At 35.6% G+C, this 288,358-nt stretch overlaps 24 protein-coding genes and 4 long non-coding RNA genes across 36 annotated transcripts; 15 read left to right on the top strand and 13 right to left on the bottom strand.

Annotated features, from left to right (window-relative positions):
- Positions 1–7,754: 7,754 nt before the first annotated feature.
- On the top strand, positions 7,755–21,492 carry LOC141844087 (chaperone protein dnaJ GFA2, mitochondrial-like). Its single transcript, XM_074732086.1, is given in 19 exon segments — positions 7,755–8,035; positions 8,122–8,142; positions 8,144–8,210; positions 8,324–8,389; positions 8,503–8,594; positions 12,826–12,909; positions 12,975–13,013; positions 14,492–14,617; positions 17,037–17,087; positions 17,176–17,263; positions 17,467–17,531; positions 17,626–17,700; positions 18,720–18,792; positions 19,473–19,564; positions 19,633–19,704; positions 20,587–20,643; positions 20,733–20,781; positions 21,007–21,073; positions 21,167–21,492. Coding segments are annotated over 19 exon segments (1,380 nt in total). The 5' UTR covers positions 7,755–7,939; the 3' UTR covers positions 21,267–21,492.
- A 1,801-nt stretch (positions 21,493–23,293) lies between these two features.
- On the top strand, positions 23,294–24,926 carry LOC141843924 (uncharacterized). Its single transcript, XM_074731943.1, has 3 exons — positions 23,294–23,344; positions 24,299–24,762; positions 24,845–24,926. The coding sequence occupies exons 1-3, from the start codon at positions 23,294–23,296 to the stop codon at positions 24,924–24,926; spliced, it is 597 nt and encodes a 198-aa protein (XP_074588044.1).
- A 683-nt stretch (positions 24,927–25,609) lies between these two features.
- LOC141843744 (uncharacterized) lies at positions 25,610–33,471 on the top strand. Of its 2 annotated transcripts, none has more exons than XM_074731777.1 (4): positions 25,610–25,758; positions 27,039–27,302; positions 27,383–27,487; positions 32,635–33,471. In XM_074731777.1, the coding sequence occupies exons 2-4, from the start codon at positions 27,071–27,073 to the stop codon at positions 33,369–33,371; spliced, it is 1,074 nt and encodes a 357-aa protein (XP_074587878.1). In that variant the 5' UTR covers positions 25,610–25,758; positions 27,039–27,070; the 3' UTR covers positions 33,372–33,471. The 2 variants fall into 2 exon arrangements, with proteins under 2 accessions (XP_074587878.1, XP_074587879.1); XM_074731778.1 differs by having other exon boundaries at positions 27,077–27,302.
- Positions 33,472–33,934: 463 nt separating this feature from the next.
- LOC141843805 (protein ENHANCED DISEASE RESISTANCE 2-like) lies at positions 33,935–41,233 on the bottom strand. The gene is made up of 21 exons (XM_074731830.1): positions 41,096–41,233; positions 40,813–40,887; positions 40,015–40,068; positions 38,921–38,986; positions 38,699–38,802; positions 37,390–37,448; positions 37,178–37,258; positions 37,022–37,062; positions 36,791–36,891; positions 36,594–36,689; positions 36,431–36,495; positions 36,254–36,325; positions 35,981–36,136; positions 35,629–35,877; positions 35,235–35,392; positions 35,012–35,113; positions 34,857–34,901; positions 34,587–34,727; positions 34,361–34,456; positions 34,170–34,271; positions 33,935–34,048 (listed from the first exon to the last, which is right to left on the bottom strand). Exons 1-21 carry the CDS (start codon positions 41,231–41,233, stop codon positions 33,935–33,937), a joined length of 2,115 nt encoding a protein of 704 aa, XP_074587931.1.
- A 2,178-nt stretch (positions 41,234–43,411) lies between these two features.
- Positions 43,412–46,801, top strand: LOC141843807 (uncharacterized). The gene is made up of 3 exons (XM_074731831.1): positions 43,412–43,909; positions 44,876–45,306; positions 46,125–46,801. The coding sequence occupies exons 1-3, from the start codon at positions 43,745–43,747 to the stop codon at positions 46,573–46,575; spliced, it is 1,047 nt and encodes a 348-aa protein (XP_074587932.1). The 5' UTR covers positions 43,412–43,744; the 3' UTR covers positions 46,576–46,801.
- A 1,191-nt stretch (positions 46,802–47,992) lies between these two features.
- On the top strand, positions 47,993–54,472 carry LOC141843808 (choline-phosphate cytidylyltransferase 2-like). Its single transcript, XM_074731832.1, has 8 exons — positions 47,993–48,300; positions 50,482–50,595; positions 50,814–50,909; positions 51,448–51,490; positions 51,582–51,737; positions 51,881–51,949; positions 52,981–53,091; positions 54,222–54,472. The coding sequence occupies exons 1-8, from the start codon at positions 48,008–48,010 to the stop codon at positions 54,309–54,311; spliced, it is 972 nt and encodes a 323-aa protein (XP_074587933.1). The 5' UTR covers positions 47,993–48,007; the 3' UTR covers positions 54,312–54,472.
- LOC141843809 (putative gamma-glutamylcyclotransferase At3g02910) lies at positions 52,828–57,367 on the bottom strand. Of its 3 annotated transcripts, none has more exons than XM_074731833.1 (2): positions 56,808–57,367; positions 52,828–52,974 (listed from the first exon to the last, which is right to left on the bottom strand). In XM_074731833.1, exons 1-2 carry the CDS (start codon positions 57,333–57,335, stop codon positions 52,894–52,896), a joined length of 609 nt encoding a protein of 202 aa, XP_074587934.1. In that variant the 5' UTR covers positions 57,336–57,367; the 3' UTR covers positions 52,828–52,893. The 3 variants fall into 3 exon arrangements, with proteins under 3 accessions (XP_074587934.1, XP_074587936.1, XP_074587935.1); XM_074731835.1 differs by lacking the exon at positions 52,828–52,974 and adding an exon at positions 56,544–56,648; XM_074731834.1 differs by lacking the exon at positions 52,828–52,974 and having other exon boundaries at positions 56,706–57,367.
- Positions 57,368–62,747: 5,380 nt separating this feature from the next.
- On the bottom strand, positions 62,748–63,524 carry LOC141843925 (B3 domain-containing transcription factor NGA1-like). Its single transcript, XM_074731944.1, has one exon. The coding sequence runs from the start codon at positions 63,522–63,524 to the stop codon at positions 62,748–62,750; it is 777 nt and encodes a 258-aa protein (XP_074588045.1).
- A 17,409-nt stretch (positions 63,525–80,933) lies between these two features.
- Positions 80,934–91,555, bottom strand: LOC141843865 (mitogen-activated protein kinase homolog MMK2-like). Its single transcript, XM_074731882.1, has 6 exons — positions 91,259–91,555; positions 88,844–88,973; positions 84,870–85,007; positions 83,404–83,736; positions 81,554–81,737; positions 80,934–81,462 (listed from the first exon to the last, which is right to left on the bottom strand). The coding sequence occupies exons 1-6, from the start codon at positions 91,423–91,425 to the stop codon at positions 81,290–81,292; spliced, it is 1,125 nt and encodes a 374-aa protein (XP_074587983.1). The 5' UTR covers positions 91,426–91,555; the 3' UTR covers positions 80,934–81,289.
- Positions 91,556–94,297: 2,742 nt separating this feature from the next.
- On the top strand, positions 94,298–96,649 carry LOC141843926 (long-chain-alcohol oxidase FAO4A). The gene is made up of 3 exons (XM_074731945.1): positions 94,298–94,480; positions 94,556–94,825; positions 94,922–96,649. The coding sequence occupies exons 1-3, from the start codon at positions 94,298–94,300 to the stop codon at positions 96,647–96,649; spliced, it is 2,181 nt and encodes a 726-aa protein (XP_074588046.1).
- Positions 96,650–103,165: 6,516 nt separating this feature from the next.
- On the bottom strand, positions 103,166–105,778 carry LOC141843866 (protein TRI1-like). The gene is made up of 2 exons (XM_074731883.1): positions 105,535–105,778; positions 103,166–103,558 (listed from the first exon to the last, which is right to left on the bottom strand). The coding sequence occupies exons 1-2, from the start codon at positions 105,739–105,741 to the stop codon at positions 103,433–103,435; spliced, it is 333 nt and encodes a 110-aa protein (XP_074587984.1). The 5' UTR covers positions 105,742–105,778; the 3' UTR covers positions 103,166–103,432.
- A 2,013-nt stretch (positions 105,779–107,791) lies between these two features.
- On the bottom strand, positions 107,792–110,198 carry LOC141843867 (upstream activation factor subunit UAF30-like). Its single transcript, XM_074731884.1, has 2 exons — positions 109,941–110,198; positions 107,792–108,165 (listed from the first exon to the last, which is right to left on the bottom strand). The coding sequence occupies exons 1-2, from the start codon at positions 110,166–110,168 to the stop codon at positions 108,040–108,042; spliced, it is 354 nt and encodes a 117-aa protein (XP_074587985.1). The 5' UTR covers positions 110,169–110,198; the 3' UTR covers positions 107,792–108,039.
- A 3,769-nt stretch (positions 110,199–113,967) lies between these two features.
- LOC141843868 (WAT1-related protein At5g45370-like) lies at positions 113,968–122,114 on the top strand. Its single transcript, XM_074731885.1, has 7 exons — positions 113,968–114,269; positions 116,908–116,970; positions 117,091–117,207; positions 117,296–117,581; positions 120,717–120,872; positions 121,418–121,569; positions 121,740–122,114. Exons 1-7 carry the CDS (start codon positions 114,079–114,081, stop codon positions 121,912–121,914), a joined length of 1,140 nt encoding a protein of 379 aa, XP_074587986.1. The 5' UTR covers positions 113,968–114,078; the 3' UTR covers positions 121,915–122,114.
- A 1,506-nt stretch (positions 122,115–123,620) lies between these two features.
- LOC141843871 (uncharacterized) lies at positions 123,621–128,564 on the top strand. Its single transcript, XM_074731887.1, has 10 exons — positions 123,621–123,713; positions 123,936–124,021; positions 124,090–124,155; positions 124,239–124,344; positions 126,946–126,988; positions 127,112–127,184; positions 127,281–127,368; positions 128,037–128,093; positions 128,168–128,246; positions 128,331–128,564. The coding sequence occupies exons 2-10, from the start codon at positions 123,951–123,953 to the stop codon at positions 128,342–128,344; spliced, it is 597 nt and encodes a 198-aa protein (XP_074587988.1). The 5' UTR covers positions 123,621–123,713; positions 123,936–123,950; the 3' UTR covers positions 128,345–128,564.
- A 377-nt stretch (positions 128,565–128,941) lies between these two features.
- Positions 128,942–131,780, bottom strand: LOC141843927 (U-box domain-containing protein 52-like). Its single transcript, XM_074731946.1, has 10 exons — positions 131,636–131,780; positions 131,444–131,523; positions 131,238–131,359; positions 130,947–131,131; positions 130,798–130,855; positions 130,517–130,724; positions 130,343–130,444; positions 129,961–130,263; positions 129,120–129,884; positions 128,942–128,998 (listed from the first exon to the last, which is right to left on the bottom strand). Exons 1-10 carry the CDS (start codon positions 131,778–131,780, stop codon positions 128,942–128,944), a joined length of 2,025 nt encoding a protein of 674 aa, XP_074588047.1.
- A 1,125-nt stretch (positions 131,781–132,905) lies between these two features.
- Positions 132,906–136,345, bottom strand: LOC141843869 (squamosa promoter-binding-like protein 12). Its single transcript, XM_074731886.1, has 4 exons — positions 135,759–136,345; positions 135,521–135,651; positions 133,842–134,069; positions 132,906–133,092 (listed from the first exon to the last, which is right to left on the bottom strand). Exons 1-4 carry the CDS (start codon positions 136,343–136,345, stop codon positions 132,935–132,937), a joined length of 1,104 nt encoding a protein of 367 aa, XP_074587987.1. The 3' UTR covers positions 132,906–132,934.
- A 4,360-nt stretch (positions 136,346–140,705) lies between these two features.
- Positions 140,706–146,128, top strand: LOC141844112 (ACT domain-containing protein DS12, chloroplastic-like). Its single transcript, XM_074732115.1, has 10 exons — positions 140,706–140,913; positions 141,103–141,160; positions 141,242–141,367; positions 141,457–141,551; positions 141,738–141,822; positions 141,901–141,960; positions 142,938–142,993; positions 145,367–145,472; positions 145,542–145,610; positions 145,786–146,128. The coding sequence occupies exons 1-10, from the start codon at positions 140,774–140,776 to the stop codon at positions 145,846–145,848; spliced, it is 858 nt and encodes a 285-aa protein (XP_074588216.1). The 5' UTR covers positions 140,706–140,773; the 3' UTR covers positions 145,849–146,128.
- A 3,579-nt stretch (positions 146,129–149,707) lies between these two features.
- On the top strand, positions 149,708–152,120 carry LOC141844067 (4-coumarate--CoA ligase 3-like). Its single transcript, XM_074732057.1, has 5 exons — positions 149,708–150,773; positions 150,865–151,063; positions 151,289–151,502; positions 151,578–151,680; positions 151,768–152,120. The coding sequence occupies exons 1-5, from the start codon at positions 149,784–149,786 to the stop codon at positions 151,879–151,881; spliced, it is 1,620 nt and encodes a 539-aa protein (XP_074588158.1). The 5' UTR covers positions 149,708–149,783; the 3' UTR covers positions 151,882–152,120.
- A 5,322-nt stretch (positions 152,121–157,442) lies between these two features.
- LOC141844318 (aspartate carbamoyltransferase, chloroplastic) lies at positions 157,443–160,566 on the bottom strand. The gene is made up of 6 exons (XM_074732355.1): positions 160,446–160,566; positions 159,589–160,134; positions 159,375–159,514; positions 158,400–158,573; positions 158,069–158,305; positions 157,443–157,772 (listed from the first exon to the last, which is right to left on the bottom strand). The coding sequence occupies exons 2-6, from the start codon at positions 160,127–160,129 to the stop codon at positions 157,665–157,667; spliced, it is 1,200 nt and encodes a 399-aa protein (XP_074588456.1). The 5' UTR covers positions 160,130–160,134; positions 160,446–160,566; the 3' UTR covers positions 157,443–157,664.
- A 3,235-nt stretch (positions 160,567–163,801) lies between these two features.
- LOC141844039 (uncharacterized) lies at positions 163,802–170,155 on the top strand. Of its 5 annotated transcripts, none has more exons than XR_012603100.1 (7): positions 163,802–164,126; positions 164,738–164,989; positions 165,667–165,840; positions 165,925–167,192; positions 167,272–167,358; positions 167,429–167,593; positions 169,781–170,155. XR_012603100.1 is itself a non-coding variant. In XM_074732027.1 (5 exons), the coding sequence occupies exons 1-5, from the start codon at positions 163,977–163,979 to the stop codon at positions 169,782–169,784; spliced, it is 687 nt and encodes a 228-aa protein (XP_074588128.1). In that variant the 5' UTR covers positions 163,802–163,976; the 3' UTR covers positions 169,785–170,140. The 5 variants fall into 5 exon arrangements, 1 of the variants encoding a protein (XP_074588128.1); XR_012603099.1 differs by having other exon boundaries at positions 167,448–167,593; XR_012603101.1 differs by lacking the exon at positions 167,429–167,593 and having other exon boundaries at positions 169,768–170,154.
- A 2,708-nt stretch (positions 170,156–172,863) lies between these two features.
- On the top strand, positions 172,864–178,285 carry LOC141844038 (uncharacterized). Its single transcript, XM_074732025.1, has 6 exons — positions 172,864–173,199; positions 173,823–174,107; positions 174,793–174,966; positions 175,051–175,157; positions 175,980–176,305; positions 177,279–178,285. The coding sequence occupies exons 1-6, from the start codon at positions 173,050–173,052 to the stop codon at positions 178,112–178,114; spliced, it is 1,878 nt and encodes a 625-aa protein (XP_074588126.1). The 5' UTR covers positions 172,864–173,049; the 3' UTR covers positions 178,115–178,285.
- Positions 178,286–181,504: 3,219 nt separating this feature from the next.
- LOC141844136 (eukaryotic translation initiation factor-like) lies at positions 181,505–185,783 on the bottom strand. Its single transcript, XM_074732149.1, has 6 exons — positions 185,627–185,783; positions 183,923–184,020; positions 183,602–183,689; positions 183,139–183,489; positions 182,823–183,065; positions 181,505–182,713 (listed from the first exon to the last, which is right to left on the bottom strand). The coding sequence occupies exons 2-6, from the start codon at positions 183,937–183,939 to the stop codon at positions 181,694–181,696; spliced, it is 1,719 nt and encodes a 572-aa protein (XP_074588250.1). The 5' UTR covers positions 183,940–184,020; positions 185,627–185,783; the 3' UTR covers positions 181,505–181,693.
- An 8,065-nt stretch (positions 185,784–193,848) lies between these two features.
- LOC141844332 (cell number regulator 8) lies at positions 193,849–196,656 on the bottom strand. The gene is made up of 3 exons (XM_074732368.1): positions 196,352–196,656; positions 195,050–195,252; positions 193,849–194,343 (listed from the first exon to the last, which is right to left on the bottom strand). The coding sequence occupies exons 1-3, from the start codon at positions 196,641–196,643 to the stop codon at positions 194,104–194,106; spliced, it is 735 nt and encodes a 244-aa protein (XP_074588469.1). The 5' UTR covers positions 196,644–196,656; the 3' UTR covers positions 193,849–194,103.
- A 6,966-nt stretch (positions 196,657–203,622) lies between these two features.
- Positions 203,623–205,985, top strand: LOC141843928 (uncharacterized). Its single transcript, XM_074731947.1, has 5 exons — positions 203,623–203,897; positions 204,422–204,492; positions 205,066–205,280; positions 205,367–205,464; positions 205,556–205,985. The coding sequence occupies exons 1-5, from the start codon at positions 203,623–203,625 to the stop codon at positions 205,983–205,985; spliced, it is 1,089 nt and encodes a 362-aa protein (XP_074588048.1).
- A 9,262-nt stretch (positions 205,986–215,247) lies between these two features.
- Positions 215,248–217,596, bottom strand: LOC141843842 (uncharacterized). Its single transcript, XR_012603089.1, has 4 exons — positions 217,412–217,596; positions 217,229–217,334; positions 216,406–216,483; positions 215,248–215,455 (listed from the first exon to the last, which is right to left on the bottom strand). It is a non-coding gene; the product is annotated as an uncharacterized LOC141843842 (long non-coding RNA).
- Positions 217,597–221,938: 4,342 nt separating this feature from the next.
- On the bottom strand, positions 221,939–223,146 carry LOC141843821 (uncharacterized). The gene is made up of 4 exons (XR_012603081.1): positions 222,793–223,146; positions 222,601–222,717; positions 222,363–222,421; positions 221,939–222,013 (listed from the first exon to the last, which is right to left on the bottom strand). It is a non-coding gene; the product is annotated as an uncharacterized LOC141843821 (long non-coding RNA).
- A 309-nt stretch (positions 223,147–223,455) lies between these two features.
- LOC141843815 (uncharacterized) lies at positions 223,456–225,314 on the top strand. 2 transcript variants are annotated; one of them, XR_012603080.1, is made up of 4 exons: positions 223,456–223,549; positions 223,673–223,722; positions 224,357–224,429; positions 225,138–225,314. It is a non-coding gene; the product is annotated as an uncharacterized LOC141843815 (long non-coding RNA). The 2 variants fall into 2 exon arrangements; XR_012603079.1 differs by having other exon boundaries at positions 225,145–225,314.
- Positions 225,315–248,316: 23,002 nt separating this feature from the next.
- Positions 248,317–249,843, top strand: LOC141843757 (uncharacterized). Its single transcript, XR_012603062.1, has 2 exons — positions 248,317–248,689; positions 249,647–249,843. It is a non-coding gene; the product is annotated as an uncharacterized LOC141843757 (long non-coding RNA).
- The last annotated feature ends 38,515 nt before the right edge of the window (positions 249,844–288,358 follow it).

The following is a 288,358-nucleotide window of genomic DNA, read 5'->3' on the forward strand; positions in this document are numbered from 1 at the left end:
GGTTGTCCTTCCTTCAATATTTAAGGCCTAAAACACTTCTCCAAGAACAAGTCAAAAAGAGAAGGCCGAAATTGTCCTAAAGGGTTGGCAAAAGCTTAATGGAGCATAGATTATATTAATGGCAAGGCAGAGCTCTCCATCCTTATGGTTGCATATATATAGTTTAATTACCACATTAAATGGAAGGCACTTCCTCTATCTCTTTTTTTTTTTAAATGGGTAAAAGAAAAAAGAGGTTCAAACCATGTGAGGGACACCATCATTTGGTGGCCTTGTCTTTCTCATATATGCACCATTATATGTATGTCACTTTATTCTACTTCATTATTGTTGTTGTTGTTATTATTATTAGTTTGTGTGTGTTTACATGGAACCCTCAAGTGCCCTACGAGTCAAGACTCATGAATTATTAATGCTAATTAACTAAGGTGGCTTGCATAATGATGGCACTAATCAAGCGAGTGATGAGTACATTGGTTATTGCTTAGTAGTAAAGTGATCATGAAAGGACTGAATTAGCAAAAGTGCATGGGCCATAATTGATGAGACACATCAGTCAATCTTTGTCCTGGACCTCGAATCAAAATTAAGTTCAGTGATTTCTTTGCCTTGAAGTGCCATAATAAAATTCAAGATATATGAATAATATTTATTTCTCAATCTTTTCTTCTTTGTTTTTTTTCCCACTTCCCTTTCCCTTTCCTTTTCCCTTTCCCTTTAATCGTCAGTGGACCTAAGAATTTAGATCACACAAAATCTTTTAACTTGATTCTTCATCTCCCAACGTTTTCTTTCACATTAATCATTGTTCTTTATACAAGTTTATTCTTTATCCTAAAAAATTTTCTTTCACACAAAATCTATACTATTCTTCAATGGAATTTGCCATGGAAGATTTCGAGCGATAATTAGGAATGGCATGGCTATAGAGATTAAGTGAGCTCTGAGTACTGTGCTGTTACTGTCTTGGTCATGGTCATGCACGTTACTTTCGAAAAAAGAAGAAGCTTACTGAACATGAAATTCAACAGCAACAGCACATAATGCAGTGCAGTTTCTTGACGTCAACTTTTCGTGTGGGGAGTTTCAGTACTGTCTTTGCAAGAATCAAACCTCTCCGGCGCCTGTTTCGCTGAAACATACTCGCAGGACAGCGACGTGCATCCTCATCCATTATCATCACTGTCATGCTTGCACTGCACTGCACATGCAGATGCAGAGGAGAGGAGAGGAGAAGAGATGAGCAAATTAACTAGCTGCCCACATGCAGTACGTACTTCTTCAACTCTTCCAAGTTGCGTGCATTAATTGTCAACGAGCTAGCAAGCTGAGTGAAACTACTCGATCAATGCCGGCTATGGGAGATGCATACCGATCGAGCTAGCTAGCTGTCAAGAGAGCTAGAGACGACATGAATCATGAGTGGATAGGGACGACTGCTTGTGGCTTCAAGTGACAAAAAGTGTGGTAGCTAAGGGAGAATGATTAACATGGTTCCCTTCTCCACTCGCCTCCCCAGTGGGCAATGGAGTTGGTCAGATGTGCTGGAGGAGAAGAGAAAGAAAGGAAGGCCACCATGCATGCACCTTTTGCAAAGTCTAAAGTGCATGGCATGGCATGGCATTGGAGAGGCCCTTTTGTCGATTGCCTTTTCATCTCGAGGTCTTGTGCTTTGTTTGGCTTGGCTTGGCTGGGCTGGGCAGGGCATGGCTGCAACTGCCTTACAGATCAAAAGTGCATGAATGTGTCTCAACTCAATCATCATAACTAATTATGCTTTCTTTTCCTTTTCCTTGTAGCCTTGATCTCTTTAATTTCGATGTCAACTTGACAAGAGATAGTGGTCAGGGCCTAGCTAGCTACCTACCTAGCTAGCTGCATTATATATTAATTATTTGATCTTTGACACTTGACAAGTGTGTGTGTGTGTGTCCATCCATTAGAAAAATTAGGTACGAGCAACAATATAATTAGCTAGCTAGCTAGAGACTTAAAGATCCATATATCGATGATGGCTTCAAATATTGCATTTGTGTTTATGTATATTTATGGGTTTTAGTAGTGAAAATCAGTATCGAGACACACACAATTAATATAAGCGACATGACACAATCTATCGACTTTATTAAGTTAAAATTCATTTACAACATTATTTCTCTCTTTAGGAAATATGTTAGGGTTAAAAGGGGTGCAACACTTGAATCATGTTAATTAAGTTCTACTAGAAGTAGTGATACAAATGATGAAATGATCGAGCATTTCAGAGTTAATACGATAACTTTTCTTTTCTTTTCAACTCCAAGATTGCATGATAACATTGAACTATTTAGAACTAACAACAAAACCATAAATTGAACCACGATCAACTATAACTAATGATCACATAGCAAAATAAAAGTAGTCATCTTTCTATATATCTAGATAAATAGCTAGTAGTTTGTCGACCATCTTTATATATATCTTCAGTTGGATCAAAGATGCAATGTAAGATCTAACGTCGTCTCTTTGTCATGATCACGAGCCACTTCAGTAACAATTCCTCGACTCTCTTGCGAGATCCCCATTCTCAATTCCGTAGATGGTATTGATATTGTTGATGGCCCTTCTTCCGCTACTAATTCTCCCATATTAGGTGTCACTAACCTTCCATTTTCTCTGAAGAAACTAGGAAAGTTGTAGTTTCTAGGGTTGTGAGACAACACATGATCAGGTCTTAAGTAGTAATGTTGTGACTCCCTCTCTCGAGTCAATATTTGAACTCCATTGTAGTGATCAGAAGTAGTCATACGATTATTCATAGAATAATAGGAATCGAGTCTTGGACCATTGTAGTATCGATTGTGAAGAGGAGAGAAGAATGGTACTGGTCGTGGTTGGTGCATCACCCATGGTTGAAAAGGGCTAACAACTTGTGGTTGTTGGTGCATGAACAATGAGTTATTAGAATATGGTCGACTAGCATGGAAGTGGATCATGGACATGGGTAGGGATGCAGCTAGCTCAGCCCTTTTCGCGGCATCTCGCTCTCTTCGATGGCTATTTTGGTGGCCGCCGAATGCTTGTGGGCTCATGAACACTCGATCACAATATTGACACTTGAATGCCTTCGTTTCTTCATCCTCAGTACCGGTAGTCTCTTCATTGGCTAATTGTAGTTGTTCTTCTGATTTTTCATTAGTCTTCAAATCTTGATTTTCCATTATATAGATCTCTACAAACAACAAAGAAATTGAATGAAACTTTTGAGATTAATTTCAATTGATTTAATAAAAAAATATCTACAAATTTTCAGAAACATTAATGCTGAAATTCTCAGAGTTCAAAGAAGAAGAAAAATATATAGAAGGAAATATATATATGAACAAATAATTAATGGCATAATCAATATTAGATTCGATAAGACTCTCTCTTATAACCTTGAATATATATTAAATACAAGGAAAGGAGAGTAGAAGAAGAAAGTAAAGTACAAGAAAAATAATCTAAATAATAATAATAAAAAAAGACTACCATTGATGCAAAAATAACACAAAAATAATATATAATAATCTCTGAAATATATAACAAAAAATGTCAACAATAATTTTTTCAATCTCTACTAATAAATAAATAAACTATATACCGACAAACGATAATTATTGATGCGAAGAAATAAACAAGTACTTTTCGATCTTTAAATTGTATACCGACAAGCAACTATTGATCTAAAGAAGAAATAGAAGATCGATATGAGAATATAGAATAAAGTACAAGAAGAATAATATTCTCTCATCTCTAGCTAAACTACATATAAAGAAAAGGATGAACAAGATGTAAAGAAAAGAAAATTGATCACCTGGTTGCTACTATAATGCAATAATATTGCTACAATTCTCATGGAAGATTGTGATGCAGCGATGCCCTTTTATACTAGTTGTTGATTATATTTTTGAATTGAATGAATACATGGAATTAGAGCTAGAAGTGGAAGGTATTAACACTTGTTTGGAAGGGACATCACTTCTAAATCCCTCCAAAAATTAAGAGAATCTATAGAGAGAATGCATTTGAACAAATGTGGAAACACTTTCAATCCACTGACAACAGTACTTGCTAGTTTAATTTCTTATTAATTCATTTCATTGTTTAATTCTACCATATGACATAAGCCCAAAGTAATTTGCCATATATATTATTCAATCCATATATATATATATATAGTAACAAGACACAAAATATATAGCAAGATTTTGTTTTGCCAACTTGTTGTCAATGTTTTAATCATTAATCAAAACTCAATTCTTAAAGTTCAAAATGTTTCCCATAATGAAATTAATTAAATTTTGTTAATTTTTCCATGCATGAAATGAAGCAATATAATTGCATGTCTAGGGTTACAACTCTTCCTTCTTTGCAAGTTGCCCGTTGCCCATGCACAAAACAATCAAGCAATCATGGGAGGATATTGATTGCATGCATGGAAGTGTATGAAAAAAAAAAGTTTCCATACATAGAAATAGTTGCTATATATAGCTAGAAATAATATTATGCATGCATGTTAATTGAAAGGCCATTGTTGAGGCAATATATAAATATATATATATATATATATGAAATAGAGAATAAAGAGCTTATCAAATTTAATTATTTGGTGGAAGAATATTAATTATTTGTGAAATTCATGCTTCCATGAAAAAGAAGCAACCATATCTCTAGTTTCCTAATATTGTGGACAAACAATATCAGATATGGTGAAAAATTTTTGTTTTAGAAGAAGAAGAAAAATAGAGATAAAATAAATTATATATTTCTAGCTAGTGTGAAAAAATATATATTAGTGGATCATAAAGTTTAGCAATTGTCAATTAATCGAACTTTGGGCTTTGCATAAAAAAAAGCTTTTTTAGGATCTGATTTTCTTAAAAAAAGGATTGAAATTTGAAATATTATACGAACGTGATAGTGTTCAAAATTCACCTCCTCTCTAGTTGTTGGTGTTTGAAGTTTCTCAAGTTTACTTAGTGGCAAGGATGATTAGGTCGTTATTTGCTACCATTTGCATTCCATGCAACTCTAGGCTTGTTAAAGCAACAACTTCTTTTTACCACATCTAATATGAATCTCAACTTTCACCACTAAATTTAATGGTCCTTGAGTGAGGCCAATAACTTCAAGAAATCGATCTAATCAAGTTAAACTCATCATTCAAAGGGTCAATGCATGACTTGATACAAGCATGTCTAAGAAAAAATGGTTTTTCGAAGAAACAAGTCATATGACCAAGGGCAGATATCCATATGTCTCATCAAGTCACATGTATATCTCACATATATAGGAATCATAAACTTTGATAATTTACTGAATCACATATATAGCCAACAATTTAATTTCTCTAATACCTATGTATTTGAGTTTCATATTTATCAAAATACATATCTAATTCTCATTATATCCCTCCTCTCTAATAGCTAATTCATTAGTTGACTGCTATATTCCTAAATTTTCTGTACTCTATCTGTGGACTCCAATCAATTGCATCAGTCAATTATAAAATTTTCTGTTGGATTGTACACAAACTTGTCATTGTAACAAACTTAATACTTTGATATTAATTTTCCAATCCATGTCTAAGGGCGTGACTACACTCAAGAATCCGCAAGGAGTATAATGAACTTGATTTAAAGTGTTTTTATGTGTTTAAAATCATCAATGAGTTTTGGTCAAAATTCACTGATGATCTTATAATGTTCAAAATTTTAAAATTTGAGATGGTCTAAATCAAGAGAATCCTAAGAACCCTTTGGTGGTATTGATGAATGAGTATAATAGACTTAAGTCCTCTAATGAACTTGTGACAAAACATTTAAAAATTGTGTCAATTTTAGAAACTTACAACTCTCTATCTAGACTATAAAATCTATATCCGAGGGCATACTTACTTACCAATACCACTTCGATCTAGGACTCTCCTGATTGAGACCATATCAAGATTTAAAATTCGAAATATTGTAGATCCATTAGTGAGTTTTAGTCAAAATTTATTGATGACCTTAAGATTTTTATTTGGGCTTAAGATTTATTGATGACCAAAACCACCAAAGTCTTTTTTTAATTATTATTATTTTTCAGCAAGTGGGCTTAGATTTGTGCTTGGGCAAACATGAGCATAAGTCAATCTAGCTTGGGTCCATATTAAACGACTTTCATGAGTCATGCTCGGTATATAACTCATGACTATCCATATTATGCTCGATCTGACACAACACCTTAATAACTAGTCAATCGAGCCCAAGTTAATTAATGCTCGTCCTTATTGATTCATTATGATCGTCTTACCTTAGGGTATGCACAATTAAAAAGACAAATTAATAGATGGATAGATTGAATGGATGAATGATGAATCAACACATGGATGAAGATTCTTTTAATCCTTCTACCTATTTGTTTGGAAGGACAGATAGATGGATATGGATTATCCATTCATCCATCCATCCTTTCACCTGTTTACTTGGAAGGACAAATCAAGAGAAATAATTAAATTGGATAAAATAGAATAAACCGTTTATCTATACCTTAATTATTATATCCTTTTTTCACTTCATCCAATTAACTTTCATATAATAATTATTTCATAAAACAAAGAGTAATTATCTGTAGATTTTTTTTTCATAAACTGAACATTTTAATGAACAATACCTATCAACCAAATTGTAATTATAATTTCATTAAATAATAAATAAATAAATTTAAAAACTACACATCACACTATCTTATAATAACATTTTAATTATGAATTAATATAATGTAAATAAATGATATATATGCTTATTAAATATAGACGTTAATATAATTCTATGAAAATAAAATAATAATAAATTAAAATTCTACTTGCATGACAGATAATTTTTTAGTTTTTTAAATCAAACAATCTATTAAAATTTTAAACATAAATTTATAATCCATATTCTTTATAAAAATGTGATTAATTGTGAATAATTAATCCTTTTCCTTATTCCTCAAGAGTGATTCACCATTCCAACCAAACAATATATAAATAAATAAACGGATATATGAATTTAATTATTTGTATATTGATCAATCAACTCTTCAATTAATCTATATATCCAAGTGAAAAATCTTCTACAATTTTAAAATTGATTAATTCATTATATTCTTACTTCTTTTATGTTGAAGCATGAATTTTGCAATAAAATGGCAAGCTCGAATATTTTATACCTCAACAATGACCTTTCTATTACATATATGCATACAAACTTATTTTTTGATACATCCATGCAATATATAACTACTTGCTTTAATTGATTTTTTTGATCCATGCAATACATCCATGCCTCTGATATCCCGTACCGACCTTAGTCTGCAACCTCAATTGATTGATGATACAAGAGGATTTAGTGAAAGTAGAGCAAATAAATAAAGTGGATTAAATAAAAATATATATTTAAAAACAGATATAAATACTAAAATATATTGTTATCAATGTATCATCTGAAATTCTCAAAACTTCTAATTTTTTATTTTATTTTAATTTATTTTATTTTTGTTAAATAAATACCGTTTCTTATTCCATTAGATGAATGAGTAGTCCCCAAAATCCTCCAATCAGATCCATGTGCGAATCTCAAAGCATCCATTCATTACCCAACCCCCCAACATCTGGAATTACGTAGAACTGTCTGCCCGTCGGAGCTCCGATTTTATTTACCCCGCCCGCCTCTACCTCTCTCTATTTCCTCCAATTTTCTATGCCCTAATTACCCTTCGTTACCCTCGCCTCGCCCAAAAAACCTCGCCGGCGCGCGTCGCCTCCCAGTTCCTCCCCCTCCTCGGTCTCCTCCTTGATCGAAAGCACCGATTTTGCTCCTCTTTTCCTTCGCCGATTCGCCAATCTGATTCCCTTCAGCCACGATTTGAGGTCAGAAAAGGAGCGGCTTTTACCATGCTGAGACCCCGAGCCACCCGCCTCGCCATCTGGTGCACCCGCAGGTCCCTCGGATCGAAGCTCCTTGACGAATCGCCAAGCGCCGCCGCTTCTGTAATTTACCCTCCTTTTTGTCTCTCTTGTTGCCTCTTGCTTTGTCGCTATGCTGGTGGTTCCAAGTTCCTTGTGGTTTCCTGCAGTTGAGTGGTACGTCGGGCCGTTTCGGTTTGCAGCTTGTCTCTAGGCTTCTTGGATGGAAACTCTGAAGTGGGTGATGCGCGCCGTACGGGTATGGGATTGTGGAGTTAGTCGAAAGAGAGGATTTTATCCCACTCTATTTATTGGACGTTTTATGTTTTCTTTTGAAGATGATTAAATGTTGATATCCTGAAAATTCTGCAGCAAAGTTGAATGTGTTTCCTAATGCGGCACACCCTATGAACTTTGTTCCAAACAGATTATTTCATGGTAAACACTTTGCTTATATTAGTTTGGAAGTCCATGGTTAAAGATGATAGTGTCCTTAAGTTGGATTGGCAGAGGTTTTCTTTATTACTATACGTCTTCATTTGTGTGTACAGGCACACGGTCAGTGTTAGCAAAGGACTACTATGATGTACTTGGCGTTAGCAAGAATGCAAATGCTTCTGATATCAAGAAAGCTTATTACGCAGTAAGTAATATAAATAGTTTGCCAATAAATATTTTCATTCATAATTTCTGTTATAGAGTAGTAGGATCCACTTGCACCTTTGACAGTAAGGTCAAGCTCACTCCATCATGACAGGACATTGTGTAACTCTGAATGATGTAGTACTGTAGCAGAGGATGAGGAATAGTAGAAGAAGAGGGAAGAAGTAGGAGAACGGAGAAATATAACATAGGAATAGAAGAGGAGACATTATGAAGATAATTCAAATCTTAATTCTTCATTGTGGTTGTCCAAGCACAAAATTGTATATTTATAGGTCCACTTTATCTAGAAAGTGATGATAGTAATATACTAATATCCAGATGTTCTTAATTTCTAGGTAACATTTTCCTACTCAAGAAAAACCCTCTTATTGTCCAAATTTTTCTTTGGGCTTCCTTTAGAATACTTTATTTTGTCCAACATATCTTTCACTTCCAAGGTGAGAAATTAACTTTGTGCTTCTCCAAAATGCACCTTGCTAAAGTTGTTTTTGAAATATGGAAGGCCTTTATCATTATTTCAACACATTTGTGAGTGTATAGGGAAAACATTTGCTTGATACTGACCATATTGTAACCTTCACCTTTTTATTATGCTGTGGTAATCCAAATGAACTCACATTTTACCCAGGTGGCATTGCAGAGGATCGTGAGGGTTAATTTTATTGGTTGAGCATCACCTTTTTGTGGTCATGATTAATTTTGGCTATAAAGCATTTTCCATTTTTCCTGCATTGCCAATTTTTCTTGGTTATTTTGGTCAAATCAAATTTGTTTGGAAAAAAATTTCTCTTCATAGAGATAACACCAGTTTTTCTTTAATTATGATCAGTCACTTTTGACATGTTTTTTTCCCTATTGTTGCCTTCCATTGTATAGTAACTAGGATATTTACTTTTTTTTTTTTTTTTGCTTCCTGCATTGTTGTTCTTTTTGGCAGTTTTGTAGTTCGCTTCCTCTCTCTCTTGTTTTGTTTTTCTTCACTTGTCGTGGATAAGTTAATAATATTTCCTAAAATAAAAAGTTATTATTATCTTTGACAAAGTCTTTTGATTGATTATCAGTTGAGTCTAAGCCTAAATGTGAGAGTTTGAATTTGTTTGCTAAGTTCTGCTATCACGTCTAATTGCTGCTGAGGAGATGCAGTAATAAAGCAATGGAAACCTTGGGAAAAGTTTAATCTGAGAAAGGAACAAGCATTTGTTCTGATTCTCTACTTTCACGCTTTGTTAAATGAGTTGATAATCTTAACCATTATATTTGGGAAATGATAATTTAGCAAACAAATCCAATGAGTTGAATTTAGAGTAGTTTAGGATCATGTAGTGTAGTTTTAAACAAAATTGCTACATTGAAACTAAACTATTTTGACTTCACTAACAAACACTCTTTGTATTCTTTGGGCCCCTAGGAGCTGAAAATTTCATTATTTTTTATATTTACACAAATATAAAATTAGTTTTGAACAAATAAATCAAAGTTTCAGCTATAATTCTTTCTCTATGCACACATCTAAGATTTTCAGAATTTTTTCTCCGTGCACATATATCATTTTTAGAGTTACAATTTTCCTTCTTACACATATATCAAAGTTATAGAGTTGCAACTTTATTCTACAATTTGGTGATTCTTCAATAATAAAATATGACTTTCTTCAACTTTCACCTGATCTACAACAATAAACGTGCTCTTGTATATGGCGTGCAGGCAAACCTTTAGAAGTGAAAGAGAAATAAATGGTAGTCCTGGTGATAATGCAATATTGTGCCTTATGAGACTTATTGTGATTATTCCATCTCTCAAACACAACCAGTCCATCGGAATTTATTACGATAGTTGTGTGATGTAATGCTTCTAGAGCCCTTGTGGAATTATGCTATTCGTGAAGATTTAAAGTTATCTAGCACTGCAGAAATAAACACCTGGTATTACATTTTCATAATATATATATGTCACAACAAAGGATTATATATTTGAAACTTGGGTAGGTTGGGACCATGCAACATGGTTTCAAAACCATAGACTTGAATCAGTCTAATTTCATAAACAAACACTCTTGTGTCTCTTGGATCCTTCTGAGTCGAGATATGTCTTTCTTCTCCAATTTAGAACAATTTAAGACCATAAAGTAGTGCTTTCAAAGCCGCTACAAATTTAAATTTACTCTAAATTCACAAACACAAATAAGCACACTTGAACTGCTAAATTACTTTAAATTCACAAATGAACACATTGTTATGTGTTTTGTGGATCCTCTCAAGTTGAGATATGACTTTCTTTTTCAATTTAGAGCACTTTAATGTAGCAACACTGAACAAAAGCTACAAGAATCTAAATTGTTCTAAACTCAGAAATAAGTGCTCCTATGTGTTCCTTGGACCCTCTAGAATCGAAATGTAAATTTCGAGCTTTTTTTCAATGTTTATAGGGTATTAAGGTGTTTCGGATGGGCAACTCGCTGCATGAAGCTCCTGCCAATGCAGAGTTCCAGGGAAGGGTCATTGTACGCAGCTTTACCATGCTTTGCAATAGGCTGTTTTTGAAGTAGAAAGGTGTTTCTAAATGAACAAAAATTTGAAAGTATATGCATGAAAATGGAGAAAAAAATAAAAATAGAAATACATGAAGAAGAGGGAAATCTAACGATGATAGGGAGATAAAATGTGTTTGCTGGTTTGATGGAATTAAAGAAGTGTAGTAATATTAGGGTGGGATGTAGGTTGGAAGAGGACCAATTTAGTTTTATTTGTGTGAGTGGATGAGTATACACCCGTCTAAGTGGGTTTAGAGGGGCATATTAGACACTTTGCATAAAAATGAGACATCCTTAGGTGGCCTTTTAATAATAAAATAAAAGGGTGATGATTGTGTTAAAAAGGGACACTTTTCATTTTTACCCAAGCTTTATACATCGAGAGAGCTAAGACACTAAGTAATGTGTTTTTTCCACCAATGCCACAAGCAAACAATCAACACAGGGATGTGTACTATTAATCTCAAGTTCAGAAACATAAATGTAGATTAAATCAAACTATAAAGCAATGGACTGAAAGTAAAGATAGATATGGTACACAGTGTATAGGACAGAGTTAAAGAAAATGAAACCATGCTACACAGTTAATTTGTTTATAAGAGTAGCTACAGTTCAGCACCTATAGTAGCCTCTAATCTTTAATAATCTGGTTATGCCAAGTACTTTGTTTTGTCAATTTATCTTGAGATTATCATTCTTCTATCTCAATAGAGATGTTTTGGTCGAAAAGGGCTAAGAGTTGGGGGTTTCTGCTCGGAGACAAGGGCTGAGGAACATAGACTATAGACGCTGATGATGAATATAAATGCCAATGAGGTTCCTAATGTTGGGTGGCCAGGTGGCCGAGGAGTGAGGATGTTGGTCAAAGTCACTTGGTTATTGAGGATGCACAAGGACATATGGTGGGAGTTGGTTGCCGAGGATGTGCGATTGGTTTCTGAAGATGTGTGATTGGTTTGTGAAGACATGCAAGGACACCCACTTGTTGAGAGATGTTCAATGGTTGAGGAAGAAGTTCAGTGAAGCACTAGTCTCCAATGAAGACTTCGTCGATGATGTCTGGTGGTTGACGTCTCTATTGAAAGGATGTTGGTTGAAGACTTCTACTAATTACGACATCCAATCACCTAGGAACTTGCCTAAGAAGATGCATATTGAGGAAGACGTCCTCTGAGGAAGAAAATGCTGCTGAAGGACTGTCTCGAATGAGTGTGAGGATGGGACATGAACAGCTGAATGGTTGACAAGGGTTCATCGAATACAGAACATAAAGAAGAGAAATTTTTAACCCTAAACTCCATGTTCATATTGTTTTTAATTGGATCAAGTCTGATTAACCCAATTCATGGAATTGTGAATTGTTCAAAATTGATTTGGACATGCAGTTCGAATCAAATTGCATCTGAATCAAATTGGATGATTGAGCCATGAATCATTACGATAACCATGCTATAGAAAGATAGTATTCTCATACTTCAAATAATTGTATGTTTGGCTCTTTGTTGAGGCTGTTAATAAGTTACCAAACTTATTCAGTACCTCGATTATTTATTTTTTATTTAATGAATGAACATACAAAGGTTTATTGATTCCTGTTGCCTTAAATACTTTAGTATAAAATGGAGTTTCTGTATATCTTATCCAAGTCATGAAGTTTGACTTTGTGGATTTTATATAGCTTGCAAAGAAGCTCCATCCTGACACAAACAAAGATGATAGTGATGCAGAAAGAAAGTTCCAAGAAGTTCAACGTGCTTATGAGGTAGTATGATTGTTACATTCAATCTTTCTTAACTATTGAAACACTAAATGTATTTGTGTTCTCAGGTGTTGAAGGATGAGGATAAGCGAAGGATATATGACCAGGTACTGTTATATTTTGTTCGCCCTTTCTTTTTTAAATTACAAAAATAATGATTGATGTTGGGTAGTAATGAAAGAAATACAATGTCATTGTTGAGAGAAACTGAAGAAAACAGAAATATAGGAAGAAATAGAAGGTTAGAATGGAGAATACTATTGCAGATGACTGGTTAGGCATAACGATATATAGTGTCATAGTGTGCAAAGTTATATATTTTTACCTTTAAAATACTGTTTGTTTCATGAAACTATTTGATACATCGATTCAAGAATATTTTGCACTTTGAGATTCATCACTTTGTTGTGAAACTCATAGCAATCAAACTTTGCTGATCATGTATGGATCTTCCAAGTTGGATCAACGATCCAAACTGGTTTTGGCTGAGATATTGAACATATGTACAAGGGCTGCAATAAACCAAAGATACACGGCTGGAAGATGGCAAGATTTCACTAAAACAAGTTAGTGAGAATCAAGAAGAATCAGTTTTTTTTAACATTCTCTTACCAAATTGAGATCTAGATTTAAATTTGTGAGGATTGTGGAGGGGGAGAAGATCCTGGGAAACAAGGCTCTCCTTCTCGTCTCAATTGGATGAGAGAGACATTTTAACTGCACTGCTTGTTGGAGCAAGCAAGTTTCTGAATGGTGTAAGAGAAATTGTTGGTGTCACTTGTTCGTGTTTAAGAGGAGGAAGAGATATTCCATCCCAAAATAACAAGCCACTTAGGAGGATGCCCCTTCAATACAAGCACATGATGGACCATTCTGCTTGCGTACGTGTGACTACAGACATAGAGAACCCTGGCTCTAACACCAACTATACTTGAGCAGGCTGATCAATTTTAACTCATGTTTGCATTTTTTTATCACTTATGGTCCTGCAACTTGTTGCAAAATGAGCATGGAATAGCAGTTCTTGAAATACTAATCTAGAGAACCCTGGCTCTAACACTAACTATACTTGAGCAGGCTGATCAATTTTAACTCATGTTTGCATTTTTTTATCACTTTTGGTCCTGCAACTTGTTGCAAAATGAGCATGGAATTGCAGTTCTTGAAATACCAATCTCACAAAATTGCTAGACCATTTTGATTCTTCTTAACTTTTCCTTGTATTAAACTTAGGAATAGTTATCTTGATATATCCATATTCTTATTCCATAAACCAACTAAGGCATACTTATTCTATTCCCTAAGACAACTTTATTCACTATCATTTGCATTCCCTGAATCAAATGTGCCATAAGTGTTGGATTTTGTACTATATGCCATTGTTGACTAGTTGATAATTTGAAAATTTCCCATAAGTGATACGCAGTTCTAGTAGAAATTAATAAAATATGATACAGGCAACAATTTTCTCTGTGATTTTTTTTATACAAGTTGTATATGCACACACACACATATACACACACACACAAGCAATTTTATAAGCCGTGTTCTTTTTGGAGTTAATTTATGGGTCTTAATGTGACAGGTTGGTCCTGATGCATTTGAACAAGCTGCTGCAGGAGGTGATCCTAGTTCTGGTGGGCCTTTTGGTGGTGCTGGCTTCGGAAATCCATTTGAAGACATTTTTGGCAGCTCTGGTGGATTCAATGATGTGCGCCCTTTTGCAAATGGTCTTTTAGTTTCTATGCTAATTTTAGTGATTACACATTGCCTTTGTTTGCTGTATACTGCTAGTTGATTTAATGATGCCCATTCTTTAGCAAATGAATTTTTAGTTTCTATGTTGATTTTAGTACTTACACATGGCCTCTGTATGTATGATGTGCAAATGATTATTTATTTTTTTTTGAGTTTGGTGAGTTCCTATTGAAGATTGTAGCTGACAACAAGGGTAGACTGTACAATTTATATTCTTGCTACAGTTGGATTCTTCATGTACTTAAACATAAATGAAGTTAAAGCTTCATTAGGATAGTTACATTTAGCATCGCCTAGCATTAGACAATGATCAATTGGTCATACAAGACTATTTGTTTAGTCGTCTGTAATATTATTATCAATAAGAGATCTAAATTTTAAAGTGAAATGAACATGGTTGTAATTTCAGAACCCCAAGAGAGTTTCTAGCATCTAGGATTTGCTATTTCTCCTTTGGCTTTGCTTTTTCTGGATTCCTCTTTTTCTTCTTCTGGGTTAGTTATGTTTTAGATAGGGAAAAATTTTAGGGTTATATCCCAAGATTTCCCCATCTACCTTTATGTTATTGTCTTATTGTCACTTCATGATTTAAGTTCCAAATTTTGGTATATTGACAAGTGATCACAATCTATTTTCAAAATATTATATTTCCCTAGCTTGTTACAAATATATTTAATTTTAAGATCCCTTAGAGTTAGTAAAATCTACTAACTAGTCATTAGAACTAATAAAGGAGACGAACATTTCCAGTGTTGCATCTTCTCCTTGATAAGTGCCAATCAACCTCTATACTTCTGTTTTCTTGTAAAGCAATCTGCATAGCTGCTTGATTGTGACAGCAAAGCTTAATTGGTTTATTACCCAACTTAGTCATCAATTGGCTGAGCTAGATAAGCTCGCATATAACTGCAGAATATACCCTTATATATTTGTTTCTGCTATTGATCAGATGACTATTTGCTTGTTGCACTTCGAAGACATTATATTGCCTCCAAAAAGAAGATAGTAGGTTGATATAGATTTTCTTACGGTGGGAGTGCTTGCCCAATTTGCATCCTTGTGTCTTACTACCTGAAGTTGCAAACCTAGTCAAAGTATTTACTATTAGGCCCTCAGCAATACACAATTCTATTCCATGGATAAACTATGCTGAACAGTTCTTTCTTATTTTTTCTGCTTTTCTTATTTATCACTTATAACTAAAATGGTAAAAATATGTTTCACCACTTAAAAACTTAAAAGTAGTATCTTTCAGTAAACATTACTGGCTTGGTTATTCAGTATCTTGGATTTTCTTGATGAAATCAATTGTAGATCAGAAACTAGTTTGCTGACTTGTTGCTATTGTATGCCCTCTATGACTGCTTGATTAACAAATTTATCTGTCATGGCTATATTCCTCTTCTTGGGAACACCTTTATATCACAAATGAAAGAAAAGCGATGCCATACCAACTATTGTATGATGGCCACTGGTCTCATCATTCCCTTTTCCTTTTTGTCCATGTAACTGCTTAATTCACCTTTACAGGTTTTTTGCTTTCATGTTTGAGCCTATATATTTAGCTTGTTGACCTTTGGATTATGATGCCTGTTATATCTACAACCACATTGCATTCAACCATAATGTATGATTAAGTGTTCATGGAGATATCTTTATATTTATTCCCACGTAGTATTGTCCATTTCATGCTATTTCAGTCTTTCAGAATAGGGTGCAATATTTGATACATCATGTTGTATCTAACGATCTAATCAAAAGGTCTTAATTTTGCAGATGTCTCTTGTAGATTTTCAAACTTAGAAAATATTACTAAACAAATAAATTGGCATCACTAATTGACCTTTACACATAATTTGCTATAGATAAACAACTAAAAGATGATTTATGAATTACTTTATTGCTTGGGATTCAACCATGTACTGACATAGGGATTTACCAAAAGGAAAGAGTGTTTGAATTTTTACTGGGACTTCTTTGTTTACAAGAAAAACGGCATTGCAAGTTCTTCGGTTGTAGCTTTGAAGAAGAAAGAAACAAAATTCTATAGAACTCCTACATTGTTCTGAAATATACTTAAAGAATATGTTTAATGCAGTATGATTAAGGTAACTAGTGTAAGAATATGTGGAATCAAGAAAGTAATTCATTCAAGATGCTGACAACTTATTCTGCAGTGACTTATGGACAATGCTCATATATGTTTCTTTCAAATGGGTATCAGTTGGCAAACAATCCTGTTTCCTTGCAATCAAAACAGCAACTCTGGATTATTTAATATAGTTGAATGAATCATCTATGTTTTTATGGTTATTTATATCATTGATTTGTTTCATAATTTTGATCATGTCTTGTTTGTATCCCTTCAACAGTTTTTCAGAAACATGTTCAGAGGTGGAAGTGTTGGAGGACAAGATGTTAAGGTTTATTCTCTTTTCCTGTAATATCCCCATGATTGAAGCTACTGTTTGCTTCCTATTTTCTAAATTCTGCACTCTTCATCTTTTGTAGGTTCCACTAGAAATTTCTTTTATGGAAGCAGTCCAAGGGTGCACCAAGACGGTGTCATTTCAAACTGTTCTCGCTTGTGAAACATGTGGTATGTGATGCCTTTTGTTATTCCCCACAGATTTAAAATTGACCTGCCATGTTTGGGCATCTCTGTCTAGGCATGCCACTCATACTAACTGCACATCTATCTGGATCATTGCATAAATGTGGTTGCTTTCTCTTTTAAAAAATCAAACCTTTTCCAAATATTGCTGGCGAAGCATTTGAAACTAAAATCGAAGTTTCTTCCAGGTGGTATGGGTTATCCTCCTGGAACCAAGCCTGAAGGATGTAGGGCCTGCAAAGGTTCTGGAATGGTTGGATCAGGAACACTAACACTTTATGAACTTGGTTATTCATTATTCTAATGATATTTTCTCTAAGCAAAATTAATTTTCCACTTATTGGCAGATCTTCATGCAAAATGGTCTTGCCAGATTTCAGATAACATGCTCACAATGTGGTGGATCCGGGAGAACTGTGAGGGTAAAATTTGTTTAATGATATGTGGATTTCACTGGAAAGCTGCACCTTCAGAGATTCCTGGAGTTTGATAAAGCATATTATACTTTTTTATAAATTTAATTCAATAAATAAGGCATGGAAGAATGATTAAGCAAAATTAGGAAGATCATAAACACAAGCTAAGTTTTATAGGTAGTTGAATAATCTATGACCGAACTCAATACTTTGGTTTGTGTTGAAATGTATAGTTACCACTGAAAATTTGAGAAGACAATATCAGGGTTCACAATTTGTATAATTCAAAATAGAAATTTGAAATGGCATGAAAACAATGTCTATCAACAGAAAAAAATCTTGAAATTCACATAGTTTATTTAAGATGTTTCTGATATTTATGCATAACTTAAACATTTAGGTTGTCATTGTCTTGTCTGGATGACTTTTCATCCCTAATTATGTGAGGTATATTGACCACCAATTAATAGGCACAACTATAGTCTTGAAGCCCTTCGTTGTGGTTTGCACATGTTATTGATCATTGCTTCTATTGTTAGTCATGTTAAGCAGCTAAGAATCAATTTTTTTCCAGGGCCAAAATTAAATTGGAAGTCAATGACTCAAATAGTTGGTATGAACAAATCTTGCTGGAGGAGAAACATATTATTGCTAATAGTCTTAACTTGTGCTGTTTAAAATATCTTTTTTGATCCTATCAAGATTGAAATTTGCAACTCTAAAGGTCTGTTTACGTGCATGGAATATATAATGAGGAAGAGGGAAAAGTATGCCCATCATTTATCTACTTTTGGTCACTTTCTCTCCTCTCCCTCGTATCTTGCATCCAAGTTTTTGCAGAAGTTCTTTCTTTTATGCTTTGATGCTTGTTCCATGTGGTTGTATGCAGATCAACTGAAGAATATTGTCATAGAATCACGTGTTAAATGTTTATTTCAAATTAGTTTCTGTGCTTTTGCATATTTGGGCTCTCCTTTTACTCACTAAGCCTGCTGATTATACTAAAATCTTTTTCATGTTTATAGAATGTATGCAGCTCATGCAAAGGACAGAAAGTGGTGAAAGGTGTGAAATCAATCAAGCTTGATATAGTGCCTGGTATGTATGAAAGATGAAAAATTAGTTCATTCCTATACCTGTCTGAAGACATTTTGCACCTGTAATTTGTTTCAGACTTTTGTCAAAATCCACATCTACCACTTAAACATGTGTATTTCTCAACTTCCTTGTTCTATGTCTATTTCATTCAATTTGTTTCCAAAAGATGCTATCAGGGGACAGGGTATACCATTTACTTTGAATTTGTTAATGTCCTAATATTTAGATTATATACATTGGGCAATGCTACTCATTGATCATCTATCAAGTTTCAACTCCATTTTGACACTGAATATTTTATTGGAACTGAAGAAATCATCAATTGGATATGTTAGTTGCCTCCTTAAGTTTGCTCCTATTCAATTCGCCTCAAACAATCTTCCATGAAGTTCTTAATCAACTAATGTTTTGCTTCCCATCTCATGTTTCATCTGTTACTGGACGGCAAGCATCATTTGTCATGGAATCGTACATTTTCTATAGGTTCAGGTGCCATTTTCTAATATATAGCAGATTCTATGGAGCAAACTGACTTTAGAAGTTGGGTTGCAAATTGCAAATTGAGGCAAACTTCAAGGGGTTAATTAAAACTATCCTAGTACTAAATTATTTGTACTAACAGAAATGGTTTCTATTATTCCTGGTCCAGAACAATGAGATTTTGCTACGTTTTCATACAGGAGTGGATAACGATGACACAATACAAATTCGTAGAAGCGGGGGAGCAGATCCTGAAGGAAATCAACCTGGTGATCTTTTTGTAACCATAAAGGTAAGCCTTGTTCTATACCTGAGAGAGATATACTTTGAATGTACTAACTCTGCCAATTCGATTTTCAGGTCCGGAATGATCCTGTCTTTCGGAGAGAGAAATCAGATGTTCATGTTGATGCTATCTTAAGTGTCACTCAGGTAACTACTTCAGTATGCTCATCTTGTAAGCTTGTAGCAGGTTGGATTACTGGCTTGGTTTCTAGTAGAACTCATGGAATTGCCAGTGTTTTAGACATCAATTTGGCCATTTCTATTGCTATTATTTCAGTTGGATAACAATATTAGTTCTCAAGTTCATGAACTGACCAAAAGGTGAGGAATGGTGTCTTTACGTCATGGTTTTTAGTTCAAGTGGTTTGTGTGTGTTCCTTTTTCCTTTCGGTGCTTAAGTAGTAAATTATTTGTTCGAGTTTGTCATCAAGTTTTTGTTTCAATTATTTGGGGTTGGGTGTACCCATCCATTAAGCTATGTAATGCTTTATCACCATGTCAATATAAAATCACATCTCTCCATTGAGCTTTGTACAAGCTTTTATAGCCATGTCAAAATTAATTAAATTGTTATTTTTATTACATTTACTAATCAATATTTTCCTTTCAGCTATATAGAATCTATTGGTGGTTTTTCCACCTCTAAGCATCCTAGTATCTTAATCCAAATTCTTGACTAGTCAGAATTAGCTTGTGCTATTGATGTGCTGTAACTTCTGAAACTGATCTTTGCCAAAGAAATGGTTTCTTCATTTTCTATTCTCTTCATGTAGGCAAGAAGGGTACAATATCAACAATTTCTATTTCCATGCCCAATTTTTAGCTACATTAATCTTTAGGCATTTCTTATGTACTAGAGCATAGATTGACATCTTTATACAGAACTATGAATCTCATATCTGGAGTGCTTTAACACAAAATTCGCTTAGTAAATATCCAAGGCATTTCAATAGGAGTGTGCTGGTGATCATAGGCCCTTCCTCTGAATAGGCACAGATGCTGAGTAAATTTATCTCATGTTCTTTTCAGGCGATTTTAGGAGGGACTATTGAAGTGCCAACTCTTACTGGAGATGTACATCTTAAGGTATGGTGGATTTCCTGCCTAATACTATAATATCTCAAGTATATCAAGTCTACTAGACAGTATATGCTTGTGTTTCTTCTACCTTTCAGGTTAAACCTGGAACTCAACCTGGTCAGAAGGTTGTCTTAAGAGGAAAAGGTAATTATAGCAAAGATTTGTCATTCAACTTTGTTTTTTTTTAAATTTTTTTTAGAGAATCCTATTGTTGTTACTAAGCAAGTCTATTTTTTTTGGTGATTTACTGTTAAAACAGTGGCTTGCTTGCCAATTCTATACACTCATGATGCTACTTGGAATTATCACTTTTTCGTGTTAGATCAGGACAGAAAATCAATAATTTAGTAACTTTATCATTATTTACAGGAATAAAGAGAAGAAATAGTTCTCAATATGGTGATCAGTATGTCCATTTTAATGTGTCAATACCAGTGTAAGTTTCTTAAACACATTTCTAATCCCATCTTCGCTCTACTTTTCCATTTGTCTGTAATCAGTCACTTATTTTATCTTTTTATTTTGCTAGTAATTTAACGCATAGGCAAAGAATGTTGATCGAGGAGTTTGCAAAAGAGGAGCAGCAAGGAGAAGAAAAGAGGGATACTGTTGCTGGAGCATCGCGATGAATAATGCTGCAGTTTTGTAAACATACTTAGATAGGTCATATTTTTATTACGATGATCATAGTTCTGCTCCTTATTTTGTTAAATGTTTATTTCGAGTTGTGGGCAGCAACTGCATCATAGGAGATTTATAGATTACTAAATAATGGACTAACATACCTATCAGAGCTGGGATTTTTGTGGATATTGAATTACCTCTTTGGTAGAAACTGAATAATCAACCCTAAGTTTTTGGTAGCAAATTGGTGACACTGCTCCTGAGTTCAAATTCTCAAATGTTTCGAGAACCACATTTGGAGATAATTGATCATTCTCAAATTATGTATGTTGTGATCAAACTTGGTACAACAGCCAAAGAGCCTCGTCTTCGGTCGTCCATACTGTGAAGTAAACCCGCCTGGACTGTGAATTGGATGATCATATCCAGTCTCTAATGCTTCCCAAATCATGAAAGCATCATGCAAGTCTCCGGGGCAATGGTGGTAGGACATCCGGATTGTGACCTTGGGACTCGCGGTTCGATCTCCAGTTACGACGTATTTGTAAGAATTTTCTTCCAAATGGGGAACGCAATCAAAGGATGTTGGGCATCCGGATTGACCGTCGTATGTGCTTCCCGATTTACCTTGGTGGTCGGTGGGAAATTTTTGTAGGATCGGATCGGCCACCCCCAGGGATTGAGTCCATGAGACTGATTTGGATTTATCATGAAAGCATCATGCAAGTGTATTGTTTACATCATATCATTGTAACAAGATACTGCAAATTTGATGATGCAGCTCAAGTTGGATCATAACTGCCTAGGTTTAATGGGCAAGATTCAGCCATATTTTGTCAGACATAAATAATTATTCTCCACGACTATACATTTTGCACTATTTATACATTTACTATTCATACAAGAAAATCCAAAAATAAAGCCACCAAGGCTAATCTCTTTTCTCCACTTTAGCATTCTTTGGAAGTATATATAGTTTGAATGCTATTATTTTTTGAGGAATGTTAGTACGTCTTGAGAGATTTTTATCGTTTCATTTGATGATCATAAGCACCATTGTGGGGGCAATCAATCTTGTCTTAAAGAGTGTTTAACTATTATCGTCTCAACCTAACAAATTCTGTCATCTTTGTCTTTGTGATGAGACCCAAACTTTCATGGATCATGAAGCTCAAAGATGTATATGATATCAACCAATCATTTGATTAGAGAGGCATTACTTTAATTTGTTCGACAAATTTCAAAGCTAGAAGTAGGTGTAGGGGGGATAATTTAACATTCTTTATACAACCTTATCCTACTTACTTCACAGTCTATTGATGTTAATGTTGACAGATAATTTAACATTCTTTATACAATCTTATCATGCTTCACAGTTATTGATTCGTTTGGTGAGTGGTCATTCCTTCAAATTTTCACCATCAAAATAATTTGATCATTAAAATTTTTTTACATTGAAATATTTTCAATTGAAACGGAAAGGATCATTATTTATGAGTTGAACATCTTACTTTTCAACACTCTTCCTTGCCATTTCAACGGAGTGAGTTTTTTTAAAAGATTATTGGATAATCTCTCTATTTGAGACTATTAGAGATATTTGTCGGAAATAATAAGGAATAGTTTGAATTTCAAATTTACTAAAATAATAAATTCAGATTTATCTTTTGAGATTAATTAAACTTGTCAAACGGTAAGTAGAGAAAGATGAACTGTCTAGGATGATTGAGTTGCCTTTATGATTGAACTAAGTTACCGAGTGCTGAGCTGGTTGAGTGTTGGAGTCGAACTGATGAATGTAAAGCTAGGTCGAGTTGCCAACTCGAGCAAGTCGTTAAGTGACCTGAACAGATCTAACTCCTAAGCGAATCGAATGGGCCGAGCTAGATGGTTGGGTAGAGAACTTCTTAACAGGAGGTCGGGTGAAACTGTGCCAAACTACTAAATCAGAATGCCAAGTAGTGAAGTGTCGAGCGAGTAGGCAACACCATTAAGTGAGCTAGGCTGTTAACCAAGTAGTAGGGTTGCCGGGATGGAAGGCGAGACCGTCGAGCAAGAGAAAAGTCGAGCATTGACGAGGCATGTATTTGATATAGTTCTTTAAAATAAATTTATCATCTCCGACGGTGTTTCAAAATCACGTTGGACGTCTCTTTCCCATGACACAGATCATTGAAGAACTGTCGAGCGGACCACTTGGGAGGAGAGAAATGAGGAATGATGTGGATAGAGTTTTTATTTTATTGCTTTGCATCTCTATTTTTATCTAGATAGATATTATCCCGATCAATTTGACATTCGATATTCAATACACTCACACATAAGAGAGAGTCTCTTCCCATATATATATATATATTCATAATTTTAATAATCATGATTCATTATAAATCAATCTTATAACCACAAAACTCTCAATATGGGATTAAAGACTCCATTCATAATGCAGTTCTTTTTTTTTCCATCCACTTATTTATCCATTCACACAGGCCCGGCTCTGGGCATAGGCGGGTAAGGCCTATGCCTAGGGCCCAGGTTTAAAAGGGGCCCAAAAAAAAATTTAAATTATTAAATTATTTAGAGATAATAAATAATAAATGATTAAAATCGGATCCAGGAAATCTCGCCGCTTCCCAATACCGATATCCCCTTTATCTCCCTCGCCTCGTTCGACGTGTCTCCTTCTCCCGTTCTCTTTCTCTTCGCCTCGTTCTCCGCGTTCTCCTTCTCCCGTTCTTTCGTTCTCGTTCAACGCCAACGGCCAATCTCGCGACAGCCAACTGTCGACTCTTCATCTCCTGCCGACGCCGGCGAAACAGCAATCTCCTGCCGACGCCGGCGAAACAGCGATCCCCTGAGGGTTTTCCACTTTTCCTCACCGACGCCGGCGAAACAGCGATCTCCCCTAGTCCCCTGAGGGTTTTCCTCACCGACGCCGGCGAAACAGCGATCTCCCTTGAGGGTTTTCCTCACCGACGCCGGCGAAACAGCGATCTCCTGCCGCCTCGCCCCTCTGGACTGGCCGTCTTCCTCCGTTTAGGAAGAGGATTTGACAACCATACATCCTAAAAAGGAAGAAACAGAAGAGAAATCTGAAGTTCCGGATGGACCTGATACATCATCTTTTACTGCATTCTTAATCTCTTTGTTGTCATCTTCAAAGTCAGGCAATCATCCTACTGGAGATCCAAATGAGCACCATGCAAAAGCAAAAGAGACGATTTCAACATCTGCATCCATTGAAAGTAGTGGAAGGATATCTTTATTTACTAGAGGCAGGAGAACACTTGGAAAAGTTATCAACAAGACTGCCAAAATAAGGGCAGCTTATGAGCCAGAGTTGTCTGGAAACAACCTAAGACCAGTTGCAAAGGATGATAATACATATTTTGATCTACCAGACATGTCTGAACAATCAATGCTTCTGTCGGATGATATTCGTGCTGCCCTCTACTCCTCACTCCCAGCATTAGTTAAAGGGACAAATTGGGTGCTGCTATACAGGTGCTGTAATTTGTGAGATTATTATAGAAGGGAAAGGAATGTTGCATTTCATTTGTTCATCTTTTTTGTTTTTTAAATGCAGCACACGGAGACATGGGATTTCTTTATCGACTCTTTATAGGAGAAGTGCACTTTGTCCTGGTTATTCTCTCTTGGTAAACTAAATAGTTTCTAAAAGAAATTATATTTTTGGGTAGTCAAGCTTCATCATTCAATATCGCTAAGACATTTTTAAAATTAAAATTTTAATTTATTTAAAAAAAATTTTAAATCCACCATAGTCCGAATAAAAAAGGGTGAGAGAAAATTTTTTAAAATAATAACAATCATTTTAAAAAAAATTTCGCCTAGGACCCTCCGTGGGCTTGAGCCGCCCCTGCATTCACATTTCCAACTTATACATTGTATGACACAATTCTAGAAGTATAAGTATTATAAAAGCCATCATCATACGATTACTAAGCTTTGTCGAGATCCGATATTTAATTTATTATGATGTCCAATGATGATAATTTGATAATTTAGCATTAGTTTACTTAAATGGAAAATATAAAGGGAGCAGAAGAAAATGATAAAAGAGGTTTATAATTTTGTGATTCTTTTGTCCATATAAGTGAAAACCGCATAGTGCTACCGTACCAAAAGCAAATTGGCATTTTTATCTTTTCCTTCCGGTGAGAGCTTTTCTCTATGCGGACGTCCGCTCGGAATTTGTTCTCCGCGGGCATCCCGATGTCGACAGCTAAAAAAAAAATAAAAATGACGGCCCAGACAAGACTCAAGAGTCCGTCCGTAGCGAAGAAAACGACGTTGAACGCGAAGAGAAAGAGAGAGTTTGGGGCGAAGCAAAGCGCCGCCAAATCCAAAGCCAGTGAGATTGGAAACAATCTCATCGTTCGCCACCGCTTCGATATCGAAGGAAGCGCAGAAAGGCCGACTGCTCGGCCTCGTTAGATCCCACTTACACCGCCGTCTGCTCTGTTCTGCATTCACGAGGTAGTATCGTCAATTGCCCTGTTGCATCACGAGTTTTTTTTTTTTTTTTTTATTTCTAGTTTGATGAGATTGTTCTGTATGCTCGATAAATTCGTCTGTTGGATTAATTGTCCAAGAATCTTGTAGAAGATGAGCAAGTTTGCCATTCCATTGGCTGGTCTCACATGGATCTCTCCTTTTTTTTTTTTTTTTTTTTTTTTGAAAGATTAGGGTTTTGGCTTGATAATACTGTTTTGATGATGGAAAGAATAAAGCAAGCTACTGGATCCGCATTCTGATTTGAGTCATGTGGTGCACTTCGTCCACTGGGTGAATTGACATTAGGAATGATTACAACGTGCTACCACATCTATAAGTTTGACCTTGTTGGTGGTGGTCTGAAACGAAGGTGCTTACAGTGCTTTCCTTAATATTAAGCTGTATGCTATAACGCCATGGCAGAGGGTCTAAATGCATCCTTATGTGAAACTGTTGAAATCATGACAAACGACACAGCTAATCTAAGTGACTTTAACGTTGACCAAGTATTCTTGCACTGGGGTAGCAAAACGCTGAAGCATTAATCTTGTGACTGGACTATAATATTAGCTTTCATAGTTGAAGAAATCTGGAGTTTGTCAGCAGTTTAGATTATTTATAGCAAATTCTAGAGAAAGAAATAAGGCCTAGTTCTGAAACTGAGAACCAAACTCCCAGTCAAAATTTTTATCAGGTAGTACAATTCTTTAATAATTGTTATGTTTTTTTTTAAAGAAAGAATGATCCATAATGCAAACTGGGAATAATGTGATTAAATCATAGAAATAGAAGGAGATGAACTAACCTATGCTAAGACTTGCATTGTGAGCTGGCTGTTGTAACTTCAGGTTTCCCTGTTATTCTAGTCTCAGTTGTGATAGGAAAGTATGTTGCTAAAGTTGAACCCACACTGGAATGGATTTCTTATAAACTGGAGCATGATTCACATTGATAAAAGAGAATAAATCCTTTGTAATTGCAAATAACACAATGGTGGCAGATGGGTAATGTTGTCTGACATATACATATTAACTAGATGCTAAATTCTCCTCCTTTTGCCATCCACTAATGTCGAAGTTCCTTATATGTGTCATTTTGGTTGCTAAGATTTTTTATTTTCTTTTCTGCTCTAGCTTCCTTTTTCTGATTTTTCATTCATATGCATCTTTGCTGTTCTATGGGTTTGAAAATTTTGTACATATTGAAGGGCAAGTGAAAAACATCCCTTTGGCTGTGTTTAAAGTTATCCTATAATTTTCCAGACTGGTGTCTTTTCCTCATATGTGGGGTTTTGATGCAGCTCAAATCAAACATCTTAGTCACCTTCTTTTCCAACAACTGGTTTAAGATGAACCCAAAAACTAATGCACCGATGCAGAGAGGTCAGAAGTTAAATCATGTGCATCAGGAAGGAGTAAATTGGGTTCTTATTGCAGGCAGTGCATTGCTGAGCGCACTAACAATAAAGCTTGGAATTAAGGTAAAGCAAGCCTTTGAAACAAGGAGACAAAATCTTGCAAATCAAGGTTTGAATTTTGCCTAGTCTAAGTTGATATTTATTCCTTTAACACAGTTAATTTTGTTTTAAGAGTTGCTATTCAAACAGAAGATACTAGATCTATATCCAAGAAAAGTATGGGAGCTTGCAAGGTGCACAGAAATCTACATAACTTAAATCATGTTGAGGAAGTTTGTAATTTCTGTCTCTCAGGTTTGGTTCCTTCTGCCAACCTTAAATTTCACATAGAAGAAATTTGTAACCAAGGGTTTTTCCTTTTTTGTCTTGAATGCTTACAATTTTGTAATCTATTTTATTTATGAAGAAGTCAAGGCACAGGGGATAATCTTGTCTTGCCAATCAGTAACATAGTTTCATATATGTTACTCTAGTTTAGCATGTCTATCCCCACAAACTTTAACTTGCGAACATGTAATTGTAGTTAATATACTTTATAATGGTAACTTTAAATTTCTTAAAGGATAAATTTCAAATGATGCATTAGCTTCATCAGAATAAAGGTATTTTGTTTTTCAAAGAAGTGTTTGCATGAAAAATCAGTAAGCATTGTTGGTAAAAATCACTGAAGTGAGTTTATCAAATTGATGGCTATCTGATAGATTATTTCATTGTTATTAAATCCATTTTGTCAGTGTACAATAATCTCCAATTTCCATCTCTTTTTGCAAATGGTAATAAGTTTTTTGTGGCTTTATGAAAAATAAATTAGTTTTAGTCACTTGAGATTTTGTTTTGTGTTTCTAATTGATTAGTAACAATGAGTCAATGACAAGGAATGATAATGGATAAGTTTGTAATCTAGCTTATGGCAATATTTGTTGAATATGCTTTTCAAAATATTTAGAGATCGATATGCCATATGATTTCAATTTCGTGACAGAAAAACATAATTTATGAACTTTGACTTGAAGATACTCAGATATCCTTACTGTATTGTCAAAATTTAGTTGTATATATATATTTTTTCTAGGAAGAAACAAAGCAATGGTGCAAAATGTATCTATATCATGTTTATGTGATCCAAACTTTTTTTTTTGTTAACCTTATTGATTCCAGATATCAACTCTTTGTTTTTGGAGACTGAGGTAATATCATTTTTTCACCATTCGTGTCAACTGTAATTTTAATTGATGGTAAACTATTTTTTTTTCATTCCAGTTCTCAGATTTTTGTCTGTCAACTCTATCTCCTTTTGATATTGATTGTCTTAGATGTTAAGAGTTGTCTTGTCTATTAAATAATAGTATTTTATATTTTTCTTGTAATCCAAATATAAATTATATGTATCTGTAGTGGCTAAATATTGCATCCTATTCATAGCTGTTGCTGAGTTGAACATACTCAGCCTGAGCTTTTGTAACTCATTTTGATTTCACCATGGAGTGGAGTGGAGAACCAGACATATATGTACACCATTAATACCTTCACTCCATTATCCTTTTTCGTTACATGTCAATTTTTCAGAAATCTAAATCCCCTAGGTCTATCAATGGATTTTGATCAAAACCTATTGATAGACCTAAAGAGTTTTGATCGGACCCATTTCAACTCATGTGAGTTTATTAGGTGGACCTTAGTTCAAATAAGTCATCGTTTATTATTTGAAGGCATTTCTAATAGTACTCAAAATGATTTAAAACTTTTAGAAACCAACACTACAGTGTTAGTTTCTGAAAATCAGCACCACAATCGTATTGGTATTCGGAAACCAGCACTACTATGTGAGAAGAACCAACACAGTGGTGTTGGTCTTCAAAAATCAATACCACAGTTTATGTCAGTTGGCACGCGATTATAACTTTCAATTCTGATCTCAGGATCAAGATTTACACCATATATATATATATATAGAGAGAGAGAGAGAGAAATTCTATGCTGCGCGACAGGATTTACGTGACCCGTGCGCGACAGCCTCGACCCCCAGCCACTCTTGCCGCTGTCGCCACGCCTGCCGCTGTCGTCACGCCGTCCGGCCATCGGAGATCGACGACCCACTCGCCGGCGCGCCGATCGGATCCGGATTTCGGCTGGATTGTGGTCGGAATTCGGCCGAATTCGGTCGGAAACTGCCGAACCAGCGTGCGGGCCACTGTGGGCCAAATTACGGCCGGTTTCCGGCCAAATCGCGGCCGGAGATCGACCGAGGAAGGACCGCCGGCGATCCTTCCTCGGTCGGTCTCCGACCGTGATTTGGCCGGAAACCGACCGCGATTTGGCCCACAGTGGCCGCTTGCAATGAATGCCAATGGGTCGGGCGCTCGCGGCACTGTGCAATGCCCACATCTTTCATCTCATTGTAAAATTTTAAAAATCCAAATCCCCTAAAAAACTCTGATCGGACCCATTTCAAGTGATACAAGTTTCTGAAATACTCCGGAATTCATATGTGCCCAGAGATATAAATTTGAAGTTATTAGTAACAGTGATTTAAATGTTTACAAAGTTTCGGCCTTTATGACATTTGACACATACACATAACTTATTGTAGTGATGTAAGAACCATACATGTACACCATTAATACATTCACTCCACTACCCTCTTCCATTACATGTTAACTTTTTAGAAATCAAAGTCTCCAAGGTCTATCAATGGATTTTGGTCAAAACTTATTGATGGACTTAGAGAGCTTTGATTGGACTCATGCCAACTCATGTGAGTTTATTATGTGAACCTTAGTGCAAATAAACTCTCGTTTATTGTTTTAAGACATTCTAACAGTGTTTAAAATGATTTTAAACTTTCAGAACAATATGATGCTGGTTTCTGAAAATCAACACCATAGTGGTGTTGATATTTGGAAATCAACACTACTGTGTGTGAGAAGAATCAATATAGTGGTGTTGGTTTTGGAAGACCAGTACCATAGTTATATTGGTCTTCAGAAACTAGTACCACAGTCTGTGGCAGTTGTCACATGATCATAACTTTCAATCCTAGTCTCAGGATCAGGATTTCACACCATATATACTTACATACTCAAATCTTCCATCTCATGTTAACTTTTCAAAAATTCTAAGTCCCCTAGGTCCATCAATGAATTTCGGTCAAAATCCATTGATGGATTTAGAGAGCTCTGATTGGACTTATTCCATCTCATGTGGATTTTTGTAGTGCTTCCAAGTCCAAATATGCCATCGTTACTGTTTTTTAAAAATTAACACCACAGTGGTATTGGTGTTTAAATTGTGATGTTGGTTTTTAAAAAATCAGCACTACAACGGTGCTGATGTTTAAGTTGTGGTGTCGGTTTAAAAATCAATACCATAGCGATGTTGATATTTAATTGATTTTTAAAAACTAACACCAAAGTGATTTTTTATTTATTTTATTTATTATTTTTATTAATAAAATCAGTTCTCGTTTTTATTTTTAATTTTTATTCTTTATAATTAGATATTAAAAATAGAAAAAATATTTTTAATTTTTTATTAACCTTCTTTTATATTTTTATTAAAATTTTAAAAATAAAAATAAATAAATTTAGAGGATTATCTATTAAAGTTTTAATTAAAATTTAATTTAATTTAAGAGAAAATTATTGTATGTAAAGGAGAGAGGAAAGAAAAAAAGTCACGGTTGGCAGAGGCGTAAAATGGGAATGAGTATGTTTTTTGAGAAGAATGAAACCTAGGTGCTTCTTTTGAGCATTCTGCGCCCTTTGGGAATTTGTCTTTTTTTTTTTTATTGAAATGAAAGCCATAATCTTAAAGGAGAGAAGTAACATGGAGGGAAGAAAAGATTAGGGAGAGGATAACGTGTTTTTTGAAAAATAAATAAAAAGGGTAGCAATGAGAGAGTGAGAGAGAGGAGATGGTGGTGAGAGAGGGAGAAAGAAGGATAAGAAGATGGCGGCGTGGCAACAAGAGGGTTTGGTGCGAGGTAATAGAGAGAAATAGAAGAGAGAGGGAAAAAATACTCATGTGGAAACAAAAATAAAGTAGAGATGGAAAGGAGAAAATAGTTGTTTGATCTTATTGCCATAGCCTAATAGGCATATTTATACTAGTTACAGGAGTTTATGGTAAGCATTATCACACATATGGTAATCGTAAATTTTTTATACAATCACAATTCTTATGGAAACAGCATGAGTAATTATAGCACCAAATATTACTGGTATGGTAAACCTTTGTCGACTGAAATCAATTACAATTGATATCTATGCTCATATTTTGCTCTTATTATACTACCATTGCTTGTTATTTGGAAGTTTCACAACATATTGTCTCTTTCCCCAAAAGGTTTGGTGTAAAGGATGATATCTGTCATCTAATTTCATGAACTTATTTGATTGCTGCATTAATACTTCATTTTTTCTATATCAAAATTTTAATATCTGGGAATAATTATCAGTTTTTTATGGAAACAACCAACAAACAACCTTTGTATGTAAGCATGTTTCGCAGCCTGTTTTATAGGCAAGCATTTAAGGGATGGGCCATGATGATCCTTCATTTTGGTTGGATGTATTTACATGCTTTTCTCTATTGTTTAATTGCGTTCCTTTCTTGTTCCTATGATTTCTTGTATTTAATTTTTATGCTGAACTGCTGTAAATGTTGTTCTAACTAAATTTCTTTCTGTCAAATTTTGAAACATCCCTTAAAGTGAAAGTCCTGCTTGCATCACCCCAAAACACAGCAGTAGAGTCTATTAAATTATGAGGCCCCATTTGAACTATTGCGCAGGGTGTACTAACAAAACTTTGCAATGCTAATTAATGTCATTTCTGTGGCTACCCACTTTAGTTGTTTTCAAATTTTAGGGTGTTGTGTTTATCAGCACTTCTACTGCACATTGATTGACTTATCTATTTCTGATACTTCATTTGGAAGATTTTGTCTCGGACGGACTCAGTTGCCTTTAAAATTTGCTGAAACTGATAATTATAATTTTTTTCTCGAAAGAATTTTTTTGCCCTTCTGATATTTCTTAGTTCTTACTATTACTGTATATTTTAACTGATATATGACTGAAATAAGTTGCACATAATAAGTTGCTTCATTAGGTATTTTGATAACGTTCGAAGATTAGAAACACAATTGAGTGATTTAATAGCCTATAATTATGAGATTACTCATTCTATAGCCTAATGACTTATGTATCATGGGGCTAGGTTCCTTAGGTGGAAAATAGAAGGGCGAGGTGGAGGAAAATGTAAAGGATCATAAAATTGCATATGAAGCATGAATCTTTTGACACTTTCCTCCTCTTCCCTCTCCTTTCTTTCTATTCAAATAAATATCGCCTAAATGTCTAGTTTTACCTCATAGTGTTCCCAATGATGCAGCATAACTCATCAAGTGGTATTCTCTGTTGTATGATTGATATTCTGCAGATGTTACCAAGCATCCCAATAGTCTAGTAAAGAATGCTTCAGATGTCTCTCTTCCATTAATTGAAATCCCGTCTGAAGAACCAAATAAAGGTAGTGGAAGTATGTTGTGGATATCATCTCCTGACTGTCTTGAGATACCTAGGAAGCAGTTGCCCCACTCGAACAGCTCAGATTCCCCTTGTGTCTCTGAATCTGGATCTGATGTCTATAGCAAAAGAGAGGTGATACAAAAATTGCGGCAGCAAATTAAGAGACGGGATGAGATGATAATGGAAATGCAGGCCCAAATAACAGAACTTCAGAATTCTCTCAATATTCATTACTCCCAATCAGCACATTTGCAGGCTCAACTAGATTGTACCAGTAGGGATTTGTTCACTTCTGAAAGAGAGATCCAACAATTGAGAAAGATCATTGCTAATCATTGTCTGGTAGAGGCTGTCTCCCCTGAGAAACCAGTAGATGCAAAAAATGGCCATCAAGAAATAGCAAATGGGTTCTCAAACGGGTATGCCGATAGCATTGATGATATGGAAGTGAACTGTGTCAGAGTAGCAAAAGGTAACGTCGAAAGACAGAGGATAGAGATGTTGAAGAAGCAAGTGCAAGAGCTCAAGGAAGTCATAGACGGGAAGGATTTCTTGCTCCAGAGCTACAAGGAGCAGAAGGTGGAGCTATGCTCGAAGATAAAGGAGTTGCAGCTAAAACTTGCTGCACAGGTACCAAATATTTTATAGGCCTTTCCGGTAGAGGTAGATGAATCGTGTTTTTCTCAGTTCAGGTTTTGTTGGTATTGCAAATCCTTTCTTCTAATTTGATGTTTGTATAGTTGTCTCATGCGGTTGATTGATTGTGTGTGTGTGTGCATGCGCGTGTGTGCGCATTATGCAACTTTGAAGACTTTAGGGAGCAGAGAGTGAGGTAACATTGTAAGTGGGAAGAAAGACTTCACTTTCTAGACAATCCATTCATTTTCTATTTGTTTGATATCTTATTCCTTAAAAATTCTCAAAAACGCCAAAAAGGTTATAGGTAACAAGCGCATGCTCAATATGATGAACAATCTTAGTCTAGTAAAATGCAAAAATGAGGTTAAAGAGGGATGTCTAAGAATACAGGCGAAGTTTTGAGTATTGATGTGTAAATGAACAAGCTTCCTGCATTTCATATTCTTCATTTGAGTGTGAACTGAACTGAAGGAGGCAAGGCCTTGAGAGCTCCTGTCTAATTTCTGAATGGCAATAGCTAGCTGGTGAAGTTGCGAAAAAAGGAATATGATGCATGAATGGAGTTGAAGCAGTCATTCTGATGGAGGAGTGTCTGGAATATCTGCTGAGACTGCAGAAGAGAGTTCGATATGTGCAATTCGAACAGCACCAATGAGCCGCTCTGGAAGCTCATCACTGCCAATAGCCTGCAGAAACTCCAAATTGTAAGCTGAAACAATCTTTTCAGGAAGGATCATAGCTAAAATTTTTTTTTTTTAAAGAAAAAAAAAGACGACTCTGTTTCAGAATGAGATTTAAAGTTTTTACCTGTATTAGAAATGCCATATCGACGACCAAGGATGTAATTACACCAAAGACAAGCCCTAACACTCCGTTAGCTACTGTGGAAGAGCCAATATCCACATCTATCTGCACAATCATATATCAGTCAGTCTATCTTTCTTCAAAACCATATCCATGTGTTTTTTCTACATTGCAGTGTATGTTTTGGGTCTTACTTCCAAGTACTTGTCTCCGCGAATGTAGGTGCAGTCAACTGCTTTACCCAGTAAACACGGCGAGCTCCCAACACTTTGCCTAACAATCCATGAGCCCTGTGTTAGAAAGGATATTAGATAGATAGATGGTGATTCAGAATTAGAACATGAGAATTAAAAGTGAAGAAAAGATTAATGATTGATTAATAGAGAGATGAGATTTAAGTGGTGAGGTAGCAAATTAAACCTTAGGGACAGAGGGGATGAGCTTCAACCTACTGTTACGAAACTCATCGTCACCATCCACGAAACGCTGGAAGAGTGATCCAGGTTCCAGTTGTTTCTTTACATTGTAAAAAACCATGCTGTAATGAGTTGATCCTGGAATCTAAGAAGGCACAAAGTTACCTAATTTGAATGAGGAGTAGTAGTATAGTGTTCCTTAAGTAATTAAAGAAAGGACCAGTGACCATCCAAGCTCAAACAGAAAGACAGGACTAAGTATATAATGACTTACTTGAAGGTTTATGACCAAGGAGAATAATCCTTTCTTGGAGGCAACCTATATATATATGACAAACCAATTAGACCCTAGCTAGCTGTTATATATAACTAATTAACACTACTAACATTAATTAATTATGTTAAACATTAAGTTACCATCCAACTTACTTGTGCTGCACACCCTGGTCGTCGCACCACATGGTCCATTCTTTTTGTGCTCTTTAACCAATCAACCGCTACGAGCTTAGTGACAGAGTTTCCTGCAGGCACCTTAACCAAAATGCATATATGAACTCATCAAAATCTTTAAATTCCTAAACTTTAATTTTTTCTTCAACAGTTTAATTGATTAATGTAATTTGTATATATATATATTTCAAGTAGCTAGCACCTTGGATTTGTCTTTGAAATAATTTGCACCGCGAACTTTGAAATTGTTTCCATCGGGTATTTGGTAACAATTCCGACTGTTTTCACCTTCGTCCCAATGTAAATTTCCAGAGAAGCAGGATGTGTCAAAAGTAGCGTCTAATGGTTCTACTCCCACTTCTTCAAAACAAATTAAGTGCATAAATTAATTAATTAATTCAACAAGCAGCTATAGAAGAACACTACACAAGTATTGATTAATTTCAAAGTGCATAACAAATTAAACCTGATTGTATAATCTTGTTTTCAATTTTGCCTGCAGTGTGTCCCTATAAACAATAACTAACATTAATATTTTAAAATTAAATAAAAATTTAAATTGCATAAAAAAAAATTAATTGATGTATACTAGTTACGAGATCGACCAACCTCGTCTTCTGTCTCGAATAATATTTGATTCTCCTCGTCCTCATCGGTGTCTTCATCCATAATGATTGGAATTCTATTATCATTAAACACATAATTTAGAGATTGACTAGATTGAATGCTGATTTCCTGTGCTTTCTGTTGCTTGTTACAACTAGAATCCGAGGTCATATTGACCATCATTGGAATTCTAGGCGTCGTATATATTTCATCTGTTTGCGAAAACAGTTCACGCATCCCTGCCACATATATACAAGCTAATTAAGCTAATCAAGTTATATATATATATATATATATATATAGATTAATGTGCAATATATATATATATATATATGTACCCACCTGCAACACTGTTCAACATCTGAAGTAGAGAATGTTGTTGAAACAAAGGGAAATAACCGACGAGCCAGCCTTTAAGATCTATCTGCATTAGATGTTGGACTTGAGTACGAGGTCCTCCATTGCGAGATTTAAGGGGTGAAATCTTGAACCCACCACCTAATCATATTAAAGAATTAAAGTTTATCAATTATATATATATATATATATATATATATATTGGGTAAAACAGTAGTAGAAATAACAAACTTAATTGTTATGTATGTATGTACGTACTCTCGATGTGGGCTCTGACGCATCCTGGTTGAGGACCGCAATTCTTATGCTCTCTGGAGTGAAATAGCACAACTGCAATATCGCATTAATTAATTAAGAACACTATATATATATATATATATATATATATATATAATTATATTTGAAAGCCAAATTAAAATTAAGTTAGTGAGTGACCGTAGCTTCCATCATCGTTGCGTCGCCAATAACGCACATAACAAAGGTCACGAGGCCATACGAACCTACAAAAGATCATTAAATTAATTAAACTATATATATATCGTAACAATATAATTAACATCTGCTATTTGAAATACATATATATTACGTACGTACGTACATTGGAAACCATTGTTGTTGCATCCTATGATAAAGAATAGCAGTGTGGCCATCAACCTCTTCAACTAGGCAACCATAGTGAAAACTACAGTCCCACCTATGCACAATTTAATTTATTCCAGATCATGATTAGAAGAAATTAATACAATTAATATTTCTATATATATAAACGACAATATATAACGAGAAGTCTCTCACTCGAATCGGGTGCCTTCCATGCTCATTACGAGCTCAAAAATTGTTTCACATGTGGCTTCAACCACACCAACTGCTTTCATTGCCTTGCTATATCTTCTCGGCTGCATATGTATAGTATGATCATATGTATTAATTGTTCAGAGTAAGAATTAAAGGTTGAAGGTTTAATTATATATCTATTATAGCATTGAGATTTAACAATATAATGGGATATATATATAGCATGCATACAAGGTAATCAACTTCTAAAAGTTCCTCGAAGATTCGAAGCCCTGCGATCATATATGAAGATACATTAATTAATTTGTCATGTAATTAACAAGGAAGAAACGATCGATATATAATAAGCTAAGGTAATTAATTACACAAGTAAAATTAATTACTTACCATTTTGACACTTCACTAGTTGCCAACGTTTTTTTGGACAAAGTTGATCGCGTGTCCAATCTGGTACTGAATCAGGAGGCCCTACAATTAATTAATAGTAAACAACTTAACTAATAATTATAAGATCAAATTGAATTAATTCATTATGAAATATTGCTCGTGCTTAATTATAATTAATATATATGAAGGATGAAGGCTAGCTAGCTAATCACCGTTTCCCATGGTGCTTCCTCGATGCAAAGGTCCACTATTCTCATCTTCATCTTTAGGACTAAAATTAAGGATTAGAACAATATTATTGAGTATTCATTTGGATGAATGTATTTCAATATCAATATCTATAAGTGAAAAGAATAAAATAAAAGGTCTAAAAATTATTTATTAATGGAGAATTAAAACATATATTATATATGATAAACAACTTAGCAAGTACTAAGTTGTTGAAAAACATTTGAGATTCAACCACTATAAGTATTTTGTTTACACATAGCTAGCCCTATCTTGCTTTTAGCATAATCAAAATTTTCTGTGTCTCAATATCAAAAAATCTCGAGGCATGCCCATAAATAGAGAGCGGAAACTATTTTCTTTGCAAACAATCCCGTACCATCCTCATCGTGGAGGTAATGACCAAACAACTGATCATTTATGCCTAGGAGACATTAATTGCAAGACTTTACGAGAGAATTAATCAATAATTTGACGAAATCTTTTATAACTAATTAGATTGGGATGAAAATAGGAGTTCTTTTATAACAACTCATCCCATCCTCTTTTTGATCTAATGCCTAGAATTAATCTCAATTGGATAGATGTAAATATATAACTTACATTGGGATGAAAATAGGAGGTCTTAGCTTCCTCTCTCTCCTATGCTACTTTGAGAGGAAATAGAGGGCAAGTTTTCTAATGTGTCTCCATAAAAGGTATGAGTACTCATAATTTGTTCTTTTGTCCTTTATTCTATTTGGTATGATATATATAACATATATCATATGTATGTGAGGAGTGCTAAAAATTAAAATTGACTACTTCCATTATACATCATAGTGTGCTTGGACTATGAGAACATCACAATACAAAGTTGAAACAATAATCTACTAGAAATCAAATGCTAATAAGTTTGTAATTAAAAGAGGAGAAAAATTAATTTTATTCATTGTTTATAGTGATAAGTCAAAGTATTATAGCTTTTTTGGTCCTAACAATAACAAGCATGTTATCCTACGAGAGGTTGTTTTTGTGAAAGGCAAATTTTACTTGAATTAATTAATCTCAAGTGTTAAACTATTAAAAATTTTCTAACGAAGTAAATAATTCAAATATTCCCTTCGTTAGAAAGTCAATTGTATTTAATTTGCATGGATATAAACTACAACATTGGATTATGAATTCTAGAAATCAAATGTATCCTAAAATGTAAAAATATTATAAATACAAAACTTACAAAGCGTCAAGCTACATAATAATAAAATATGAGTTTCAAAATTTTTATTAAATTACTAATGTTCAATCACTTACTGTCTGTCTTGACTTGAGGAAGAATTACTACTCTCAATGTTCATTTGAGGATTGTGAAAAGCAAAGCTTTGATTTCCGTCATTCGTGATCGTTAAACCTTGTTGCTATTGTAAATAGAAAAAAAATTTAAATTATGCAAACAAAGAGATCATGTACAAAACATTATATTTATTTATCTATGAAGAATGTAAAATTCCTAAAAACAAATAAAAATTATTATACCTGATCAATAATAGACTCAATCTTCTCTTTCCAATTGAGAGCATCTTGAATGTTATATGCTGCCATCTATTCATCAATGAAGTTAATGCAATATAAGTTGTTATTCTAACTTTGATATTTAGGAGGCTTTTTTCATCGAAGAAAATTTAATCATAGTGAATGAGAAATAGCAAATGATAATAGATATTCATGAACTACTAATTAGATGTAATATCTAGGAAATGACCTAGAATGAGCCTTGTGACTCTCATAGTCACTATATTCACTCCTTCCTCATTATTTATTCAAAATTATTTTTTCATAAAATAAATCATCCATATGATATAATACAAATTTCACACACCCTCCTCTTAATGCTAAGTTTTTTACTTCACAAAAGATTATTATAGGAATTATTATGACCCTATATTAACTCAAGTTTGAGGATCAAGCATATATGGATTTGAGAGTCAATCACACTACATTATCAAGTAGTAATATCGTGTTATCACAAATGTGGAATGATAACTAAAAAATCTTGTAACAATGTTTATTACGTGTTTACATCTTTTCTTATAAAAACTATAAAATTTAAATTTTGTTATGATATATCACTAGGATTTTTTTTTCTTTCAAAATATAGTTTAATTATGTGGTTGTTTACACAACCATAATCCATATAATATAAAGATATAGTTGCAGGAGTTCATATAGGAACGTCAGTAAGAAACACAATTTAATTTAATTACTCATAGGATTTGATGATTTATTTTTTTATATTGGATTATTATTTTAAAAAATAGAGTACAACACTACAATTAATAAATGATTTTATCATAATTGAAAAGAAAAATAAGGACTATTTTAAGGGGTTTTTTTACTATTTTTTATTGTTTCTTGCTTTTACATTCATATAACATTCCTTTCATCACTCTTTATTTAACTTTAATGTACATACTTTAATCTTATTTACTCTAATAACGTTTAACAAAAAGTGTTAGCATTGTAACTTATTATCTTATTAGACATTTTTACTACATACAATTAAGTGAAAAATATTACCTACTTATGAAAATTAAAAATACTAAGTAAGAGAGATATAGATTTTCACGTACCATCATGCGATCATGCTTCTCCTTTTTATTGTAAATGCATAAAACATAGACCATCTGCCAAAGAAATTTAGTTATTATTACAATAACAAAAAAAACTTTAGAAAAGCATATTGAATTAATAATTACTTATGGTAATAGAGTATTTTTAAAAAATATATTACATTATAACAATTCATTGTAAAAGTAAAAGTTTCAAATTTCCTTATCAAGAAAACTAAATCAAAGAAAAAACTAAAAATACTAGGATTAATCATGTTAATTGAATTATCTTGGCATAAATTAGGAATAACTTATATTCAAATATTGTGACATATACTATGATATATCAAATGTCACTAAATTTGTAACACAATTTATGTTCAATTTAATAAAAGTAGTACAAGATTATGACAACTATTGAAATATATATATTTGTGTGTATGTGACAATATTGATAGAGCATTCATAGAAATTCCTCAAGGAGCTATAGAACTACATAGGTGCATTTTAAGATGTTATGTGTGTGTGACACTAGTGATATAAAAATTCTTCAAGGAAATAAAAAGGTGCATTATAAAATATTTCAGAAATAAAATAATATATTTTATGTAATAAGATATGATAGGGTATCAAAAGTACATGTTTATGGGTAACAATCTACAAATTAAAAATTGTGATGAAGATGCAATATCAAATTTTTACTATAACTTTATGTGAGCAATTTGGAACTCAATATAAAATAAACCAATTACATGAAAAAAAATCAAAGATATCTTTAATATGATGTGAAACAACTTTATTATGATAAGAAAAACTCACTTGCCCCTGTTGTGTTTTCAAACCTCTATCTTCCACTCTACAATTTCCATCAATAACAAGAACTTGGAGTGGAACCTACAACATATGAACAAAAAATAAGAAACACTTTAAACTTGGGAAAACTTGTGAGAAGTGAAATGATATTTTAAAAACTTTTTAGTTATTTGTGTTCTAAAAAAATGACATGAAAAAAATAATATATTACATTAGAGAAACCAACAAAAGACCGACAAAACAAAGAAGAATTTGACATTAATCAACATGCTAAGTGGAAGGAGCATACCATTGTACTCGTCGGTTTTTTCTTATAATAAGCAAGTTGTGTCCGCTCAAGGACAAAGTATCGCATATGCATGTAAGACTTTCCTATTCTTCTCCGGCCATATCTCACCATCCAACCCTCATACACCACCTTTGCCATGTCTCCTTCCTTGCAATTCTCTAATCTTTAAGAGATTCTTGTCAGCTCAAGCTATTCAAGCCTCAAAATTTTAACCTATCAACATCTCTACACTGTGTTAACTTTTTTCCCCCAATAGATCTCCTAATTCAATTAAACCTTTTCGATAGATAGCCTTCTTCGTTGCAACTCTAACCTTTTTTCCAATAGATCATGACCACCTAAATTCAAACTCCCCGACAATCTAGTGTTTCTAGTTTTGATCACCACCACAATCCGAATTCAATGGGCTCTTTAGATCTAACAATTAGTGAATGGTTGATCGATGAGAGAGGAGAGAAAATGAAAATATTTGGAGGTTCAACTTGGAAGAAGGACCGAAGACATCGTTATATTAGTTTCCGTGTTTATTTATTATAGTTTTATTTACTTATCCATTCAAATACGGGGACTTTTATATTTGGCCTTACAAGCCAATATAAGATCAATAGAAAAATATTAGTCCAAAATTTTCAAATATTTAGTTTCATTAAATTAATTATGTTAATTATTATTAGAATGGTATAGAAGATTTTAAAGACAAAAGTATATTAAAAAATTAGCAATTGTATATATATATATATATATATAATATATATATATATATATATATATATATATATATTAAATTAGGTAGTAATTATAAAGATATTTGTCAAAATAAATTGTACATATATAATGTTTTTTGATAGAAAATATAAATATTATTTATTAAAATAAAAGATATGAACATGAATAACATTATAATAGTGATTTTTTGTTGGTGCAGGGAGCACTAAATGATCAAACCTTAGTTTTGATGATGACAAGAGGTTCAAGTTAAGTGTGTGATGATTTCTAACGTGTTGATCTAAGTGTATGGTGATTTCTAACGTGTTGATCTAACCTTCAATATTTTACTCAAACATTGTATCAAAGCATCAATGAAGACTTATGCAACATTAAAGTTTTCAAAAACTATTTTAAAAAGATTTTTCAAAATCAATTGCTAACCATAACTTTTGGATTATATGAACATAACTTTATACATACTAGCATTTTCCCTGCATGATTGACTAGCATGACACACATGTAATAACAAACTTAATGATACACATCAAGCAACTTTATTCTTAACCAACTTAGTTCATTATCATCGTACCATATCATATTGTACCATCTCATTTGTAATCTCAAACATAATAAATCAACTCTATGATTCTTGTGAGATATATATAATCAAAGTTCTCCCTTGAACTAATTAATTAAAGTGATCATTCAATTCTACCTAGGCATTCCTAATTAACCTTCCAACCTTGAATGCTAATGGATGTCATCATCCTTAATATATTCAATGAATTAATAAATACAAATTTATAACTAGCATACAAGTCCTGGCAAGATCATCATCATGCAAACATGTGTCAAATAAAAAAAATATAACATTATACAATTATTGAGCATAAAATAAGACACGTGATCAATTTTTAATATCGTACCATTTATCAAATGTGCCTAAAAAATAAATTTTGGGCAATCTATCAAACTCTAAAACTTTACTTTTTTAATGCATTTTAGATATAAGCCTAGAACCTTCTAACTTAATTATAATCCATATATATTGCAAGAATCTATCCCGATATGTCAATTTTTTTAATTAAAATTTTCATACAAATTGTTACATTAATTTAGAACCTTCTAGACTATAATTAAAAATTTTCATTTCAAGACATCCTATCTATAATATATGTTCACATGAAATAGTCAATTATGATTATAATTGTTATAATATTAAATAAGTTATAGTCGTTGTTATATAGTTATAGTAGTTGTAGAAATCATGATCAAAATTGCTAAATAATTTAGAGTAATTTTAACAAAATTAATAAATAATATTTTATATATAATAATTTTGATCGAATTTAATAAAAATTAATTTACTTTAACATTATGATATAATGTGAACTAGGTTATAATTGGTACCACATCTTTGAAATAAGAATACTTTTATGATAAAAATATAATAAAATACTTTTTTTAAAAAATTATTTTTTGAAAAAGGAGTGCTTTTAAGTGCTATTTTGAAAATTTTGTTTGCCTATTTTAACCGACTTAAATAATTAGTTGTACAATTATTTGAATAATTATTAGGAATGTACGGAGACAGGGCGAGAGCTTGGAAGGAAAGCGTGACTCACCGACCCTAATTTCGCCCCAAATCGCTCGATTTCCTTTTTAAAACCACGGTCGATTGCCCTAATTCGAAGCAAATCTTTACCCTTTTTTCCTTTTCTGTTTGCAAACATTTTGTTTCAATTGATCTTGTCGCTCCAAGGTATCTGATCTCTCTCTCTCCTCTCTCTCTCTCTCTCTCTCTCTCAACGACGAAATCCCCGGCACATCAATTCGGTAAGGGTAGGCCTTGCAATATTGGAGATTTTTGCTGAGCGTGCGCCTTTTCCAAATCCGGGACACACCTATTTGTGAGTTTGGGCGTTCGATGTTTGGATCGACATGGGAGTTGACTACTACAACATATTGAAGGTGAACCGGAACGCCGCCGACGATGACCTTAAGAAGACGTACCGCCGGCTGGCGATGCGGTGGCACCCGGATAAGAATCCGAGTAATAAGAAGGAGGCGGAGGCCAAGTTCAAGCAGATCTCCGAGGCATACGAAGTGAGTGCTTGCTCTTTCTCCTTAAGTTTTTTTTTTTTTTTTTTCCTTTTTGCCTAACCAATGTCAGTACGAACGAAAGATAAAGATAGGATTTTTCTTGAACTACTTTAAGCGTTTTGTTTCATTTAACATTTACTTTTCAAAATCGTTAACTTTTATAATTCAGTTGGATCATGTTTCTGACGCTGAGATTCAATTCGAAATTTTGTAGAGACAAGAAGGGACTTATTCGTTTCATTTAATAAAGATGGGATATGGGATGGCCAGAATTAAGGATCAGATGTAATAATTCACTATTGAAGTTCAAAATCTACTGGTATATTAAGTCGATAACCTACCATCTAAATAACTACAATGGAAAGCATATAGCACACATGCTACATAATTTGTGTAATATGGCTGTATTAATTTTGGATGCACAAAGAAGCTGCCTAGGAACTTTTGCTTCTTCATTAACTTTTGGATACTGTTGCTTATTATCTGCAAGCGCGCTTGTCCCAGAGTCATCTATTGTTGTCTATTTTGATTTGTATTTGCTGATTTGAAATACAAGAATGCTTCTAGATTGGTATGATTCAGCATTTCCCCCTAGTGCCATTGTTTCTCCTGGTTAATGTCTAATGATATGTGTGACATTTTTATGTATTCTTCTGTCAGTTGCTTAAAGAGTAGCTATTGACTTTTTTGTTAATTAGAAAGCAAAATAACCACATGCAAGAGTAGAAATTAAGCGTTTTCTTCTCCTTTTTTGTTTTTTTACTGTTTTATTTTCCTTTTTTGTTTTTTACTGTTTTCTTTGAAACTTCATTTGGTGTTTGATTTTGCTTCTGTGTTATGTCATGCATGTTGACTATATAGATGTATAATGTCACTATCTTGTCTACTCAATATTTCCTATTGGCTTCAGGGAAGAAAGTAATCAGACTGAAAATGCAAAACTTCCGTTTGTCCAAATTTTTTGTTCAGGTTCTGAGTGATCCAAATAAGCGGGCAATATATGATCAATATGGAGAAGAGGGCTTGAAGGGCATGCCTCCTCCTGGTTCACAAAGTGCTACATCAAATAGAGCAAGTGATCCTAGTAACTTTAAGTTTAATCCTCGCAATGCTGAGGATATCTTTGCCGAAATTTTTGGGAGCAGAAATCCTTCTGGTTTTGAATCCATGAACCGTGCAAAATCCACGAGATATCAAACAGATGGGAATGGAATATTTGGTGGCTTGGGCAGGGCAAATAGTACTTCTAGACCATATGCTGAGGGAGGTGCTGGTCCTAGCAGTAGCCAGCCAAGGAAACCGCCAGCTGTAGAGAACAACCTTCCATGCAGCCTTGAAGAGCTCTACACTGGATCCAAAAGGAAGATGAAGATCTCCAGGAATGTCTTACAATCTAATGGGTATTCACTTACTCCCATATCATTAAATGAATGTGTCTTTTAGCATATTGAATTTCTTCATATGAATTTAAGCAACTCTATTTTCATTATAGCACTTAATGAATTATTTTCTTCTTGATTATAGATCTAATTAGCACAGGATTGCAATGATGTATAAAAATACTTTTTTCTCATCTTGTGGGGTTCTTTGCTATCAATCCCTCATATATATTATTTGAGCAAAGACTTCCATTTGTGATTGTGATAAAGCATATTTTACAAATCAATTATGTTATAGCGCTGTCTAATCTGATCTTCATTGGTAATCTTTGTGGCACCTCATTGCAGGTTTCGCTAAAGGTTTAATTGGGTATTACTAGAAATGCAATAGTAGTTCAACACCTATTTTGGGCCCTCTGCAACTTTAGTTTTAGCTGAAGTTTTCTTTAGTTCCTAAAAACAAGAATCAAACTGAAAAGGTTTGATTGTGCGAAATGGATTTCTAGATCTAGAGTTTCCTTAACTTTGAGTTGGTAAAAGGCATCAAATTTTGTTGATCCATATATACAAACCCTTCTGATGCTTTTAAATGTTTTCAATTTCACGTGATACCTTAGATTTGTTAATTGTATCATATGTTTATACATTTTTTTATTTCCCAGTCTTTCTTACTTGCACCATTGATTTTATCTGCTTGTTTAGTCTTCCAACAAAGTCAATTCAAATATGATGTGGCATGTGGACAGCTGATTCTTGGAAAGATGCCCATGCTAAGTGATGAATTTAAAAGATAATATTTAGTTTGCTGACCTTCATTTTTTATGTTGCACATGTTATAGACGGACTATTGTGCAAACAGAGATCCTAACTATTGAAATCAAGCCTGGATGGAAAAAAGGCACAAGGATAACTTTTCCCAACAAAGGAAATGAACAAGCGAACCAACTCCCTGCTGATCTTGTCTTCATCATCGATGAGAAGCCGCATGATGTGTACAAGAGGGACGGCAATGATCTCCGTGCCCACCAGAAGATCACTCTTGTTGATGCACTTGCAGGGACTACAATAAACATGAAGACCCTCGATGGTCGGGATTTGTCAATAAATGTTACCGATGTAGTGAACCCTGGCTATGAACTTGTTGTTGTAAAGGAGGGTATGCCAATTGCCAAGGAACCAAACAACAAAGGTAACTTAATTATCAAGTTTGATGTGAAGTTCCCGTCGAGGTTGAGACCAGACCAGCAAGCTGATATCAGACGGGTCCTAGGAGGGCTACATCAAATGTGAAGTACTCTAATACAAGACTGAAATTTCGGTTCATCCACCTTGATTCTTTTTACTAATGATTCCATGCTTTGTTCATGGAGTTTGATCTTACATTCTTGTTTAGATATCAATCCTTTATACTTCTGACCTATAGCATGACCATATTCTACATTGTTGTTTTGATAATTGTTTTGGCTAACCTATGATGTATTCCCTAAGATTAGATTCAATTGTATGCTCCTTTTTACTTCGCCATTGAAGAATGGTTTGGCAGATCAGTGATTTGGCAGTGGGTCGATGGTTTGGAGTTGTCTCATTGCATTGTCGTCTCACACGAGAGTTGAACTCTTAAACTTGGGATGAACTAGTGCAACTAATTGGGTTGTGTCTGTCAAAATTGAATTTGAATGTGAAATTAGAGGAAACAACCCAAAAGGATCTATTACTATTTGATTTCAATGCTTAGTGTGGCCACACAGACTTGGTATAGTGTGCACGGCTGAAGTGGGTGCTGCTCCCTTGAACTCGCCATTAAAGGTGAGCCCTTCATACCTTGTGTTAGAGTCGATGATAGGTCGAGTAGAGGGGGTTGAATAGACCATTCTTAAATTCTTTTAATTTTTGCAAATAAAAAAGATCAAACACAATTTAACATGTTTTGAATTAGTGGATTAAGTGTGTAAATACATTTATTTAGACATGATAAAAAAGATCACCTTTTGAAGAATTAGTGGATTAAATTATTTTAATCAATCGATTATTCAATATAAGTTGATTAGTCTATTTCAATTGATCGTTTAGTTGACTAGAGAATCTACTATAGCTACTATTCACAAACATAGAATATTTTTCCTCTCGATCATTCAATTGTTAACAAATATATTGTTTAAGATAACTCATTTACTACGTTATATTAGTTGATTGTTTAGGTATTATCAATCAATTGTTAGCGATTGATGTGAATAAAAATCGTATGGTTAGTTTCCCTTATAATCCAAGATATCAAAGTGATTGGGAAAAATATGTGTGAGAGAGAGGAAGGTAACAAAGATACATAGTCGAATGAATGATGAAATAAGTAACAAAAGATATTATTAGCAAATGATACCGTCTTAAATTAAGAAATCTACCATGATTAAATTTCTTAATTGTTGAATTAAGAAATCTACCATGATTTTCGTATTTAAAATATTAAAGTTGATTTTTTGTATTTTTACTTTGAAATTAAAAACAATATCTCTCTCTATTTATGTGTTTTTATATATATATATATATATTGAATTAATTTATATCGGCCAGTTAAAAGATGCCCCTCCTCCCCTTTTCTTGGTTAATCTATGATTTTATTCTCACTCCCTCTCTTTAAAACGAAATAAACCATTTTATTTTATTTTTGTTTCTTTGTTCCTCCGCCTCTCGTCGCTTCCCTCCAGAATCGCAGCACCGTCCGCCGATGAGCCGCACGCTAGCGAAGGTGCCTCCGGCGAGCGATTCTATGGCGCAACCGCCCTTCGGTAATGTCGACACATGTTCATTGGCGTCGAACTTGGAGTCGGAGACCCCCGCCACGCCCACGACGTGGTACGAGACCCTCTCTTGCTCGGCCCACCCTACCGCGGTCGTGGAGAGCGCGCCCACGGAGGAGTGTGTTTGTTCGTTGGGGCGGCCTGTCCGCGTCTACGCTGACGGGATCTACGACTTGTTCCACTTCGGCCACGCTCGAGCCCTCGAGCAGGCAAAGAAAATGTGAGATCTGGTGCAGTTCATTATCTAGGCTAATTGATTGATTATATGCTGTTATGTTCCTGTCCCTTCTTGTGGAGTTGTGGTCCGGTTAATTTGATCGATCTTTATTGGGGATAATTCCTAGATTCTTAGGACTTAATTAGTTTCTATATTCATCGAAAACTAGAAAAAAAATACAAGTCAATGACACCGTGAATTGGTGTTGAATATAGTTAGAAAAGAACTGAAAGAATTGTACTGGGATTGAAGTTGCGAATATCGTCCCAATAGAGAATTGCTCTTTCACTTACAATGACTATCCTTTTTTATCTCTAGAATAATTCATTCAATTAGAATATTGAAAGTTTAATAACGCCATTTGAGGTAGGTTGAAGCCCTCACTAAGAATTGCACTTGGATAGAAAATGAGGAAAATTCTTATATGGTTCTAAAAGAGAATTATTCAAATTGCCAATTCAACTTATAATTACTATATTTTATAATCTCTAGAATAAATCATTCAATTAGAATAAGTAAATTACTTTATTTAATTTAGAATAGGAGATATGAACTTTTAGATCTCATGTCATTTGAACAATATAGATATTTATTGTCTACAAATCTTGACCATGGGACTGATTCTACTTTCTGGCCAATTTTACCAATTGGATGAAGGCCATTGGTTTGTCTTTCTTTCTCTTTTTATAAGAAGTATTATCTGTGTCATTTCAATGAACCATCATACTTAAATTATAACCTCAATTACCTGGATTAAGTTTAATGAATGATACCATAAACAGGTTCTTATATATAGATGCCAAGAACATAACTTTTCCCTCTATTTTTATATATCTATTGCTCTGTTTTTTACTAATTAGTGGCTTTTTATGATGAAGAATCTAAAGTTTGATGTTTTCCTATCATGGTCTAACAAGCCTTCACTTGGGCCATATAAGCTGCCATGTAATGATTGTATATGACATATGCAGTCATACATATATTGTTAAAAAAGTTCCGAGATAATGGTTAGAATAAAATTTACAGGCAAAAAATTTCTACAGGCAAAAAATTCTAGTTATTGTGAGAATAAAGTAAAATAATGGTAATTTATATCTGGAGAATTATGTGTCACTTAAGTTGCTTCAAACATATTGTGAACTATGTAATTCCCCAGTGTGGCAAAGAAGTAAAAGCAACAGGCAGCTTGTACTTTATGAAGGTGAATTTATATGGATTTCAAATATAGTTCCCCATATTTCAAGTAATAGTTGAACAATAAATTGGGAATTCACCTGCCACCTGTGGCATTCTCAGGTTTCTCCCAGCAGAATTCCATTTGTGCTCCAGAATTTGAAACCACTCCAAAAGACAAATTTTAAGAAAAATTGAGAAAGCTGAAAAGCATAGAAGATGCTAACCAAGTGCTCTTAAATTTCAGAAAGTAATTTTAGATATAAAAAGGAAAAAAATGGATCCATGAGAATTCATATTTAGTTCATATTCATTTAAAAGGAAACCTACTGGTTACCTTCTAATGATATACTTCATTACAAAATTTTTCCTTATTTACCATTAGTGCATCTTAGAAGACAAAGCTATACTATATTTATGTTGAACTATAGTAACATAATATGAGGGTTTCCTAATAAATGATATATTTTTTACTTTAATGACTTGAGTCCTTTTTCTCATCAAAAGCTTGACTTATCATCCTAATTTACTAAAATAGTGAGAAATTCACAATTAAGTTCTTGGTAGAAAATTTTCTGTATGAGTAAATGTTTAACTAACCTAAGTCTTTAACTTTAATTATATGAGTTAGATTCATAGATAAATGGGTATGGAATTTTGGTTCTGATTTTAGCGTCCAAAGATAACTTTTTAGCTTCATCAAGAAAATGTCCCTTCATTACTTCCAATGTTGCCAATGTTGGTAGTGGTGGATCATTCTAATAAACAGGTTGCTTTCTGAAAATAACTACAACTTATATATTCTTTATTATGAATTTCACTAATTATGTTTAAATGTGACACTTCCTAACCATTTTTTTGGTATGTCTTCTATATGTTTTTCTTCAAATATTTGGAAACAGTTTCCTGTGACATTTATTTTTTTCTTTTATGACATGACATTCTTATATTTATTGATAAATTTTGTAGTTATTTACACCCTGTTGTAAAAAGACTTTGCTTTTCTTTTAGATTTCCAAACACCTATTTACTAGTTGGATGCTGCAATGATGAAATTACTCTTAAATACAAAGGAAAAACTGTGATGACTGAAGCTGAGCGTTATGAATCACTCCGCCACTGCAAGTATGTGTTTCTTTTCTGATTTTTGCTCAATTTTCATTTCTGTTGAAGCTTAGTTTGATGCTTGTCACACCAAAAGTGTTTAATTTTGAGTGAAGTTTTGAATTCTGTTTCCTTTCTCTTTCAGGATATAGTCCCTAATGAAAATGGGTCTTAATTGTCCTGCAATTGCTGGGATGGTTGGATAAGACTTCAATCTAATATTTTGCTTTTGTATTTAGGTGGGTAGATGAAGTGATACCAGATGCTCCATGGGTCATTAACCAAGAATTCATAGACAATCATAACATAGACTTTGTAGCTCACGACTCCCTTCCGTAAGTTTGATTAACCAGAGTATTCAGAGAAACTTGTATGAACAGCCAGATTTTCATTTTGCATGGCTCTATTTTCAGTATTGAGCTTATATTTATTCAATGAATGATACATGTGATTGTTGGATAACCTAAAATTCACTGTAGGGGTAAAGATGATAATTTTCCAATTTTATAGCTAGAATTGGCACATAATGTTTTGATTTATTTCCTAATTGTCAATGTGCCCTCTGTGCAAGTAAATTTTTGGTTGTCAAACTCTTGTTGCACACTCAATAAAATATATAAACCTGGATATTTGACGATGTAACATGAAAAAGAAATTGCCAGTTCCAATCCATTACCTCACAACTGGACAAATTTAATCAAATTGATAAGCAGCCATATTCGTTGTCTACAAGGTACATCTGAGAATAAAAAGTCTCAGCTAGTTTTCATATTTTCTATTTGCCTGATATGGCATGTGTACACTGTCCATAATTTAATTTTGTGATGCTTTTTCATTGCTCCAACTAATTGTCGTTAACATGATTCTTTGCAGATATGCAGATGCAAGTGGAGCTGGCAAAGATGTCTATGAGTTTGTTAGTTCCCTCTCTGTCACTGTTAGAATGGTCTTTTCAGGTTTAGCATTCAAATTCTTTAATAAATGGAGGATTAATTGTCTAAATGTAGGTCAAAGCTATTGGGAAGTTTAAGGAAACAAGGCGAACAGATGGTATTTCCACGTCAGATTTAATAATGAGGATTCTGAAAGATTACAATGAATATGTGATGCGTAATTTAGCCCGTGGGTATACAAGGAAGGATCTCGGAGTGAGTTATGTGAAGGTAGTTCTGTCTTTAATGTCCCTAATTTAGCTAAAAGCCTAGGAGTTGAGAATCATCATCTTGATGGTAACATCTTATTTTCATTTATTGAGTGGCTCAACCCATGTCATGGAGACATTTAGACTTCACATTTGAATGTTCAGGAGAAGCAACTGAGAGTGAACATGGGTATAACTAAACTGCGGGAAAAAGTAAAGGAACATCAAGAAAAGGTGGAGTGGTTTTTTTTATTATATACAGCTCATTAGATTTTGTTCTCTTGTTTGCATTATGAAATTCTGATGTATGTTTTGTTTCACTCAATTACCTTGTGGCACAAATTGTAGCTGTAGGTTTTCTTAACAAGGCAAATGTTAAAGTCACAAGTGTCGGCAACTAGCACACATAATGATGCATGTATCAATTAGAGTGGTTTATCTGCATAGATTCAAAATCTTGACTTAGTGAAAAGGTAGCATGGATGTTGCGACTGCTAGGCTATCTAGTGTGTTACGACTATGGAATATCAAGACTTTACTTCTAATAGGCCTTTGATTCATGTATATTCTAAAAACAATTCTTATGCAAATCAGGATATTACCTTGAGTACCTGACAAAAAAGTGTACATTAGAATTATCTATGACTCAGGTTGGTGAATATCCAGAAAATAGCTTAGAAACATGTGACATTTCTACATTATTCTTCTGTATCATGTTTGAATCCTAATATTATATCCAATTGCAACTGATTGACACTGACTATTTCGGTATAGTCATCCGATCATAGGATAATAATCATACATGCATATGTTACATGTGTACTTTTTAAAGCTTTGTACCTTCCTTTAAGCAGTTCAACTTTCATTATTAACTAATTTTCTGAAATAATCGCATAAGTTGAGCATTTAATATACGATTTGTAATCTGTGAAAATAATCTTATTTGACACTATTGAAATAGCTGCTTACAGGATTTTTTCTTTTGAAATAACTCCCGGTAACTACTCTAGTTTGTTGAACAGTTTAAGTGCTTTAGCAATGATAGGTCTACGTCATAAGAACCTGATGTGAGAATCAGTAGTCAGAATAGTCGCCCTTTATGAGCAGTACCAAAATTCATTAGTTAAAATTTTAGTGGCATTCATGTGATGCTTGGTCCTTTTCAGTTAATTTCCTTCTCATCTCCTTTTAAATTCAAGCCAGCTAGTTGACTCTCCAGCTCTTTTATGTTTCTTTGAGCAGCTTTTGACACCTATTTTCTGCAGTTGCACACGGTAGCAAAGTCAGCAGGAGAGCATCGCAATGACTGGGTGGAGAATGCAGACAGATGGATTGCAGGATTCCTTGAGAAATTTGAGGAGGGCTGCCACATTATGGTAAGCTCACTACCCAACTCATGTTGGAAATTTTCAAAATAAACTTGTTTCCCAAAAAACATTTTCTAAACAGAAAGAACAAAAAACAGAGCTCTTTTGAATTGGAATTTTTGTCATACATCAAGGTTTTGAAAAAAGATTCATTGAGATATTTGAACATTAGGCACTTGCATAAAGTTATGTCAATGGACTTAAAAGGCCTCTATGGAGGCAGGATCTGCTTTGCACATATTGCAAAAGCACATGAAAGACTTAGGCAATATGCAAAGCATATGAGTGGAGTGCACTACCAAAGTGCCTCATGTTCACCAAGTGGGCTACTGACATGTGTGCATGCGACCGAGTTATGTGGTAGGGTACAATGCAATCTGATGTGGTGCAGTGGAATGCTTTGTCGGTGTACTTTGCCTCGCTTCAAGTCACTTTAAGGCATGTATTCCACAGTACGTGACATGGGTTGATGAACTAGTGCTTGAATTTGCACAATTTAGGTTGTCCATCAATCCAATGACCTAAGATAAACGTGGATGGGTGTTACCTAAGAGACAATCAAATAGGTGCAAGACTAGTCTATATAAGAATTAGAGTGAGTTGGACAAACTCATTTCTAATTTAAGAGAATTCACTAGTTTCTTCCTCCCACTCTACCAATGATAACCTTGTTCCTCCCTTTGGATGAAGTTTTGACCACCTGATTTGTGTACTTATGGCCACCTTGTTTTGAAATTGGTGGATGAACTCTTTCTCGCCGGTGCAAGTTGTAAAAGACTGGATAATCTCATTTGTTTTATAGAGGAAATTCATTGTACCTCAGATTATTGTATAATAGAGGAGATTTGTTGGACTTTGGGTTAAGCTTTAAGGAAAGGAACTATGTCATTCAAGATTGTTGATTTCGACCACTCAATAAACTATCATTTTGACCATTTCTACTACGTTTGGCAGTCCATAACTCGATGCGAGTAAGGCAACTCAATGTGGAGTTTTAATGAACATGTTCATATTTCTAATGTCAGTGACCCCAGTCTCGATGCCAGTTCTAGTTTTGATCGATCAGTCCCATGTTGACCAACTGTTCTACATTTCAATCAACATTATCATCTGTTGTGCTCAGACTGTTTGTTTGACAGGAAATTGCCATCAAGGACCGGATTCAGGAGGGACTCAAGAGGCAGCATAGCAAATCCAGTGCCGACCTCCAAGACCCAGAGTTCTTGTGAGATGTTTACAAGTTACACGATGCTCTTCGCCATTCTAGCATTATGTGTATCCCCTTACTAAATTTGGAAAGAATTGTTCTTATCCTTTCCATTCAATTCTTTCGGTTGTGTTTGCTCTTACTGCTAAGCAGTAGGATGGCCTTTTCTCATTCAAATTACCCTTATCAGCAAATATCTTATGTGTTATTATTTTAATTGAACTTCGGCCTGTTGCTGATAACTATGCGATAGATATTTATACCTTCAAGGACAAAAATGAGACCTCTAGAAAAGATCATTTGAAGATCAGTTGAAAAGAAAAATAAAATTGAAAAGATTGCACCAAAGTTGTGGATGTCATTGATTTCTGACTTGGTGATGAACTCAACCTTCCAACTCAAACTAGTTGTGTTGGCCACAACCGGAGGGAAATGTGGAGTTGGCAAGCTCTAGTGGAGACAATAAATTTACATTTCATTTGCTATAACCTATTGGAATAGGCATGGTACTAACCCAACAATTCTAGTTAAGACTATTTCACTAAAAGGATATCTTTTATTTCAATGCTTGAACAACTATGAAGTAGCTACTAAAATATATAACAACTACAATTGACACATGGGATAAAATAAATCGATTCAACTTTATCAAAAATATTATACATAGATTATTTTTATATAATTTTTTTATCAACTTATTCAAAATTATTTAAATTAAAATCACTTAACTAGTTGCAATAATCATTAAATGATTACTACAATATTGTAACAGCCATTAAATAGTCACTATAAATCAAATTTAAACAATATTAACAAAATTGATAAATAATTTTTTAATATAAAGTGATTTGTGTATAATATTTTTAATTAAATTGAATTAAAAAATTAATTTATTTTAATATATTATAGAAGCTTTTTAATAGAAACATATGATACGATGACTTTTTTAAAGCAAAGGATGATGCTCTTTTGGTTAGGAGCACTTTTTATTTTGATAATTAGGGGCACTTTTTTAATTTGTCCAAGAATCATACTACTAGTGGTATTCGCAACACGTTCAAAAGAAATTTTAATTGATTAATTAATCTAGCATAATTTTTATATTCTATCTCACATTTATCATAATTTTGCCTTGCGACTGTCGATGATGTTGCCTATGCAGCGAATTAATTCTCTCACAGATGATGATTTCTATGCCATTTTCACAATCGAGCAAATCAAAGAAGCTGCTACTAAAGTGAGGTCATTGACTTTTGGCAACATGAGGTTCAAAGTTCAAGGATTCAAAGGCTTTTCATCATGAACTAAGCTTGTTGTTTGTGGTCAAGCACAACCATCAACAACTAGTCAAAATTCTCACAATATTGAAGTACTTGATTTTGTTGTATTCTTCAACCTGTTCATGCATATTCAAGTTCAGTAAATGTTTAGATATGTTGCTGAACCTAGCCATCAATTACCACAGTGAACATCCTAAAAACATTCTACAGTTTGTTGCGAAAATTTATGGTCGATGATTAATCCAAAACTAGTATTTAGCCAATTTGGAACCTTTGCTTCAAGATTTATCATACACATGTATTACATCTGCTTCAAGCCACTACATTGGTCTGCATCTTAACCTAGTTAGGCATATACACACAGACAGGTAGCTAGCTCGGAGACGAGAGCACGAGTTGAACTACATGTTAGTCCTTGCTCCGCGTCTTAACCTAGTTAGGCGACGAGAGCACGAGTTGAACTACATGTTAGTCCTAAGGATAACACCTACATTGCCAAACACATTCACTAACATGCAGTGAACTTCTTCCTGGCTTCATTGGTTGGACTCATCCAGAGCTGCATTGCCCAGCTCAATTATGCACTCACTGGAGCTCAAACTTCTAACTTCCACAATTTCTACAGGCGAGACAACTCTTGGCGAATCGAAGTCAGTCGACGACTTGTTCGATTCCCAAACAATAGATACGTCCCTCTGCTTAGGAATTGTTTCAGCAACACCTACCTTAATAAACATGGACCACAGGTGATGCTGCAAATTATGGTAAAATGCATGCTTATGCTTGATGACGAATTGATACCTCTGAAGCAACCGCCACCATGAATTGGAATGCATGAGGAAGAGAAAGGCAAGTGGCAAAATGCACATCAATCATGAAACTCCATATGTAATTTTGTGGACGTTTCCATCTTTTTCTCTCGATTTTTCATCTAAATGATCAGACTTTCAAAGTCAAATTTAACAAAGGCTCCATTCAGCTAAATAAGCAGTCGATAAGATACTCCGACGAAGCTCCGGCCAACAATTGGCTGCGGTGAGCAACTCTGGTAAGGCTCCGTTCACAATGGATGATCAATTCTAACGAAGGGAGAGACAAAAGCAACTATGAAAAAAAAAGGATTTTTGATGATAGAATCGAGTGTATTTTGGGAGATAAATAGTAGTTCTTGTTTCTTGCAATTTAGAGATAAATAGTAGTTCATTCATCTAATTGGGAGAGGTAATAAAGCGCCGCACCTCGCCGAGGAACGTGGTGCCCGCCGGCCGGTCCTTGGGAGGCACGTACCCACTCGCATCGTCCTCCGTGTACGACCCGAGCCCTCTTTCTCTGCACCGCCGCCACAGGTCCTCCCCGAAGCTCGGGTGAGCGAAGTAGGCCTCCGCGGTAACAGCCCCAGGCGCATCCGCTCCTTCCTCAGCGTCGCGGGCTTCGTCGTCATCGACGCCTGGAGTACAGGGGACGACGACGAGAGGGAGCCGCTCGTAGTGGCCGCGGGTCGTGCCCTCGAGTTCGTCGAGGCGGGAGAGGCCACGGGAGGAGACGGAGTAGAGCTCCCCATCGACGCGACGGCCAGATCCGGGGAGGCGGAGTAGAAAGGGGATGGAAAGGGGACCGATGACGAGGGGGAAGCGGCGAGCGGTTCGGGCGGCGGTGAGGAAGGAGGCGTCGCCGGCGTAGGCGAGGTCGGCGAGGAGGGAGTGGTTGGGGAAACGGCGCTTGAGGGTGCCATAGACGAACACGAGAGCCGTCCGATCCAGATCCATCGTCTCTCCTCCTATCGCAGGTGTAAAGAGAAACAAACCCTCAGGCCTCTAAATTAACAAATCGGGTAATGCTTATAAGAGAAATGCTATGCCGCGAGGAATCGGCGACCCGTGCGCGACACTCGCGATTCGCCACCACTGCCGCCCTTGCCGTGCCGTCCGGCCACCGCCGATCTCTCCCTCAGGCACAATCGACGTGCAGTTCGCCGGCGCTTCGTCCGGCGTCGGATTCTGACCGAATAATAGTTGAAATTCGACGAATTTTGGTCGGAAACAGGGTCGGCAGTGGCGTGCGCCACTGCCAACCGTGATCGGCCCTGTTTCCGACTAAATTCGTCGGATTTCGACCACTATCCAGTCGGACAGAGTGAAGTGTCGATCGCGGCCAAGTCGGCGATCGACGATAGTCGAATGGGGCGGCGGCAGCGCGATGGGTCAGGGTGTTGCGCATGGATCACGCACGGGTATGTCGCGCAGGATAGCATTCTCGATACTTATAATATGCAAATGAATCGTGAATAAAGTTTGTCATTCAATTCGAATCTCGACGAAGTCGAGATAATATTCTATTCATGTTCATGATCAATTACAACTTCTTAATTTATCTTTTCATATATGATATTGAGTGACTATGTGAGACAGCTGAGGTTACGGATTATATCTTTTGCTGAAGTTGTTCAATTCAATAAATTTTATTTATATTCGTAAATAAAGTCAAATACTAATCATCAGATGAATAATTTATAAATAAATTTAATTATTAATTTTAAAATGTGTAATTATTAATTTTTATTAAATATATAAAGAATATTATACTTTTAAATTATTATAATATATTTAAAATAAAAAATAATATAAATTATATATATTAGATAAATATTTAACTTAATTTAGAAGAACAACAACGGTTATATAGTTGAGTTTGTTATAAAAAAATTTGAGCTCTGCTCGAGCTTCATAATATTTTTAATAAATAAGTTTAAATAATTTTGGTAATTACATAAATAAATAAGGTTGAATGCGGCTTGGTTTATTCACACTTTTACCTAAAATCAATCTAATTTTCCCATAATACTAAAATTCTGAATAGTTTGTTTATAGATCCTTAATCTTTCAATATTTTTTTATGTTGGAACCGGTGCAATGCTAGAGAGGATGAGTAGCTTCGATTTGTAGATTGATTGCACAACGGAACTTGAAGCGAAGTTGAAATCACAAACACAATATCGAGATTTTTTTACTTGGTTCACAGACTTCCAAAACTACTACTCCAAGGTTTAGTCCTAAAGTTCTACCACTCCTAATATTTTCCTACTTCTTGGACCATATAGGTTTAAAGAATTAATTTATCCTACATTTTTAAATTTTAAATTTACAAAAATAATATTTCTAAAATATCTAAAAATATAACATTTTTAATGGAATTTTAATTTCATTTATTTACATGACATGTATAATAAAAAAGCATAATGACTTAGATTATATTAATTAGAAAACTTTACTACCTCTTAATTTATTTTAGATAATATTATGTAAAACATAACACTAATTAATTAATCTTTCCACTTTTTCTCTCTTTGTCCCTACTTAGATTTAAATTCTATCATTTACAATTATTTATACCCATCATCAAGCTTGATGAACATCCACAAGGTCGAAGCTCAACATAATCTTGTGAGCGAAAACACTCAAATTAAGACATCTGATATTATAATATTTATTCAATTAAAATGTTAATCAAGACAATATCAGATCAATTTTAGCTTTTCTAAAATCATGATTAATTTAAAATTTTAAAATATTTCAACACCTAAATTTGGAGTTTAAATATTTCTTAAGTAAATTTTTAAGCTTCCAAACAAATTAAAAATTTGAGAAATGATTTTCAAAATTAATTTTGAATTTTCGAACAATTGTGAAAATCTATCTAGTTTCATATTTCCAAATAATTTTGATAATTAACTTTTAGTCTCAAAATGGCATCTTCATTAATTTAAATCCTTTAAATAATTCTAAGATATAATTATAATTTCAAAATAATCTTATAAATTAAAATATTTTAAAAATTAATTAAAATTTTTAATAATAATATTCCCCCCCCCCCCCCATTTTACAAATAATTTAATAAATTGATAAATATTTGGAAAAATAATTTTTCTTTTTCTATATAATTTTAAAAGCTAATATTAGATTTCAAATAATTAAGAAATCTAGATTTGAATAATTTCATAATTAGTATATATTTTCAATATTATTATTGAATTTTAGAAACAATATCATAAATTATTTTTTTGGATTTTCAAATCCTCCTACTTTCAATTTCAAAATTAATATAAAACTTGAATTTTTTTTCTTATTTTCGAGTTATATTATATATTTTAATTATTACAATTATTCCTAAGATTTCAAAATGTCAATTTGAATCCTAAAATTGACTTCAATTTGCAATGCAATCATAATTGACTTCAAACTCCCACTTTGATGTATAAAATGAGATGAGAAAGTTTGATGTACAAAGTGAAATGCAAACATTTTCACGATCTAAGTTGTTACCTAAAGTTAGATAGATAACAATTTTTCTATATATATTTTTAATATTAATGTGAATAAGTATACAAAATATTATAGAGAATTATGTTATCAAGCAAAATTTAATAAATAGTTAGGTCAATCTACTAATCATTTAAAGCTTTAAATAGCAATTTTTTAAAATTTGAAAGATGTCAATGCCAACAAGCCTATTGCATCCAACACATCATATTCGCCATTCATGTACTATATTGAAACCCATATCCTTGCGAAAGTCATCCAATGTTATATCCTAACCATGTCCACCATGCTCTAAAGCACAAGTGCCAATAACTATCTTCATCTTGGATGTTTGTCGGTGCTACGATAACAATGAACTAGATCATTCTATACATCCACACGCACGCGCAAACACATACAAAAAAAAAACTAACTAAAATAAGTTGTGATGTTGCATACATGAATAAATAAGTGTAATAGTAAAACAATCACCACATGAAGAACTGCATGGATATTAACTAACATAATGCTGTGATGAAAGGGAATAAATATGTTCCAACAAAATCTTACTCATAATTCTAAATAGGGTTAGATGCACTAAGGACTACTATTAATTTAAGAGTAAACTATATATCAACTTAGAAAACTAATGAGCTAATTGAGACCATTATTTTTTACTTCACTTATTCTTTAATTATCTGTAATTACTATTTTTTTTCCATATATGTGCTGTTCATAAGTTTTGTTTGTTTGTGTATTTAATTATGAGTATATGACTTGCATATTAATGTACATTTTATACTTGACAAAATAGTGGGATAAACCTTGTTTAGATAGAGGAACTAGCTAGTTTTTCCTTTGAATAAGAAATATGGTTCTATATTTTAAAATTTTTAAAGAAAAATCATAAGAGATTTGTTTAGAAACAAGCAGATATCGATATTGATTGTTTATTTCTTCGAGAAGATGATAAAACAAATGGATATTTTGCATTGAATTGGTGTAAGTATAATAGATGATCACTCATCATTTCTAAGAGATTATTCATCAAATTCTTAATTAGGTAATTGATGTACAGATGCATACTCTATGAAGTAAATTTCACTAAGTGTTTTGTCACCAAAAGAAATAATTTCATAAAGAAAGAAAGAAGAAGAAGAAGAATTGAAGAAGAAAATTCAAACTCTTTAATCAAATTAAGAACAAACACACATCACTAATAAAACACAACAAATCTCTAAATCAAATTGTTTATTCGATTCAAACTTTGCTTTATATAGAGCCTTAAAAAGAGGGAAAAGGTCATGGTGTTGTTGGAGTTTGTAGGTTCAACAAAAAAACAAGATCTAATTAAATGTTCTTCAAATCACACCAAGCCTCATCTATTAGCACATGCTTAACTTGATAAGGTGTCCAAAATATTTAATTTTATCTCACCCAACTAGACAAGTTGACAAACTAAGAAATAACTATATATGCAAAGTCCACTTTGGCTGAAACTAGTTGAGTTTTATTTATCTACTTTTTGTTTTCTGAAGTTCTGAAACTTGGCATCAACAACATGGTAACCAACAACATGCAATAACTCAACTTCCAAAACTTCAGCAATGTGCTGTGCCGATTATCATCGCGAAGTCCTTAGAACATAAACAGTCTTAATTTTTTCCTTGCTGAAGAAACATCGATCTAAGTATGCATAATGAAACAGGAAGAAAGATCTCTTGTTTCTCTAACTCTTCTGATGCAGATGGATGTTTAAGCATTTAGGATTACAAAACCTAACTAGTAAAAAGAGTGTTTCCAGCATGATCAGATCAAATTAGAACTAATTAAGTTGCCAATATAAAGCACTCCTCTAACCTAACAGTAGAAGGTAAGAAATCTTCTGAAAAATATAAGTTAAGATAAGATAATATAATATATGTTGAGCTGCAGCGCCGGTTCCCTCTTTTTTTGTTATTATTATTTAGTTTAATATTCATTTAATCCGTAGGGCTTCACTCAAAGCTAGGGCACTTTTGAGTAGGTTTGTACTGGTTTTAAATGTGTTACAGGAACGTACGCTGCAGAAGCCAGCGCCAAAAACCCTAACCCTGCACCTCTCTTCTCACTTTTATATATAACTGCAATCAATTCTTCTTTAATTGTGACGTCCAAATCAATTGGGTTTACTAAATGACATGATCGCAGATCGTCACATCCATGAATTGTCTGCGCAAATCAAGATGATCTGCATATGTATAAATAAATGGTTGAGGCAATGTAAAATAATTCATTAATTCATGAGTAATATATAATATTAAGCCTAACCTAGTCTTGCGGGGAAGCTGCGTATCCATCAGCCGAAAGCGAGAGAGATCTTGTCAATACATAAATATATATGTGCAGATTAAAAATTTGAACGAGAAAGAGAGAGAGAGAGAGATGTAACCTCAAAGATCTTCGTGACTGTGTTTCTCTCGTATCCACATCAGGACTGCAAGAAAAAAACAATTGTTAAGAACAAGAATATTGAGAGAGATATGATCTGTATCCTTGAAGTTGATGTGATAATTAGGTTTGGAAATGATGTACACTTTAGCTTGATTATCTACATCTGATCTCTCATGATTAATTGGTAGAGGATAGAGTTGGAGTAGATAACATACAAACAAGCTCATGTAGATGATTTTGTTTTTCTTGTTTGTTTCTCTGATCATATATCATCATCATTCCTTAGTGTTTCCGCGAGATGGAAGAAATGAAAAAGAATGACAGAACTCAAAACCCTAATCACAAATCAAGAATTTCAGCAGCATTTGAAGGATATTGTATTGCAGTTGGGTTCATGCTTCAGTTTCTCCCTGCGGAGACAAAATGTCGGTCGATTCCTAAGAGCTTCCTTCATCCTCTGCCCGGAGGAGGTTTAGGCAGGGCCGGCGGATCTGCAGGCGGAGAGGTCTCCGACTCCGAGCACTCCAAGTCGACTCCGAATAGTCTGACTCGCTTCCTCTCCGCCTGATTCACCGCTCTGATTCCGAGTTGCTGCGGAGGCGGCGGCGGCGGCGGCGGCCCCAGGTCTCCTGGCCGCGAATGGTAATACGAGTACCACGTTCCTCGGTGGTTGTAGGCCGATGGCAGCTGCCCGGTTGGCCGGAAAAGCCCAACCCACTGCGCCATCACTGACCGGGGAATGGGCGGGATGCGGCCCCGGATTTGCTGCTGCGGCCTCCGCGGGGACCAGTCGATGAAGAGGCGGAGGCCGGAATCCACTCGGCAGAAGGAGACGGTGTCGCCGGTGTCGAGCTGCTTGTCCTTCACGAACCGGCTCCAGCCCTTGGTGATCACGTAGCTCTGGCTGCTGTTCCAGTACGAGTACCTGAACAGCCACTGCTTCCCACCGGCGGCAGCAGAGGCGACGCCGGCAAGGCACTCCTCGAAGCGGAGCAGCACCCCCTCAGCGGCGGTCGAGGGGTCGAGGGGGAAGTACTTCTCGGCGTAGTGCTTGGGGATCACCAGGCGGTTCAGCTTCCCGACGTCGCTGGGTGTAACGACCTTGTCGAACATGTGCTCCAACTCCACTACCGGGGCCGCCGCCGCCGCCGCCGAGGAGGAGGAGGACGCTGACCAAGGTGTGGAGGATGAGGAAGAAGCCGAAGCGAAGGGAAACATTCTCTCCATTAATTCTGCTATATCTTATATATATGATTAAGATTCAAGCATTACGAGTAAACTTCTGACTTTATACCATTTCTTCTTCTAGAACGAGCATGAGAGGAACAAGGAAAAGGGAAGGGATTATGGATCACAAATCTAACATGAATCTCATTTGCAGATCTAGAAAGAAGAGAGAGAGAGAGAGAGAGAGAGAGACAAGGGTTTTGTTTTCCTTCAGATTTCAGGGATCAGAAAAAGAAGAACCAATGGGAGGAAGAGGAGAGAAGGAGAAGAGAGGTAGGGAGAAAGGTAGGAGAAGAGAGCATAGGATATAGAGGAGGAGGAGGAGGAGTCCTTCCAAGGTGAGGGGAAAGGGAGGAGCCCCTCAACCCTCAATAATAATCCGGTAAGTCTCATGTAACCTTGTCCTTGTCGACATATGAGAATTAGGGTGATGCTAGCTATAAACTATATATGAACCCTAGAAAACAAAAGCCAGTTGGATATACATGCAGAGATATAGATAGATAGACAGATCATTATTATAATTGGCTAGCTAAAATATGGAGGAGATTGGATCAGTGCTTGTTTGGCGATGTGGTGGATAAACAATGACTTCCTGTACATGGATGGGAGAATGTGTAGCAAATCAGAGGCAATTCTCTTGTAGTTTTTGTGAAACTAACTGTGTAGGGGAGGGGACACATGCCTGAAAGTGATCTCTAGCAAAGATGAAAGACATGTCTTCTTGGCAGACTCTTCTCTGCCATGCCAAGCTTTACATTGCATTGGAAGAGGGCCGGGCGAAATCTACATTTGGTTTCTGTAATGTCTTGATGTAACAGGCCATATATATGTATTTTCTTTTTCTTCTTTTTCTTTTAAAAAAAACTTGCTTCAGATCTCAACCCTAGCTATATATTATCAGAATATATATTTACTTGCTACTAGTTTTGGAATTCATCAGGAGCACAGGCTTTGAACTATTGTATACCACAACTTCAGAAGCATAAAAACTAATACAACACAAACTTCAGGATCACTAGAATTCAGCAAGATGAACTTCTACAACAAATAATTCTTTCTTTTTTAAGTTGTCAGAAAAAGGATTTGATTGATTTCAGTTTCCTTCTTAAATTATTCTTCTAAAACGTGTATTCGAATTGATTTATATGGTAGGATGCTAGTTTCCTTTCAAGACTAGGCCTAATTCTTTTTATATTGTTTGGTGCAGGGAGACTTGTAAACTATTCCACAGTACTCTATGATATATTTTATTTAAGCCATAGCATCGAAAGCTGTAAGTGTGCACTAAATAAATGGTGAGATTTTTTTTTTTTGATAGTTTATAGTCTCTGCTGGATTAATGTCTGAAATTATAATACCAATAAATTAAGATAAACGAGTGAATAAACATAATATTTTCTAGTTGGTGAAAATTCATTGTAATAGCAGTTTTATATATTTTATGTAAAATAATAAATTATTTTATGGAACAGAATCAATAATGCTATCATTGATTGCTTGTTTTGAAATAGTGTGTTCCTATATTGTATTTTATAATTATTTTGAAATAGTAAAGTTGTGCTTCATTTTTTTATTAATTTACTAACTCAAATAAAATTTTATCAATGCTTTATCTTTAAAGAAGCTAAAATAATAAAAACAAATTATATTTACATTTTTTAGTCTAAAATAGTTTACAAATTGGCATTGCTGTTTCATTTGCAGTTAATGATATTCACAATCACCTATTAACACACAGTGAAATTAATTAATGCTCGCAAATAGGTCATTTACAGCTTCGCATTAGCTTAAAAGCTCCCCTAATTAATTAACATAAAATGCTATAATAATGAAACCCTTAAAAAGATGCAAAAAAGAAAAAAAAACAATGGAAGGGCAAGTGAAAGCCACAGGCACTGAGAGATGATCAAGTTTCTTCCAATGGGAAAAATGACATCAGTAGCTTGGAAGCCCCTGACGTTGGATTATAATTGGTCAAATATTATAATACTATTGGATTAGCATAATGCTATATATATATATATATATATCACAATTAGTTTATTCTTTCCCTCTTGCTTGGATTTATGACCATGCAATACAATAACCCCACTCATCTGCACACAACTCCAGACCATGTTATGGCATGGAGGTTAATTAATCACCAAACACTAGCGTGATTACCTAGAGAACCATGCTTAATTACCCAGTATCATTTTTTTTACTTCTTCCACGTTCAAATTGTTAGTTTTGTGGATATTTTATATATGCAGATGGGAAGGATGTAGCTCGTCCATGATTCCAACTGTTTAGGAGTCAGAATGTAGCCACCTTCCATGTTCCTTTATCTAAAATATATATATAATTTATGGAGACATAACTAGGCAACTTGAACGTCCTTGTTGATATATATATCTATATATATAGATCAGAGTTGTGTGTTGTAGTAGAATAAACTAAACTCATTTTAATCAACTTGACAGAAAAGTATATATATATAAACAGGCTGCATTTCTCAGCAATAAATGTCAGTAATCCTTTGACTTTATATTTTAATCTGTCATTAAGAATCGATCACTAGGAAAAAAAAGGTCTATTGCGTTGACCAATACTAATGTAGATGAAATGATATCTGTTTTAAAAGCTTAGTTTAATTTGGAATGAAATTAAAATAAAAAATGACCTGCAGGTTGGCTACAGCAGATCGATCGATGTTTTCCTTACATGTGACTAATTTGAAGGATGACTTAAAGTACATGAACGATATGTGTATTTTGACCTTAATTATCAAGTCCACCAAGAGTTTTATTATTTGTAAATCCTAAGATACCTTCAAGGGTTAAGAGACCTATAAATTGATAAAAAGAAGCGATAAAATAATAAAAGAAAAATGTATTGTAATATGATCAGTACTGTGCTCTTAGGGATACAATTGATGATTGTAAAATATTTTATCTCTAGGGATAATTTTGATGGTCGATAACATCTAGAATTATCCAAGGAGAAGATCGACATAAGGTAAAGATCTTGTTTAATTATCTATATATATTGTTTAGTGTTCATAGTAATTATTTTGATAGTAATTCTTCTAATTAAAATTCTTTTTCATTTGTTTAGTGTTTATAGTGTTTAAAATTCTTATATAAGCCCTTACTATTTGATATTCTATTGTTGGTGAAGTGCAAAACCAAGGAGGAGTTGAACTCCTCTTCCATTCTCTTGCTTCAACCCCCTTCTCCTCTCTTCTCAAAATCTCTAAACTTAGTCCTTCTTCGTTGTTGATGGAGATTTCTAGAGAAAAGAAAAATAAGTTTAGGTGTGGTGTAAGGGTGAAGAGGGCTCCTTAATTAAGAATGAGTAAGATGTTATACCTTAGTCTCTTTTGTCCTTTGAAATTTTGTTGGACACTAGGAAAGATTCATGAAATTCTAAAGGGAGGAATTGACCTTTGTAATGTTCGAAGCTTAATTTCACATAACATATTTATAGATTTGCAAAATAGAAAAGAAACATACACTTCTCATGGTGAAAATTTTGCTATGGTTTGAACAATGAGTATTTAAACTAGAAAAGGGAAATTTCGCACATACTTATAGAGGAATCACATTTAGGATTCGTCGATGAAAACTTTAAGCTAAAAAATTGAAATAGGAAAAATAAATAGAATAGTAAAAATAAAAAATTACGAAAGTTAGAATCTTGTTGTAGATGGAGCATTTTGTTAGTGACATGTAGTATACGTAGTTTTGATGATTGACAATGTTTAAGTTAAGGTAAAATATTGGAGCCTAATGTTGATCGTTAAGTGTACAGGAATATAATTGTCAATTCATGAAAGAGAAAGTCTTAGTAGGTCGGATGACCGAATGCAAGATAGTGAAGTCCAAGAAGGTTGTAAGTCAGATTCTTGGAAAAGAGAGTCCTTGCAGGTCAGGTAGTTGAATGCAAGGCAATAAAGTCCAAGGAGGTTGAAGGTCAGATTCTTAGTAAGAAGAGAAGCATGGGCAAATCAAGAGATCAGATGCAAGGTGAATGAAGACCTAGAGACACGGAGGCTCCAAGTACAAAAGTTTAAGGAACAAGATTTCTAGCATAAGCTAAATGAGAGTTGAGCGAGGGTAGACAGATTTTAGGTGAACTCAACCATTGGAATGGTTGAAAATATACAACAATCGACTAATATAGGTGTATCAATCGACTGTTACATTATAGAGCAGAAGAGGATTTTCTATTTGGGGGTTATGGTTGAAAATATACAACAATCGACTAATATAGGTGTATCAATCGACTGTTGCATTGTAGAGCAGAAGAGGATTTTCTATTTGGGGGTTTAGGATTTGTAAAACCCCAAGTCAGGTTGAACGGTTGACAACAGCCAATTGCTATATTATAACAGTCAACTGATGTGTTAAACTTTGAAGTAGTTTGGGGGTTTTGCACAATAGTCAAGTTGTTCAGCCTATTGCATGAGTTTGTAAAGTGAACACAATTTTTGGCAATCGCATGGACAACTTGACTGATAATTATCAATCGATTGATTGAAATTGTCTGTCAATTGTTTTGGTATTTTAGAGAGAATAAAAAATTCTTAGATCGACCGGCTAACTCGACTGATAGTGATGCGCGCGGAACAAGTTTAGTTTTTTTTTTAATTTTGCCAAGTTAGAATTGAGTTAGAGTTTAGGAGTATTTTCGTCTTTCATAGAGTTAGGGTTTGAGTCTATTTAAACATCTATTCAGTCATTTTTGAGATAGTTTTTTTTATCAATTTTAGTTTTCAACTACCATCTCCTTCTAGAACAATCAGTTTACTTTCCTATTTCCTAATATTCTGCTGAAGCAATAGGTTAGGTAGTAGAAGATTATTTTCAAAATTCATAGTCGAATCAATGGGATCAATAACTTGCACCGCATCAGTTGGTCTTAAAGCTGAACTGATCTTGTGTCAACATGCCACCAAGAAGACAGTAACGCGTCAATAACACTTTTGATCATGATATGGAGCAAAGGTTTCGAGAGATAATTGACGAACAATTTAACCTGTTTGTGGATAAGCTAACAAAGAGGATGACAACGATGTTGGGAACCTTGAATAAAGGAAGACTGATCCAATGCAATATCACCGGACGAACTTGAAGGAGGAAGAGGGTGTTTTGACTAGGAGGCTCCCTATATGCATCACAGAACATCTAATAAATTTGCTCGCGACTTTAGGCTCCAGTCGGGAGATAAGTCTGTCCCCATGTCAACCTTCAAAACCGAGGTAGTAGGACTACGAGCAGGATCCTACTCTACGAGATCATCTTGGAGCACAACAAGATCCAGATAGGATCCATTCTTGACGAACAACCCCTTCATTAGAGACTCCAAAGTTGGCAATGCAGATCTCCTCCGCCATCCTCGCTTGGAAATACGAGTATGCTTTGAGGAGGTCGAGAAAGAAGTGTTTTGGATGCTTCATCTCACGATAATTGCAATGTTTTATTAATAGAATTTTGGATACTTCATCTCATGATAATTGCAATGCTCCATTAAAAGAGACAAAGATAGTCATTAAAGTCTGCAAAGGTTGACTATCTTCCTTCTAATGTTGAACTTATGGATCGGACTATGGACCACCATGAGCACCAAGATGGTGCCAAAGGCAAAATCAAGGAGAAAGAGGTCATCAAGCTATGTGAAGGTACATCATTCATTTCTTCTTAGGTTATAGATATCTCCACTTAATCTTGTCTAAAGAACCATGAGGAAAACTATTCTAGTTGTTGTATGGAGACAAACATTGATTCTAAAATTGTTATCCCTGAGAATTTGATTTGCAACCTCATTGAAAAAATAGCAGAAGGTCCATCCTGCTCGGAGATTGCTACCATGGTCATAAATGAAATGGCTTCATGTTTAGTTGATGTGGAAGATGTTGATGCAATTGACCTCCAGAATTTTGATGGTTTGATTTGAACAATATGTTTAAGGGGATTTGTTCAAGGGTTGGCAATTAACTTAATCAAGGTTGATCAAGTTAAGTATAGAGTTCAAGCAAAGTCAAGGTTGACTTGTAGTTTGGAAGTAAGTCAGAAGTCCTAGATCAGATACTTGCCATTTGATAAAAAAATCTAGGGTAGTGAATCTTAGGTATTGGGAGTCTTAATTAGTTAAGAACTTGGGTAGTAGAAGTCTTGGTTGGGAACCAGCAATGAAAGTTTTAACAGGACTAAGTAGTGAAAGTCCTAATTGGGAATTAGGTAGTGGAAGTCCTAGTTGGGAATCTGGACAGTGGAAGTCCTGGTTGGGAACCAAACAGTGAAAGTTTTGATTAGGAATCAGGCAATGAAAGTCTTAGGGAACCAGGCAGAGAAGACCTAGTTGGTAATTAGGTTAAGTCCAAGTAGGTCAGTTGGGAGTTGAACACCTGACAAAAGAGAAGTCTTGGAGGACTCTAAACAAGTGAACCTAGTAGATTAAGTAAATCAAGTACTAGATTTTGTATGTTTTGTTTGTTGTCTGCTTGTTTATCTTGCAGGAAATAATAGCTAGACGAAGGCTCGAGTGGGACCAGTTGGCAATTGGTCCGAGTCATCAAACTCATGGTTCGAGAGACCAGAGGGAATTTTGGTCGACCAAAAGTCTGATCGACTGGAAGACGACCTTATCCAGTTCACACGAATAACACCGCGGATAAAGTTTTGATTGAGCTCCAAGCGACCAAAGGGTGTCCAATCGATTGGAGAGACAAAACTTATCCCAAAGAGGATTGAGTTTCCAACTGAGTCATCGGAGGTCCAGTCGATCGAAGGAGCTTCTAGTCGATCGGAGGAGTGCTGATTGAGCAGTATAAAAAGGGGTTCGAGGCAACCTATTCAAATATTAATCGCTATCATCCATCTTTGTTCCTATGCTTAAAAATTACTCAAGTTTTGCTCTTGTGGTTCGGGAAGCACCAGGAGGAGTCTCGCAACACTCAAGGCTTCAGATCTGATTTTACGAGTTTGTTTTTACTTATTATTATCATAATACTTTTATACTATCGAGAAACCTCCTTCCTTAGGTTCATCACGGGTGATAGATTTTCATGGAGCTTGGCCAACTTGCTTCATAGATAACAATTGCATATTGTTGTATTTTCCTAATTTGCACAAGATATCCTTAGAAACTAAATTAGTCAAAATTTTGGTTACCTTATTATTTACCTTAGATCTCATGACTTATTCTTTGGTCCATTTACTCTTTTAGCGAAGTCTTTCTATTTTATCTTTTAAAGCATCAAGTATCTCCATTAGAGTGAACCACTCCTCTGTGTTCATTTGGAAGAACATCTCCGTCCTTGCCTTTCATTGAGCAAATCTTGCTAGTTTGAAGGGTAGTGGAAATCAGATATATCATATCCAAAATCATCTTCAAAGTCCACTCTAAAATCGTAGCTTCCTCTAGCACAGGTTCCTCCGGAGGTTAGTCTGATGAAAAACAACGTGACTTTAATACCACTTGTTGGGACTGATGATGTCGCTAGAGGGGGTGAATAGCAATTCTCAATTCGATTATTTAAGTCATTCATATGAGCTTGTCTACAAGAGATTAATATGCAATGGAAATATAAATGAAAGAATATAAGTAAATGCAAGCACAATAAACTGATTTACGTGGTTTAGAACCCACAGCTCCTATTCTATGGCCTAGTCCTAGTAATACTCGATTATGCTTTTTCCTTGTCAGATACCTTTCGGAAGTAGAGAAACCTCTTACAACACTTGTTCCTTACAAAGCAACACAAAACAAAATAAAGATACAAATAGAATAAATACAATAAAAATAATTGTTAGTACCCTAGTGGAGTTTTGATGTATGGTCAAATAAATCTAAAATTAAATCATTGTTATATTTGATGCATGTGTCTAAGTGTACAGAGATTTAGGAGAACATGCGTTCTAGATGGCGAACATTGGCAGAAGACGCAAGCAAGCGAGAAGGATGACACGAAAAAGGATCTGACAGGCTCAATGCATCTGAGATACAAGGAGTTGCGGAAGAGTACTCCGATGGAGCAAAAAGGATGCACGGGAGCGAACCGAAAGGGCTGGGTGCATCCAAGGGACAAGAAGTTGGAATGAAGACTACGCAAGGCAAAACGGAGGAGAAAAATGGTCAACCCAAGGTTGACCATTCCATGTGCCTAAAGCTATTCTAGGCAATCGGACTCCAGGTGCCCGTACCTATTTCGGGTGCTCAGATACCCATTCTAGGTCAGTGCGATTGTTGTTGAGGTGGATTAGGATGGAATCCACATCAGTAGAATCTGGACACCCGAATCATTTTCAAGCTCCTAGATTGTAGAGAAGTCATCTAGAGCAGTTAGCAGATCACTGTCATGAGAGTGGATTGAGTTCGATGAATCCAAGCGCTCGGAAGGCTTCTAGACGCTCAAAGATGTCACGTCAGCATAATGGTCAAGTCGAAGATAAAACTATAAATAGACTAAAGATCGAAGAAGAATGTACACACTCAATTTACATTTTCGTTCAAGTTTATTTTAGTGTTTTACATTCAACCGTTGTACAAGGTTTCTTCGCGTCCGGATTATTTTCGACGAAGAGATTTTGAGTAAAACTTTTATAGTTCTTGGACTAACAACTCATGAGTTGTAACCAAGTAATTTCATGTCTTCAATTAGTGTATGTCTTTGCTAAAACGTTAGCAAGAGAAATCAAGATTATTTTTGTAGATCACTATTCACCCCTCTCTTCTAGCGATCCACGAACCACTTCTGTTATATCAACAATTGGTATCAGAGCTGGACCATTTAGAAAGACTAATCACCAACTTAGCAACTAGATCAGGAGGAATGGTTGGATCAAACATAGACCCATCGAAATTCGAGAGCGAGTTCACAATTTGGGAAAAAAAATGGAGGTCTTTTTTAAAACAAAATTTGAAATTATGATATGTATTAAACATGGTTTCGAAGTGTCAGGAACAAGGATGTAGAAGAAATCGATGAACTAGGATGGACTAAGAAACAATGAGATCAATTCATGGCAAATGGTAAGTATTAATTCCATCTACTAAATGTGTTACCAATGTATGAACTCAATCGGATCGGTACTTATAACTCCGCCAAAGAACTCTGGGAAAAATTCCTAGAGTTCCATAAAGGCACCTTGGAAATAAAGCTAGCTAGAAGAGATCTACTCAAAAATCAACTAAGCAACCTAAAGCTAGATAAGGGGGAAATAGTGACTCAACTAGTACTTAAGGAGATATTAACAAATCTTTAGAATCTAGGCGAAAGAGTGTCAAATCGGGACACTCTAAAGTATGTATTGAACGCTTTTCCATGGATCCTGGAATGGATGTTTATAATAGATTCCTACTATATTTTGAAGAATCTAGAGGTAAGTAGTTTAGAAGATTTATTTTCTACTTTGAAATTACACGAATCTAGATGTACAAGTTTGAAAGAAATAGAGATATCAAATCGCAACATCGCTCTACAAACAAAAGGGAGTGAGTTAGACTCAGACACATCCTTGGACGCAGATGAAGAAGTCTATCTGGTAAGAAAAATAAAAAGGACTTTTAAGATTAATAACTTTGACAGGAGATGAACAACCAAATTATTAAAGAAGCATATGAGAAAGGTAAGATGCTTCAACTATGATAAAGAAAATTACATCAAGGACAACTGTCTTAAACTCAAGCAGAAAATCAAAGAAAAGGAGAATGGTAAGGCGGAGCCCAAGTATAAAAACCTAAAAGCGACATAGAGTGACACATCTTCTTTAGAAGAACCAGAGACTGAGCATAGAGTTAGTCTTGCATTCATTGCGACTCATGAAGAAGAAGAGTTCGACTCATCCGAAGAAAGCGATAGTGCAGGGAGCTTCAATAGACGAATCAGAAATAGTAAGAAGAAAAAACAATTGTGTTTGATGATCTAAAAACCAAAGAAAAGATTCAACTTATGACAGTTAAAACGACAAAACCATCACTAGGAGCAACTACCACAACTTTGCAACAAACCATAAAAAAAAGGCTGTGCAGCACAAGGTGTTTGTGATAATGTCTACGACAGCATATAGAAATCGTCTTATGACAGAAAGATCGATCCTGTCTTTTATGGCGTCGTTTCTGCTGATTATAACTGCATGCCCTTCAACGTCGATCGGTAGTTTTAATTGCAACTCTGATTAATTCTTGTTGCTCATCGCTAGTTGGCTTCCATGTTTCACTGAGCCATCAGCCTCAACGTCCACTTTGAGCTTTGTCCTCATTCGCTGATACCGATCGAGCTGGCTGGTGTCGTTTCATAGTTTTTGCTTCGCCATTTAGCTTCGAGGTAGCAGGGTACCAAGTGCCATCACGACGTTGAGGAGATGACCGGCCAACTCCATGGCATGCAGCATGGCCCTGCTAGCTAGCTAGCTGTTATCTCCACGTACAGCGTAATCATTGTTGTTCATGATGAGAGAGGACGTTGCATGGCATGTCTTGCTGCATGCCCAGCCCGGCCAACACTACTTTCGCCCATCCCTACTCGATCTTCTTCTTTCACTGTCTTATCTCTGTAATCATTGACAGCTTTGTCCATGCTCCAATTGCCATGCCTACTACCCCTGGCTAGCCAGCTACCATCGTTTAGTTTTACCTCAGATGACATGAGAGGGCTTTGTCTTACTCCACTGACGCTCCTTTCATAGGTTTGGTTTCATGTTGCCTGCCAACCAACTCCTTTGGCATCTTAATTATACTGAAATATAGGCAACAAAATGCACTGTGATTAGGGCTTTCAAAAGCATATATATGTTATAATTTTCTTCATGCACAGCCAGCGCAATAATTCAGTGAGATATTGTAAGGCTTTGCTTAATTTCTTTTTCTTTTTCTTTTGTTTAATAAAGAGATCTTTTGCATGGTTCACTTCTGATTAATGTTTATGAATAATTTAACATGAGATAATTCAAATTCTGATTATGGAAATTTCAAAAAAAATTAAATTGAAATTATATACGGCCAAAGTGAGCACTATATTATTTAGATTTTGCATGGGTGTATAGATCAAAGATCATGTGATTTGGATGAAAGAACTTTTAGCCGTTACAGATAGCAACACTATTTGCACAAAGGCAACTTTATGAGAAATAGAAGTCTTTTAGCCACGTGAGTCTTATGATTATCATGAAACACTATTCCAAAAAGAATCAGGGTCACAATGATTGACAATGAAAATGCTAGGGAATTCTTGAGTCAAATAGAAGAATGATTCATTCGGAAAAAAAAGGGTCAAAACAATTCATGAACCCAGTTCATGTGTGAGCCAATTATTTGTCCAATTACACCTTACCAATTCTTCATTAGATATTAATTCCTTATTCACTCAAGAAATTAATTTACAACAGTTTACTCATGAAATAGTCATCTATTCCCATTTAATTTATTGGTTACCAAAACTAATTTTCCAACACTCGAGAGATAGACAAGTTACAAAGCTTGAGAGATAGACAATTAAGTCAAGGAGCTTGGGAGCTTACTGATTTAGGGAGCTCAGGAGACAGTCAAGTTAGGGAGCTCAGGATACTGTGGGAGTCAGGATACTCTACTACTGATATGAATTATGAAGTACCGAGCTTCAAGGTGACTCAGGAGGTCGAGCTACTGTACACCTTGATTGACTAAGTTGTTGAACAACTCAAGAGGCTAAGCCTAGACCAAACTGCAAGATGACTTAGAAGCTGACTAAGGTCTATAATAAATACAATTTTCTTAAAACAAATGCACCCCAGCTTATTTGGCGGTGCTTAGAGGTCCGAATGGATATTTATTTCATAGGATACAAAAAATCAAGCATTAGTTGTTTATGGTGAACTGAACATTGTACTCGAACGCTATTACTAGAGAACAAGAAGGTAGAGGAAGATTAGCTTCCTTATAGATGATTTGCCCAAGTGCCTAGATCTGCTAGTTGACTCAAAATGCTAGAAACTATTAGCTAATTAATGGCTAGCTAACAACCATTAATGTGTATGCTATAAGTTTGAGGCAATAGGAAAATAAACAAATTGGCAAAATATAAGTTGTGCTACATGGGCCATTTTTTCTCAACTAGTCTAACATTTAACACGCACAGGTTGTACTTTCATATAAGTCAACAAGCTTTTGTGTAATCCAGACCCTAGATTTGCACACACACACCTACAAGTGCATGTGCACGAGAGAGCCTCTCATTCATTCATATTCGCAACATCTTCAAGTTGTGATTCAACATAAACTAGCCTCGTTGTCATGAATATTCAATGTGAGACTATTCTCCCTTTCATATTGAAGTCAATTTCATCCCTTTTTTATTCACTTTTCTAATAATCTCCTACTCTTATTGACAAACCTATAGTTATTCATGTTAAAGAGCGACAAGAACCTCAATTAGAAGTCTCATTAAGGGGATCCACTAGAGAAAAGAAATTGATAATTTTCTATGTTTATGTCATATATCTCCAAGTTTGATAAAAGATGATCTAATGGCTTCCAGTCAAGTCAAACGAAGTACGGAATCTAAGAAATGGATAGCTAGATTTCATGAAAGATGAGATGAAATCAATGCAAAACAATGATATTTGAGATCTTGTCAAATTTCAAAAAGATGCAAAACCAATTAATTGTAAATGGATTTTTTAAACCATGAGGGATTTGAAAGGTAATGTGCGTGAAAAGATATAAGGTATGTCTAGTATTTCACAAAAAGGGAAGACATTAATTTAAAGAGACTTTCTTTCCAATCTCATTAAAAGACAATAACAGTCTCTTTTACACTATATTATTGTACCACTTTTTGTATAAATAATTGACACAAAACGGCCTTTATCTGTATTGTCTTCTTCTTGTTGCTTGCACATGGTTGATGAGAGAAAGTGTCGGTAAAGCTACATCACTCTACCCCAAAACCAGTTACATCTCCTTCACCCATGCATGTTTTCATAGTCTTATATATGCTTCTGCCCAACCTCATGAAATTTAAACCTAATCAGTGACCATCCTAATCTAGGCATAGCCTCAGTAGGGCTACAGACTAAGAACACATTACTGCAGATCCTCATAACTCCAGTGGGGGTTTTCAGTTCTCATGTCAGCATATATCCATTCTCGTGAATACTGAACTGTTGTCTTTCACATTTCTACATAACTGGATAGATCCATAAATGCTAGCTACGAGATCTACGAGCTCTCAGTGGCAATAAAGGTGCAGTATGAGTGCTATGGCTGGCCACGGATCGAGCAGGCAATAAAGGACCATGGTTGAAGAAGAAGAAGACATGCAACGTGAAGGCATGCATGCATATGCGTTCAGATTATACGTATACCTAACTGTTGCTTTTGGATCTTCTGCAATCAATCGATGCACATCCTCTAGTTTAATTTCTTACTTGTGGTATTACTTGTGGAGCTAGGGAGGGATCGGGATCATCCATCCGTTTACTACGAGATGCTGTTGTTGCTATTTCTTGCTAAACATCAAATATGAATGTGACAGAGATGAGAAGAAGAGGTTGGACAGTGGAACATGGGGGGATTGTTAAGTATGAATGTGTGTATGACATTGTTCATTGATTGAACAAGCAATGGTCAATGTCAGTACTGTCTTGTGATTTTATTAGGAAAGAGGTTTAGTGAGTTGGTGCATTTAAAATGGAATTTTTTAAAAGTTAGTAAACTTTTTTTAAAAAAAATTAAAAGCTATCAACAATTTAGCATCTTGTAAAATATGCGAAAGCTATTTACAGGGCTTTCAGCTACAAAAGTGTATTGCCTTATGTGAGTTTGAAGCCCCACCACATGCATTGAATATGAGCATAGATCATTAATTTCTAATTGCGTTTTAAGTATATCGACCATTGTGAAGTACTTCATCTATCTTGTATATTGTACAATATAAAAAATGATAATCCTAGTTAATTTCCTATCGATCATCAGGGTAAATCAGAAAGTGCACACAACAGCCAACCCAGATGTCCAGCATCCTTTGATTGCGATCCCCATTTGGAGGAAATTTTTTTACAAATACGTCGTAGTTGGGGATCGAATCCCAGATGCCTGAGTGACAACCTAAATGTTGTACTGCGGCACCATAGCCCAATATATAATATACGCTACGTAGTGTGTTACCTATAATTAACATGGATATCGGATTAGGTTGCTTTAACAAGAGGGATCATTGTTGTGGGAAAAGCTAATTAAATTGGTCTAGTTGCTAGTTTCTTTGGAAGGACGATATTAGAAGAGAGAGATGCAAATGTGAAAAGGGGATGATTAGATTCTAAAGAAGAATCATATGCAAAGAGCATTGAAAAAGGGAACATGCGTAGAGAGAATCGTGAGTGAGGACTGTGTGTCGGCCTAGACTAGTAATCGGGTCAATAAAAAAAAAAATCCCAATTAATCTCATTGACTATCTCTGAGGGTGATCGATCCCGTCCCACGAAAGTTTCCCACTGACCACCAGAATTAGTAATTGGGTCAATAGGTCGGTTATCTTTTGATCTGATTAGATGAGCTCAAAACCATAATTAACACATTTCTAGATGATTTGGTTACAACTCAGACCCAGTTTTAATTGTGAATTAACAGTTGAAACTGGCCAACTGATTATATTTTATTTAAATATTTTGATATTAAATTAAAAAAATCATTAGCTAGGTTTATTTTTATAAAATATTTTTTTTTAATTTTGAATCTAAATACACATTTAAAGATTTTTATCAAAAATCATTACTTAACCCAACTACTAAACATATTATCTAAACATACTTAATCATACAATTAAAAAATTAGTGAGATAAGGTAAAAAAAAAATTTAATTAAAGAATTTAATAAATTAAATAATTAAGTATCTTTATGTTTTGATATTTAGAATGACTATTAGTAAACTTATATATTCATTTATGTGTGTGATTTATCATTAAATTGACAACTCTTAGTTAATTTAAAAATATTTATTAGCAAATTAAATTTTTAATGAAGCACACACTATTCACAAGATATCTCAATTAGTATACTTAATTTTAGAAAAATGTGAATTAATTTTTAAAATATTTTCAATAGCAATTGATAATATTAGTTCTAATACTGTAAGAATTGACAAACTTGAATTTATATATCAATTCCTACTATTAGTTGTTTTTTTTTCATATTCTATATGTATATCATATTTTAAATTTATGCATCCAAGATAGATTAAAAATTTTAAAACATTAAAGTAAACCAATTAAAATTATTATTATTTATTTATAGTCATATCCTAGTATAATAATAAAATAATAGGGTAGATTTTATAAAATTAATAGATGAGATTTTTAAAAAATTCACTTGATGTATCAACACATTAAAATTCAATATATAAATTATTATAATATTCATTTTAATATAGAAAATTATTTATTATCTTTATATAAAATTCTAATAATACTAATGTATATTCATTTTCACACCAATGAAATATCTATGATAATATTTGTTAAATTTTAAAAATATTTAAATGTAGTTAAAATTATCCCTTGCTTATTATCATACTTCTCATTAGTTATAATGAATCTTTATAACGTAATTTTAATTTTTAAATGACTATATTACAATGATTTTTTTTATCTCCTCGTATATTACCAATGAGGCAAAATGAAAAAAAAATATTATCACATTTCTAATATTATTTTAGATGTTTATATGAAATGTTAGTTATGTGTACATGATACTTTAATTTCATTTAAATATTTTTCTTCTCTTGATTCTGCTAATATTGTATAAAATACTAAAAATAATTTATATGATATTTATAAAAATTATAATTTAAAATTTAAATTTGAAGGTAATATGTCTAAAACACATAATATTAATAGCATTAATAATTTAAAACTCATAAAAGCATAATTTTTATTAAGAAAACGAGTAAAACATCCACAATGATCTTGAGAATTATTTACTATTTTTTATTTTAGTAAAATAGATAATGAATGAGATTTTGATATTTTATAATGGTTGTAGCAAAAGACTCAAAGTTATCTCTTTTTCTCAATCATAGCAAAGAAAATTCTATTTTATTTGGTGTCAATCAGTTATTGTAGAATAAACATTTAATTTCAAAAGTAATATCTTGGATGAAAGATGATTTACTTTGATCTCACGACTTGTTAGGAGCACAAGCATTATTTGATGATTGAATGATAGTTATAAAAAGAATACAAAGAATGCAATTTTTAGATAACAAGATACAAAAGTTTGATATTGAAAGAACTAATATTATGAGAATAAGAAATAAAAGTGAGTAACATTATTTCTAAGATAATAAGGGTAAAATGATAATTTTCAAGAGCTATGGTTTACGGTCTAGATTGAAAGTCATAGATTTTTAAAATTTTAACAACTCTTAAAATAATTTAGTATAAGTTTATTAAAGAGATCTAGATCTAGATACTCACTCACTAACACCGCCAAAGGATTCTTAGAACTCTCCTAGTTCATACCATATATATCAAGATTTTAAAATTTTAAATATTGTAAATACATTATTAAATTTTAACCAAAACTCATTGATGACTTTAGACATATCATAAATTTAGATTTGGATTCCACAATCTAAATTAAAAGTTATAAATTTTAAAAATCTTATAAACTCAGATCTGGATTCCACAACCTAAATTAAAATTTTTAAATTTTAAAAATCTTAACAACTTTGAGATAATTTGACATAAATTCATTTAATACAAAGCAATCAACTACTAGTAAAGAAGCAATCGACTATTGATGAAGGATATAATACAAAATAGAAACCCATTTTGATAAATATAAAACTCCAGTACATAATTTGAATATCAGAAAAAGTTAGCTATGCAATTCAATAAATTATCATTTACATAAAAGATTGTGTGGTCTAGTGATATTTGACCTAGATTCAGTACATTTTGGATAAACCACCAAACAATCAAAGCCCACTAATATTCCTTGTATTAGCTCACCCTATATATGGCATTTAGCAAATATATAGCATCACCTAGGTCTAGGTCATCTTCAACAACAAATACAAATATTGAAGCTGGAATTCCTACCTTGCCTAGTCTCAAGGTGTAAGACGGATATCAGAAGGGCACTTGATGATTGTGATTTTGTATGTGCTTTTTTTTTTCTTTTTTGTTTTACTTGGAAGAAAGACAGGCAGTAAAAAAAAAATCACAAAATCAGTATTTATGCATATCTTATCACTTTTCCTCCTCGCTCTCTTCTTCTCCCTCACATAATGAGACCCTTTTATCCTAGTATCATTTGGTGGTTCCGCAAGTTATAAAAAGTCTTGCTGAGAATAAAAAACTAATTTAAAAAATATGTGGGAAGGAAACAAAAAATGACAAAGATAAACTTTATATGTCCAGACAAAAGATCTTTATATGTCCAGAGATGACAGCAGTTATTTTTAATAATAAATTATTCCTCCAAAGATAAGAGGTACATTACTTTAACAAAACAACTGCCAGTGAACATTAGTAATCGAATGAAGAAAGAAACACACATTGGATAGTGAACCCGTGAAAACAGAACAAGGTTCTCAATAATACATATAGATAGGCAGTTAAACCACTGTTCAGATTCAGAATACTAAGTTACCTTATTTCCTCAACCCTTGCCCCAACTTCGAATCACAAATGTGCAGATAGACTGATGTGCTATGCTGCCCATCAACCAGCCTTAACATTGGCTTTAGGAGGCTTCGTTTCGAGTGATCATAGCTACAAACGAGAATAGTTAGTATAATTCTAGCGTACTGAATCTGGGTTAAACTTCAATGATTCTCTCCAAATGAGTTCTTTAATATCCTCTTCTGTATATGATGGATGCTCAAAATCAAAGCTGAATGGTGTAGGACAAACAGGTTCATCATTAATATCATGCAAAGATGCCAAGTATGGATGATGAAGAGCTTCATGAACTGCACCAACAGAATAAACGTGAGCCTGTATGCTAGAAATAGAAACAGCTCCCTAACCATTTACCAGAAACAACTATGAAGTCAAACAAACCTGTGATTCTCTTGCTTGGATCAAATACAAGCATTTTCTCTAGCAAATCAATGGCTCCAATCGACATAGTGGGAAACCTAACACGAAAATTTTGTTTCGGATATTGAGGAAGCTGTCTCACATATCTACGGGCATTGTCACTTCGGAGAAAGCCAAGGCTCGAGTCATCAGGTGAACCTATTAGCTTACCATGATGAAAAACCCCCCATTGAAGTGTCAGATTATTAAGAATCATTAGTCTATGATTAAGAAAAATCTGAAGTGCAAAAAACAAGTTGAGTTACAGGTAAACATCATAGATTTGTAATTCACAAAAGCCATCTAACAATCAGTCTCATGTTTAGCACCAAGTCTCAATGATGTCCATCAACAAGATGTTACCATTGCTAGTTATGTTTTACTGTTATTTGGGAAGATAAATCCAATATTTAGATTGTTGCTTTCCTAATGCACAAGAAATTTACCCAAAAACATTTATATTCATGCAACTACAGTCTATATTTCACCATTCTGCTGTGGATGGACTCTGATGTTGTTGCAAAATGACTCATATTGAAGGCGAGATGCTTCCCTTAGTCCCATTTGATTAGAGCTAAAATGAATGGATTAATGTGGAAGGGTCAACTGCACTTAACTCACTAGATATTTTGAGCTGTTCATCATTAGACCCCTCTCATGACCATGTAATACTTGATGATAGAGAAGACTTATTTTTCAGTATTAAAATCAGAGATGAGAAGACAAAGTCATCGTCAATGAACGTGGAATTATAGGAGATTAGATGCAAAATAAGTATAGCAAGGTTTAGGCATGCATGGGCTGACTCATGTTGAGTGACAAAGGGGTAAAATATGATCCTCTCTTGATTTCATATTGTTAAGGAAGTTGTCAACAGTTGACAGGTAGGTGGGGCAGTATTGGCACCCATTGACTATTCATTTTTGGTCAGTATGCAGAGCCTCACTTTGCAATAGTATACTAGTCCATGAAGAATAATATGGCTGAGTAACCAATTAGAGTTGGATACACCTCCTGACGTGTCAACCAGACACTTGTCGTGGTACTGCAATGGCATCATTGTGGTATCTCTGAACATATGCACCTAAGATCATGATATTGGCATATTACTCCAGATTGCAGAAGAGGAATTGGTTGTCAGAGATGAGGATCAGGTGTCCCAAGTATGCCCAACAGAAGGAACATGCTTGATAGTTTCAATAGACGCACTCAAGGAACTGCCCAATATGTGTATGACCAGCAAAATAAAGGCCAACAATAAATTTTTTATTTCTTTAGCTGCTTTAAACCTTAATCAGGTTATCTAATTGTGCAACTTAACTAAAACTAGAGAAAAAGTAGCTTTGAGCAACGTGATCAAACACTCATCATAAAAGCTGAACAAAGCAAAATGTACTAAGTTTAGCATGTGTAAGAGGATGAGTAGCACAATATATCAGCACACACAAACATACTTGGTGCAGAAGCAGCGAAATTAATTATTTACTAGCTGAAAATCTTAAAGTTAAAACATAACAATAACATAATTTCACAAAAAGAAAGAAAGAATTGCAGAATGGCATAAGGCACATTCCTATTTAAGCGTGACTACCTTTTTCTTTTGCTGCACAATGCATTAAAGAAGTTTAGCAATGACCAAGCAGAATAAATTATCCTAAGGAAAAAACCATAAAATCATCAAATCGAAACCAGTTAAGCCAATAGGTAGAATGAGATTCAGTTGGAAAATGATACAAAAAAACTCGAAGCAGAAATCCATGAGTCCACATACTCAAAAGTATGAAAAATACAAGTAAAATATTATTTAAACTGTAATTTAGCCACAACTATACCTCAGTTATTAGCCTAAGCTGATGAACATAGTCTTTTCCAGGAAATAAAGGTTCTCTCGTCACAATTTCACCTAGTATGCATCCCACAGACCAGATGTCGATAGCAGCAGTGTACTCTGAACAGTTTAGGAGCAATTCAGGTGCACGGTACCACCGAGTGACAACATATTCAGTCATGAAATCAGTCTCAGATGTTGTTCTTGCCAATCCAAAGTCTCCAATTTTGAGGTCACAATTCCCATTTAGGAGCAAATTGCTAGGCTTAAGATCTCGGTGCAAAACATTTGCTGAGTGCACATACTTTAGCCCTCTAAGTAATTGATAAAGAAAGAACTGCAAAAAAAATACATAGTATGAAGATGAAAAATTAGCTAATGGTATTGCAAGCTATCATGCATCAGAACATATCAAAGCTAATTCAACAGGTGAGGTGATGTGTAGTTGTTGACAAAGTCTTGGAATCTATTCCCACATTTACCAATAGAATATATATTGCAAATTCGTCATTCCAAATAAGAAATGCATCATAGGAACTATATGTGAGTTCTAATTCCAAATTTGCCCACCCCTACTAAAATATGGACTGAAATGCTTGATCATTCCAACAAGAGGGGAAAAAATAAGTGCTTAGAAAATTTTTTTGAACAATTGGAAAAGAATAAGAGAATACTAAACTCTGTGGAACATTGACATGCACAGATATGTAGTTTCTAAATTGACAGAGAATGAGCAAGGCATGTGTGCCTTACCCAGCTATCCCAAGGGTTGTAAACTATGACATATTGTATGATTGCTCAAATTCTGAAAACAATTAGAGCAATCTCTTTTATAAGATTTTAAAAAACTTCAGTCTCATAACACACAAAGAATTCCAATTTTGCTAGAATCAGTAAAGGTTGGCATCATAAAACTACTTTTCAAGTAAAAAATTAAAGAAACTTGAAACTAGACTATCATCCAATTCACCTTATTCAGCCTATTTATTTTGAAAGGGTTAATTTTATTGTATTCCTTATGGCCAGTTGGGCAGTAAATGCAGGTAAAGTTGAATTGGAAGATAAAGGTGATAAGATGAGTCAATTAGAACAAGCCTTGGAAACCTTGACAGGAAGAATCAATATGTATTTTGGTGACCTTAGTTTAACAAAGAGTATGCTCCAAATAGATGCAGAAGAATACGAAGTTCATCTAAAACTGAAAGTATTTGATTCAAAGAACTCTCGCAATTGTAGTGGTAAAGCACTCAGCTAAGCAATGAGACAAACTCGAAAAACAAACAAATTTTGAGGCATGATGAAGATGAACTTAATGACAAGTGCTACAAGCATCAAACAAGGAAAAAAACATCTTCAAGCAAACATGGCAATCTTAAAATCCAACCAAAGTATGCATGAATCATATCAATACTGCAATATATTCCTCTTTCAAGCAGGTTCTCTTCCATCAGCAGAGTGGTAGCATCAAACCTGGCAATGATCGTCTGTCAATTGTTGGTTGGAGCGTATTATCTGGTGAAGATCAGTATCCATCAATTCATAAACAATGTAGACATCGTTGAAGTTTTCCCTGTTTGGAGGGTGTATGATATCCTTAATTGCAATAACCTACATTAAACATAACACCTATCACGATGTGCACACTGTAAGAACTAAAGGCTCAATAAATAGACGTTTCAACAGTTACATATTTAAAATACAAGTACATATGTCCAAGAAAGATGAAACAGCAAGTCCAACTAAATGTTAACTCAAGGTAAGGACATGAATGACAGAGGTACGGACATGAATGACAAATAAAACTCATATCGTACAAGTGTAGGTGTAACCAAGTTAAACTAAAGAAAAGAAACAGCAATAACAAGCCTAATTTGCCAATACAATCTTCTTGAAAAATTTCCCTTTTAAAATTACAAAGTAATTTAGTTATTTTCCAAAACACCAAATATAGGAGAGTACAAAATTCAATAATTAGCAGTACCACCCTCATTCCTTTTGGTCAAAACTGCTGTCAACCCATATTGTTAATCCTGAAACCAAGCTAAGGCATTAAGATCTGTTAAAGAGAGTATAAGAATTCATCAATGCAAAGGAAGGTGACATAAACCAAACTGTATCATCAATTCCTACAGAATAATAAATATTCCAGACATAAAAGTATCTTTGAAGGGCCTACCATTGACCCTCTGAAGATTTGAGAAGAGAAGAGTTAAATGTCTATGAGAAGCAACCTTAGATACCCTTGTAGCAATGGTCTGGACCACAATAAAGAGGATTATGTTGAATGACCAAACCATAGCTTCTTTGATGACTGTTACTCTAGAGCATAGTTTATAGTAATGTCCAGTTCATCAAATTTGGAATCCTAGAAATGCCTGAATAGGTCCACTCATGTTCCCCATTCATATGAGAAAAATAGAAGGCTTCTGAAGACTAAATAACTAATAAATATTTGGCATTCCAGACTAGCTTCGGAAATTCTGAAGATTAACATGTAGACCTTGTTAGAATAAATGTTAAATAAAAAAGAAACATATTGCAATAGGAAAAATGTTAGGGTTGATTACCATACATAGTCTCCACTATCAATATATAATCCTTATTATCATTTTACATATACATCTTTGTGTATTTACATATTTAAAATAGATCCCCAACTATTTGCAAATAGTTCCCCAATACACCCTCTAAAATTAGTTAACAAATTTTATAAAGCCCATGCTTATTACATAGATAAACAATTCTAGACCTCTCAAAATCAGTTAATAAATCTCATAATTAATTATTAAAATAAACAAATGAAAAGATGATCCTATTTTTAGCACTTTTTCCCTCATAGAGTGGCAAATTCATCTCTATATGTTTATCCATTCTAAGGTTTAAAATTTTAAGTCGTATCGCAATTTCAATCTCTAACCAAAACAAAATAATTTTGGTACCGTATTGGGCCACATAATATGGTTTGACATTTTTTAAAATATAAGTGTATATTAATTTTTTTTAAAAAAAAATAATTTTCATTAATATTTGATTGCTTTGATGATCACTATTGAGTTTATATTTCAGGTGTTCACTTGTTGTTTAGTTCATGATATTACCTCTACAGATGTTTGGTGGCTATAAATCTAAAATTTATATTATTATTATCATACATAATTAAATAGTATTAATCACTTAAAAGTTTTATTGCAAAGATGTCAAGTTTGAGCACTTGCATGTAGAATGGTCATAAAGATGTCAAGCTTTATTGCAAATATAGTGGTTTAGTTTTCTTTATGATTATAGGCATTGCTTATACTATTATTTTGATTAAATTTTGAACAAATTATTCATAATCTTATAATATAATTCTTAATCTATACTATATTTTATATTTAAAAAAGTACTAAAATTGTATCAACACAGTATGATATGATATCTAAACCGTATTGTTTCTGTCATAAATTGAAATTCCAATACAGCTCGAAATTTAAACCTTAGTTATAACTCAGTTATAATTACTATATATTATAAGTTATAACTTAGTTTAGATAACTTATAATATAGATAAATTAACTTAGCTTATATTCAATCAAATATTAGTATTTAAATTTTAAGATTAATTGCATCCCATTACTGGTATCTTAAATTTGGACCCTTTTTATCGAGTGTCCATGTCCTCATTTTTAAAAAGTCACATCTAACACTTGAATCTGAAATGGGTATAGTAATATAGGTTGGCATTAGAGGGGTAATGGAGTCTCAAGGAGGGAGTGTAGCATGCTCACATCTTTTCCTTCTGCTTTAACTTTGGAGTGACTAAAGCTCTAATGCTAGTATCTCTGCAAGAGAAGAATGTGAAACACAGAATAGTAGAATAGGGAATGCCACCATTACAAACATAGAAATGGTGGCAAGTAGCCGCTAATACACTCGAACATTTGGTGTGACCTAAAGCAAGCTTGCAACCAACCAATGTGGGTTATCATCTTAGTATAGGATTTGCATAGCAAGAAGAGATTCCTAATCACCTCATAAGCATGAGTGTATCACCAATGAAAAGATCTCTTACTCATGTCTCATGACATAAGAAACATTAAAAGATGCTCATCAATTTTGGATCAAAAATTTACCAAATGAGAAGCAACTGGACATCAGGAGTATTGACGTCTATTGTTGAGTGTACCAGTTGTCGTTACCCATAAACTACTCTTTACCAGCAACATCGCAAGGGTCCTTATTCTGTCCATTCAACTTTTGAGTGGTCATAGTTAGGGAGTCGAAAAACTTGGAAGTGTTATGAGAGGAAAAGACAGTAAAGTAGCCAACAAATGTGATCTTCAAGTGCTCTATTGGGCATTAATTAAGGAATAACTATGGATTTGAAAGTGACACTTCTGTACACAACGACATCATATCAAATTTTGGTTAAAATGGCAACAACTTAAACAAACAGAGTCAAATTGCAAAACCAGATCAAATTCAACTACTTAGTGCAATTGTTAATGACCAGAGGCAATGAATCTCGGTGAAGAATAAAAGAATTTCAAGCTCAGACTTCAATAGTGAAGATGATTTGCAAACAGGGAGCAACAAGGCCTTGATGGCGCTTTTGCAATTTCAACCAAAACTAAGGCAGATTATAGGCCGCCATCAATGAAAAAGGCCTAAAGAAGGAAGTCAAATGATGAGAAATGGTGGGCAGTGCAATACTAAATGACCAATATGCATAGATTGTGAGTGATGAAACATGTAGGCATCGATTCCTTCAGCCACAAATTAGCACACTGACAGAGGGAGAATGAGGAGAAACCTTATGAGACAATTTCTTGGGTAGGCTGCTCCTTATGGCAACGCAGACAGCACGCAATAAACAGCGAAGGAGGAGAAGTACTCAACAAAGGAATTGATAGCTCCGATACCATGTAATGGGAAAATTATTAAGGTTAATTACTCTAGATAGTCCACGATGTTTATATATGTTACCTTATTTATTATTTTACATATACATTACTATGTATTTACATGTTTACAATAGGTCCCAACATAGAAAACTAGTGTACTACATCAATCAGTTGTTGAAAAGAGACCAAGCAAAAAACAGTTGGTGAATTATAGTGAAATCATGATTGGCATTAAATGGTGATCCAGTTTAAATGCCTAGCGCCTTAATTTAATTGTCCGATCATAGCTTGGCAATTATGGAGTCATGACAAACAATTTTGAAGGCCATATGCAGAAATTTTTATTTCTACTTATGTGACCACTTAGAATGCACAAAACCCAAATAAAGAATTTGTGTAGAAACAATACAACTATCAGAAAACTAACAAATGCAGACTAGTCATGGAGAAGTTAAAGAGGAACAACAATCAAGTTAATATAAAAAACTTATTATCTATAAACAACTTGAGAGAAACTAGGCAATGAAGAAATCATGTCAGGCTGAGACAAAGTAAACTTACATTTTCATGATCCATATGTCTAAGAAGCTTGATTTCTCGCAAGGTTCTCTTGGCATCAATCCTATTATCGAATGCATTGCCAATCTTCTTTATCGCCACCTCTTCACGAGTCTGAGAATTCCATGCAGCACTAGAGGACACAGGAACCAATAGCTCCTTTTAATTATAATAATTGAGAAGAAATAAACTAACAGTTTTGTCCAGTGACGAAGAGAAAAATTATTCAGCACTAAGAACATGCAGGAAAAGAAATAGAAGTATTTCTGTGATACTATCTTGATTTCAGATTTTTCTTGAAGAAATGTTGCAGAAAAGATGACACTTTAGAGAACCAATAATGACAAAAAAAATGGTGAAGCAAATGAAAATTAAGCCAAATACTTCTTCTAACCAAATGTTGAGCCATAGCCTAAGATATGGCTATGAACATCTCGTCATGAAAATTAAGAAGTTCAATTTGTGATATGACAGACAACAAGACAATAATATTTAATGTCGTTGTAGAGTCTAAATGAAAAAGACATCAAAATAATGCTACTACAGCTACATCATCAAGTTGATCAATTCAAAACAAAGCATAAATAAAACATTTTGGGAATTGGCATGTGGTGCCAGTAGACAAAAGTACCTAAGTGATGCAAAGCTTAGTTAGTGTATAAGTATAGAGGAAGAAATAGACCTTGACAAAGCAATGAAATATACAAAGGTAAGAGAAAAGTACAAAAAGGAATAAAAATAATAAGAGAAGATCATTGGTAGATCTTACATGAGAAGTTTATTTGAAGATAACCAAAGTGATATATTTTAGAATTTAAGAAGCTTCACATTAGATTTCTCTTGAATGACATTAGAGAGAGAGAGAGTGTGTGTCAAAAATGAAAAGAGGAAATCTTTCATTTTTGCATGAGAGATCTAACTAATACAACGCATAATGGTTTTGTACATCCTTTTATAAATGAACAACACAGTGAAAAAAGTAAGTTTAAGTGAAAGATGAAGCATGAAGTAGTAAAAGCAGATGGCTAAATTTTCCTTCGTGATGGCAACTGATTTTTAGATGCTAGTTTAACATGGCTTCGTTCAATTCAAACTTCTAGTTACCAGATAGACAGAAAGGGATCTGATTTCTAGTCATTACTCTTATCACTTATAAGCAGACCATAAAATGGCATCTAGTGGAATTGGTAAGTAAACAATGGGGGTGATAGTTAACATGTTAATTCTTGCATCATTCCAAGACTTACTATCAAGGACAGAAGACCAGTGTCCTAAAAGACAATCCAGGTGAGCTTTAGATAAGGGAAAACATTGCATATGCAACATGCAGTCACTTTAGACAGTTAGATACCTAGGCAGGGTAGCCGAGTGTCTATGTGGGCCAAGTGGGTGCAAAAGTGGGGCCAAGAGGACCATCTATGCACTGAGAGGGAAAAAAATTAAGTTTGGTTCATTTATGCTCTAGAACTTAATGGGGGCTTTACTGTTGTGATGATTTTTCTCAATTAAAGAAGATTAATTCTTGTGAAAATGAAACAATAAATCATGATTTTGATGTGGTAGCATGTAACTTGTAAGTGTTGATTTCAACATTTGTTTTGCAAGTGATAGACACTTTAAATATATGCATATTATTAACATATGACCAATTCCACATCATTATATTGTGTTTTGCATTGTATGATTGTTATATATTTTTTAAGTGGAATTATAAATTGAGTGGATTGATTAGTATTATTTGTTGGATATGTAGCAGTTATCAAATAAATATTTTGTATTTTTAATATCGACCACACATGTCCTTGAGTAATGCATATGCTCTATGAAGTGAGTTGACTGTCTATCGAGTGAAACTCCTTATAAAATCTTACAGATAACTAAAAGACACTCTAAAAAAGCAATAGCTGAGTTACACATATGCCACCAATTACCGTTTCAGCAAAGATTTCCAGAAAGAAAAAGGAGGTAAAATGATCATGAACAATCATAGCTATTTGCAGTAATGCCATCTACCATGTAACGCTCAACCACAACCATAAATCCATACAAAGGAAAGCCTCTTAAGCAAGAAACTCGGTTGCCTATCATCCCAAGCCATTTTTCTTTTCTCAAGATCTTTTCTATGTAAACACATAGCTACGAGATTGTCTAACTAGTAGGCACAGAAACTAATATATTTGCTACAGCAAAGCCCTGCCTCAAGAATAGTTTTTGGATCTGCGTCAACCGTAATGCCAAGTCAATTCTACTAGATCAAGAATCACCGGAATGGATCATACCCTCTCTTCGACCTTCTAATCTATCCCAACTAAACAGAGAAGAAAAAAAAAAGCGAAAACAAAGGGATCAAAAGAACAAAGGCAACATCTATCAAAGATAGGCGAAGCAACTCGAGAGGTAGAGAAAGGTCGTACTCACCAGACGATGCCGTAGGCGCCACGGCCGATGGGGCGGAGCGGGGGCACGTATTTCGACGTAACTTCAAACAAGTTTCCGTAAACATTGTACTGGACGTACCGGCCTCCATGAGTAGGGATGCCCTTGATGTGCCCCTCCCCGGAGGCGGCGGCGGAGGCGGACTCCATGCAATGACCTCTCCAGCAGAGATGGGAGAAAAGGCAGAGGGGAAGATGAAGATCTCGTGAGGGAGAAACGGGGGAAGGTGAGAGAGAAGGGAAAGGAGAGGAGCAGAGGGGGAGCTCGTGAAATGGGGGAGTTGGGAGTTTATTTGCTTCGCTGTGCTTCCTGTGGTGGCTTCGCTTGTCGTCGCTTTCGACCACTTTGCGAGATATTTTTTACTTGAGATAAAAATAATAATAATAATAATAAATAATAATAAAAAGGTAATACAGTGCAATCTCAGTGAGAACCCAAAATTTTAAATATTTTTTAAAATGCCCCCAAATTTTTGAGTCGTATTGCCGGACTGCCGGAATATCCCCCTCGACCATTATTAGAACAGGAGAATCAGATGACGGTCACGTTGTTTGCACGTGACCGGTGGGAATCTAAATTATTTTTCATAATTAGCCTTGTCTTTTTAAGTATATGGAAATATTTTTCAATATTTTATTTTGATTATGACCTTCTCTCTCTTTTATTTCTTTCCTCGTATGTCATTATCAAATTCAACCTAGATAATTACTAAAAATCATTAAATGAGAAGTGTGGCAATAGGAGTAATATGCAAGTTCAACTCTTTAAAAAGAAAAAGAAGTTAGGTAGTTTGGTTGGTTTTCACTCTTTATTTAGCTCTTTATTTAATTGGAATGGTTGATATTATCATTTTATTTATTAATAATTGATTGTTTTATACTCATTTCTTTGTGATGCTTCACATTTTTTGGTTGAATAGGTTTGATGTGGAATGTTTTCTTCGAGTGGCTGCGGATTTCTCTCAAGGATGAACCGGTGGTTGCTCACTTGAACCAGTCCTCTTCTCCGAGTGAACCAAATCTCAAAGCTTGAACCATTCTCAACTTCTCTTTTTCGGGCTCTTAGGTTGTTGCTTCAATTTGGTCTGCCCATCCTCTTTCAATTTGGATTTCATTGATGAAGGAATGGCTTCATGTGAATGCATGTTGGATCCGCATTGCTCTCTTCAATTGGATCCGGTTTGGAGAGATGTGGATCGGGCTTGAGGAGAAGGAATCTGAATCCAATCCATTAAGGTTGCTTGGATGTTAGGCTTTGAGATCGGGCTCTCCTCTTGGATGGATTGGCTCTTCTTTCCTTGGATGAAGATTGGATCCACGAGGTCAAGTGAATTCCTGCTCAAATTGAACCATTTGATGCGTCAATAAACCAACTCTAATTGAACCAAGCTAGATGGATGTGGACCATTGATGCTTCAAATTGAGCCAACCCTTAAGTTTTGAACCAGAGCAAAATTGAACCAAATCAAGAACCATTGATGCTTAAGCCATTGATTGGTTGAACCATGAATCTCTTGAGGGATTAAACCTTCTTCACTAGATTAACCATCTATCATCAAATATCCTACATAGTCTGAGAAAAACTCTCCTCATGCATATGTTTATAATATATCAAAACTTGTGAAACATTATAAAACCAACAATAAAGCAATGAAACTCTCAATGTGGAACTAAAATCTTATTCACAATGAAGTCTTTTTCTTTCATCTATCCCTTCTTCCATTTACATTTCCAACAATTCTCTTATCAATTTAAATCATTATTTCTATCATAAAGAAACCAACGAAAGGTGAAAGCAAAGTTCAAACACCTAGAAGTTGACTACATCCTAATGAATTAGATTTTATTAGGCAATTCCATATCTATAGGTTAGGTTAGGTCCCATCCCCCTTAATTACATATAGCAACTTTACAAATCTTTCTTTGTAATGTGCCGACACACAAAATAAATCAAGCAAGCATGGTTGTTAAATTTATGGATAAGTCATTGTTGAGGCAACAAATTTATACAATGGGATGTAAATATAGAGCTTGTCATTTTCAAGTATCGAACTAATCTTAGAGATGATCAATTTGAATTTACGAAAGTTTTTTACCGACCATTATGATAAATTGAGAAGTACATATAGGTCATGACAAACTGCCCAACCTCACATACCAATGAAGTTACATATCATCATGAGTACGTTTCTTCTTTCTTTTCTTTCCACGTATTGTGCTAGCAACATCAAGGAATAATGACGTTGAATTTCGATACAGGCCAAAATTTACGGACTTCTGCATTTAATTTTATTTTCGCAACGACTGCAAGTCAATTATTCGAATGCTTTTCCTCTTCTGCAAAAAAGGTGGATCCGACACCTTAGCAGTCCCACACGGTCGGCCCACGACCATCTGTGAGGAGGTAAATCGAGAAAGTGCAGTTGGTTACGACGCAGGAGGGTATTGCCTACTTCGTCAGGATTTGAACCCTTGTCCTCTTCTGCAAGTCTGCTGCGTCATAATAAACTCATCATGCTCCGGGGGCTGGCTGAATGCTTTCCTGTTAATATGCAACAGTGCAATCGATGCTCTAAGAAAATTCCGATGGATGTTAGGCTTTAAATGCCTTACCACTAGCACATGGGCGGACACCGCGCCTTCCTTCCAAATAAACGTAGCCTTAATCTTCGTTTTCGAGTCTGTCAGACGACTCGGTTTATCTCTCCATCGGGTGCGCAGTCTTCGTCCCCTCCGCGGCTCCGCCACTTTCACATGGACCACCTCCTCGGCGATGGTTAATTCGCTTGCCGCACCTGGGAAAGCAGGACGCATTCAACGCGGCGGTTGCACCAGCCCAATTGACAAAAACTGGAACCGCATTGATGTTGCTCCTATTGCGAAGCAATAGGGTCCGTCATGCGATCGATCATTAACTCCTCTTGGCTGTCAGAATCGCGATCCTTGGCTTTATATGCGCACGTTCGATCGCCATCCGCGGCGAGGAATCGGAAGTGCGCGGCAGCGGTGCGGGAGGACGGAGATGGCGCCGGCGGCGACGCAGCACCCGAACCTGCTCACGCGACGAGAGATGGAGGCGCTGACGGCCGTTTGCGACACCTTGCTCCCGTCCATGCAGCTTCCCCGCAGCGTCGACGAGGACGACGACGAAGGGCTCGTCGAGTTCTACGCCACCTCGGCCTCCATGGCCGGGACGCCTGCTGTCGTAATTAAGCTGTCATTAAGCAACTGGTTGTCGCCGCATTTCGAACGTAATTGGTTGATGATTTGACGATCGTAGGTTGGGGGATTGTTGTGCGGCGGAATCAAGCACCCTTTGATGTGGCTGCTGCGCTTCTCCTTGTGGCTCCTGTCGACGTGGTACGGCACCTTCGCGTTTTGTGGACGTCGGAGCTTGTCGCCGGAGTTCCCTTTCTTCCTCAGCTTCGCCGGAGTCGAGAGGAGGAAGCGGGAGGAGGTCCTTCTCTCGTGGTCACACAGCTCGATTTGCGTTTTCAGGATGTTCTTCCGCACCTTGAAGTATATCATCGTCCTCGTTTACTTCACTCAGGTCGGATCTTGATCAGTTTGTCGTTTGATTAGGATTTGTTTGGAGATCAAAAATGAATTAATTTGAGAAGAAATTTGCATGCATGCGAGGAAGCAGTTGAAGGAAGACAAGACCAATGTAGCGTGGAAAGCGATGAAGTACTGTGGACCGGACCCTGACGTAAGCTTCAACAGCGGTCAACGCGTGCCGCTCCATGGGGCTCTGCTCCGGATGGATATGCCGAGGGACGCAATCTTGCAAGCGTTCCAAAGAGCTGGATTCCGCGCCGCCGCCACCTCCTCGTTTCTCACCGTTGCCTGCGACGTCGCAGTGATCGGATCCGGCTGCGGTGGTAGCGTCGTCGCCGGCGTCCTCGCCAAGGCCGGCCACAAGGTCATCGTCATCGAGAAGGGTTCTTATTTCCCGAGGAGCGACCTGTCTCTCCTCGAAGGAGAGGCGCTGAGCCACATGTACGAGTGTGGCGGCATCCTCCCCAATTGGGACTTGACGGCTCTGTTCCTCGCCGGCTCCACCGTCGGCGGTGGGTCCGCGATCAACTGGTCGGCCTCCATTCGGACGCCGGAGCACGTGCGGCGCGAGTGGTGCGATAAGCTCGGCCTCGAGCTCTTCGGCAGAGAGGCCTACGACCGCGCGCTTGACGCCGTGTGCGACCGCATGGGAGTGCAGACCGGCCTCGAGGAGGAAGGTTTCAACAATATGGTGCTGAGGAAAGGGTGCGAGGCGCTGGGGATGGAGCCGGCTGACGTACCGCGGAACGCGCCGCCCGACCACTACTGCGGGTGGTGCCACCTAGGCTGCCGGAGCGGCAAGAAGAGAAGCACCGTGGAGACGTGGCTCGCCGACCTGGCTGAGTCCGGCAACGGGTTGATCCTCCCGGGATGCAGCGCAGTGAGGATATTAATGCACCAAAAAGACAGAGGACGCAACCGGCGGCGACGCGTCGCCAAGGGCGTCGCCGTCGCCTTCGCCTTCGGCGGCGGCACTCGAGAATTCGTGGTGGAGTCGAAGGTGACGGTGGTGGCTTGCGGCGCGTTCAACACCCCGGGTCTGCTGAAGCGGAGCGGGCTGAAGAATCCGCACATCGGGAGGCATCTCCACGTCCACCCGGTGGTGATGGCGTGGGGGTACTTCCCGCCGGAGAAGTGGCCGGAAAAGGGGAAGAGAAGCTACGAGGGAGGAATCCTGACGACCATGTACTCCGAATCACACGAGTCGGGCTACGGGACGCTGCTGCAGACGCCGATGCTGCACCCGGGGATGTTCGCGACGGTGACGCCGTGGGCGTCGGCGGCAGACTTCCGGGAGAGGATGACGCGGTTCTCCCGCACGGTCCACGTGTTCGCGCTGGTGAGGGACAAAGGCTCCGGCACGGCTGACGGGACGGAGTGGGTGAGTTACGGGATGAAGGAGGAGGACGAGGGGAAGCTGAAGGGGGCGCTGGAGGCGGCGACGAGGGTACTGGGGGCGGCTGGCGCGGAGGAGGTGGGGACGCAGCACGCGAAAGGAGAGAGGGTGAGGGTCATCGGAGGAGGAGTGGAGTGGCTTGCCCGAAAGGTTCGGAAAAGGGCGCTGAGGGACGGGAGGACACCGGTGCTGTCGGCGCACCAGATGGGGAGCTGCCGGATGTCGGCGGAGGAGTCGAAGGGGGCGGTGAGCCCGTCGGGGGAGACTTGGGAGGTGGAGAGGCTGTACGTGGCGGACACGAGCGTGTTCCCGACGGCGCTGGGGGTGAATCCGATGGTGACGGTGCAGGCCATCGCCTACTGCACTTCCCAGAGCATACTGAAAGTGCTACAGAAACCGAAGCAGAGCAACAGTGTTTGATAAGTAGTTCGACTGTTTCTTCAGTCTGGACCATCTGTTTGTTTTCTCCAACATCAATGTATTACATCTTACATTGCTTTTAGATCTTCAACCGTATCAATGTATTACCTCAAAGTTCACCTTGCCTCAAGCCCATATATAGTCTGTTTTATATATAGGTACCAAATCATCTAATAAGTTTTCTTCAATGCACCATCGATCCATCTTTTATTGTTTACCTATAAGGTCCACCTTCCGTTGTGATCAAATATAATTTCTCGATTTATCTCCTTACAGATAATCGTGTAAGGCCGCTCGTTGATGGCTTCCACTTATGGAGTCCGCCTCATGTTGCTTAAAGCTAAGTACACCTCTTTAACAACTCTTTGTCTCTCAGATGCCCCCACATTATCCTATATACGTTGATCATGCACCAATGAGCTCGCTTAATTGTTTACTCTCACACAGAAGAAGACGAAGGAGGGAAAGGAATTCAAGTGAAAAAAGTGGATTTATTAATTATCAAATTAATTGATTTTATATCGATTCAATTTGTTCAATTTTAATAATAAAATTTGATCGATTTGATCAATTTGAGAGGTGTGGAATCCATCTTAAAATTAAAAGATACTAAGTTCGTGCATTAACGTATATGGCAGCTCCATTAATTGTTGGCTGTAAAGGCTGCAGGGCCAGCCATCGTTGTCGATTTCTAAGAAAAGAAAACTAACGCAGTGTACTAAATTTTTAAAATTATTAAAAAGAAGTTAGTATGATAAAAATATAGATCTCCCTCTGCGATTCAATTAAAAATTTAATATCAATTGACTTACTATATTATTAGTAAATTGATGATGTATCTAAATCTGTATTTAAAAGAAAATTTTATAAATTGTGATTCGACTCGATCGATAATGAATTCGACTATCCAAGAGGAATAATTTTTATTTAATTAATTATATTAATTTTAACAATGTATATGATAGCTCCATTAATTATTGGTTGTTAAGGTGTCAGACTCGGAAATTATTGAGAAAGAGAACTAGAGCATCGTACTAAGTTTCAAAAATTATAAAATAAAAAATAAAAAATAATTATATTAATTTTAACCATGCATGTGTATGCCAGCTCCATTAATTATTAGTTGTTGAGGCTTCAGATCCGTAATTGCTGACTGTCGATTCCTGAGAAAGAGGACTAGAGGACTGCACTAATTAAGTTTCAAAAATTAAAAAAAAAATAAAAAATGCATTAATATAATTATACTAATTGAAACCATGTATACGGCAGCTTCATTAATTGTTAGTTGTTGAGGCTTCAGCCAACAATTATTGATCGTCGATTTAATTTTTTGAGAAAGAGAACTAATTAATTAAAGCACCGTAATATGTTTCAAAAATTAAAAAAATAAAAAAAATATTGGTTAACGCTCTCAGTCAACTCCTTCTTATTGATTAAACAGAAACGGTATTAGTTGTTAGAGCATATATACTTTTTTTATCTGGTATTCAATTCTTACCGACAGATTAATTAATTTTAATTTGTCCGATTCTATATTTTATCCATCAAATAAATTTAAAAAGCATGATCGTTTCTAATTTGGCAATCCAACATTAATTATCAATAATTTATCGATCGTAGGTGTAGGAATTAAATCGATTATTTAAGAATGTACTGCCTCTTACTTACCACCAGATCTCGGAACAATAAATAGAGCATAAATGTTCCATATCATTATATTCTTCCTCAATCAACTTTAATTAATCAACCTCTCGATGAGCCATTTGAGTAGTAAATTCATCAATCTTGACTGTGTCAAGTCCATGTGCACTCTTCCAAATCCAAACACAATGGGCATTCTCCAATGTAGACTACCAAAGAAGAACCCAAAAATATATATATATTAATCTCACAAAGGGAGACTTATAATAATAAGAGTATAGATAGCTTAAAAATAAGACAGTAGAACAAATAGATGAATGGTACAAAACAACAGTCAACGTGTTGTGGCAAGGCAATCATATAGCTAGAAGATAACAAACCAAAATCAAGTTAAGAATAGCTCTAAAATTAAATATAAAATTAAATACAGAGCTCTACAAAGCCAAATTAATATATTGGCATGAAGAAAAGGAAACGCTGCCTTTGCTCCTCTCTTTTAGGCTGCGTTTGTTTCCGGAGACAGGGACACAAATACAGAGACAGAAATAAGATTTCTGTCTCCGCCCCCGTTTGATTTTGAGAGACAGAGACAGAAATAGGATTTTTGTCTCCGTCTCAGATAGAATTTCTGTCCACTTTCAAACTGGGGACACTGAAATGGAGACAGAGACAGAATTTCTACTCATCTCCGCTTCCAGCACCGTCACGCCGCCGTCCGATCACCGCCGACGGAGACCATTGTAAATGCGTCCCTGTCTCTACTGTCTCTGTATTTCTGTATTTCTGTCTCTGTATTTCTGTATTTCTTAAACCAAACGCAGCCTTAGGTTTATTTCTAAGTTGTAAAATACCTTCAATAGTTACCATAAAGTGCATGGCACTATATGTTGTTATCCCTTAATTTTACATTTTTTTCCAAGTATCAACCACAATAAATAAATAAATAAATATAATCAGATATCTCCCATGCAGCATTCAATGTCAATTAGTAGGATGTTGATATACGTCCATTAAAGGATTGTCTTCTTCTTCTCGAGCTTGTTGTCCTTTGCCTGCGACACTTAAATGTAAGCAGAAACTAAAAACTGCTTGATCCAATTAATTAAACTCACCTTCCTTTCCACTCTCTCATTTTGCTAAACTCTCTAGGGTTCCTTCTTGATAAGAAGAGTTTATCATTCAGAATCCAGTCTAGCTAGCTCCCTTTAATTTCTTCCCATGCACAATACCATCACCATGGCTTTGGCTCACAATTATTTTCTTCTCCCTTTTGTCGTCTCACTGATGGTTGTTTCTTCGACTGTACATGGTGCAAATAGTGAAGAGAAGAAGGCTGTGGTCAGTGGCCATTGGGATAGCCATGCAATATTTTTCAAGAGGGCAACAATGGCTTCTCCAAATTACTTGTTGCGTGGAAGGGATGCTGTGCCACCATCTGCCCCGTCCAAGAGGAACAATGGAGTCAAAGTTGAAGTAGGGCATCATAATGCTGCACCATGAAGGAAGTGAGGTTGTATCCATGCAGTGCAAGCTTGGAAATTTTCATATAAATGCCAATGCTAAAACTTCTACACTACTGTTTATCTTTCAATTTTATACCATCAGCTTTTGTTCTGAATGTTTTAGGCCTTCAAGCTAGTAAATTGTATCATTGCTGATATGGTGGTTATCTTCATGACCTCACATGTATCATGTAAGTGACCTTTTGCTCGGTGACTTGAATCCTATTTGGTTCCTGCCTGAGAAGCACTATTGTGTTTTTGTCGAATTTGGATTTACATGCATGATAATAGTAGTCCAAACAACAAACGTAACTGATGAATTCAAAACTATGAATTTGTGGTTTGGATGGATTTATACTTGAGCAATCAGACTGATATATAGAACAATCGATTATAATTATCATCGACTCAAATAGAAAATAGAACGAACAGAATATTTTTAATTATTTGATTCTGATTAAAGACCAGTTGACTCTTGTGTGAGCGATTGACTGGGAAAGGAATAACGGTCGACTGCAATCAAACTAAGAAAGTAGAAAAGAGTCGTTGACATTCGAATTCTGTTGTAATATAATAAAGTAGTTGACTGACTCTTGAGAAGGCTTATAAAAATCGATTTTATGGAGGCTTCTGTATGAACTTTCTTGGGCATTTCTAAGATGAATGATGCTGCGTTCCGAAGGCAACCTTGAGCAAAGAAAAACAAGGAACAACCAAATAAAAGAAGAGCTTCATTCTTGTAATTATTTATTGATTCATTTCTTGTATTCGCTATATCTTTTTTGTATTTTGTTGTTGTTTGTAAGAATATGGGCTTTTAAAAGATTTTTCCACCTTCAAAAAGTATCCAAGAAAGAGAAAGATAGTGATTATTCTAGAGTGATTCATTGATAAATCATATATAGATCATGGAGTATGAATTTAAAATTTCAAATCACATAAATCTCTAAGTGGTTTGCATTTCTTCGATCTTATTCTTGTGTTTGAGTTTGTTTATCTCACAATTAGTACTCAAAAGTAAAGCCACAAAAAACTATTCAACCCCCCCCCCCCCCCCCCCCCCCCCCCCCCCCCCCCCCCCCCCCCCCCCCCAGTCACATCCATTGATATGAGGTGTAGGAACTTTCTAATTTCCTTTTGGCAACAACATATAACAGGATGCAACCATATATAGGGTGGTAAGAGTGAATACACCAAGAGATTAGAGAGAGGGGGAGAGGGAGCTAGAAAAAATAACTTCGTCAATTTCAAATTTTCTAAGCTTTTGAATATAGTTCAATATTCTGGTTGTCCTTCAAGCATCCGATTAAATTCTTTCATAGCTTATCTTTTAATTTGTCGTGGCTCATGGAGTAGACCATCATTTATTTGGTGCTTTAGTTTGTGCTCCTCTCTTCTAATATTTTAGCTTTTTGGTCATTGTTGAGTCCATTTCAACTTTACGTGCTGATCTTGGTATTTGCATTAATTAGTAGAGATTTGGACAAGTATTCAAGTGTTCCTTCGTTGCTTCTTCCTCATTCACTCCACCTAACATAACTAGTAGTTGCTAGCTTGTGCGCGGTTGTGGTTGGATTAGAATGGTCATCACAATTGAAGAAGAGGCCTCTCATGTCATTCGGCTATCCCAACATTCATAAACATAAACATCATATGCTTTGAGGTTGAGAGAAGAGTTAATTTGTGACATTTTTTTTGTTGTGTTCTCAAATCTTTGAGGCCACATGATTTTTGTTGATAGAGACAGACCAAATGTGTTGAACTCGATGTATCTTCACGTCTATTTGTAAACTTGGTGGCATCTTGGAAGATGTTGATAAGGTCCACCTCTAGTTGGTCATCAGGGATCCAATATGATTATTTTGAAAACTTGGTGACATCTATTGATCGATTAGCTTGATTATTTTGAATAATAATAATAATAATATAGAGAAACTAAAATTCTACATTTATATATACTGAGAGGAGGATGACGAGGAAGGGAACCAAAATGCAGTTGAGCGACTTGAAGTGGTCGGAAACCATTCTCCATCTAATTTGTTTGTTGGCTTTCAGTAGGACAGACTAGACTAGACTAGACTAGATAGTCGTCATTCCCTTGGTCCAAGCAATCCAACTATCCAGGCAAACAAACTGATGTCTGATGGGGTAATTTTCTGTATGCATCATATCCTTTCTTCACCTACGCGTCATTCAATGTACTCTTTAACTAAATAGGGCCAAGCCAGAGGACCAGTCCTTGCTTCTTACCAGCTGGTTGGTCCAGCATTCAAAACATTGCATGAGCATGAACGAACGCAATGAAGAAGAAGGGGGCGTACATGCATCATCATGAGAAATGGCATTACGTGGGATACTCAGAGCAGCAAGTGTAGCTGTCGCAATAGAACTGGCAAACAGATTTGCATAGGGAGTTTAATGCTGCCTGCCTCGCTGTTAAATAATGCAAGGGGAAGGAAATCCAACTTCAAAGGCAAGGTCTGCAGTGGCACAGTGCACTGACCGGGCCAAATCATTAAATAGTGCGAGATGGGGATGCTTATGGGGATGGCTGATAAGATGAGATTGATTGAGTACCTCAAAACAGAATAGATAGGTCGAGTTAATGAATTAGCACAATAAACAAGTTAGAAAGCATTACATTAATCATATTACATTAATCATATCAGTTTATTATTGCAACGAAACAAGAGTCAATTTCATTTGATTCCTTTTTGTCCATTCAAGCGTACCAAAACCAAATGCAACTTTACTGTCTATAGTTGAATGACAATGTCTAACCCAAATCATGTTCTCATGTGCAATAGACCCGGATCCCTAATCATGGACATTATGCCACCTACGAAAGCTCAATGAATGGCGGCCAATATTGTTTACCAGAGCAAATCAGATACAGCATGGATATACCAATCATTCCCCATACCCCATAGTCTCAAACAAAAATCTAGAAATCCTCCTAGTGCACCAAGAAAACATTATGCCACTAACAAGTAATTTTTTTATGGTTACCCAGTAGTGCAAATAAAAATCTAGAGATTCTAGTGTTCTATATTCACAGGTAATTTTTTTATGGTTAGTAGGCAAATCTTTCACTTACAAGGGGGAAGGTCATTTTGTACCATGATTGTTGGGACATACCACATAAACTAATATAAAAAATTACTTCAGTAATTGATATTTTATTGTAAATTGTAAAATTTAGCCTTGTTTATACTCCAGATTGTTACACAGCTAATTTTGCAAGGCCTATGGGTTCACATACCAATATTTTTACGCCTGATCCAAAACTTTTAGGCAACTACCCAACAGTTTAACAAAACTTTTTTTTTTGTTTTGAAAAAAAAAGGAATCATATGTATTGCTGCAAGATAAGTTGAATTCATCAACTAAACACAAAAAGTTGAATAAGATTGCAAGCTGTCTTCATAACTAGCCAACAACAATTATAAACTGACTTCACATGCAAACCAAAACCAAGCTTTGCATGGAATCAGACCACTGGAAAACCAAACTGCAGAAAAGTTCAATCCTATTACCATAACAATAAGGACTAGTCTCCAACATTCTAAACAAACTCATAACTATTAGCGACCCAAACTAACAGGAAGGAAAACAGAAACCTTCACCACAGCAACCAATATCAGTTTGGTTTGAGGAAATGAGGGGTTATCAGTTTGAGCACCTCCACCATCCCAATTTTGTCTCTACCCTCAAAAATAGTCTTTAGCTTCTTGTCGCACAGAATTTCCTTCTTATTTGCTGGGTTCTACATCAAAATTAAAGCCGGGATAGAAAGAGAACATATTCAATCAGCTGTTCAAAATTTGGGAAAATTTCCAAAAATAGAACATATACGTTGAAATGAAAAAAATTGCAGCGAATGTAATCTAGATTTTCTGATATATTACATTTAGCCTAAACAATATCCTAACCAGACTGCACCATTTTTCCCAGGTTCCTGTCAACGAGATCTTTATTTTTATGACAAATATGATCCTCAACAACTAGTGCTCATGTGAGAAAATGGGAAAACAGAGAGCTTAATACAGCAAATACATCTCTCAACCATGCAAATCTGCCTTTACTTTGGCTAAAGCAGAGTTTTATGGGATCATCACTTATTATTTCTTTTGCTGACATGATTGCATTCTTTTGTCAATTACATTAGCGAGGGCAAGAAAACAGTAAATTTTTTAGGGTTTCTATTCCTTGTGTATGCTTTCGAGATTAAAGAAGGTAGATGAGGGACAAAATAAACCCAAGAGGATTTTTTATTGGATGAGCATCTTCCTTCATGCCTGAATAGGTTACCAAGAAAAATCAAGAAGATCCAAACACTATTGTAATATTATCATTTCATATATGAGATGCAAATTTCAAGTGCAGTCCATTATTTGAAACCATGGCTTACTCTTCATCCGCCCCTCAGGGTCTATGTCAAGGGAAATGCAATATATGATTCGCTCAAAAAAAAAATTGAAAAAACAATCACTTGATAATAAAGATTAAAAACAACTGCAAACCCCAAATCCATTTACAGCTTCAACTGAAATAAAGATGTATAGTTTGTCTATGGCTACAATAAAACAACATGCGTTGGGAATCAAGCAATCAATATAAAGTTGCAGAAGTTCATTTGTAACGTTCTATGTTCAACCAATTAAACCCACTGTGTCCAAACAATTGATAATGAATTCTACAAATGGTTAATTTTGAAAGGATGGACAACCCACTGAATTGTAAATTGTGTTGTCCCCCGAGATTTCAATATTATATTAAGATATGTCCTTTGTCAAAGCTCTAATCGCTATTTGTTGAAAAAAAAGGCTGGAAACTTTATTCAAGTAGAGACTTCTGAGTAGTGTATCAAAATTATAAATTTTAAACATAATCAAGCAAGTTCAAGAGTTAAAATCTCTTAGCACAGGCCGCTGTGATCCCACAACAACCTCCACAGGGCCTTGGAAGCTACCGCGATCCCGCAACAACCATAGCCGGGTCCTGAGGGTGCCGCACCTGCAGCTTGCTTTGTTTTTTTTAATTTTTTTGTATTTTTATTTTTTTTATATATTTAGATTAAAATTTTATTAAAAAAAATATTTTTAATTAATATATTTTATATTTCAAAAATATCAAAACAAATCGGCAGACCATACCATTCTGATCATAAACCAAACTCCGGCTGAAATTTTAAACCATGAGTTACTTCATATTAGGCTTCAACATGATGAGGATGCTTATAGACTTCTCGACACAAAGGATACCTATAAACATTAAATATAATAGTTCACGAGCATCATAGAAGTTTATCATGTATGTAACTGTCCATAGATCCACTACAGACTTTCTTACTTTTTAAGAACATAGAGAATGGAGTTTAGTCAGTTCTTAAAACATCCAAAGGAGTTTATTGAATTCCTAAACATCCCTGTAACGAATCAAACTGATGATATACCTTAGGCTTTCGGTACAACTACATACCTCATAAAAAAAAGGCTCAAATCATCCATACTTAGAGCGCTAAACTCATGTTCTTCACAACATCTATACGGAAAACAAATTTTAAAGAAGGGAGAAGAATGTGGTGATAGCAAGTAAAAACCATGAAGCAAAGCAGGACAACGGAAAAATCAAGAAGTATAAGCCTGATGGATATTAGAAACAATAAGGCAACGAGAAAAAGGGCAGCATATCAAGTAATGTGTAAAGCGAAATCGCGATGGAAGAGCAGGGAATGAAGACCTGAAGCTGGTTGGCCTTGATGTGATCCCAGATCTTCTTGACAACCTCACTGCGAGAGATCTCGGAGGCACCGACGAACTCCTTCATGGCCTGGGAGACTGGAAGTGGCTTGAGGATTCTGGAGGCCTTCGCCGACGAGGCAGCATTCGGCGACGAAGCAGCCTTCGCCGCCATAAGCACCCGGCACGCACCAAAAACCCTAGCCATCGCTCGCTCGGTCTCTCTCCACAGCGATTGAATCGAGGCAAAGAAAGAAGCGGGATCCTACTTGGGGTTTCATTCGTCATATATAGCAATGGAGTCCGTCCGCGTTACGACTTAACTCACGGTGGATATGTTGTTAAAAATTTTAATTAAAAAGGGTAAGAATCAAAACTTACTGTTTTTTTCATTATTATTAAAAGAATAATATATATTAAAATAATATTCTACTTTAAATTTTTTTACTAAATTACCCTTCACCGGCCCATCGCTATTGCAATAGTTTCGACCTAAAAATTTTGATTAGCAATTTTGAATAAAATTACTATAATTAGTTTTGATTATTAGAAATAATTTTAACCAAAATTATTAAAAGAAGTTTTGAGTAAATTAGACTGACTCTGACTAAGTTTAAATAGTTTTAAGTGTTAAAGTAATTTTGATTAAAATTATTGGACTAGTCTTTAAAAAATATTTTTAAGATGAAAAATTATGGTGAGAAAATTTTTGATATTGTTCTAACATGGGATATCTTGATTTTTTGCATATTAAAAACTGTTGTGGATGTAATTTGTATGTTATCACAATTAACATTAATTAAGAAAAGGCTATAACTTATGACATTTGAAAAGTCCATAATAATATATATTACTTTGAATTTAGTCATTCGCAAGTGTTGATGTGAATTAAAAATCTGCAAGGGTAAATTTTTAATATTTTGAATTATCAATTAAAGGTAAAAATGTGAACTTAAAAGTTTGAGGAGTTATTTATAATGTTGAAAACAAATCAATAATATAGATGTGATAAAAATTTTAATCATCCATATAAATGAAAATGGAAAATCATAAAGTAAAAAAGTAAAAAAAAAATCAAAAGAGGATCCCTTTTACTCAATCATTTATTTGATTTATTACTTTATTATTTTATCATCAAAAGGGTATTCATTTCGTGTTATGTGTTAAATTTCCTATATAAATTCACTAAATTGCTATAGTTTCGCTTATACAAACCCAAAAGAATAAATTAATCCTCTTTTAATCTACATCTCGCCTAAATATTTAAGTAATCTTTACTTTTCTCCCTACAAACATTGTTTTATCTTTTTTTTATTTTTAACAAATTTCTCTCCTTTCTTCTCTAATCTACATTATCATTTGTATTTTTTATTTATTTCTTCTCCATTTTTATATACTCGAGTTTGTTGTCTATGATCATGTAGAAGTATTTTTCTACCCTTTAATCTTACAAAATTCTAAAATAAGTAGATTTTAACCGTCATTCAAGATTTTTTTAAAATATAGGCACGTATAGTGTTACATTAACCTAAACTCGTTTGAATTGAGAAAAAAAGATATAGAGCAACTCTAGAGAGAGTTCATGGAACACAAATGAGTGTTTAGTTGTGAAATTTGATAATATAAGTCTATGCACACAAAAAATTATAACTTTGACTTACAATGAACCATAAAATATATAATATATTAAATCAAAATTAATTCAAAAAATTACAATTGATTATAAAGAGGAACCTATAATGATCAAGTTTTAAATTTAAAAAATATCATTTAAATCTTTCGAATAATTTTAATTTTATTTTTTTTTATTGTACCAACTACAAAATCATATCTACTATAATTATATCATAGTTCAATTGTAACAGTTACAACGCAGTGATTGTGTATCCCCCATTGGTTACATGTACAAAGGTCTTATTCCTAATTTTATTTCAGATCTCACCCCTTTTCTCCCTCCTCTCCTCTCTCCCCTTTCTCTTCAATCACCTTGCACCCAAGTAAACTGAGCCTAATTGTCATGCTTATGTTAACATGCTGGCTTTCACTGAATCATGGAAGCAGTGTAAATTGTAAAATTTAGCCTTGGTTATACTTCAGATTATTACACAGCTAATTTTGCAAGGACTATGGGTTCACATACCAATATTTTTACGGCCGATCCAAAACTTTTAGGCAACTGCCCAACAGTTTAACAAAACTTTTTTTTTGTTTTGAAAAAAAAAACATCATATGTATTGCTGCAAGATAAGTTGAATTCATCAACTAAACACAAAAAGTTGGACAAGCTTGCAAGTTGTCTTCATAACTAGCCAACAACAATTATAAACTGACTTCACATGCGAACCAAAACCAAGCTTTGCATGAAATCAGACCACTACTGCAGAACAGTTCAATCCTATTACCATAACAATAAGGACTAATCTCCAACATTCTAAACAAACTCCTAACTATTTGCCACCCAAACTAACAGGAAGGAAAACAGAAACCTTCACCACGGCAACCAGTATCAGTTTGGTTTGAGGAAATGAGGGGCTACCAGTTTGGGCACCTCCAACATCCCAATTTTGTCTCTACCCTCAAAAATAGTCTTTAGCTTCTTGTCGCACAGAATTTCCTTCTTATTTGCTGGGTTCTACATCAAAGTTAAAACCAGGAGAGAAAGAGAACATATTCAATCAGCTGTTCAAAATTATGGAAAATTTCCAAAAATAGAACATATACGATGAAATGAAAAAAAAACAGTGAATGCAGTCTAGATTTTCTGATATATTACATTTAGCCTAAACAATATCCTAACCAGACTGCACCATTTTCCCCAGGTTCCTGTCAACGAAATCTTTGTTTTTATGACAAATATAATAGTCAATAACCAGTGCTCATGTGAGAAAATGGGAAAACAGAGAGCTTAATACAGCAAATACATCTCTCAACCATGCAAATCTGCCGTTAATTTGGCTAAAGCAGAATTTTATGGGATCGTCAGTTATTATTTCTTTTGCTGACATGATCGCATTCTCTTTTGTCAATTACATTAGCGAGGGCAAGAGAACAGTAAATTTTTTAGGGTTTTTATTCCTTGTGTATGCTTTCGAGATTAAAGAAGGTAGATGAGGGACAAAATAAACCCAAGAAGATTTTTTATCGGATGAGCATCTTCCTTCATGCTTGAATAGGTTACCAAGAATAATCAAGAAGATCCAAACACTATTGTAATATTATCATTTCATTTATGAGATGCAAATTTGAAGTGCAGTCCATTATTTGAAACCATGGCTTACTCTTCATCCGCCCCTCAGGGTCTATGTCAAGGGAAATGCAATATATGATTCGCTCAAAGAAACTGAAAAAAACAATCACTTGATTATAAAGATTAAAAACAACTGCAACCCCCAAATCCATTTACATTTTCAACTGAAATAAAGATGTATAGTTTGTCAATGGTTACAATAAAACAACATGTGTTGAGAATCAAGCAAACAATTCAATAAGTTGCAGAAGTTCATTTTGTAACGTTCTATGTTCAACCAATTAAATCCACTGTGTCCAAACAATTGATAATGAATTCTACAAATGGTTAATAATGATTTTGAAACGATGGACAACCCACTGAATTGTAAATTGTGTTGTCGAGATTTCAATATTATACTAAGATATGTCCTTGGTGAAAGCTCTAATCGCTATTTGTTGTAAAAGAAAAGGCTGGAAACTTTATTCAAGTAGATATTTCTGAATAGTGTATCAAAATTATAAATTCTAAACATAATCAAGCAAGTTCAAGATTTAAAATCTCTTAGCACAGGCCGCTGTGATCCCACAGCAACCTCCACAGGGCCATGGAAGCTACCGTGAACCGCAACAACCTCAGCCGAGTCATGAGGGCGCCGCACCTGCTGCTTGCATGCTTATAGACTTCTCAACACAAAGGATAACTATAAACATTAAATATAATAGTTCACGAGCATCATAGAAGTTTATCATGTATGTAACTGTCTATAGATCCACTACAGACTTTCTTACTTATTAAGAACATAGAGAATGGAGTTTAGTCAGTTCTTAAAACATCCAAAGGAGTTTAGTGAATTCCTAAACATCCTTGTAACGAATCGAACTGATGATATACCTTAGGCTTTCGGTACAACTACATACCTCATAAAAAAAAGGCTCAAATCATCCATACTTAGAGCGCTAAACTCATGTTCTTCACAACGTCTATACGGAAAACAAATTTTAAAGAAGGGAGAAGAATGTGGTGATAGCAAGTAAAAACGATGAAGCAAAGCAGGACAACGGAAAAAATCAAGAAGTATAAGGTGATGGATATTAGAAACGATAAGGCAACGAAAAAAAGGGCAGCATATCAAGTAATGTGTAAAGCGAAATCGCGATGGAAGAGCAGGGAATGAAGACCTGAAGCTGGTTGGCCTTGATGTGAACCCAGATCTTCTTGACAACCTCATTGCGAGAGATCTCGGAGGCACCGACGAATTCCTTCAAGACCTGGGAGACTGGAAGTGGCTTGAGAATGTTGGAGTTTTTCAGCTTACCGGTGCCCTCCTTCGCCGACGATGCAGCATTCGGCGACGAAGCAGCCTTCGCCGCCATAAGCACCCGGCACGCACCAAAAACCCTAGCCATCGCTCGCTCGGTCTCTCTCCACAAGCGATTGAATCGAGGCAAAGAAAGAAGCGGGATCCTACTTGTGGTTTCATTCGTCATATATAGCAATGGAGTCCGTCCATGTTACGACTTAACTCACGGTGGATATGTTGTTATTTCTCCAACGTGTAAAAATTTTAATTAAAAAGGGTGAGAATCAAATCTTACTCTTTTTTCCATTATTATTAAAAGAATAATATATATTAAAATAATATTCTACTTTAAATTTTTTTTACTAAATTACCCTTCACCGGCCCAACACTATTGCAATAGTTTCGACCTAAAAATTTTGATTAGCAATTTTGAATAAAATTGCTATAATTGGTCTTGATTATTAGAAATAATTTTAACCAAAATTATTAAAAGAAGTTTTGAGTAAATTAGACTGACTCTGACTAAGTTTAAATAGTTTTAAGTGTTAAAGTAATTTTGATTAAAATTATTGGACTAGTCTTTAAAAAATATTTTTAAGATGAAAAATTATGGTGAGAAAATTTTTTATCTTGATTTTTTGCATATTAAAAACTGTTGTGGATGTAATTTGTACGTTATCACAATTAACATTGATTAAGAAAAGACTATAACTTATGACATTTGAGTCATTCGCATGTTTTGACGTGAATTAAAAAGCTGCAAGGGTCAATTTTTAATATTTTGAATTATCAATTAAAGGTTAAAATAATTTGAACTTAAAAAGTTTGAGTAATTTATAATGTTGGAAAAAAAATCAATAATCCAAGTGTAAAGGGTGAAATTGAATGACGTTAAATATTATATAATATCGATGTGATAAAAATTTTAAACGTCAAAAGGATAGATTAATCATTTATTTGATTTATTATTTTTTATTTTATATCAAAAGGGTATTTATTTCGTGTTGTGTGTTAAATTTCCTTATAAATTCACTAAATTGAATATAGTTTCACTTATACACATCCAAAAGGATAGATTAATCGATTTACACTCCGGAGCATGATTAAGATGATTACTATTTGCTCCTAGGACATAATTGAGTTGGTTATGATGGAGTGAAATTAGTGAAGTGGGCAAGGATCGAATCTCGACGAAGCCAAAGTAAGGCTTCCTCCGTTATGGCTAACTGCAACTTCTCGATTTATCTCCTCACATATAGTCGTGGAGCGACCATACGAGACCACTGGAGTGACGAATTCAACCTTTTGCTAAAGAAATGGTTACCACGGAATAGACTTGTTAAAGTTGATAAAGATCAAATCTTAACAAAAGCGAGACAATATTTTCTTCTATAGTGGTCAATTGCAACTTCTCGATTTAACTCTTTACAAATGGTCGTTCTCCCGTAGTGGTTAATTACAACTTTTCGATTTAACTTTTCACAAATGGTTGTGGGACCGATTGTATGAGGTCGCTAGAGTAACAAATTCCACATTTTACTGAAAGTAAGTAATTTTTTTTTCATTTTACCTCTTCATAAATGATTATGAGATCGATCGTATGAGATCATTGGATAGACGGATTTCACTTTATTGAAGTAAGTAATCTTGTTTTTTTAATTTCTTACCAACGTTACTTTTCTCCCAACAAACACTGTTTTATCTTTTTTATTTTTAATAAATTTCTCTCCTTTCGTCGCTATTCTACATTATCATTTTTCGCCATGTATTTTATATTTATTTCTTCTCCATTTTGATATTCACTTTTTCTTTTCTTCTGCAAAAGAAGTATTTTTATATTCACGAGTTTGTTGTCCATGTTCATGCAGAAGTATTTTTCTACCCTTTAATCTTACAAAATTTAAATAAGTAGATTTTAACCGTCATTCAAGATTTTTTTTTTATTTTTAGGTCCATCTAGCAATTTTTCAACGGAAACACAAAGCACTGCTTTATTTGTAAAGGTCCATATAACAATTTCATTAAATTAGTCCAAATTAGAAGACGAAAAAAATTAAATTGGCTTCAAAGGGTTCATGGAGCACAAGAGAGCGCTTACTTGTGATATTTTAACTATAGTTTAAGTTCATATAGCAATTTTATGGATTTAAAATATTATAATTTAATTTTTTCATTTTATTTTTTAATTTAAAAAAAAAACTCTAAAAAAAAAAAACTTAACTATAAATAAAAATAATAATAATAAAATAAAAATATCATTATTCACGTTCTAAACGCTTAAAATCCTTTCAAACACTTTGAATATTTTATTGCGGACGAGTCACACATTATAAGCCGCACAATATATAAATTAATTTATCCTGTGTTCCTATCTCTTAAAAGTGATTTATTTTAGTGACTTTTGTGAGAAAATGATCCGTCTAATGAGACAATAGTCTTTGGACCAGACATCTCTTTCGTTAGCATACCTTATATATATATATATATATATATATATAACTTTCATTAAATTTTTTGTTAAAAATAATAAATATAAAATTTATTTTAACTAATTTTTAGTACTCACAAAAATAGTCGATCAAATTTATGACTATTCATTCACGTCTACCGTGCCAATTTATCCATCACTGGATGGTCGGTCTGATCCCATCGAAATTTTCCATCGACCACCAGGGTAAATCGGGAAGCGCATACGACGGCCAATCTAGATGCCCAGCATCCTTTGATTGTGTTCCTCATTTAGAAAAAAATTCTTACAAATACGCCATAGCTGGGGATTGAACCGCAAGTGCCTGAATCACAATCTAAATGTCCTACCGTTGCACCATTGCCCCGAGGACAACTTTTTCCCTTATAGATTTCATAACAAGATGTTATGATCGAAGATAAATAATCCTATTAAGAGAAAGTAAATGATAAATAAAATAAATTAATATTGTCAGAATAAATTGTTCAATTAAGAGTAAAAAAAATGATAATCCCAATAGCCACATCTCTGGGGGTGGTCGATCCGGTCCCATGGAAGTTTCCCACCAACTATCAGGGTAAATCGGGAAGCACATACGGCGGTCAATCCAGATGCCCAGCATCCTTTGATTGCGTTCCCCATTTGGAGGAAAATTTCTACAAATACACCGTAGCTGGGGATCGAATCACGGGTCCCTGAGTTACCACCCGGATGTCCTACCGTTGCACCATTGCCCCGGGGACTTCAATTAAGAGTAAAAGGATAAATGGAATGTAACATGTTGGGGAATAAATGTTGAGTGAATGAAATAAAAGTATCATATGTCTATAAAAATTAAATAAAATATTCTGAAAATTATCTATTAATAGTTCATCAATGCAATAATTAGAATTCCATACGGCCTTGATTCTTTCTATATATGTGTATCCACAAAATAATATGCACATAAAAAAGAGGCGAGGAGCTAGTTAGATGATATACTTATCTTTAATTAACTATTCCATTTTTAAAAAGTATTAAAGTAATACGATATTATATATAAATTTTATTAAAGTCAAATAATTTTAGTTGAAATTTTTTAAAGCAAATTTGATCTATATTTTAATTAGTAGTTTTAACAAAAATTATATAATAATATTGGATAAATTTTAATAAAATTAGATAGCAGTTTTAACTAAAAATCCTGGAGACTTTTAATATATATTTAAATATCGTGCCTATTTTGATAATAAAAACAATAAAGGGCGTCCAATTGAGATTTTGTATTTAAAAAATATATATATAAATAAATGACCGTTTATACAAGTGATTGAGTACCATAATTATCCACAAATCCGTAGGACAAAGTTAGCACGTCAATGTCGCCGCTGTCCCTCCGCTGTCGGCGTCGTCGCACACTTCAACGATGATTCCGAATCTACGCTTAATTAGTTCACCAACTTTTCGATCTACCTTCCCCTCGAAGCTATAGAATCACCTACCTTCTGGATTTTGGAGGACGCCGATTAGTTGATACGGCGAGGCACGGTGTGCGGGGAAGTCGGTGGGCATGGCGACGACGAGGAACGAGATGCTGAGTGCGCACCTGGGGATGGCGCTGGTGCAGGTGGCGTTTGGAGGCTATCATGTGCTGACCAAGGCCGTGCTTAATGTTGGCATGAACGAGGTGGTCTTCTGCGCCTATCGGGACATCGTCGCCCTCGCAATCCTCGCTCCCTTGGCCTTCCTCCGACGCCGCAGGTTGAGCCAGTTTTCTTTCCTTATTTACTCTTCTCTCTCTCTCATTTGGGGAAAGAGTAAACTTTCATTATATTCTTTGTTTTATGGTGATTTATTGTTTAATGAGGGGGAAAAAAGGGACTTTCAGACTTAATTGGGCGTTCTTGCAAAGAGGGACGATTTGGAACAAACAAAGAAACAATGGTCTGCGTACCTGGAAGGAATTGCGAGGGAAAATCATATCGGAAGAAAAGGAGAAGAGAAAGGAATTTGATTGTCCTATTTTCATTTTTATTCCTGATTTCTGCTCAAGTATGACATAAATGGAGGGAAAGAAAGTTTGAGATCCTCCTTTCAATTCGCTCAGGTACACGAGCTGAGTGAAAACAGATGGAAAAGGGATAACATAGTTCCTTTCCATTGCCCTTTTACACAGATTACTTTCCTTACATAACTCAAGATGTGAGTAAAATGGCTGGTGGTGTTTTTCTGATTGCTATTGGTTATTTTGGTTGGTTTCTAGCCTAACTTGCTTAACAAATTAAATTTTCTTTGAACAGATTCCTTTGTTTCGCTTAGATTACTTCCTTTCTTTCTTATTTCTTTTTCCTTCTAATTAAAAACAACTTAGTATGTTCATAGAAATCAATGATTCCTGTTTTTTTGGTTGGTGTCTACTGCAGCTTGCTTAGAAAATTATGAATTCTTCTTTGATAAGATTGTTTTTTTATTTTATAATTGTGTTTCCTAAACCAAGATGGAAGTTGCTTACCATCTGCTAACAGCTTGCTATGGCTTGAAGTTAGCAGCTGCTGTTGCTTGAAGGTTCAGTGGATCAAACACATCATTTTCTGATACTTTGCTTTTGCTTGTAAATTGAGTGAATTGGTGGTCCACAAGACAAATAATTAAGTGAATCAGTGGACTATTTCCTAACACATTGCAGCTAAGTACAAACATTGAGATAAAAAATTGGAAAAGCCGGACTAGCGAAGCTTCTTGATAATTGGACACACTATTTATACCATGGAAAATATGGGGAAAGATAATTACAAGATGTGAATGGTTTTTCAGTATTTCTTACTATTGTACAAACTATTATATACTACATTATATTGAATAGCAAATTATCATCTCATCAGATGTTGGTAAAGCTAGCACTTCCACATATTCTCTTGCATCCTTGAAACAGCCAGTGCTGTTATCTGTCTAGTGGAACATGTATTTAGCATGAGGAAAATGTGTTGAGGATAAAGAAAGATCTTAGGTATCAGTTATGTTCTTCAAGCTAGCAGTATTTCCTCCATTGTGATTCATTTTTTAAAAGAAATAAGAATTTATCTTTCATACTTTCATAATTTTTTTGTGATCACTTGTAGAATAAGTAGGCAGTGGACCAAAGGAAAAAGCCAAGTGAGATGTGAATAAAACACTAAAATTAATTACTTTTTACTGCTTGAAGGACATAATCATCTGTTAACAAAATTTTATAAATAAAATGTGGAGGAATTAGGTAATTTTGATAAGGAAAAGGGAAACACAATGTACGCATCAAGAAAGAAATTCCAACCTTTTGATCTCCTTATAGATGCCTACATCTTCGATAACTTATCTTTGTGAATGTGCTGTATCAGTTAGCTTTGATTGCATAGTTGATTGTTTTACCCAGTACTAGTAAGGAGAATATATTATGAACAAGAAAAACATGACCTTTGAAAAGGTGGGGCATTTTCTTGCAAGATCATAATACAAAATGAAGAGTTTACTCATGAATGTGGGGATTACCAATTTACCATGATGCTGGAATGGGCTTGGCTCATCTGGTAGGAATGATGACCTGAATCTTCCATATCTCACCAACAAAAACATCCAGCGACAATTCCCCTCCCCCCTTCCTTTTATGGTTCCTCTACTGAATACTGTGCAACTCTCTTTAATTTTATGTCGCATTGGGCCTCAAATCTCTTTCATTTTTTGGAATCATATTATGTTATAGAGTTGGAATTCTAATCTCTATAAGCATCAGATTTCTCCTTTTGGAAACCAAAAAGGTTGATCATTGAACTCCAACCCACCAAACATTTTGGAGTTGGTATCAACTGTTTTGTTTTTGAGAGTTTTGTTGAAATAATGAGATTAAAGGATTTTATATTATATCGATAAATTATCCATACCCCTTTGGTACCAAACATTTCTTAAGAATTAGGATCCTTTATTTTTATTTTTTCAAATGCTATGATTCTTAGAATTCCTCTCACATTTTCTTATATGATTATTTCCCAACAGTAAGTAATTCCAAACTATTTATTGTTTACCTATCCTTTCATGTCTTATTGTTTACCTTGATTCTCTAGAAATGAATTATCATCTGTACTATCCCTGTTTGCTGAGAAAAGAAACATCAAGTTAATGTGATTTTTTATCTATGTTCTGCAATTTGTTTCTCTTTTCATACGTGACTTGGAGATGTTAGGATTTTATGATCTTAACTTGAGTTTTTAGTTCTAGTATCATGTAAATTGATAGTCAAATTTCTCATTGCTTCTTTTGGTTTTTATTTTCTTATTTAAGTTGATTTCACATTTAAATAAACTATTAGGTTCTTTTATTACTTGATGAAATTGTGAGACAATGGAAAATAAAATCTGTTCTTTGGCAGAAGCGTGGATCTTCAAGTTTCTCATCGTATATTTGCATCATTTTTCCTTTTGGGTTTTATTGGGTAAGTTTCATTGTTTGCAGTTGTACTTGATAATTTTTTTTCCATAATTTTTGATAAAAAATAGTTTCTTTTAGTGTCTATCTAACTAATTTGCTAAATGTTTCTATGATTTGACAATAGGATATTTGCAAACCAACTATTGTTTGTACTTGGTTTAAGCTACACAAATCCAACTTATGCATCAGCTATTCAGCCTTCAATACCTGTCTTTACATTTGCCTTGGCTGCTCTACTAGGGTAATGTTTTCTTTTTAAGTTAAAAAATATAGCGGCCTTCTTTTGCCTTTTTTACTTTTATATTTACTTGGATTCTCAATTATTACAGTGTTGAGGCAATAAGCTTGGTCACAATTGAGGGATGTGTGAAAGTTCTTGGCACGCTTGTATGCATTTTTGGATCGCTATTAATGGTATTTTATCGTGGTCCAGCTATAGTTGGATCAGGATCTTATCATCCAACTTATCATAGCAGATTAGAGTTGAAGCCTCAACATGAAGTGGTTGGATTGCTAGTGACTGGGTTTCTTGGCTTTGGGCTTGAGAAGTGGCATGTTGGTGTTCTATGTTTGATAGGGAATTGTTTCTTCATGGCTGTTTATTATGTTTTACAGGTACTCATAGCTATTTTTGTACTTCCAAACTTAGACGTTATTGTTAATGAAATGTGGAACATATCACTAATATGGAAATCAAAGACAGCAAAAAAACAATTGTTTGTATGAAAATCCCAAATCAAGAAAAACCATGAGCAATAAGAAATTCAAGTATGAAATAGAGGAACAATAGAAAGGGTACAATAACCACACTCATTGAGGATAGTAATGATTCCTAGTATTGGGATGATAACACTTAGGCACCTATTTAGTTATGTTGTATCCCTCTAGAGGTGTCAATGGGTTGTGTTTGGGTTGCATAATGCCTAGGCCAACTTGGCTGATTTTTCTATGTGTCGAGTGAGGCTTCACATGTAAAAAGGATTTGTGCTTTCTATGACTCATATTGTTCCATTTCAATGTTCGACCTAGGCTATGCACGTCGGGCTTGGGCATTGCAGTCCCATGGGCAATGTTTAATTAAAAATTCTAAAATTCATAAAAAATAAAAATAAAAAATCTGAATTTTTATTATTTTACATGATTAAATCTTAGGTATGCTGCAATAGAAATTCATCTCAAATTTGTTACAATGTCAATATTTTATAAATAATTGTTGGAATAACTTAATGCGGAGTATGTGTGTGAGGGTGAGGAGATAAAGATCTATGCCTCCCAAGTAGATCACTATTTAAGACATTGTCGATGCACACTCCTTGTCCTAAAGTTGCATGGATGGTGCCACAAACATTCCTACGATCTAACCAACACACTGTCAAAATATGCACCTTCTTGAGATTAAGGAAGAGTTTTGATAGTGTACCTACTACAATAACCATGAGGATTAGAAAGGGAGAGTATAATAAGAAAATTATAAATATTAATGGAGAAAATGATGATTGAGAAAATATGTATGAGCCATGAGTTGAGAGAATGAGAATAAGAGTTGGTTGGATCATGATTTAAAATCTCGACACGTGTCGAGGTTTCCATCACGGACCGAAACGATACCGTTTTGTTATCGTATCAATATAATTTTGATATTTTTAAAATATAAAATATATTAATTAAAAAAATTAATCTAAATATTAAAAATTAAAAAAAATGAAAAAATGGGATCATAGTGCCTTTATATGGTAAATAAATAATTTATTGTATATTTTTAAAATTAAAATAAATATATAAATAATATATATTAAATTAATATGATAGTTTTATTAGGATTTGATTAAGCCTATTTAAATTATCTTTTTTATAGCTAGAAGATGATTAAATTTATTAACCTAATTTTAATTATTCACTTAAGTTCTGCCTCATACCCGTGGGCATCCCCGCTGTTGATCCACGCGTCCCACGAAGGTCGTGGTGGCCTCTGCGACACCGTGGAGATTGGAGGGGTTCTTGTTGCGATCCTCGCACTCCGCAGTCGCGACCCATGCGCCTTGCAGTTGCGACTCGGGAGGTCGTGATGGCCTCCGTGACCTCGCGGAGACCGCGCGGTGGTCCCCATTACAACCCATGGAGGTCACTGCGGGATCACGGAACCTCCACAACACTACGTGCCATGCGGTGCTAGTGCCGAACGGCGGGTGGAATGGTAAATTCTGGTTATTTCGCTGGGCACAGAATAAAATTTTAAACCATGGTTTGGATGAGAGATGAAGGGTAAGTTAGGTGATATTTATAGGGAAATATGAAATTTTTTAGAATTATTTATGGTAATTATAGGCCTATTCAATCAAGATATCCCAAACTAATTTTTTTTTAGTGTTATAAGCCTACTTGACTAAAACACCCTAAATTAGTTGGTTTATTTTAGTCAAAAATACTTTGTTGCAGGGTATTTCACTCATTCAAAATTTCAAGTTGAGCACATTAGGGCGTGCTTGGCCCACACACGTGTCCATCCCAACTTGGTCACGTTTTAGGCTGAGCATGGACTGAACCTAGTCAAGTTGGGCACAACCCAAGTGCTAAAACCCATTGTCCCAGCTTGACCCCTGGGCAAGGCTATGCCTTGCTGGCCAGGCCCAAGTTGTGTTGGGTTGGGCCGTATCATGGGTAGTCTCGTCCGGGTGATACCTCTATGTCTCCCTCTATTATTATTATTATTTTCTTTTAGCCACATTAAAGTCAAGTGCCTTCAATTGTTGATAGCACCAGCTATTGGCAAATGTCAACTAGGGTTGAGTGAAGTGACCTGCTTTTGTTAAAACATATTGTACTTCTGCTTCCTAACTCTACTGATCTATGAATTATTCTCATCTAACCTTGCTTGCTTGATACTCCAATGTTCAATTACCTCGAAGAACAGTCCTGCCTTGGCTTCAGGACTGAATTTGCACTGCTTGTACTGAGGCTTGACACATTATTGAACCTCAAGTTTGGAACCCAATTAATCTGGCTCTGTAAGCACCACAGCCACATGAATTCCTACTACATGATAACTCTTCTGACATACATTCAGATGGATTAGTTGGATCGGCATACACTCCCAGAATGATCACCTGACTAACCACTTCAACATCCAAGTGGTAGGATCAATTTTTTTGGGTCACAGTGACAAATTATATATAATCACTGATTAGAACTGAAAGGAATTAGAACATACTCACCTAACTAACCACTTCAACATCCAAGCAGCAGGGTCATTGTTAGTTCGTACTTACCAATTATGCATAATCACTTGTTAAAACTGAAAGGAATTAGAACGCACACAATGCAAAGAATTTGACACTGTTTTTTACTCTCCTTCAGTAGGCATATTTAAGCTTTGTAAATTTCAAAGTTACACAGTTCTTCAACCTCTAATTGAATTGCTTTTCGTCTTTTACATTAGAGAGAAAAGGAAAAAAGTTCAAAATGAACTCTTATTCTACAAGATACATCATCATAAACCATATCGTTCCAACTATTTGGAGTGACAGAGATTTTATCCTTCCATTGAAGTCTATGGAAGGCTATGTCCTATTACATTTAGATCTTCTAAAATCACTTTTAAATTTTATCTATCTGCAAAATACAATATTTGAATAGTTTGTTTCCTTTAATGTAATCTGACTATCTTCTTCTACTGATTCTTGAAATGTGATATGTCTTGGTACTTTTTGATGGTGATTTTCTTATTTTCTTATGAGATGTTCACCATTTCAGGCTCCGGTGTTAAAAAAGTTCCCTGACAGCTTATCTTTGACAGCACACTCATACTCTTTTGGCGCTTTAATGATGGTATTGACTGGGCTAATATCCACAAGTAGCTTCAAAGAGTGGATATTGACAGTGCCCGAGATAATTGCCGTCTTATATGCTGTTAGTCTTGAATTCTTGAGCTTACTAGCTTAGTTAATCAATGATATATTGTCTAATGAAATTGATCTGATCTTTCTTTTCAACCTACTATCTAGGCATTGTTTAATAATTGACTGCCTTCAAACTTGTATATAATTGGTAAAGGAGTATCTGCTTGGGCAAAATCAATTTACATGCATCCATGCTGATCCCGCACAATGTCTATCGGGGATGTTATTTTTTTGTGCGCAATCATAGTCAATTAATTATTTCCCTTTAGTTCAGGATGTTAACCCAGTTTTGTTAGTACTTTCTCCATATCATACATGCAGTTATTATTTAGAAGGTCAATTTTCCGCAAAATGAATATGTGCCTCTCATCATTGTTTAGGAGTCATAGCTCTTAGGTTTTCTTCTTTGGTTAAATAATCTTATGACAAATACATGACACTATCGAACTAGGCAATAAGAACTTTCACAGTTAGATCAGATTTTGCATGGTGGTTGGACAGAACTATTCAGACTTCTCTGGTTAACCTTATTGATAAGTTGAATATTGTCTTCAGGGAATTGTTGCATCTGCAATGAACTACGGGATAATGACATGGTCCAACAAAATTTTAGGGCCATCGATGGTATCTCTATACAATCCACTTCAACCAGCGATGTCCACTCTATTGTCCACATTTTTCCTAGGAAGTGCTATTTATCTCGGAAGGTGCCCCTCTAATGCCCTCCTCTAACCTCCCTTGCTATATGAAAAGTCTTGTACATTTGCACCCTTGTTATTTATGTTCATGAAGTTCGTTTTCTTTCGTGGTTTGTGATCGTCAAAGTGATATTTGGGGGATGAACTAATTAAGCTGAATTCAATCATGTCATAAACAGCATTGTAGGAGGGATTCTCATAATTACTGGCTTATACTTGGTCACCTGGGCTCGTTACAAGGAGACTGAATCAGCTACCTCAAGTGAACCCGATCACTCTGCCCCACTTCTTGATGAAGAGAAAACACTCATGAAGAAGGACGAAGCTTCCTCTAGCAATTGCAATAGTTCTTAGGCCAGCAATGACTGCGCCATGGATCCTGTTTAAGTTGTTCCCTTGTACCAGAAATATTCATCTTCATTTCATTCAGTAAAGCTACCGAGAAGTATGATTCTTTCAGCCAAAAGATTATCGCTCCCAGCCTGTAAAGAAATAATTGTGTGTAAAAAGTGGTGTGTGAAGCTGAACTTGATGTGTTGCACAGTAAATTATAAAATCATGCAAATTGCTTCTCGTATCTAATCTTTCATGATGTTTTGCATATCTAAAGGTAACTCAGAAGACTGTTCCAAGCTGAAAGGTTTGTTGTTCATGCAAGCCTCAAAAAACAAAGGAAAGATGGGTTTCACTTGGTCAGGTATCATCTCTTTCTTTCTTTCTTTTGAGTGTAAAAATGTGGTTCAACGGGAATTGGTGGATTCATGCAGACTTTTCAAAGATATATATACACGAATCTAATATCCTGCTCGACACACATGTGCACGACTTGTGCGCGATGCCCTAACTTATCGCTGCTGCTGCTGCCTTGGCCATCCCATTCGGCTGCCGCCTCGGGCGCGATTGACGTATCGCTCGTCGGTGCTCCGTCCGATGGCAAATTCTGATCGGATAGTGATTGGAATTCGACGAATTTGATCAGAAACAGGGCCAATTGTGGTCCTCGGGCGCGATTGACGTATCGCTCGCCGGCGCTCCGTCCGATGGCAAATTCTGATCGGATAGTGATTGGAATTCGACGAATTTGATCAGAAACAGGGCCGATTGTGGTCGGCAGTGGGCGCACCACTGCTGATCGCGATCGGCCCTATTTCCGACCAAATCGCGATTGTCGGACAGTAGAGGACTGGCTGGCGTCGCATAGCGATCCTTCCTCGGTCGGTTTTCGATTGCGATTGGATCGGATTCCAATTAAATCGCGGTCGGAGATCGACCGAGGAAGGATTGTCGTGCGACGTCGGCTAGTCCTCTGCCGTCCGACGACCGCGATTTGATCGGAATCTGGTCCGATCGAGGCCAGTAGTGGCCGTGCTACTGCCGGCCCTGTTTCTGATCGAATTACGCTGGATTCCTGTTACTATTTGGTCGGAATCTGACGTCAGACGGAGCGCTAGCGAGCGGTGCGTCGATTGCACCCGAGGCAGCGGTCGACGGTAGTCGGACGGCGCGGCGAGGGCAGCGGCAACGACGATGGGTTGGCGGTGTCGCTCACGAATTACGCAGGAGAAGTCGCGTAGTATATCATTTCTATGATATATATTTTAATTTAATAATAGAATTAATAATAATCAAATTAATAATAATAAGTTAATAATATGTAAAATAAATAAATATGAATATATAAAATTTATTTAGGAATTTTTAGAATTTAAATAGATTTTATAGAATATTTTTAAGGGATAATGCTGATTAGGTCTATTTAAGTTCCGATTTGATTTATTAACATATAAATTTAATTAAAATCTAGGTTTCGATTAAAACTGCGTGTCATCGCGCGTGCACAGGGCTGTTCGGCCGCCGTCCGACCAGGCGTCAACAGCCTGCCGCTGTAAGCCAGCCTGCCATTGTGAGCCTCCGCCGGAAAAGAGGCCGCGAGCGGCCGTCCAAGAAGAGTCGCGTAACGAATTAGGAAATATCGGATTAACCCTAACAGTAGTTCCGTTTCGTGCCGTTATATATCAATTTTAAAACTGATTTTTATATATCGGTTTTAATTAGGGTTTTTATTCCAAATCCCCGACTCCATCTCTTCCGATTACCTCTCCTAATCGGCGCCGCTCCCGCTCGCCACGCCTCTCGCCGCTCGTTACTTTCAGGTAAGATATCGCCTGACCCCTCTCTCTCTCCCTCTCCTTGCTTTTCACTGCCGATACCGTGTTGGAACGGCGTTTCGGTGCGGATCCTGTGTCCGAACGGTAAAAAACGCTGGTGCGGAGCGCCACGGTTCGACACCTGAAACACTGAATACTACAGTGGGTACTTACAGTGATGGGGCGAATAGATGCACAGTTAGTTTTAATAAACGTTCTTCTTCACAGTTGGATACTACAGTGATGGGGCGAGCAAAGAAAGGTCCTAAGTTTGCTGTCACGAAAAGGCTTATCGGTCCTAAAACCCTCAGGAAGTAAGTGAAAAGCTCATCTTGTTGTGCTCCTCTCTGTATGTTATAATATTTCTGAATTTGAATTTTAGGTACAAGGAAGAGGTGTTGAATCCTAAAAAGAAGGATCTTGAAAAGGAGAAGCTTCCTCGCAATGTGTACGCATATGTTATTCATTGTATCAATGCTTTTCTTCCTACAATTGTTTTCTTTCTTAATTTTTTCTTTTTGTGTTTTGAAGGCCGGGTGTTTCCTCCGCATTGGTCTTCACATACAACGCTGCTATTTGCCCACCTTACAGGGTTATTGTGGACACCAATTTCATTAACTTCTCCATCCAAAATAAGGTTCCTATGCATTACAGCTTTCAATGTTGGTTATGCCTGTGTAAAAAAAAGTAATATAATTTTGTTTTCTTGGTGTAAGCAAAATTATTCTGATTGATAGTTGGCTTGACTGTGGGCCATATCTATCTCTCTGTTTTCTGTTGAGAAACTAGGATATAGTTTCAGTGCATGTTGGCCTCAGATTATCTCAGTAGGAATTTGTAGATAATAATGTACCACTAATTGAGGGTTTCTTTACATAGTGCCAGTGAGAGTGTCACATCCTAGTTTTTGATGGGCTTATGGATGATGGTACTTGTTTACAACTTTCAGTAGTTATCCCACCATGAATATTTAGTTATTTGTGGTTTCTTTGGAGTCCTGTTTATATGTAATTGTAAGTTATTCCTTTTCTAGTTTATACCCCTCTCAACTTGGTAATTGATTAGGTTCTAAGGTTTCTTTTTAGAGTTTCCCAGTTGAGGCAAGGCACACATTTGACACAGCATTGTCATTGTATCCTCCTCAATATTGTGGTTTCCCTCTCCTTTTGTGTCTATTCATTTCATTAATTGCATCATCACACCATTATGTTCTTCACTCCAGATTGGAAGTCCTGTTGCAAAGGGAACATGGTAAAATGCATGCCAAGTGGCATCCTCATCAGTGAGAATACAAGATCCATTACTATCCACATCACCATTTACCTTGTCCGACTATCCCAACTACAGTCTGGGATCCTTGACGAGCTTGATTATTGCGTGCCAAACTCATCCGATTTCTCATCAAGAGTGCATGTGCTTGGTTGCCTAGACCCAAATTGACAAGTACATATGCATCTCCATTGTCTTCACCAACAACATATATGAAATGTTTTGCTCAAGGCCTGAATGGTCATCAGCCAGGTTTACCACTTCATGCATGTTAGCACCGATATGGTCTATGTCAAGATCAATGAGGATACTATGATTAACAACCATGAGGCCTTGAGTTATTACCCACCAACTCCTACACTGCTACCAAGACAAACACAGAACCCTTGCCTTGTCCTAGAATAAGTCCTATAGCCTTCCTTTCCTCACCATGTGCGATACCAATGTCTAAAATCCCAACCAATTTTAGAGAAATTGGTCCCTAAGTTAATCCTCAAGGATAACACCTTACCATCCCAAAAGATCCAGTTCTAGGATGTTGAGAACACCTAATTTTGGGATTAAAGAAGGTGCTGCAATTTAAATCAAATCATGGAATACATTTTCAAATAAAGGAAAAAAAATGAGGACATTGAAATCAAAATAAGACATTACATCATTGGACAAATGAGGAACACAAAATAGTCACAATAAAGCAGAGTGGATTGGAAAATCACATAAATTGACTCTAGATATTTATAGAACCATTGCATCTTTATCTACCCTCTGTAACTTCAAAGTTGAAGTACCATTAGATTCTATACTCAACAATAAGTTTATATCTTTCATTCAACTTTTGATATGCTGCATGCATGATTTAATGTGAGATTTATTATTTTCTTTCCCTTATGTGTCTCCTCTCAAAGCTAATGATAGAAATTTATCGTATCTCCCCTAACATTTTATCCCTCTCTTGCAATAAACAAATGAACCACCTGTAAATGTAGTCTCCTCACAGCAGTACACATCGTTTGGCCTAAATGTAGAGATCTTAGTCTCTTTTTGTTCACAACACTTCTGTCAATTTCCTTATCCATTGCATTTTTTAAAAAATGGTTGTTTTTTTCTCTTCTACCATGTTTCTCTCTGTCTCTCGCTCTTTTTCAAGTAAATGTTAGAACTTTACTCAGTCTTATCTCTGACTTCTCCTTGTCGTTCTTGTATCATACATTTACTAAAGCTCTCTCTCAAAAGATATCTTTTGTTTACATCAAAAGAGTAGATACCTGAATCCTAATCCATCTTTTTTGAAGCTAAGATTAAATTGTCAACATTTCTCCAAGTGTCCTGTTTCTGATGGTGAAGTCATTGCAGTAGACCCTTTTGAAACTTAATTGTTTTGCTAATGCTATCTCTTATCTTCTTGTTATTAATACTATTTACATATTAATAGTTAGAACTAACTGATGCTTGACAGTGTCTGTTATCATTTCATCAGTTCTTAATAGTGGTTGGTGAAACTTGAGGACATTGTGTTAGTTGACACTGCCAAAATTTCTTTTTTGCAATTAACGAGAATAACATTATTTCCTTGCTCAATTCAAAGATGGTAAATATAATCGTATTGTATATGGCCATTCTTGCTGAGACTACTAGGTGGCTGGAGAAATCAGTATTGTTAATTTTGTAAACTTTTCATTAAGTAGAAATATCTATCAGAACCTTGTTGAAGTACAGTTTATTGATGTGTTATTTATTAATCAAAATGTTGCTTTTTAATTTCTTTCCTATAGATGATATGTAGATGATATGTGTTGGCTCTTCAAGAATGTTTGTGATAGTACTAGAAACATGTATAGTTAAAAATGCTTAAGGTCATCTTTGCAAATCTTAATTTCATGCTATGTTTGTAAGGGATCTTATTCCTCTAGAATACATGATATATTTATTTATTTGTTATCTTTACTGATTGCTTTCTTAATGCTTCTAGTTGGATTTGGAGAAAGGCATGATGGATTGCCTCTATGCAAAATGTAAGTTGTCTTTTAGATGAGGACCGTGCCTTCCCCTATTTTTTTATAGTAGGATTATTTGGGTCATCTTAGCACTTTTATCTATTTTATAAAGAAATTGTTTCACTCATGTTTGTACTATAGGCACTCCATGCATCACGGATTGTGTTATGGCTGAGCTTGAAAAATTGGGACAGAAGTACCGTGTAGCTTTAAGGTAACGTCTTTTTTTTTTCTCCATCAATTTCATAAAGTATATAATTCAATTTTACCTATGTAATGTTTAATTAGATGTTTTTTTTTTCTTTTACAGGATTGCCAAAGATCCTAGATTTGAAAGGTTACCATGCACACATAAAGGGACTTATGCTGATGATTGCATCGTCGACAGGGTTACTCAGGTTTGCATCAAACTAATTTATATCACTTAAACCACTCAATTGTTAGCAATATTATTTCATGGACTTGTTATGTTTGTGCAATGTTGCAAGTTCCGATACATATTCTTGTTAACACCAATTTCCACTTGCTTACTTTTCTATTTGAAAGTTCATCAAATGTTTCAGTTGTTTGTTAAATTTTGTAATATTTGGCTCAGGCACTGTGCCCATATTAACCAAATATCTCTTCCTGTCTAAGTTTACTGCTGACTTGTTTAGCTAAGTTTTAACATTTTCCTTGGCATTACTGCACCATATGGTCTGAATCGGATTGAGCCATCCTTTTGGTTTACCCTGTTCGATCTTGTCAACCAATTCAACTATTACAAACCTGGTATTTTCAGTGTTTAAGGATTGGATTGGGTTCAGGATCTGCTATTTTATAGATGGATGAGGATAATGCCATTCATCTATGCTCTTATTGGTGACATTTGATATGCCAAAATGCGTTTCTAAAGTCTCACCACTTTGTCTTGCAGAAAGTTAGTGTTTCTATAATTTTTTATAAAATTGATCTCCATATTTGTTGGAAACCTCTCCTGGCTTTAATATCTTTACTGTTTTCTCCCTTTTGTATTCTCCACCCTTTTTATGTTCTTGTATTGAGCATTCCACCCTATCATGTACAGCACAAATGCTATATTGTTGCAACATGCGATAGAGACTTGAAGCGAAGGATACGCAAGGTATAGGCCTAAATTGTATTTGCAGTAGTGTTATACCCTATTACTAAGCTCTAAAAAGTGCAAGGCTTAAACAGATTCCCGGAGTGCCTATCATGTACATTACCAGACACAGGTATTCGATTGAGAAACTACCTGAAGCAACTATTGGCGGAGGTAGAATTTGTTTAATGTGTTGATTCATTCTTCATTTGAGCAACTGAACATGTCTTAAAAATGGCTCTTTTATCATTAACACAGCGCCGAGATATTGAACAACTTCTTTCAGTACATGGAGCTTCTTCCGGAGTCGGATACTTTTATGCATTCTCCATTTCGAACAAACAGAGCCAACCTGGTTGTTTGTAGCTAGTAAAGCCTTGAATGCGTTCATGTATCAACTTACATTTAATTGTAATTGCGTACACTAAGCTACGTGGAGATTAGGAAAAACAATGGTGATTGCTGCTGAAACTGAACTAAGCTCATTAATTATGTGGGTTGTGATTGTGAAAGTGTTTCAGAATTGGATTGAAGTCCTTAGGAGGAGTACAATCTTGAACCCTCCTTCCAGAAGGTTATTGATCAAACCATCCTATGAATCCACGGCCTATTCATTGAAGTGGACATATTACATATACAAATCCAGAAGGGAAATTAAATTGCTTCACATATTGAGGCCTGTCCATCAACCAGTCAATTATGTTTTGTTTTGTATTTTTGTCTGGCATGAAAATATCAGTATTTACACTAGGGGGGAAAAGAGAGTGTATTTACACTAGAAAAATACTATTATCTTTTCTCTGGATTGTTTCCTTCATCATGGAAATTGCTCATCATCTTCTTCCCAGCGTCGCCAATAATCCACCACTTCAACATCTTGAGCTTTCAGAACCAGATTGCTCTGTTGCAGGTCCACTCAACGCGCCCTGAAATACAATTACCAAGGAATTAACACTCTTGATCTCCTTCATGATCTTCGTATGATCGATCGACATATAGATGACTTTTCATGAAAAACAAAATTAGAGCTGAGAAGAATTAGCTTACTCGCACTGAAACTTGGCTACGAGCGGAAGATGCTGAGGCACACGAGGTGACCCCGAAGATGGCGTCCTGCAGGATGCTGCCCTCTGCAACCTCTCTGAGTCTATTCAGCTCTGGCAGTACCACTTTTCCAAGGTCCGGCCTCTCCTTCCTCCTGAGTTCAGAGCACCTGAGCGCTAACTTGGCCAAGCTCAGAGCCTCCTCGACCGGCCAGTCAGGCACCGACGGATCCAGCACTTGCGCGAACGCCCCCGTCTCGATGGCGCACTCCACGCAGTGCGTCAGCCCCATGGGAGGTTTCCCCGTGACCAGCTGCAGCAGAATGATCCCGAGCGAGTAGACGTCGGACTTGGTGCCGAGCATGCCGGTCTGCTGGTACTCTGGGTCGATGTAGCAGAAGGTTCCTGCCGTGGCCGTCATGCGGTACTGGGTGACGCTATTGGCCACGGAGGGCGGGACCAAGCGGGCGAGCCCGACGTCGCTGATCTTGCTCACGAAGCTCCTGTCGAGGAGGATGTTGCCGGGCTTGAGGTCTCTGTGAACCAGCGGCTCCGGCTTGGTTTGATGCAGAAAGAGGAGGCCAGTGCCTATCTCTGCTGCAATCCGGAACCGGTGCTGCCACGGGATGGGCGGTGTGTTCCCTCGCCGGAGTAAGCGGTCCTCCAAGCTTCCATTGGCCATGTATTCGTATATGAGGCAGCCGTATTCTGGGCAAGCACCGACCAGTAGAACCATGTTTGGGTGGCGAATGCAGCACAATATGTCGACCTGTTTACATTCTTTTTCAAATCGTTGAATGTTGAACTGTTGTTGTGTAGTTGTAGTTTTGAAGAATGTTTGTTACCTCTTGCTGAAACTGCGACATTCCTTGCGCAGCATCTGGACTCAAAACCTTAATAGCAACAGGTGTATGATCCAAGTAGCATTTGTAAACGGGACCGTAGCCACCTTCTCCAATCTTCCTACTGTCTGCAAAGTTTTCAGTGGCTTCTTCTATCTCCTCTATCGTGTACCTTCTATACCTTACATCTCTATGTGGCAGAGCATATGCATGTTCTGATGCTTCAGTACTTGCAGATTCTGTAGACAGCCGAGCCTTTTCTAACAGTCTCTCTTCGTCTATCTTCCAATGCTGGAGCTCCGTTGCCTGCAGCAAAATCAAAATTTGTAGACGATCGAGTACACTTTTGGAAGAAACAGCCAGAAAAATTAATTAAATTAATCACCTTTCGTTTAGCAGTAAGTGCGTCTTTGCAAGCGGTGTTGTACATGTCCTTGGTCTGCTTAAGTTCCAACTTCAACCTTCTTAACTCCTCTTCCACTTGATCCTGCAAGTCGCAAGGCCATGCACATACCTTTTATCTCGGATTTTGATCTCAGTAACCAAATATCAGACTCACCATTGTCCGAGGCGATGAGCTTTCTTGGGACAAAGAAGAAGATCCACTCATCGACTTGTGTGGTGAGTCGAAGCTGTCTGACATGTTTGAGAATCTTGGAGGGTAGCCATGGTTAACGCTTGACTGACTACTTACAAAAGATAAATCACTGATCTCTTCAGGAGATTTTCTTATTGGAGCTCGCTTTCCTCCTCTATTGAAAGGTGACCTGATTGAGTTTGAAGATCTACTTTTAGTTGTAATTCTTACATATAAATTTTCTATAGAAATTCTTAGCTTACATGATCGAATCATTCTGTTTTTGTTGATTCCGTGGACTGATTGCAACCTCACTTGGAACTGGAAAATGCAAATCTTCTTCTTCAGTGGTCTATATGGAAGGAAAACAACATCTTAATTTTTATGCTCATTGAGCTAGGCACATACATACCTTTTATATCGTTCTTATTATTTTGTGTCTGCCCTTGGACTTGAGCCCTGAAAGGAGAGATGGCCGGCAGCGGCCTGGTAGCGTTTCTTACGGAGGATACTTTCCCCTTGCCGATGACATAGACGGTGCAGAAATCAGGCACCCCTTTGTAGATTGAGGTACTAAGGTCTGTGCTTCTTAATGATCTGAGGAGGAGGAAAAACAAACATATATAATTTGTTTTCGATATCAAAGAATATAATTGTCACAGAACTACTACTCATCAAGTACTGATACAACATGCATGATGACCTGAGAAATCCGCTTCTTGATGATGCACCGACCACTAGCTTCTCGACTCTAGCATTCGAAATAAACTCTATTATTGCTCGGGCAACATCAATGCCTTCGATTATGACATCCCTGCAATGTACCTGCAGTCCAAGAACTTCTATTGCTCAACTTGAATACGATAAACCATGGAAGTAATTGGTATATATACGATGAAGATGACTTACATTTTTGCGTGTGCAAAAGCATCTAAAAGGATTAATTATCTCCTTTGTGATACCGGCCACATAATTGCCATCATCTAATGCTACACATTGCATCAAAAAGAGAATAAATATGGAAGAAATTATATATGATTAGTCCAACCATTGTTCATGCAACAAATAAACACAAACAAACAAGAAGAAACATGCACAGACATGAACTCTTGGTATTGACATGGACGAGTGTGAGGTTGTCTTTCGCGGCGACAATATTATCCAAAGCCCATTTGAAGGCATGTTGGCTATTTTTGTCTTTGTCGACGGCTATGGCTATCGATGGAGATGGTTGAGTGTGCGACATAATGTTGTAATATTCTGCATATATTCATGTAAGATCCTTAATTATCTTATAATCATCCTCATCGGCTCTATGTGAAACAAGAATTGAGGGAGCTTAATTAGTTACCTTACCACTTTAGGTCTCTCTCCTTGATATCTTTGATGTTTTCTTTGCGAGATAGGAACACTAGAGATGAAAAGTTACAAGGGTTTCTTTTCAAACCTATAAATTCTTTCGGTGTGTTCCCTTTGCATATATCTTATTGTGTGTGTTTAATATTAGACGTTCGATTCGTTAGCCATGCCAACTATAAGGAGTTGAAATGACCGAAGACAATAATATATTGTCATAGTTGTTTGACAACATACAACAGTCAAACTAAGGTCGGTTGAAATTTCTTCAAGGAAGAATTCCCCATTGTGTATTTTTAACTTTGAATTAAAGACTATTTTTAACAATTGGTTGTTGATAGATTTACTTCCACTTTATGTTTCCTTTTTTTCAAATTACATTTTTTTTCGTGTATATGTTTTTTTTTTGAATATTAATGCATATACTATAAGAATAGTGCACTAGCACCTCCATGCAATGAAATTAAATTAGAGTTAAGGAACTTGAAATAGGAAACAAAGAGTTAAATTACAAGAAATTTGTCATATGATGATTATTAAGAGCCAGAGAGTAAATTAAATTAAAGTCTAAGGAAAAGATCCACTTATTGATAATTGATAAAAGATAATTAATAAAACAAACACTGGTTAAAAGTGCCCAAAACTGAGCACGAATTGCATGATGAGGCACAAAAGTTTCAGTCTAAATTACAAAACACAGCATTTCCTTCAGTACATCAACTGAGAAAAACCCAACTGACTGACCCCCTTCCACAAAGCAGCAGTAGAAGCTTGATCCAAGTTCTAGCATTCAAAAGTTAAACTGAGTTGGGAAAATGATGGTAGCATGAACAAGCAATCGCGATCGGAGAACTTTACCGACCTCTGATTTGAATCATTCGAGTTCGTGACGCGAATAAATGTGATCTGGATCAAATGGAGCATGCTTGTAAGAGGCCTTTTGCAGCTGAAGACGATTACTGTGCATGGTAAAAGGTAGCATTTGGCATGGTTGAGATAGAGTTTACCCGTGCAACGAATGGCTCGGAGTGTTTGCAATGGGCACTAAGGGATGTGTGGTAGGCTAGCATCCACAAAGCCGACGATGGAAGAAGTTTGTCGAGGGTCGGGAGAAACCCAAGAGGTGGCTGACAGAAGAGAGAGAGCACGCCGGACACCTGGTGCTCCATCCAAGTTCGAAGCTCCTGCAGATGCTTCTGAACCTGCTTAGAGAAGAAAGACTCGGATAAACTGAAAGGCAGTGAGCAAAGCTTTACAAGAAAAGAGAACCAATGCGGTGATTCTTCTTTGATGCCTAACACTTAATTAGCTAACTGGGACACGATCCTAGTTGTATAATGCTAACTGTGACACACATGAATAACCAAAATATACGGCATCGTTAACCAAATTGTGGATATCAGTAGTTATGGATACAAACTTAGAAGCATGAACCAATGGAGTTACAGTTACCAGCACATTTATCTCCAATTTACTTTAGAAAATTATCGACTCTGAACAACAGAAACAACATGATCAGCAACATAAAAGGTAGCTAACCTCATGGATGAATAATCCATCAGAGAATCTAATCGGGATGATCTATAAAAAAGAAGCAAGCAACAAATCTGAGTGTTAAATTGCTTTATATAACGTTCCAGATTATACTAAATCACTCGAGGCTTTAGGCTTTGACAAACATGTAACACCCAGACCAACTCTGTTGTTGAAGTTAAAGGTTTTGCAATTCTAATGTCTCAAGTGCTATATTCTCTAGAAAATTATCCTCAGAATATGTACACCAGCTTGTTGACGATTTTCAATAGAACAAATAAGGTTTCTCTGAGAAACATATCTAGGATATATCACTTAGTTATAGTAAATCAATCTAAAATAAAGATGCCTCATAAACCACTGGGCAAAGGCAAAAACATACGAGAGCTTCGAAATAATTTACTTAGATGACATTCACCTTGATTGAGTACTTCAGTGGCGGTGCCATGAAGTGGCAAGAGCTTGTCACCCTCATGGTACAGGGAACAAAAGGCATTTAAGAACTGAGTGTTTGGCAAATGCAGCTGCCCATCTATGTTGACTTCTTTGATTGGTTTAATCCATTGTTCTCTCATTTGTGTGAACTTGATGTTATGAGTCTCTTCAGCAGTGGTGCCTACGGTTGTTCTCCCGTGATCAAAAGCAGCTATATTCCACAGAGACAGTTCAAACAATGTTTGTCATTTATAAAAAGCAAGGTAAGCTTTAGCAACAAGAAATTGCACCACTGGTTCATGTAATTTTCAACAAATTTTCTGATAGTTGGGCATGATGCATATCCGAAACTTAAGAAGAAAAAACATCAAAAAATATATGTGTATAACTTCTTTAGAACATCCTTTTGATAATTAACAACAGTTGCATCTTGATACCATCTTGATGATTGTCACACAATAGTGTTAATCTTTTAGAACTATTCTGGATGATGCAAAATATAATCCGTCATCAAATTTAACTAACAACAGTTGCATGTTATTCTACCATACAGCAGAATTTTCTTAATCTTTTAGAACTATACCGGAGGAAACAACATATATTTTCCAAAGGTCACTTAACACTACCAACTATTTAAAAAAAACACAATGTTCTTCACCAAAAATCAACTAAACATATTATCTCTTCCTATGTCTTCCCCAAATAGCATTTTTGAATCTCAGATGTAAGGCAGTATCAGAAATTAGAACACATGAATTTTATACATGAACTAACGCTGGTGTGAGATGTAACAGTGACAACTTTGTAGCTGCCTATATCAGTGAAATTTCATTATAAAACGCAACTAAATACAGAATATTGTATTCTGGGAGGAAAAATCAAGCTTAGTAATTGCAATAAGGCATGTTGAGAAACTGATGGTTGATAAATCTTTTTGCTCATGTCTATCTTAACCTATATTTAGAAAAGAAGATAAATCGATATTCAGGCGTAGTGAATGAATGCTTGTCAGCAGCCTGACCGACAATGGTGCAAGGTTGTATTAGCCTATCAACTGGTGGCGACCTTTGTAAACATGGATCTTAACCACATTCATCAATGCAGAGATTAGAATATAAATGGCCATAAGTAAGATCGGAGGTGAAATAACACTGATTTTTGTTGTTTTCCTTAATATTTATGCTTGGAGCAGAAGTGAATAAGTTTCAATTTGACAATATCAAATCAGATAAACCTAATCTCAGTTTCAACAAATGTTGAATACTTTTCTGGCTGAGCCTATTAGTTTATAGCTTAATTAAGCTTCAACTATTAGCTCGGACAAGGTTTGTTTGCCTTGTTCAAAATAAACTCAACTACCAGGCAGCTTGTGAGATTGCAACCTTTCAGAAAGACGCATGGACTTAATTGCTCAACCAATTGCCATCTACATGTTGCCCCTGCTTGCCAGATCAACAAAGCGAATTATACAGAAGATAGAAAACAGTTGCACATTGCAAGACTAAGGTTTTTGCTTCAAATATGCAGTTTTCTGTAGTACTGCAAAAGGTCAAATGACCTCAAGAAATTCTCAAATCTAAAGCCCCCACAAAGAAAAGTCAAAACTGAATAGTAACAGTAATAACAAAAAGAAGAAGAAGTAGAAGAACAACTCTTTTATACCATAAAATGGAGTGTGAGTTGAGCTGAAAGAAATTATGTTTGGGCGAGGCTTGCGGCGCCGCGCATTGTGATCAGACAAACGCCGGCGGCAGCTTCTCTTTTTCTGATCAAACTCCGACAAATCATGGAACCTTTTTGCAAATAAAAAAAAGAACAGAAGCATAAAAATTGGGCATTCATCCAATAACATAGGTATAACCAATTTTAGAACCTGCCATAGAAATTCGATTTCACTGACCTGCTGCATTGCTGACAAAACCGGCGCTCCTGGCCACCGACGACGACCTTGGGACATTTAGAATGGGCTTCACAGACCCTGTGTTTCCGGTGATAATCTTTGGCTCCGCTAAGATCAACGCTACAACCTTGAACCTGGCAATAGACGCTCTGTGCGATCTGATGAGCAACCTTTGGCTTTTTGACGGGGGAACCTGATGCAGCAACAGAATCCAAAGCCGACAGCGGGATCTTCCCGCTGTTCTCGGCTGAAACATTCTCAAAGTAGGTTCTTTTTCCAAGTTTCAGCCCTATCTGTGATTCCTCCAACCCGGCCATCTGCGCCGCAACTGACGAAGAACCATTCTCCAGCAAAATTACGTTCTTGTCACAGTTCTTAGGGTTCGCTTCCCAATCGGAACTCTTGGCGGTCTTGGAGGAAGCAGTGGAAGCAGAGATGGTGCTCTTGGAGGAGGAGCCATTCCCCAAATCTGAGCCAGAAGAAGCGCCGTCGCCGCCGCCGCCGGCGGACAACTTGTAACTCCCACCTGAGGGCTCGTGGTTATCCCAATCCCACAGTAACGAAGCGTTGGCATTCCAATCCATCATCAAACCTATCGTGCTACGGCACAAACAAGGCAAAAAAAAAAAAAAAAAACAAACGAAATCAAATTCCTAGTAGTAAACCCCAAAACGCGAATCAAGATTCAACTTTTGCTAAATTATCCACTACCAATTGGTGCAGGAAGCAATCATACCTGGGTCGACGGTGGTATTGTCTGCAACCACAGAGTCAAAGACCCAAGATTGCAAGAATAGAACTCGGGGAGACTTCAATCCATGGACGAGAGAAGTGTATGGCACCAGAGAACGGTGAAAGACAGAGAATGAGCAGGGTCAAGAATATCCTCCGCCTCCTCAACCTTCCACCACCACCACCTCACTCGCCCACCTCATGTCCACACCAACTGTGATGTTGCTGATGGCAAGTGAGCCATTGCTATCTTTTTAAATAACCTGCTGCCTTTCTTGTCCTTGGCACTGTGCCACAGTAATCATCAACCCCCTTGCCGCCAACAAGCCTTCTTCGACATTTCCCCCCTTTTTTTCTTTACTGTTTCACACCACTGCCATGGCCCATGGACAAAATCTCTGTACAAAAGAAAAAGTTAAAGATTTCGTCGTGAATCCAACCACAACAATTAAACACAGTAAACAAATATACAGTGCACTCTTGCTGGATTTGTTGCAGATTCTCTCCTGGTACAGCAGCAACCACATGCATTTCCTGGCACAACAGTACGAGAACTTATTGGACGAAGTGACACCACTATTAATTATTTACCAGGTCTTGTCTTTTTGGAATTCTAAACTTAATTGTTTTTTCCCTGGCATGTTCTTTCCCTATCTTCCCAGTATCATCCCCCATTCTGTAGTGAGCAAGATGTTTTGACTGAGAAACCGCTACAGGGAGATGCATGAATTGTCAACATAAATGCAAAGCTACGTCATTTCCTCTCAACTTGGACTCATCCTCCTCCATGTCCCTCTAATCCCGTGCCCTGGTACCAAAACTCCCTCCTGAGGAGCATTGTTTTTACATCCAATTGCTCGGCATGCGAGATAAACAGCCTGACAATCTTGATCAAATCTTGTTCAAATTAACTGAGTGTTCTTTTGGAGATGCGATGATGATGAGCAAGGGTGTGGAATGATAGCATGGGACGGAAGAACAGGAATGCTGCTGGGGCGTTGGAACTCAAAGCTTTAACTCAGGTAGAGAAGCTTTTGCTTTTGAGCTTATAACTCCCGGAATTCAAGCCCTTTTGTTCAGGAAACTAAACTTTTGTGGGAAAGGAGGCACTTTTTAAACGTTTGTTCGGCTTTTATGATGTTCTTGGTGATCATGAATGCTCGTTACCAGTCATGATGGCTAAATAGTAATTGAATGATATACAAAATAAATATTGATAAGTTATTAAAAATGCTTTTATGAAGTAGCTTGATAGATGAATTAGGGTTTAGATGATTTGACTATATTGATTATGTGCGTTTGATGTCATCTCATGTGTGTTTGCAAATGGCAAGAGGATGAAGTAATTATTAATTAAAGAGAAGGAAGAGGGGTGATGATTTTTAATAATTTGCTATTGTACATGCTAGTTGATAGAGTCCCATGTCACAGAAGAAGTTAAGAAAAATTAATATATATATATATATATATATATATATATATATACATTCTAAAAAAATTTAAAAATAAAAGATTCATAATGAGATAAAAATTTACTAAATCAAGTACTAAATTAAAATTTATTGAATCTCCAATGCTCATATATATTTACCATAAAGAACTGATTTAGTAATTAAGTCAATTGGTACTTAATTTCATTTGATATTTCAAGATTATTGTATTATAATTTTGACAAATAACCATATTATGTACACATGTATCATTGGCTAATTGACAACAAAAAAATCATATTATCCCTTTTAGTTAAATCATGAAACACCTAGTGAAAAATTAAAAGAAAACTAATAATTAAAATTAAAAATTTCAATATAATATAATGTGCTAAAGCTAAAACTCTGAAGCAGAATGATCATAAATTTTTTGAAAAGAATATTAGAGAAAATGATAACACTGTAATGTAACTAAGAGTAGTTAAACCATGCACTTAAATTAAATGAGATATATATATATATAATCTAAACCCTTCATCTTCAGCACTCAGTGGCGATAATCATGCACCGACAGTTTCATCAAAAGAGGCAGCGCTTCAGGTGGCCTTGCCACGCCTTATGTCTGTCTCTGCATGATTCATTGGGAATTGGCTGCGTGCATGCAAGTTCATGTGTGGTACAGGGGAATCGGTGTTTTTACGGTTGACTTAACCAAGGCCGAGCTACACGACACAGTTATATGTACCATATAATTAATTAAATTGATATATATATATATATATATATATATATATATATATATATATATATATATATATATTATACAATCAATATCTAATATCTAATCAGAGTGTTCGAGTTGAATTTTGATATTTTAAAAAAATATTAAATAAAAAGACCAGACACTTGACAAGAGAAGCGAAGTTTAAGTGGATCATAGAGGACCAAACACTTGACATGATAAAAAAAAAAATACTTATACAAATCAGTGAAGTGACTCCATCTCCAACGGTACAAAAATATGAATCATTAGAATATTCGGAACCATTCATGAACATTACCGCAAATATAATTAAAACATTTATGGCTCCCACATAAATAAGAAGCTGTGCAGCAGCCACAAAAAAGGAGTTCGATGAAATATAGAATAAAGATATACAAACAAGAACCAACCCCAACGAAAAAGCAGAATAAATAGGATTGGTAAGTAATACAACTCCCATACCCCCTAATAGAAGAACTGACCCCATAAATGCTACAAGAATATCATGTGTTGGTCTTAGTAAATCCATTATGTATAAAATGTCCACTATTTTAATTTAGTTGAACAATCGACTGATGAATGATATTAGTTAATTATTAAGCGAAAATCCATGAAGGATTTTGATGTTGATTCTTGATGGTCATTACTCGCGAAGAGTCTCATTCTCAAAAACTTTGTATGCTAAGAAACATTGCTTCTAGGTCATCCTATTTTATCTAAATCACTATTAATTTATCAAAATTTTCATATATCAAATATTCAATCATCTAATCCATCAAAACTTCTTAGATTATATTTACAAAACTTATGTCAATTATTTTGTGTTAGAAAAACACTTACAATAGGATTTTTCGTCGATATAAACATGCTAAATCTTTACCGTGAGAGTGGTAAAATAGTGAGTTATAAATTCACGATAAGTCCACTAATACCTCGTTAGCAAGACACATATAATTTGCACTTACACACTTAACACCTCGTTAGCAAGACACATCGTCGCATGATTGCACCAGCATTCTCTATCTACATAACCATCTCATTGTTGGTGAGCCTGGCCGTGTACAGCAACGGGCATGCTAATTTGCGCTGCTCGTTGTATATCAACACAGGCTTTCTTCCCAACTCATAAGGATTCAAATGGCGCCAAAACAAAGGAGCTCCCAAGGCACTTCTTGAAAATTGCAGCGAAACAAAAAATTGCTTTGTAAAGCACTGAGGGCTGATCTGTGCCTTTTGCTACCCAAAGCCCTTGTGAATGCACCTTTTAGTCTGTTTTGTATCCCAGTAACCGGCATGTCCAAAAACCTCCACTGCTCTGCTCAGTAGTTGTTGTCCATGAACAGCGAAGCCAAAATATCGACCACTTCTGATCATCTTCAAAGACTCAATAAACTTTTTCGAGTTCACTTGCATGAAATGTGCAGTGTATTCTCTCTCTCTTTCAAAGGAATGTGTATTAGCTTACAGTTATGCATGTAAAACTTGTGCCTGATATGGTTCTGCAATATGAGTCAGCAAGCATTTCTCCTTTGACAACCAAAAGAATCCATCAAAATCATTTCTTGGAGTAATCGCAGATAAAGAGTTCCCGTTCATGGCTGAATATGTATAAACTTTCATTGCGAATAAACGTCAAACAAAGTCTTTTGTCATGACCTGTGAGTCAGCTTCCAAAATCCCTCCGCAAGATTCTTCCTTTCCTTTTCTGAAGACAAAATTCCTGCAAGATATTACAAGAAATCAATGAGAATTCAGAGCAAATTGAGAATATTATTCAGTAACTTCTTGCCATTGTCCTCTCTGTGCCACCACAACTCACAAAGCAGCCGCAGGATCCGTGGATAACAAAGGTAAGGTGGCTTCTCTCTCTCCTTTATCTTATTGTGAATATGGAAATGGAGGAGGTATCAATCTGAGGGTAAGACAGAGACAGGTAAGGTGAGATTCGTATGGCTGGATAATGCAATGGTGCTCCGGAGATGCAGCCATTCGCCCTCCCATTCTCTTCCTTTTCTTATTCCCTCTGCCGTGGCATATAAGCATATTCGAAGAGGAGTGGATTAGTAAGATTGGTGCCTTGACGAGGAGAAATGGCGGTCGCCATGGCTTCTGGGAGCCTCCGCCTTAACCCTAACCCGCGGGTGGGAGAGTGCTGCTTGCCGTCTTCGCTCCGGTGCTGCTCCGTCCGCTACTCCACCCTTTTTGGAGCTCCAATCCCTTCAAAAATCAGGTTTTGATTCCATCCCCGCCGCTGTTACTGCAATTTGATTCGACTTCGGATGCCAAAAACCTACCTTGCTTCATTTCAGTTAATTTGTTCTTAGTTATGGACCTCAAAAGATCGTTCAAGCTTTGTACACTTCGACAATTGATCTAGTTATTCTTACATAGCGATGATTTTGAGAATTGGGATTTCCAGGTTGCATTCTGACGCGACCATAACTACTCCTAGAGCAGCATCTCCAGCAGTTGTTGAGGCAAGAACTTCCTGTTTGCATCAGCCCAGTACTTTGGGTTTCATTTTCATCTGTGTTGATTCTAATCTTTTGAGTCAACAGGATGACAGCTCTAGTGAGACTGACGCAATTCCTACTCCTAAAGTTATCATCGATCAGGATTCTGATCCAGAGTCTACTATCGTTGAAATTACCTTTGGTGATCGTCTAGGAACTCTTCTAGACACTGTAAGTTGTAGTATTGGTTTAAGTTCAATAACTTCTAACACCTTATCAGGTAGGCACTGGATGTTCATTATTGTTCTTGTGTTGTGAAGATGAAGGCCCTGAAGAATCTAGGACTCAATGTTGTCAAGGCTAATGTTTGCTTGGATTCTTCCGGGAAGCACAACAAGTTTGCGATAACTACAGCGTAAGTTTTCTGAGATCCTGTCATTCTTTTGCCATCTGTGATCATTTTGCATAATGTGATCTTCGTTTGGCATTTTCTGTAACATTATGTAGCATAGCTGCAGTTCTTCATGCATTAGCCATTCCTTTGCCTTGTGGTAGTTTCTTCATACAAATGATACTAAATTCAGTGGGTAGGGGCTTGTAGGTCTACTGGTCGCAAAATTGAAGACCCAGAGTTGCTAGAAACAATCCGCTTGACAATTATAAACAATTTGATTGAGTATCACCCAGTAAGAATAAATGTTGCTTTGTGCTGTGTTTTTCTTCTCAAATTCATGAGTCTTCAATGCCCCTATTTGATCTTGCAGGAGTCAAGCAGCCAATTGGCAATGGGAGCAGCATTTGGAGTTGAGCCTCCATCGCAACAAGTACTCTAATTATATTTATTGGAAAACTTACTGTATTCTAGGAAGATAGACGAAATTCACATATACATTTTCAAAATGTAGCATGTTCTTATAGAAAAATGAGGAGACTCATCAAATAATCACATGATATCTAATATTCTATTCATTTTATCTTCGACCTTTCTAACATATGCTTCCTTCTCACTAAAACAAATTACTTCTAACTATTCCACTAAAATAAACTGTACGTACACCTCTTACATTTTTAGCATATTTTGATAACTTCTTACAGCCAGAACCAGTCAATCTCCATTCAAACAAACACATAAGAAATGCTTCAACATCTCTTTACTGGCAGAAAAGATTTAAATCTCCCTTAACCAATTATTCCTAATAGCTGAAGCCAGATTCCTTCAGTTAAAATGATTTAGAAACCTTAATGTTGCCTTTCTGGGATTGAACAGCTTGTATTTTAGCATTTTAATGATAAGTTTGTGGTACCGTTTATTCTTCGTTGAAATAGCACATGAGATCATTTTTCTCTCTTCTTTGCGTCCAGAGAGATATAAGTAATTTGCAAGAAATCTTTCCTAATATCTGAAATCAATACCTTCCTGAAGCATGAATGACAAAGAACATCATGTAACTCACAGAGATAAAACAACTCTGCATTGTCATATCTTTATAGCCTCTTCCACTTACCAGCAGTTTGTACATCCAGAAATGATTGTAAATGTTCATGCATGTTCCTCATCTTTGAAGGAGAGCAATTTGCATACAAAGATCTAGAATTCTCAAGTATATCTTTCCGACGATTGTATAGAATAACAGTTTTAATTACTTCGCTCAAAACTATATCAGTGCAAAGTATTTAGCAAGTAGCTTGTTAGTGAGCTTAGTCATTATTTATTTTTTTTTGAAAAACTTAGTCATTATTTATACTTAGAAGTCTGATTGCTTGACGAATGACAACTTTAATTGTTGCTCTATGTTTTCAGGTTGATGTGGATATTGCTACCCATATAGATGTTTATGATGATGGGCCTGATCGTAGGTATGAACATTTCACTTAATCTGTGATTAATAGAGACAAACTAGATTGCCAATATATCCTCGTCCTCCTCCTCATCAAGCCATCTTGTCTTTACTATTTCGGGTTGGCTTAATAAATCTCATTCCTTCTTTGAGTTCTATATGGCTACATCACTAAGATACATATCTTCAAGTTTATCTATTTTCAATATAAACAACTTCAACAGCCCTAATATTTCAAATATCTAAAGTTGAATACGTTAATCATTTCCATTGTGTTAATTCATGTAATTTGACTAACTAAAAGCAAACAATTTGCTCTTGTATACTGTTTAAGGTAATGTTGGAAAATTGGTTTTGAACCAATAAACTTCCGAAAATAATTCAAGTGGGTTTCGTTTGATAAATTTGAAAATTGATAGGAAAATTGAAATTTACATTTTGAGTAGATAATTTTAGAATATTTAATTTCTCAAAACTAACTTTGGGTTAATGCAAAATTAATTATTAAAGTGAGCTCAAATAAAGCCCATCATAGAAAGGGATAAAAGATTATCCCAAATCGGAAAGGAAAGGTATGTTTTGTGTTGTTGGGATTTAGTTGGTTCAACTCAATCCATGCCTGGATCCTTGCAAGGGCAGTGTGTAGCACCGACCGAGCACGCTTGTGCACATATTAGGCATTTAGGGTGCACTTCGCACTTCACATGTATGCTTTGTCATGAGAAGCTTGAGGAGTCTTTCTTATTGCCTAAATGGGCTTAGGTGGGTTTGGTACGAATGGATGACATGACACAATTTGGAAATCATGTGGCTCTATGTAGATCAATGAGATGATTTAATCTAGCTCTTCAAATTAAGATGGACAATCAGATGAGAGGATGTAAGTGCTCCTTCAAATGACTTAATTTGAGCCATTGAATTTAAAAATGGAGGACTCAGATGCATCCAGGTGAAGGGTCAAAGTGCTCCTTCAGATGAGACTCGATCTGAGTCGTTAATGTCAAAATGGATGAATCAGATGAATCCAAGGGACTATGTGTTCTTTCAGATAGGATGCGATCTAGATCGCCAAATTCAAACTAGATGGATTAAATCTGATTAAATCGAGAGGCTCCTCCAACCTTTCACATAGTATAAATAGGGTCCCCTCTTTGCAGATTCATTCATTCAAATCAGAATACAAGCATTCCATACTTGCATTTTGGAGAGTTAGAAAAACATCTTCGGTTCGGGGTTCTTGTTATCTGTAGTGCTGCTATCACAAGATAAAATCGTCTTGGGAGATGATTATTCTATTTCATGAGTACCGTGTGCAAGACAAATTCATCTTAAAAAGCTAGAGTTCAATTCTGGTCTTGACTTTACCTAAGCGGTACTATACCGTCATGTCTGCTTGTGCTCAGATTGCACTACCTTTATTGGCTCCAATAGGTAATAGGCAACTAATACAGTGGTATAGAAATGTTAAACTATATTCACAAAGAGTAGAAAGCTTAGAAGCCATATAAGTCTTAAAGATATCTTGTCGAAGCCATCATAAAGGACAAAATCATGAAAGTTTGGTTTTGAAACCAACATTGTCTTGATGGACCCATAATCTACGTCAATGTGAAGAGAGTTCCCTTGTCCCATAGCAATTGGTCCAAAAATCAAAATAGTGCTCCTTTTTTACAAAATCATCAAAGGAGCGTAAGGTGTGTCTCTTTTTGATTTATTCATCTAGTATTCTTTTACCAAATTTGTGCTTCTACACTCACTACACCTTCATATTTGCACCTAAAAGAACTAGACTAGCCATCCAACCTAACGTGCACGCTTAAGCAAACTCATGCAACAATATTGGTCAAAATTGCTATGAGTTATAAATTTTAAAAATATATTTTTTAAAGAATAATGTGATATGAATTAATTTTTTAAAATGCTACATGAATTATAAATTAAACAATATTAAAAATATTTTTTTATAAATTTAAAAAAATATCAAAATTAGTCATGCATTTAATTTTATGCTTATAATCATTAGAGTCGAATCATGCTTTCAAAGTAGCCAAACAACTGAAAAATGATCAGTTTTAGCCGAAACTTCTAAGCAATCTTTTTTTGCTCAAAATTTGAATTGAATATATAGATATCATTGGAGTTCAACACACTTTCAAAGTGACCAAATGACTTAAAATTGGCCATATATGAAGTTATTTGACTAATTAAACTACTAGATCTAGCAGCTTTGACTGAGTTCAAACTCACAAAACATGTTTACTTACTCATTATAAGCAACTAAAATCATCTACAATTTGGTTGTTTTTCTTTTACACGCCTTAATGTTGAAATGCATATTTCTCTTCTCGCTAATCAACACGGAGATAAAATTATCATATTTGTTCCCATTCAGCTTGCTCGTTGTTCAGACAGCAGACTATCCTGGGTTGCTGGTTGATTTGGTTAAGAACATCACTGACATAAACATTGCAGTCCAGTCGGGGGAGTTCGATACCGAGGTACCATCTTTTAAAAAGGAAATTTTAGTTGAATGCCATTTAAATGATAATGTTGTCTTGCTCACTCAGGGGTTGTTGGCTAAGGCCAAATTCCATGTCAGTTACAGAAACGAGCCAATCAAGAAGCCTTTGCAACAGGTAAATCTTCTTCGATTTTATCCTACAATTTTTTTTTGATATTTACACACCTAATACAATACTTGCTAATTGAATGGCATTCATGTTTACCTTTTGCTTAATTACACGATAGTAGGATAGTATCATTTGTGAGAGCTGAAGTGATATCAATCTATCATCTTCAATATCTTTGTAGGTTCTCTCGAACAGTTTGCGGTACTTCTTGACGAGACCGACAACAGAGGAGGCAAGCTTCTAGGCTTTTGCAAAGATGAGGCTTTACAAAGGTATAAACTTTATCTCCATGTTCACATGGCGGATTACATGATCTGAATCTTCCAAGGGGAAAGTTGGCATCTCATCTTCACATGGGACCAAACTGAGATGTATGGAACCAAAAATGTCTCAATCTACAATGAAAACTTTTTCCGAAGGTAGCATAAAACTAAATATACTTCACAATCATTTGATGTCTCTAGCTGATGTTCCAAAGATGTTTCAATGAGTCCCCAATTATGATTCATGTTTTAACCTTCTAATGACTTTTCCATGATGCTCAAATGATGCTTTATCGATGATAAAGTGAAACATATGGTCAGTGACTTTGATAAGCCATGTGAGGCATGGTGTGAACTAATGTAACAGGTAAGAATAGCCAACTTGGGGTGTGGTATGGGTGCCAAGAGAGCAAGTCTGAATTTTTTGGTTAAAGGAGATAAAATGGCTGTGCTTGAGATTGTGTCTTGATTCTGGTTCTTTGGATTTTGGTATTGTAAGAGTTCAAAGTTCCAATCAACTGTAGTGTGTTGAGTTTCCTTGCGTTGTTGTTGACCTTTCGATTTAGACACAAGAATACTTGTTTTGTAGTGAAGAGAGGGATAGTGTTGAGGCTTGGGTGAAAAGAAGAGTGAGTCAGCACATGAGTGACTTTAAGATGAAGTTATGGTATACTTGTAAGACTAACAATACAAGTTTGACAAATATAAAAAAAAATTATAAATCCCAGTCAGTCTCTTCAGGATTGAGACTGTTTGAACTAGGTGTTAATAACTAGGAGTTTGTTGAACACGCGGTGGCTTTGGCTAAGTGCACCTCCAAATTCCCCTTCCCTTTCCTTCTCCTCTCCAAGTCCTCACGCTTCCATCATCAGATAAATCCCCTTCGGCACTAGCTTTCCGATCGATCATCCATCCATCCTACTATGCAAACCTCACTATCGGTGCGGTCGTCAAAGTCCGGGTTTGCTCTCAAACATCCTTTGATTGCATAGTTTGACAAATATAAGATTATTACGTATATATGTCCTTGTGTATATTACATAGAAGTCCTTGTCGCCTCCTCACCCACTTGAAAAATTTGAAAATAATAATAATAATAATAAATAAATAAATAAAGTATACTCCTCAAGTTACACATGTGCCTTGTCATTATAAAAATATATTATTTGCCAACCAACCAAAGAATTATTGTCATCACCAATCGAATGATTGAAGCATTGCCAAACCCATATATCAATCAATTTTTAAAAATATATATATATAAATTGGATTAACAACAATCAATTAACAATTAAATCAAATTTTAATAGCTAATAAAATCAAACTCACATGTGCATAGATTATATAGATATATAGATTAGAAAAAGGACAAAATCTTGAAACTCATAATTCAGTATAAACTCGTAATTAGGGATTGAGAATAGGTCGGTTTTTGTATATATATGTACTCATACATTTATACCTATTTAATTAATCTAATATTATATCCACTAGATATTTATCTAAAATAATAAAAAAACATAAAACTCATATTCATCTACATCTGCCAAGTATTTAAATAAATTGATATTTGATAATAATTATATGTGATAAAAATTATTTGTTAATAAAATCAGTATTGCTGTAAATGAGTATATTTTTAATTTTTAATATTATAATAAAATTAGTAGGATTGTATTGTGATACTTAAGTTATTTTGCTATTTATAGATTATTGTAATAGTATTACTATTAGTTTATAATTACAACCTCTTCTAGAATATATACAATAATAACAATTATTATAAATAACTAAGAAAAATGATGTTCAAGGGCTTTAGATAAGGCCTTTTATGAGAACTTGTTAATGTTTTTTTATATACTTTTATTGTTATATTATTGTAAGAGAAGGTATATCTTGTATGAGGTTTCTCCACTTGTATAAAGGAGTTTTGGTAATTCATGAGTAATTCATTTGACGAATCAATCAATAGGTTATAGAGTAGGATTAGGATTCCAAATCATATAAAATTTTCTCGATTAGCATTGCTCTTTTTCTTACTACTTTTATTATTACATTGTGTATATTATTATGCCACTAATGCCAAATCTATATTTGTAGGTGATAAGTAGCTTATCCTATCATCTAAACAGTTGATTTTAACATCTCTAAGATGATGGAACAAAAACTATAAGAGTGAGTAGAGTATCAAGAGCTTGACGAAGATGAACTTCCAACCTTATCCAAGCCCTTAGAATCTTTCGAGCATTTTAGCACATTAAGTATAGGAAATTGATCTAAAACGAAGAGCTTTTTTTGTCTAAAGTTCTTAGAAGATCTTATAAACAATCCCTCTGATGGATACACTCCAGGTGCCTTTAGCCGATTGGAGCATTTTTAGTCGATTAGATTATCAAGTGTGACCAATGAAAAACAATGACTGTAAGCTCAATCCACTAATCAGCCAATTAAACAAGCCTCTAATTAAATGATCGACCTCTTAATTATTAGTTGTTTGATGATAAATAAGATATCAGATAGTCGTTGATATGTCACTTTTGATTTATCTAATTGATTGGTCAAGGAAGGTACGTAGCCTATTGGAGGCACCAATAAATTGAAGTTCTTGGAGAACTTAAGGCCCCATTCCATGACTTATTCTCCTATTCTTATATGGTTCAAGTGTCCAAAGTAGGCAATATCCATAATGGTCAACTGTAGCTTCTCGATTTATCTTCTTATAGATGATTATGAGACTGACCATGCAAAATCGTTGGAGATGACTGAATTTTTTTTTTGTTGAAGTGCCCAAAATAGTTCTAGAACTGGAACATGCATGTAAGGGAGCTTGTATTATTTGGTATTGAAATAATATCTAATTAGGGTTCCAAAATTTTATTATTGTGGCGGTTCACCTACACTGGATCGATAACGATCACGTTCCAATATTTTTTCTAGTATATTCCATAAATTATCATAAAAATGTGATTATTTATTTATTTATTTATTAATAAATTACCAAAAAAGTTAATGCGTTCATCCTTGTTTGTCACGTGATGTGCTCCCTCAGTTTCCGTTAATATTAATATTCTGTTTGCTCAGAAGTATGGATTGAGGAAAGAAAGAAAGTAAAAAAGGAAAACAAATCCAAGGAAGGAAGGAAGGGAAAAGCGAAGGCCGTAGGACGGCAGGGCCGTCCCCACTGCTTGCACTGCTTGCAAAATTTTTCTCAATTTTTGAATCTGTCCGTCCAGGTAAACATAGCATAAGAGTCAATCCCTTGCCCACTTCCTTCTCGCAGCAGCCACCCACCCAGACGCAGGCACCAGTCTTATCGCATGACGTCATCACACGGCTACTTCTTTTCCTCCCAAGCCAAACAATGGCCGTAATTTACCGCAACATGATTCTGAGTCCCCTCCAAGGTCGGTAAGATGGCGACGCCGGCTTTTCGCCCTCCCACCTCCATTCTCCCTCTGATCCACGATCCGCCGTCCATTCCAGAATCCATGGCGCAGATCGTATACGATGTCATTCCCACGTCTCTCCCGCATACCCATTCGGTGCGTAGGTGACCCGCGCCACTCGAGTGGGGCCACTTGCTTTTGTTTATTTCTCCCCAGTGCGCATCGATGGTTGAGATCGCTTCGTGGTAGGTGAGACGCTTACATGGCGCGTTCTGATACGTTCGATGCGTTAATAGTCATCGTCTTTGACCGTTGACAACGCACCCACTTCTTTCACCAACTCCATATCGCTCATTTCTCTTCCTCTTTTGCCTACGAAATAGTGTCGAAATTACATTGGTGCCCTCACCAACTCCGGAACGCCCACCACCGTTATATGTACATTCCTTCGCCTCCGTGGATTCTTCAGGGAAGAGAGCGAGCCTCAAGCCGACGCACTTTTCTCTTCGGTAGGCACTTTCCTTAGCGACATGGGTTCGTTGCCGGAGCAGACCATTTTCCGGTCGAAGCTACCGGACATTCACATCGACAATCGCCGGCCGCTGCATGCCTACTGTTTCGAGCGGCTGGCGGAGTTCGGCGACCGCCCTTGCCTCATCGACGGCTCCAAAGGCACCGTCATGAGCTACACCGAGGTGGACAGCGCGTCCAGGCGCGCCGCCGCTGGGCTGCGCAGGTTCGGGGTCGGCCGGGGGCAGGTGATCATGATCCTGCTCCGTAACTCGCCGGAGTTCGTCCTCGCCTTCCTCGGTGCCTCCCGACGCGGCGCGGTGGCTACCACTGCCAACCCGTTTTATACGCCGGCGGAGATCCACAAGCAGGCGGTAGCCTCCGGCGCGAGGCTAATCGTCACCGAGTCGTGCTACGTCGACAAGGTGCGGGATTTCGCACGGGAGCGGGGAGTTGTAGTTGTCTGCGTCGACGATCCTCTTCCGGAGGGCTGCCGTCGATTCTCGGAGTTGTTGGAAGAAGAGGATAAAACAGAGGAGGAGGAAGAAATCGACCCCGATGACGTCGTCGCGCTTCCGTACTCGTCGGGCACGACGGGACTGCCGAAGGGGGTGATGCTGACGCACCGGAGCCTGATCACGAGCGTGGCGCAGCAGGTGGACGGCGAGAACCCGAACCTGTACTTCCACTGCGACGACGTGCTCCTCTGCGTGCTGCCTCTCTTCCACATCTACGCGCTGAACTCGGTCCTGCTCTGCGGGCTCCGCGCCGGCAGCTCCATCCTCTTAGTGCGCAAGTTCGAGATCTCCGCCGTGCTGCAGCTGGTGCAGCGCTTCCGCGTCACGGTGGCCGCCTTCGTTCCGCCCATCGTGCTGGATTTCGTCAAGAGCTCGCTCATGGACGCCTACGACCTGTCGTCGATCCGCATCGTCAAGTCCGGCGCCGCCCCCATGGGCAAGGAACTCGAGGACAAGTTCATGGCCAAGCTCCCCAATGCTACCTTGGGTCAGGTAAATAACACATCGATCTCCGTCATTGATCATAAGTAGATTCTTCAATTTTCTAATCTAATAAACTACGCCCCAATTTAATTACGAACAGGGCTACGGGATGACCGAAGCGGGGCCGGTGCTGTCCATGTGCCTGGCCTTCGCCAAGGAACCGTTTCCGGTGAAGTCCGGCGCCTGCGGCACGGTGGTGCGGAACGCCGAGCTCAAGATCGTCGACCTGGACACCGGCGTCGCGCTCGGGAGGAACCAGCGCGGTGAAATCTGCATCAGAGGAGAACAAATCATGAAAGGTAATTCACACGCTTAATCAAATCAAATGATATTTTTCTTTGTCATGTTCTTCTACCAAATCCACCTAATACAACTAAAATCTAGCAGAAAATATTAATATTTTGTGAAGAGAATTCACACGCTTCGATATCATCAAAGTTCCAGTATTCAAAGACTGCTTTGACTGCGGCCAAACTTCAAACAGCGTTGAGTAACTCGATACCGTGTCTGGATGTTAATTGCAGGGTACCTGAACGATCCTGAAGCGACGAGGAACACGATCGACAAGGAAGGTTGGCTGCACACAGGCGACGTCGGTTTAGTCGACGACGACGACGAAATCTTCATCGTCGACCGGTTGAAGGAACTCATCAAGTACAAGGGTTTTCAGGTCGCCCCCGCGGAGCTGGAGGCCTTGCTCGTCGCTCACCCCAACGTCGCCGACGCTGCCGTCGTCCCGTAAGTGAAATTTTAGTCCCACATCGTCTAATTTCCCTTGAGACTATGCCTCGGGCGCTTATAAATTCCCTGCAGGATGAAGGATGAAGCCGCCGGAGAAATTCCAGTTGCTTTCGTCGTTCGGTCTAATGGATCTCAAATCACGGAGGACGAGCTTAAGCAATACGTCTCAAAGCAGGTAAGTAATTAAGTATTTAATTACTTCGTCGTCCAATTTAAACATCTTAATAGCGTTGCAATTAACGAGTAATTACGTAATAATTAGGTAATCTTCTACAAGAGGATAGGCAAGGTGTTCTTCGTGGAGACCATTCCGAAGGCGCCAACTGGCAAAATACTGAGGAAGGATCTGAGGGCGAAGCTTGTGAGTCCATTTTAAACCCCGTCGAGGCATATGAATATAATGGAATTCGTGTAATGTTTTTCCCGTGTTAAATATGAAACCAATGTGAAGGATCGAGTGACGAGAGCTCTTTTAGAAGTGTCTCCTGTCACCAAAAGTATTTAATTTGTTTCAATTGGTTAAACTGGAGTGTAATGCAATCCTGTATGCCAAAGATGCACCACAAAGTCATGGTCAATTTAATTGGAGTAATGCGGATGAACTAAACTTGAATTTGACTGGTATTAAGATTGCATGAAGACAGGAACGACATTAGTGTGACTTTTAAAAGTTAGGTTAAGGATTTACAATTTGAATGAAATTTTCTCTTCATTGTGAACTCTTGAAATAGTGATAAATCTAATCTTTTATATATATAATACAAAAAATGAGAGTGGCGTGCGGCCAACTTTTAAAGGAGGTGGTTGAAATGGAATAGAAAGGTGGAGCTACACCTTGACTAACTAAAATAATATTTTAAATGACCTAAGAAAGAAAAGATCACGATCACTCTTTCACAATTTTCTACAAATAGCAAAGCAATCTTCAATTGGCAACCAACTTAGAATAAGTAAGGAGACTCTAAGTAAGGAGACTCAGTTGGACAATTGTTTGATGGAGAAATATTTACATTATCTAGGAAAAATTACATTATCTAGATATAAAATTTAAATAGAGGAATGTTATGCTGCGCGACGAGAAATTTGTGACCCGTGTGCGACACCTGCAATCCACCGCCGTTGCCGCCACCCTCGTCGTGCCGTCCGACCACCACCGACCTCTCCCTCAAGCGCAATCGACGTGCAGCTCGCCAGCGCTCCGTCCGACGTCGGATAGTGACCGGAATTCGACGAATTTCGATTGGAAATAGGGTTAGCAGTGGCGCCACTGTCGGCCGTGATTGGGTCTATTTCCGACCACTATCTGGCCGGAATCCGCCGTTGGACGGAGCGTCGGCGACCGACGCGTCGATCGCGGCCGAGTCGGTGACCGACGGTAGCTAGACGGGGTGGCGGCAGCGGCGATGGATCAGAGCGTCGCGCACGGATCGTACATGTACAAGTGTGTCGCACAGGATAGCATTCTCAAATTTAAATATATTTTAGTGGTGATATCTTAAACAAATGACGTAGAAGTTATGACCGCTGATAAGCTATCCAGTTTTTTTTAAACAAGAAGCAAGATTTGATAGAATGCTCTTCAAAGAGAAATCATTCTCCAAGTCAAAGATGACAATGTTAAACGAGAAACAAGTTAGAGAATCACAATTATAAATGATACGTCTGTTAATGACAATGTTCAATCGATCCAACCCTTTTGTAGGAGCTTCTTTGGAATCTTAAGATACTTGAAATGGATATTGTAGGCATTTTTTATGGTGTTAGATTAGTGAATAATTTCATGAAGGAGTCAAAAGCAACAACTTATTAGAAGATAGCAAATAGACTTTTCACTCTTTCCTATCATTGTATCCACGTTTTAATAACTTTGAATGTGTTGAATATTTCAACAGTGTCGTGGAAGAATAAAACACTTGATTTGTTTTTTTTTTGTTTTACTTAGGAGATTAATGCATCCTTCTCTTAGACATCGAAGAATCGACCAATAGTGACACTCTCTTTATTGTAATTGTAATTGGCAATCTAAACACTTGCTTGTAGACACTGAGAAAGGGTCAAAGCCATAAATAATGCACTAGTTTATGGGTTGCCACTGAGATCTAAGAACATGTTAAATGAAAAATGAGAAGCTTTGGAATAATAATATTTATCACTAAACATTGCAAGCTAAACTCCAAGTGTAGGTTAACATATATGGGGATTATGTTGAGTCATATATAACTTTTTTGCATTTAGTGGAGAATTAAAGATTAGAGATTACGATAGTATAAGGTCAACACAAGATGAACATTTTCAACGGGAGTTCTAGGCATTTGTGTTGAAAAATTGATTTTGAACTAATAAACTTCCAAAAATAATTCAAGTGGATTTCTTCTGATGAATCTTAAAATTGATTACAAAATTGAAATCTATAATTTGAGTAGATAATTTTAAAATATTTTAATTTTTCAAAATCAATTCGGATGAATGAGAAATTAGTTATTAAAGTGAGTCCAAATAAATTGAGCTAATAGATTCCTCCAACCTTACGTATAAATAAGATCTCCCATTTTGTAAACTCATTCATTCAAGTAAGAATACAAGCATAAAGTCATTGTTTTTTGGACAATAATTATTGTTTAATTTTCCACATGCATCATGTGTTGGACAAATTAGTCTTAAAGAGATAGCATTCAACTCTAATCTTGACTTTATGTAAACGATGCTATATCATTATTCTGCCTGTACTCAAATTGCATCACCTTCATCAACTCCAATAATTTGGTGTAAGTATTCATGCATTTATTTAATTTATTTTTGTTGTTATTGGTATAGATACATGCTAAAACTTTTTCTACTTGCATTTCTAGTGGTAGAAATAAAAAACGGATCCACTTGAGAATGGTTCTTCTCTAAAATTAATACTTACATAATTGGAGAAAGATCCTTCATAATTTATAGTTAAAGAGATATTTCCTAATACACACCATCACTATCATCTTATGCATTTGTCAAAAATTAGGTATCTGATTGTAGAGACAGAGAAGAAGCTAAGTTGTTACTGCGCGAGCATGTAGTGAATGGATTTATTGCAAGTGCAAGAATACAATGAGGTTGTACGGGTTGGTTCGTCACAATAATGTCTAAGGGTCAATTTCCAACGAGTGCAAAATACCCCATTAGTTGCCTCGCCTTCTCATGCAGTAGGCTGCTAAGCCAAGGCAAAATCCCCATGATTTATCTCCTTTTCAAATCGCTTGAGACAGTACTAAAGGAGTTCCAGGGTGAGGGTATCACCATTCCATGCCTTAAAGTAGGGAAGGAGTAATCATGTTGTGACTCACAATTCTAATACTCAAATGGAACTTGACATTCTATAGCGATAGATCAATAGTAGAAGTCGACTATTGATGGCCTTAAACGTGAGCACTTCTTGAATTTATTTTAGTGATTGATGAAAATTTTTTATAAAATCAGATCGATCACTTCTAGAATTAATTTATTCAAAGAATTAAAAACTTTTACTAAAAAAAATGAATGTAGTTTTTAAAACGACATGCAAACTACCTATCACATGATTAAGTTTATTAAGAGAAAAGTGTATAATTGGTTTTAGATATGCAAGTAGGTTGGGGACAAACTGTCCACACAAATGACTCCATTTGTTAAATAAACTCCATTTGTTAAAGAGCTCCTATTTAAGTACTATGGTTGCTATTCATGCATGTTCTAACACCAAATTGAATGTAAGCATGGCAACAAAATAGAAGAAAAGTGGATTCGATGATGAGACATTGTTCTTGTGACAAGTCAGATGTCTATGGATTCCCATGTTCATACGCTATGTGTGTCCTTGGTCATGTGTACCTACCTAAATCATTATAATTTTTTTCCAAAGAGTATTATTTATTTGTTTTTGACCTAGAGCGCATAGAGTGATGTTATCCATGCCACTAGTAAAGAGTTTTGAATCTGCCAACCCACTCACCTATACCTACTTCCTCTTAGGTGTCACATATAGTCAGGAAAAATTCATAAAAGGTGTTCAAGGTGCTCCTAATTTGACCATAATCCTTGTTTTTGTAGGATGCCACCAGAATTGATTGACTAGATGTCTTTTCAGTGCCAAAATTCTTACTTAACATGCTCTAAATGGTCAAATTTAGCCCCATGTAGGAATTCTAACTTCAAATTTTGTCTTCATCTCCCAATCAAGTGTTTGGGACCATATAGCATTCAACCACTCCCATGCGTTATCTATTAATCTAAAGCAGTCAAACACCATGTAGCAGTTTTAGGTAAAAATGTTATATGACTATAGACTGCTCTAGATCACAAATAGCAAACACTTAGCATTTTAGGGAACCTATGAAATTGTAAAATTACTTCATTTATGAATCTAGAACAATGAATCTTGTAGAATATTTGACCATAACTAATATGTGATCCTAAGCTGCTCCTTTGTGTTCCAAGGATCTTGTGAGGTCATAGAATGCATTCATTTCCTAATCTAGAACAGTGTAGGGCCATAAAATAATTTTTGCTAAAACTACTATTTGATTCTAAACTAATCTAGATTCATAATCAAGCACTCCTTTGTGTTACTTAGCTTCTACAAAATTGTAAAATATATTCATTTCACAATAAGTAGTTTAGGGCCACCTAACAATTTTGGCCAAAATTATTATATGGTCCTAAACTACTTTAGATTCATAGACAAACACTCCTTTGTGTTCATTGAACCTTCCAAGCTAATGATATGCCCCACTTCTTTGACAAACAAGAACTCCTATGGAGTTGTAAATTAACATTTGATGAGCGTATTCCATTTTCAAATACAAAATTTGAGAGTTTGTCATTTGATTTATAACTTATACATCTTTTAACATCTCATCAGTAAGCATCAATATTGTCAATCCAATGCATATCATTCATAACATGCCTCACATCGAATCTATGACTTCTCATCTTTGTCTAGTGGAATATTGATCTACGTGCAATAGTCTCTCAACATATTGTATCACAAAGCATGCACCTACGTTATTATAGAATGTTATCTAAATACATAAACACTACAAATAGCTACTTATGATGCATCTTCTTTGAGCCTTCAACTTATCTTTTAGAAAACTCTAGTCCTAATAAAATACCCTGCCAATTCTCATAATAGGGCAGGTATAAGCTCTTTAAAAATGAGGTCTGCATTAGGATAACATTTATAATTAACAACTATTTCCAACTTGTTCTATTAAAATGTAGAATTCAATACTTACAACTTCCTCAAAAACATCATAATATCATTTGGAAAAATTGAAAGAGTTATTGTGTATGTACTTATGCTATTGGTGGTCTGTGACTAAGAGATGTCAATGATCACCTTCATATTTTAGTGGGTAAAATATATTTGATTGGCATGTCCTTATCACTTGTTATTGTTTGCTTGAAAGCTTATGCATGCATCATTTAAACATGTCATATATAAAGATATTTAATGATTATGTTAATATAAAAAACTATTAAGAAAGGAATGTTGAAAGAATTAGCAACATAGTATGGCAAACCGAAATCTAGAAAAATGGCAGGGAAGTATGTTACCCTTATCTTTTTTACTCGCTTTCTAATACTGAAAGATATATACTTATGCAATCACCATAGTGTATTGGCCTCAGTCAAAATTTATTAGGAAAGAGTCCATATGATATTTGACCATATCAGGATTAGGGTGGGCTAGCAAAAGCAAAGATAACGTAAGGTTAGAACTATGCAACAATCAAACAATTTTGGCTATAATCACAAATGTGTATATCAAATTTGTTTCTGGGGGAAAATCCACCAACAATTTTTGCAACAGCAACTTTCCTAGCCGGTAACTTGTGAATTGCATTATATTTGAAGCAGGTTAAATCCATCTAGTAAAACATGATGACCATAACAAATAATTATGAAACATAAAATTAGTAACTTCAGATGCAAATTGCATTACAAAATCATCTCTCCATCCTAATATTAGGAATTACCATTCAACCATTGATAACTGACACGGAAGGTTTCCAAAAAAAAAATAGTTGAGCCACCAGAAGAATACTTAGGCATCAAGAAAGCCAAACACAAGAACAAAGGGTGGCAAATGCTTATTGCAATAGATTTTTATGTCAAAATTTAGTAGTAGGCATTGGTATTTCACCAGCCGAGAAGCAGCAGCTTAAGTAGAGCCATTCGGATATACAGGCCATTCTTGGCTTGCCGGAAATATGCAGCTCTAGAGTCATCATCTACATCGACAGTTATCTGCACAAGCAAACAAAATAAAATTTGCCTCAAATAGAGAGAATTATTCTAAGCACAAGAGTTGACACCGGTGGTTTCATAGTTGTTGGACTTGATCACAACAATGGGTAACAATTCAAAATAACTACTAATAGAATCCAAAGGAAATAATTTGCAAGGCTAAACCCTAATGTATGATAGGTTTTTACAAAGAATCGAATTTGAGTAAATCTGGATTTCTTCATCTATAAAAGACTTGTTGACTCGAGTTTTCATTCTCAAAGCAGAAAATAAAATGTTGAAGGCATGCAAGGTACCTCATCAAGCCGTGGAAGAGGGTGCATGATAACAGCATGCTTAGGAAGCACCTCCAACACATTTTTGTCAACTATGTATTTACCACGAGCTGCTTCATAAAGGTCTATCCTTTCACCAAATCTTTCTTTCTGAATGCGAGTTTGATAAATAACATCACATCTCGAAGCCACTTCCAATAGATCAGAGCTCTCTTCCCATTCAATGCCCATAGATGTCAAATATTCTTTGATGTCATCCTGTATGTGTCCAGCATAACAGAATGTATAGATCAAGCAAGCAAATAATAAACATGAAGGCTCGACCTCCTCATTTAGGATCTGAAGACAATACCTTCATCTTCACAACATCTGGTGCAACAAAGTAAATCTTTACTTTCTGATACTTAGCTATTAAGTATGCCAGTGATCTAACTGTCCTACCATTTGCTAGGTCACCAACCAAACCAAGTGATATTCCATCCAATCTACCTATTTCTCTTTTGATGGTGTACACATCCAATAAAGCCTGAAAAACAAAAAGACACAAAAAAGTTACCACTTTCACAATTATAACTGTAAAAATATGACCTTCCAGAAGTTCTTCAAACTGAAATTGCAACTATCCAAGTTTACTTTTTCATGCAAGCAATTTCTGGTATTCCATAACAACCAATAAAGCATTTCCATATGGCTGATCAATAAGCTATATACAGAGCCAATGAAGTGCCACATAATACTGAGGTGACTATTTTCAATCCACTACATCATGAGACAAGCTATACAGCTACAAACACTAAGGATGTTGATACAGAGTGCTTATTAGCAATCATATAGCATGTAGCGTGCATCTGTGCATCCAGTACTGTGACCATAATTGTTGCTCATAAATAAATTCCAGTGTGTGACTGTGTTCTACTAAAGAGTGTTTGCCAGTGGAAGAATATATGCATGCAGTAATATACAGATCAAAACTATGTGTCTTTCTCATTAAGAACAAGAACAATCAACAGGTTTACATCCTATACAACTATTCAAGAGAATAAGTACACTGGACCACTTATGCCATGAGAAAATCAGATTACTCATCCCTGGTTACATTTTCTACAAGAAAAGCAGATTGCCTCAGTAGAACACAACTTTCACATTACCATTGGCGTTTACCCTTGTGCTGAATTGTGCAACACCCTTCGGAACATAAAACCTAGTTTGTAGTGGACCACGTGTAGGTAAGAATCATATAGAAATACATTCATCATACTAGCCCCCAACTTCATTATCAACCTTTCACACTAGATAAGAAGTAAAAAAGGTAAACACACTTCAAAACCTGTGTCGGATGTTGCCCTGGACCATCCCCAGCATTTATTACAGGAATACTAGCTGTAGAAGCGGCTCGTCTAGCAGCTCCACTTTCAAAGTGCCTTAAAACAATTATATCTGAGTAACCTTCAACAGTCCTTATGGTGTCTGCAAGATAATTTAATGTTCACAAGCCTCTCTCGCATGACCCATGATAAAACAAAATTAAAATAGAATAGTACCTTCAAGAGTTTCTCCTTTTGCAGCAGAAGAAAATTCACGAGCATTTTCAGTAGTCAAAACTTCACCACCTAATCTTTTCATAGCTGATTCAAACGAAAGTCTAGTTCGAGTGGAAGGTTCATAAAACAACGTGGCCATCAGATACCCTTTCAGCATATTGCTCCCTGGTGAATTCTTCTCAATTTTCTCCATCTCATAAGCTACTTCAAATATTCCATTCAGAATGTCTGTATCAAACTGTTGAGATTCAACAACATCATCAAGTTGAAACTTGTTACTGCACGAAGTTGAATAGTCTTTCATATCGAGAGAATAGCATTGACTGCTCCTCATGGGTAATCCTTTCCTCAAAGAATACAGTGGATTACTAGAAGGTGGGGGTGGGGGTGCTCTGACAAAGATTGCTTCTCTAGCGTTGCTAATTGCCTGACAGCAGATAGGAGACCGATAATGCTTCATTGGGTGATCGCTTGGAATTCTTGTACAAAGATTTAAAACATACGCGTCCATGGCAGGAGCTGATAAAGCGGTGAAAGACATTGCGACTGAAAAGTGAAGAAAAAACTAAAAAAAAATTATATCTTTTCTAACGCATTGCATAAATTGCAGGCGAAGTTCATATCTTTCAACCGCAACAACAAAGTAGAGAACATAATTTTCATCAGTGGAGGAAGAAGCGAAGCTGAGGAGGAGGGAGATGAGGCGGCTGAGGCAAGGGAGGTAGGACTACTGAGGCTACGCCGGCGTGTGGATCGGAGGGCATAGTGGCGGAGGGAGGGAACTAGCGATGTTGATGGAGTGTCGCCGAGGAAGAGCAGAAAGCGGCGGTGAGAAAACGGTGGAGAAAGAGGCTAACCTTGCGTGCGGCAGTGGAAGGAGACGGCGACCGCACAGCGCCGAATTGCTGGACGGACTGCTCGAGGGCTCGTCGATGGTGGCGGAGCGACGGATTAGGGTTGGGAGAAGAGAAGGGGAAATCGAGTGGGAATAGAAATAGGGCCTGTAGGAAAATGACTCCCGCTCAATTCTCTCGGTTTGGAATCTACTACTTACAAAATCTCGTTTTCTTTTTTTGGCATTTTTTTATCATATATTTCATGTGGCGCCAGGATCACTCTAAAATTTTATACCAATTATACTTTTCAAACCACATTTAAAAGATCATAGATTATCTTCTTTTTTTTTTTTTTGTTATGAATTAGAGGAGATAAATAATTCTATTTGTTTCGTTTTGATTTAGGGTTCATCGTTAAGAACTGCTATCAACACAACAAGATACAAGTTAAACATTAATATCACACTCATCCTACTAGTTGTATGGCCTTTCTGTGAACTTTTTCTGATCATTCACTTATTTATAGGACTCTTCTTTTTTTTTAAGTAAAAGGTGAAATCCGTCATCCAGCAGTCTCACATGGTCAATCTCACGACTATATGTAAGGAGGTAAATCGGAAAGTTACAATTGATCACGACGGAAGAGGATATTATTTCGACTTCGTCAAAATTTAACACTTATCTACTAGTAAAGGACTCGAATAGTTTAAAAACATGATTGCTCTTGATTTTCAGTTAAGAAGGGACAATCAATAATTACATTTAATGGTGCTTTTGACAAATATATCATAATTCAAAATGGCCTCCCACTAACGTTTGAATGTTTTTTTAACAACCATTAGATCATTGAGATAACAACCCCTTGTGTATCAAGCACAACCACCTTTATCTCTAGATTTTTATGGACCTTGGCTATGACCAATAAATTTATAAATCTAGTCAAATTAGATTTGTTAATGATCATATCATGACATACGACATAAATATATTAGAATTAGTGCAACCTTGCCTATGATCAACATATCACATGAAATGGGATATGTGCTTTTGTGTCATGACTATGGAAGGTGAATCAATTTGATTTGATGAGAAATTTTAGTGTTTGTCATAATCAACATTCACTTCTATAGGAGTATCAACAATTGAAAAATCCTGAAATCCACTCAAAGTAATCAAAGCTTGAAGAGTTAGAATTAGAGTGAACTTATAATCCTAAAAAAATATGTATGATTATCAAGATCCTTCATATGAAATGAAGCTCCAAAGTTGAGTAATCAATAAAGAATCTATTCTCATTATGACTATGTCATCAACATAGACAATATGGAGGACAATTTCAGTACAAGTTTTATGAAGGAATAAAGAAGAACCTATTAACTTTGCACAAATTTAAATTGGAGTAAGATAGAACGAAATTTCTCAAAACAGATATGGAAACCTATTTTAAGCCATGTAATGAGCATCTTAACTTACACACATCTGAAGTGGGAGAGGAGAACAAACCAAGAGATGGTATCATATAGATAGCTTCTTATAGATCACCATGAAGAAAAATATTTTTCACATCTATTTAATAAAGTGATCAACCTTGAGAAGCACTAATGGACAATAGTCATTTTAGCTATGAGAGCATATGTCTCCTCACAATCAACATTTATTCTTATTTATTACATAGGGCAACCAACCTAATCTTATAACATTCTAGAGTCCCATCAAAACGAAGTTTGATTGAGTATACCCATTTACACTTAATAGGCTTGACATTGGGGTGGACATGAAAAATATCTCATGTATAATTATCTTGAAGAGTTTAAAATTCTTCTTACATTATTTGTTGTCAACACTCATGTTTAATTGCTTGTGAGTAAGAAGTGGGAACCAAAATAGAGGATAAAATATTAAACGGCGTATGATGAAAGCCATATCAATTAGGAGGATGAGAGATTCTAATATAGCCTTCACCAAAAAATTTTCCTTTATCTCTTGAAGTCTTATCCAATGGCTTTGAGTTCTAATTTCAACCATTAGGATATGATAATGAGATCAAATCTCAACTAACTGCCAAGAATAGTGAAAATTGATTATGATCCAATTTATATTATTCTTCACTAATTAATTTTGAAAATTTTTAAAAATTATAATTCTAAACACTTTGTAAAATTTTCCAAATTTACTTTTACAGTTATTACAAAATTAATTTGAGATGTAAGTTTAAACTAAAAATTCAATCAACCTGTAATTAGTTTTTGATTTTTTTTCCTCTCAAATTTTATTACACAAATTATGGCTTAACTTTGTAATCGCTCTCTCAAATTTAGTTGAATAAATTGGCATTTAATGTATTCCAAATAATTTTTATTAATTAACTTATATATTTATTGATTACAGTTAACTCTTAATTATCTTTTAATCCTTTCTCAAACTACATATTCATCATATGCTAAGAGCTAAGTGATCAATTTTTTTAAAACTCTTTTCCTTAATTCAACTACACATATCTTGATTATATTGGTCATTAGCAAAACATTAAAACTATCCACTATTCTAAAATTAATAACTTTTATAAAAAAAAATTACACCACAATTACCATACAATATAAATTTTTTTTATCATCTCAAAAATTTCTTTTCTAATTCAATGATTAATATAAACACAAATAAGCCATTAGTGTTAATTGTTTCCTTTGCGTTTAATAAAAATCAATATCTTTTTCCGTATAATATACATTTATTTCACTACTTTTCCATTTTATTTCAAGAAAAGACAAATTTAAAATTCTAAGGGCAGATCAAAAGTTCCCAATAAAAAAGGGTGCTTTTGTAAATTGAGCATCGAACGCGTGGCCTTATCCAATCTTTATCCACAACTTTCAGCTGCGAATCCAGGTCGGCAGCACAACTGTCCGCCGCATTATCTTGCGGACCAATCACGATAGACCCGAGACGTACCTCGGCGGGTCCCAGTGCGGCCCCAAGCGTAGGTAACATTCACGAACCGGGCCCCACAACCGTGGCGCTCTTGTCGCCATCCCACTTTCGGCATGTGCCGGCGGCCGCCACACGTACCTCAACAACTCGAAGTAGTTCGCTAATTCACTATTTTTCTTATTAAATCTAATTACAAATTTAATTGATTATTTTTTTTATGCGAACTGTTTGATTAAATAGACATTTTTTTGTACGTAGATATTCGAAAACAATGAGTCAACGGCCAAATTGTACCCTTGGAAGAAGCTTTGATATGCCACGTGGGCTGCCGTCCGAGGCACGTGTGTGGCCGTACGACACGAGCGACGAACGCCATCCTCTAATTTTGGCAATTACCCGTTTATTTATTCCACCCTATTTTGACAAGAAGCCAGCTTGCCCACCCTCTCCTCCACCTCCCCAGCCAAATCCGAGTTCGTCTGCTCCTCCTCTCGATTTTACTGGTTTGTTACGGCGCTCTCTGGATATGGATTCGAAGAGAAGCTGTGCAGGGCCGGCGGGGTTGCGTGGATCATCTGTCTGTTGTTCTGGGTTTCCCAGCCGTCGTTGATTGTGGTGTGGCTTATGGTTCAGTTGGCGGGTTACGGCAAGCTGCGGCGGGAGTCGGAGCTGCCGGTGAAGAGGCCTTTGGTTGCGGACGCATCGGGTCCTGTGAAGTTGGAGATTGAGGACCAGTTTGAGGGCGAACGAGAGTCGGTCGTCAAGCGAACTAAGGTTGCCCCTTTTCTGCTTTAGGTCAATCTCAAGTTTGGTAAAATTCTATTTCAAAAGGATCGAGCCGTAATTGTTTCTGTCATTTTCTTCGTAGCTGCGGCTGGCTGAGGATGATTCTTGAATACTTTTATAAAGTGATTTGGCTTGATAGTACGTGTTTCTGGGTTGTCATGATGTTTTTGATATTATTTGGAAAATTGATGGATCTGCTTTTACGAAGATGTATTTTGATGCTTGATTGCTATTTTTTTTGCCTGGATCCTGGGGACTAATAACCTCCTAATTGTTGCATTTTTTTTTTTTTTGGTGTGGTTTCGGTAAAACTTCCATCAAAATGAGAGGCTATGTTTTCAATTTGACATTCCATTCCAGTAGGAAAGGAAAATAAAGTTAAATATTTATTTCTAGTTTGTTTGGATGCTTTTCGTACTTGATGTTAATATGAAATCAGTTTTTGATCCTTCACATTCTCTTATAGATTGGTTACCTGACAATTCAAGATAGTGTCCTATAATTGGAAAATTGATGCAATTTGTTGCAAAGCTGTTTACATAGAGAAAAAAATTACGTTATTATGCAGATTAACTCATTAAAATGTTGTGTTATATCAGTGGGGAACTGGTAGCATGCCAACCGAGGTCATCCAGAATAGCTTACTTAATGAACCTAGTCCACTACTGGACCTGATTCAAATGAGATTGTCTCAAGCAACTGCTTCTTCCAATTCATCTTGCATCACAAATAATGAGAGCTTGGATGAAGGTGAAAAGAAAGATGCGAAATCTACTGGCTTATTGACTATCAATGAAAAGATGAAAGCATCCAACTTTCCAGCTTCCCTTTTAAGGATCGGGACTTGGGAGGTAATTCTTTGTTGAAATATTTTCTCTCTCTTTAAATTCACTGAAAATATTTTTAAGAATGAATTGGTTTCTCTTCATGATTTCATAAAAGTCCAAATCTTTCAATAATTTAAATATTTATTGCATTCATTAATTTGTTTTTATCCAGATGAATTTGTAGGTATATGAATCAAATCAAATTGCTTTTGGTGCTTCTCACTATTTTGTGTATGCTAGCCCAAACAAAAATATTTTGAACTTGTTTTCTGTACACTATAGTTTTTTTTTTCTACAATATACCATGCTTTGTAGTATTGCAAAGCTGAGTTAGTGCATTTAAGTGCGGATCTATTAAATGGATTCAAGGGTTTTACTTCTGCTAGTGCAAAGAGGGAAGATCAATATTTGAAAAGATAAATTTAAGCATTCACTTTTTTGTAATTTATCCATCCAAAATCAGATCGAATGATAATTATATATTAAAAAAAGCATTCATCCTCTTCATTTACATTTGTCAAGGAGACAAACATCATATTTTTTTGGTCACCCCTCCATCTTTTTGTCTTTTCTATATATCCATTGTTTTAATTTATTATCTCATCAGGGAAACAAGGCCAGTTTGCTAGCTTCTGAGCACAAGCTGCATCTCCCCTATGGTTTGGATTACAAATGATTAGTTTTCTTTCTTTCTTTTGCAGTGTGTATCAAGGTATGAAGGAGATTTAGTTGCCAAGTGCTACTTTGCGAAGCGGAAGCTTGTATGGGAGATTCTTGATGGTGGTCTCAAAAGCAAGATCGAGATCCAATGGTCTGATATTACAGCCCTTAAGGCAAATTCTCCAGAAGATGGTCCAGGGACTTTGGATTTAGTGGTAACTTTGATTTGATCTTCATACATTGCAATGTATTTACCCAGACTTCTTTACCAATCAAGGCCCTTATATAATTTTTTGCAGCTGGCTAGACAACCTCTTTTCTTTAGGGAGACCAATCCACAGCCTAGAAAGCACACTCTATGGCAGGCTACTTCTGACTTCACTGAAGGGCAAGCTAGCATACACAGGTAAAAGATAATCTTGTGTTGGTTAATTGACATCCAGTAGGAGTTACTGGTGTGTTGGTTAATTGACATACACTCGGAGTGACCACTATATTGGTTAACTGACTAGGAGTTTACAGTTATAATCAGCACAACAATGTACTTTAATTCAGAACTTCTAAGGATTTAATTGTAAATATCCCTAGTAGTAGGGGTTTATTTATAAATAAACCTAATTTTTGGGTTAATTAAAAAATCAATTAAACCTAATAGAGATTAATTAATCTAATTGGGATTAATTAAAGAAATTAATTGGGTTTAATTTAGGTTATAAGGCTTACCCAAATAAAGCCCCCAAATATTAATTAAATTAATCAGTTATTAAAAGGATTAGTGATTTATAGGATTATAGGGTTATTGGATTAAAAGCTTATAAGGATTAATTGGATTAAAGGTTAAAGAGTTTAATTGTTATCGGATCTTTACCCAACCCGTTAAGCCAAAAACCGCCCAATAAGAACAATGTAAAATACCGAAAACTTCTAGGGATTAAATTGTAAATATCCCTAATAATAGAGGTTTATTTGTAAATAAACCTAATCTTTAAGATTAATTAAAATTGATTAAAACTAAAGATTTATTTAAGATAATGGGGTTAATTAAAGATTATTAAACTTAATTGAAATTAATTAATCTAATGAGTAATTGATTAATTGAGTTAGAAGGTTAATTAAATGGATCATGATTGATTAGTTTAATTAATCAAACCCTAACTTAGATTAATGAATTATTGGTTATAATGGGTTAGAGGTGTAATGGTTATCGGGTCCGACCCGTTAACAACCAAACCCTTCCTATAAGAAAACCGAAGCCGCGATTTCTCTGCTGTTTTCCGCGATCAACTCCTCTGCTCCGTCCCCCGCGTCCTCTGCTTCATCCCGATTCCGGCGAGTGGAGACAAACCGAGTGCTGAGTTGAACGCCGGAGAGAGAGGGTGTTCTAGGGAGAGCGCCGACTGCAGTGGTGGCCGACGACTTGTGGAGGAACGGCGGTAGGCGGCGTTCGTCGGAGAACGGCTAGGATCGGGCGGAAGGATCTGTGATCGGAGATCAAGGTTTGATTTGGATTCGGGGGTTCTTGATCAATCGGAGAAGAAGAAGAAGAAGGATCAGATCGGTCGATAAGGTAAGTTACAATTCTAGGGTTGAGTCGTGTAGCTTGGCCTTAATTCTTCACTGATCTTGGATCATCTTCTCCTCCACAGCTCTTGTGCAGTGATTCGATCAGATTGAGTGTTGGTTTCGGCCGATCTTGAGCAAATTGCTAGAGATCTAGGGCACGGTTTCTTGAGGTAAGGAATTGGAGTTTGAATTGGTTTCAAACAAAACTGTGATTAGGAATTTTATCTGGATTGATTTTAGGTTAATTTTGGAATTACAGATCGGTATAAGTTCTGGATCTGTATTTGACCGAGAGCTAGAAACTTGAATTTGGGATCATCTCATTGGGTTGTAATTCTTGTTCGGCAGCAAACAAGAAGATAAGAAAGAACTCAAGGTTACAAATCTAAGACAAAATCTATTGAGGTAAGCTGTCCTTATTGATTTTAGATTGCTGTTGGTAATTGTTGATCTATCCGTGAGCATGGGATTAGTGTTGGCTAAGGTTAAACCTTGTAGGATTGGTATATTACTGTTCTGTAGTTAAAAAGTTACTGTTAGCATGGTAGAAATTGATTAGTTCTTATTTAATTCATTTAATCTAGTGGTAATTAAGTTTAGTTATGTTGATTAGATCCAAATTGTTTTTGTGGTATGTTGAATGGGAAAATCGATTAGTTTGGTTGGGTTTAAACCTATTAAATCTAACGGGGTTAATTTAGGATTTATTAAATAGGAATTAACTAATTAATCAATTACCCTTCTCTCCCACTTCCGCGATTTTCTCCTCTGCTCCACCTTCGTGTTCCTCTGTTCCATCCACATCCGGCGATCGGAGACAAACCGAGAGGTGAGGTGAACGCCGGCGAGAGAGGGTGTTCCAACGAAGGCGCTGACTGCAGTGGTGGCCGGCGATTTGTGGAGGAGCGGCGGTTAGCAGCGATCGGTGACGCGGAAGAAAAGGGCGATCGGCCGAAGTTGGAGGAAGAAGGTAAGTTCGCGCTGAATCAATTAGGCTTTTAGGGTCTTCTCGTGCTTAGAGCTACCTTCCCCTTCGATTTCAGATCCTTGATTTGGATCGGAATTGGTTTCTTGGATCCGGCCGATGGATCCAAGAAAACATTAAAGATAACATTAAAAAACGACCATGACTATAAAATTGGAAAATGCAACTAAGTAAAGGTTTGAAGACTGCCGATGGATCAACCAACGAAAAATCTTTTCAATCTCAAATCCACACACCCAATAATGTCTTTAACCTCAAACCAATATAGAGGAGAAAGAGAAAGCCATTCAGAAGTCCTAGAGGAAAGATGTTCATGAGGCTGAGATCAATGATATTGAAGATGAAAACATCATCCTCGCCTCATGATCAATTGAGATACTTTCTTATTCATTAGAAGGGTCAACCATAAATTAAGAAATACACCAATTGAAGGGGTGAGTAAAGAAAAATTTTGGTGATGCAATTGCTGCTTAAACTTGGATGACAAGGCCTAAGAATAATATTGATAATTCATTTGATGTCAAATTTCCCTAGTTTGTAATTGGCTTATTTCCTAATTTGGTTTGGTTGAATTCTTTTTAGGTATATGATTATTTCTTTCATTGAATATTTTTAATCATGTTTAATTTTGTGTATGTCGGAGTCTTAAAAAAGAATCTGAATATCTCATGTTAAACATCTTTGCATGATAAAATTTCCACTCTGTTGGTTATCATTCTCTGTGAATTGTTTATCACTTGTGCTACATATTGGATATCTATGAAAGTTTTAATCCACCTATGTTGCATCACTTCCATTCCCCCTCTGTCGGATGTATGCATAGGGATGTTGTAGGCTTTTATCTTAATCCTATCATTTATTGATCCCATAGCAGACCAATTTTTTCTAGCAATTCAACTGCCAACTAGAAGATCCTGTGGGAATAAAGGAGGCCATCAGTGAGATCATGGCAGGAACTTTAATGCATAGAGCTGACATAAGTGCTTTCACTATGGGAAATTTAGTTATGTCGAGGATGTTTGTTTCTCTATGGTTACCTACCTAGCCCATGTGGCACAATTAGAAGTCACTTCCCATAAGGGTCCATCAGCCTACACCAACTATGGGTCTGATTCCTCGATTGCAGTTTCTCTTGAGGAATAATTAAGCTTCCTTCAATTCCAAACTATAGTTAATGTCTCACCTCAGTTACTGATAACTACTTGTTTATGCCATATATTTAGATCATATCACCCTAGATTATAGAGTCAAGTATCTTTGAGCACATTTCTAGTAATATGCTGTCGTTCTCAACTCTTGGGACACCAATGTGTCCTAAAAATATGACAATAGACATTAGGCTTCACTTATAAATTAAAGGCATTAGAAATGTTTCCTCTCAATGAGAACACGGCGAAGTCCCAAGTTCACAATGGCTTTATACCATGTATGAATTAAGTGGGAATTATTAAGGTTTTTCTTGCCCTAAGTAGTTTCCTCTACTGGTATCTTTATTCATGATAACAACTTTGCACTTTGCACCCAACCATGTGGTATTTACAATTGTTAGTGAAGATAAAATCCTTTCGATATTTGGCACATTAGTTTCTAATAGTTATTTTTTGCAGTTAAGCATGGCTGAAGACCAGTATCTGAGTTCAGTGATACAAATGCTGCAAAATTATCAAACTGTAACTCAGAAAACCAAAGAAATGAAAAAGAAGATAAAAGCCTTGGAAAAGTCTGACGCTGATCAGAAAAATCTACTGAAGGCTCAACGGAAATCGCTGAAACAAAGAAAGAAAGAAATTAAAAGACTAAGGCAGATGCTGAATCTGGAACCAGAAATAAACTAAAATGCGGTTTGGATGCTTTAGACTTTTACATTTTGAGATTTGAATTGGAACTTTTACAAGACAAATGAGATTTGAATTGCTTGAATGAATGTTTTTTGGTTGGTTTGTCAAATGTTTTTTGGTTGGTTTGCCAAATGTTTTTTGGTTGGTTTGCCTATATTGGAACTTCTTGCTCTTGGTTGGTTTGCCTACATGTCTTCTTTGTCTTATTTCACAGAGGTATTTTTATTGGATTTAAGATATATTCCACTAGGATTTACGTATAAATTCATAACTTAGGTGTCTCTAAAAATATCTCTAGCTTGTAACATCCACCGAGTCTTTACTCTTACATTACTCATTTCATCTACTAGTATTATTCTTGCTAATAGTTGTTTCACATTAGCAAAAGACATCGAACAGGTTCTCATTGTTCTCTTAATTATCACTTTCCTGTGTTTTTGTATGGGTCTATTGAATTTATTATCGGACAGTAAACTTAATTTCTCAATCTTTAAATTTCTCTATAAACTTTATTAGTAACTCTCTCCATTCAGGATTTACAATAGGTTAGATTGATTATCTGCACAAGCACTATTTGCTTTGTTGTTAAATGCTCTAAGGTTTCTCTACATATCCATAACCGGCTTAGTCATACAAATTTAATCTTATTGTTTTGTTGTGATGCCAATCTTTCACACAACTCTTTGTTGTTTTTTATGTACCTAATTCCTTTTGAATTTATTATTTCTGAGCAAGTTTTGCTAAATATGTAGATTTCTCCATCAATCCTACAGGCAACTCTATTTCTATTTAGAATCCATAACCAAAAAATGATTGGCATCAAGCATGGGTTCCAAGGTCTGTATTGACTATTTGCACCACCTCATCTACTTTGTGGTTAAATTAAACTCTCTAAGTCATAGTGATCATTTGAGTTTTTCCTAGTCTCAAAAGATGGTGTTTATTTTATCTCATTTTAAACTCTATAAACCCTTCCGGACAAGAAAACACATTTGACTTATGGTGGAGAAAACGGTGGAGAAAGAGGCCAAGCCAACCTTGCGTGCGACAGTGGAAGGAGACGGCGAATGCGCAGCGCTGAATTGCTGGACGGACTGCTCGAGGGCTCGTCGATGGTGGCGGAGCGACGGATTAGGGTTGGGAGAAGAGGGAATCGAGTGGGATATAGAAATAGGGCCGGTAGGAAAATGACTCCCGCTCAATTCTCTCGGTTTGGAATCTACTTACAAAATCTCGTTTTCTTTTTTTGGCATTTTTTTTCATATATTTCATGTGGGGCCAAGATCGTCCTAAAATTTTCGGATAAATTTTACTTTTCAAAAGACTTTGTTTAAGATCATAGAGATTACCTTTTTTTTTTTTTGTTAGGACAACTAGAGAAGATAAATAATTTCGTTCGTTTCGTCTTAATTTCGTATTAATTGTGAATGATTATCAACAATCCTCCACCTCGTCGCAAGCATCAAATGCTTTCCCCTCGTCTCCTGAAGTCTTATCCAATGGCTATGAGTTCTAATTTCAATAATTAGGATATGATAATGAGATCAAATCTCAACTAACCACCAAGAATAATGAAAATTAATTATGATCCAATTTATATTATTCTCCACTAATTAATTTTTGATTTTTAAAAAAATTATAATTATACTAATAATTTCACAACACTTTGTAAAATTTTCCAAATTTGCTTTTACAGTTATTACAAAATTAATTTGAGATGTTTAAGTTTAAACTACAAATTCAATCAACTTGTAATTAGTTTTAAATTTTTTTCCTCTCAAATTTTATTACACAAAATATGGCTTAACTTTGTAATCGCGCGCTCTCTCAAATTTAGTTGAATAAATTGACATTTAATGTATTCCAAATAATTTTTATTAATTAACTTATATATATATTTTATTATACTTAACTCTTAATTATCTTTTAATCCTTTCTCAAACTACATATTCATCATATGCAAAGAGCTAAGTGATCAATTTTTTTAAAACTCTTTTCCTTAATTCAACACATATTCTAAAACTATCCACTATTCTAAAATTAATAACTTATATAAAAAAATTTTACACCACAATTACCATACAATATAATTTTTTTATCAACTCAACTATCCTCCTAAAACTTTTTTAATCAACACAAATAAGTAATTTATTAATAATTTTCTTTCCCAATTCAATGATTATAAACACAAATAAGCCATTAATGTTAATTGTTTCCTTTGCGTTTAATAAAAATTAATATCTTTTTCCGTATAATATATTTTTATTTCACTACTTTTCCATTTTATTTCAAGAAAAAACAAATTCAAAAGTCTAAGGGCAGATCAAAAGTTCCCAATAAAAGAGGGGTACTTTTGTAAATTGAACATCCAACTCGTTGCCTTATCCAATCTTTATCCACAACTTTCAGCTGCGAATCCAGGTCGGCAGCACAACTGTCCGCCGCACTATCTTGCGGACCAATCACCACTTACCCGAAACGTACCTCGGCGGGTCCCAGTGCGGCCACAAGCGTAGGTAACATTCACGAACCGGGCCCCGCAACCGTGGCGGTCTTGTCTCCATCCCACTTTCGGCACGTGCCGGCGGCCACCGCACGCGTCTCAAAAAGTCGAAGTGGTTCGATAATTCACTATTTTATTATTAAATCTAATTACAAATTTAATTGATATTCGTAAAAAAAATGAGTCAACGGCGAAATCGTACCCCAAGATGAAGCTTGGGTATGCCACGTGGGCTGATGTGCGAGCCACGTGTGTGGCCGTACGACACGAGCGACGCACGCCATCCTGCAATTTTGGCAATTACCCGTTTATTTATTCCACCCTAATTTTGACTAGAAGCCAGCTTTGCCCATCCCTCTCCTCCACCTCGCCATCCAAATCCGAATTCGTCTTCTCCTCCTCTCGATTTTGCTGGTTTGTTACGGCGCTCTCTGGATCTGGGCTCGAAGAGAAGCTGCGCAGGGCCGGCGGGGTTGCGTGGATCATCTGTCTGTTGTTCTAGGTTTCCCGGTCGTCGTTGATTGTGGTGTGGCTTATGGTTCAGTTGGCGGGTTACGGCAAGCTGCGGCGGGAGTCCGAGCTGCCGGTGAAGAGGCCTTTGGTTGGGGACGCATCGGGTCCTGTGAAGTTGGAGATTGAGGACCAGTTTGACGGCGAACGAGAGTCGGTCGTCAAGCGAACTAAGGTTGCCCCTTTTCTGCTTTAGGTCAATCTCAAGTTTGGTAAAATTCTCTTCCAAAAGGATCGAGCCGTAATTGTTTCTGTCATTTTCTTCGTAGCTGCGGATGGCTGAGGATGATTCTTGAATACTTTTATAAAGTGATTTGGCTTGATAGTACGTGTTTCTGGTTTGTCATGATGTTTTTTATATTATTTGGAAAATTGATGGATCTGCTGTTACGAAGATGTATTTTGATGCTTGATTGCTTTTTTCTTTTTTTGCGTGGATCCTGGGGACTAATAACCTCTTAACTGTTGTTTTTTTTTTTTTTTTGTGGTTTCGGTAAAACTTCCATCAAAATGAGAGGCTATATTTTCAATTTGACATTCCATTCCGGTAGGAAAGGAAAATAAGGTTAAATATTTATTTCTAGTTTGTTCGGATGCTTTTCGTACTTGATGTTAATATGAAATCAGTTTTTGATCCTTCACATTCTCTTATTTTCTTTATATGAGATTGGTTACCTAACAATTCAAGTTAGTGTCCTATAATTGGAAAATTGATGCAATTTGTTGCAAAGCTGTTTACATAGAGAAAAAAAAACGTTATCATGCAGATTAACTCATTAAAATGTTGTGTTATATCAGTGGGGAACTGGTAGCATGCCGCCAACCGAGGTCATCCAGAATAGCTTACTTAATGAACCTAGTCCACTTGGTCTTCGCTTGAGAAAGAGTCCGTCACTACTGGACTTGATTCAAATGAGATTGTCTCAAGCAACTGCTTCTTCCAATTCATCTTGCATCACAAATAATGAGAGCTTGGATGAAGGTGAAAAGAAAGATACAAAATCTACTGGCTTTTTGACTATCAATGAAAAGATGAAAGCATCCAACTTTCCAGCTTCCCTTTTAAGGATTGGGACTTGGGAGGTAATTCTTTGTTGAAATCTTTTCTCTCTCTTTAAATTCACTGAACATATTTTTAAGAGTGAATTGGTTTCTCTTCATAATTTCATAAAAGCTCAAATCTTTCAATAATTTAAATATTTATTGCATTCGTTAATTTGTTTTTATCCAGATGAATTTGTAGGTATATGAATCAAATCAAATTGCTTTTGGTGCTTCTCACTATTTTGAGTATGCTAGGCCACACAAAAATATTTTGCACTTGTTTTCTGTACACTATAGTTTTTTTCTACAATATATACCATGCTTAGTAGTTTTACAAAGCTGAGTTAGTGCATTTAAGTGTGGATCTATTAAATGGATTCAAGGGTTTTACTTCTGCTAGTGCAAAGAGGGAAGATCAATATTTGAAAAGATAAATTTAAGCATTCACTTTTTTGTAACTCATCCATCCAAAACCAGATCGAATGATAATTATATATTAAAAAAAGCATTCATCCTGTTCATTCACATTCGTCAAGAAGACAAACATAATGTTTTTTTGGTCCCCTGACTCCCCCCTCCACCTTTTCGTCTTTTCTATATTTCCATTGTTTTAATTTATTATCTCATCAGGGAAACAAGGCCAGTTTGCTAGCTTCTGAGCACAAGCTGCATCTCCCCTATGGTTTGGCTTACAAATGATTAGTTTTCTTTCTTTCTTTTGCAGTATGTATCAAGGTATGAAGGAGATTTAGTCGCCAAGTGCTACTTTGCGAAGAGGAAGCTTGTATGGGAGGTTCTTGATGGTGGCCTCAAAAGCAAGATCGAGATCCAATGGTCTGATATTACAGCCCTTAAGGCAAATTCTCCAGAAGATGGTCCAGGGACTTTGAATTTAGTGGTAACTTTGATTTGATCTTCATACATTGCAATGTATTTACCAAGATTTCTTTACTAATCAAGGCCCTTATATAATTTTTTGCAGCTGGCTAGACAACCTCTTTTCTTTAGGGAGACGAATCCACAGCCTAGAAAGCACACTCTATGGCAGGCTACTTGTGACTTCACTGAAGGGCAAGCTAGCATACACAGGTAAAAGATAATCTTGTGTTGGTTAATTGTCATCCAGTAGGAGTTACTGGTGTTGGTTAATTGACATCCACTCGGAGTTACCACTATATTGGTTAACTGACTAGGTGTTTACAGTTATAATCAGCACAACAATGTACTTTAATTCACAATGTTTTTTTCCTGTAAAGATCAGAATATTGCTTTTGTTTAGTCAGCTGTGTTTATTTTGCTTTTTCATTTGGAAATTAGTTTTGCGCGTCACTAAGAGCATGGTATTAGTTTTACAAGTCCCCTAAGGGAAGGTCACCACCGCCACCGCCACCGCCACCGCCACCGCCACCGCCACCACTAGTGGCCTCCCTTTGTTTAGACCATTTTTTTCTCTCTCTCTTTTTGTTGTCATGCCACTTCCTTCAGGTTCACCTCCATTTTGTGCAACAGTCCCTCCATGTACGAATAGATACTTTTTTCTAGCTGAACTGAGAGAGGCATGAGTATCTTTGTTGGATGTGCTACCCTGCTAGGTGATATGAAGATATTTCATGTTGTAGATAAGCTGCGCTTTCCTTAGGTTGCTTCTGCAAAGCATCCAAAGGAATTGCTCTAAGTTATGTATGCTTAGGCATGGAAATGATATTATTTTTGACCTACTTATGTGAGGAAAATGTAAATGTACAGCAGAGTTACATTTGATATAATTACTAAAAGTTAGTAGTTGGCCTTAGTTTGTTTATTTTGTCATGCACATCACTAGGTTTTATCTTCAGCTGTAAAAGTGCCTTAGGAATGTCCTTTAAGTCATCTGAATTTCTGTAGAAATTTTCTAATATACTTGTATTTCAGGATTCACTTTCTGCAATGTCCCCAAGGTGTGTTAACCAAACATTTTGAGAAGCTTATCCAATGTGATCCACGGTTATGTGCACTAAGTTCTGAACCAGAAATTAGTTTAAAAAGCCCATTCTTTGAACCAAGAAGCTCTTTTTTAGAGGACCATGAAGAATACAAGTGCCATCAATTTGATAAGTTGAAGGACACGTATGGATCTGCAATTCAGGAATCATCTTCAAGTTGTACTAGCACATCAGCTCCTGTTAAGAATGACATGAGAGATTCTGCTGCTAGGTTGTCGGATGTTTCCATGGGTAATATTCATGCACAAGATCCAGGTAGTTTTCAAATCTTGTCTGTTAGTTCATCAATTTTCTAGTTTCTCACTGAGTAAATGTTCTGCACTTTCTATTAATAAAATTGACACCTTGCAGTCAATTGAATGAAAATATGCTATTCCAAGGATTAGACAATTTGCAAAGTAATATTCTATATATCCCAATTGAAATGATTTAAATTTGTAATTCCATCTTTTAAAACTCTTTTTTTTTGGAAAATCTAAACTTTGAGTGACTATAAATGTGTGTGTGTGCGCGCACTTTTTTAAAATCACATTACATTTTATTCAGTTCATGGTCGCTAAGTCTCCATGTTGAGAGAACAATAGTTGATAAATTGTCTTGTTGTATTAGTTAGTTTCTTTTATCTTTTATATCATTTCTAAGTAGAAACTTATTTCGGTGGTACTATTTTTTATCCGACTGTTTGTTAGAAGTTGATTGCTGTTTGACTATATCCAAGTGAAATGGTCAGGTGAGCTTTAATTTAATATTAATTTAAAATTCTTCTAAGTTTTGACCTAACACAATTAGGGCAATTACTTGGCCATGTGATTACTACTACAATTACTTTAGATGTGCCGTCTGATACATCTTCATTGCTCTTAGTCTTATTTTGCTTCTAGTGTTTTTTTCACATTTTATTCCAACTTCATGTTCCTCTCAATCTTGCATACCAACACACTTTTAATTGCCCATGTTTCTTGTTACTTCATGCATTCCTAGGCTGATCTATGCATCTTTTCTATACATTTATGCACCTGGACCTTGTTTGGACAGATATTAAGATACTTAACTTCCAATAATTTATTACTATCCAGTCGTTTGTATCTTGAGGGATATATAGGGATGACTCGACGCAGTTGTGTACTTCACTTTCTTTAAGATTATGTTGTTTCCTAATAGTATTTGCTATGATATTGTTTGCGAAACAAATTCCATTGCATCTTAATGTTTATACATTTTGTTTCAGTGATAAAAGCTGGATTTCTCAAAGGAGTTAATGCAGTTGGCTCTGAGGCTACTAATCTTCAAAACTCCTGGGATCAGTTGAAAGCTTCTGGACTGAAGCCTTCAATGTCTGTTAGTGACTTTGTAAATCAACTGGAACAATGCATCTCTGAGCAGATCACTTCAGGCAATCCACATTTATCCGGCGCTACAGCTCCTGCCAAGGTGATGTTGGAAGAGTTGGTTCAGCACCTCTTCAGTGATTCCCAGGTTCCTGCGTCTGATGAAAACTCTGTCATGACGAAAGTGAATTCCTTTTGCTCCCTGCTCCAGAAAGATGTTGGACAGATGAAGGGCCCTTCTACTTCAGGCGGCGCTAGCGTCTTGCATAATGATTCATTGGAGCACACGCTAGTTCAGGAAGATACGGGCACAAAGAATGCAACAGGAATGCCGAGAAGAGACTCTTTTGGGGAGTTGCTGATGCATCTTCCGCGAATTGCCTCGCTACGTCAGTTCTTGTTCGATATCGCAGAAGAAGATTGTAATCCCTCGTCTCCTGCATCTGACGAAAACTGTGTCATGACAAAAGTGAATTCCTTTTGCTCCCTGCTCCAGAAAGATGTTGGTGTGGTACAGAGCCAACAGATGAAGGGCCCTTCGACTTCAGCCATGCGTAATGATTCATCGGAGCACACGTTAGTTGAGGAAGACACGGGCACAAAGAATGCAACAGGAATTCCAAGAAGAGATTCTTTCGGGGAGTTGCTGATGCATCTTCCACGAATTGCCTCGCTACCTCAGTTCTTGTTCGATATCGCAGAAGAAGATTGTAATCCCTCGTCTCCTTCAATCTAACAATGCATGCAGATTAATTCGCCTTAGGTGTTTGTATCTTCTCTTTATGTAAATAGTAAAAGTATAGGTAAAATTCAGAGCTTCTTTCAGGTACTTGGTAGGATGAAGTCTCACAAATATGTTTGAATAATGTAGATTTTGCCCAAAATTCAGCTTAATCATTTTGTTTTACATCATTCGTATAGATTCATTTTCTGCACTAAAAATGTTGGCATTATACCTATAATATACATATTGGTTTAGAGATAATCTTTAAGGATTTCATAGACCTTGAAACAGGCAAAGCTCCACGAGGTCAGAAAGCCACAATCTTCTTTTATTCTGAAAGTAGTTTATTCCCTTCACATCGAACAAACATGCCTTTGACTCCATCATCACTCGATCCCAATTTAAGCGAGGAAGAACACAAGGTAAAGAAAATCAAATCTTAAGATATAGGAGAAAGGGGTGAACATGAGTACTACTGCATTGCTCTTAGTGGGATGAGGTTGACGAATTGATTGCGACCCTCCGGCTCCAGAGCTACTTTTTCTCGAGTAGTTATTGTCCAATTTCCGGCTTTCCAAGTCCATCTTCTCCCCATCATTGCTCACGTTGACTATAGCATTTAGTTCTACAATCATGCATTATCATTGTCATCATCATTAAATCTTGCGCATTGCAAGTATTTGAGGAGTTCGACTAGATCATTAATTAGCCTTTTTTACTTTGTAAAACTAATTTGTCTCTTTTTGGATCACTTAGCTTGCGTCTACTACTCTTAACATTGATGAATATAATTGAACATAACAAATCATAATACAACTTTATTACCATGAAGTGGCTTGCGAGGGAAGGAGAGCTGAGGCAGCTGTTGAACTTGATCTGAGTCGCCATGTCTGTCATCACTAGCCGCACTACTCCGGCTCACAAGGATAAACAAGAGGACGAGAAGGAGTATGAGGAAATTAGGCTTCATCCCAGGAGTTAAACACCAAAGAAGTGATGATCTGAAGAACAATAATTAATCACTCATATTCTTCAGCCAAACATATATTAGGCCCAGGATGATTCCTTAAATAATAGTAATACCATCACATGCACTGGGTCAGAGAAGGAATAGCTGGGTTGGGGAAAAAGCTGGAGCAAAAGCAAGAAAAAGAGTGATAAAAAGCATTCCTAATCAGCTCTCACTCTCTCAAGAGAGAAAGAATAAGTAAAAGGTTCACTGGTAAAACTCTAACTTGTCTCGTAAGGCAGAATCATTAAAGATGTGTGAAGTCACTAATTAGATATTGCATCAACAACATAAATGATCTCATGACAGAGTTAAAAGCTGAGCATCAAATTCAAAGGAAAAAATAAAATAAAATAAAATGCAAGAATAGATTCATCTGCTGACAATCCACAGCTGTTTTGCATTGCATGTTGTGTTTGGTATTCTTCAGATTTGATTCTTAGTTTCCAGTGTTGGAACACACTCGAGCATCTATTGAACTGCTCTCTCCACCAGCAGGGGGAAAAAAAAGAACAAAGCCAGTGCACGAGACACAAATGTCAATAGGACCTAGAAGAGAAAAAAAAAACCAAACAAGAAAATTCGAGGATAATTAATTTTTTTATCAATGATTAACATTATTTTTTAAAATTAACTTAGATCTAAAGTTGACGAAAGAGATTTTAGTAAATCATCATTTTTTATTCTATTTATTCTCGTATATCTTCGTATGTATCTTAATATATTCTCATCTCTACGACTCTCATCTTCTATTCTATATTCGAATCATGGACAAATATTCAATTTTATATAACATAGAAGGTTTAATCATTGTTTCGTGAAATTTTTCTTTAAAATTTTAAAAATATTTTACTATTATACAGAACATCTTACACTCTCTTCAATTTCAACTATCATATTTCTAAATAATATTAGATATCTGTTTTTAATCTTTCCATTCTTTTATAAAAAATAATCTTAAGTACTTAAAACTTTCAATTACAGATAATTCATTATCTTCAATCTTAATAATTATCATACTACATCTAATATTATTAAACTTAAATTTCATATATTTGATTTTTACTCCACTATAATTAAAACTTTTCGCTTTCAATATTTTCTGCCAAGATTCGAGTTTAATATTTCTTTTTTTCACATATCTTATTTATCAAAATAATATCATCTGCAAACAATATACATCATGGTAACATATATTCAATGAGCTCATCTATAATTAATATAAAAAGATAAAAATTTTAAGTTGATTCTTGATAAGACGGTGCGAGCTATAGTGGGTGAATAACTTTGATCTTTTCGTCTCAATTTCGTGTTGGTCTACAAAAGGTTAACACACACAGAAATAAAATACACAATAAAAAAAATACAAGCACAAAATAAACCGACATTACATGCACGACACAAAAACTTTACTTGGTTTGCCACCTACTAAGATGACTACTCCAAAGCCTAGTCTTATCGATCTATCAATACTATCCTTCTCCTGCTATGATACCTTCTGGAGGCAAAGAAGTCTCTTACAATACCTATTGTATACAAAGCAACACATAAATGAAAATAAAGATAGAAATAAGAACAATATAAATACAACACATTACAAGAATAAATATTTACTTTGGATTGCTTCTTGATGGTAGGAAATGTAACGTCATTTCGTCTCAAAACCCTCAAGAATCGACATCAAAAATCCTCCTTGAAGACCTCTTTATATGACTGTTGACACTTGCAGAACAGCTTTTTCATACCATTAATTGATTGATGCAATTAATTCCTAACCATCAGTCAAACGCCAATCGATTTGGAAGCGTTATGTTTGCTCAATACTGTCTACCATTGGATTGTTGTCTCACAACAGTCGATTGCCAGTGAATTTGGAGTTCAACAGAAGATGGTCACGGCCTTGCTCGCGGCCGACTGCCCGAGCCCGATCCTAAGTGGGGCTGAGATCACCTTGAATGCCGAAGCCCGAGCCCACTGGAGTCGTGGTCAACTGCCTGAGTCTCGAGCTCGAGTGGGTTGCAGTCATGGCCGATTGCTGAGACCGACCCCGAGTGGATCCGACTTGGGTTGAACTTGGGTTGTTCAGATGCCGAACACCCGCCTGCATCTGAACAACCCAAGTCTGGAGCATCGAATATTATATGCATGCAAAGGAAAAAGATAAAAGAAATATTGCATGCATGAAAAAGAGAAGAAAGAGGGCAAGCATGGAGAAAGAAAAGAGACAACTGGTGAAATTACCAATTTGGCTTCTTTATTTATTTTATTTTTTCCAAACTGGACCTCTTTGGCCATAAAAACCTGCGAGCATATATTAACAACAAACGAGACATTTACTAATGCCATACAGAAATGAAACTGCTCTTTCGAATTTTTAAAAACTAATGAAGACATCATACAATCTTTCAACGGTATGCATTAACCAATTGCTGCATACAAAATCACTTCAAAATGATTGTACTATGCGTAACTCATCGAATACAAAATCCATAGGACATGCGAAAAGGATGTAACGAAGGAAAGGTACGAACAACTGCTCTATTAGGGGTACAAAACATAGAATAAATAATTTTACCAGAACACTAAAATTCCAACAGCTGCTCACAAGCTCTTATTGCTTCTGCTTCCGCAGCCAATACAGCCTTACCATTAGGACTTGATTTAATTGTCTTCATCACAGCGGCCAAAATTCCCGATCGGATATCAGAATCTTGTACCTTTCTGATAACTTTCTCCAGCACCTTAAAATCAACACGACGGATCAGAATGAGTTTACCAACAACCTCGCCGAAATATGAAGGCGCAAAAGGCAAGTCAATAGCAATGTCATCCAGCAGCACCCCATAATGTAAACAACCTTTCCCAATATCGCTTGGAGTAAAGACCTGTTTATCCAATAAATATTCCAAAAACTTCACAAGAGGTTCTAGAGAAGAGAGGCCTTTGTCCAGAGCCAGACTAATAGCCTCCTTGACCACCTGGGGGTGGTATTCTTGGCTGTTTAACTCCTCTATGCATTGGAGTGCTTCGTCCAGAATACGGACATGGAAATACTCATCCAGCAGAGCAACCGTCTTCTTGTGTAGCTCATCTGGATTGAATTTAGGTGCAGCCACTAACTTATCGGGGATCACAGGTGGTGGCACTTGGCTGACAGACATCAACTTTTCAGGCACAGAATCTACTGCACCTGCTGGTGTAAAAGTTGAAGAACGAACTGGTGGTCCACTGCCCTGAAACAATGCACTGGTCTTGCCAACAATTGAGCTACCACTACCTTGAGGTAAAAGCCTAGAATTGACAGATGCAGACTTAGCCACTGAAGTATTATTGACTCGATTAGCATCGCCTCTTGACATGGATTTGCTCCGTGGAACTTCCCACATGTCCCCATCTAACCCAGGCATCCCAGGCATTTTTCTAGTTCCAGGCATCCCAGGCATCATACCACCAGTTCCAGGTCTGCTTATAGGAAATCCAGGACCCAAAGACCCTAAAGAACCAGCATCACGATTGTTTCTCATACTAGCAGTTGCACCAGGGCGAAGACCAAGATTCTTTTCTGCCTCAATATGAATTTCACTAATAGTCTTCGCCTTGACCTACAAAACAAAAAAGACTAAATCTTTTGAGAAAATATATAAAGTTAAACCATCTTATTTTATATTCCAAAAGAATAAAACCAATGAACAGAATCTAAGTAGCTATTACCTCTTCACGTCGAGGAACCCAGTTGTTTGATCGTAGGTCAAGCACATCACGAACCATAAACCTTAGGCGTGCGGCAAGTTGGGGATTTCTAGTTAACTCCTTTAAATGGTTGAAATAGGCATCATTAAAACGACGGGACTTGGGACTCTCATCCAATTGTTTCCCTATTGTGTTGAATAACTGGCAGATTGCCTCAACGTTTTCCTCAGCAGGACATGTTTTTCCATCATGTCCCAACAGCTCCTGCTCAAAACAACTAATCATAAATGGGCAGTGTATATAAATTCATATAGGTTGCAAAATAAGCAAGCACTACCTGAGCAATATGATGAACTATTTTCTCTGGCACCATCTTCTGCTTCAGAAGCTCACCAATGAGGCGAATGTTACCAAGAGTACGGAGCTTCACCATTCTCTCTTTGTCCCTGCGCTCCATTTCTTGGTCAGGGCCAGTCAGCTTTTGCACTTCAGCTCTCAGGTTATCAGCACCTTCAAATGCCTCCTGACAGTAATTCAAGAGTATTCGCTTGAAAGTGATCTCTTTCCCTCCCTCTTCTTCAGGAGGAAATGGAGGAAGGCTTTCATTGAGATTAGAACACAGCAGAGCATACATGTGGCAAAATGTTGGCTCAAAAACAGCTTTCTCGAATATGAGAGATATGACATCCTGCACACAAGTTGTTTAATCCCAATTGCTCTTGAGAAATAAAAAATGAACTTCTCAAAAAACCAAAACCAAAACCACTGTATCACAATTTTAAATAAGTGAACTTCAAAACCTTTAGAATATCAGCAGTCGTGATTCCAGCATCAATTAACTGCCCCTTCAGCAGATCAAATTTCTCTGGTGTCAGCTTGTTCAATATACTGCAATCAACCAAAAATGACATGATTGGAATTTTACCAGAAAATCCAGTTAGCAGATGGATTTCAAGGAATAGCACAAGAATATCTAGTGAGACTATAAACATGATTCCCAAAGTAATATAAATGGAACACACTCTCATTGTGGGCATATTAAAACACCTCAAAAGCAAAATAAATAATAGCCAAAGTCAACAACCATCTGCAAAACTAAGTTAAAAAATTAGATTAATTACCCTTTAACTGTTTTCATTACTCGTTCTTTATCAGAGATACTTCCTCTTCGAGCAGACCAGGGCACTTCAGCCTTTATTAGGGCAGCAGTAGGCCCACCCTGAAATGTCATAGTTAAGAGTATTAATAGAAAACCCAGGCAGGCAAGGAGATCCAGGATGCAAGGACGTAGAATAACACAAACTCCAGTAACAAATATAACAATTTTCCATAAATTAAAACAAGCATTACCTACAAGATGACTAAAGAGGGTACAAAACAACTTGGAGCTTTGAGATGCATGAATCAATGTATGTTTTTTTTTCATGTTCAACAGAAAGTATTATATAGCAAATGCAAGAATAAGCATTTCATACAAGTAGACACCATTAGAGATTATGATGATATTATATCAATAGAGATTCAAAACACTGAATATAACAATCTGATACAGGTTAATGATTAAGAAAGGAAAAGAGTAGCTTACTTTATCAAGTATCATTCAAAAGACTAAGCAATATGCATAAATACAATATTTTTTTGTTCTAAATGAGGTTCTAAACTCTCTCTAAATGTTCAGCCCGGAAGATCTAAAACTTGCTTATCCCTCAACCTACAAAAGCTTAGTTAGTTCATAAAAATGTTATGAAGGACACAATTTACTGAAGCACCAGCTAAGTGACATCCAAATGATTACCAACGTACTATCAAAATTAGTAATTGACATAAAAATCAAATGAACTCTTACATTGTTGTATGAGATGGAAGAAAGTAGATCCTCAGGCATGTTATTGTTAAGATAGCTATCAATGTAAACTTCTAACAAAAAAAGTTAGAACTTCTTGTCATTTATAACGAAGCTAAGTGACACATTGGTGAATGATTGAAGTAAAAGATAAAAGATACCAAATAAAAACCTAAAGCTGGCAGGACTAGATAACTAGCAACCATGCATACATATGCTTTCAAATAACAGCTCCCTGAACAAGAGACATATTCTAGGGTCATACATTCAAAAGTTCTCACTAAGATATAACAAGAAGGCATTAGCAATACAGGAATAGGATAATAAAGACAGCCATTTCAAAAGCAAAAATGACGAAAAGATAACCATTACTTAGAATGATATGTCTCTATATGCTAAATAATGGCTTTAACTAATATAGGGATAAGCTTCCAAAGCTAAGAGACAGATTATGGAGCTGAACACAGAATAGGAGGAGAAAATATAAAACACACATAATGAAAGAGAAGAATAATCTAGGAGTCTTGGACAACCTGAATGTTTAGGAACAAAGCAAGGTTTTTCCACTAGTACAGTTCTAAGAATCCATTCGCAAAGGAACCCTAAAATTAAGCTTTCAAAAACAAATTTGGACAGTTCTACAGCTCTACCACCAAGCAACCTAAATGCATGCTTTCAAATAGGAATTGAATTAAACAATCAACAAGAATAAAGCTGTCCTTTTGCACATTAGGAATACATGCTTTCAAAAAACCTTGACAACAAAATTAGAATGACCTTTGCAAAGAAACATTAAGCAAAAGATTTTAAAAAAAATGAATATGCATATTGAACAAAAACCACAAATCATAAGAAACATGATGAATGAAGGACCAAAATCACAAAGGGGTCAAGTTTAAATAAATTTGACAATAAACAAATGTAGGTAGAATATATTATTCTAGTGTATGAGGAAAGTTCTCGAGTTCACTCATACTGATACCTGAGTGCCTTGAATGCTTGAACCAATCTGTGAGCTGCTTATTTGACTGTCTTATGTCTTGATAACCAGAACTTGAGATATTTGACTCTTTATTATCCCAGATTTCTGCAGATGCAGAAGATTGTGCTGATCGGCCACGCCAATCACGAGTATCTGGTTCAAAATAACGATTCTGTGTTTGGCTTGCCAACTGGAGAGCACATACAGGCACTATGAGATTTACTGATCATTGAAAACTACAACCACAAGGGCCCTTAATGGCTCAATCATGATCAAGTGGGTAGCAAAAATTATGGATCATGATAAGTTAAAGATACTTTAGTGAAGTTGCCAAGTGCAAATAAAGAGCAAAAGTAAAGGATTGGATCATTTCACTTCAATCACTATCTCACCATCCAAAAGAGTTATAAAATGGTATAATGGTATCCATCTCAATCAAGGAGGTATCTGCATCACATTCTAACTCATCAAGCTCAGGAAGTCCTGCTCTCTGGGAGAATGACATTGGCACTGGCTCTGGCTCTGGCTCTAAATTATGTGCAATGATGGCAGGTAGCTGCTGATCTTCTCCCAAATAAGCATACTTCAAATGGTCTGGCAGAGGCTTTAAATCAGGCTGAGTCTGCTCTGTAGATATTGGTGATCCCTGGGGCTCAGTGCAATCCCCTACACTCACATATCGGTCCTCTAAATCCTCTGATAAATCAATCAATAGTGGTGATCCTTGGGGTTCAATGTCATCCCCTACACTCACTTGGTCATCTCCATCTGAAGATAAATCAGCATCAAGCTCCATGTCCTGATCAGACACATGTCGGAAAATAATAGCACTCTCATCCCCTATGGGATTCAGAAATGACTGAGATGGTGGAGATGGAGGCTCCTGAGACTGAAGTTGATTGTTCTGAGACTGAAGCTGACTGATAATAGTACCCATGTGATGCATTTGTCTTTCAAAGTCTTGCAAGGCAGCATCCTCCCTCTGTTGATTTTGCTGTTGCTGAAATTGTGCTTGTTGCTGTAAGAGAAGTTCCTTCAGCTCTTGCATGGCAATGTCCGATTGACTTGGTCCAGGAAGAGGATAGGAATGTTGGACCTGTAGAGGTTCATACTGAAATGACTGTTGTTGTGCAATGTTAGGTTGCTGCTCAAAATTATTTCCATATCTCAGACCTGAGTAATCTGAGTAATCCCTCCATTCAGAATTGTAGGTAGATGACATATGGTTGTTCTGATATTGAGGGCTGCTCTGATACATATTTGGTGTTGCCACTTGATCTGGGAAAGGAAATCCTTCATATGGTTGTCGTGAAGGGCAGATATCAGTAGAATGCGTTGCACTAGCACATATTTCACAAAATCGCATTGGTTGAACTGCATGTGAAGTTGATTGTTGATTCTGACCATGAGCCATCTGTCTTATGAGTGTTTCAATCCCATCTAAGCGACTCTCTAATCGAAGCTCGAAATCCACTTCAGGTTCAGGATAATTGATGTAAGAAGATTGGTAAGAAAAGTCTGGAACTCCGAAAGTACTGTTGTTGTTGTTGAAGTTGTTGTAGAAGGCCATGTTATTGTTCACTGAATTCCTCTGGGCTCTCTGTAATGTATGAAATGTTCTGATAATCTCTGGATTGTCTTCAAGTAATGGCTCCTCAAATGTTCATGTCATGCACTATAGTCTCACCTGAAAGCAAATACACACATAAGACAACTAGGTGTAGAAATAGTGCACAACAAACTCAAGTATAACATGGAATTGAAGCACCAAATTTTTTTTTAAAATTTTTATGACCACCACAACAATGAAAGTAAATGACAATGGAATTGAGAAATGAAAAGTAAATTTTTGCAAAAATGAAAAGGTGGTCTAAATAAAGGAATTCAACCAAAAATGATAGGCCTTATTTCACGGCCAAAGGACCAAATGAGTATTGTTTTCCCTAGCAAGCAAAGTTCAAAGCAAAAACAATCTAGAACTACCTAAACACCGCTACCAATCCCCGGCAACGGCGCCAAAAATTGATGCGTGGCTCAGATTGTCGTCTAAATGAGCACGTCAATTTAATTAATACCGAATCCCCTAACTAAAGTAGTATAGGGCAACTCGAGTCGTCTCCCAACGATTGTAGACGGTGTGTGGTAATTCTAGTGGTTATTACAATTGGGGATTTGGATTTTTCTCTTTTTGGATTGGATGGGGGGGGTTGTTGTCTTAAGTTCTAATTCTAAACAATGAAAAGAACACTAAGTATCAAGAACAAATTGCATTAATAAAGTAAAGAGTGCAACAAGTAAATAAGTGCATGAACAAAGAAACAAGCAAGAGAAATCTAAGGACAAACAACATTCAAAACTGTAAGGGGAATTTAAACAAACACTTGGTATGCCAAAAGTTTAATCTAAGTTCAGAAATGGAAGAAAAGTAAAGCTAATGATTCTCCCTAAGGTTCTCACCGAAGGTGGATGCGAAGCGAAGCGGACTCCACGAATGATGCGCCGAAGGAAGGAATCTCCAACTTCGAAGCAATCCGGAGAGGATGTGGATGGATGAGATGACGTGAAGGAGAAGAAGGTCCTCTTGCTCCTTGATGGATGGAAGGTGGTCGGATTGAAGAAAGGAAATCTCCTAGCCTTCTTCTCCGGGGCAATGAATGGAGATGGTGATGAAGAAATGGAGGTAGGTGGCGGCTAGGGCGAATCCCGAGGAGAGAATAGCTTTTCTCCATAAAAAATCAGCTTTTATACCCCAAAACCTGCTCCGCGACACGGCCGTGCCTCTTAGGCATGGCCTGGGGTAGGCACCCCCCTGTTAAAGAGGCACGGCCGTGTCTCTTACGGCCGGCACACGACCTGGGCAAGACACGCTTCTGGAAATAGGCACGGCCGTGTCTCTTAGGCACGGCCTGGGCAAGACACGCTTCTGGAAATAGGCACGGCCGTGTCTCTTAGGCACGCCCCTGCCTGGAATGAAACTGGAGGAGAGGCATGGCCGTGTCTCTGAGGCACGCCCCTGCCTGGCTTGAAACTGGAGAAGAGACACGACCATGTTTCTTAGGCACGCCCCTGCCTGGCTTGCTGCTGGAATGAGGCACGACCGTGTCTTTTAGAGAGTTCCATTTGAGAGAAAAGTTATAGCCGTTTAACTTTTGGTCTGCAGAGCAGTCTAGTTGAGGCATTAACGTGCCTTTTAGCACTGTTTAGAGAAGGAATTCTTTGATATGCCATGAAACAAAGTTGTAGATCTTGAAGTTCTCGTCATTTTGATATATGGTACGTCCCATGGTTCCATCTGAGCTAAAAGTTATAGTCATTTTAGTTTTGGTCTATAGAACAGTCCAGTTGAGGCATGACCATGTCTTGACCCCTGGGAAGATGAGGCACGGCCGTGCCTCATGAGACACGGCCTGGGCAAGGTGGGGCACGGCCATGCCTTGTGAGACACGGCCTGGAGAGGTGAAACACGACCCTGGGAGCCTCTGAAACACTCCAAATGACCTCTAAACACTTCCAAATGACCTCCAACTTGGTTCAACTTCATGGCTCCTTAAGTATCCTACAAAAATACATCAAAAAATGTTAGATTCAACCCAAAATTTGTAGGAATAAGCAATAGCGTCCAAAATACGTTCCTACTCGCAATATGTGTTAATATTCAATAGTTACACAACGAGAGGGTCAAAATATCAAGTTTTAGAACCAAAATAAACTATGAAAATGAGTGTTATTAGACACAAAGACAGTAAAGCTTGCCTCATGTGATCTTGCTTCATGTTCAATTTAATGTTGGAAGCTCACCTTGTTCAATTTGACATTGGAAGATTATCTTGAGATGATTTCAAATTTTAACACAAAATTTAAAAAAATTAAAAATTTAGATATTTTGACAAATTAACCTTTAAAATTTTCAAAATTTAAACAATTAATTCTTAAATTTAAAAAAATTCCTAAATTTGTAGATAGTTACCAAAATGAATTAAAATTTTCAAATAATTTTGAAACTTGATTTTAAACTTCATAATAATTTTAGAAATTAAAAATAATTAGAATCTATTTAGGCAAAATTTGGGATTTTGAAGTAATTTAGAATATTCTAAATAATTTCAAAACATAATTTTGTCAAATTTTAATAATTTCAAAATTAATTTACACTTTCTAATGATTCAATTTTTTTTGAATATTTTAACGTTTAATTGCCTGCAAAAAATCAATTTTGGTTTTTAACAAAATGAAAATAGACTTCAATCCCCTACTTTGATATGTCATGCACAATTGATTGTATCTTGCCTTATATTAGCCATTAAGGTAGGTGCAAGACTAGAGTCAACTTGGTCACTTAAAGCCCTAGAGCAATTTTTCCAATTTGAAATTTTTTACTCCAATTGAGTGATTCAACGAGAGTGAAGCTTCAATGAGGCTGACATCACTTTGGCTCATTTGTTACTTCTAAATTTTGGTATGCATCATGAGGTTAAGAGCTTCTTGTGTTATTTTTTGTGATTTTGGTTTGGCAGGATTAAGATCAATAGTTCTTCAATTGTGTCTTAAAGCATACGTACTCCCTTTTGCCATGTGTGATAGAGTGATCATACAATTAGGGTCGTCTAAGATTGATATAGGCAATATTTGAATGCCATTACACATATTTGATATTGGGTTGTCTAAGATTGATATAGGCAATATAATGTTTGAATGTCGTTTACACCATATTTGATAACAATATTCTTGGATAGTAGACATCTCTTTATAAGAGAGAGAAGTTGCTTGGTCTATCCAAGCAACTTTCATGTGTCCTAGTAATTGAACGTCATGTGTTGTGTGAGTGTTGGGCCAACAACAATGATAACTTTTTTTGTGGTGTAGATGAAGAAGGGGTATGAATACATGCCAAAATAAGAGAAAGCATTGTAGATAGCAACAAAGGAACATGATGGTGCCCCAAAATTGAGCTATGATACCACTTGCCAAGCACAGGTAGATCTATGTGCCTTGGTCAGTGATGCTTTGCATGCCTTTGTCAACAATATTGTGAAAGAAGAGAGATATTAGAATAAAAACTATATCTGGGATGAATAAATTAAAAATAGGATGGGGGTTCTTTTATAGGCTTTTGGGTAACTTGGTTATGACTGAAAAAATAGATTAAATTCGCTGAAAATTATAGAAATTGCAATAAAATAAAATGATATTTAGATCAAATAGAAAAAAATAATTGCAATTTAGATCCTAAAGCAGTTTATTTTATAGGACCTCTTTATTTTGAAAGTCATTTTTATTTTCATCAATAATTATTATATAGTTGAAGCTTTTTTGCTTGTTTATCTAGTTTAGTTTCAAACTTGGTGTTAAATTTCCATCTGAAATTTAAGCATTTATCTAAGGAAGAACTTGATTCACATGAGCCAATACAAAGGTCCGCTGCTCCTGTGGGAAGTCATTAAATTCTGAATCAATGATTCAGGTAGCGCTGCTGCTTTAATTTTTATTGCTATGAAAATAATTTTCCTGAGAAAATCATTCAAATGAGTTGCACATGATATGGAAAACAAGAAATATCGTAATGTTATTATTTCTTTTTTCATGTGGATTTGTGATCTCCATTTTCAAGGTCTTTATCCAATTTAGACCATAAAGAGGAGTATGTCATTAGTTACTCAGGCCTAAACATTCGTTTAAGGTTTCTAGTTTTGAATCAAGACAATGCATTGAGAAATTAAAGACTGCAGAAATGCCATGAACATTTAGGCTGATTTTACTTGAGTGGAAGTTAAGAGAAAAATACTCACAAAATTGCACGTGGAGTTTGATCACTCATGTACTTGGTTCACTCTACATCCAAGTAAAACCAGCTTTAGGTCCTGTTCACCTCAGAGGAAGAAAGCAGAATGGAAAGGAGAGAAGGGAAATGGGAGGGAGAGGAAGGAAGAAGAGGATGGAAAAAAAAAAAAAAAACTATTTATCTGGTATGGCCAATGTAAAGAAGGAAAGGGCTGTCGCACTGCCGCTTGTAGGTTTGCTCTCTCATCCAACTGTTCACAGATCTCCTTCGCTCGTAGCCCTTCACTCGTAGATTGTTGTAAGGTTGTTACACCACAGATCACACTCTGTCATTCACAGCAGTTCCCTTTGCGTTGCTGCTTGCAGCCAATTGTACTAAGCACTGCGCGCGGTTTACCACTCGCTCGCTCATCCTAGCCCAAATATGGAATGCTGGATATGCGAGGCTGGCAATGAGATCACCAAAGGTGGGAAATTAAAGGAACAAGGAGAGTGATATATATTTTCCCTTTTGCATAGAAAATCCTCCCCTTTTGCACAATTTCCGGTGGAAGCATTTGGGGCCAAAAGAGGTTCTAGAAACGAGGTTGGATGTGCCCTTGGATGTTGTGCTTTCAACACAAGTGGTTTCTTTCCGGAGGGTAAACAGACCCACCCTCAGTGAGTACAATTTTAGATGAAGGTGAATCTTTCTTAGAATTTTCTAACTCATGTTCTCACTTCTAACCATTATAGGACTGTTTTTCATAATAATCAATTCCCTAATTTTCAGTCTAGAAAATCAATATAACAATGAAAAAAATTAAATTCATTAATGAAACAACATAATAGAATGCACTGGCGTTCACTCCTAGGGATTACTGAGTTTTGAACTGCACTAAACCATCTAAAACTGCATTGGGTTTTAAATCAGTTTCTTAACTGATTCGGTGGTCATCCTTGATCCTTTTCCTGAATGCCTGCTGACCCACCCTGTCTTTTTCAACAATATTGGTGTACAAACTTGTTTTTCTTCTTAATTTCCAGTGGCTTTGTTAATATTACTTGCACTTTCTATCATGGATTGATTTCCCCCCTCATTTTGCAGTGTGAAGGATGCAGTGTTAATATTACTCACTGCATTCTCTGACTCTGCTGCCTGCTCCTACCAACACAAACCCAAACCATGCTCAAATTTGATCCTAGCCTAGTGTGAACTGCCGATGAAGTGAAATCAAATCTTCTCCATGATAATTGTTTTTCTTACTCTTATGACATTTTATGATATTACTGGTGTTATCCCTCAACTAGTCATTGTGAGATTGTATGAAACTATCTAAATTAAATGGTCTTGCCTCGTGAATATCTTTCTCAGGACTTGTGAAAATGTCATTAGGATGCAGATCACCTGAGACTCCCTGAGCTTGAAGAATGTGAGACAAATTAACAACCAAACACAAACTAATTTTACTTTAACATACAAACTTCAGAGGAATTAGCAAAAACCATTCTATAGTCTATTTTGAATTCCACTCTCCAATAATTTGATGGAACTAGACATTCAATGTTTAGAACACTATCAGCTGTACAATTTCAAAAGAGAATTTTGTCTTGCACAATTTCAATTGGCTCTAGAAGAAAATTTTTAATATGTATGTGTCTTGTACTGTAATCCATATTGCTGGCTATCATCACACCCTTCCAGAGAATCCATCTAGCAGCCATACAACTGAGTAGGTTCCAGAAACAAAAGTTCTCAACATTGCTAATTCCTCTAGCAACTCCACCTTCTAAGGTAAAATCCTCGATTGTTTGGTTCCTTGATGTTGGCATCGTTAATTATATTTTTAATTCCCTCATCCATTCAAAATTTTTCATCCTTGGCCTTGCCACTTCAAATACACAGTTTACCATTGTCACTTCATCTAGTCATGTTACCTCTAAAAATATTGAATCTCCTAATAGTTTACATGCGCCATCACTTTCTCTGAATCTAATCTCTTAGTCAATTAGTTGTAGATGGTAGCATTCTCTCCTGCAGATTTGATTGGAAGTATGAGCCAATATAGAATCAGAAAGTATCAACCAATCACCCTAAGCAGTTGGTCACACAACACAATGAAGAAGTCCAATACCTAATTCAATGATAGCAAAAAAGTCTAATGAATTCTCCAATCTTCTAGTGTCACTTCAATTTCAATAAATTACTTGACTAACTCTACATTAAGTAACATTTAGGTAATCAAATATTAAAAAAGGGACACATTTCATATTCTAGCCATGATTAAATAGAGTACCAATTCAAATACATATATAAATTCAAGTACATATTATTTTATTCAATCTTCTGTACCTTACCAGACCATGTAAAGTTAGTAACAAATCACTTCACCCTTTTTAAATCGGCTTTATCATGCAAGGCTATAATAAACCAAATAATGAAGACATTACAAGGATCAAGGGCATAAAAGTAACAACAATAGGTGCTTAGAGAATATCAAGATGGTGAAACAAAGGTGAAGAGCTTTAAGATCGTTCTACCAGGAAACTGAATTTGTTCACACCGTCTTAGGACAACCACACTGAAAATGATAAGGAAAGGAGACAGATTATGCACAAACATGTAAAAGTATCAGTGTCTTGGTTTTAAATTCATAGTGGCATCTTCAATTCACTAAGCAATTGAACCCCATCAGCAAGATTGTACAACGATATGAATGTCATGCTTGGCGAACCATGTTTTGTTCCATTGGCGGCATCATAACTATTACTGGTTGCAGATTGAATCCTGGATGGGGCAACCTTCGGCGCAACTCACGACCTTCTTGGCAAAGGGAACATACATGACATGACAAATGTGTGACAAAGTCGCAAACTTGTTCGAATGTCTCGAGCCTCTGTCTGTCCTCATTCAGTAGATTACAACACCCACAAGATTTTGAGAATGCCTCAAACTCTCCCTATGTATTCACAGAGGATACAAGAGAGGCAGTTTTAGTATTCATGATGTATACATGAAATGGAAGATTGTGTGGAAAAAAATATGAATTAATCTCTTCAGCAAACACAAAGAATAACCATAACCCAATAATGATACTAAAAATTGAACTCTTACTACTAGACAAAAGGAACTTAGGGGAAAAATATATCCTAAACCATATAATATGATGAATATTAAAGAGTATTATGATAAAATATTTTTATTAATACCTAAAAATGAATAGTGTTAGTTTTCTAAACTCAATTTTAGTTAATCATAGAACTATTTATCCATAATTTAAAAATAATCAAGGATATTCTATTGTCTTTTCTTTCTTTTTTTAATATGGACTCTTATCTAAACTCTAGGGAGGTCATCCTTACAAAAGAAAAGAAGTACTAAAATGTATAGCACCCAACCTATGTAACTACTTTACATGTAAGGGATAAAAAACTATTGTGACAAAAAGCAATATGTATAGCCTTGTAAAAAGAACTCAATGGGCATATAAGATCCAAATAAAGGATCCTAAATATCTAGAACAACTATGGGTTGACAATTATGATGAATATGAGCAATAAACACATCTTAGTATTAGCAAAGAAGTACCATGTCAAACAAATATCAATTTATCAGAAATAAAAGAATATTCAATAAAAATATTGTCATAAAGAAAAATAAATAACCTCAAGGTTGAATCTGTGACGAATGGCGGCTCGGCTACGATGAGACAGCCATGGTGCAAGGCAATTCCAACCAAAGAGGCAATTCCCAGCCAAATAAAGACTAGTATAAGGGAAGCAATTCTCTGCAAAGGACCCAGGAACTTCTCCAAGTCTCTCCATATTAGTTCCATACAACACACACGGAGCAAAGGTTCCTAGAAGACCTGAAGATTAAAACCATAATTAACATGAGATGAGACAATTAGCATTATATCACAGAAAACAATCCCCTCACATCTACATGTATTTTTTTCTTTTTTTTATTTTTTTAATGATCTTTATATATTTGATCCTACAAAGGGGTTTGGTCATTACCATAAGGCCAAATGGAAATATAGGAAAGTTGGTAAAAGGAATATAAATGCAATTAATACATAAACAGTGGTATTAAAAATAATTTTAAAAAATCAAAGAAGAGAAGAAAGAAAAAACAAAGAAAGAAGCCGGACATGAAGGTAGGCCGAGCCCACGGGGAAAGCCCCAAGACCACCCACCCACCACAGTCAAGCCCAGCATGAACCCCCAAACACCCCAAAGAGGTAGTACTATACATCTGGTCATGCGTAACAAAATCAAGGAAAGCGGTCACCTTGAAGACTAGTTGTGAACCTCCCTACTGCCACTCCCACTGCCCGGCCTCCTACAGGAGGTTTTTCTTCTGCCTTGGAGGTGTCCTGGATCAGGTGTATTAAGGTGGTGACTCACGGAAAAGGGCACAAGACTCAGATATTAACAATTTCTACTTTTACCATTTCTTGATGTTCCATTAGTGAAAATTTCAGTAATAAATATCTAAAGGTTATATTAAAAATTGAAGGATTATATTGAAATGTATATGCAAGTAATATATACACAGAAATATGTAGAATCACCAAAGATTACGGAAGAGGAGAAGGAATGCATGACTCAGATACAATGATTTATCCTTTTTCCATTTCTTGATTCAACGAGTTCGTGCAAATTTTAGCAATAAATATTTAAAATCTCATATACAGAAATCAAGGATGCTACTGATAAAAAATTTGTAAGTCTCCAAAATTCTGACTAACCCTAAAAAAGTCAGCCCCCAGTAAGGCAATATAAGTTCCTCTATAAGATCATAACGGGTCACTCGCAGGGAGTTCCCAACTACTAGTACGATCTAATAAATCAGCAATACGTTAATCGACATATGACCCGGAACGACAATAATCTATCAATATATTGACAGAAATGCCACAATTGAAGGCTGCAATCAAGAGGGGAAGAGATCTGGAAACATACAAACTTCAAGATCGCTGCTGCAGAACTCATCGTTCCGACCGAGGCAGTCAAACAGCCCGGAGCTCCACTGGGCGCGGGGTACGGGCTCGCCGATGACGCTCCCGTGAGGGACAGGGAGTGCCTCGGCGGCCCATTGGGCGTGCCCCTTCGTGGGGATGGAGGGCGCCGTCACTTGGGGCACGGAGAGTTGGGCGCGTTGCGCCTCCACCGGGGACACAGGAGGGGAGGCCGGCTCCTGGCTAGCGCCGTCGAGGTGCTTGAGGAGAGGATCGGACTCCTCCAACTTAGCCATGTTGACAGACGGAGGAGGGTAGGTAGGATAAAGGAGGGCACCCAAACCCTTCTTATATCGATTGTGTGTTTCCTGCTACGTCAAAAATAGGGATTGAAATTGGTGGACCAGGACCATCAAAGAACACGTGGCACTCCATTTTTACGAATGTTTAACAAATCAATTTGAACCTATTAAGAAAATTACCGAAAGTTCCGTCGTTGATGATTCCAGAATTAATGAATGAATTTTTTTTAATGGATAATTTATCAAAGAACGTTGGACTGATAAATTATTTATTATGAACTAAGAGTGTATTTGATTGAAGATTATTATTGATAATGTTAATTATCTATATTACCAATTAAATGTTACCTGTTCTTGCTTTGTAATCCTGGCTTTGAATTACTTGTGTGGAAGGTGTTAATTTGAGGAGTGTCCTAATTAAGGCAATTGCCTTACGTTATACTATTTATTGGATAAATAGCAATTCACTATTTGAGTGCACATTTCATATGTGTTTGATTGGATCTTAAACTCAAATACTGAATGTCCGCAATACGATTCATAGCATGAAAGAATTTGTGATTGGATCACAACTAGTGAGCATCTCTACACGTGTAATTATGAACGTATTGGAATTATCCCTAATCGAGAAATTGATAAGCGTAGACGTCATCGATTCTGTCGAGACTAACACGTTTTGAACTCCTTGATTAGCTAAGCAGTTGATCTCACTACTGTCGACATTAGATGTTGAGAGTTAAACATGGATGCTGGTTAAAGGTAACGAGTTCATTGGAGTGACCTGCTTTGAGACTTCATATGGTTCGATATATATATGTCAATAAAGATCTCAGTGCAGATTAAGTGCGAGTTTCCTTTGACTTGTGGTATTCAAGTCACCTTGGTCATGAAGGCTTATATTTTGACATCTTAAGTAAGCATTTCCGAGGAGGTGTGGACCCGAGATGATTCGGTATAAGTCGAAGTGCCCGAAGGTATTTGAATAGCTTATAGAGGATTCACCGCTCCTTGAAAAAGAAGACATATACCTTGCGGCTGCTTGTCAGGATTGTTACTAAAAGTCTTTGGCCAAAGCATTACATGTTAAGAGTACGGTACTCTTGGACACATGTACAAGTAACTTGAATCCACAAGATAAGAAAGCAGCTTGGGCTAGGTGTGACGTAGTCAGCCTAGTGGGGCCCGACACATAGACCATGTGCTGAACCAAGCGGATATAAGACGGTGAAAGGAATGAGGTACGATTCAATGTAGCTGCTGAAAGGTTTAGAAGATGTTATGGAATCAATCGTTGATTTTTCGATCAATTGGAGATTATGATGTACTACTAGGTGTCACTCATGATCATTTCATAATTAATGGTTAATTACGAACGACCAACATAACCGGAAACCTATTAGGTCACACGCACAACAAGTTCTCCAAAGGACTTAAAATGAGTTTGAGAATTAGATTCTCAGAACGAGAGAAATAAAGTTTGGTTGGACCAGACCAAGGACAATATGATGGAATCCGTCTTACGAGGACGAAACGAACGAAACTGATTTCGTTCAAATCAGAGTTTGTTTGGTTAGTGAACCAAATATTTCGATTTTGAACTGAATTGAACCAACTTGGTTTGGTTCACGATAGAAGAGGTTTTGATAAAACGGAAGAGATGAGTAGATTCATCTTGTGAAGACGAATCGAACAAAACTAGGTTGAGTCAAATCGGAGTTCGTTTGATTAGTGAACCGAGCGAACCAAGTTTGAACCTGGTTCGCTACAGTAACCCTAAAAATCCGGTTTAGGTTTTATTGGTTTTTTTCCCCCCGGTTTTCTTCCTTAGCCCAACGCCACGACTGTAGCTTCCCCTTCAGATCGTGATAAAAACAGAGCTTCTCCGTCGCACCTCTTGATGCTTGCTGTTCGGCCGCCATGGTTGGAGAAGGATGGAGATCCAAATCCCTAGCTGAACGGCGCTCGACCCCTTCTTCCTCGCGCCGCCGTCGGGAAGTTTTCTTCTTCGGCTGCGACGAAACAAAGGAGAAACAAGGCTGTTCGACCCTGCGCCGTTCGCCACCGTTCCATGCCTCTTGTCCACGCGAGGGCTTCGCCGGACCGGAGAGATGTCGTTGTCGGTAGCAAGAGGACAAGGGAAAACCCTAGGGGTTGCTTTGTGAGGTCTTCTTTCTCCTCACCTCGCAGCGCCGTCCCTTATTTCTGTCCGCGCGAAGGGGATAACGCCGCTGCCGCCAATCGCCGCCGCTTGTCGTCGGCCATCACAGCGTCCCTGCTCTGATCAACTATGTTGAAGAGAACACGTGCCACCCCTACTCCGATCAGCCGCGTGGAAGAGGAAATCATATCTCGGTCGATTGGTGTTGTTCTTCCTTTTGTGCTGATTGTGTTGCTTGTTGGTGTTTCCAAACATCCGAGCTGGCTGGCCCTAGCACCGGATCCACAAAGGCTAGCATATATATATATATATATATATATATATATTATACAAATAGAGAGAGAGTTTGGATCCCGTTCCATTGTCGAGCATACCTTGGACTTGGTAAGTTTACAATACATAAATTTATATTAGAATTAGTGAGTGTTTATTTGATTTTTAATTTTTATATTCTCTAGAATGTATTTTCAGGAGCATGAGTCACAGCGCCTTGGCCAGTGTTGGGAGATTTTTACAAAGACACACAAGTCCAAGGATGGCACATTTATCGATCCTCGCTCGCAGACATTACACGTAAGTAATTAATTTATTATTTCAGTATTGTAATTATTTATTCTATTACTAAATTTTAATTCTATTTTATTTTTAAACAGGATGAAATGTCTGCTAGAGTTGCACAGGCGTCTGCGACTACTGTTCAGGGAGGGTAAGGCGGAGGATCTCTCCCCCGACCAGGTGAACGAGATAGTCCCTTTTTATTTGTTATTGTTGACATGACACCCTTTTAGTTGCCATGACCTTAATCGACTCAGATTTTTGACCATCTAACTCAATACTATGCTCTATATGTACTCCAGTTGTCAGAATCCCTTTCTGGTGTATGGAGCACCAGATAATTTTATCATACTATTTTTCTAAGAATCTATGGATTAAATGGCTGATCTTTGGTTAGAAGTAATTAATATTGCATGCTAGGTACTAAAAAGAATATTAATTTACAAATTCTTAGAGAAAAATATTCTTATCTGGTGCTCTATACACTACCCATCTCTCACTTTTTTAATTATGATAACTTAATTCAAAAGTTGAAGAAAAATATTTCAATAGTTAAGAAAAACATAAAGTTAATTTTTTAAAACTCTTTCCCTTAAATTAATGTCTTAGAGATTTTTGAAAATAATTAATTTCACCACAACAATAATGAAATTTTTGAAAAACCAATTCTTTTTCAAAACTCTCCCCCTTAACTTAACATCTCCCCCTTAACTTAACTTTTCCCTCAATGCCATAAATAAAAAAATAGGGGAAGGCAATACCCATACTGAAGAAAATTTTTAAAGGGGACAACATTCTGATAAGTGACTTTTAAAGGAAAGAAAATTTTGAATTAATATTGCACATTTCTACCTCTTTTGAATTCAATTGTTGTATAATGTAACGAAAGCAAAGATTTTTAAAGCCTGCCATAATATATTGATTTAAGCAGTTTAACGAAAAATAAAAAAAATCCTACAATCCAAACAAGTACGTATTTTAACATAAATTTGATTGGCACTCCTCTTAATTGTACTATTTGGTTAAGTAAAAAACAACGAGGTCAGTACTAAGTCAATGTGAGTAAACATAAGTTAAGACTAATCAAAGAATGGATAAACATCAAGTCAAACATAATCAAACATAGCAAGAACAGGTTCATTGCAAAAGAAGTGTCAATCTGTACATATTGGGAGCTGCTAGTCTATTTGGAAGGTGGAGGAGGATGATCTGTGCTCCAAGATCTGAACATAATTTTTTTTAATTTGAATTTTAAATTTAAGTTGGGATTATTAATTTTGGATTAATTAGAATATGGTGTATTAATTTTGTTTAAGTTAGATTTATTAAGTTTGATTAGAGCCTTTAATTAAGTTATTTAACCTAGGATTAGTAGTTAAGGTTTAATTGTTTATGATTTCATTAATTAAATTAGAATTAATTAAGGTTAATTAACATTAAGTTAAGTTATATTAATTAATTTTAATTAAGTTATTAAGTATGTTATGATTATTAATTAATTAGGATTTACTTTAACTTAATATCTCACCCCTTTTAAATTATCAAATATGTTAATGCTATGTGTTGTGTGAGATAGTTGTTAATTTTATCTTTAATTAATTAGTTTAATTTTAAGGATTATTTGATTTTTAGTTAAATTCAAATTTAACCATCAATAAATTAAGTGCAAATTTCAAGTTTTAACTTTCAGACCCCGGTGAGGGATAGAGATCTTCTTAGGTATCAGAGCAACGACCACTTTTGTAAATAAGATTGATTCATGATATTAAATACTTAGCTAATCTATTGAAAAATCTCGGTTAACTAGTCTATGGTGTGACAAGATAGTTTCAGTCAGTTTTAATTAATTAAGCAGATCAAGAAAGATGCTCCTTATCCTACTTGACTATTTAAGATCAAACTTTTCTAATGTACTATTATTTTGCCCACTCTGGTACTATATTGGATATTATCATCTCGTCCACAGTACTATACTACGTTGGGTAAGTGTTAATCAAATATATGTCATTATCTAACCATTCTAAATTAAACAGAAAATAATCAAGCATAAGTAATTAAATCAAACAATCATGCATTTTAATTAACAAGAAAAATAAATTTTCACTTTCATAGTGAAAAATCTCTTTTAAATTTTGATGGATGAATATTTGATCGAGCCAACCATTCTTCTAGATTCCGAATGTATTCTTTCCACCAATCTAATTGCTTAGTTGATAGTAGTCCTTCTAGCCGGTCCTTACATTGATATTAATTAATAGGGTGTTGGAGAAAGGGTGAATATGATTCTTGCAAATTTAAAAACTCTCTTGCTTGCTTATTTTAGAAAGGACACAAACACACGTTAGTAGCAGAAATAAATGAACAATAGCATGTACATACAAGAAGATACGTTGCTTTTTAGTGTGGTTTATAATTCCTCAGAATTGCTACATCCATGGTAGCAGGCACATACAAGAAGACAAGTTGATTTTTAATGTGATTTATAATTCCTCAGAGTTACTATATCCACAGTCTATAGTTAATGTTGTTTTCATTCACCAATGTTTTCAACTTGGACTTTGGCTTGGGTATAATTGAATTTTGATTCGGGCTGGTATTACCTGAGCCTAGGGTTGAATATTCAGTTAAAATCAAATCGAACCGAATTAATTAAAATCGAACTGAGCTGAATTTTTTTAACAAATCGAACCGATCGAATTTTGAAATAAAAACTGAACAAACCAAACTGATAAATATCGATTATTTCAGTCGAAAATCAAATTAACCGAAATAATCAAATTTTTTTAGTATTATGGCAGATTTATCAATTAGTTAGGGATTTATAAGTTCATTAACTTAAGAATTTATCGATTATTTTTTATTTTAATTAATTTGATTTATTCGATTTAATCGAATAAAGAATTTTAAATTAATCGAAATAGAACCAAATTAATCGATTTTTAAAAAAAAAAACTTAAAGTTTCAAAATAACTGAACTAAATTTTTAAATTCGATCAATTTAACGAGACTTTTGCTCAACCCTACTTGAGCCAACATATTCATCCATCAATGTTTCCGACTGCATCTTCGTTCATTGCTGTTTCCAACGTCATCTCTTTGAGTTTTTTAATTTCTTTAATTTTTTGTCACCTCTTTATTTTTCTTTTTTAGTCGTTTTTGTTGGGCCTTCGGCATACTCTTTTGCTCAACTCTAGATTTTTCTAAGCTTTTTTGTCTTCTGCTCCATTTTTTGAGTCTGCTGGGATGCAACATGAAAGCTTTTCATCATCTCTATGGCTGAGCTCCAATAATTATCTTTAGCCATCATTAGGGTTGAGTATTCAATTAAAATTAAATCGAATCAAATAGAATTAATCGAAACTAAACTGAATTGAATTTTTTGAATAAATCGAACCGATCGAATTTTCAAATAAAAATCAAACAAATCGAACCGATAAAATATCGATTAATTCGGTGGAAATCTGAATTAACTGAAATAATCAATTTTTTTAAATATTATGAGAGATTTACTAATTAGTTAGAGATTTATAAGTTCACTCATTTAGAAATTTATATATTATTTTTTTATTTTGATTAATTTGATTTAATCGAAAAAAAATTTTAAAATCGAAATCGAACTAAATTAATTGTTATTTTAAGAAAAATTCTAAAATAACTGAATTAAATTTTTAAATTCGATCGATTCGGTCAATTTGTTCAATTTACCTGGTCTTTTACTCACCTTAGCCATCCTTTAACCGCACAAAAAGGCCCAAAAATACATATAATTAAAATAATGAAACAAAGATACAACTCACGACTTCTCAACCTCAAGTCAACTGGATTGAACTCTAACAAAAAGTTGTTCGAACATAAATATTATATCCATCAAACCCTTGCATTTAGTGGACTTCACTAAAGCTACTTCAATCAATTGAGTCAACATTTTCCCGATTGAATGATTCAAATAATTGATCACTCATGTACTACGTATACATCTTGTAAGCATATACACTACAAGAAATACCCGATTTAGCGACGGAATTAGCGACGGAAATTATTTCCGTCGCTAATGTTAGCGACGGAAATTAAATATCCGTCGCTAAATCTGGTTGACCGGCACTGTATATGGCGACCCCGTTTATTAGCGACGGAATAGAGACCGTTTTAAAAATCCGTCGCTAATTTAGCGACGGAATTTAAAATTCCGTCGCTAAGTTAGGGACGGAATTTTAAAATGTCGTCGCTAAATTAGCGACGGAAAATAAATGTCCGTCGCTAATGTCGCGATTTTTAGGTTTCCCCGCTGCCCCTTTCTTTTCTCGTGTGCGTTTTTCTCCTCTTCGGCGACCTGCGGCGATCTTCGGCGACCTGCGGCGAACTCACAGCTCCCTTCCTCTCTCGCAGCCATCTCCTCCCTCGCGGCAAAGCTCCGGCCTTCTCCTCCCTCACGGAAAGGCTCCGGCGGCCACTCTTTCTCTTCTCTTCCCTCGCGTTCACATCCTCCTCGCGGCAAGCTTTCTCTTCTCCTCTTCTCCGACGGTTTCTTCCCACATGTAACTCCTCCCGCGTGCTCTTTTTCGGCATTAAAGGTCCGGCCAGCTTAGGGTTGAAGAGGCCATTTTAGGGTTTAGGGTTATAGAGAGTAAGCATGATTTAGATGTGATTATTGTAGGTTTATACAGATAACGTGGTTTAGATGCGATTATTGTATGGTTATACAGATAATAAGCATGATTTTGATGCGATTTAGATGCCAACCCTAAGTTGTGAACTTCCGATTATGCATGTGATAAAAATTTCTTGTGATGGTTTAGGGTTTATAATAATTTAAATGCTGATGTAAATTTGCTTATGATGGTTTAGGATTTATAGTAATTTTGAATTTGATTCAAAATAGCTTGGGATAGTTTAGGGTATAAAGTAATATTGAACTTCCGATTCAAAATTGCTTGTGATGGTTTAGGATTTAACAATATTGATTACTAATTAATTTCCTATATAAATAAATTTATACGGGATTATATATAAATAAGAACTTACAATATCTTTAATCTCTTGAAGCTCTCTGCTCATGCAGTGATGTTATATGTGGCCTCGTCCTACCATTGTTAATCAAGGAAGCTTCTTTGAAAAAGCATGATGAGTTTGGTGACATATATAATATGCCTGTTAGAGTTTGATAACATTACATCATTTGCTTATAAATTCAATATTGTTAAATAGAGCTTGAAAATAACTATAGGTTTCAATTATAAGTAATTTTATTTCAAAGTATTTGTGTTATAATGTTATTTTGCATATACAAATATGTCTGATCAGGCAGCAGCACCAGGTGGCAGGACTGTTTGAGAGTTGTTGACGGATGGTAAGTATTTGTGCTATTAGTATTTTTTTAATTCATAAATAATTGTATGTCATATATCTAATATTTATATATTTTATAATGCAGTTTTGCGCCCGATGGTCACAAAGTTACGGCGTATATTTCTAATAAATTTCACGAGCGAGTATGTCGTTCAGGGCTTACTTGGAGGCATGTCGACTAGGACATGTGAAGCTTTTACTATGATGAGTTTGTGGTAAGTCATTTTAATCACCAATGAAGTTTTTTGTTTTTACTAATTGATTTTTTCCCCTTGCATAAAAAATATACTTATGAGCCAGGGCACGAGTAGAAGTTTAAAGACACCTGGAATACTGCTTGTGTGAAATTATACAAAGATCTGCTTTATAAATGCAGAAGAAAGGGCACCAGATCATCTTTCATCCCAGAGAACATTTGGGCTGCATGGCAAGCCATCTGGAAAGCAGAAAGATGGCAGGCAAATTCAGCGACAGCTCGATCCAACAAAAACACCGAGCTGGCTGGCCCTAGCACCGGATCCACAAAGCATACAGTTGGATTCCGTTCCATTGTTGAGCATATCTTGGACTTGGTAAGTTTACAATTAATATATTTGTATTAGAATTATTTAATTAGTAATGATTTGATTTTTATTTAATTGTATTTTTATATTTTCAGGAACACGAGTTACAACGCCCTCCAACTTGTTGGAAGATTTTTACGAAGACACACAAGTTCAAGGATGACACATTTATCGATCTTCGCTCGCAGGCATTATACGTAAGATAATAATATTTTAATTTATTTCACATTTCAGTATTGTAATTATTTTTTCTAATCTTAAATTTTATATTAATTTATTTTTAAACATGTTGAAATGTCTACTAGAGTTGCACAGGCGTCTGCGCCTGCTGTTATGGGAGGGGAGAGGCAGGATCTCTCAACCGACCAGGTGAATGAGATATACTATGATGTGGTCGGTGGGAGGAAGAAAAGCTCCACCCTCTACGGTCTAGGGTCCCAGGCGAGAGTCGTATATGATCATGTGATGGCCCCTAGAGCCAGGGGTCGTCCCAACGGATCATCTTCTGCGATAGAAGCCCCACAACAAGAAAATCAAGAATTAAATAATCGACTCTCCGCATTAGAGGCCTCGCAACGGAATTACGATCAGCTTGCGCGGCAGATAATGACCTTCATGGATGTCATGGGCCTGACGCCACCCATGCCACGTTATCATGATCTGCGAGGTGCGGACACTGATGCGGACACTCAGGATCCTAATGCTCCTGATTAGTAGCTGCCTGCGAAGTATGTTAACATTTCTATTACTTCTAATTTTTTTTAAGTTATTACTTGTAAACATGCATTTTCAAATACCTTGTTATAATTAAGTTATTACTAACCTATCTTATTATCTTTTTTGTAGGATCTTCTATTTTGGCTCGGTTAGTTTAGATATAATTCTGATCAGTTATTGTATTTTGACATTTGATATGTACAGTATTAGTGTATCCAGATATTTGTATTTGTGTTATTGTACTCAGATTGTATTAGAGTATATCAGATATTTTGACATGTGTTTTGTATTCAGATATTGAATAGTGTTGTGTTTTATCATTGTTGGCTTATCTTTTTGTATTTATATTGGATTGATTGGACACGCGTTGCTAATCGGTTGGTGGATGAGTTGGTGCCACGTGATTAAAAAATTTTGGAGCATCGCTTCCATCACGTGGCCAACTCACGGCGGGTGGCCTAGTGGGCCCTCCCGCCTTGAAAAATAAACTCCGAGCGCGCATGTGAAGAGAGGAGGAGCTACACAAGCTATCTCCACCCGCACCTCGAGGCCAAAGAACCCGACTCTCAATTCATCCTGGTTGGGACCCACAGGTGTCTCGTCGTAAAGTGAATCGGGTAATTGGGGTAGCCGTCATGGAATGGGGGGGCCTGGCGCCGCTGGGCACGTGAGGATGGTGGGGAGAGCTGTGGTCACGTGAGGCCCATGCCTTCCCGCGCTCGCCACATGGAGACTGCGGCTAGCGTGCGCGGTGGTCCCCGTCTCTACGCCGAAGGTGGTGCTTTTGTCGTGTAGCGGTGGGAGTGGGTGGTCATGACTTCCGTTTCGTCGGCGTCACCGGTTGCCGTTAGGATTCGACTGACTTCCACCCGCTTTGTGTCTTATCGCCTTCCACGTGAAATAGAGTTGCCCGGAACTTCACGTGCGATCTACAAGGAAGGCTACGATCGGGATCCAACAGTAACTATGGGACACTAACATCGAACGGGGCACGTGCACGGGCGGTAGTCACTGTCCTCCATGGGGCCGAGCTAGCGCGTGCAGACTTGACGTGGGGAGTGAGCTCGTCGACACCGCATGCGATGCTGCTCCCGTGTCTCGCCCGAGACACGGAGCAGCGTGCGTCGAGCGATGGAGCCGGAGGTGGCAGCATCACGATCGATCGGGCTGAGAACGCGGATCCTGTCTCGATCGCGATGAAAAAAAAGAGCACGCACTTCCTCCGTCACGTGTCGAGTGGGACCCCTGTGGTCACGACGCGTCGCCATCCGGCGCGTGGTGCCGAACCACATTGTCGATCGGTGGACGCCCTCCTCACGTGACCCACCCTTTATCCGCCTCTTTCTCCAGCCTCATTCGATGCGGACAGGAGCGGAACAGGAAGTGGCCCGCCGATCATTCGACACGCGTTGCCGATGTACATCCATCAGAGAGTGTTCCGCTTCCACCGGTCTTTTCACGTCCCTCTCACCTTTGCCCATTTGAAAACACTTTTTCAAAAACAAAAATATATATTTTTTATTTTAAAGCAATTTATTTGTGTTACGGTTGTAAAGGATACGGGTACGAATCCGACCGAGAGACACGGCCGAGTCGAGTCAATCATCCGGGAGCAGTCGGCCGAAACACTGGGGCCCGGATCCAGGTCCAGGGGTAACCGCCCGAGAGGTCTACATCCCAGCCCGATAGCCCGGTGCATCCGCCGAGGACACGAAGGACCCTACCGAGCCGATTCCCGGATAGCCTGACTGAGCAGCCTACCCGACTCGACCCAGGGAGTCGGGGCCGAATCGTACCTTCTGTCACTGACCACTCCCTTTCTTGTCCTACTGACCACTCCCGCTGACAAGCACGCCGTTGGGTACGGCCGCGCGCCGTCCAGACGTACTCCACTGTCAATAGTGTACTTCCTCATTAAAGACAGCACTCCTCTCAGGTACGGAGAGTACTTCCGCGGTAATGTTCACCTTGCCCTGCCCGTGGTACGGGCCGATTCTCCCTTATATAAGGCGAACCCCTGTGAAGGGGCCAGGTATGTTGACTGTTGCTAGCCACTTTCCATTCTCATTTTTCTCTCCTGCTGTCGCTGACTTAAGCATCGGAGTGGTCTCGCCGGCCCCGCCGGCCGTCCATCTCACGGTGTCTGTGATTGCAGGCCTCCGGCGATCGTCCGTTAGCCTCCAACGTCTTCGCCGCACAGTGCCACTGAGGAAGTGTCGCGCGCTCAGAAGGGTTCTTGACGGGAACAATTTGTATTTAACATGTCTAACGGGCACATGAGACACATGTGAGACTTTCTGCAGACGGGACGCCGTGACCAGCAACATGTGGGCCTTAAAATATGATGGCGTCAGGTTTAGCCCGACACGAATTGCGCCAGACCCGATGGACCTATGGGTAGTCCAGTACAATTGCCAGCTCTGGCATGCACCCGATGCATATGAGGTCTGTGAGAATCTTGCTGCCCGACTACAGTCCATGAGTTCCTGTCTCTGCCATACCTCAAGCCAGCCACAGCGTCAGAGAGAGATTTCACTCCATTCAGATTTCGCTCAGGCTCTTAGCCTCTAGCTCTTTGGCTAGTAGTCGTTTTCAGACGATCAGATCTTTTACAAGGATTTCATCCTACAATTGATTTATTGATCGATACTGATGACTTTTAAGGACCAGTTTTAAAATACCTCACGATTTAATAACATTTTTTAGAAAATTAAGGTTTTATTAATGTGAACAGATTCTTAATAATTTTATTTTATTGTTATTTTTTTATGATTTAAAATAGTAATTTAGAAATATTGAAATATATCTTAATTAGCAAACAGGAAATGGAAACTTTGGAAGGTTTTTTAATGTGACGTTGATAGTTATTTTCGATGTTAATCTTTTTACAAAAATTCTCTAAATTGTATAAATCATCGAAAGCACGCTCGTTTAAAAACAAAATCAAAAGAATATCCCATCAAATATTTTTATTTTAAAAATATCTTTTATTTTAATATTATTATACCAGCTATCGATAACATTTAATATTGTTACAAGATTATTCCTTATTTTTAATATTGTTATAGTAACTACAATCTATAACATTTAATACAATATTATTATAAATTAAAATTATTAAAATTATTTAAAATTAGTTAAAATCATTTTAAAATAATTGTAACGGCTATATAGTTGTAAAAGATATTAAATACCTAGTATAATAATATTATATTAACTGCTGAATAGTTTCTAGGATCATATTAGTTAATCGTACTTACTTTAATAACATTAGAAGGAAGATTATTTTTGAGATAAAATATCAGAACGTCCTTTTTGACTTTTTTTTAGATGTACGATTGATTATTAATATAATTTAAGATTATTTTTATGTTTTTACTAGCACCTTCAAAGGGGTCAACTCATGGAGGGATGGACAGGTCTATCAAAAATCTATCATATATTAGGACAGACTGATCCGTCATCTTAGTGGATTGTAAAATCTCCAATCTAATTCAACTCAGTGTGGATTACGAGTTAGATGAGTTAATCCATGAATTTATCAAAAAATAAAAAAATATTAAAAATAAATTTGAATTATAGATTAAATTAAACAAGTCGAGCTTGTTAAGTCGATTAAATTTCCCATTTTGATTTAAACTTTTAAAAGAATATTTTTTTTAACATGCGAGTCAATCCAAACTTGCCAAGGATCAACTCATGCATGGGGCACACAATTTATTTGAGTCGGTTTTTTTAGATATCTTTAAATGAATTGATAAAATTTATATTTAAGTCGCTTAAATTATTTAACGGCACGGATTAAATTAACGGATCCAATTTAAATGGGCAATTTTAATTTTTTACTAATAAATTTATAATAAAAATGAAGAATAATGGAGTTTTACGGCTCATTGGAACATGAGCATTTGGTTTTATATTTTTTTTAATTATAACTTTTAGCGGAAAACTAAAATAAACATCTAAGTTAACTTTTAAATTTGTTTGAATTATTAGAGCCAATCGTATCTAAAGCTGACTACATATATTTACACTATCTCTTTATTTTATTTAAATGAATGGTTGATATAGAAAAATAATTACCTATCAAATAAAAAAGTCACACGTCTAATTTTATCTCAAATGGTAAAGCTTAATTAGTATCTCAATCGATTTAGGTGCAACAATTGTATTATTAATATGAACTTGGATTTTATATGTCTCTTAGGGAGTTTTTGATTCATAATTATTATTAATAATTTTAGTTATTTATCTTAATTTATCAATGATAATCTTGTTTGATTTAGATCATCGATTCATTATTATCATCACATCAGTCAAATGTCAGCAAATGAGTTATATAAATTCGGAATGTGATTATTTCAGCAGTATAGTCTAAGGATTTCTGTGATTCCGAAAGTTAACAAAAATTTTTTTCATGATTATTTTTTGATTTTAAAATCAAATTAATTAAAATGTATTGTGAAACTTAATTAAAATATAGTTAATTAATTTAATAAATTTTAATTTGAATACTTATAAATTTAAAAGAGATAATTTATTTTAAATTTAAAAAATAAAATTAATGAATTATATTTATTAATATAATAAATTATATTATTAAATAAGTATATTAATGAATTATTTTATTAATATATATAAGTTTATTGTAATTTTTAAAAATTATAAATAAATTATATTAATCTATTATCATCCTTAATATTATTAATTTAATTTAATTTAATTGATTTAAAAAATAAATTAAATAAAAAATAATATAGTAAATATTAAATTTATTATATTATATTTCTTTTAAATTAATAAATTAAAATAAATTATATTAAATTATATTTTATACTTCATGATCTTGATTATATGATTACTATTATGTATTATTATGTATGATAACTGAAATTAAATACATTTTTAGAGTCTAAATCAACGGTAGGACATCTGGGTTGTAACTAAGAAAACGCGGTTCGATCCCCAGCTACGGCGTATTTGCAGGAATTTTCCTCCAAATGGGGAACGCAATTAAAGGATGCTGGGCATCTGGACTGGCCGCCGTATGCGCTTCCCGATTTACCCTGGTGGTCGGTGGGAAACTTCCGTGGGACTGGGCCGGCCACCCCCAGAGATGTGGCTACTGGGAATGATTAATTAGTGCTAGTATATTCGGCAAGGACTTTAAAAAGTTTTTTTTCTTCAAATATTAAATTTATCTTTATCTAATTTTTATTAAAATTCCTTAACATTAGTTTATTTTGAATATTATTTTATGTGATTAAGATATTTTTACTGACCCATTGACTTTTAAATTTTTTTAAAATGTCAAAATCATTATAAAAAATGTCTATCCGCGAAAATAAAATATAGATTAGAAATCAAAAATAACGATGAATGTATAAAAATTCAAAAAACATGATAAATTTGTGATCAATTAAAGAATTAATTATTTAGAAAATAATCTCACATACATCTAATTTAATACGCACAAAAAAGTAATTAGTTATTTAAAAAGCCGGTTTATTGTTATCGGAGACGTAGCGAAATAAACCGAAGCCCTTCCCCGATCCCCTCTTCCCCGCGGCCTGTTTCGCACGGCCGCCGCCGCCGCCCACGGTCCACCTGCTGGCCACGCCCTCCTGACGCCTTCATCCCTCTCGAAATCCAGTAGGCGGTGCATCAGAAGAAGATAAGGAGTGGAGCGGAGTGTTGATTCTTAATATGTCTCGCGGATTGTCCTCTTATCTCTAAGGTAATTAAGCAGCTAACTCCACGATGTCATGCGGCCGCCCCCTTTTTATCACTCACAATCACTTCTCAGTTGCTCTATATCTTTCTGCCCTCGCAGGCACTGTCCCGCATCCGCTGCGCCCCTTTGCGTGGTTGGGGCAGTTCGTTATTGGATACTTTGCAGTTCTTGTTCTTAAAATAATTCGGGTTCCAAGAAAAAGCATATCTTGGAACGCTGAGTATCACATTTGTTTCTTTACTATATCGCCTCGGTGATCAAAGCCCAGAAAAGCATGCATAGGTGTCGGTTAGTAGACCATTCTTTTGCTCTATCTTGTTTGGGAAAACGCCTTCTAAAACTTTTCATCTGGGATGTATCTCGCGTAATACTGTATCAAATTTTATTTTTGAGTTTCAGAGCTAGAATCACTCGGCAATCACTTGTTGATTTTTCCCATTCGTGTGAAGTACGGAATTGGCATGAGACGAAAAGTCCAAGTGGGTCAAGGTTGACCGGACACTTGGCACGAGACGAAAAGTCCAAGTGGGTCATGGTTGATCGGACACTTGGCACGAGACGAAAAATCCAAGTGGGTCAAGGTTGACCGAACACTTGGTGATTGGAGTCGGAGAGGGCTCGGTAGCTCGTTCTCCGGACTTGGTCAGAGAGGGCTCGGTAGCTCGTTCTCTGGGCCGGATTGGAGTCGGAGAGGGCTCGGTAGCTCGTTCTCCGGACTTGGTCAGAGAGGGCTCGGTAGCTCGTTCTCTGGGCCGGATGGAGTCGGAGAGGGCTCGGTAGCTCGTTCTCCGGACTTGATCAGAGAGGGCTCGGTAGCTCGTTCTCTGGACCGGATGGAGTCGGAGAGGGCTCGGTAGCTCGTTCTCCGGACTTGGTCAGAGAGGGCTCGGTAGCTCGTTCTCTGGACCGGACGAAGTCGGAGAGGGCTTGGTAGCTCGTTCTCCGAACTAGGTCAAAGAGGGCTCGGTAGCTCGTTCTCTGGACCGGACGAAGTCGGAGAGGGCTCGGTAGCTCGTTCTCCGAATTAGGTCAGAGAGGGCTCGGTAGCTCGTTCTCTGTACCGAATTGGTTTGGTTTGGGTGAGACCCAAGTTAACCAAGGATTTCACTTTGGTTTAATCGATCAATGAATCGATTGACCAGGGTTTAGGGTTAATCAATTTGGTGATCGATTACAGAGCATTCTGTAAGATTTCGGAAAACCCACAGAGTCAACGGTAATCGATCAGTTGATCGATTACCCGTTTTAACGAGGAATGGAAAGAGCGTGCGGTAATCGATCAACCGATCGATTACCATGGCTTAATCGATCAGCTGATCGATTAAGCCATGTGGTAATCGATCAATGGCTTAGGTTGATCGATTCCACGGCTTAAGGAGAAAAAGTTACGGATCTTAATCGATTACTTGATCGATTAACAACTTTCTGATCGTTACTGCTCTGACTTCTGATTATCTGATTATTTCTGATTTGCTGTGCTAATCCTCTGTTAAGCTTGCAGATGGTTTGAATTCGAATAGAAAAGAGGAATGGTCAAGGCTTTGCTTTCCTTCGTGGCAGTTCGTCGTGGTTTGGTTTTCAGGTAGAAGACAGGATGGCGAGGCTCTGAGCTGCACAGGAGATATCAGTGAGTGAAGCTGAGAGTGTGCAGTGGACTCAGAGGCCGTTTGAACCGCCAGAAGAAGGCCAAAACGGAAGAGATGAAAGCCGGAACTGTATTATTATTGATCATCCTTGAGAGCTTAGAAGCATCATCGTCGAGAGAACTTGATCGTGAATCAAAGAAGAGGAAGCAAGAGCAACGTCCTGTGTTTGGAGGAACCGGATTGCTGAAAGCTGTTCTTGTTGGCTCTGTCTAGAGCAACGTCCTGTGTTTGGAGGAACAGGCTTGAGCAGTAAGCGGTTCTTGTTGTTTCTGTTGTCCTAAGTTTATTTATTGTATTCTCCTTTGTCTTGTGCTTATCTTTGTATCTTTGAGACATTCTGTGGAGAGGTCTCTCCACCGAGAAGGAGAAGTCATCTAGCCGGTTTCATCCGGGGTCTGATCTACCGAAGATCAAGGATTCGTCCACCTTATGGACACGCCGAGGAGTAGGGGCAAGTTATCCCCGAACCTCGTATATCCCTGTGTTAGCTCTGTTGTTTTTGTTTAGTATCTATTTTCCGCTGCGTACTAACCTATTTGTAGGAGGAATTCGAATTGGGGCTATTCACCCCCCTCTAGCCGTCTCCCGGATCCTAACATGGATTTGATTTGAGGTATAATTCAGAGTAGTTGGAGATTCTTCATTGTTTTGTGAAACATTCTTGGGATTCAGATCTTTACGATGATGAACAATGTTTAATTTTCGTCGTCTTCCCATCGACCTATGGAGCTTGTTCTTTCAAAAACTTAGCAGCTAACATCAAATGTAAAAGACATTAATGAATTGCATCAGTAACAGTATTCAAGATAATATGATACTATTTTTGCAACAAATTTCCTAAATTTTCCATCATGAAATAATTTTTCATCAGTAATAATATTCAAAATCATGATGTCATTTTGCACAAAAAAAGGACTAAAGCCCAAAACTTAGCAGCTAATATCAAATGTAAAACACACTAATGAATTTCTCACACAAGATTACATAGAAGATAAATGCAAAATAACAATAGGTAAATAATAAAATGTGCAGATCATAAAAACACCAAATTGTGGCAAAGTATTATCAATTACAATTAAAAATAATTCTCTTGATTAACATCATCATCAGAATTGCTATCGTCATGAATAGCAATAGCATTAGCCTCAACTTCCAACACTTCATCATCATCGTTAACTTCTCCCCTAAGCCAATTATTTTCATTCTGAGTTGCCTCATCTATATCATGTGTTATTTGCTCACTCATTGGCTTAATATCATTGGGGTCCTCATCACCCATACCATATGTATCTCGCACTTTTACATTCTCAACCACAGGCCAATCCTTGTTTATCTCATCCCAGACATAAAACACCTTCCTAGCTTGTGATGCAAAAATATATAGGTCATCACAAATATCGTTTCCAGTATGCTTTAAAAACTTGAAATTTACAACAGTCCTCTCAAACTTATCTTTCTTGCAATCTCTATTGACATCTACCCAATCATACTTGATAAGAACAACTTTATATCTTCCAAAATAATCCAATTGAATGATATCAGTTAATTGACCATAATAGTTAATTTCATTGGATGAGATCTTAGTCTTCATCACTGTCACGCCCCGGGAGGCCGTCCGAAAAATTTCGGCAGCATCTCCCCAGTAACTATGACAATTTTCCCTGATACAAACAATGATACTCAGCCACAGGCGGCTGGTATAAGGACTACACGTCCTTCAACATACAACACATGCATCAACAATAAGATATAAGGCCTACACGGCCATAACAACTGATCTAACACATGTAACTAAAACTAAAATGTCAAAACGTCGAATCCACACAAGTTATAAAATCTTCGTAGCGGAAAACATAACCAACCCAAAAACATATATCCACGACAGAAACACGGCAAGTACAAATATAAACCACATCACAACGAGTATATGTCTAAAACTCCAAGAGTACCAGAAAACAGAACCTCAAACTATAAAAGTACAACCGTACTAGAAACCATACAACTAAAACCATAAAAATATCCTCTGCTGTGAGATGAATCAGTAGGCCAGCTCTCCAAGCTCCAAGTACTTCCCACCTATCTGCTACCTGGGGAGGAAACAAGGAAATCCCCAGGGTCTGGGTAGTAAACATCAAATGCCCAGTGGGTACAGAAATAGAAGTGCATGGTAAAAAGAGGAAGTAAATAAATACGAAACAGGTAACAGGAATTCAACAGGTAGCATAAATATGAAAATAGAATATGGAGTAGCAACTGAAACAGTAGAGTGGAAATAAGACTGAACAACAGGTATAAGAATCATATGCATGTAAACATGTATGACATGTCACGCAAATGCAACAGTCATAGCAAACAAGTGCAACAAACATCAACATGTGAGTAAATTAAACTATATAATAACCTACCAACAATGCATGCGATAAGAAACAAGCATAGCAATCAAATACAAGTCACTGTCTGCGGACCATCCCCAGTCACCCTCCCAGAGCACAGTGAAGCTGAGGTCGCACAACAGGAATACTGCACAGGCTCCAACAACAAACCACCAGTCGTCTAGTGGGGAGCGGGCAGTGTGGCAGGAGGGCATAGAGAGCCAGTCCTGGTGCACCCTACTGTAGTGCAACATCTTACCTATATGACACCACAACACGGTGCGGTAAGATCCACCAACAACAACAACTACAATTATCATGGATGCATGGTGATCATCTCCACATGTAATAGCTAAATCAAACAGCATGCTCAACAGGAATCAGTAAGGGTCCACAAAGGTCAAGGATACCATAGTTAAAAGTTTCTAACTACAGATAGATCATACGAGGATCATACAACGGTAATAAACAACAAATCAGATGAGCACTAACAGGATAAACCCTACTGGAAACAAAGGTACCAACATGATATCAAATGGATCGTAATAAGATCAAACAACAGGTATCAAGGATAGGTATCATCAGAATCAAGATCAACAGAATTAAGATTCAACTATCAGGTAATAAAGGAAAAGACTGTACTGACCCGGTACAGAGGTACCCACCTGAATACGACGAAGGTAAAATAAGAACCCCCCCAAAAATGAACGCTCCGAGGATAATAGGACCAATCAATCAAGGTCCTGCAATTTACATAAATAATACATCACTTAATAAAATGATACTGTATTAAATTACGGCAATTAAATTCTATGGTTTAGTCCAACCCATCCAACTAAACCTAACCCTTGGTTAATGATCATCTCATTAATTGATCAACCAAATCCAACCAACCAGACCCGTGTCAACGGTCACATCTAAATCCAGGCTAACCCTAATTAAATTAACAAGAATTCACCTAAACCTAATCTCTCAGATCAGGTTCAAGTCAACCCCTCTTAACCAACTCTAATCAACCCTAAAATTTAACACTGATCAAGATTATAGCCTAATCTTAATCCAACAGTAGTTAAGCTTAATCACAAGAACAGAGCATGCTCTTAATCTTCAACAACATCCAACTAGGAATTCAAATCAATTTCTACAACATTAAATAAACTAATCATCAGTAGCTTCCTCCACATCCAACTTAATTGATGGAAAAGAACCACCAATATCAATCCAACAGTGGCGAACAGATCACCCTAATTAAATGAATTAAATAAGAATTAATCTCATTCTAATCATTCCAACAACCTCATCTTCCAACAGATCAAATATCCACGGAGTTGATTCATCAAACTCAATCAATTCCTGATCTAGCATTAATACAACCAACCGGCTATGATCACAACCGATCCCAACTCAAACCAACACTAATTATTATCCAATTAAAGCCAAATCTCAATCTTATCAACAAATTCTTAATTCAAAACTGATAAATCTTACCTTAATTATCCAATCTGCCCAAATCCAATCAACCGAAGCATAATCCTCTTCTTCTTCTTCCTCCTTGCAGCCGAAACCCAAAAATTGATCAAATCTCCTCAACAAGCTGCAGAGAGGAACAACCGATCAACATCACAGTCTAATTCCACCCTCAACTCAAACCCTAAGTCAAGCTATACTTACCGATCACCCTTCTTCTTCTCTGGTCCGGCAACACACCCGTGCGGCTGAGAGCAGCAGACGACGATAGTACTGGATACAGTGAAGTCGGGATCCAACAATAACGTTGAGCAGGGCGTCGGTCACCGGCGAAAGACGGCAACGGCGGCTGAGGAGAGGCAAGTCGCGCGTTCGGGGGAAAACAGGGTGCGGCGCGATCGGGGAAGCAACAGAGGAAGGCGGCGGCGGCGCGGTGAAGTTGGCTCTAAGTGGCACCGGTGGCGTCAAGTAGAGGAGCTTGCAAGTGAAAGGGCGGCGGCGGCGGCGTTGGCGTCGGGTAGAGGAAGCTCGCAGGCACTCGGGCTAGAGGAGAAGCGGCACAGGATTTGGGGAAAAAAAAGACGGGGCGGTAGAAAATAAAGGATAAAGAATCGCGATTTCCTTTAACAACGAGGAGCTACAGTAAATGGCGCAAATAGGCTAAATCGGCGAAAATTAAACCTAGAGTTTTAATGGAACCAGTGAACCGGACCGGCTACTGTAGCGAACCGGTTCAAACTTGGTTCGCTCAGTTCGCTGACCAAACGAACTCCGATTTGACCCAAACTAGTTTCGTTGGATTCGTCTTTGCGAGACGAATATTCTCATCTCTTTTATTTATTTATTTATTTATTATTATTCACTCATTAAAGGTTTATTTTAAATAAACCCTAAATTTCCGGTATTTTACAATCACTACTCCACTATTTTGTGTTTTCAACAATCTCTCTCTTCTTTATGTGAAATCTAAAACTATTGATGACATAGTCGGAAAATCTCCTTGCCATATCTAATGGACTACGAGCTAACCACCTATGTCACGCCCCGGGGGACGACTGTCTGAAAATTTCGACAGCATCTCCCCTGTAACGCTGACAATTACCCTGAATACATATCTCCACAAGGCCTACATGGCCACAATCCATAAATGACAAACATCAACCACAAATACATAACAAGTATGAAACACTATAAATAAGGTCCATAACTAGTAAATTAAACATGCTCCATTAAACTAAAACATGAATACTACAATCCACACAAGACAAACACACCACAAGGACGAAAACTATATAAAATAAGGCTCACACGGCCACAACAAATAACTATGACATGCAACTAAAAACAAAAGCATGAAATACCAAAAATCCACAAGATATATATATAAGTTCATAAACATCGACACCGATAGCGTAAACCAAACCAAACAGTCGAATGCAACTCGACGAGGGACTAGCAGCATGGCTCTCCAGACAGACTTCAACCTGAAAAGAATAAATCAACGGGAGTGAGTTCAAAGAACTCAGCGGATATCTAGCTGACATGCATAGTAAACTATCCCTAGCAGTAATAATCATGCAGTACAGTCTCCTGAAAGGAATGTAAGAAAGGCAAGACTGATATAATAAAAGAGCTGTACATACCAGAAAGAGAACAAACCATGCAAGTAGATACAAGGTCAAGGTCATCAAACCAAATGCAAGAGTCCTCCTGTATGTGCATGTCAAACATATGCAGCAAACAAATGCAACAAACAATGCAATCCATGCAGTATGCACATGATGCAATGACATGGTCACCCCTGACACCAGTCAGCCACTGTCACCACGATGGTGAGGTCGAGTGGGTAGGGCTATGACAACTGTGCACTCTGCCATCACTGCTCCTGAGTGACCGAGTGGACAGGATGCTGTCGGAGTACACCTATCCTCCTACCCCAAAATGGGGGAGCAATGCTCTCATCTCCTCGTGTCACGATGCGAAGGAGGATCCCTGTATGCTACCACGCTACAGTACCACTACCCCTGAGCGGCCGAGCGGAGCTGACAGAGCAACTGCACACACCCTCCTGATGTACCACTAACCCATGAGTGGCTGTGTGTGCAGATCATGTAACTGACGACGGGCTCAACTACAAATGAGCCGATGATCGCCAGCATGTAATCATGCAAGGATGGTGCATGACATTAATGCATGGAAGGTATATCTAGTGATAATCAATGCCCAGGAAAAGAACAGTATATCACTACTCATGATGAGCCTATATACATATGGCAAGTATCAAAATGATGTGGAACTAAACAAGTAGCAGATAAAAGGTATATCAAGATGTTGTGGAACTACACAAGTATCAAATAAAAGATATACAACATGAATCAAGTAGTGATATGATATACCAGGCAAAAATATAGAAGCATAAAAAGAATTACTACTGACTATAGCAAACTATACATGTCAAATATCTTATCTAAAATAAATAAGACAAGATACCCGCCTTCCGAAAATGGTCCGTATCCGTAAAGAAAACTTCCGTCCAGGAGTCCAGTTCAATGTCCTGTATTTAGAATAAATAATATTTCTAAATACAACGATTTATACATTTCCTATCAAATAAAAATCTTAGCCGATTTTCTTAAGATTTGTTCAACCCCATCCCAACTAATTTGTGGTTTCAATCCTGTTCGAAAATTAAAACCACGAAAAATTCAAGATATCACCAACGCAACTGTGATCTAATTTTTATACTATATGGTTCATCAAATAATGATTTTTCCTAAGTTCTCAAACATATATGTCATGTATCAAATTAACAAGATAGTAAATAGGTATTGTAAGCTCCGGTTCAGCCAAACCCTTGGTTCAATGTGTTAATTTTGGTTCAGCAAACCCTTGGTTCAGTGGGTTAATTTTGGTTCAACAAACCCTTGGTTCAGTGGGTATTTCGGTTCAGCTAAAACCACCTGGTTCAACCCTACAGATTCTTCTCCCTACGCCAAGCACAGTAATGCCGCGACGCTTCCCTTCTCACGGCGGTTTCGGGTGGTTTCAGGCAGCGAAGATCGTGGAGGAATGGGGATAAAGGGGAGGGAGGTTGATCGAAAAACCATAACCCTAAAGGCGCCGCTTCCCTCTGCCTCTGTTCGCCGACTCCTTGGTCGCCGTAGCCGAGAGAGCAGCCTGGTCGCCTCTGCCGTGATTCCCTCTTCTCTCTGCCGGTGTTTGCTCGCGTGGAGAGGCTCGCATGGAGGAGGCCCGTGTCACGCCCCGGGAGGCCGTTCGAAAAATTTCGGCAGCATCTCCCCAGTAACTATGACAATTCCCTAAGTACATGCAATGATACTCAGCCACAGGCGGCTGGAATAAGGACAACACGTCCAGCAACACAACACAGATAAGATATAAGGCCCACACGACCGTAACAACTACAACACATACATAAACGAATGCATGTACGCAAAATCCGAAATCAACCAACCACGATAAGATAAAAATATCCACAGCGGAAACAAGTGCAAGTAAATACCACATCATAACGAGTAAAACTCCGATACTCCAAAACAATCCATCAAACCACTGAAATACAACCATATCGAAACTTACTAAACTCCGTACAACTCAAACCATAAATAAAATGTCCTCTGATGTGAGATGGATCAGTCGGCCAGCTCTCCAAGCTCCAAGTACTTTCACCTATCTGCTACCTGGGGAGGAAACAAGGAAATCCCCAGTGTCTGGGTAGTAAGCATCAGATGCCCAGTGGGTACGGAATAGAAGTGCATGATAATTAAGGAAGTAAATAGATACTGAACAGATAACAGGTATTAACAGATAATTAGAATCATGGTAATAGAACAGAGTGTATCAACTGCAGTAATATAGAATGGGTAGTACAGTGCAACAAATATAGAGATCTGGTACATGTAAGCATGTATGGAATGTCAAACAATGCAACAAACATAGCAACCAAGTGCAACAAACATCAACATGTGAGTAAAATAAACTATATAATAACCTACCAACAATGCATGCAATAAGAAGCAAGCATAGCAATCAAATGCAAGTCAGCACCATCCTCAGTCACCCTCCCAGAGCACAGTCAAATCGCACAACAGGATATACTACACACAAGTCACTGTCTGCGGACCATCCCCAGTCACCCTCCCAGAGCACAGTGAACTGGGGTCGCACAACAGGAATACTGCACAGGCTCCAACAACAAACCATCAGTCGTCTGGTGGGGAGCGGGCAGTGTGGCAGGAGGGCATAGAGAGCCAGTCCCGGTGCACCCTACTGTAGTGCAACATCTTACCTATATGGCACCACAACCCGGTGCGGTAAGATCCACCAACAACAACAACTACAATTATCATGGATGCATGGTGATCATCTCAACATGTAATGGCTAAATCAATCAGCATGCTCAACAGGAATCAGTAAGGGTCCACAAAGTCAAGGATACCATAGTTAAAAGTTTCTAACTACGGTTAGATCATATGAGGATCATACAACAGTAATAAACAACAAATCAGATGAGCACTAACAGGATAAACCCTACTGGAAACAAAGGTACCAACATGATATCAAATGGATCATAATAAGATCAAACAGCAGATATCAAGGATAAGTATCATCAAGCATTCAACAGAATTAAGATCAACAGAATTAAGATTCAACTATCAGATAATATGGTAAAAGACTGTACTGACCAGGTACAGGGTACCCACCTGGATCCGACGAACATCAATAATAGAACCCCCAACAATATACCCAGACTCCGTGTATGATAAGACCAATCCAATCAAGGTCCTGCAATAAACGACAATACAATACTTACTACAACGATACTGTATCAAATTACAGTAATTAAATCTCATGGTTTAATCCAACCCATCCAACTAAACCCTACCCATGGTTAATGATCAACTTAGCATTTTAACTGCAATTAAGCTAATGGAAATCCATGATTCTTAATTAACTCAATCCATACTTAATCTCATCCCAACATATCAATTCTAATCAATCTCGGCATCCAATGGACACCCTACAGCAAACAACTCTCAACACCCTAATTAAATCCATAAAATCCAACTATAAACAAAATCCACACTAATCAGAAACTAATCAATAACTAAATCACTTAGACCCAAAACCTTACCTCCAAGATCTGTCCCAATAAAGCCTCTGAACCACAAATCCAAGCCCTTCTTCTCCTTTCTGCTCACAAACAAAAATTACAACGAACCCATCAGAATAACCACAATCTTAATCCAGCAGTACCAAGATCTCAACATTCAAAACCAACAGATCAATCCATAATATCTGATTGAACAAAACAACACCGAACTCCTGATCTAGAACAAAAATCCATCCAAGAATCAAGTTAACAAACTTACCTCAGATCAGTGGATGCCCTAGATCTAAATCAAGTCTCGGTTTCACCCCCTTCTTCTTCTTCCTTGCGGCCGACACCCAAGAAATCCCTGATCCGATGCTTGATTCAAATCCATCCTCTGCAAATCCCAAAATCCCTAGCTCTAAGCTCAAGAACTAACCACAACCAAAACTAACCTTAATCTTCCACTTACCAATCGGTTTTCTTCTTCCGGATCGCGCCCTCTTGAGTTGTTGCCACCGCCCAATTCAAGCTCTTTCGGCGAGATCCAGCCCCCAACAACCCAATGCTTTGGGTCGCCGATGCTCTCTCAGCCCCTAGCTCCGGCGTTGCTGGACTCTCTCGGCGTCGGCGGAGACGAAGCTGGTTCGCGGCGGCAAGGCAGAGGAGACTCTGCTTCAAGGTTCGCGGGCGGCGTCGAAGGAAGAAAAGGATTGGCGTCGAGATCGGGTGGCCGATCGTCGCTTGCGGCGTGGAGTGGAGAAGGCGAAGGGAAAAATCGCGGCTGTGGATGGCGTCGGCACTCGAAGAGGATGAACAGGAAACCTTAAAATCGCGATCGGTATTAAACGAGAAGCTACAGTAACATAAGGGTTAAACGGCGGAATTAAAGAGGCTAAACCGGTCATTAACTAGGGTTTAAAGAAGCGATCGAACCGGTTACGGTAGCGAACCGGGTTCAACTTTGGTTCGCTCGGTTCGCTGACCAAACGAATTTCGATTTAATCCAAATCAGTTTTGTTGGATTCGTCTTTGCGAGAGGAATTTTCTCATCTCTTTTATTTATTTATTTATTTATTATTATTAACTCATTAAAGGTTTATCTTAATTAGCCCTTAACTTTTGGTATTTTACAGCCCGTTTCTCTCTGTCGGCGTCTGCTCGCGTGGAGTTGTCGGCGTCTGTCGCGTGGAGAAGCAACTCGCGAAAGACCTAGACGCCGCATCCCTGTAAGCTTTTGGGATTTTAGTTTGGATTTGGGGTTTTTGTCGGCTATTGTTTTATTTGCTCGATATGGTTCTGTTGGGTTCCGGATCGATCGAATCTGAGGTCTGGTGTGTCTTGATTGGCAGAACAGAGGGAAGATCGGATCGAGATTGACTCTCCGGAGTTGGTCAACGAGGTGAGGTTGTCTGAATCTGATTTAATTCAAATGGTAGGGTTCGATCTGTTGTAAATATGCTTGATTAGTTCTTGTTTAACAACGAAGTTTAAACAGTTCATGTGTAACAACGAAGTTAACACAAAATCTGTTGGGGATGTACTGTTCGCTAGGATTTTGCTAGTATTAAGTTATTCGAGGTGTCTGAATGCTGATCTGTTTTGTTGCTGACTTCAGATTTGTTTTTGGGTTGGTCTGTTGAGAGATTATGTGGGGTATGGTGGATCTAGGGTTTCCTTGTGGTTTGCTGTGTATAATTAAGATTACTAAATTTTCTTGGGGCTGTTGCTAAATTATTGAATTAAGGGAGTTAGGTTTGAATGAAATCAAGACTAGTCTGAGACTAAGAAAGTTGATCGGGTATGTCGAGACCGGTCAAATATGGGTTTGACCAGAGTTCTGATGATGGGGTTAGGTTGGTAATTAATGATCAAGACTTGGTTTGATTATTAATAATTATAGTAGGAGTTGAAACTACGGTAAAAGTGGGAGTTAAATATTCCAGAATTTGGATTTATAAACTAGTAGGGGATTTAGTTACTGTAAATTTAACACAGTATCAGAAAAAGTAAGCGTTGTACTTTGTTAAATACAGGGTCTTGATTGGTTGCTTCTATTATAAACGGAGCTTATACTGGGGGTTCTATTTTCGACGTTCGTCATATCAGGTGGGTACCCTGTACCTGGTCAGTACAGTCTTTTCCTATATTATCTGATACATTGATCTTAATCCTGTTGAATGTTGATACATGATACCTCTCCTTTGATACCTGTTGTTGATACCTCGATCTAGTTGTTTCCATGATACCATGATATGGATCTTTTGCTGTTGTTGATACTTGTTGTTGATACATCCTTGTATGATTTGTTGTATGATGCATCATGCATACATGATAGAAGTAGGTTGTTGGGCTAAGTTGGGTGCAACCAGGACTGGCTAGATAGCCGTCCTGACTTGCCTGCTCCCCACTTGATTAGTAGTGGTTCAGTTGTTGGAGCGTGTGCAGTTTTCCTGTCGTGCGCCTCAGTACACTGCTCTGGGAGAGTGTCTGGGGGCGGCGAGTGCAGACAGTGATCATGCATATCATACGCACATGCATTTGTTGGTGATTTTATATATTGCATTGATTGATGTTGCATTTGTGGTTTATATATCATTGATGTCCTTGACTGTATTCCTTATGCTACATCTTGTTGTTTTATCCATGCTGATATCTGTTGCTTATTGACCTTGTTCATTTTGTTTCTCTTGTTGATATCCTGTTGTACATATATCTTGTCATCTTATCCTTTATGTTGTGCTTTTATATTATCGTACCCACTGAGTATTGTATACTCACTACCCAGACCCTGGGGTGTCCTTGTTTCCTCCCCAGGTAACAGATTGGATGGTACATGACGCTTGGAGATCTGCTGGCTGCTTCCACCATCTCACAGCAGGGTGTAGTTGTTGTTTTTCTTTCCTCGCATGGTTTATAACTGTATCGTCGGTTTTAGAGTTTTATGCTTAGCTAGACTTATGTCCGTTGTTTTCTTTATCTATTGTGGACTAGTTGTCGTTTCCTTTTGTATTTGGGATGGACAAGAATTTTATTAAGTCTCGGTTGTGTTATTTACGTTATTATTGCATGTGAGGTTTTATCGTTGCTTGTGGTGAATTATATCGTGGTGGCTTGCGTTGTTTGTATATATTATGTGGTTGTGGCCGTGTTGGCCTCTAGTTAGCAGTTTCTTCAGTTGTTTCAGTTGCATTGTATGAGTATTGGCCGTCTGGCCCTCTTATATCACTATGTATCAGGGAAAAGTTGATTGTTACAGGGGGAATGTTGCCGAAATTGTTACCGGGCAGCCATCTCTCGGGGCGTAACAATTATTTTAGTATCAGAGCCAAGTTAGCGTTCGTTTTGTTGTTGTCGTGGTTTTAGGATTTGATATGAATATTTTGGTATAGAGTTTTGGAAGTTGAGTCAATATTGTTTCTTTGGATTTTCGTCGTATTTTTGATTTACTTGATCCAGACTGTGAGATGGGACGGACAGCGGCATGAACTCTCCAAGTGGTAGTAAGTTACTATCTTTTATCTCTTATTCCGTTCTTAGAAATTTATAGTAGTTATGTTATTAATTAATTATCTTATGGCTCCTGTACAAAATTGAGGGCGTGGTCGGCCACGGAGATGACCTGTTAGGTTTAGAACTAGATATTTTTGAGGATGTTGCGGACAATCGGGAGCAGACCTGTAATTCTCCAGCTGTGGGACAGAGTTCTCAATCAGGAGATACGATTGACGGACCCGGTACCGATCTACTGCTAGTAGGACTGTGGATAAGAGTCGGATACTGTTGCTGGCAAAGTCGATAAACGATCGATTTACCCTAATCCATGAGGGATCTAACCCATGGGTGGCACGTTCCTGGTTGGAAAGTCTGACGGATACCTTCGATTATATCACTTGTACTGATACAGAGAAAACTGAATTGGCTATCTACCACCTCCGGGATCAGGCTGTCACGTGGTGGAAGACACAGAGGATAATTTTCGGAGAGCAAGTTATATCATGGCGATCATTCGGGAGGCTTTCGAGTCATAGTACTTCTCAGCGGCATTCTATTTGGCGTGGCGTCTAGGAGTTTTTGAATTGTATGCAGGGTGACCGTTCGGCCATGGAATATAACACGGAATTTGCGACTCGCTGGGTTCTGTCCGAATTTAGTAGCTCAGGAGGGTGATCGGATGTTCCAGATCACCCAGGGATTGACTGTATATATTCGGGAAAAGACGTAGAGAAGTCGAAGAATCTGAGTAAGATTGGGAGAATCCCTACATTACGGATGTGTAATTTGACAGTATCTTTACTTCGGGTGAAGTATTGACTACCAATCAGGAGATTAAGGAATGTCCGTTGGATTTCAACAGTCATACCCTTACGGTGGATCTCCAAGTGTTAGTTATGACAGGGGTTAACATTATTCTGGGTATGGATTGGTTAACACTTATCATGCTATGGTGAATTGCCGAGCTAGAGTGGTTACCTTCCGACTTACAGGTCAATCCACTTGAGAATTTGTTGGTATTCGGAATGACGGATTATCTCTCATTTCGGCTATACAAGTTCAGAGAATGTTAGACAGTGGATGTTAAGGTTATTTACTGTTTCTGAAGCAAACAGAGGAAGATAGTATTTCTTGTCTTTCCGATATTTGTATCGTCTAAAATTATCAGGATGTGTGTTGGACGAGCTTCCTGGCTTGCCACCTCATCGGCAGGTACAGTTTACTATCGAGGTGATTTTAGACACGATACCAGTGTCTAAGGCTCAAGTAAACTTTTGTTCTCTCATTGGCAAGTAGAGTTTCTTTCCTTCTCAGTTTTCCATGATTAAAAGTTAGAATTCTATGGAAACGGAATTCTGAGAAGCTGCCGGCTAAAACTGATTTTATTTTATTTTTTAAATCTAGTGCAGTTTAGGGATATGATTTCGGACAAATGTTTAGTCGACACTATGATAGCAACAATAGTTGAGGCTTAATCACAAATCAGAAAAGAAAAAATCTCAACAACCAATGAGGTCTGAAAAATAAAAAAAAAAACAAAAATCAGAAACTAATGTATCTACCTCAAATTATTGCGTGCCAAGTTTCCTTAAAAATTTTCTGGACAATGACTAATCTAAGTTAAGCTCATGTTTTACAATGTCAATTAGTGTTCATCCTTTCCATGAATCTCACTCTTTATTGACTACTCAAAAGCCTTTAGATTCATTTGAGGTTCTCCTCCTGAAACTTGACATAAATCTGTCTCCTGAAACTGTAAATGTAGAAGTTGCTGGAAGCTTAGTTCCAAGGGTTGCTGTTGGTGTTTAATAAACCTTGTTTTAGTTCCGTACCTAGGCAATATGAATGTAATCCTTAAGATGTTCAGACAAGTGTCATCTGCAGAAAAAGGAAATTGAAAACTATCATAAAATTGATTTTTGTTTAGGGAACGGTTGAGTTTTAATTCACGAGTTACTGAATTGATGTTTCTGTGTTGTTAGGGAGTTCAGAGCAACAAGCTAATTGTGTCTACCTTCTCGGGTTTATGCAAGGACTGCATTTCTGAGTTGTGACAACTTGTAAGTGCAGCAAGGCAATTTATGCTAGGACATTTACAAAAAAAAAAATTAGAGTGCTACTAAAGAATGCATGAATTCTGTTGTTGAACTGGTTATGCTCCTCTCATGACCTTTTTCTCAATGAAGCATAATTGAAAGACGATGAAACTATCCAATAGTTGGTATCAGATTGTATGGACTTTTCAGGCCCTCTCTATGCTACACTAGTGGTCTAGATTGTGCTTCTGCCTCAGTTGTGTGCTGCAGTGCCACTATCAGTCTCCGTTGTTCTGTACAAAGATATTCGCAGAGTCTAGACCCATATAATATAAGGATCTAACCAAGAGAGTTATGGAAAAGAGAAGTAACCTCAGTGAAATTTTGGCGTTTAGATGGAGTTTTAACGGAAGATCTACTTGATTATCTTTAGATTTACCATGTTGCTTTCAATGCATTGAATGACTTTGCTGAAGACTTTACTAGAATGTGATTGCATGGAGCTTGTTGAGCTGTCATGTTTAGAAGTTTCACTCGTATAGCCACCAAGGGACACGTGGGTCAGGATGATAGTCGTAGAGCATGATATATGATGGCTATCATTCCGGAAAGTTTTTGAGAGACAGTATTTCTCAGCGAAAAGCTTTCGAGAAACAGTATCACTCGACTAGCCGAGTTCTGCCCGTATCTAGTAGCTCAAGATGGTGATCGGATATTCCAATTCATCTATGAATTGACTGCATATATCCGAATTATATTAGAATGTCTGGTTTTCCGGTTAGCATTTACAAAGAGACGTTGGACTGGGTTTTATTCATGAAGGTGACTCAGCAGCAAGTGACTCGAGAAAAGAAACGGAGGAGTCGAAGGATTAGAACTTGCAGATTACTGGTCAAAAGAGGCAAGCTCAAGGATCAGGGCCTCGGAAGTCTTCAAGACGACGGATGGGTAAGTGACCATTTATGAGATACTTTGATTCTGAGGAAGATTTTGTGTTCCAGAGCAACATCCAGTGAAGGAGGAACTATTACAGGAGGCACACCATTCTAGATTTGTTATATATTCGGGTGGTACTCGTATGTATTGAGACCTAAAGCGCTCCTATTGGTGGAATGATATGAAGAGGGATATCGCGGATTTTGTTGCGAGGTGTTTAGTATGTCAGCAGGTGAAGGCTGAACACCAGAGACCAGCCGAGTTATTTCAGGAGATACCCATACCCGAGTGGAAGTGGGAACATATTACTATGTATTTCGTTATCGGCCTACCCAGGACCCGGAAGAGGCATGATGCGATTTGGGTGATCGTTGATCGGTTAACCAAGTTCGATCACTTCCTTCCGATACGTTGGACGGATTCATTGGATCGGTTGGCAGAGTTGTATTGTAGAGGGATTGTCAGATTACATGGAGTTACTAAGTATTATTTCGGATAGAGATCCGCATTTTACCTCCCGGTTCTGGCAGGGTCTGCAGCAAGCGCTTGGTACAGAGCTTCGCTTTAGTACAACATTTTATCCGCAGACGGACGGTCAGTCGGAGCGTACTATACAGACTCTAGAAGATTTGCTGAGGGCTTGTGTTATGGACTTCAGTGGTAGTTGGGAGGATCACCTACATCTGGTCGAGTTCGCATATAACAACAGATATCACTCTACTATCCAGATGGCTCCGTATGAAGACTTTGTATGGTAGACCTTGTCGATCTCCAGTGTTATGGGACTAGGTTGGTGAGAGATAGTTGTTGGGTCTGCAGAGCATTCAGAGGGATGTCGAGTTTGTACGTGTTATCAGACGACGGATGTCAGAGGCACAGGATCGGCAAAAGAGTTATGCGGATCGAAGACGGAGGCCTCTGGAGTTTTCCGTGGAAGACCATGTGTTTTTACGTGTATCACCCACGAAGGGGTGAAGAGGTTCGGATTGAAGGGGAAGTTAGCTCCATGTTATATCAGACCGTTTGAGATATTGGAGCGGATCGGGGAGGTGGCGTATCGACTGGCATTACCACCGACACTTGCTGGTGTTCATAACGTATTCCACGTTTCTATGCTACGAAAGTACGTGCCTCATCCTACTCACATCCTGAAGGAAGTACCTATTCCTCTTCAGCCGGATGCTTCTTATGAGGAGATTCCAGTGCGGATCCTTGACCATAAGGAGCGGCGGTTGCGGAACAAAACCATTCAACTTATAAAGGTCGAGTGGCAGCACCATACAGATGAGGAGGCTACTTGGGAGCTGGAGGATACTATCCGGGCTCGATACCCTCATCTATTTACTTGAGGTACAATTTTTAATTGTTATGGTATCTTTTACATAGTAGTATGAAGATAGTAAATTTGGGAACCAAATTTTTGTTAGTGGGGGACAATGTAAACTCCGGTTCAGCCAAACCCTTGGTTCAATGGGTTAATTTTGGTTCAGCAAACCCTTAGTTCAGTGGGTTAATTTTGGTTCAACAAACCCTTGGTTCAGTGGGTATTTCGGTTCAGCCAAAACCACCCGGTTCAACCCTACAGATTCTTCTCCCTACGCCAAGCACAGTAATGCCGCGACGCTTCCCTTCTCACGGCGGTTTCGGGTGGTTTCAGGCAGCGAAGATCGTGGAGGAATGGGGATAAAGGGGAGGGAGGCTGATCGAAAAACCATAACCCTAAAGGCGCCGCTTCCCTCTGCCTCTGTTCGCCGACCCTCTGTTCACCGACTCCCTGGTCGCCGTAGCCGAGAGAGCAGCCTGGTCGCCTCTGCCGCGATTCCCTCTCTCTCTGCCGGTGTTTGCTCGCGTGGAGAGGCTCGCATGGAGGAGGCCCGTTTCTCTCTGTCGGCGTCTGCTCGCGTGGAGTTGTCGGCGTCTGTCGCGTGGAGAAGCAACTCGCGAAAGACCTAGACGCCGCATCCCTGTAAGCTTTTGGGATTTTAGTTTGGATTTGGGGTTTTTGTCGGCTATTATTTTATTTGCTCGATATGGTTCTGTTGGGTTCCGGATCGATCGAATCTGAGGTCTGGTGTGTCTTGATTGGCAGAACAGAGGGAAGATCGGATCGAGATTGACTCTCCGGAGTTGGTCAACGAGGTGAGGTTGTCTGAATCTGATTTAATTCAAATGGTAGGGTTTGATCTGTTGTAAATATGCTTGATTAGTTCTTGTTTAACAACGAAGTTTAAACAGTTCATGTGTAACAACGAAGTTAACACAAAATCTGTTGGGGATGTACTGTTCGCTAGGATTTTGCTAGTATTAAGTTATTCGAGGTGTCTGAATGCTGATCTGTTTTGTTGCTGACTTCAGATTTGTTTTTGGGTTGGTCTGTTGAGAGATTATGTGGGGTATGGTGGATCTAGGGTTTCCTTGTGGTTTGCTGTGTATAATTAAGATTACTAAATTTTCTTGGGGCTGTTGCTAAATTATTGAATTAAGGGAGTTAGGTTTGAATGAAATCAAGACTAGTCTGAGACTAAGAAAGTTGATCGGGTATGTCGAGACCGGTCAAATATGGGTTTGACCAGAGTTCCGATGATGGGGTTAGGTTGGTAATTAATGATCAAGACTTGGTTTGATTATTAATAATTATAGTAGGAGTTGAAACTACGGTAAAAGTGGGAGTTAAATATTCCAGAATTTGGATTTATAAACTAGTAGGGGATTTAGTTACTGTAAATTTAACACAGTATCAGAAAAAGTAAGCGTTGTACTTTGTTAAATACAGGGTCTTGATTGATTGCTTCTATTATAAACGGAGCTTATACTGGGGGTTCTATTTTCGACGTTCGTCATATCAGGTGGGTACCCTGTACCTGGTCAGTACAGTCTTTTCCTATATTGTCTGATACATTGATCTTAATCCTGTTGAATGTTGATACATGATACCTCTCCTTTGATACCTGTTGTTGATACCTCGATCTAGTTGTTTCCATGATACCATGATATGGATCTTTTGCTGTTGTTGATACTTGTTGTTGATACATCCTTGTATGATTTGTTGTATGATGCATCATGCATACATGATAGAAGTAGGTTGTTGCGCTAAGTTGGGTGCAACCAGGACTGGCTAGATAGCCGTCCTGACCTGCCCGCTCCCCACTTAATTAGTAGTGGTTCAGTTGTTGGAGCGTGTGCAGTTTTCCTGTCGTGCGCCTCAGTACACTGCTCTGGGAGAGTGTCTGGGGGCGGCGAGTGCAGACAGTGATCATGCATATCATACGCACATGCATTTGTTGGTGATTTTATATATTGCATTGATTGATGTTGCATTTGTGGTTTATATATCATTGATGTCCTTGACTGTATTCCTTATGCTACATCTTGTTGTTTTATCCATGCTGATATCTGTTGCTTATTGACCTTGTTCATTTTGTTTCTCTTGTTGATATCCTGTTGTACATATATCTTGTCATCTTATCCTTTATGTTGTGCTTTTATATTATCGTACCCACTGAGTATTGTATACTCACTACCCAGACCCTGGGGTGTCCTTGTTTCCTCCCCAAGTAACAGATTGGATGGTACATGACGCTTGGAGATCTGCTGGCTGCTTCCACCATCTCACAGCAGGGTGTAGTTGTTGTTTTTCTTTCCTCGCATGGTTTATAACTGTATCGTCGGTTTTAGAGTTTTATGCTTAGCTAGACTTATGTCCGTTGTTTTCTTTATCTATTGTGGACTAGTTGTCGTTTCCTTTTGTATTTGGGATGGACAAGAATTTTATTAAGTCTCGGTTGTGTTATTTACGTTATTATAGCATGTGAGGTTTTATCGTTGCTTGTGGTGAATTATATCGTGGTGGCTTGCGTTGTTTGTATATATTATGTGGTTGTGGCCGTGTTGGCCTCTAGTTAGCAGTTTCTTCAGTTGTTTCAGTTGCATTGTATGAGTATTGGCCGTGTGGCCCTCTTATATCACTATGTATCAGGGAAAAATTGATTGTTACAAGGGAGATGCTGCCGAAATTTTTCGGACGGCCGTCTCTCGGGGCGTGACAGGTATCCATGTGTCATGAACAGAAAAGAGAAAACTATTTTATTTTTATTATTAACCTCGAATCCAAATTTCATGTCTTCTTCAGAATCAAACCATTTAGTAACTACTGTTGCTATCTTCTGTTGATGTCGTTTCCTTTCCAAAACACCAATCTATTTGTCACAGATTTTATAAACCGTTTAATTTCCTATACCAAAGGTAGAAACAACAGTAGTCTCAATCTTATGAGATGTGTATTTAACATTGGTTAAAATATATCAACAAAATCAATAGAACCCCACTAATATCCCTCAAGAGATCAACAATTTCAAACCCTAAAAAAAACAATTTAGTTTACGATCACAACCTTAATCCGATTTCAAGAACAGGGACCTCACCTCCTTATTCTACTACCGAACCGATCAGTGGTGAGCGGCTCTGCTCGTCGGCGATTATGTGGGAAAAGAGAAGGCGACGGCGAGTGTGCTGAGGGGAGAAAGGTGCGCGTGAAGCCGAAGCGACAAATGGACAGTGCTGCGGCTAGGGCACGGAGGCGCGGCGACTGCTCTGTTCAGGCAACCGACGATGGAGGTGGCGGCCCGAATGCAGCGGCGGCAGGCGGCGAGCGACGCTGTTTCCGAGTGAAACAAGGGCGCGAGCAGGAAGAGGAAGAAAGAGAGGTAGAGGATGAAGGCAACGCACGCGGGAGGGGAGGAGTCGCGATCTGGCGCGAGGTTTAAGAAGGAGAAGAAGAAACGGCTTCGTGCGTGGGCGGTTTCAGCCGAGAGAAAAGGAAACGGAGGGGGAAGAGGGGTTTTCGGATTCGGTTTCGGGTTTTAAACCCAAAACCCATTAACCTTTTTTTTTGAACCCGTATTTTACAACCTAAGCTCATTAATAACTTGTGCACTGCTTTGTTCATCCAATTGTTGAATCTAAAATATGTTAGGAACATAACTCATAAGTAATTCATAACTAATAAAAGAATTGAAACAAGAAACTAATTTTTTTCTACTTATCCTCTCTTTAAACCAATCATTGATCTTTTTAACATGAAGCTTCTCAAGTTTAACTGAAGACAATCATCGTCGAGACTGTCTATTTAATAATGCAATGTGTTCTCTAAAAATCAATGAAAATAGAGTTATTTGGTTTACAAAAATCTTAAACTATAGAAATGAAATTAAACTTATGCCTTATTCTATAAATGAAGCTATCTCATCATGGTTGAAAAACACATATCTATGAGCCAGTGACAATTCCATCTTGTTAAGCTTAATAACTTCTGCTCATTCTCTTTTGTTTCCCTACTTTGAACTTTTGTTGTCTTTTCAATCTTAGTGGCTTCCCTATTGGATGTAAAAAGGTTCCATAATCTATTAAACTTGAATCTATTTCATCATCAATTCTTCTAGGTCTAGTAAGTCTTAAAATGTCAAACACTCATTAGCCAAGTAACCTTCTGCAATAGATCCTTCAGGATGTGCTCTATCATGCATAAATAACTTCAATGTTAGAAGAAATATGAAGGCAACACATAAGATAATTTATTACTAGATTTTGAATCTATATATTTTTATTGGTTAAAAGGAATATATAATATATACCTTTCAATAGGATACATCCATCTATATTGCACCAGTCCTGCAACCTTAGCTTCATGCACCAAATGGATTATCAAATGCACCATTATAGTAAAAAAAGATGGAGAAAAAATTATTTCTAGCTGACAAAGTGTCTCAACAACTTGAGATACTCCAATTGCGTAAGAGAATCCACATTCGGCACCTTTGAACATATTTATCTAAAGAAATTATAAATTTAAAGATTAATTAAAATTGATGTGACTTTATCTGGTAAGGAATCCTTTAATGCAATTGGAAGAAGTGCGATTCATTTAATATTCGATCACTAATTAGCGATCGAATTCGAACTCAGTCGTTAATTAGCGATCGAATTCAAATTCGATCGCTAAATCAATTACAATGAAATTTTTTATGATTTTCTTTCAATCGTTAATCTGATTTAGCGATCAATTTGCGATCGAATATTCAGTCACTAAATGTGATTATTTTTATAGTTATGCTGAAGGCCCAACATAAACAACTGAAAAAGAAAAATAAAGAGTTGAAAAAAATTAATAAAGAGATTAAAAAACTCAGAGAGTTGCTGAAACTAGAAACAGCAATGAACGAAGATGCAGTTGGAAAGATTGATGAATGAAAATGTCGCTTAAGTACAATACGAGCCTAAGCCAAAGTCCAAACTGAAATCATTGGTGAATGGAAACAAAAAAAATATAAACCGTGGATGTAGCAATTTTGAGTAATTATAAATCACATTTAGACGGAATTGGATTTTGGTCGCAAAATAGAATTATGCCAAAATTTTTTGCGATTTTTTTTGCAGTTAAAGGATGGCTGAAGAAAATTATTGGCTGATGAGATGCTGAAAATCTTTCAGGTTACATCCCAGCAGACTCAAAAAATGGAGCAGAAGATAAAAAGCTTATAAAAATCTAAAGTTAATTGAACAAAAGAGCACTATAAAAATAATCACAAATAACAACGAATTTAGCGATCGATTTTATCACGGTCGTTATTTAACGATCGATTTTTAAGTTCCGTCGCTAACTAATGACTGAATCATAATTGATCGCTAATTTAGCGATCGAATTATAATCGATCGTCAAATTAGTGACCGAATTATAATCGGTCGCTATTTAGTGACAGAACGTGAAAATCGATCGCTAATTTGTGACCCTTTCAGCGATTCATTTAATATTCGATCGCTAATTAGCGATCGAATTCGAAATCGATTGTTAATTAGCGATCGAATTCAAATTCGATCACTAAATCAATTACGATGAAATTTTTTATGATTTTTTTTATCATTAATCTGATTTAGCGATCGATTTGCGATCGAATATTTAGTCGGTAAATGTGATTATTTTTATAGTTATGTTGAAGGCCCAACATAAACAACTGAAAAAGAAAAATAAAGAGTTGAAAAAAATTAATAAAAAGATTAAAAAAACTTAGAGAGATGCTGAAGCTGGAAACAACAATGAACGAAGACGCAGTTGGAAACATTGATGAATGAAGATGTCGCTCAGGTACAAAACGAGCCCAAGCCAAAGTCCAAGCTGAAACCATTGGTGAATGGAAACAATAAAAAAAATATAAACCGTGGATGTAGCAATTTTGAGTAATTATAAATTATATTAAGATGGAATTGGATTTCGATTGCTAAATCGAATTACGATAAAATATTTTTTTACGATTTTTTTGCAGTTAAAGGATGGCTGAAGAAAATTATTGGAGCTCAGCCATAAAGATGTTGAAAATCTTTTAGGTTACATCCCAACAGATTCAAAAAAATGGAGCAGAAGATAAAAAGCTTAGAAAAAACTAATGTTGAGCAAAAGAGCACTACAAAAATAATCACAAATAACAACGAATTTAGCGACCTATTTTATCATGGTCGTTATTTAGCGATCGATTTTTAAGTTCCGTTGCTAACTAGCGATCGAATCATAATCGATCGCCAATTTAGCGATCGAATTATAATCGGTCGCCAAATTAGCGATCGAATTATAATCGATCACTATTTAGCGACGGAACATGAAAATCAATTGCTAATTTGTGACCCTTTCAGCGATTCATTTAATATTCGATCGCTAATTAGCGACTGCATTCGAACTCGATCATTAATTAGCGATCAAATTCAAATTCAATCGCTAAATCAATTACGATGAAATTTTTTTTGATTTTTTTCGATCGTTAATCTGATTTAGCGACCGATTTGTGACCGAATATTCGGTTGCTAAATGTGATTATTTTTATAGTTATGTTGAAGGCCCAACATAAACAACTGAAAAGGAAAAATAAAGAGTTGAAAAAAATTAATAAAGAGATTTAAAAACTCATAAAGATGCTGAAACTGGAAATAGCAATGAACGAAGACGCAGTTGGAAACATTGATGAATAAAGATGTCGCTCAGGTACAATACGAGCCCAAGCCAAAGTCCAAGCTGAAAACATTGGTGAATGAAAACAAGAAAAAATATAGACACCCTGGATGTAGCAATTTTGAGTAATTATAAATCACATTACGATGGAATTGGATTTCCGTCGCTAAATATAATTATGACAGTATTTTTTATAATTTTTTTCGATCATCGAATTTAGTGACCGATTTGTGATCGAATATTCGATCGCTAAATGTGATTATTTTTGTTGCAGAATATGCTGAAGGCCCAACATAAATAACTGAAAAAGAAAAATAAAGAGTTGAAAAAAATTAATAAAGAAATTAAAAAACTCATAGAGATGCTAAACCTGTAAACAACAATGAACAAAGATGCAGTTGAAAACATTGATGAATGAAGATGTCAGCTCAGGTACAATACGAGCCCAAGCCGAAGTTCAAGCTGAAAACATTGGTGTATGGAAACCAGAAAAAAAAATATAGACATTGGATATAGCAATTTTGAGTAATTATAAAATTCACATTAAAAATCAACTTGTCTTCTAGTATGTGCATGCTACTGTGGATGTAGCAAACAATTTTAAGAAATTATAAACCATATTAAAAATCAATGAGTCTTCTTACTATTTGCATGCTATTGTTCATTTATTGCTGCTATTGACATGTGTTTATGTCCTTTCTGAAATCGCAAGTAAGAGAGAGTTTTTTAATTTATAAGAATCATATTCACCCTCCCCCAACATTGGAAAAGGGTATAAGACTAATATCAACCAAGCAATTAGATTGGGCGGAAAGAATAGATTCAGAATATGGAAGAATGGCTGGCTCGATCAAATATTCATCTATCAAAATTTAAAAGAGATTTTTCACTATCAAAGTGAAAATGTATTTTTCTTGTTAATTAAAAATGCATGGTTGCTTGATTTAATTATGTATGCTTACTTTTTTTTCTATTTAATTTAAAATGGTAGACAAGGACGTAGATTTGGTTGCCACTTATCCAACATATTACTAGTGTGGACGAGATGATATTACCTAATATAGTACTAGGGTGGGTAAAATGATAGTATGTCAGAAAAGTTTGATCTAAGTAGTTAAATAGGATAAAGAGTATTTTACTCGATCTGCTTAGTTAAGTATAACTGACTGAAACTATCTCGCCACATCATAGACCAGTTAGATTGAGAATTTTCAATAGATTATCTAAGTATTTAATTTCATAAATCAGTCTTCTCTAAGAAAATGATCGTTGTTCTGATACCTAAGAAGATTTTTATTTTTCGCCGTGGCTTGAAAGCTGAAACTTGAAATGTGCATTTAATTTATTAACGGTTAAATTTGAATCTAACTCAAAGTCAAACAATCCTTAAAATTTAAACTAAATTAATTTAAGATAAAATTAATAAACTATCTCATATAATCTTAGGATTAACATATTTGATAATTTAGAATGAGTGAGATATATTAAGTTAAAATAAATTCTAATTAATTAATAATCATAACCATAATTAATAAATTAATTAATATAACTTAGTTTAAACTAATCGAACCATAATTAATTAATAATCATAACCATAATTAAACTAATCGAACCAACTAAATTTTCAAATAAAAATCGAACAAATCAAACCGATAAAATATCAATTAATTCAATTTTGGATCAAATTAATCAAAATAATCAAAAATTTTTAATATTATAAAAAATTTATCAATTAATTAAGAATTTATAAATTTACTTACTTAAAAATTATAAATAATTTTTTTGATTAATTCGGTTTATTCGATTTATTCAATTTAACCGAATAAGAAAATTTAAAATCAAAATCGAACCTAATTAACTGATAACTAAATTTTTGCTCACTCCTATTTCTCACCCTTCTGTTCTGTTGTTGTTCAATAATAAGTAGCATTTCGATAGAGTTAATTAGGATTATATTGAACAGATTTGCTTATATTCCATGTCATAAATTAAAATTTTAACTTATTTCTGTATGACTAATTCCTGTCTTCATTCGATTTCTTATTAATGTAAGGTGATTTATAAATATTAATTTGTTGTATTTTATTTTGTAAGAAATTAAGATGAAGACAATAATACTTGGAGGTTTAATTTGAAAAAAAATCAATCCTGATTCGAGTTGGGTTCAAATCAGATTCAATTTAATTCAACCAGATTGAAAAAAAATCGATTATGATTCAACTTGAGTTCAAATTGATTCAAATCAATTGAGTTCAATTTAAATGGGTTCAAATTGGGCTCAACCCGGCCCAATACAGCCCGGCTCAATAAAACTAGCTCAGATCAGCCCAAATCATGTGGTTCAATCCAATTTAGCCCGGTTCAGTGAATAGGTTCATCCGGTTCAAGTCAGGTTCAAAGCGCCGGTTCAGCGCGAGTTTAAAAGCTCATCGCGGCCACTGTTCTTCCCAAAATCGCGACTACTGCTCTTCCCTTCCTTCCTATCCGAGCCCCCATCTCCTTCATCCATCGCGCACCGCTTCTCCACTCTTCGTCCCGATCAGCACGAGCGGCGCCGGCAGCAGCTCCGGTCGACGAGCGTCGACGTCACCGCAGAAGTGCTCCGCCGTGAGCTCCCCGTCTCTCGTCGCCGCCTCCGCCGCCGCCGCCGCCTCCGCCGCCGCCGCCGCCTCCGCCGCCGCCGCCGCCGCCGCCGCCTCCGCCGCCGCCGCCGCCGCCGCCGCCTCCGCCGCCGCCGCCGCCGCCGCCGCCGCACCTCATTGGCTCACTCGTCGCCCAGGTAAGATCTAGCCACTCTCTCTCTCTTTTTTCCGTCTCCTCTCCGCCGTTCCGGCGCGTCTCGGTGTCGATCTAGTGCCGGTATCGAGCGGCACCGATCGGCACTGAAAACCTTAGTTATACTATGACCACCAATAACTACTTTAATGGAAATAAAATTTTCATTAATATTCCTTCCAAATTGATCATGCAATAGTTATGGCAATTTATACTATTTCAAATTATCGTTGATGCACCATCTGAATCGGAACTTGTAATAATGCTTTGTTAAAATATATTTCTTGATTTTCTTTGACTTTAATAGGCATTTTTTACATTTCTTCCAAATCAGATGTTCAAGCAACAATCATTGAAATGCTCTTTTTACCTTGTTTTTAAACTTCTTCTTATAATGCATAAAGTCAAACCAGATTTAAATGATCAAGATTTCCAATTACATGACCTTAAATATAGCTTGACGACAACAAAATATCCATATAGTCGATCCTAAATAATTAAGGTATATATATGTTTTATCGTTATTTTTTAAACTTTAGCTCTATAGTGCATTGTCTGCTTAGATTCTTATTAGGTAATTAGCATAAAATTCTGACAGGGGCAACCAATAATAGAGTTTCTTAACAGTCAACGATCAAACCCTTGCAACCAATAAAACAAATAGACAACGTACTATCCTCAGCCCATGATGATCTGTTGGATCGTATAAAGAATTATATAATCAGGTGCATTATAATAGTTATCATTTTTAGATATTCTACCAAATGCTAAGCATGACAAACATAATTAATTATATCTACAAGACAATCTCTTTTCACCTTAGAATTGCTTATCATGATTGTAACTGTTAAACATAGAACTAAACTAGGAAATTTAGCCTGGATCTGGAAACAAGAAGACTTGTTTTATTGAAGGTTAAGCATTTTCTTTTCATAAAGAAGTTGAATTTACAACTCAGAGAGATTGCTAATGAGGATTGTGGCTATGATGAGTTTCATTTATGATGAGGTGAAAGTGTAGTTTAATCAATTCTAATTCTAAATGTTGTTAATCCATATTTAGTCTTTGGTTTCTGATATATTTACCTCTTATCACTTTTGTATAGAGTCAACAAATTTTGATTAATAAAATTAATTTTTGTTGTATTCATATTTGTTCTAGAATTATTGTTAATTTGTTTTATATTGACATATTCTTTTGTAGGAAATATGGATGTTTAAAGGGCTAATTTTTTTGACCTATTGTATTTATCTATTAAGAGTATATGGATGTTTGAAGGGCCAATTTTATGGGGACAGTTAGTCATCAAGTTTCTCAAATCTTTAATTTTCTATTGAGTACTATTATGTTGAATCAAATGTACTATTATGGGAATCATGCTATGCTTGATTTACATTTGTTTTAAAATGACACACGAGGATAGAATGTTAAATAGAGGGACCACATAGAAGGGAGCTTAGGTACAAGGGACCTTTAATTTTGATTTCTTAATTTACTTATTTGTACTGTTTGCTAACATAACAAGATTGCCAAACACAAAAGGGGAGATTATTAATGAACGATGTCCCCAGTGACCAACTATGACCATGTGTTTTTGACAAAGGGTTTACGTTATTTTTGACTTGTATTAGTACTGACATGTGCATTAAATGTAGACTTAGAATATAATACCTTATGAGGTGAACCTAGTAACAGAGGATCAATGATTTAATTTAACTTGGGTTGATGCTTTTAACCTTGAACAATAGGTACCAAGGCGTGGTTTGTGATTTTGGTTGATCTTGGAACTTTGCATATGCTTACAAGATGTATACGTAGTAAAGGAGGGATCAATTATTTGATTCATTCAACTGGAAAAATGCTGATTCAATTTGCTGAAGTAGCTTAGTTAACAGTGAAGTCCACTAAATGCAAGGATTTGATGGATATAATATTTATGTTCGAACAACAAGTCCACTAAATGCAAGTCGTGTCTTTGTTTTATTGTTTTAATTATATATATTTTCCAACTTTTTTTTCTTTTTTGCTGTTAAAGGATGGCTGGAGAAAATTATTGGAGTTCAGCCATAGAGATGTTGGAAAGCTTTCAGGCTGCATCCCAGCAGACTCAAAAAAATGGAGCAGAAGATAAAAAGCTTAGAAAAATCTAATGCTGAGCAAAAGAGTATGTTGAAGGCCCAACATAAACAATTGAAAAAGAAAAATAAAGAATTGAAAAAAAAATAATAAAGAGATTAAAAAACTCAGAGAGATGCTGAAGCTGGAAACAACAATGAACGAAGATGCAGTTGGAAACATTGATGAATGAAGATGTTGACTCAGGTACAACACGAGCCCAAGCCAAAGTCCAAGTTGAAAACATTGATGAATGGAAACAAGAAAAAAAAATAGATTGTGGATGTAGCAATTTTGAGGAATTATAAACCATATTAAAAATCAGCGAGTCTTCTAGTATTTGCATGCTATTGTTCATTTATTTTTGCTACTGACATGTGTTTGTGTCCTTTCTAAAATCGCAAGTAAGAGAGACTTTTTTAATTTGTAAGAACCATATTCACCCTCCCCCAACACCTGGTATGAAAGTAAGGACTTCTATCAACTAAGCAATTAGATTGGGAGGAAGGAATAGATTCAGAATCTAGACGAATGGCTGGCTCGATCAAATATTCATCCATCAAAATTTAAAAGAGATTTTTCACTATGAAAGTGAAAATTTATTTTTCTTGTTAATTAAAAATGCATGGTTGCTTGATTTAATTACGTATGCTTGGTTTTTTTTTTCTATTTAATTTAAAATGGTTAGATAAGGATGTAAATTTGATTACCACTTATCCAACATACTACTAGTGTGGACGAGGGGCAGGGGTTTAGGGTTTAGATTTTAGGATATAAGGTTTAGGATTTATTGTTTAGGAGTTTATGGGGTTTAGGTTTATGATTTAGGATTTATTGTTTAGAGTTTTAAGGTTTAGGGTTCAGAGATTAGCGGTTAGGGTTTAGGATTTAGGGTTCTAGGGTTTTGGGTTCTAGGATTTTTGGATTTAGTGTTTAGTGTTTAAGTTTTAGGGTTAGTATTTATTATTTAGGGTTTAGAATTTAGAGTTTAGGGTTCAGGAATTAGTGGTTAGGGTTTAAGATTGTAGGGTTTTTGAGTTTAGTGTTTAGGGCTATAGGGTTTAGGATTTAGGGTTTAAGTGTTTTAGATTTAGGGTTTTAAAATTTAAGATTTAATTTAAAGGAAGTGAAAATAAAAAAAAAACACTTCGTGCTCATGAATGTTGCTCAACATAACAATCCTTTATATATATATAGTTTTATTATCTTGCACATCCATCTATGGGCATCTAGTAATATTTTTTTAAAAAATTTCACCTCATATAGCCTAAATATTAAGTTATAAAAAAAATAAAAATTTAAAAGTATATACTCACATATGGGTGTGAATTCAAAAATAATTAGGGATTTTAAAAAATATGTGAATTATTTATGCGATAATAATATGGTACTAGAAAATATTTAAAAAAACATAGGACAAAAATAAAAAAGTGCCTCTGTTTTTTAATTTATAAAAATTTAAAATTATTTTTTAATTATATATATATATATATATATAAGATTTAACCGTTATGATAAATTATTTAAAATTTAAGATTTAAAATTTAGGATATATTATTTAAATTAAAAATATATTTAAGATTTAACCGATATAATGTTTAAAATTTAAATTAAAAAAATAAAAATTGGAAAAAAAATAATAATAACACGATGCACAACGGGCTGATAAGTAATAAGGTGTTATTTGTCTATATAAACTGTTATTTGACCAAATTTTAATATTAAAAAATATTTTTCTAAAAATTTCAAAAATATAAAAGTGATATATCTTATGACTATTTAGAATATACTTTGTGATTTATAAAAATTATATAAGCACATCAAAATATAATTAAGTGTCAAAATAGAAATAATAATAAATGAATTTGCAAAAAAGACCATAAAGAATCATAACATTATTAAAGAAAATTAATTTACTTCTAAAAAATTAAATTCAAACCTATACTTAGTGTCTAAACTTAAAAAAAAATAAAAGCAAAAGTTTTTTAGACAGTTATTTTCTTTTAGAAAAAACAAATTGCCATTTTTAATGGGCTTTTCTATTAAGCCGTAAATCGGCCATGCAGATCATCACTTTCTTAAAATTCCCAAATTATATCGTTCAATTTAGAATGCCCATATATTATATCGTACTATTCAGAAACCTTACTATACTACTTCTGAAAATTTTTCGCCGCCCCGTCCCTTTTCACCCTTTTGCTCGTCCGCCGCCGCCGCCGTCGCACCTCTCACTCGCCGCCCAGGTAAGATCTCGCCACTCCCTCTCTTTTTTTTTTTTTCGTCTCCTCTCCTCCGATCCGGTGTCGGAACGGCGTCTCGGTGCCGATCTAGTGCTCTAGTGCCGGTATCGAGCGGCACTGATCGGCACTGAAAACCCTTGGTTATACTATCTGAAACAATGACCGATTACCACTTCATTAGAAACAAAATTTTCATTAATGTTCCTTCCAGATTGATCATGCAATAGTTATTGCAATTTATACTATTTCAAATTATCATTGATGCACCATCTGAATCGGAACATGTAATATTGCTTTGTCAAAATCTATTTCTTGATTTTCTTTGACTTTTAGACATTTTTTACATTTTTTTCAAATCAGTTGTTCAAGCAACAATCATTGAAATGTTGTTTTTATCTTGTTTTTAAACTTCTTCTTATAATGCATACACTCTGAAGTCAACCCAGATTTAAATGATCAAGATTATCAATTACATGACCTTAAATATAGCTTGATGACAACAAAATATCCATATAGTTGATCCTAAATAATTAAGGCATATAATATGTTTTATCGTTAACTGTGCATTGTGGGCTTAGATTCTTATTAGGTAATTAGCATAAAATTCTAACAGAGGCAACCAATAATAGAGTTTCTTAACAGTCAACCATCAAACCCTTGCAACCAACAAAACAAATAGACAACGTGGTATCCTCAGTCCATGAAGATCTGTTGGATCGTACAAAGAATTATATAATCAGGTGCATTATAATAGTTATCTTTTTTAGATATTCTACCAAATGCCAAGTATGACAAACATAATTAATTATATCTACAAGACAATCTCTTTTCACCTTAGATATGCCAAGTATGCCAAGTATGAATTGTAACTGTTAAACATAGAACCAAACTAGGAAATTTAGCCTGGATCTGGAAACATGAAGGTTTGTTTTATTGAAGAAGGTTAAGCATTTTCTTTTCATAAAGAAGTTGAGTTTACAACTCAGAGAGATTGCTAATGAGGATTGTGGCTATGATGAGGCGAAAGTGTAGTTTAATCAATTCTAATTCTAAATGTTGTTAATACATATTTAATCTTTGGTTTCTGATATATTTACCTCTTATCACTTTTGTATAGAGTCAACAAATTTTGATTTTTGATTAATAAAATTAATTTTTGTTGTATTCATACTTGTTCTAGAATTGTTAATTTGTTTTATATTGACATATTCTTTTGTAGGAAATATGGATGTTTGAAGGGCTAATTTTTTTGACCTATTGTATTTATCTATTAAGAGTATATGGATGACAGTTAGTCATCAAGTTTCTCAAATCTTTAATTTTCTATTGAGTATATTATGTTGAATCAAATGTACTATTATGGGAATCATGCTATGCTTGATTTACATTTGTTTTAAAATGATACACGAGGATAGAATGTTAAATAGAGGGACCACATAGAAGGGAGCTTAGGTACAATGGACCTTTAATTTTGATTTCTTAATTTACTTATTTGTACTGTTTCCTAACATAACAAGATTGCCAAACACAAAAGGGGAGATTATTAATGAACGATGTCCCCAGTGACCAACTGTGACCATGTGTTTTTGACGAAGGGTTTAGGTTATTTTTGACTTGTATTAGTACTGACATGTGCATTAAATGCAGACTTAGAATAATGCCTTATGAGGTGAACCTAGTAACAGAGGATCAATGATTTAATTTAACTTGGGTTGATGCTTTTAACCTTGAACAATAGTTACCAAGGCGTGGTTTGTGATATAGGTTGATCTTGGAACTTTGCGTATGCTTACAAGATGTATACGTAGTAAAGGAGGGATCAATTATTTGATTCATTCAACTGGATCAATTATTTGATCCACTAAATGTAAGGGTTTGATGGATATATTATTTATGTTCGAACAACAACTTTTTGTTGGAGTTCAATTCAGTTGGCTTGCGTTTGAGAAGCCTTGAGTCGTATCTTTGTTTAATTATTTTAATTATATATATTTTCCAGTTTTTTTTTTGCAGTTAAAGGATGGTTGAAAAAAATTGTTGGAGAATAACTATAAAGATATTGAAAAGCTTTCGGGTTGCATTCCAGATTCAAGAAAAAATGGAGCAGAAGATAAAAAGCTTAGAAAAATCTGACGCTGAGCAAAAGAGTATGTTGAAGGTTCAACATAAACAACTGAAAAAGAAAAATAAAGAATTGAAAAAATATAAGAAAGAGAATAAAAAACTCAGAGAGATGCTGAAATTGGAAACAACAATGAACGAAGATGCAGTTGAAAATATTGATGAATGAAGATGTCAGCTCAGGTACAATACGAGCCAAGCCAAAGTTCAAGCCGAAGACATTGGTGAATGGAAATAAGAAAAAAAATATAGACAATGGATATAACAATTTTGAGTAATTATAAAAATCACATTAAAAATCAACTTGTTGTCTTCTAGTATGTGCATGTAGCAAACAATTTTAAGAAATTATAAACCATATTAAAAATTAATGAGTCTTCTAGTATGTGCATGATATTGTTCATTTATTACTGCTATTTACATGTGTTTATGTCCTTTCTGAAATCACAAGTAAAGAGAGAGTTTTTTAATTGGTAAGAATCATATTCACCCTCCCCCAACATCGGGTATAAGACTAATATCAACTAAGCAATTAGATTGGGAGGAAGGAATAGATTCAGAATTTGGAAGAATGGCTTGCTCATCAAATATTTATCTATCAAAATTTAAAAGAGATTTTTCACTATGAAAGTGAAAATTTATTTTTGTTGTTAATTAAAAATGCATGGTTGCTTGATTTAATTACGTATGCTTACTTTTTTTTATCTATTTAATTTAAAATGGTAGACAAGGACATAGATTTGATTGCCACTTATTCAATATATTACTAGTGTAGACGAGATGATATTACCCAATATAGTACTAGAGTGAGCGAAATGATAGTATGTCAGAAAAGTTTGATCTAACTAGTTAAATAGGATAAGACATATTTTACTCGATCTGCTTAGTTAAGTATAACTGACTGAAACTATCTCGCCACATCATAGATCAGTTAGATCGAGAATTTTCAATAGATTACTTAAATATTTAATTTCATAAATCAGTCTTATCTAAGAAAATGATTGTTATTCTGATACCTAAGAAGATTTTTATTTTTCGCCATGACTTGAAAGTTGAAACTTAAAATGTGCATTTAATTTATTGACGATTAAATTTGAATTTAACTCAAAGGCAACCAATTCTTAAAATTCAAACTAAATTAATTTAAGATAAAATTAATAAACTATCTCATATAATCTTAGGATTAACCTATTTCATAATTTAGAATGAGTGAGATATTAAGTTAAAATAAATTCTAATTAATTAATAATCATAACCATAATTAATAAATTAATTAATATAACTTAGTTTAATGTTACTTAATTAATTCTAATTTAAATAATTACACCATAGACGACAATTAAACTTTAACTACTAATCCTAAGTTATCGTAATTAGCAATTCTAAGTTAAAACTTAATTAAAGACTTAATCAAACTTAATAAACCTAACTTAAACAAAATTAATAAATCATATTCTAATTAATCTGAAATTAATAACTCTAACTTAAATTTAAAATTTAAATTAAAAAGATTATGTTCAAATCTTAGAGCACGGCTCATGCTCCTCCACCTGCCAGTAGACTAGCAGCTCCATGTATGTGGATTAACTCTACCGAGGCAATTTAAAGGTGTAAGTACGAGAGTAACAGTCGGCGGAAGAGAAAGAAGAAGAAGAAAAGAGGCGGCTGGCACGAAGACGAGTGAGCACCCAGTGGAAAAACAGTATCTCATATTTTTCCTGTTTCCTCTACGTGCTCACTCTCTTTTTATTTTAAAAATATCTTTATTATAATAGTTGAGTTTTAAACTGGGCTAGTTTTGACTTAATCATAGACGAAACATCTTGATTAATTAAATTAGTCAAATGAGTAAGGTAGACCGATCAGGTCAATTGGGGAATATAGCTGAGCGTTGTAGTTGGATCGAATAGTTAATTAACTAAGATGATGAAGCTAGTAAAATTATTAACAGTCGAAGCTGATTTATATAATTTTTATCTAAAAATTTTATTTTAATAAAAAACATTTTATAATGTGCTGATTTGTAAACAGTGACTTTGACGAGAATTTCTACGTGTAACTGTCAAATAAAAACTTTATTCAAAAATGACAGTAAACAGTCAACTATAAGAAAAAAATAATAAAAACTTTCCCTTTATTTCATGTACAAAAATAAAATAATATTTATTTGTATTTTATTTTTAACTCTGAACAATTTAATTGGAAACCTATGCCCGCCCGTCTGGCCCATGAACGGCCCATTTACCTCACGTTTTTCTCCAAACAACCCTAGGGCGTTTCCTTGATCGCGCCACGCCCCGGCCGCCACCCGAGGCGTAGCCGTCGCCTGCGACGACCGTGCTGCCACTTCGAGTCCAGGAAGAATCGGGGATGTGTTGAAATGGCCTTCGGCCCTCTTCCTTCTGCCCTTACGCGGCTACTGTTCCCTCCCTCGCGCCGTCTTCCTTCCGTCTTCGGTGGTCGACGTATCTCCTCCACCGCATATCGACCCGATAAGGATATATCCCCTTCCTCCTCCTCTCCCCCTTCCGTCTCGGCTGCTCGGTCGGAGGCGGAGGCGGAGGCGAGGAGGGAGGCCTACCGCCAGCTCGATAACCTCGACTTCATGACTGCCGCCAAGATCCTGTTCACCACCCCTCCTAAGAGAAAAGAATTCGGGTAATCTGCCCTTATCTCAACTAGTACTGCTACATTTTGATGGTTCTTGCATCTAAAGATCCGTCTTTTGCTCTTTAGGAAATATGGATGTTTGAAGGCCTAATTTTTTTGACCTATTGTATTTATCTATTAAGAGTATATGAATGCTTGAAGGGCCAATTTTATGGGGACAGTTAGTCATCAAGTTTCTCAAATCTTTAATTTTCTATTGAGTACTAGTCTGTTGAATCAAATGTACTATTATATATGGGAATCATGCTATGCTTGATTTACATTTGTTTTAAAATGATACACGAGGATAGAATGCTAAATAGAGGGACCACATAGAAGGGAGCTTAGGTACAACGGACCTTTAATCTTGATTTCTTAATTTACTTATTTGTACTGTTTGCTAACATAACAAGATTGCCCAACACAAAATGGGAGATTATTAATGAACGATGTCCCCCAATTGACCAACTGTGACCATGTGTTTTTAACAAAGGGTTTAGGTTATTTTTGACTTGTATTAGTACTGACATGTGCATTAAATGCAGACTTAGAATAATGCCTTTTATGAGGTGAACCTAGTAACAGAGGATCAATGATTTAATTTAACTTGGGTTGATGCTTTTAACCTTGAACAATAGGTACCAAGGCGTGGTTTGTGATTAGGTTGATCTTGTAGAAGTGATTAGGTTGATCTTGGAACTTTGCATATGCTTACAAGATGTTTACGTAGTAAAGGAGGGATCAATTATTTGATTCATTCAACTGGAAAAATGTTGATTCAATTGACTGAAGTAGCTCAATTAACAGTGAAGTTCACTAAATGGAAGGGTTTGATGGATATAATATTTACGTTCGAACAACAACTTTTTGCTAGAGTTCAATCCAGTTGGCTTGAGGTTGAGAAGCCTTGAGTCGTATCTTTGTTTAATTATTTTAATTATGTATATTTTTCATATTTTTTTGCAGTTGAAGGATGGTTGAAGAAAATGATTGGAGATCAGCTATAGAGATGTTGAAAAGTTTTTAGGTTGCATTCCAACAGAGCTCAACATAAACAATTGAAAAAGAAAAACTAATGTTTTCAGTTTGGATTTTGGCTTGGGCTCGTATTGTATTTGAGCCGACATCTTCATTAATCAATGTTTCTAATTGATCTTCGTTCATTGCTGTTTCTAGCTTATGCATCACTTTGAGTTTTTTAATTTCTTTATTATTTTTTTCAATTCTTTAATATTTGATACTTTACAAAGTGAGATATTAAGTTAAAATAAATCCTAATTAATTAATAATCATAACCATAATTAATTAATTAATTAATATAACTTAGTTTAATGTTACTTAACCTTAATTAATTCTAATTTCTATAAGAGCATCCACATTGGTGGGTGTTATAACACCCACCATTTCATCAAAAAATGTGGGATCCACATGTCACATATACATCATATTAACACATCCATTCTCTCACATTTGTTTTAACAACCACCTTCATTATTTGTGGGACCCGCTGTCTACTGCTTGTGGTGGGCCATAGGCATTAAAAAAATAAAAAAAAAGACAAATGAATGCGTACTGAGCTTGTGGTGGGCCATAGGCATTAAAAAAATAAAAAAAAAACGCCATTGAACGCGTTCATTGAATTGAACGCGTTCATGGATTTGTGTGGGCCCCACCCAAATAATTCTTGCGCTACACTGGTTTTAACGTTCATCGAACGTTATAACACTCCATGAATCCACCAATACAGATGCTCTAATTAAACGATAGACAATTAAACTTTAACTACTAATCCTAAGTTATCATAATTAGCAATTTTAACTTAAAACTTAATTAAAGACTTAATCAAATTTAATAAACCTTACTTAAACAAAATTAATAAATCATACTCTAATTAATCTGAAATTAATAACCCCAACTTAAATTTAAAATTCAAATTAAAAAAAATTATGTTCAAATCTTGTAGCACGGGCCATACTCCTCCACCTCCCTGTATAGACTAGCAGCTCTATGTATGTAGATTGACACTTCTTTTGCACGGAACCTATTTTTGCTTTGTTTAACTATGCGTTACTTGCTATGTTTGACTTGGTATGTATTTAGTCGTACTTTGAGTGGTCTTAACTTATGTTGACTCACATTGACTTAGTACTGACCTAGTTGTTTTTTTACTTAACCAAATAGTATAACTAAGAGGAGTGTCAATCAAATTTATGTTAAAATACATGCATATTTGTTCATAGAAGAGGTTGACGACTGATTCAACAAGGTTTGGGTGACCGAAAGAGATTTTGGGCAAACGAAGTAGTGTCACATCGACACAATAATCAATTTGAGGTAGAGGCTTTATACAGAGTTCTAGAGCTTGAAATACCTGCTCCATATTTGTTTCTATTACAAAAAATCTCTACTTTATTTGTATCGCCAATCATCATTAATTGTATAAGAAGTTTCTCCACCATTGAAGAGGGAAAAAATAATGACTCTGTGTGCATAGACCTTAGATGTCGCAATTTGAGGGTTGTGAACTATGCAAATTAGGTGTTCGATGACATGCTTACTAAGAAATTAGAAAGAGAAAGATATGCAGTTTCTCGATTTACCTCCTCACAAATGGTCGTGGGGCCGATCGTGTGGGGCCGTTGGGGTGACGGATTTCATCTTTTTGCAGAATAATAGAAAGAGAAAGATATATTATTTTTATTACAGGTTCGATATTCATTCTCCCCTCCTCTAGCTATATGATCAACCCTTTACATAACATCATCCTCTTTGACCATGGAAGTTGAGGTTTCTCCCTAAGCCGATATCATAAGTTTTTCCTCCTCACACTCACATGAAGATGTGGATGACTCCTCAACTTCCACTTCAAACATTGAGCACCTCTCAACCTCTAAATTGTTTTGCTTTTGGGCAAATGAGCCCTTCCCCTTGGGCTCTTCCTCCTTTTGTGATAATGGGAGATTTTCATGAAGCTTGTTTAGCTTTGTCGAGAAGTCATGGGAATTATTGTATTCACATATCATGCACAAAATGTCATTAGACAAAATATTGACTAATATTCGATTACCTTGATATTTGCCTTGAATTTCTAAACTTGATCCTCGGTCAACTTTTTTTCATTTAAGGACCTTGCACTTCTTGTTCTTTGGGACTTTAAAACACTTCCTAATGAGAACCACTCTTCAAGGTTTACTTGCAAGAAGATTTTCATCCTTGACCTCTATTGATCAAATCCTACTATCCATTTTAGAAGTCTATTAGCTCTAGTGAATTCTTCTTCCTCTAGACCATTTTACCCTCTCATTCGTTAGTATAATTAAGAGTCAATTTGGCTCTGATAGCAGTGATTGGATTAGAGACATGGGTAAAGGGGGTGAATAGACACTCACTATATTTTGCTCTATTTCTTTCATGTTTGCCTATAATCATGTTAGTATACAATGAAAATGTACAAATACATAATAAAAAATGCAAATACAATCACACCATACAAACCAATATATATTGATGTGATTCCACCATCCTCCCTATGACCTCTACTCCATGGCTATATTTCATTGATGGATCACTCCTAGAATCTTACTATCCTTGTTCGTATGTAATAGATTATTATAGGTGGAGAAATCTTTTACAATTATAGTAGCACACAAAAGATGCATAATTACAAATAACAACAAGAATAACACAAGTAAGAAAATTATATAAGATGAAAACATTATTTCACTTGCTTTCTATTGCTTTGATATGCTCAATGAAGGCTCAGAAATGTAGCAACACTAAATAAATAATCCCCAAGAACACCATGTGTGACCTTCTCCATGAAACCCCCTTTTATAAGGCTTTTATTTATTTGAAATTTGTTGATTAGTTGATCGTTTACTATCCTCTAGTCGACCGCTTGTAACTCACTAGTTGACTATTGCAACCTCTATAATAATGCATAATTTGACCATTGCCCCAACTTTACTTGCTTATAGGATTGTCCATAGAATCCTATTTTGACATTAGTTGGCTAATATTGCCATCTTAATCACTGTCTCTACTAGATAACTTTTTTGTTCATTCTACTCTCTAACCTGAGTCAATTGCCCAGTCAACTCATTCATTGGTTGATTGATCTAAACCTCAAATTTTACCTAAATAATGACTTTGTGATTTTAGGTTTATTAGTCAACTAGTGACTCAAATAATGATATGTTCCATCTAATTCTAACCATCAATCAATTGGTTAGTTGACTCACTCATCAGTCAAGTAATATCTATATCAACTTACTAATACTCTAATTTCAAGGTTGACCCCTTATCGTGCCAAAAGACTATGTCTACGGGACTTTCTTGTATGCCTAGTGCAAGTTGAACTTGGTTCACCAAAACTTCATCGTTGCTTAGTATTTGATTGACCTCACTCTACAACTTTCCAAGCCTATTGACTCTTTACCTCCTAGACTTCTAATGCTTAAAAACCATTTCTTTAGGAATTCATCAATTGTTTAATATCCAGTCAATTTCGACTAATTAGGATTTTCACTTACCCAACCTCATGTTACTTTGGTTCGTCAGGACTTACACTGTTTAGAGGTCACTTTTTTAGAACTTCATCTTCTCTAACATCCAATTATCCTTATCTATTAGAATCGATTAGTCTTAACCAACTTAACACATCATCTCTAACTCCAAAATATTGCTAAAATATCAAAATCCCAGTCATGGTCAATCTTGGCAAGGAGCTGATTTCATCTACAGTCTTAGGCTATTAGTGAGTTGAATATACTTCAAACAATCCATTTAGTATCCTATATGACCAATTTAAAGAGTTTTGGACATCAAGATGTTCACCTAAAATACTTTGATAGGCTAAAATTTTTTAAATTGGTCATCTAAGGTCACTTATAAGTTTAGTATATTTTAATAAATTCATCAATAGACTTGGATGATCAATGTAAAAAGTTTTTACCCATCAAAATGTTTTAGGCCAGAACATCTAAATGCTTATTTGTGTCTTAAATGCCACGTTTTTAAACTATATGTCAGACTATAACATGTAAGCGGATAGTTGTTGCACATCTAGCTCTCTTAGGAGTTAGGACTATGTGACTAAGTTATCTGAGTAGTGTCTTATTTAAATATTCGTTCATATTTCAAAAGGTGTCACATAATGAGCATTTTATTGTTTAGTAAAATTCCTTCGTTAAATTAAATTTTTTTTAATAAAATATATTCTATTTCGTCTACACTAAGAAGAAAAAATATAATAAAAAAAATTTCAATCTAGTCAAATGGTGCATAAACAAAAGCAAATATTTATTGAACCATAAAATAAAAATTATAAAATTATATAAATAACTTACTTCATCAATTAATATAGCAAAATCATATATCATCAAATACTTCGGTGTTTTAATGGAACCAATGAAGTAAAATTTTTTTTTTTGTAATCGGTTTAATTTTGAACCAATTATACATTTTTAGACAGGCCAAAAACTTCAATTTTTTATTGAATACAATTTCGATTTTAAAGCAAAGTAATAAAAGACTCTTTTATTTCACGTGTGTCTACTTCCATATTTATCTATTTATTAAGTCATTGAATATCCAAAATTTATCAATAAAATTCTACTAGTAGAGCTCGATGGGTGGGAGGACGTCGACTAGTCATACAAAACCATTGTAAGACCCGAACCGTACCTGATCGGGTTCCCTGGGTAGCATCACTATTAGTTGTTTATATGGGTATTTATGGTAAAGTCTATGACTATAATATCACTGATATTAGTTGTTTTTGTTCATTTACAAAGAGAATATTTAATAATGATGCTCCTATTCCAACTATACTCAAGTTTAATCCAATTTAAAATAATTAATTATTTTAAGATATTTCAATGACAGTTGCTTGAACATCTGATTCGCATGAAATGTTTAAAATATCTACTAAAGTTAAAGGAAATCAAGAAATAGATTTTGACAAAGCAATCTAAAATTACATATTACATATATAACTGAATATTGGATTAAAATCGAATTGAATAGAACAAAATTAATTAAAATTGAATTAAACTAATTAAATCGATCAAATTTTTAAATAAAAATTGAATAAACTGAATTAATAAAATATCAATTAATTTAATTTTCAACCGAATTAATCGAAATAATTAATTTTTAAAAATATTATAAAATATATATCAATTAATTAGGAATTTATAAGTTTATTTATTTAAAATTTTAAAAATTATTTTTTATTTTAATTAATTTAATTTATTCGATTTAATCGAATAAGAAAATTTAAAATCGAAATCAAACTAAATTAACTGATTTTTTTTTTAAAAAAATTAAAATTCTGAAATAACTGAATCAAATTTTTAAATTCGATCGATTTATTCGATATAATTGAATTTTTACTTACCCTTAATTCCCCCTAATTATAGGGTTTAGATTCAGTAGGTGCATCAACTATAGTTTGAAATAAATTGTCATAACTACTATTGCATGATCAACCTGAAAGGAATACTAGCTAATGAAAAATTTGTTTCTATTGAGGTGGTTATTGATTGAGATAGTATGACCTGTTATAACTATTGGTTAACATAGAAGGGATACAAATGTATTTAAAGTTGGTTTAGTGCTTCCAGAATAATTTTTATTAAAAAGTTAATTAGAATAATAAATTAATTTTTAGAAAAAAAATATTTAGTTTATCCGATGCTTATGTCTCTTGTGATAATAAGTGTTATGTACATTTAAGCTATGCTTTAACAAATTATTTCCATTATTAACATTACATGTTACTTCTTCTGATGAGATTTTAATTTTTCATTTGATGAATTTGATGCTTTCATAAGTCATATTTTAATCATAACTACTTTTATATTTTAGGTATTTTAGGTATTCCAGTTCCCAAGTATTTTAGATGAGACAATACGAACTAAAAAAGTGTTCATAACTTTCAACTTCTAAAATTACCAGGAATTCATTAACTTAATTAACTAGAAAGAAGGTTACAAGTTCAAGTAACAATTAACTAAGTAACAATTAGAGTCTGCCAATTCCATCTCATTGTGTCGCTTGCAACTTCATATGCTTGCCTTCTAGATGAGTGCACCACAAAGGGGCAAAATTATAATTTCCATACAAAAATTAAAGTTACTATAATACTATCAATATTATATTATAATAACTAATATAATAATTATAATCTCATAATTATTATATAATTATAACAATTATAAAATAATAAGTATTATGATCGTTACTATAGATATTATAATTATGACAACTGTGTAGTTATAATTTTGTAATTATTACAATTATATTGTATGTGGAATCTGTGTGGGCAAACAAATTGTTGTCCTTTAGCGATGTGACTATCAATATTTTAATTGCAGCAGAGGGGTGAATAACACTTATTAAAGATTAAATATAATTTTAAAATAATGGAAATTAGTTTTCTTATTTTTTGAAATCTAGCTCAATTTTCGAAAATAATTAATATATAGAGAAGAAAGATATAAGAAAAACATAAAGTGATACAGTAATGTAGATAATTCCTAGATTTTTATTCCACGACCTAGTTATTCATTAGATAATCATCCCTCATTGAAATCCTACAATACTTTCTATTTTCTAAAATCCTTTTAGAGACACAGAAATATTTACAAAACTTAGCCAATAAAATATATTTGAAATAATGTACCAAAAAACTAAAATACTAAGCAATATAATAATAGGCAAGCAGTAAATAATAAAGTTATAGCTTAAGAAAAATTATATTAAAAATAAAATACGGAGTTGTCTGAGTGCTTAATTCACTACCTTTAGAGAGCTTCTAATACAAGAAAAAAGAGATTTGAATTGCTTGAATGAAAGTTTCTTGGTTGGTTTGGACGAGCAACAGACAGACTTCTATTTATAGCCTCGATTTTGTGTGATTTGGTCGACCAACTTGTCAACCTAATCAATCGGACCCGAGATAATTGGTAATTATCAGCAGTAATCTGAACTTTGATTGACCACATTGTCAATCTGGCCGACTAATGCACTAACGCATCTATCTGAACGGCTGCCACGCGCGTCGCTTCATCAAGATCGGCAATTGATCATGTAATCTGATCAATCAACTTGCACATTCTGGTCGATCAATCCAGATAAAATGTTGATTAGAGTTTGTGGTCGACCAACCCAGATAAGTACTTCCAGATAAGTAACTCTTTAAAAATATAATTGACAAATTGTTAAGAAAAATAAAAAAGAATTAATACAATGTCTATTTAAAAATATCAAAACTTTATCAGAACAACATAACATTGATACGATATTGAAACCATATCATTCCAGTAATAAATTAAAATTTCAATACAATTCAAAATTTTAAACTTTGCATAGAGGTCTTTTGGTTGATAGAACATGCATAAATGCATTTATTTTGATAAATTTAGACGTGTTTATGCTACATGATTCGTGTATAAATGCATTTACTTTGAGAAATTAGAACGTGTTTTTGCTACATGCTTCATGGCTATCCACTAGGCCACTTTTATACACCACCCATGAGGCACAATCAGCCACAACTACATGCTCGCTTCATCTTTGGCTGACGCTCCCCCACTACCACAACTCTTATCGAGTAGTCTACTATACTTCTTCACCTTCGTACTACATGTCTTCTGTCTTATTTCACAGAGGTATTTTTATTGGATTTATGATATATTCCATTAGGATTTACGTATAAATTCATAACTAATTAGGTGTCTCTACAAATATCTCTTGTAACATCCACCGAGTCTTTACTCTTACGTCACTCATTTCATCTACTAGTATTATTCTTGCTAATAGTTGTTTCACATTAGCAAAAGACATCGAACAGGTTCTCATTGTTCTCTTATCACTTTCCTGTGTTTTTGTATGGGTCTATTGAATTTATAATTATCAGACAGTAAACTTTCTCAATCTTTAAATTTCTCTATAAACTTTATTAGTAATTCTCTCCATTCAGGATTTACAATAGGTTAGATTGAATATCTGCACAACCACCATTTGCTTTGTTGTTAAATGCTCTAAGGTTTCTCAACATATCCATAACCGGCTTAGTCATACAAATCTTATTGTTTTGTTGTGATGCCAATCTTTCACACAACTCTTTGTTGTTTTTTATGTACCTAATTCCTTTTGAATTTATTATTAATGAGCAAGTTTTGCTAAATATTTAGATTTCTCCATCAATCCTACAGGCAACTCTATTTCTATTTAAAATCCATAACCAAAAAATGATTGGCATCAAGCATGGGTTCCCAGATCTGTATTGACTATTTGCATCACCTCATCTACTTTGTGGTTAAATTAAACTCTCTAAGTCATAGTGATCATTTGAGTTTTTCCTAGTCTCAAAAGATGGTGTTTATTTTATCTCATTTTAAACTCTATAAACCCTTCCGGACAAGAAAACACATTTGACTTATGTTTACCACCCAGTTGATCATTGTGTTTACACCATTCTCTTAAGTTCATTCTAATATTTAAGTTCGTACTTGGGTTTGTTATAAACTTAGGCTCAAATTATTTATTACCTTTATTAACGACTATACAAGAAAGATTAAATTTTCTAAGTGGAAGTGATTATTCTAAAGTCTACTCTATTATTTCTTCCTTTTGTATGAAGGTGTGAACCCAATTGAATGTATTTATTAAGATGTTAAAGAGTGATAATGCTAAGAAATATCTCTTCCGCTCTTCTTAATCCTTTAATATTCCTAGCTAGGGTATCCTTTATCAATCATCTTGTTTTTATATATCCCTACACAATAGTATAGTTGAAAAGAATTGAATCACCTCTAAGTCAAGACTGCGCATCTAGTAATCATTCACAAGAAGTCTACTCAAATATTGTTCTTACTGCATGCTTTCTTATAAACTGAGTCCCTTCTTCTATTCTCCATGTTAAATTTTGTATTATCTTCTATTTCAACACGATTCTATCAATTGTTTGTTGTCTACAATATTGAGTGCCATCTCTTATCTCCCAACAAAAGTATGTCACCTAGAGTATTTGAGTATATCTTCTTTGGCTACTTTTATAAAGAGAGATTTATAAAAGCTCTCTTGCATGCTATTTTAGAAAAGACACAAGTATTTGAGTATATCTTCTTTGGCTACTTTTATAAAGAGAGATTTATAAAAGCTCTCTTGCATGCTATTTCAGAAAAGACACAAATACATGTTAGTAGCATAAATAAATAAACAATAGCAAGCACCTACTAGAAGACGTGTTGATTTTTAGTATGATTTATAATTTCTCAGAATTACTACATCCATAGTAGCATACATATATTAGAAGACAAGTTGATTTTTAATGTGATTTATAATTCTTCAGAGTTGCTACATCCACAATCTATAGTTAATGTTGTTTTCATTCACCAATGTTTTCAGCTTCGACTTTGGCTTGGGTTCAATTGAATTTTCACTTAGTCTCCTATTGTATTTGAGTCTAGGGTTTAATATTCGGCTAAAATCGAATTGAATCGAACTGAATTTTTTTAAATAAATCGAACTGACCGAATTTTCAAATAAAAATAAAACAAATCAAATCGATAAAATATCGATTAATTCGGTTGAAAATCAAATTAACAGAAATAACTAAATTTTTTTAATATTATGATAGATTTATCAATTAATTAGAGATTTATAAAAGCTCTCTTGTTTGTTATTTCCGAATAGACACTAACACACATGAGTAGTAGAAATAAATGAACAATAGCATGCACATACACACATTTATTTTTAGTGTGGTTTATAATTCCTCAAAATTACTACATCCACAATAGCATCAACATACAAGAAGACAAGTTGATTTTTAATATGATTTATAATTCCTCATAGTTACTTCCCCGGGGCAATGGTGTAACGGTAGGACATCCGGATTGTGACCTAGGGACCCGCGGTTCGATCCCCAGCTACAGCGTATTTACAGGAATTTTCTTCCAAATGGGGAACGCAATCAAAGGATGCTGGACATCTGGATTGGCCGTCGTATGCGCTTCCCGATTTACCCTGGTGGTCGGTGGGAAACTTCCGTGGGACCGGACCGGCCACCCCCAGGGATTGAGTCCATGAGACTGACTAAGATTTATCATTTTTATAATTAATGTTGTTTTCATTCACCAATATTTTCAGCTTGGACTTTGGCTTGGGTACAATTGAATTTTGGCTTAGGCTCCTATTGTACTGGAGCCTAGGGTTTAGTATTCGGTTAAAATTGAATTGAACTGAATTAATCAAAATCGAACCAAATTAAATTTTTTGAATAAATCGAACCCATTGAATTTTCAAATAAAAATCAAACAAACCAAACCGATAAAATATCGATTAATTCGGTCGAAAATTAAATTAATCGAAATTACTAAATTTTTTTAGAATTATTGTAGATTTATCAATTAGTTAGGTATTTATAAAAGCTCTTTTGCTTGCTATTTTAGAAAGGACACAAACACACATTAGTAGTAGAAATAAATGAACAATAGCATGCACATACAAGAAAGAAGACATGTTGATTTTTAGTGTGGTTTATAATTCCTCAGAATTAATACATCCATGGTAGCATGTACATATCAAAAGACAAGTTGATTTTTAATGTGATTTATAATTCTTTAGAATGCTACATCCACAGTCTATAGTTAATGTTGTTTTCATTCATCAATATTTTCAGCTTGGACTTTGGATTGGGTACAATTGAATTTTGGCTCAGGCTCCTATTGTACTTGAGCCTAGGGTTCAATATTTAGTTAAAATTGAATTGAATCAAATTAATTAAAGTCGAACCGAATTGAATTTTTTTGAATAAATTGAATCGATCGAATTTTCAAATAAAAATCAAACAAATCAAACCGATAAAATATTGATTAATTTAGTCGAAAATCAAATTAACCGAAATAACTAAATTTTTTTAGTATTACGATAGATTTATTAATTAGTTAGGAATTTATAAAAGCTTTTTTTGCTTGCTATTTTAGAAAGGACACAAACACACGTTAGTAGCAGAAATAAATGAACAATAGCATGCACGTATTAGAAGACACGTTGATTTTTAGTGTAGTTAATAATTCTTCAAAATTACTACATCTACAGTAGCATGCACATACCAGAAGACAAGTTGATTTTTAATATGATTTATAATTTTTCAGAGTTGCTACATCCACAGTCTATAGTTAATATTGTTTTCAATCACCAATATTTTCAACTTGCACTTTGGCTTGAGTATAATTGAATTTTGGCTCAGGCTCCTATTGTACTTGAGCCTAGAGTTCAGTATTCGATTAAAATCGAATCGAACTGAATTAATCAAAATCGAATTGAATTGAATTTTTTTTGAACAAATCAAACTAACCAAATTTTTAAATAAAAATCAAATAAATCAAACCAATAAAATATCGATTAATTTGGTCAAAAATTAAATTAACCAAAATAACTAAATTTTTTAGTATTATAGTAGATTTATCAATTAGTTAGAGATTTATAAGTACACTAACTTAAGAATTTATCGATTATTTTTTATTTTAATTAATTCAATTTATTCAATTTAATCGAATAAGAAATTTTAAAATCGAAATCGAACTGAATTAATAAATTTTTAAAAAAAAAACCCTCAAATTTTGAAATAACTAAATTATATTTTTTAAATTCGATCGATTTAACCAAACTTTTGTTCACCCCTGGCTAACCCAACATCTTCATCCATCAATGTTTCCAGCTGCATCTTTGTTCATCGTTGTTTCCAGCGTCAACGACTCTTTGAGTTTTTGAATCTCTTTAATTTTTTTTAACTCTTTATTTTCCTTTTTCAGTTATTTACGTTGGGCCTTCAACATACTCTTTTGCTCAATTTCTGTTGTTTTAGTTGTTTATGTTGAGCTTTTTATCTTCTGCTCCATTTTTTTGAGTTTGCTGAGATGCAACCTGAAAGCTTTTCATCATCTCTATGGATGAGCTCCAATAATTATCTTCAGCCATCGTTAAGGATGAATATTCAATTAAAATTGAATTGAATCAAATTAATCGAAATCAAACTGAATTGAATTTTTTCGAACAAATTAAACCAATATAAAAAAAGGGCAGCCCGGTGCACGAAGCTCCCGCCATGTGGGGTCCGGGGAAAGGATCCATTGTACGCAGCCTTACCTTGCCTTTGGCAAGAGGCTGTTTCCAGAAATTAAACCAATATCAAGTTTTTAAATAAAAAATCAAACAAATTAAACCGATAAAACATCGACTAATTTGATCGAAAATTAAATTAATCAAAATAATTAAAATTTTTAAATATTATGAAAAATTTACTAATTAATTAGGGATTTATAAGTTCACTTATTTAATAATGTATAAATTATTTTTTTTTTTGATTAATTCGATTTAATCGAATAAGAAATTTTAAAATTGAAATCAAATTGAATTAATATTTTTTTAAGAAAAAATTTAAAATTTTAAAATAACCGAACTAAAATTTTAAATTTGATCGATTTGTTTGATTTAATTAAATTTTTATTCACCCCTAACTATCCTTTAACTAAAAAAAAGCCCAAAAATATATATAATTAAAATAATAAAACAAAGATACTCATGGCTTCTCAACATCAAATCAACTAGATTGAACTCCAGCAAAAATTGTTGAATGTAGCAAGCAATTTTGAGGAATTTTGAGGCTGCGGATGTAGTAATTTTGAGGAATTATAAATCACATTAAAAATCAACTTGTAAAAATCAACTTGTCTTCTAGTACGTGCATGCTACTATGGATGTAGCAAGCAATTTTGAAGAATTATAAATCATATTAAACATCAACAAGTCTTCTAATATTTACATGTTATTGTTCATTTATTTCTGTTATTGACAATAGTTTGTGTCCTTTTTGAAATCGCAAGTAAGAGAGAGTTTTTTAATTTGTAAGAACCATATTCACCCTCCCCCAACACCTGGTATCAAAGTAAGGACTACTATCAACTAAGCAATTAGATTAGGAGGAAGAAATAGATTTAGAATCTAGAAGAATGGTTGGCTCGATCCAATATTCATCCATCAAAATTTAAAAGAGAATTTTCACTATGAAAGTGAAAATTTATTTTTCTTGTTAATTAAAAATGCATGGTTGCTTGATTTAATTATGTATGTATGTTTTTTTTTTTTAGGATCGTCTACGCGCTAGAGGGGGGGGTGAATAGCGCGTTGGATGTTCGTTGAAAATCGTTCATTTTTCTGTTAAACTTGACAGCGAAAATTAGAAATAAAAGCAAGGGGACACGCGAGGATTTACTTGGTTCTTAACCCCTCAATGTTAGTATGTCCAAGGCCTATGCACGGGAAGGCGTCCGTCCACTAAAGGTCTCCTTTCCGAACCTTGTTCGGAGGCGGAGAAATCCGTCTTACAGTCCAATCAAATGATAAATTAACAAATACAGAAAGTAAGACAATAAAAGAAATAACCAAATAGATTTATGCCGCCGATCTAGAAGGCCTTGAACGCTGGGCGTTCCTCCTGGATCTTCCCCGGTTACAGTCGTCTGGTCCCGTTCGCGTTCAGCAGCACTTGTCGGAGAGAAAGGCGTATAGATTGTTGCTTCTGTTCATGCACGCTACCCTTTTTTTATAGTGCGCTCCAATCGACTCAACCAAATTTCTAGTCGACTCCACGAAGGATGAGATCCTTATCTTCTGCGACGACTTTGTCTTTCGGTTGATTCGATCCTCGATCCGAGTCGATTCCAGTCCGACGTGGCATCTTACCGATAATCTTTTCTTGCCGCTGCGTTATCCGGTCTTCAAGTCGACTCAAGAGCTCTTTCAGATCGACTCAAGTTTCCAGTCGACTCAGGTTATCATTCCAGTCGACTTGACTCAGGTTTGACCTAAGTTGACTCTGAGCTTGGTTCAACTGCCTTTGTTTGCTTCACCTTTACTTTTCCTTCTTGCTTCTAGCTCTTGGTTCCTGCAAGACAAGCATACAAGCAAACAAAACAACCTAAACCTTATATGTGGGTCTAACTTCAGATTTCTATCGAAATTCTGGGTCAATCGGACGCCTACTGTTCCACTCCGAGAACGCGCCCTTACCCACTCCCCTCGGGAGAAGTTTTGCCATCAAGTCACCTAGACTTGTGGACTTCTCGCTTAGCTATGGTCCCTGGCCCCCAGGACTTTTCTGCTGTGACTCAGTTCTCTAAACTAGCCTAGACTTCTGCTGCGACACGATCCTCCAGACCTGTCCAGACTTCACCAATCCTTTGGTCCTCTTAACCGTACCCGATTGGATTTCTGCCATGCTTCTTTGTCCTTCGATACTGCATGGACTTGCACCTGGTGCACTCGACCTTGCTAAGACTTTTGTCTGATTCTCCAAATCAGGACTTTCCCTTGTCTAGCCTCAACTAGGACTTCCTCTGCCCAGTCTCACTCACCAAGACTTCCCTTGCACAATCGTCCAGATTAGAACTTTCTCTGCCTAGTTTAACCAACTATGACTTCTCGCTAGTCTTCTGGTCTGACTAGACTTCACTCACTCAGATCCAAACATTAGGTCCTGTTTGGATCAACCCTTGGTCAAACTGACCAGACCTTAGGTGTATTGTCAAACATCGAAACCCTAAGCAAGATGCAGTGCTTCTTGCACCAATAATCTTCCCCTTTTTAATGTTTGACAATTTCTTAAATTAATATAGGTCAGGGTTTAAAACTGGAAGAATTCTATATGTATTAACTTAAGTCCATTCTCCCCCTGTTCATACATCAAAAATATTTTAAGTTTAAGTCAATTTTCTTTTGCACCAACAATAATGGTAAAACTTATGGTCATGTCTAAGGCTTGACAGTTCTTGAAAGACCATAGTAGATTGAAATAAGTAATTTTTGAAATTAATTTTGTAAAATAGAATTTTGCAAAGAATTTTGAAATCAAATTTTCAAAAACATTTTCAAATAAGTTTTGTTTTGTAAAATATAGTTTTTTTAAAAAAAGAGTATTTTCAAAAATAGATTTTCAAAAGTGTTTTCAAAAAGGAGATTTTCAAAAGTGTTTTTTAAAATAGATTTTCAAAAGTATTTTCTAAAATAGATTTTCAAAAGTGTTTTCTAAAATAGATTTTCAAAAAGTATTTTCAAAATATTTGATTTTGAAAGAAGTTATTATCTTTTTAAGTTAGAATCTCCCCCTTAACCTGATACGTCCTCAGGGTTCTTTGTTGACCACAAAGCAATCACCTTGTGTGTCTAAAGGTTTGACCTAAATTAAAAAGAATATACTAATTTTTAAAGAAATATGTATAAGATAGTTTTTGAAAAGCTATTTATTATCCCCTTTTAAATTAGAATCTTCCCCTTAACTAGACATGTCCTTAGGGCCCTTTGTTAACCACAAAGCAAACTCCCTAAGTGTCTTAGAGGTTAGTTTAAATCAATAGAGAAAATAAATTAGTTTTTTAAAGAAAAATAGTTTTGCTCTTTTGATTTTGGACCTCCCCCTAAATATGACATTTCCTTAGGGTTCCTTGTTGACCACAAGGTAAACTCCCTAAATGTCTTAGAGGTTAATCTAAATCAAATTAGAAAAACTTAATGATAATTTTTAAAATATAATTATTAGTTAAACTTTTAAGCTTAAACTCCCCCTAAATCTGATACTTCCTTAGGGTTCCTTGTTGACCACAAGGTAATCTCCCTATGTGTCTTAGGGGTTAATCTAAGTTAAAAGAACAATTTATAAAATATTTTTCAAAATAAGATTTTTAAAATAATTTTAGAATGTTTAAACTTAGTTTTTAAAAGGTCTTTTAAATATAAGTCTTTCAAGAATGACCTCCCCCTGAACTAGACACTCTCTTAGGACATCATTGTTGACCATATGGATTTTCTGCCTATGTGTCTTAGGGTTCTTAGACTTAGTGTTGACCTAGAGGTTTATGTCTAATGTATTGGTCAACCAAGTTTTCAAATATATAACGTTTTGAAAATTTTAGTATAGATACACCCAGCAAGCAAGAATCTCAAGTAAATATCAATTTTTTAAAAATAGTTTTTATGAAAATATATAATAATTTTTGAAAATATTTTTAAAATTTTATACTTTAATGTCCTTATCATCTCACCCATTCTAAGTACCTCAATACATGACAAATAAGGGTTACCCTATAAGTTTTGTGAGATGAGTTGTCAATTTTATCTTTATTAAATTTAAGTTAAGTTCTAATGAATTTTTGACATTGTGTTAGATTCAAGTTTAACCGTCAATTAATTAAGTCCATATTTCAAAATCAGTTTCCAGGCAGTGGCGAGGTACAGGGGCCTTCTTGGGTATTGGAACAACGATCACGTTCTAAGACAAAACTGATTTAGGAAATTATTGTTAGTGAGAGCCATAGAGCCAATCATTTGATGATTGTTGTATGGACTCATATGTATCATATTTCTACTTTATAAAGGCATTTTTGAGGTTATTATACTTACTTGTATTGGTGCCAAATAACTAAGTATAGTAACGTCCTTGAGTAGATAGTTCATATCTATATCAATCGATTGGTTGAATCGATAGTGAGATGATATAGAGAACACTACTCTAAATGATTCCTAGTCAAGTATTAACATTCAGGGACAATGTTAATGCGACGAGACTAGCATGTAGGTCAACACGATGACTTGATCTCACAAATCATGGATATGGAGATATCAAGTTGACACGTGGGTATGCATTGGAGAATGTATACTGAATGACCCGCCATGAGAAAGTATCATGGATCGTTATATGAGTGTCATATACTTTCTCATGTGGCTATTAGTATGACTATTAGTCCTTGGACCTGAAGTCACCATGGTTCCCAACATAAGGAGTTGCATACTTTGGCTTCGTCAAAAGTCACCCGTAACTGGGTGGACTATAAAGGTGATTACTGGGTATGTAACGAATTATGTAGTGGGATGTGAGTGATGTAGATGGGATCTATCCTTCCCATATAACGGGAGTGATATCATAGCTCTTGATAGAGTGAGACCACTAAAGTGCATGGCCATGCCCAAATGAGTCAACATGTGATGTTGAGCTCGTTTGATCGTAGTGAGTCTACTTGGAGTTCAAGACATAGATTGATTAGAGGATGACACGGTCTATGCCTCGGTTTGATCAATCATGATATCAAGGATAGAAGGACATTTGTCATATATTGTGAAGAGTCACAATTAGTAGTCACAAGGTGATGTTGGATCTCAACATTCTTGTAACTTGGGTAGTAGTGATGTGTTGCTAGATACCGCTCACTACTTATGCACCTAAATGAGTTTAGGGCATTGCCAACGTTACAAGAACCTATAGGGTCACACACAAAGGGCAATTGGATGGAGAATAGGTTCATGTGATGAACCAAGAGGAATAGATTCATGTGATGAATCAAATTGGATTAAGTGTAATCCTAACTAGATTAATTGTGTTGATTTGATCAACCTTGGGAGATTAGAAGTCAAGTTTTGACTTGACTTGAGAAGGAGAATTTTGGGAGTCAAGTTTGACTTGACTTTGTGCCATGTCATCATAAATGTTGACTTGACTTTATGCCATGTCATCATCAAGTTTGACTTGACTTTATGCCATATCATAGTCAAGTTTGACTTGACTTATGCCACCTCATGGTCAATGTTTGACTTGACCAATTGACTTCTTGTTGAGGTGGCATAAATGATAGCCAATTATGATGCTCCACATCATGGGGAAGATGAAGAGACATATCCCACCTCATGGTCAATGTTTTGACTTGACCAAGATTATGTGGCATATGTGATAGCCAATGATGATGCTCCACATCATCAATGGATGCCACCTCATGGGAGTTATCAATAGGGATTGTAACTCATGGCTTTAATGGGATTAATTAGCCTTGAATTAGCTTGATGTGACATGACACAAGAGGAGAAAGTGGGTGTGTTTTTCCCTTAACGTGAACTTTTCTTCTCACTTCTCCACTTTGGTTTTTCTTCTCCTCTCCCTCTCCCATTGTGGCTGAACACTCCAAGGGTGCTAGCACACTCTAGTGTTTGGTTCCATCCCTCTTGCTCGTGTGGATACCATTAGAGAGGAGGCACTTGACTCCTTCGAGATCCGGCACCGATTTGGACAAGCGGGATACGCGAAGGGCACGCATCAAGGGTAAGACTCTTACATGTAGATCTAGAGTAGATCTAAGTAGAAACAAATTTTTGTTACGCACGGATCCGGTGGCTAGCAAGTTCGGGGTTTTCCACAATGCAAAAAGGCGATTTTTGCGGCCCGATTTGCTAACAATTATGTACTTAATTATTCTTGAAAAACTTTGGTCTAACTAGTCTAGGATGTGGCAAAGTAGCTTCGGCCAGTTCCACTTAGCTAAGCAGACCAAGTAAGGTACTCCTTACCCCACTTGACTACCCAAACCAAACTTCCCTAACGTACTATTATCTCGCCCCATTCTAGTACTATGTAGCCAAGTGTCAAATATTCGTTTGTCCTTAACTAACCGTTCTAGATTAAACATTAAGTAGACATGATGACATAATATGTTATATGCATTTAAAGTAAGATTTATGTATGAGCATGACAATTATGCATGAGTCAAACAATTCAGGTAATTTTAATTTCTAAGAATGTATCAAATTCTCGATTTGATATATTTTGTATGGATCCGCGAGTGTATCAACTCACTTTGAGTTTTAATTTTATTGTTTCATTTGGTAATATTTTAATTTAGTTTTATAATTAAAAGTAATTTATTATAAAATTCATGATTTTTAAATTTGAATTATTTTTAATTTAATTTAATTTTAATTTAATTTAATTTTAGATTAGATTTTGAATTATTAATTTGTTGAATTGGTCTTAGGTTTGATTTGAATTATTAAGATTTATTTTCCTAAATTTTAAGATTTATTATTTTTAAGTTATTTAATGTTTTATAATTAAAGGGTACATTGTTATAATTAATCTTATTATTTAATTTTAAATTTTAAAATTTAAATTTATTAGGATTATTTAATATTTCATAATTAAAGGACACATTGTAATTGATTTGATTTTTTAATTTCGAATTATTAATATTTAAATTTGAATTAGTATTATTAAGGTTTGAATATTTATTGTAAGAATTTTTAAGATTTAATTTAGAATTTTTATAATTAAATTAATAATTTTAGAAGTTATGATTTAAAATTTTTTTATTAGGATGATTATTTTGAACCATTAGATTTAGAATATTATTTAAATTAAAAAAAGTATATTTAAGATTTAACCATCATGAGATAATGTTTAAAATTTAAAATTTAAAATTTAAAATTTAAAATTTAGGATATAATTTAAATTAAAAAAATAAAAATTGAAAAACAATAATAATAATACTATGCACAGCCGGCTGGCAAGTAATAAGGTTTTACTTGTCTATATAAACTGTGGTAAGTAATAAGGTATTATTCCTTACCCGACTTCGTCCCTTGTTACCCTCCGCCGCCGCCGCACCTCATCGGCTCACTCGGCGCCCAGGTAAGATCTCGACACTCCCTCTCTTTTTTTTTTTCCGTCTCCTCTCCGCCGATCCGGTGTCGGAACGGCGTCTCGGTGCCGATCTAGTGCCGGTATCGAGCGGCACGGATCGGCATTGAAAACCCTTGGTTATACTATCTGAAACAATGACCGATAACCACTTCAATGGAAACAAAATTTTCATTAATATTCCTTCCAGATTGATCATTCAATAATTATTGCAATTTATAGTATTTCAAATTATCATTGATGCACCATCTGAATCGGAACTTGTAATATTGCTTTGTTAAAATCTATTTCTTGATTTTATTTGACTTTAGTAGACATTTTTTACATTTCTTCCAAATCAGATGATCAAGCAACAATCATTGAAATGTTCTTTTTGCCTTGTTTTTAAACTTCTTCTTATAATGCATACACTCTGAAGTCAAACCAGATTTAAATGATCAAGATTACCAATTTCATGACCTTAAATCTATTGATGCGCCATCTGAATAGGAACTTGTAATATTGCTTTGTCAAAATCTATTTCTTGATTTTCTTTGACTTTAGTAGACATTTTTTACATGTCTTCCAAATCAGATGTTCAAGCAACACTCATTGAAATGTTCTATTTGCCTTGTTTTTAAACTTCTTATAATGCATACACTCTGAAGTCAAACCAGATTTAAATGATCAAGATTACCAATTACATGACCTTAAATATAACTTGATGACACTCAATCCTAAATAATTAAGGCATATAATATGTTTTATCGTTATTTTTTAAACTTTAGCCCCACAGTGCATTGTGTGCTTAGATTCTTATTAGGTAATTAGCATAAAATTCTGACAGAGGCAACCAATAATAGAGTTTCTTAACAGTCAACCATCAAACCCTTGCAACCAACAAAACAAATAGACAACCTAGTATCCTCAGTCCATGAAGATCTATTGGATCGTACAAAGAATTATATAATCAGGTGCATTATAATAATTATCTTTTTTAGATATTCTACCAAATGCCAAGCATGACAAACATAATTAATTATATCTACAAGACAATCTCTTTTCACCTTAGAATTGCTTATCATGATTGTAACTGTTAAACATAGAACCAAACTAGGAAATTTAGCCTGGATCTGGAAACAAGAAGGTTTGTTTTATTGAAGGTTAAGCATTTTCTTTTCATAAAGAAGTTGAGTTTACAACTCAGAGAGATTGTTAATGAGGATTGTGGCTATGATGAGTTTAATTTATGATGAGGCAAAAGTGTAGTTTAATCAATTCTAATGCTAAATGTTGTTAATCCATATTTAGTCTTTGGTTTCTGATATATTTACCTCTTATCACTCTTGTATCGAGTCAACAAATTTTGATTTTTGATTAATAAAATTAATTTTTGTTGTATTCATACTTGTTCTAGAATTGTTAATTTGTTTTAATATGGATGTTTGAAGGGCTAATTTTTTTGACTTATTGTATTTATCTATTAAGAGTATATGGATGTTTGAAGGGCCAATTTTATGGGGACAGTTAGTCATCAAGTTTCTCAAATCTTTAATTTTCTATTGAGTACTATTATGTTGAATCAAATGTACTACTATTATGGGAATCATTCTATGCTTGATTTACATTTGTTTTAAAATAATACTCGAGGATAAAATGTTAAATAGAGGGACCACATAGAAGGGAGCTTAGGTACAAGGGAGCTTTAATTTTGATTTCTTAATTTACTTATTTGTACTGTTTCCTAACATGACAAGATTGCCAAACACAAAAGGGGAGATTATTAATGAACGATGTCCCCCAGTGACCAACTGTGACCATGTGTTTTTTGACAAAGGGTTTAGGTTATTTTTGACTTGTATTAGTACTGACATGTGCATTAAATGCAAACTTAGAATAATGCTTTATGAGGTGAACCTAGTAACAGAGGATCAATGATTTAATTTAACTTGGGTTGATGCTTTTAACCTTGACCAATAGGTACTAAGGCGTGGTTTGTGATTTAGGTTGATCTTGGAACTTTGCTTATGCTTACAAGATGTATACGTAGTAAAGGAGGGATCACTTATTTGATTCATTCAACTGGAAAAATGTTGATTCAATTGACTGAAGTAGCTCAGTTAACAATGAAGTCCACTAAATGCAAGGGTTTGATGGATATAATATTTATGTTCGAACAATAACTTTTTGCTGGAGTTCAATCCAATTGGCTTGAGATTGAGAAGCCGCATCTTTGTTTAATTATTTTAATTATATATATTTTCCAGCTTTTATTTTTTTTTTTGCAGTTAAGGATGGCTGAAGAAAATTATTGGAGCTCAGCCATAGAGATAGAGATGTCGAAAAGTTTTCAGGGTTTATTCCAGCAGACTAAAAAAAAATTGGAAAAAATGGAAAAAATGGAACAGAAGATAAAAAGCTTTGAAAAATCTGACGTTGAGCAAAAGAGTATGCTGAAGGCTCAACATAAACAACTGAAAAAAAATAATAAAGAGATTAAAAAACTCAGAGAGATGCTGAAGCTGAAAACAGCAATGAACGAAGATGTTGTTGGAAATATTGATGAATGAAGATGTCGGCTCAAGTACAATATGAGCCCAAGCCAAAGTCCAAGTGATGTAGCAAGCAATTTTAAGGAATTAAAAACCATATTAAAAATCAATGAGTCTTCTAGTATTTGCATACTATTGTTCATTTATTTCTGCTACTGAAATGTGTCTTTTTGAAATTGCAAGTAAGAGAGAGTTTTTTAATTTGTAAGAACCATATTCACCCTCCCCCAACACCTGCTAAATCCAATATATTATGGCAAGCTTTAAAAATGTTTGCTTTCATTACATTATACAAAAATTGAGTTCAAAAAAGGGTTCATTACATTATACAAAAATTGAGTTCAAAAAAGGGTAGAAAGGTGAAATATTAATTCAAAATTTTCTTTCCTTTAAAAGTCACTTATCATAATGTCGTCCCCTTTAAAAATTTTTCTTTGTTACGGGTTTGGTCTCCCTTATTTCTTTGACTTATGGCAAAGGAGGAAATGTTATGTTAAGGGGGAGAGTTTTGAAAAAGAATTGGGGTTTCAAAATTTTCATTATTGTTGAGGTGCAATTAATAATTTTCAAAAATTTCTAAGATATTAATTTCAGAAGGAGAGTTTTGAAAAATTAACTTTATGTTTTTCATAACTATTGAAATATGTTTTCTTAACTTTTGAACTAAGTTGTCATAATTAAAAAGCAGAAGATTGATGGTGTATGAAACACTAGATAAGGTGATTATTTTTCCTAAGAATATGTAGATTAATGTTCTTGTTAGTATCTAGCATGCAACATTAATTGCTTTTGGTGTGAGATCAACTATATAATCCATAAATTCTTAACAAAAATAGCATGATAATCCACAAGTGATTATCTAGTGCTTTAGATATCAGAAAAGGGTTCGGGCGACTAGAGTACATGTAGAGCATAGTATCGAATTAGACGGTCAAAAATCTCAGTCAATTGAGGTCATGGCGACTAAAAGAGTGTCACATCAACAACAGTGAATAAAAGGGGATTTGGTCATATAGATGAGGTTGACGACTAATTCAACAAGGTTTGGGTGACAGAAAGGGATTTTGGGCAAACGAAGTAGTGTCATATCAACACAATAATCAATTTGAGGTAGAGGCTTTATAAAGAGTTCTAGGCTTTATAAAGAGTTCTAGAGCTTGAAATACTTGCTCTATATTTATTTCTATTACAAAAAACATCTACTTTATTTGTATTGTCAATCATCATTAATTGTATAAGAGGTTTTTCCACTTCTAAAAAGGAAAAAAATAATGACTTTGTGTGCATAGACCTTAGACGTCACAATTTGAGGGTTATGAACTAAGCAAATCGGGTGTTCGATGGTATGCTTACTAAGAAATTAGAAAGAGAAAGATATATTATTTTTTATTACAGGTTCGATATTCATCCCTTCCTCCTCTAGCTATATGATCAACACTTTACATAACATCATCCAAATTCTAAAAGGTCTACTTTCGAATTAAAACAGCTAAAATAAGATTTGACTTGAAATAAAAATTTGACCTTGACGCTTGAAACGGATAATTTCTGGAGCAAAAGCTTCAATATCTAGTTTACACAATAACAAAACACAACTAAACTGATCAATAATCAACCATAATTCATAAGTTTCGAACCACAATCAAAGAACAAACTCGAGTTTTTTCTGACCTTGCAAAATTGGCTTGGAATTTCACTATTTGAAGTTGGAAATCAATCCAAAACCTCGTAAAAGACACGGACCTAGGTTGCACAACGATTAACAGTTAACAACAGCTAGTGAACAAGGCCGTACGCACGACGGAGACACACGATGAGGGTGACGGATTGAGCTTGGAGTCGAGGATTTCTGTACAATTTTAGTACCAAAATGTAGTCCAAGTCTAACTCTATCCAAAATTGTGATCAATTTTTAATTTCTGGTGACCAACGACTTGAAACAACAGTGAGAGTTTGAGACATTTTGAAGAATTTTTTTTAATTTAGGGGGAGAGGAAATGGTTGTGAGGACGAGGAAAAGAGAACTCCAACAAATTTTGTTAATTAGCTTTTTTTTAAAATACTATAAATATTTTTTTTAGGCCCATCTGAGGTGAGGCGCTGTGCGATGGCCCACCTTGACCACCCCAGGCCGGCTCTGTGTAAAACAGGGATGTGATTGGTAATATTAAAAGTACGAGGCAAGATTTTGAGTATTTAAAAAACTTAAGTGGATGATTTAATAAATTGTCCAACTTATTAAGGTATTTAATAAAATAAATAAATAAATATCATTTATGAAAAACATTGACTGCCCAACATCTCGTGATAAATGATTCTCAGGTATGCCTTTCGAATTCTAATTGCTTTTATCCTCTCCCCACCCTTGCCATTGCCGTCAGGTTATTAAAACATCGAATCAAATTTATTAAAACAAATTACTAATTAAGTATTTTCTTCAAAGACCCATTATTAATATTATTATTATTAAAATTGAATAATTTAAATTAATAAACAATTAAGATAAAATCCAATATAATACTTTTTATATTCTAAATTAAAGTCCCTAATATTTTTTTTGAAAGTAAAAAAAACTTAATCCATTTACTAAGTTTAATCTAACTTTGAAATTTTAAATTGAAACTGAATCAATTTAATCCAAATTCTAAATTAATTTGATTGAACCCAAATTTCTAAATTATCTCCAAGTGTTAATGTTGCCAAGTAAATGAAAATATTATCTATTTTAATTGAAAATATTTTTGAACAAATAATTTATTTTCTTTCTTGTTGGTTACGCTGGAACGTCGCATATTTAATTTTATTTTGATAAAAAAAATTAAAATATATCTTCATTAAATAATCGTACATTATGCGGTAAACAACTATTATTATTATCAATTTAGTTTAAAGGTTGAATAATTTAATTTTGTATTATTATTAATTTAATTTAAAGGTTAAACAATTTGATTTTGTATTATTATTAATTTAATTTAAAGGTTAAACAATTCAATTTTGTATTATTATCAATTTTATCCTCACTAAAAAAAAATACTCGCTTCGAGATCGGGTCTCTCTCCCGATCGGTTCTCGTCGAGGAATAAACCCTCTCTTTTTCTAGGGTTTTTCTCTCTCTTTCAATCCGTCAATCGGCTGCAGTTGCTGTAGTTATTTGAAGGCGGTAGATGGTCGGGTCGCCGTCGCAGGTAAGAATCTTTCTCTTGTCCATCCATTCAAGATTTCATCGAATATTACCGATCTCATTCGGAAGGGTCACATTTCAGTTTTTTTTATAGCATTTTAGCCTTTCGTGCTATGATGAGTCTTTAAAATATTGTTCACTGAAAAGAATTTCATAACACCTTGTTTGAGAATGACCTCCTTAATACCATTGATTAAGAACGGTTCTGTTCAAGAGTTGTGCCGTTTAATAAAACAATTAAGAATAAAAAGTTATCAAATGGATTTTGAATTATAAATTTTATACATAAAAAAAGGAATGGTAAGAGGCGAAGGAGGTATCCTCTAATTAAGACTTCTATCCCCTTAGTTCCTCCGCAACACATTATTGAGAGAATTGATGTTAGGAAAGAGTGACTTTAGGGCCAGGAATTGAGAATATATATTATTCGAACTTGGATACTAACTTTTGCATTTGCACATAAGAGAACTTTTCGCATGAATAATTGCATTTGCAATGTCTGCAATAATTGTATTATATATATTATTCGAACTTGGATACTAACTTTTGTATTTGCATATAAGAGAACTTTTCACATGAATAATTGCATTTGCAATGCCTGCAATAATTGTATTATGAAAATTTTCTTTGTGCCTTGTTTGTGAATTTCTTCTCATGAGCGCATGCAGTCTGAAGTCAAGCCATATCTAAATGATTAAAGATTACCAATTACATGACACCTTACATTAAGTTGATGACAGTAAAATATACATGTAGTTGATCTCAAATGTTAAGACATATGCCATGTTTTATTGTTATTTTTCAAATTTTAGCTCTACAATGCATCGGGTTCACTTTTTTTTGTGTGTGAAAAATTCCCTTGATAATCAGGAGATGAAATTATAGGGGTGCAAACATAATTTAGTTTGTTAATCTCTAGCTTCCAAACTGTCTTGTAAATAAACTATTCAAAAGATTGTAATGGATGCATGACATTTTTTAGAAGAATTATTTTTAGTCAATGTTAGTAGTCAACATTTGTTCTTATCTTTGTTGTGCTTAGATTCTTAATGGGTAATTAGACATAAAATTTTGATGGAGGCAACCAAAAACAGAATTTCTTAACAGTAAAAAAATCAGACCCTTGTAGCCACCAAATATGAATAAATAGACATCCATGAAAACTCTGTAAATTCTGTTGGATCACACAAGCAATTAGATAATTAGGTGTATTATAATTAGTTCTTTGATGATATTCTACCAAATGTCAAGTGTGACAAATATAATTAATCATACCTAAAAGACAATCCCTTTTCATCGTAGTAGAGCTTATCATAATTTGAACAATTGAAGCATATGGAATCAATGTACAAATTGGGAAATCTGACTCTGGATCTGAAAATAAAAAGGATATATTTTATTATAGGTTAAGAATTTTTTTATTATAAAGAAGTTAAGTTGACAATCTGAAGAGATTGCTAATGCTTGTGGATATGATGAGTTTGATTTATAAAGAGATGCAAGTGCAAAACACAAGACACCTTCCAGGAAAAAAAATAAGACTGCTGTTAACTTTTAATTCTAGTTATTGTACATGGGAGTTCCTTTAAATCTCCAATTTTGGGTGTATGAATAATCCATTGATCATTACATGCTTGTGTTACAAGTTCCAAACTTTTATAGTACCAAAGAAATAAAAAATTATCATTCTTTCTAAAAGTAATATGAGTTATTTATTGATGCAGTGTAGTTTAATCGATTTCAATTGCGAATGTTGCTACCCCTATCTAGTCTCAAGTTTTTGATATATTTACCACTTATAACTTTTGTATAAAGTCAACATCTTAATTTTTTATTCATACAATTATTTTGTTTTGTATTGATGCATGTTCTGAAACTAATTGTGTCAAATTAGCTTTTCTTGAATAGATATTAAACGTCTATTCGTTTTATTTTGCTTTTTTTAATGAATTGATCATCATAGATTGGATATATGGATATAGTGTGTTCATGATCCAATGGCTAGCAATATATACATGCCCTATTTATTATTTCCATGCATCAATTAGTATATGAAAAGTAAACAATAGAATGCTCATTATGTGACACCTTTTGAAATATGAATGAATATTTAACTAAGATACTAATTAGATAATTTAGTCACATGCTCCTAAGAGAGCTAGATGTGTAACAGCTATCAGCGTATACGTTATAGTCTGACATATAGTTTAAAAACGTGGCATTTAAGACACAAATACGCATTTGTTGTTTTGCTAATTAATGAGGATTGCAATTCGTTATTAATCCATTCTAACTCAGACTTGGAGTTCATGAAATCAATTTTGCCTTGAATTTAACTTAGCCACGTGTCTACCATGAGTTTCCTAGATATCATATACTCTTGTTTTCAGTTGTAACTTGTCTATAAGCTCTAGGGGAATCCAACTCTAACAAATCTTGTATTTCATACTTCGACTAGTTTGCACATTTTAGACCTGTGTACTGAAACACTGCTTATATCATTAAATAAATTAATTTCTTAATTGCTTTTAGTTATATTGATTTCTCTAATTTATAATCATGCTGATGTGTTAATCCACACATAATTATTAACATCATCAATTACCTTACCTTTATTTTAATGGAGCCCTTGGAGGATTAGACAATTTTTTTAATCTAATTTATGACATAATATCAACAATAGATATTAAACATTAAAAATAATTATTACCCTTTAATTTTTATTTTATGCAATTCTTATGTGAAAATTTTCTTTAGATTATGTGCAATCATAAGTTTGATAATTTCAAATTTGTCACATGTTTTATGACCCTAAATTAGATAAAAAAAAGTTATTGTATCCAGTTGATACTATCTTTGTTTTATTATTTTAATTATAATATTTTCAGCTTGTTTTACATTTTCTTTTTTGCAGTTGTCAAGTATGGTTGAAGAAAATGGTAGAGAATCACATTTCTTAGAGATTTCTAAAATTCTAGATGCTACATTCAAGCGGCATGTTACGGTGATGAAAGATTATTTGCTTCGTCGTCAAAAATTGGAGAAGAAAGTAAAAAAGTTAAAAAAATTGACAGCTGAACAAAAAAGTAAATTGGAGGCCGTTGATAAAGAGCTTAAAGCCGTTGATAAAGAGCTTAAAAGACTCAAGAAGGAAAATAAGACTTTAAGGAAAAAGCTTGAAAAAAAGTGGTGAATGAACAAAGCGGGACAAACAATCAATTTCTTTTTATCTTTCACTATGGAAGATTATGAATTTGAAGATTTCTGAAATTTATATTGTCACAAAATTGCATTTAGGGGAATTAGAAATTTTTTTGAATTGCCTGACTTTTATTTCCATTTTTTTCTTGGTGATCGTATTTAATTTGAAATGGCTATTCAACCCTGTCATTTGTTTTGATTTTCCTGAGTTTATTCCTTGGGTTCTTTTGAAAAACTAACCACTTTGAATATTGAATTGTATAGTTGCCTATGACACATCTTGAAAAATCGAATAAACAGAAAGTAGTGTGCCATTAACCCTTCTAAAATTGATTAAGATTCTTTTAGTTCAACTTCCCCACTATTCTTCTTTTTCAAAGTAGGTCATGGGCAGTGCTCAACATAGCATGCGACAAACTGGGTCAGACTTGGCTCAACATCATGAGAAAAGTATTGATCGGGCTCATGAAGTTCCTGATTAGTTTAATTTGTCATGTCTAATTATTGTTTTCACAATAAATATATTATGGTTAACATATCTATGAAGTAGTATAAAACATTTTCCATCAAAATGTTTCAATGAAAAGCCTAAAACATCCAAATTATCCATAACCAATTTGAACAGCTTAAGCCCATAAAGCTGTTCTGGCCTAAAACATTTTGATGGGTAAAAACTGTTTACATTGATCATCCAAGTCTATTGATGAATTTATTAAAATATACTAAACTTACAAGTGACCTTAGATGACCAAAATATACTAAACTTACAAGTGACCTTAGATGACCAATTTAAAAAATTTTAGCCTATCAAGGTATTTTAGGTAAACATCGCGATGTCCAAAACTCTTTAAATTGGTTATATAGGATAGTAAATGGATTGTTTGAAGTATATTCAACTCACTAATAGCCTAAGACTGTACATGAAATCAGATCCTTATCAGGGTTGACCATGATTAGGATTTTGATATTTTAGGAATATATATTTTGATATTTTAGGAATATATTTTGGAGTTAGAGATGTTGCGTTAAGTTGGTCAAGACGGATCGAATACTTAATAATAGAAAAAATTCCAATAGATCAAGGTTAATTGAATGTTAGACAAGATGAAGTTCTATAAGAGTGACCTCTAAGCAGTGGACGTCCTGACAAATCAAATTTGACTTGAGGCTAGATAAGTTGAGGTTGATTGAATATTAAATAAATGATGAATTCCTAAAGAAATATTTTCTAAGCATTAGAAGTCTAGGAGGTAAGGAGTCTTTAGGCTTCCAAAGTTGTAGAGTGAGGTCAATCAATACTAGGCAAGGATGAAGTTTTGGTGAACTAAGTTCAACTTGCACTAGGCATACAAGGAAATCCCGTAGACATAGACTTTTGGCACGATAAGGGTTCAACATTGGAATTAGAGTATTAGTAAGTTGATATAGATATTATTCGATTGATGGGTGAGTCAACTAGGCAGTTGATTGATGGTTGGAATTAGACCAAGCATGTCATTATTTGAGTTAGTAATTGAATAATAAATCTAAAACCACAAAGTTAGTATTTAGGTCAAATTTGAGTTTAGATCAATCAGCCAATGAATGAGTTGACTGGTCAGTTGACTCAGGTTAGAGAGTAGAATGAACAAAAAAGTCATTTAGGAGAGCAAGCGATTAAGATGACAATATTAGCCAACTAGTGTCAAAATATGATTCTATGGGCGATCCTATAAGCAGGTAAAGTTGGGACAATGATCAAATTTTAAATTATTATAGGAGCAGTCAACTAGAGGTTGTAATAGTCGATTAGTGAATTACAAGCAGTCGACTAGAGGATAGTAAACAATCAACTAATCAACACATTTCAGAATGAATAAAAGCCTTATAAAAGGGGGTTTTATGAAGGAGATCACACACGGTGTTCTTGGGGATTATTTGTTTAGTGTTGCTATATTTTTGAGCCTTCATTGAGCATATCAAAGTAATATAAAGCATGACAAACATAATTAATTATATCTACAAGACAATCTCTTTTCACCTTAGAATTGCTTATCATGATTGTAATTGTTAAACATAGAACCAAACTAGGAAATTTAGCCTGGATCTAGAAACAATTGAAGGTTTGTTTTATTGAAGGTTAAACATTTTCTTTTCATAAAGAAGTTGAGTTTACAACTCAGAGCGATTGCTAATGAGGATTGTGGCTATGATGAGGCGAAAGTGTAGTTTAATCAATTCTAATTCTAAATGTTGTTAATCCATATTTAATCTTTGGTTTCTGATATATTTACCTCTTATCACTTTTGCATAGAGTTAACAAATTTTGATCTTTGATTAATAAAATTAATTTTTGTTGTATTCATACTTGTTCTAGAATTGTTAATTTGTTTTATATTGACATATTCTTTTGTAGGAAATATGGATGTTTGAAGGGCTAATTTTTTTGACCTATTGTATTTATCTATTAAGAGTATATGGATGTTTGCAGGGCCAATTTTATGGGGGCAGTTAGTCATCAAGTTTCTCAAATCTTTAATTTTCTATTGAGTACTATTACGTTGAATCAAATGTACTATTATGAGAATAATGCTATGCTTGATTTACATTTGTTTTAAAATGATACATGAGGATAGAATGTTAAATAGAGGGACCACATAGAAGGGACCAAGTTTGATTTCTTAATTTGCTTATTTGTACTGTTTCCTAACATAACAAGATTGCCAAACACAAAAGGGAAGATTATTAATGAACGATGTCCCCAGTGACCAACTGTTGTGACCATATGTTTCTGACAAAGGGTTAGATTATTTTTCACTTGTATTAGTACTGACATGTGCATTAAATGTAGACTTTAGAATAATGCCAAGGGTTTGATGAGGGCTGGATCGGTACGGTATACCGAATTTTGCATACGATACCGTATACCGTACCGCTATACCGGAATTTCGGTAGGTGGAAATACTGAATTTTCAGTATATTACACTGAAAATCCACCTTTTTGCAGAATAGAATAATGCCTTATGAGGTGAACTTAGTAACAGAGGATCAATATGATTTAATTTAACTTGGGTTGATGCTTTTAAACTTGAACAATAGGTGCCAAGGCATGGTTTGTGATTTAGGTTGATCTTGGAACTTTGCATATGCTTACAAGATGTATACGTAGTAAAGGAGGGATCAATGTTTGATTCATTCAACTGGAAAAATGTTGATTCAATTGACTGAAGTAACTAGTTAACAGTGAAGTCCACTAAATGCAAGGGTTTGATAGATATATAATATTTATGTTTGAACAACAACTTTTTGCTAGAGTTCAATCCAGTTGGCTTGAGGTTGAGAAGCCTTGAGTCATATTTTTGTTTTATTATTTTAATTATATATATTTTTCAACTTTTTTTTTTGTAGTTAAAGGATGGCTGAAGAAAATTATTGGAGCTCAGCCATAGAGATATTGAAAATCTTCCATGTTACATCCCAGCAAATTCAAAAAAATGGAACAGAAGATAAAAAACTTATAAAAATCTAATGCCGAGCAAAAGAGCACTACAAAAATAATTACAAATAACGATAAATTTAGCGATCGATTTTATCATGATCGCTATTTAACGATCGATTTTTAAGTTCCGTCGCTAACTAGCGACCGAATCATAATTGATCGCTAATTTAGTGACCTGATTATAATCAATCGCTAAATTAGCTACCGAATTATAATCAGTTGTTATTTAGCGACGGAACGTGAAAATCGGTCACTAATTTGTGACCCTTTCAGCGATTCATTTAATATTCGATCGTTAATTAGCAATCAAATTCGAATTCGGTGGCTATATTTAGCGACCGAATTCAAATTAGGCCGTTAATTAGCGATCAAATTTGAATTCAATCGCTAAATCAATTACGATGAAATTTTTTATGAATTTTTTCAATCGTTAATCAGATGTAGCGACCGATTTACGGTCGAATATTCAGTCACTAAATGTGATTATTTTTATAGTTATGTTGAAGGCCCAATATAAACAATTGAAAAAGAAAAATAAAGAGTTGAAAATAATTAATAAAAAGATTAAAAAACTCAGAGAGATGCTGAAACTGGAAACAACAATGAACGAAGACGCAGTTGAAAACATTGATGAATGAAGATGTCGCTCAGGTACAATACAAGCCCAATCCAAAGTCCGAGTTGAAACCATTGGTGAATGGAAACAAGAAAAAATATAAACCGTGGATGTAGTAATTTTGAGTAATTATAAATCATGACGAAATTTAATTTCAGTCGCTAAATAGAATTACGACATAATTTTTTATGATTTTTTTACAGTTAAAGGATGACTGAAGAAAATTATTGAAGCTCAGCTATAGAGATGTTGAAAATCTTTCAGGTTACATCCCAGCAGACTCAAAAAAATGGAGCAGAAGATAAAAAAACTTAGAAAAATCTAATGCTGAGCAAAAGAGCACTACAAAAATAATCATAAATAACAACGAATTTAACGACTGATTTTATCATGGTTGTTATTTAGCGGCCAATTTTTAAGTTCCATTGCTAACTAGCGATCGAATCATAATCGATCGCTAATTTAGCGACCAAATTATAATTGGTCACTATTTAGAGGCGGAACGTGAAAAGCGGTTGCTAATTTGTGACCCTTTCAGCGATTTGTTTAATATTCGATCGCTAATTAGCGATCGAATTTGAACTCGATCGTTAATTAGCGATCGAATTCAAATTCGATCGCTAAATCAATTACGATGAAATTTTTTATAATTTTTTTATCATTAATCTGATTTAGCGACCGATTTACCACCGAATATTCAGTAGCCAAATATGATTTTTTTTATAGTTATGTTGAAGACCCAACATAAACAACTGAAAAAAAAAATAAAGAGTTGAAAAAAAATTAATAAAGAGATTAAAAAACTCAAATAGATGCTGAAGCTAGAAACAACAATGAATGAAGGTGCAGTTGGAAACATTGATGAATGAAGATGTTGCTCAAGTACAATACGAGCCCAAGCGAAAGTCCAAGCTAAAACCATTGGTGAATGGAAATAAGAAAAAATATAAACCGTGGATGTAGCAATTTTGAGTAATTATAAATTACATTTGGATGGAATTGGATTTCGGTCGCTAAATAGAATTATGATATAATTTTTTGTAATTTTTTTTATAGTTAAAGGATGGCTGAAGAAAATTATTGGAGCTCAGCCATAGAGATGTTGAAAATCTTTCAGGTTACATCCCAGCAGACTCAAAAAATGGAGCGGAAAATAAAAAACTTAGAAAAATAATCTAATGCTGAGCAAAAGAGCACTACAAAAATAATCACAAATAACGATAAATTTAGCAACCGATTTTATCACAGTCGTTATTTAGCGATCGATTTTTAAGTTCCGTCGCCAACTAGCGATCGAATCATAATCGATCGCTAATTTAGCGATCGAATTATAATCGGTCGTCAAATTAACAATCGATCACTATTTAGTGACCTAACATGAAAATCAATCGCTAATTTGTGATATTCGTTTTATTTTGCTTTTTTTAATGAATTGATCATCATAGATTGGATATATGGATATAGTGTGTTCATGATCCAATGGCTAGCAATATATACATGCCCTATTTATTATTTCCATGCATCAATTAGTATATGAAAAGTAAACAATAGAATGCTCATTATGTGACACCTTTTGAAATATGAATGAATATTTAACTAAGATACTAATTAGATAATTTAGTCACATGCTCCTAAGAGAGCTAGATGTGTAACAGCTATCAGCGTATACGTTATAGTCTGACATATAGTTTAAAAACGTGGCATTTAAGACACAAATACGCATTTGTTGTTTTGCTAATTAATGAGGATTGCAATTCGTTATTAATCCATTCTAACTCAGACTTGGAGTTCATGAAATCAATTTTGCCTTGAATTTAACTTAGCCACGTGTCTACCATGAGTTTCCTAGATATCATATACTCTTGTTTTCAGTTGTAACTTGTCTATAAGCTCTAGGGGAATCCAACTCTAACAAATCTTGTATTTCATACTTCGACTAGTTTGCACATTTTAGACCTGTGTACTGAAACACTGCTTATATCATTAAATAAATTAATTTCTTAATTGCTTTTAGTTATATTGATTTCTCTAATTTATAATCATGCTGATGTGTTAATCCACACATAATTATTAACATCATCAATTACCTTACCTTTATTTTAATGGAGCCCTTGGAGGATTAGACAATTTTTTTAATCTAATTTATGACATAATATCAACAATAGATATTAAACATTAAAAATAATTATTACCCTTTAATTTTTATTTTATGCAATTCTTATGTGAAAATTTTCTTTAGATTATGTGCAATCATAAGTTTGATAATTTCAAATTTGTCACATGTTTTATGACCCTAAATTAGATAAAAAAAAGTTATTGTATCCAGTTGATACTATCTTTGTTTTATTATTTTAATTATAATATTTTCAGCTTGTTTTACATTTTCTTTTTTGCAGTTGTCAAGTATGGTTGAAGAAAATGGTAGAGAATCACATTTCTTAGAGATTTCTAAAATTCTAGATGCTACATTCAAGCGGCATGTTACGGTGATGAAAGATTATTTGCTTCGTCGTCAAAAATTGGAGAAGAAAGTAAAAAAGTTAAAAAAATTGACAGCTGAACAAAAAAGTAAATTGGAGGCCGTTGATAAAGAGCTTAAAGCCGTTGATAAAGAGCTTAAAAGACTCAAGAAGGAAAATAAGACTTTAAGGAAAAAGCTTGAAAAAAAGTGGTGAATGAACAAAGCGGGACAAACAATCAATTTCTTTTTATCTTTCACTATGGAAGATTATGAATTTGAAGATTTCTGAAATTTATATTGTCACAAAATTGCATTTAGGGGAATTAGAAATTTTTTTGAATTGCCTGACTTTTATTTCCATTTTTTTCTTGGTGATCGTATTTAATTTGAAATGGCTATTCAACCCTGTCATTTGTTTTGATTTTCCTGAGTTTATTCCTTGGGTTCTTTTGAAAAACTAACCACTTTGAATATTGAATTGTATAGTTGCCTATGACACATCTTGAAAAATCGAATAAACAGAAAGTAGTGTGCCATTAACCCTTCTAAAATTGATTAAGATTCTTTTAGTTCAACTTCCCCACTATTCTTCTTTTTCAAAGTAGGTCATGGGCAGTGCTCAACATAGCATGCGACAAACTGGGTCAGACTTGGCTCAACATCATGAGAAAAGTATTGATCGGGCTCATGAAGTTCCTGATTAGTTTAATTTGTCATGTCTAATTATTGTTTTCACAATAAATATATTATGGTTAACATATCTATGAAGTAGTATAAAACATTTTTCCATCAAAATGTTTCAATGAAAAGCCTAAAACATCCAAATTATCCATAACCAATTTGAACAGCTTAAGCCCATAAAGCTGTTCTGGCCTAAAACATTTTGATGGGTAAAAACTGTTTACATTGATCATCCAAGTCTATTGATGAATTTATTAAAATATACTAAACTTACAAGATGACCAAAATATACTAAACTTACAAGTGACCTTAGATGACCAATTTAAAAAATTTTAGCCTATCAAGGTATTTTAGGTAAACATCGCGATGTCCAAAACTCTTTAAATTGGTTATATAGGATAGTAAATGGATTGTTTGAAGTATATTCAACTCACTAATAGCCTAAGACTGTACATGAAATCAGATCCTTATCAGGGTTGACCATGATTAGGATTTTGATATTTTAGGAATATATATTTTGATATTTTAGGAATATATTTTGGAGTTAGAGATGTTGCGTTAAGTTGGTCAAGACGGATCGAATACTTAATAATAGAAAAAATTCCAATAGATCAAGGTTAATTGAATGTTAGACAAGATGAAGTTCTATAAGAGTGACCTCTAAGCAGTGGACGTCCTGACAAATCAAATTTGACTTGAGGCTAGATAAGTTGAGGTTGATTGAATATTAAATAAATGATGAATTCCTAAAGAAATATTTTCTAAGCATTAGAAGTCTAGGAGGTAAGGAGTCTTTAGGCTTCCAAAGTTGTAGAGTGAGGTCAATCAATACTAGGCAAGGATGAAGTTTTGGTGAACTAAGTTCAACTTGCACTAGGCATACAAGGAAATCCCGTAGACATAGACTTTTGGCACGATAAGGGTTCAACATTGGAATTAGAGTATTAGTAAGTTGATATAGATATTATTCGATTGATGGGTGAGTCAACTAGGCAGTTGATTGATGGTTGGAATTAGACCAAGCATGTCATTATTTGAGTTAGTAATTGAATAATAAATCTAAAACCACAAAGTTAGTATTTAGGTCAAATTTGAGTTTAGATCAATCAGCCAATGAATGAGTTGACTGGTCAGTTGACTCAGGTTAGAGAGTAGAATGAACAAAAAAGTCATTTAGGAGAGCAAGCGATTAAGATGACAATATTAGCCAACTAGTGTCAAAATATGATTCTATGGGCGATCCTATAAGCAGGTAAAGTTGGGACAATGATCAAATTTTAAATTATTATAGGAGCAGTCAACTAGAGGTTGTAATAGTCGATTAGTGAATTACAAGCAGTCGACTAGAGGATAGTAAACAATCAACTAATCAACACATTTCAGAATGAATAAAAGCCTTATAAAAGGGGGTTTTATGAAGGAGATCACACACGGTGTTCTTGGGGATTATTTGTTTAGTGTTGCTATATTTTTGAGCCTTCATTGAGCATATCAAAGTAATATAAAGCATGACAAACATAATTAATTATATCTACAAGACAATCTCTTTTCACCTTAGAATTGCTTATCATGATTGTAATTGTTAAACATAGAACCAAACTAGGAAATTTAGCCTGGATCTAGAAACAATTGAAGGTTTGTTTTATTGAAGGTTAAACATTTTCTTTTCATAAAGAAGTTGAGTTTACAACTCAGAGCGATTGCTAATGAGGATTGTGGCTATGATGAGGCGAAAGTGTAGTTTAATCAATTCTAATTCTAAATGTTGTTAATCCATATTTAATCTTTGGTTTCTGATATATTTACCTCTTATCACTTTTGCATAGAGTTAACAAATTTTGATCTTTGATTAATAAAATTAATTTTTGTTGTATTCATACTTGTTCTAGAATTGTTAATTTGTTTTATATTGACATATTCTTTTGTAGGAAATATGGATGTTTGAAGGGCTAATTTTTTTGACCTATTGTATTTATCTATTAAGAGTATATGAATGTTTGTAGGGCCAATTTTATGGGGGCAGTTAGTCATCAAGTTTCTCAAATCTTTAATTTTCTATTGAGTACTATTACGTTGAATCAAATGTACTATTATGAGAATAATGCTATGCTTGATTTACATTTGTTTTAAAATGATACACGAGGATAGAATGTTAAATAGAGGGACCACATAGAAGGGACCAAGTTTGATTTCTTAATTTGCTTATTTGTACTGTTTCCTAACATAACAAGATTGCCAAACACAAAAGGGAAGATTATTAATGAACGATGTCCCCAGTGACCAACTGTTGTGACCATATGTTTCTGACAAAGGGTTAGATTATTTTTCACTTGTATTAGTACTGACATGTGCATTAAATGTAGACTTTAGAATAATGCCTTATGAGGGGTCGCTAAGGTGGCGGATCCACCTTTTTGCAGAATAGAATAATGCCTTATGAGGTGAACTTAGTAACAGAGGATCAATATGATTTAATTTAACTTGGGTTGATGCTTTTAAACTTGAACAATAGGTGCCAAGGCATGGTTTGTGATTTAGGTTGATCTTGGAACTTTGCATATGCTTACAAGATGTATACGTAGTAAAGGAGGGATCAATGTTTGATTCATTCAACTGGAAAAATGTTGATTCAATTGACTGAAGTAATTCAGTTAACAGTGAAGTCCACTAAATGCAAGGGTTTGATGGATATACTATTTATGTTGGAACAACAACTTTTTGCTGGAGTTCAGTACAGTTGGCTTGAGGTTGAGAAGCCTTGAGTCGTATCTTTGTTTTATTATTTTAATTATATATATTTTTCAACTTTTTTTTTTGCAGTTAAAGGATAGCTGAAGAAAATTATTGGAGTTCAACCATAGACATGTTGAAAATCTTTCATGTTACATCCCAGCAGACTCAAAAAAAAATGGAGCAGAAGATGAAAAGCTTAGAAAAATCTAATGCTAAGCAAAAGAGCACTACAAAAAATAATTACAAATAATGATAAATTTAATGATCAA

This window comes from Curcuma longa, chromosome 13 (assembly GCF_044706935.1).
Source record: "Curcuma longa cultivar G26 ecotype Majalengka, Jawa Barat chromosome 13, ITB_CL_G26_1.1, whole genome shotgun sequence".
Lineage (NCBI taxonomy): Eukaryota > Viridiplantae > Streptophyta > Magnoliopsida > Zingiberales > Zingiberaceae > Curcuma > Curcuma longa.

Bases quoted from the DNA above. Each gene is read 5' to 3' on its own strand.
- LOC141843924 (XM_074731943.1), top strand. From the start codon at position 23,294: ATGGAAGGCGAGACCGTCGAGCAAGAGAAAAGTCGAGCATTGACGAGG. The intron at 23,345-24,298 runs GTATTTGATATA...TCCTCCGTTTAG, and splicing joins GTCGAGCATTGACGAGGCAT to GAAGAGGATTTGACAACCAT. The intron at 24,763-24,844 runs GTGCTGTAATTT...TTTTAAATGCAG, and splicing joins AATTGGGTGCTGCTATACAG to CACACGGAGACATGGGATTT.
- LOC141843744 (XM_074731777.1), top strand. From the start codon at position 27,071: ATGCAGCTCAAATCAAACATCTTAGTCACCTTCTTTTCCAACAACTGG. The intron at 27,303-27,382 runs GTTTGAATTTTG...CTATTCAAACAG, and splicing joins ACAAAATCTTGCAAATCAAG to AAGATACTAGATCTATATCC. The intron at 27,488-32,634 runs GTTTGGTTCCTT...GATATTCTGCAG, and splicing joins TTGTAATTTCTGTCTCTCAG to ATGTTACCAAGCATCCCAAT.
- LOC141843805 (XM_074731830.1), bottom strand. From the start codon at position 41,233: ATGGCAAAGGTGGTGTATGAGGGTTGGATGGTGAGATATGGCCGGAGA. The intron at 40,888-41,095 runs GTATGCTCCTTC...CATATGTTGTAG, and splicing joins AAAAACCGACGAGTACAATG to GTTCCACTCCAAGTTCTTGT. The intron at 34,902-35,011 runs GTAAGTTGGATG...ATATATATATAG, and splicing joins GACCAGGGTGTGCAGCACAA to GTTGCCTCCAAGAAAGGATT.
- LOC141843807 (XM_074731831.1), top strand. From the start codon at position 43,745: ATGGGAGTTGACTACTACAACATATTGAAGGTGAACCGGAACGCCGCC. The intron at 43,910-44,875 runs GTGAGTGCTTGC...TTTTTTGTTCAG, and splicing joins AGATCTCCGAGGCATACGAA to GTTCTGAGTGATCCAAATAA. The intron at 45,307-46,124 runs GTATTCACTTAC...CACATGTTATAG, and splicing joins AATGTCTTACAATCTAATGG to ACGGACTATTGTGCAAACAG.
- LOC141843808 (XM_074731832.1), top strand. From the start codon at position 48,008: ATGAGCCGCACGCTAGCGAAGGTGCCTCCGGCGAGCGATTCTATGGCG. The intron at 50,910-51,447 runs GTAAGTTTGATT...GATTCTTTGCAG, and splicing joins GTAGCTCACGACTCCCTTCC to ATATGCAGATGCAAGTGGAG. The intron at 51,950-52,980 runs GTGGAGTGGTTT...TATTTTCTGCAG, and splicing joins TAAAGGAACATCAAGAAAAG to TTGCACACGGTAGCAAAGTC.
- LOC141843809 (XM_074731833.1), bottom strand. From the start codon at position 57,335: ATGGATCTGGATCGGACGGCTCTCGTGTTCGTCTATGGCACCCTCAAG. The intron at 52,975-56,807 runs GTGCGGCGCTTT...GTGCAACTGCAG, and splicing joins GCACCACGTTCCTCGGCGAG to AAAATAGGTGTCAAAAGCTG.
- LOC141843925 (XM_074731944.1), bottom strand. From the start codon at position 63,524: ATGGAGAGAATGTTTCCCTTCGCTTCGGCTTCTTCCTCATCCTCCACA.
- LOC141843865 (XM_074731882.1), bottom strand. From the start codon at position 91,425: ATGGAGTCCGCCTCCGCCGCCGCCTCCGGGGAGGGGCACATCAAGGGC. The intron at 88,974-91,258 runs GTGAGTACGACC...TGTGTCCTCTAG, and splicing joins GGCGCCTACGGCATCGTCTG to TGCTGCATGGAATTCTCAGA. The intron at 85,008-88,843 runs GTAAGTTTACTT...TGTTTAATGTAG, and splicing joins GACATATGGATCATGAAAAT to GTTATTGCAATTAAGGATAT.
- LOC141843926 (XM_074731945.1), top strand. From the start codon at position 94,298: ATGGCGCCGGCGGCGACGCAGCACCCGAACCTGCTCACGCGACGAGAG. The intron at 94,481-94,555 runs GTAATTAAGCTG...TGACGATCGTAG, and splicing joins TGGCCGGGACGCCTGCTGTC to GTTGGGGGATTGTTGTGCGG. The intron at 94,826-94,921 runs GTCGGATCTTGA...GCGAGGAAGCAG, and splicing joins TCCTCGTTTACTTCACTCAG to TTGAAGGAAGACAAGACCAA.
- LOC141843866 (XM_074731883.1), bottom strand. From the start codon at position 105,741: ATGGCTAGGGTTTTTGGTGCGTGCCGGGTGCTTATGGCGGCGAAGGCT. The intron at 103,559-105,534 runs GTCTTCATTCCC...ATTTTGATGTAG, and splicing joins TCAAGGCCAACCAGCTTCAG to AACCCAGCAAATAAGAAGGA.
- LOC141843867 (XM_074731884.1), bottom strand. From the start codon at position 110,168: ATGGCTAGGGTTTTTGGTGCGTGCCGGGTGCTTATGGCGGCGAAGGCT. The intron at 108,166-109,940 runs GTCTTCATTCCC...ACTTTGATGTAG, and splicing joins TCAAGGCCAACCAGCTTCAG to AACCCAGCAAATAAGAAGGA.
- LOC141843868 (XM_074731885.1), top strand. From the start codon at position 114,079: ATGGCGACGACGAGGAACGAGATGCTGAGTGCGCACCTGGGGATGGCG. The intron at 120,873-121,417 runs GTTAGTCTTGAA...TATTGTCTTCAG, and splicing joins TAATTGCCGTCTTATATGCT to GGAATTGTTGCATCTGCAAT. The intron at 121,570-121,739 runs GTGCCCCTCTAA...TGTCATAAACAG, and splicing joins AGTGCTATTTATCTCGGAAG to CATTGTAGGAGGGATTCTCA.
- LOC141843871 (XM_074731887.1), top strand. From the start codon at position 123,951: ATGGGGCGAGCAAAGAAAGGTCCTAAGTTTGCTGTCACGAAAAGGCTT. The intron at 124,022-124,089 runs GTAAGTGAAAAG...TTTGAATTTTAG, and splicing joins GGTCCTAAAACCCTCAGGAA to GTACAAGGAAGAGGTGTTGA. The intron at 128,094-128,167 runs GTATAGGCCTAA...AGGCTTAAACAG, and splicing joins TGAAGCGAAGGATACGCAAG to ATTCCCGGAGTGCCTATCAT.
- LOC141843927 (XM_074731946.1), bottom strand. From the start codon at position 131,780: ATGTCGCACACTCAACCATCTCCATCGATAGCCATAGCCGTCGACAAA. The intron at 131,360-131,443 runs GTAAGTCATCTT...CTTGGACTGCAG, and splicing joins GCTTTTGCACACGCAAAAAT to GTACATTGCAGGGATGTCAT. The intron at 128,999-129,119 runs GTAAGCTAATTC...ATTGTATTTCAG, and splicing joins GTAGCCAAGTTTCAGTGCGA to GGCGCGTTGAGTGGACCTGC.
- LOC141843869 (XM_074731886.1), bottom strand. From the start codon at position 136,345: ATGATGGATTGGAATGCCAACGCTTCGTTACTGTGGGATTGGGATAAC. The intron at 134,070-135,520 runs GTATAAAAGAGT...TGTGGAATATAG, and splicing joins AACTCACACTCCATTTTATG to CTGCTTTTGATCACGGGAGA. The intron at 133,093-133,841 runs GTGAATGTCATC...TTCTCTAAGCAG, and splicing joins CACTGAAGTACTCAATCAAG to GTTCAGAAGCATCTGCAGGA.
- LOC141844112 (XM_074732115.1), top strand. From the start codon at position 140,774: ATGGCGGTCGCCATGGCTTCTGGGAGCCTCCGCCTTAACCCTAACCCG. The intron at 141,368-141,456 runs GTAAGTTGTAGT...TGTGTTGTGAAG, and splicing joins TAGGAACTCTTCTAGACACT to ATGAAGGCCCTGAAGAATCT. The intron at 142,994-145,366 runs GTATGAACATTT...GTTCCCATTCAG, and splicing joins GATGATGGGCCTGATCGTAG to CTTGCTCGTTGTTCAGACAG.
- LOC141844067 (XM_074732057.1), top strand. From the start codon at position 149,784: ATGGGTTCGTTGCCGGAGCAGACCATTTTCCGGTCGAAGCTACCGGAC. The intron at 150,774-150,864 runs GTAAATAACACA...AATTACGAACAG, and splicing joins CCAATGCTACCTTGGGTCAG to GGCTACGGGATGACCGAAGC. The intron at 151,503-151,577 runs GTAAGTGAAATT...AATTCCCTGCAG, and splicing joins GCCGACGCTGCCGTCGTCCC to GATGAAGGATGAAGCCGCCG.
- LOC141844318 (XM_074732355.1), bottom strand. From the start codon at position 160,129: ATGTCTTTCACCGCTTTATCAGCTCCTGCCATGGACGCGTATGTTTTA. The intron at 158,574-159,374 runs GTTTTGAAGTGT...TTTGTTTTTCAG, and splicing joins CAGGGCAACATCCGACACAG to GCTTTATTGGATGTGTACAC. The intron at 158,306-158,399 runs GTATTGTCTTCA...GGACACATACAG, and splicing joins CAGATGTTGTGAAGATGAAG to GATGACATCAAAGAATATTT.
- LOC141844039 (XM_074732027.1), top strand. From the start codon at position 163,977: ATGGTTCAGTTGGCGGGTTACGGCAAGCTGCGGCGGGAGTCGGAGCTG. The intron at 164,127-164,737 runs GTTGCCCCTTTT...GTGTTATATCAG, and splicing joins CGGTCGTCAAGCGAACTAAG to TGGGGAACTGGTAGCATGCC. The intron at 164,990-165,666 runs GTAATTCTTTGT...TTTCTTTTGCAG, and splicing joins TAAGGATCGGGACTTGGGAG to TGTGTATCAAGGTATGAAGG.
- LOC141844038 (XM_074732025.1), top strand. From the start codon at position 173,050: ATGGTTCAGTTGGCGGGTTACGGCAAGCTGCGGCGGGAGTCCGAGCTG. The intron at 174,108-174,792 runs GTAATTCTTTGT...TTTCTTTTGCAG, and splicing joins TAAGGATTGGGACTTGGGAG to TATGTATCAAGGTATGAAGG. The intron at 175,158-175,979 runs GTAAAAGATAAT...CTTGTATTTCAG, and splicing joins GGGCAAGCTAGCATACACAG to GATTCACTTTCTGCAATGTC.
- LOC141844136 (XM_074732149.1), bottom strand. The intron at 183,490-183,601 runs GTTTTGAAGTTC...ACTTGTGTGCAG, and splicing joins CGACTGCTGATATTCTAAAG to GATGTCATATCTCTCATATT. The intron at 182,714-182,822 runs GTAATAGCTACT...TTTGTTTTGTAG, and splicing joins GGGTTCCTCGACGTGAAGAG to GTCAAGGCGAAGACTATTAG.
- LOC141844332 (XM_074732368.1), bottom strand. From the start codon at position 196,643: ATGGCTAAGTTGGAGGAGTCCGATCCTCTCCTCAAGCACCTCGACGGC. The intron at 195,253-196,351 runs GTATGTTTCCAG...TTTAATCTTCAG, and splicing joins CAGCAGCGATCTTGAAGTTT to GTCTTCTAGGAACCTTTGCT. The intron at 194,344-195,049 runs GTTATTTATTTT...GTGAATACATAG, and splicing joins GTCACAGATTCAACCTTGAG to GGAGAGTTTGAGGCATTCTC.
- LOC141843928 (XM_074731947.1), top strand. From the start codon at position 203,623: ATGTCGCGATTTTTAGGTTTCCCCGCTGCCCCTTTCTTTTCTCGTGTG. The intron at 203,898-204,421 runs GTAACTCCTCCC...CTGCTCATGCAG, and splicing joins CCGACGGTTTCTTCCCACAT to TGATGTTATATGTGGCCTCG. The intron at 204,493-205,065 runs GTGACATATATA...AATTATACAAAG, and splicing joins GAAAAAGCATGATGAGTTTG to ATCTGCTTTATAAATGCAGA.